Source organism: Triplophysa dalaica, chromosome 13 (assembly GCF_015846415.1).
Source record: "Triplophysa dalaica isolate WHDGS20190420 chromosome 13, ASM1584641v1, whole genome shotgun sequence".
NCBI lineage: Eukaryota > Metazoa > Chordata > Actinopteri > Cypriniformes > Nemacheilidae > Triplophysa > Triplophysa dalaica.
The window spans coordinates 22504494-22783578 of NC_079554.1; the positions used below are offsets into that span (position 1 = coordinate 22504494).

Sequence of the window (279085 nt, forward strand, 5' to 3'; positions counted from 1 at the left end):
TCCAATATGAAATTAAATAATTTTCTTATATTTCATGCATCTCTCTCCCTCGCATTGATTGAGACTGCTTACAGGGAGGAAGTACGGCACCTGGCCACATGGTGCTCAAACAACAACCTGCTCCTTAACACCTCCAAGACAAAGGAGATCATCGTGGACTTCAGGAAGGCGAAAGGAGGTACACACGACCCCATCCACATTAACGGGGCGGCTGTTGAACGTGTTTCCAGTTTTAAGTTCCTGGGGACCCACATTTCGGAGGACCTGTCCTGGACCACCAACACCTCATGCCTGGTCAAGAAGGCTCACCAGCGTCTCTTCTTTCTGAGGACACTGAAGAAGAACCAACTGTCTTCAACTATCCTGGTGAACTTCTATCGCTGCACGATAGAGAGCATCCTGACCAACTGTGTCACAGTATGGTACGGGAACTGTTCTGTTGCTGAGCGCAAGGCACTGCAGCGGGTGGTGAAAACAGCCCAGCGCATCACAGGAACTACACTCCCTTCCATTGAGGACATCCAGAAGAAACGCTGTCTGCGTCGAGCTCGCAGCATTCTCAAGGACTCCTCTCACCCCGCTCATAGACTGTTTACTCTCCTGCCTTCCAGTAGGCGCTTCAGGTGCCTCCGGACAAGAACCAGCAGACTAGGAAACAGCTTTTTTCCCAGATCTGTTTCATTATTGAACTCTGTCCCCCACTGATTCCACTACCTCTCATAACTTTATCTTAATGCTGCTATTACATTGTTTACATTGCACTACAGGGCTGCCTTGCACGACTGAACTGTACACACCAGTACTTCATGTATCTGCTCTACCGGACTGTTTACACACACACAGCATCATTTGCACTCCTACTGCTCACTTGCACACCAGGAATATTATACTGAATGCTCATTTGCACTAATGGACTACTCTCATAACTGCATTACCTCATCTACTGCACTGTAACTGTATATCTGCATCTACTCATGTATTGCACCGTACCTTTAATAACCACATTAACTCATCTACTGCATTGTAACTTTAATAGCTAATGTCTGTAACTAATGCACACTCAAGTCACTTGCACTATTGTATAGTCTATATTGTTATCTGCTCATAACCTCCTGTACACTAATGTTCACAGTAGATAGCCTTCTGTATATATTTTTCATAGTACATACCGATTGTCATATTTTCATAGTACATGCCAATCGTAAATTATTTTCCTAATATTGTATTCTGTATTTATTCACACTGTATATCTGCACTTGCTAATTGCACTTCTGGTTAGACCTAAACTACATTTCGTTACACTGTACTTGTATATGTGTAATGACAATAAAGTTGAATCTAATCTAATCTAATTGATCTCTATGGGCCGTGTTACTGAAAAAGGTCAATTTTTAAGACTGTAAACAGGTTTTGTATAACAAACATTACAGATGTGTATACTAGAAACACCCAATATTGGTTTATGCGCAACTCAGGCTGTTTTTTATACAAGTGCACTTTTCACAGAAATAGGTCTCTTCCCATCATTTTAGGCATAATTCTCCTTTATTTTTGTACCACGGCAGTGAGGGAGAGGAAAAAGAAAGTCGCGCCAAGAATAGGCCTGCAAGGCTCAGCAAACTACCAAGTCAAGGCGGGCTGCGGATGGGAGGAAGACTACAGCAGAGTTGGGCGGTCAGGGGGACGCGAAAGGCTCCTCGTGTATGTGATGATGAAGAATAGGTGGTCAGGGCAATGAATAGACGTTTTGCGGCACGAGGGTCCACGCCGTAGCACCCCTTGTGGCGTCTGTATGATGCTTCTCCGGAAAAATGGCCCCCAAACTCCGACAATGATAATCAAACACCACTGACTCTCATTGACTTTGTATGAAGACAAAATCATTAAGAGGTTTCCTAAAATATTTGATTTTGTGTTCCAATCAAGAAAGACTGCTGGGCAGGTTTACTGTGGTGGGGCGGTAAAAACAACAAACCGCCTTTTACACTCTGCCCCCAAATCAGAAGGACGAGGGAAACGATATATAAGAGAATCAGACAGTGAAGTGTGTTGAGTGTGAGGGGAAGGAAGGCAAACGTGTTGGGTACCCAAAACCGGGTGTGATTGCCAAAATCCCGGAGGAAACTGGATCTGCATTGTTTGCCAGTTGTGAGGAGACTCCGGTCCGGTTCATCGCTGTAAGTATTTTAATAATTTGACGTCATCCTTTTAAAACTACAAAATAATATAGATGCTAAAAAACATGTTATAAGACGTTTGATGGTTTCTTGTTTTCTCAAAAAACATATTTCTTACTTAAGTCTAAATTTTGTGAGTGTCATTTGAACCTATTGTGTATCTGTTTATTCGTTCGAGCTTGATCCAGTAAGTGTATAAATAAAGAGTTTGTTTCCAAAATGAGATAACTCTGTTTTTCTAATGTTTCAAAATTCATGTTTTTTTATGATATGTCTGTGTTGTGTTTTATTGTGTTAGTTAGCTGTATTTTTGAGCTATCATGGCTTAAATCAAAACAAACCAACTACAGTTTGATTGCCATTAATTGGAATGCATAATATAAAATTTTATAAGTTTTAAATGTTTTCTCATTTTGGAAATAAACTCTTCAAATATACAATATAAATAATTCCCAGTGGCAAATGTTTTCTTGTCTGGCACCTAAACAATGTGATTTCAAATTTAATTTGGGGCTGCCACCATTTCATAAGGGTGCCCGAGCGGGGACATAAACCTAAATGACGTTGAGTTTTACTCATGACTTGAGGTGGTTATGGTCAACACTTTAATATTGTCCGGATGTATTATGGTTTAGGTGTGAAGGAGTTCAAGTGAAAATAGTTTTAACTGTTGTTAACCTGCTGTTTAACTAATGAGCTGGTTAATTCTGAAATATGAAGTTTGTGGGAATAGTGGGTCAGGTGTTAGCTAATTGTTGGACATGAAGAGTGTTGGGACAGGTCCTTGCCAAACAGGATTGTCCGAGAACATAAATTTACTTTGCCAAAACTCCTTTATTTGCTTATATTTGCATTTCAGTTGGCAAATTATACACTTTGGCCCAGTTTTGCATGTGACGTTTTTTTTATATGTTACATCTCATACTATCCTTAAGCCTTAACTTAAGCATCCATATCACTCACTGTAACAAACAGGCCACTGAAGGCACGTTTGGAGAACCCTGCAGTTGTCCACACATAAACATAGACTTGACACAGTCAGTGTGTAGTGATTGGTGGAATACTGCAAGCATGTGAAGGTGATGCCTCTCACCATATTTGGAACATCAGGTTCCTCTTCAATTGTACTGACCGATAAGCCCACCTTAACATTGGGCAGTCTTAGTTAAATTATACCACCAACTGATGTAGATTTGTGGAGTGTGTTTACACAAGGCGTTTCAGGCAGGTCTGGGTGAGCTTTCGCTTTTTAGATAGAATGCATCTTTTATTCCCACACTTGACAATTTTAATTTTGCTAAAGTAAGGGAGCTAGACCTTATTATTATATCAAAATACTTACTGGCAGGTAAACGTCCAAATTATGTTCCTGGCTCAATACAATACACGTCACAACCAAATACACGTATTGAACATTTTACCTTTTGAGATTTAAGATAACCGTTAGACTTTAAGATGATATTTATGACAGCTTTTGGATTCTTTTAAAGCAATGGTAAGTTTTTTTCAGGAATAGGTAACATTCCATTTTTTTCTTAAATTAGAATTTTAGAGAAAGCATGGCACATAAGAATAATTTTCGTCTTAAGAACCCTGTCACCAGATAGCAACAGATGATGGATGATGCACCACATCACGGAATTATCAAGGGTTTTTAATGATAAGGAATCCAAATAAGAATAGACAGGTAAAAACGGGAACAAGAAATCCGGATGAGACAATAAAATAACTGACACTGAACTTGAGAAACATACAGGGCTTATAAATATGTAAATACACAAACGTAATCAAATTGAAACAGAAACAGGTGAGGGACTAATTAACTAATAAAGACAAAAAAATAAGGAAACCAAGACAAAACAGAGTCTTATTGTGACAGGCCCCAGGTCTTTCCTTAATTTTATTTGTCAATCTTTTGACATTTATTAGCATTTATAAGCACTGCTGCATTAAACCATTGGGATGCAGAAATCACAACAGCCAGGCTGGGGGAGGGCAGCACATTCACAAACACATACTATCACATGAAACCTCCTGGGGCCTGTACCATAAATGTACTGAACAAGCAGGGTTTCAGGATAAGTGTTGGGTTGACAAACCAAACCAACCTGATCAAGCTTTGTTGGTACCATGAAGCAGATCATGGAGTCTCTTTGTGAACTCAAGCTTTGACTCAAGCGTTCAACATGGATAGAAAGAGTTCCGTATGTTTCTTAGGAAATAATTATGTGCAAATATTTGTTACCGGAAAATGTATTTCAGCCACGGAGTTATACTGTTTCTGCTGTCTGAAGAGAGAAGTGTTTCAGAAACACTGCCGATCGAGTTAATGCGCAAATTAAACGCCTTTATACTACACACATTTACTGTATACTTTGGTAAGGTATATATTACAGTAATGTAATATGATGTATGTGTATAATGTGAGCGTGTGCCCCCAAAGAGGATGAATATATCCTGCCTTTGTAGTTGTCATTTAGTTGACCTTTATTTATAAGGATGAAGCACATGATGAAGTGTAAGTGTGCGCTCTGACGGAGTTATGTAATGTAGCCTACTGTGCGCTTCTATTCAATGTGGCACACGTGTGAATGTGAGGATTATATTTTATGTTACTTGTGTCTCTGTTATTGTCGGACATAGTCGAGCCGAGCACAGACAAAAGCGAAAGATGGGGGTAGGGGTGTGTTTGTTTCGTTGATTTGAACAACAACAACGGCTCTGAGAAATCGGACAACCTGCCTTTAATAGAAGGTTTCTTTAGTGGACAAAGAAGATAAATGTCCCAACACAGTGAAACCGAAAGTGTTCCTAGATGTTCTGCAGAACAGAATGTAAAAAATGCAAAGCAAAGAAATACATATTGTATGTACTATAACATCTACAAAGACAGCCTACATGCTTTTAATATGGAACTAGGCAAAGCTAGACAGACTTTCTTCTCAAATATTATAAACAGTAATTTAAACAACACACGCACTCTTTTTGCTACTGTAGAGAGACTGACAAACCCGCCAAACCAGATTCCCAGTGAAATGCTCTCAGACAACAAGTGCAGTGAGTTTGCCTCTTTCTTCTGTGAGAAAATCAATAATATCAGAAAGGTGATCAGCACATCCTTGAGTTGCCCTGGGGTTAGACAGATAATCAAACCACCTGAGAAAGTTGTTACTATGTCTGACTTCAAAGAAATTGATGGCACAATTTTGGAAGAAACCGTACAACACCTTAAAACATCAACCTGTTCTCTTGACACACATCCCACATCATAATCGATGATCGATCAAAATGTCGATCATAACATACTTTTTGACAGGCTGGAAAACTGGGTGGGGCTTTCTGGGATAGTCCTAAAATGGTTCAGGTCATACTTAGATGGGAGAGGTTATTATGTGAGTATAGGAGATCATAAGTCTGAGTGGACATCCATGACATGCGGAGTCCCTCAAGGCTCAATTCTTGCGCCAATCCTGTTCAACCTGTATATGCTCCCAATGAGCCAAATAATGAGAAAGAACAAAATTGCTTACCACAGCTATGCAGACGACACACAGATCTACTTAGCTCTATCGCCTAACGATTACAGCCCCATTGACTCCCTGTGCCAATGCATCGATGAAGTCAACAATTGGATGTGTCAAAACTTTCTTCAATTAAACAAACACAAAACTGAAGCAATTGCATTTGGAAACAAAGATGAAGTTCTCAAGGTGAACGCATACCTTCACTCTAGGGGTCAAACAATTAAAAATCAAGTCAGGAATCTTGGTGTGACACTAGAGTCAGACTTTAGTTTCAGTAGTCATGTCAAAGCAATAACCAAATCAGCATACTACCATCTGAAAAATATTGCAAGAATTAGATGCTTTGTTTCCAGACAAGACTTAGAGAAACTTGTTCATGCTTTCATCACCAGCAGGGTGGATTACTGTAACGGACTCCTCACTGGCCTTTCCAAAAAGACCATTAGACAGTTGCAGCTCATACAGAACGCTGCCGCCAGGATTCTGAGCAGAACTAGAAAATATGAACATATCACACCAGTCCTCAGGTCTTTACACTGGCTCCCAGTTAAATTTAGGATTGATTTTAAAGTATTATTACTGGTATATAAATCATTCAATGGCCTAGGACCTCAATACATTGCAGATATGCTCAATGAATATAAACCCAACAGATCACTCAGATCACTAGGATCATATCAGCTAGAAATACCAAGGGTTCACTCAAAGCATGGCGAATCTGCTTTTAGCTATTATGCCAGCCGCAGCTGGAACCAGCTTCCAGAGGAGATCAGATGTGCTCCTACAATAGTCACTTTCAAATCCAGACTCATAACGCATCTGTTTAGCTATGCATTTAATGAATGAGCACTGTGCCAATGTTCGTCCGACTGTCTGTACTGTACTGTATTTTACTTTTATAAACTGTTTTAATTACTCTTATTTCTTTTTATTATTTTAATTTCTTCTATGTAAAGCACTTTGAATTGCCACTGTGTATGAAATGTGCTATATAAATAAAATTGCCTTGCCTTGCCTTGCCTTACTACAATAAAAGAATGGAATATAAAGAAATGTAATATCATGTGTAAAATAAAGCCGGCAAATGTTATCTCTGAAATCAGATTTTACCTGTAGTAACCATTACTTGATTTTATATTTGTAATATACTGTATAATTATATATTTTTATATTAGTATCTTTTTTATTAAACATAACAAACAACTAGCCAATGTAACAAGCAATCTGAGTTATTTGCGTCACTTATATGTATATTTACGCCCCGCTTACTGGTTCACAATCGTTGTCAAATCGGTAAACTATCATAACCTGCTCCGGAGCAGGTTAGCCCTGCAGCATAAATTACCCTGGCGATGAACACCGATTAAAGATGAGTTTCATTCATGGTACCTTAAACCCATGTGTGGCCTAAACAAACATGGCTAGCCACACAAACCGGCTAAACCGGCTTCATGGTACAGTCCTCCGGTGCTCCAGATGGCCAGCCCGCAGCTCCCTATGGCACGGCTCGGGACTGGTTGAATGTAGCACGATCATCTTGCATGAGTTTGAAGATTATGAGGACAAACTATCAGAAAGAGTCTGAACAAGACTTTATATTCACTCTGCAAAAGATGTCAGCCGTCCTAATCTGACCTGGTGAAATTATGTAACAACAATATGAAACAGACGAATCAATGCGGGCGGTGTGAATGCCATCACCGAGTTTCCATCGAAAGTTGCTGATTTCACTTATGCGCAAAATTGAAATATTGCATAAAATATTTGCGAAAAAGCACCGTATCCATCCAACTCAACCGTTACTTCCTAACATCAGTAAGAAAAGTAAGAGAATCCACTGAATATAATAATATTCCTGTATAATACTTGCGCAAGCAGACAATAAAGAAACAGCATAAATGCGTACTTTTGTGGATGCCTGCTGTTTGGGAAACACAGACAATTAAATATTAAGACGACTTTGCTCAAGCATTAAAGAATGACCATAACAACATTTCCGGTGCTGTGTAACAAGATCAGAACTCGTCAGGTTACGCGGTCTCATAGTGCAGTTACGTGACTTTTTGGAGGAATTTATTCGGCCAGTGTGTTTCCATCTCCCATTATGCGAGAAACAACCTCAAGCGAGCGTAAAAACTTTTTTGCGAATTAAGTGTTTTTAATTCGAAATTCCATTAATGAATTATAGTTATTTCGCCATTGTTTGGTTTTCTATTAGATGACACAGTCGTTTTAGCTATTTTTAGGCTGTGGTTAGACGTCTATTACATTTTCACTGACAGCCCAAATGTTGTCCTGTTCTAGCCTAGACACATGTTCACCATTTATTAGACGTACACGTGTAGTTGCATGTTGGGTACCGTCTTGCTGTTCACTGAGAGGTGCGTCTTAAGTACTCAAATTGAAAAACCTAATGTGTCCAAAACACTTGCTGAACGAATTATTTGTCTGCACTTACCTTTTGATCATTCTTCCCTTTTGTGTGCTTTGCTGCAGGGAGGGGTTCACCCACTAATACGTCACTGATTTATAATAGGCTATCTGTCAATTTTCCTCACAATTACAGTCAGACGTACTCCGGAGACGCCGTTGAGCAGGTAATTCCGTGTGTTTTTATTCTTAAAGTCATAAACTCTATATTCTTCATGTAATGAAGAGCAAAACATTTTGTTTTAATCTGATTTCAGCTGATATAGAGTTTATTTCTAATGATAATAATCAGATTTGAGAACATGATGTTGACTCGAGTCTCATGACATCAAATTTGATGACTTGTGCCTCGACAAAATCAGAGAAGAGTGGTGACTTGACGTACAGCAATGCGTAAACGATGCAAGTCTTTATATATTTTAAATCCAAACATCGAACGGTCGGCTGTTCACACAGGTAAGAGTTGCGCGTTGTGTTTGGCAATGTGCCAGAGAAATCCTCGCTCGCGGTGCGGTGCGCGCTTGCCATTTATCGAAACTGTTCAGTGTTTTAAACAAATAATGCTTATTTCAATTATTCCGTAAATTAGATACAAGTGCTAAAGTGTTAGTATATTTAAAATACTTTAACGTCTTTGTAGGCAACCACTATAAACCCTTCAACCTTAATTTTAAGACGGTTTGTTCATTTCAAACGCGTCCATTTGTAAAGGAAAGGACAAAGCTGAATATTCTCCCTGGTCTTCCTCACGCGCACACAAGTCATTTCATGTCTGGAGATATGGGTTTTTGCATGTCTTCCAAATGAGTTTGCATGTGAATCCGCCCGACTTGAACTGCATTGCAGAACATAGCCCTGATAACCTGGCACCAAGTGATCAGTATCTACTTTAAAAACGCAAAAGAGATGTACTTTTGTTTCAACATAGTGTGGTAGTCGCGGGTCCTTTGTAAGCATGAGGTGGTCAGCTATATTTAAATGGAGAAACGTCCGGCAAACGTAACATCAGTTTTATGAAACATGCAGTTTAGAAGCTAATAAAAGGATTTTTGTAACTATACAGAAATAAAAGCTAACCAAGTATGATTGTAGAATGAAGGGTTTAAATTAAAAAATTGTGTAGCCTATACCACACACATAAATCAGGTGTAGATTAAACGGCATTTAAAGATGGGGTATGTTTGTATTTATATAGTTGTATATAGTTATATATTAAATTTTGGAGGACGGGAGAGCAAACTGTTGCAAGAGTTAGACGGACTGAAGGACACAGAGTTAAAGAAATGTAAGAGAAAAGAGTGACTCATTTCTTACAACTAAAGCACTGCCTAGTCAGTAGTATGCCGGAAAATATCTTAATACTTTCTATACTCTTACAAAAAGGTTGTTCAAATATGGAAGATTCATAGTAAATTAATTATTTAACATGATAATTTATCCCAAAATAGAAATCCGGACCTTATTTATTCACCTTCATGTTGTTCAATAACATTTTACATTTTGTTTTATGTTGTATACTTACATTTTATTGTAATGTTAAATTATTTATTGGTATAAATTAAATTATTAATTTATACAATATATCGTTCAATAAAAAACTGCATTCTGTTTGTGATAAAATATAAGTAAGTATTCCTAAATGAAACCTTGAATATAATATTCAAGACAAAAGAACAAAAAAAGTATAACTTGATTAATATCTAAATTCAAAAATGGAAAGCAATGACATGCTCCTATCTCTCTCTCTCTCTGTTTTATTACTCAAATATGCAAATGGAGGAAAATCAAGTAAATTGGGACACTATTTGACAGAAAAAAGAGGTCATCAGAATTATTTTAAAGATACCTGTATGAAAAAAGCTTGTGTTGAAATATTAATATAGACTTATAAACATTGCTTCCTGTACTACTGTAATAAACAAACAAGGGTTTTACATGATTAATGACAGCTGCTCATGTTTAATCCTTTTTTATGTAATTTTTTTTTCTTTTTGTCTAAATAAACTGTGGAGATTAAGGGTGTGTCAGTGGTTTAACCTGTACTGAACTATCTGTACTTCATTGTGTGCTACCCAGCTAACAATTTTTGGTTTACCAGAACGTCCCCCTAACGTTCAGGAGTGTTAACGTTCTGGGAACCAAGAACTAACGTTAGGGGAACGTTACCTTAACGTTAAAGAAACCAAAAACAAACTTTAAAAACGAGAGGGGAACGTTCCCGGAACGTTAGCCTAAAATATCTTTCTCGTCCGTTGTGCCTCACTAGTACACAGTAATGAATACATCCATGCTGTGTTTTTATCCATCGCTTGTCTAACGTTAATCTAATTGAAATAAGTAAAATATATGGAGGATGAACTCAATAAGATCATTCTTTTAACTAATAATTTCTTTTTCATTACTGAAGTAGCCTGATTTTCGATTCAAACAGCACAGTAACGTTATATCATTTCAAATAAAACCACAATGTGTGTAGGCCTACCTCAACATCAGACATTTTAGAGATTGATATAAAATAACCAATGACTTCACCATAATATTTAAAGCAGATTTTTATTGACAGAAGAATAAAGATTTAATTTTCTTCAGGCTAACAATATTCTTGTCTCACCACAGAAGTACAGCGCGGCTCCGATTTTAGATATAGGCCTAACAATCAAAAGCACTGAGTTTCAGTCTTTACATCATCGTCTGTTGATTTAGATGTGTCAAACCAATCGAAAAATCACGAAAATATAAGTTTACTCTCAAATCTGTGCGTTTAAAAAAACACTAAACTAATGTTTAATTGGGTGAGGTAAAACAAAATGACCGTAAATGTTTTAAATGATGGGAGTGGAGGATGCACGTGCTCGAGCGCACACAGATACAGTAACAGACAAACACACTAAAGAAATACACACAGATATATATGATTGTATTTTCATTTAGCTTAACTAGTTTTTTATTTTCAGCCATTAAAGGGCACATTTATTAATTTAATTTGGACTGTATAACATCTGTTATCTTATAATTTCTGTATTGCAAATGTCACTGACATTTACCAGTTTTAACTATTTTTACCATTAAAAAAACAAAATAACCACCAGGGAACGTAATTTTCTGGTTATCTTATGGTTGCAAAATAATAACCAAAAAATGAACCATCAGGGAACGTTACTTTCTGGTTATTTAAAAAAAGAGCCTGCAACGTTATTTTCTGGTTGTAAACCCCCCTGAAAATAACATTCTTAGATTGTTATTTTTTGGTTCCCAAAATAATAACCAAAAGGAAACCAAAAACTAACGTTAGGGGAACGTTCTGTGTTTGCGTGGATGAGGTATCGAGTTCCCCCTCGTACACGGACCCCCGATTGATTCTATTGGCTGAAAGAACGTGTATTTGGGTACTCTTTTAGCGCCTGATTGTAATTCTTGCGAAATTACATTACGATACACGTCACTAAAACTTTGCTAATATTACCATTAACTAGTATGTATATGAGGCTATAGGTAGTGAAATCAAACAAATCTCGTTCTTACTGTTTTAGTTAGCTTACGTATCAACTAGCATAGCATAGAACTACGTGGTTAGCAAGCTAGCCCTTGACCTGATGACAGGTGTCAGAAATGTGTCCGAGTTATGGGTACCTTGGTCTGATGTCGTGCTGACGCGTGCCAAGAAACTCGCGACTGCGAGGCAGTAAGGCCTCGATCCACTATCGAGCGCAGTTGCTTCCCCCCTACTGCTTTGATGAAAAGCACGATGGGAAGAAACGACTTGCTTAGGACAGAGCTAACATGCTCATGGGCTGATATCTTTTTTTATCAAGTTTTCCATTAATAAGTCCATTAACTGATGTGGTTTTTGTGTGGAAAAAACCCATCTATGTGAAATATATTGTCCTCATAACCACCTTCAAGTAAAAACAGAGTCAATTTAGTTGCATCGATTTCATCTGCGATAAAAAAACTGCCTTTTCATTTTTTTATTGAAGTTAAACAAAAACATTACAAAACTAAATGGTATACAGTCTTCATTCAAAAGCATTCATTTTAAGAGGGGATGAGACAAGAATAATAATAAAAGTAAGACAACAAACTAAAAAACAAAGAAGACAACGAAGAAACTTTCAATCCATCCATATGAATAAATTCAAAACAAGAAATATAATTTATGTTATCGAAAAATAATATATTGTCTAAAAGTCTATTCGTCTAATTTTGTCTAATAAAATTCCAGCTTTTTATTATTTGCTTTTGAAAGCATTTTTTATATTGTCCCAACTAAATCTTAAAAAATATAAGCAGGGTTGTTAACAATACTAAAGTATTAATATTAATTTAAAAAAGTTTGACCTCCTTATCACAGTTTCCATGTATTTTTTTATGAACGACATGTTAAATTCTAACACATCTTACTCATTAAACCACAATTATTGCACTTTGTCCAGGAATGACATAAAAATAAGGTCAGAAAGAAAATATGCTATGTGTTTTCTGGAAATGCTCTTTTTAAATACTCGATTCTGATTGGCTGGAAGGTTTGCATGAATCCCTTTAAGCTCCATTAATTAAGTTTTATTACATTTGAAATTTATCTGACAAAGTCATTGTACTTTTCATCTGTTTGATCTAAAATGTCACTGTAAACATCAATAAAAGCCATGGTATAAGCGGGATAATCCACAGCTAGCCTTGCGTGGCTAAACCTTAGTTGTTGCACAACAAGAGGTCAACGTAATGTGATGATATTACCACTGATTCTCGTCGTGATGCAATATTACATTACTTTAATGAACATTATAAATAAAGAAATCAATTAAATAAATTATAGAATAATAAATGAATATATTGTATGTTGTCATACATCTGTGTTAGATTAGGCTATATCGAGTTGATGTACTGTAAATGTTTAAACTAATGTCAATAAACTCCCTCGCGTTCCGGTTCCCCCGGTCTGCTCATGACCAGAGGCATCATGCGGTCAATCGAAACTAAGCAAATCCTTCTAGTGGAAATTTGTTTGATACAAATAAAAGCAGTTGCAATTCAATTTCATCGATAAAAAGTGCTTTTAATTATTTTTATTAAAGTATAACAAAAACGTTACAAAAAAAAGATGGTTTACGGTTTATATTCAAAACCATAAATTTTAAGAGGGGCTAAGACAAGAAAAATAAAAGATAATACAACAAACCATACAACAAAGTTTTACATTTCACAATTTTCAATCCATCCATATTAATACATTTAAATCAAGAAATATAATTGTTATTAACGAATAAGTCTTACAAAATTCCAGCTTTTTATTGTTTGCTTTTGACAGAACTTTTGAATATTGTCCCAGATCATTCTTAATATAAACAGGGTGATTTTTAAAAAATACATTTGGGAATACAGTTCTTAGCTAACAAAGTAAGTTATTAATATTTATTTTTCAAAAGTTTGACCTCCTTTTCACAATTTCCATATTTATTTTAAACGCCATGTTTAATTCTAACACATTTTACTAATTTAACAACAATTATAGCACTTTGTCCAGGAATTAAGTAAGGGATTAACGTGGAGGGTGGTTTAAATCCTTTAACGCAATTAGCTGCTCCGGACAGGGTTAATTTCCCAGCATAAATTGCCATAGTAGCGGAGTTACAACCAACAGAGAACATGACACCAACCATTACTGACCAAGGGAACACTTCTATTTAGTTGTCTTGGTTATTTAGCGTCTTTTTGTTGAATGAGAGGTGCATCTTAAGTACACAAAATAAAAAACCAAGTTTGTGCAACACACTTGCTAATCAAACTAACTGTATTCACTTACCTTTCTCCTATTATTGACCACATTCTTCATTTTGTGTGTTTTGCTGCAGGGAGGGTTTCACCTTAAACGTCACTGATTCATAATAGGCTATCTATTAATTTTCCACACAATTACAGTCAGACTTCCGGGGACGCAGTTGAGCAGATAATTCCGTGTTTTTATTCTTAAAGTCATAAACTCTTCATGATAGGGCCTACAGTTAGTTCTGCAAAACCTTGCGTTTTAATCTGATTTCAGCTGATATAGAGTTTATTTCTAATGATAATCATCAAATTTGAGAACAAACTCAGTTGACTCGAGTCTCATGACATCAAATTTGATGACTTGTGCCTCGACAAAATCAGAGAAGAGTGGTGACTTGACGTACAGCAATGCGTAAACGATGCTGATAACCTGGCATCAAGTGATCAGTATCTACTTTAAAAACGCAAAAGAGATGTACTTTTGTTTCAACATAGTGTGGTAGTCGCGGGTCCTTTGTAAGCATGAGGTGGTCAGCTTTATTTAAATGGAGAAACGTCAGGCAAACGTAACATCAGTTTTATGAAACATGCAGTTTAGAAGCTAATAAAAAGATTTTTGTATATACAGAAATAAAAGCTAACCAAGTATGATTGTAGAATGAAGGGTTTAAATTTAAAAATTGTGTAGCCTATACCACACACATAAATCAGGTGTAGATTAAACGGCATTTGAAGATGGGGTATGTTTGTATTTATATTGATTTACAATATTTGTTTAAATTTCGGAGGACGGGAGAGCAAACTGTTGCAAGAGTTAGACGGACTGAAGGACACAGAGTTAAAGAAATGTAAGAGAAAAGAGTGACTCATTTCTTACAACTAAAGCACTGCCTAGTCAGTAGTATGCCGGAAAATATCTTAATACTTTCTATACTCTTACAAAAAGGTTGTTCAAATATGGAAGATTCACAGCCAGTGCATTATTAAACATTATAATTAATCTCGGTTTTATTACTCAAATATGCAAATGGCGGCACTTTTTGACAGAATGGAGGTCCTCAGAAATATTTTTAAGATACGTATTTGAAAACAGCTTTTGTTTAAATATTAAAATTGACTTATAAACAATCCTGACTGAACTACTGTGAAAAACAAGTAAGGGTATATGAACAACGACATCGGCTTATGTTTAATCCTTTCCAACGTACATTTCAAGCTTCTTTTCTGTCTGAATAAACTATTATTGAGTTTAAGGGCGTGTCAGTGGTTTAACCTGACTTTGAACTATACGTTCTTCATTGTGTGCTTCGAGTAAGGGCGTGTTTACCATTTCGTTACCCTAAGCAAAGTCAAGACCTGAGGCTTATGAAGGACCAGGAGAGTCATGTGTAAAGTAATAAAGCATTTAATTGTTTAATAACTAATTCTTCAATAAAAATAGGCATTAATTTTATTATTAAATTATTTTTAATTTCATTTTTTAATTCAAATATAAATAGGCGAATTGACAAAGTAATTTGCTATATATTGTTTTAATGGGCAATAAAAAGCGTGATTGTAAAAATAATTAATAAATGAAATATTAATCCATCAATAAATACTTCAATTTAAAAAGGGACTTGAATTCCTTTATAAATAGTGGAATTTCAAAATCTATTTCAAAATGCGATTTAAAAAGAGGAATAAATAATTGGATTTACCCAGCAGGCACCGGACGTCAATGTAACGTCAGAATGATGTTGGACTCCGACGTTGCATATTAGTTGAAAATGTAAATCGGGTTGATGTCAAAACCCAACGTCAAACTGACGTCAATCTCCAACGCTGATCAAATGTTAAATTTTGGTTGTAAATAAAAGTCGTGTTGACGTCAGAACCCAAAGTCAATCCGATGTCAATCTTCAACATTGTCAATTCGGTTGACATCAGAATCCCATTTTGGACCAGTTGCATTGCAGTTGGTTGATCTCAAAACTGGAAACACTGTCTTTAAATCAAGCTCGACCTCTGAAAAGATTTTTGTCCCAAATCAAAATCGTTACCTGTCAAAAACCAAGGATAGCGGTCAAATTTTGTTGGCATGACATAAAACTTTTAACAGATGCTGGTTTTTGTTGTAAAAAAAAATTAACATACCGAGAAAGCATGTTGAGAAAATGATATAATCTGACAAATTATTAATTTCAGAACATTAGCAAAGATAAAAGTTGAAACTTAAAGTGAAACTTGAATCCACACATTTTGGGTGGTTTTATCAGAAAAAAGAAAAAAAAGAGATGAACTGGATTGTGAAAAAAATCTTTACATTTTTTAAAACAAGTTTTACAAATATTTCACATGTTTAGAAAAATAGTTTGGATCAATTTTTTTAAAATAAGATTAGATAATTAACCATCTACAATCTGAACAGAATGTAAAATAAATATTTAATAACTAAAACTGAATAGTTGCCACCTCCACCAACTCTGTCTGGTACATATTTTAAACAAAAGGCGATGGTCGCTCCAATGTTTGCCTCCGTCTCCTTCAATGTTTTCTGGACACTCTCTGTAAGAAATATGAGAATTCCACAGAATATTTTAGACCACTTCAATTCTGACTACTACCAGTATAGTAAGAGACTTTCAACCAGTTTCTTGAAATAAAAATCTTCTCTAGCTTTAATAGCCGTGAACATTAAACATTCCTGCAGGTAATTGCTGCAACTAGATACTGTTTCAGCTTTTGATGCATTTCAGAAGTGCTGAGCAGACAATGACATGAAAAAAACATGAATGCAAATGTCTTAAGGTAAATTAACATATATAGGACATGTCAGTATGAATGCTAAAACAATTGTTAGAGTTCTGAACAATTAAAGATCTCAAATGGAATAAAGTTATGCTGGCGACAGGAATGACCTGCCAATCAACAAGTGTATATAGGAATGTTTGTTTTATTTCTGTGTGACAACTGCATAACTCTGAAAAAAAGTTTTGACAACACCAGAGGGATACCACAGTTTCTGAAATGTAATGTGACATTTTTTGAAGGTAGCAGATAGATTGATCACAGCTTGACTACAACACGTAATAAGTGGTTTTCACTGAAATACCAGAATTTAAACTAAACAACCCTCAATGTCACAGTGATGCAGAACTAATATTTTCATTCTTTATTTTTACCTGTGATAACAGCATACGGGTGGAGCTTAGTGAAGGCAAGTTTCCCTTCATATGAAAACTCCCCATGACCTCATTTGTCATCAACCTGTGAATACAAGAGGAATAATTAATTATACATGACACATTGAGCCAGTTGAGTTTGTTTAAACTTCATCACTTTAATTAGGGTTGGGAACTTAGAACATGCCAGTTCTTATCTAGAACAGGATCTGTTTTATTTTAAAGAACCGGAACTGTGAGAGATTAGGTTCCTGAAAGTGGTTCTAATGCGACGTATGGCCAAGTGCTGTGAACAACTTTGGGCAGCCATTTTCCATGAGGCGTGTCACAAATCAAACAGAAACGCCACACCACCTCTAATAACTGAACAGACACATTGTCTCATTGGTCCTGTGGGTGCTAGATTAATGGTCATAGACTAACCCAAATTGGCAGGTTATAATCTTATTGCAGCACAACTGATACTGCGCCATTTCAAATTGTAAAACCAGTACCATTTTAACAACTTGGCCCAGTATTGATACTGAAAGTCAGTAAGTGTCATGATTCCGCTATCATGTCATGTTTATTCTTGTTCGTGCAGCTGAGTCATGGCTAAACCTAGGGTTTTGTGTGAGAAGGACATGGCGTGGCTTAATTATTGGCTGTCATGCGCCTTTTCATGTCTCGTCTATGGCCCCGCCCCTCTCGTCTCCTCGTTAGCTTCCCTTGAGTGTTTTATTACCCACACCTGCCTATTGTTAATAATCCTTTTGTTCGTCTCCCTATTTAATGCCCTTGTATTCTCTGTGCTGGGCTCGTGTGTCTTTTAAACTTTGATGTCCGTTTGCTCGTCTGATTCTGCTGATTTATCCATATGCTGTGTCCCAGCGTTTCTGCTCCAGCACTCTGAACCTGAGAGTTTTTGTTACAGTTTGGCTGTCTCTGTTATCTTAGTTATTTTTCCCCATTGTGGGTTTTTGTTTTAGTGTTTTATTAGCTGTCCACTGCACCCTACTTGTAAGTCGCTTTGGATAAAACCGACTGCCAAATAAATAAATGTGTAAATGTGTTTTGGGATATTTCACAGTATGAATTCAGCGCTATTACTAGTCTTTAATAACTACATAAGAAGTTGGAAACATCAGCACATTCTTCCTACAGAGTCTTCCTGTATGTAAGCAATATAAATCATGTTCTGTATCAAAATTATTTTTGAATCAGCTTTACGTGTTACAAATTTGATAAAAAAAAAAATGCAGATTAACAAAGTAGGGAAAATTAAATGTGAAAAGTTGTGTGAAACTGTTATGGGTACTATGTTACCTGATAAGGAGAAAGTCAAGGGGGGTAGATTAAATGCATGAAAAAACTAATGAAATTTGAATGGATTTTAATGGTTAATAAGGATGGATCATTTAATAGCCTTTATCTAATCAGATGGCCTTACATTGTGTCATCTCACAAGGTTTCTTTTTCACTCGCAGCATGCGGAAAAAAATCCTTACAACTAGGAACGAGATATTTTATTTAACGCTGAAGATGCGCTTCGTTGTTTATGTCAAATGATTTTACCACTTGTAGCCACTAGGGGGGCCCCCAAGCTTGCGGGGCTCTACGCATTTGCAATAAAAAAAAAACCATGCAACGAAAATAAATATACGCGAAATAGGCCTATTTGACAATTACCAGATTAACAAAAGAGAAAATGCTGACAAGATCCCAGCCAAGGGCGTAGCAAGCTTTTCAAAAGTGCGGGGGATGGATGTGGTTTGTTTGTTAACAATGAAAACGATGAATGGCAATGACAGAATGGTACAAATGGTATAACAAAAGATATAAAAAGCTTCCGTTTTAAATGAGTAATACTAGAAAAGTATAAAAACACACAGCAAATATGTCAAAACTACACTGAAAATACACAACAGTAGACTTGCTAATGAATCCGAATCCGAAATACTTTAATAATCACAGGGGGAAAAGACCGTGGTAAACTTGATAAAAAAAACCCATAAATATACTGCTTAACAAGGACAATTTGTCCCTCCCCCTCGTCAATTCCCTGCTTTCTTCACCACAGTTACTTCATACATTGCATGCCAAATAAATAACCGAATTTAGCTAGCTTCTGTACAATATCCAAATTTGCATAATGCATTAGTCTAAAAAACAATATAATTCAGAAAACACTCGACATATCAAGAAAACATGAACAGAACTTTTTCCCAAGCACATAAAGGTTATTTAAAAACCTCGAAAGCATAAACACTCATTCAAAGTAACTGGAAAAGGGAGACGTAAATAACCATAAATTCCCATCTCCTCAGCACGAGCTGACCTATACATCTAAAACACCAAGAGAGGCGGGACTTAAAGCAGAACAGCCAATCATCATCCGGTCACACTCAAAGCCTGAGTGTCCTGTTTGAGAGGGAGGGGGAGGAGTCAGCCGCATCGAGCGCAGACACAGAGCGTCCGGAGAGCGACTGCTGTAAGGCGTTTGCACAAAACTGCGGAAAAACTGCAGAAAATGTGCGGGTGTTTAACCCTCTCACCGGGGAAAATGATCCCCAACGGGTGCGACGCCCCTGAACCCAGCTAACAGTGTTACGTTGTGACGACTTACATGGACTGGACAATATTCGTTGGCACGACGTACCTGTTAGGGTTTTGGGGCAGAAGAACCCAATTGCAGGCAGACACGGGGATGAAGGGGTTAACAAGGGAATTAATTTATTAAACAACGCAAAAACCCACAAAGGGGGTAAAACAGGAACGAGATAAATGATAAACACAGGCAACACAGGAGCAGAAACGGACTACGCTGACATTAGACTAAAACACTAGACAGGATTACAATAACCTATCACTAACTAGACTTACTTGACACGAAGACACTACAGGCCGGAAGAATACTAGAAAATCAAAGGCACGGAATAAATCGAGACTCGACACAAACATTCAGATGAAAAAGCACGAGCACAGGATAAAAGACATGAGGATCATATAGGGAAGACAGACAAAGGATAATTAACAGGGGCAGGTGTGGGTAATGAAACACTCAGGGAGAGTAAATGAGGAAACGAGATGGCGGGAACAGAGACGCAGACCGGAGAGAGAGTATAGCAAGCCGATAGGATCACTATCTCTCCCCCCACACACAACCTAAGGCTATGCCATGACTCCGCCCCAAGACCAAGAATAGACATGACATGATAGCGGAATACGTGACGAGGTAACATTGGACGTTGCTGATTACCTAATGAAGACAGACCTTGAACCATATTCGTCGCAGTGACTTACCAAATAACATTTCTGAGACATGACGAGCATGTCCTAATTACCAAACAGTCACGTTGTTAAAATCGTTTTTTATTTAATTTAAATAATTATCATCCATCACATGGAGGATTTAATTAATTTGTGATTTCATCTGTGAGTTAAAGATTAAATTTTATGCATAGGAGTAATCCTCTTTTCAAATATGTATAAAGCACAGTATAACTAACGATTAATAAAACTCAACACAGCACTGTACATAACAATCAGATGTTTTACTTATAGTACATGACATAATTAATCAAAGACTTCAACACAAATCCAGGATTTAAAGCAGATATTTATTGACCGAGAAAAATAAACATTATCTTTAAGATTTACAGTCTTGTCTTACCACATTTAGCAGGTTGTTCGTTTTAAGAAACAACTTTCAAATCAAAAGCGTCTTCAGTCACACTCACAAACATCGTGGTCGGTTCATTAAAATGGGAAAATCACTAAAATATGTGTTAACTTTCACATATGTTAGGTATAAAGTGAGAAATTTCTTTTAAAGGGGTCATATGACACAGCTAAAACAAATATTATGGTTTGTTAAACACATATCAGGCTGTGTGGTAAAGATAAATGACTGTTAACGTTTAAATGATGTTTCAGTATGCACGTGCCTTCTCTGTACTCGCATCATTAAAACATTAACAGTCATTACTGTTTACCTCACTGACTGATATATTACTTAAGCGTTTTTTTAAAGGGGTCATATGCTGCGAACACGTGTTTTTTGTGCCTTGGTGTGTTTTGAGTTGCATGTATTAGACAGTAAAATTGCTAAAATTTAAGTGCCAGAATGAAAGATGCATTCTATCTGAAAGCAAATGCTCACCCAGACCTGCCTGAAGCGCATCCTGTCACCACACCCCACAAATCTACATCAGATTGACACGCGCAGCAAATAAACAGAAACACAGTTTTACTTGTGCTCTCAAATTAAACTCCTGTTTTAATAGCTGTGAGAAATTGAATTTATAGAATTTGTCTTGACCAGTAGCGAACCATCAGGGCCCTCTGTGATGACCTAAACTATTGTAAAAAATGATATTGATAACTTTAAAATACTATTTCCAATAAAAGTCAGGCGATTTTAAATGGTCATGGTCAATTTACATGATTTACATATATAAATGATAAATGGTCAATTTACTACGGTCAGTTACATACGTTTAGTTCACTGTTTCGTTAACAGCTTTATTTGAAGATTGATTATAATCATAGTTTATTCACTGGTGAATCTGTGTTGACTGTCTGCTAGCACACGTTTTCTTTGCTGAGAGCGCTCTGTGTGAGTCTGTGTTGGTGTTCTGATCAGACTGGGAGGCAGTGTCTGTCATGTGGTCCACAATTCCATTGAAGATCACATACACGCAACCCGCCTATCATAATGCACATGTATAAAAATGAGTGTTATTTTGGTTATAACTATCTTGTTGTGTTCGGCTTGTTGCGTTTCAATTATGGAGTAGCATTGTAAATTTATCATGTGGTAAGTGTGATGGTATAATGAGTTCCAAGGGAAGAATCTCAGGATGAGACACCTCTGGGACCATCGGACTTGGGACCACCGGACTTACTGGCGAGGCGGCCATGATGGCTGGAGGCTCTGTACTGGCAGCCATGATGACCGGGGTGACCACCATTACTGTGGAGCATGCAAGCATGCGCAACTAAAAAGATTTAGGGGCAGCCTCTTCCTCCACCTCTCCCATGGTTATAGGGGGACCCATAAGACAACAATGCAAAGTCAATAAATTGAGCCAGGGACCCTCAAGGACCATAACGGGAGATGCAGTGTTTGTAATGATCATTCACAAACAGTTCTATGAGAACAGAGTAAGAATCAGTAATGTCCAAGAAAATCTGTACACGGTCCTCAAGGGAATTTTTACAGCGTTATTCACAATGATGAGCTTTGATAAAAATCAAGGCGTTTCAGAAAGACCTCTTTTGAACTGAAATGTTTTGTAGAGGGGCTTTGTGTTCTGTGTATGAAAATTAATTTCTCGTAACGTATTTGTTTAATCAAGTTTTTACCTCTGACATGAGATCCTCTTGTAAATTTGCAGATGTAATAAAGAGATTTCTAAATTCTCTCTCTCTCTCTCTCTCTCTCTCTCTCTCTCTCTCTCTCTCTCTCTCTCTGTGTCTGTCAGTTGGAAGGGCAGGTTGTGACGATGCGTGTGTTGGTGACGGGTGGTAGCGGGCTGGTCGGCCGAGCGATCGAGCGGGTGCTAAAGGAGGAGGGTGAAGCAAGAGAAGGAGAGGAGTGGATATTCCTGTCATCCAAAGATGCCAATCTCATGTAAGACCTTCTGTAATTAACAGACCCACAGACGTAGAAATCTTACTGTAATCATTAGTATCTTATATAATTCTCTGTTGATTCTGATGTTCTTGTAATTGTTGTGTTTGACTTCAGAAACGCTGAAGAGACGACAGCAATCTTTCAGAAGCATCGTCCGACACACGTCATTCATTTGGCCGCTATGGTGGGTGGAGTCTACAAACACATAAGACAGAAACTGGACTTCTGGGTAATTATTATCATTAACTTCAATCAGACTTTATGTCATTAACACAGGGCAATACATTTGAACTGTATTTTCACGCCACATGCCTCTTCATTTCAGAGAAATAACATTCGGATCAATGACAACGTGCTGCATGCATCTCATGAGGTCGGGGTGGTGAAGGTGGTGTCCTGTCTGTCCACATGTATCTTCCCTGATAAAACAACTTATCCCATCGACGAGACTATGGTACAAACACACTCTCTCTTTTATGTGGGTGGTAACTAAGTAATTAATTACTGTAAATTAATTACTTTTCCTTTAAAAAGGAAAGACCCACGCAACGCGAAGTGCATTAAAATCCATTAATGCAAAGCAAACTGTGCATTATCCCGCTTATACCATGGTCATTTGCCAAGATAAAGCTGTTATTGGTGTATACGGTGTATTTTTTTATCAGACAGGTGAAAATGAGAACTTTTTTCATCAGTTAATTTCAACTCTCAACTCAACTTTATTTATATAGCGCTTTTTACAATTTTCATTGTTACAAAGCAGCTGTATTTTTGAAGACATATAGCTTTCAAATTTCAAACTGACTGGAACTTACCGTGCATTAAACAGTTATATGTCTTCAAAAATTTCTGACAACCATGTAGTCATCTGTCATGAAAAGTGAACCTCATGAAGCTTCACATAAACTTCATAAAAGTAAATGCAATCTAGAATCTGTGGAATCATGATGCTGTCATGCTGACATCAAATATTTTGCATCGATGCGTAAAAGAGTTCAGTTGTTTTTTTGTGTACACTGTTGAGTATTATTTTATTAACAAATTGAAAGGGAAGCCAAAACAACAGCATGGATTCAATTCTTTGAATCAGTTATTTCGACTCCAGAACCAGAAATCGGATTGAAACCAATTTAAAAAGTTCTACAAGGACTTATTAAGAAATTAACTGACAAGAGAACTGATAGAATGTACACACTCTCTCTCTCTCTCTCTCTCTCTCTTTCTCTCTCTGTCTGTAACCAGATCCACAACGGTCCTCCTCATGAGTCTAATTTTGGATATGGGTATGCCAAACGCATGATTGATGTCCACAACAGGTTTGTTTTCTCACTCTCTCTCGAACACTTTAAACCCAAATGCTCAAAATAATCAAACAGATTAAGTAATGTAAACTTAATTTTATAAAAAAGCTCTACTTAAAAAGTCTTTTGAATAAAGTATAATGATTATTTTTCTACTTAAAGTTTTAACTAAAACTATTAGTAATATTTGCTCCTTGTTCAATTTAGTTAATTTAAACATGTTAATTCACCACAAATTCGGTTGAGAAGGATCTCCAATTCCCAGCATGCTTCTGACTGTATTACATCAGACATTAATGCGTCAGACTGCATTAAGAGAGTACATTAAAAAAAAAAGTTAAAAAAGTGTTAGTGTTTAATATTCACTTATTTTTTATATTTAGAAATGTTTTACATGTTTTGTGGTCAGTCATCAGTGAGCAATGACTGTGCTTATGACAGTTCTGAGATCAGTCTCTTCTTGCTTATTTTGGGTTACACTGTTTGATTTATGTATATTTTGACTAAGAAGTATGTAAAATAAAAAAACTGAAAAAATCTTTAGTTAACTTGAAAATGCAACTTTGTCTACTTATTTTAAAGTTCTGTTTACTTAATTTTATGAGAAGAATGAATTAAATATTTGAGTCACACCTACTAAAGGTAAGTTTATACTTGAGCGTCGGATCTAAGGCGTAGCCTACATTTCGGTTTTCATTTATACTTCCACGTCGTTTTCCGCGAAGACAGTCAATGGCCACTAGGCGTCAGTGTCCACGCGTGTGTTACTTGTGTAACCAAGACAAGAGCCGAAGAAGAAGCAGCTAGTTTGAGAAGAATTAGCAGTGATAGAGGCCAGAAAACAGTCACTTTCACGTTGCACATTTGATATGATAGGAGAAATAAGCGTGCTTGTGTTTTAGGGCGTGTTTTCAGCAGTACGGACGCCGGTACACCGCTGGGATCCCGACCAACATATTCGGACCTCACGACAGCTTCAATATTGAAGACTGTCACGTGCTTCCTGGACTGATTCACAAGACATACCTGGCAAAGAGTAAGACACGATCACTTTAGAGTTCACTCACATGAAGAGAATTACATCTGATCGACATACGTGTTGTGTGTAGAGGAAGGGAAAGCGCTGGAGGTTTGGGGCTCCGGTCGTCCCCTGCGCCAGTTCATCTACTCACTGGATCTGGCTCGTCTGTTTCTCTGGGTTCTGAGGGAATATGATGAGGTGGAACCCATCATACTGTCAGGTACTCGCTCTGACCGACACAACTCATCTTTGATTTGTCATATCATGTCGTTCATCTTCATCTCTCTGTTCATCTCTCCAGTGGGGGAAGAGGACGAGGTGTCCATCAAAGATACTGCAGAGGCTGTGGTCGAAGCGTTTGGCTTCCAGAATGATGTCATTGTATCCTTACAAACACTGATGATGTCGCACTGATGATGTCACTGCACAACTTTACTCTTGTGATGTCTTAATTGTTTTAATGATCTTAATTTTTATTATTGTATACTGTTATTCTTAACTCCTCACTGTCAGTATGACACCAGTAAAACAGACGGTCAGTTCAAGAAAACCGCCAGTAACGCCAAGCTTCGCAAATACCTGCCAGACTTCAAATTTACACCGTTTAAAACAGGTGAAGACGCACACACCAACACAACATGATTGCTTTTCTTCTATTGTCAGTGCATTTAAGTCACACGTGTTATCTGTATGAATGTGACACTCAAACTCATGGAATTCAGAATTAAAGAAGATACTGTAATGAGAAATATGAATTATATGTGATGTGTTTGTCAACATCTCTTATTTTTCAGCCGTCAAGGAGACGTGTGATTGGTTTGAGGCCAATTATGACATCGCCAGGAAATGAAGAAATCATTGGATGTCTTGAAACTATGCTAGACATGAGTGATAACACACACAGGCCTTGTGCGTTTTTACAAAAATGAACAGAATCTTATAAGCTCTTCTCATTATTATTTTATTAATAAACACTATATTTGATCTGTTTTTACTGTTCAGGGTTTTTTCTCAGGTGATTAATATATTTTAATTACAGAAAAATACATTTTGGTAAACTCTCCCTTTAATGTGATGAATGTTGTGATGAATATTGTATGTTTTAATCAGGGCCGTGCACAGTGGCATAAAAGCCTACTCTCATGTATGTTCACATTTTTTCTAAACAAAATGTAAAATATATTTAAAATCGCACACACTCACCCAATTGTTTCTTGTGGTTTCATTTATCAACAATATCTGCAAAATAATCAGTTCACATAGAGAATTTATTATTTCTAAACAAGTCAACACGTCTACACATGAATCTAGCATTGCCATTTTAAACTTAATGTTATCTTTAGATAAATAAAAGTTGGAATCAAAATTAACTTATTTATTTATAGGTTAAGTATAGGTTACTTTACCCTAAATAAACATTCTTGAAACAAATTACTTTAGTAAAAGTATACAAATATGAAGAACTAAATGAATAACATGAACAATTCAACACTTTAAAAAACGTGTCTGCAGAGAAAGTTTAAGATTGTCCTCAACAAACGAAGATCAGCTCTGCAGCCTCGCTCTTCTACTCAGCTTCCCTCTCCACAAATCTGAAAACATCAGCAGCTCCCTGTGATTAAAAAGAAAAGAAAACAGATGCAAATCAGAATTTATCCGTTTTTATAAAACTAATCCATTTCACACTTTCATTTTTTCATTTAACTATGTAGGATTTAGACAATTATCAGTGCCGGCCTGAGCCTCTTGGGGGCCCTAAGCAGAATTTGATTTGGGGGCCCCCTCCCAGCACGCGGAGTCACCTGTGGTTGAAGATTATTGACACAAATGTCACGCTATAATGTTACATTATAAATGAATAAAAATACTCAATACGATACTTAAATAAAAGACTTTACTCTTCAACTTCTGAATACAAACTGTCACAAAACAAGAAATAAATAATTTGCAAATGTGCTACTGCAAATGTAAATTAAATGTGCAAATCTTTTAAATTCATTTACATATATGGCAGACGCTTTTATCCAAAGTAACTTAGATTGCTTTATCCTATACTTTTTAAGTAGGTATTTGCAATACCCTGGGATCGAACCCACAACCTTTCGTTGTTAACGCAATGCTCTTACCACTGAGCTACAGGAAAACTGTATAAAACCAAAATAGACAAACATTCATATGAATTGGTGCAACCAACATGGTATATTTTAACATTCACTTCAACACACACAGCAATGCTAGAGGGCATCCCTTTAACTTATAAGGTTAAGTTCCCCTTCGGCTTTTTCTCCAACTTAAACTGATGTCTATTATCGATACGTGAAATACACCTAGATAAATGTACATTAATAATGCGAGACATTTCACTGTTGATGGCGGGGATTTAACGTTAGCTCTGGTGAGGGCCATATAAGATCACGAGTCATGGCTAGCAGCTACCTCAAGTGACAGATAAAGGTTTCTGCTAAATGTAAAAAGTATTAAATACTGTATAGTAGCCTACAGACGTTAAAAACACACTTTCCAATTGGTTTTAGTGTTTAGACCATTACATGTATTACATAACTGAATTTTAGATTATGGAATATCCACAATTTTTACCAAGAAAACACTTCCCAGTGATACAGTTGGTCAAGATTCCTCATGTCCCCTCTCTCTCTCTCTCTCTCTCTCTCTATCTCTCCATCTCTTTCCTCCGGATCATTCGTAAAGAAGACGCGCATGCGCGCTCATTCACAATTAGCATAATCCACGCCTACTGAAACAAAGCTACGCAAATTACGTATCTAATGCTGGAATCCTCTGAACTTCATTGTCTGGTTTGGCTACATTATTTTACATAAATGCATAAGAGACTTGTAAGATTATTACTTTTGCCTAGGTAGAAGGTTAAAGAGTCTAGTCGATAGAACACACAAAGTTCAGGACCCTGGAGACTAAGAATGACACAGACACAGAAGTGCAGTTCATTCAGAGTCCAACATTTAGTAATTTATATTCATAAAAGGGGAAGTAAATATGTCATGGAAAGATATGTCATGGAAACATGCCAGACCTATATTGATATTATTCACGTGAGTTAGTTCCTTGTTCTTAGAAATTCTTAGAAGTACATCTATTAATATTGTTGGCAAAAGGCAGCATTATGTTCTGAATCATTCTGTTAGCTTGGTCAGCACTTAAACTCAAGTAAGATTAGACATAATTCGTGAACAATAATCATTGCAATACATTTCACATAAGATGTGTGATACAGGCAAAACCCAAATCCTCTCAAATTAACTAATTAACGCCAAAGTGTTTGTAGCCAGCTGAAATAATAATACCTGGTGCATTTCTGAAAACGACCAGCTGAGGGCGCCTGAGAACACTTTGAAGGCACTGCGCGAGTGCGTGTTATTCCGAGCGGAGATTCGTTGGTGCTGTTGTTTAGTAAATCCGCAACAGTTAGACTACTCACTGGTATCTTATTTTAAAGAATATAACTTCATTAATTACGTTAATATTAACTTATCCATTGTTGTGTATGATGGTTGGTCAATGAAGTGTTTGTCCCGCCTTTTCTCCACTGTGATTGGACGGCTGTGTGAAAACGGAGCTCTGCTTTTTAACCAAAGTTAAAAAGTAAAAAATGATAAAAGACAGGCCAAAAAACACATGAAATATCATTATGATACATAGTGCATCAAAATGCTGAGTCATCAGTTTGTCTTAAAGAATACAGAACGTTACGTGCGGTTTAACGCATTACACTGCAAAAAAATGACTTTCTTACCTAGTCTTTTTTTCTTTTTTTCCAGTGAAAATGTCTAAATATTCTTGAAATAAGATGCATTTTCTTGGTGAGCAAAGTGACCTAAGAAAATAAATCTTGTTTTTAGTAAAAAAATATGAAATTTCAGGGAATTTTTCCCTAAAACAAGCAAAGAAATCTGCCAATGGGGTAAGAAAAATAATCTTGAATTAAGTGACAAAAAAAGGTAAACCTTAAACCAAAAACATAATTGAAAAAAAAAAGATGACTAAAAGAAAAAAAGGAATAATTAGAATTAGAAAAATACATTAAAGACCCGCAGTGAGAAAAGAGTAACATTTTTATGTGTTTTAATGTCTTGTCTTTAGCATCCCTTTTTAAATAAACCAATCTTTAAACCAATGTTATTCATTAATTTTCATATATCATTTCTTGCCCAATCCTCCAGTCCAGCAGGTGTCAGTATGAGTGCTGTAGTGTCTTATGAGTGACAGCAGAAGAACATCCGCTCCATATGTGCACGAGTCCACTAAACATTTGAGTCTGTCAACACACGAATGATGAATTTATCTCATCAGACTAATGATTCACAGATGATTCAAGATGTAAGAGTGTGTTTTGATCTCATATGCTGTGCAGGAGGGTCTGTTTGTGTGTTTAATGTTAATTTTGGGTTCAGGATCAGACTGAAGTGACGTCTCAGATGAAGATCGGATTCATTGGTGCGGGGAATATGGCGTTTGGGATAGCTCAGGGAATCCTGACATCAGGTACAGACTGTGGTCTTTTTAAAAACAATACATACATTTTTATGGAAAGAAAACGCATCTCTCGAGGTTTATATTACTGTTATCTTCACACAGATAATGAAAATGATGAATGTCTATATACATGATGTGCGCAGCATGAGAATATTCATATACATTTTTTTTCTGTACATACGTCTATAATTATATTATTATGTGTTATTTGGATGTTCTGGAAGCACATACTTAATCTGATTGTGGATAAAAGGTTACATAAGCAGAATGAATTTGAATAGAGTATTTGTATTATTTACATAGAAATGTTTATTTGTCAATTATAGAACATTTTGTTAGTCTATATATTGTTGACAATGTGCTTGTTGTTATGTGTTTTGCTGTAGGGAAGGTTTCCCCCACTAATATGATTGTTAGTGCTCCGTCTATGAATAACCTTCCTCGCTTTCAGGTGTGTCCTGTACATGTTTTTTAGCCTGTGTGTGTAAAAACGTCTCTGGACCTTCCTGCTGTATTATTATTTCACAGCGTGAGAGCACTGAGCTGCTGATTATTGTACGTCATTTCAACAGGAGAGAGGTGTTGCTATAACTCAAGTGAATGAAGAGGTCGTAGAGAAGTCTGTTGTGGTCTTCCTTGCCGTCAAACCTCACCTCGTTCGAAGGGTCCTGTATGAAATCTCGCGCTGCGTCACCCAGCAACACATCATCGTTTCCATGGCAGCCGGAGTCACTATAGCAACACTTGAGGAGGTCAGGATTCTTGCACCATTTTTCAGTAAATGATTCTGCGATGCTTTGGTTTTGATTTGAAATTCTGTTATCTGCACAAGTGCACACTTTCATTTGTGTCGTGCGTCTTCTCTTTTTCCTTGTTTTGATAGCTGCTGCCCGCTGAAACCCGTGTGATTCGCATGATGCCAAATCTTCCCTGCGTGCTGATGGAAGGAGCGCTGATCCTCACCTCTGGCTCATGTGCAGGAGAGAAGGAGGAGACTCTTTTGAAGAACCTCCTCAGCCCGTGTGGATTGGTGGAGGCGGGGCCTGAGCACTGGATCGACGCCCACACAGGCTTGAGTGGCAGCGGTGTTGCGTTTGTGAGCTTTGACACTTTGTTTTTAAACTCGCTAAAACAACCAAATCCCGTCCATGGTTGGGATTATCTACAATACAAAGTTTAAATGGACTCTGTACACTACATTGAAAATAATGCAGTGTATAGTATTATAAGCTTATAAACTATATGGAAGTTAAAGACGGGTTAGAAAGTCATGTAGTGTACTGGTTACTGATTGAAGGATGATAACGGAGATCTGTCTTTCAGGTGTATGTGTTTGCGGAAGCTATGGCAGAAGGGGCTGTTAAAATGGGAATGCCGGGCGCTTTGGCTCAACGTATTGCAGCACAAACCATTCTGGTAGGTTCACATGCGCATCTATGTTCCAGAATACTTGAATTAAAATCATGAGCTCTGAATCCTGCTGGTAGGGAGCTGGATTGTTACTGCGTGATACCGGCAAGTTGCCTGCGGAGCTGAAAGGTGAGGTGTGCACACCTGGAGGAACCACGATACACGGCCTCCACGCGCTGGAGAGGAGCGGCATGAGAGCGGCTGTCATGGGAGCCGTAGAGGCGGCCACTGAAAGAGCAAGAGAACTCGGGAAAAAATAGATCAGGGAATATTATCGAGCGATTGGGAATATTGTATAGAGAAAAGCTTTACGTATAGCTACTTTCTTTACAAATGAACTTCATCTACGGTAATGATTGATCTACTGAGGCTGTAAAATGTTCCCTTGACATCCATCATCAAAGCCTTCAAATGTTTTCAAACACAAACATGTGGAATTGCTCAGGAGTGAGTGTGTTTTATGAAAGCCAAGAATACACAACGTCTTGATGCAACAATGTGAATATTGATATAAGAAAGACATTTTGGCTGTTACCAACTTTGTACAGTTTTACATGTTTAATATTCTGTTATTTTATTAGTATGGTTCTTAAAGAACCATTGAGATTCTGAAACCAAAGGAGTTTAGAATGGGACCAAATGCATTCTTCATAATAGCTGTTACTTAAATAATAATAAAAAGGTTCAACACAATTGGTAAACAGTCCAAATAAAAATGTTTATAGCAAGCTTTTGTTTGGTGTATTTACTTCATGTACTGTGATCTCACCCTGATGTTTTAAGTTTTACATACATGTGCATTTTACAACAATATGTGTTGTTAAAGTGCTAGACAAATGAAATGGACTTGCCTTGACACGATTGACCTCAAATTGCAAAATACATCTTTTTTAATTAGTTTATCATCCTCCGCAAATCATTCTGATACATTTTTCTCAGCTTGATGATTATAATTGAATCATGTCATTTATATACATGTCCATCCTTCGCATCTCAGTTTGACAGAATGATCAAGCCAAAATAGATCATCATTTTTACCTATGACGTTATTATAAATGTATTGCTTATAGTGGGAATTGAGGGGGCACGGTGGCTTAGTGGTTAGCACGTTCGCCTCACACCTCCAGAGTTGGGGGTTTGATTCCTGCTTCCGACTTGTGTGTGTGGAGTTTGCATGTTCTCCCCGTGCCTCGGGGGTTTCCTCCGGGTACTCCGGTTTCCTCCCCTGGTCCAAAGACATGTATGGTAGGTTGATTGGCATCTCTGGAAAAATTGTCCGTAGGGTGTGAGTGCGTGAGTGAATGAGTGAGTGTGTGTGTGTGCCCTGCGATGTGTTGGCACAACATCCAGGGTGTATCCTGCCTTGATGCCCGATGACTCCTGAGATAGGCGCAGGCTCCCCGTGACCCGAGGTAGTTCGGATAAGCGGTAGAAAATGGATGGATAGTGGGAATTGCATTGGTTTTAATTAAGACAATAAAGGTCTGCGTGTCTTGGCTGGTAGTATGTTGGGTTTTATTGAAACTAACAACACAAATTGTTTTTGCCCAGGAAAAAAAGGTGTTAAACACGAAAAAAACAAATGATCATTTCACAAAATTAATATTTAATGACGTCATTCTGTATTCCGTAGAGCAAAGAAACGATTGTGGAATGTACCACTTTGCAAAAGTGTTTTATTTCACACAATCACCCTTCAGTGCATATGTGCGCTTAGTCTATATGTACACACATACACTTTATGTGTGTAAATATATATAAAGACACAAGTCCTTATAAAAATCATTTAAGCCCCTTTACTGTTCGCTGTGTAGGTTTATACCGGTGTTGACGTAATGGCCCTCCCCCCGTGCGCGTGAATGGTTCGCTCGAGACATGCTCGCCCTTTCTGTTTCCATGAGCTCGCGTTAGAAGAAGCGGCGTTTCATACAAAACCAACAAAAGGGCTTAAAGTGAGTATCTTTCTGAAATGTCAAGCTTCTTTCTTAATTAACTACGCGTAAAGGTTCTGACGAGGGACTAGAGATGTGATGTGTCATTTTAATACATTGTGTTTAATCAGAAACCAGTAATAGGTTCCGCTGTCAATGAATGAATGAATGTATATACCTCGCATGACAGTGGCATACAAATACACGTGCTTTGGTCAATTAGTACTCGATAGTTGTGTCATTTGAGTCAAGCGTGTGCGGAAGTGCAGCAGATTATCAGGCGTAATGACGCATTTTTATTTTAACCACATCATGCGGCGCTCTTCATGCAGAGCGGTTTGTGACATTTAAGTATCGCGAGATCAAACTGCTGCTGATGCTTTGGAACAGCTCTCGCGATACCCGGTTATCAGAGTGCGCAGGTCGAGCAGCGTATCTATTGTCATGGTGAGATCAGGAGAAATCTGTGTTTAATACAGGTCAACAGATTTCGTAGTATTCCTTTAAATAAAAACATAAATGGTGACGTTATATAGCAATGTTTAAAGTCCCAGTGAAATTAAAAATGACATTTTCTGGGTTTTGTTCATGAAATATTGCAGCGTTTATTGTAAAGAGCCTACCAATGTGGGTCATTCTCTTTTTAAAATTCATGTGCGTCATACTCCTCAATTAAAATCTGAAAATGCACATCCGCCTTCTCATATTGACATAAGTAAGATGGATTGGGCGGAGCATCTGTTAACTCCTCCCCTTCAACTGTCAGTCCATTTCAAAATGCAATGGCTGTTTTAATACATCCAATCAAATTGCAGGTGAAAAAAAACACGACCACTACTTTTCTCAATCGAAATTCTGTTATATGCACGCGGGACGATGACGTACTTTCACTAAATATGATGAATATGAAGACAATAAAGGTCATTTTATCTAGGCACTAGTGATAGAAGTTATTTTAGGCAACAGAATCATGCGGGGTCCTAAAGGGGACCGGCTTCGAGAGGAGACCCGATTTGTCATGACTAGTTTGAATGGAGTTGATTAGTATTCAAAAAAAGTGCCTTGACATTATTATCTGATTGTTTTATTATGTCACGGCGACAGCACATCTGGATTTTAACAATTCTTTTGAGCGCTCCTTCAGTATTAATGCTTATAACCTCATCAGTTTTCTAATTGCACGTTCTGGTTTCTCGCTCGCTTTGACTGGATGAGAAGAACGAGTTAAACTACACACTGTTTATTTAATAGAAACTGTGTTTGCCACTGAAGGTGAGTTACAGCTGATCATGCATGCTGAATGTGTTTGTGTTGTTGCCTTGTTTTAGATTTGTGTGTGTTTGTGTTTCATCCGTTCTTTGTTGTATTTTACATGGTACTTTTTTCTGTTATTTTTTGTTAGATGCTCATTAGTCATGCGTGGTTCATATCACGTTTGAATGATTATAATGCAACCATTCATTGTTTTTGTGTTGTGTGTAACAAGTTACAAAGTAATTAGTTACTGTAATTTAATTACTTTGGGATTACTCAAATTTTCTCTGTAATTTAATTTCTGATGTAACTAAACTAATTACTTTGTGTAATATATGTGTGTGCAATAGTGGAACTGACATTAAATTTTAAGTCTACACTTAAAAATCTGTGATTTCATGTATAACTCTCAAATTTGTATACTTTGGTTTGTTAACATGAGTACTTTCTGTAGTTTGATATTATTTATTTTAATGCATTTCAATGAATTTCTATCCTTCAATCAATTCTAATCAAGGTTGATGTATGATCTAGAAAGTAATTAGTAATAAGTAATTAAATATCTTTTGAAGAGAGTAATTTGTACAGTAATCTAATGACTCTATTGAATATGTAGTTAGTAACTACTTACTTTTTCAGAGTAACTTACCTAACACTGTTTGTGTGAATGTGTTCATGTGGTGTCTTGGTGTCTTTTAAAGGTGACGAGTGTCGGTTTTGGGCCTTATAGGGTCGTACAGAATTGTAAACTATTTTGTCAACAAAATGTATCTGCTTGGTGTCTTGTGCACATGATCTGACGCCAAAAGAATGATTTGAAGTTGATTGTGTTGACTTGAAAATACTTATCTGAAGTTGAAAATGACACACCTCACCTTTAATGTAATAACCAACATGCGTGTTATTAATTCTCTAGTTCCCTGTTGCTCTTCTTGTCTTCTCTGTTTATTTACCCTCCTTTACAAGAAAATGCGTCAAAGAGGCTCCCGGAATTCTGCTTCGAATCGCACCAATTCCACCGAAGGCCAGTCGGGTGCTGGCTGTTTGTCCAAAGCTGCCCTACAGGGTCTACAGTCAGAATGTGCCGCCGTGTGGTTTGACCGCGCCGCCTTCGAGCGAGCAGAAAGCTTGTACCACATCCGACTGCTGGAACGTCAGAACGGCAGCATGACCCCCACGAGCTCTTCCCCCAAAAACGAAGACGCATGTCACCATGGAGACCAAGCGGCCGTTAGGGTCAATAAAGCCAGCTTTCACCACGCCGAGAGGCGTTTTACGGAACGCTCTCTGGATCAACCGATCGCTCCGAGATCTCTTCAGCTGCACCCTTCCCAGCCTCCATGCGACGAGGGCTACCAGTCACAAACGCCGACCCCTCCCACACCCGCTTCAAGACCAATCAACGGTACCTCGTCATCCCTAATGGGGGTGTGGCTGCAGAAGCCGCTTTATGACAACGCCGAGACATCTTATTACCAGAACCTGTACGCTTCAAACGTCCCAAAGCCAGAAAACAACAACAAGCGCTCCAACTCCAAGCGGCGAAATGGTGCCGGCGCCAAGAAGGCGAAATCCGCTGCTTGCAACCAGCAGAATTGCGATGACGTCCCCACCGGTAACGGAGGAGTGCGATATAATTTCCTGCATGCGGACAGCGAAAGGGTGTGGCTAGATCGTGGTTGCTATGCGGAGGTGGAGACTAGGTTCCACGATGGAACTGCGGCCCGAACCGTCAAAATGTCTAGAAACGATTCTAGCGGGTCTCGCAAGAAGTATGACTCGAGAAAAAACCCACACACTTTTCCCTGCACGCCTTTAGTTTGTTTTGTAACCTTACGTGTGTTTGACTTCATGCCGGTTCGCGTGTGACACCATAACAGATGTCGGCATAACGTCAAACACACCTGCAATTTTCTCACACATGATCACCCACCACAATCGACTCTTATTCAGTTCTGTTCATCTCATGTGTTGTTTTATTCATTGTTCTTTGAAATTTTTCATTTTTGATAGTTTGAATTCATTGTACTGTTTGTATTTTGTTCTCCCGATTACTTTTTTCTTGTCATTTTGTTGTGTTGATGTCATGGCTGCACATCAGTGTTAGAGAGCATCAGATTCGTTTCATTTCTCAGTCGTGTGCCAGAAGCTGGTGTTTTTAAAGTAGGGTAAATTCACGCAAACGCTCGGCTTCACACTGTTCTGCAGCTCTTTACACTCAAACATCATCTTATGCACTTCAAAAATGTTGAATTTCAAACATGATGTTTCACACCGCAGGTAAAAGATTGTTTAAAGGAATCAGACACACGCTTGAGTGTGTCAGAAGCTTTGAGTTTGTGTTACAGGTTGTGTTTTTGTGTTTTGCAGAATGTCTGTGTCGGACTGTTTTGCACAGGAGAGGATTTGGTTTGATAAGCCGCGTTACGATGAAGCTGAGCGTCAGTTTTACGAGAGGCTCAATGGACCCGCGCAACAAAAGCAGGTGTTTGTAGCTACGTTTCAACATTTTACTTTCATACTGTATGCTGGTCATTTTCTATATTTATCAAAGTGTGCAACACACAAACTGTGTGAAGTCCCACAATGCAATGTGCTCGACTCAACATGTGTCATTCTACATTATTTCATCAGATATGTAAAATAATTTTTTAATGAAATTGCGAAATAATGTAAATTGTCTTTCTCTGCGACGTGTCTCAGGACACTGGGGCTAACATGATTCTTCAGGACATTGCTAGGGCACGAGAGAACATCCAGAAATCTCTGGCAGGGGTAAGTTGAACTCTTTTGCTTGTCGTCTGCTGCCCGCACAGTGCACACAACGTTCTATAGAGATGTTTTGCTTTTATTCGACTTTTAAGGGAGCACACCTTAAATGCTGCCTAGTGCAGAGGCCACTAGGTTTCCATTCAAAGCCTCAGTCTGCATGTCGTCTGCGTTCACTCGACCTTCATCTGCTTTTTCCTAAAAAAAATCTCTCCTTCAGCTGAAGACCACCTTGCAGCCAAATAGAGGCTCCTCCCATAAAATATCAAACCCCTCCCACAGCTTCTCTCCTGTAAGTGTGTGTTAACACGTGTCACAGCAGCTCATTTCACAGCTGGTGTCATGTGTGCATGCTACAGTGTTTAGTATGCATGCAGAATAGTGTAGACGTCGTCTACTTCCTGTCTTAATAGCCAGTCCTGCGATAACCAATCAATAAACCGATAGAATTTGTCCAGATGTTCTTTTTTTAGTCTTTGCATGTTCTCAGAGTGTGTCGTGTTTTCTGTAATGTTGTCCAAACAGTGTTGACTTGTAGTTTGTGTTAATTGGTCTGTTTGTGGTAGTTTTGGAGTGTAGCAGAGCAAAAAGTGATGGGAAGTTTGACCTTGCGTGTGGGTGTGTGTTTAGAGCGGAGGTCCCAGCGCTGCCGATTATGGAGAACTCACAGCACGCTTGAAGAGTCTGGAACTGGAGAACCAGAGTCTTCACAAAGGTTTGTGTTTAAAAACTGCTTTCCTGTAGCTCAGTTAGAGCATGGCGCTAGCAACGCCAATGTGATTTAATAAAAAGTGTCTTGTGACATACTATTCGAGCATTCTAATAAATTGCGCTATTCTCGCGTAGTTGGACACTTGAACATTTTGAGTTTACTGGCTTTATTTGGGTGTGAAATTCACTTCACAACAGGCGCACATTCGCGTCATGGGAGGGGCTTCTGCCAGGCAGCTCCAGTCTTGTGTGCGTATTTACGTATACATGTTTATGTATGTATGGCTCAAATTGTGTTATGGAGCATTTTTAACAATTTACCAGATTGTCTGATCTGTTCACTCAATTTCTTCCAAGCAAGATCCTTTTTATTCCTGTTTGGATAAAAGTAAGAAGATGTATTGTACAGCTCCTGGTATCCACATACAGCAACGATGATTTTGTCCTCCATTATTGTTTCTGATTTCTGCCTCCGCTCGCTACGTCATAATCACATCACTACTAAAGGAAGCTCACGATTGGTTAACGCGGTGCGAATTTTGCCAAAGTTCAGATTTTTCAACTCGACGTCAAGCGCCCAAAAAGCTCAATTCGCGTCGCATCATTCGTGCCATCAGATGTCCTATCGTGTCTTTGCATTGACTTAACATATAAATCACTTGCGCTTAACGCTTCATTTGCGTCTGATGGGAACTCAACATAAGACTTTATGCTTTTCTTGGATTTTTTTACATTTCAGAATTATCAGCCTATCCACGTTTTCCAAATTATTCCTAAACATGACACAACATTTGATCCTGAACCAGTTGCTGTAGCACAAATGAGAGTTTGTTCAACCCTGTTACCTATTGTGTTATACATGTATATGACATTTGCAACCTTGGTTTTATGGTGAGCAGTGATGTTTCCATCATGTGAAGGTTGTTATTGTTCTCTTGTGTCAGTGGTGGGCGGTCTGCGTTCTGCTCTCAGTAAGATGGAGAGCCGTGTGTCAGTGCTGGAGAAGAGAACCACAACACCCACCGTTAACGGAACCGCTACTGTCCATAAATCCACTCCAGCTCCTCAGAAAGCCGCCGCTGCTCCGGTGAAAGAGGACGATGAGGATGACATCGATCTGTTCGGCAGCGATGAAGAGGTTGATGAAGAGGCAGAGAGGCTGAAAGAACAGCGGCTGCAGGAGTACGCGACCAAGAAAGCCAAAAAACCCGCTCTCATTGCCAAATCCTCTATCCTGTTGGACGTCAAACCTGTACGTACCTGCACTGAAGTCACGTCTCCTTTATTAATCGAAGCACGTTTGATTTTCGTTAGAGTCGTCTCATTGTAGTAACAAAGTTATGATTATGATATGGCTCAGATTGGATTTCAATGTTGTTTTTCATGGCAAGTGGGACGATGAGACCAACATGTCAACGCTGGAGGAGTGCGTGCGATCGGTACAGGTGGATGGGCTGCTGTGGGGGGCGTCTAAACTCGTTCCGGTCGGTTACGGCATCAAGAAGCTGCAGATCAACTGCGTGGTAGAGGACGATAAAGTCGGCACAGACTTCCTAGAGGAGGAGATCACCAAGTTTGAGGACTACGTGAGTCAGGTTTCCACTCATGAGTTTGATTTATAATATTTGAAGCTGACCTGTTTGTGTATTTCTCGTGACAGATTCAGAGCGTGGACGTCGCGGCTTTCAACAAGATCTAACAAACCCACATGAGGACCATCACACACTACTGCTGCGGATCATTTAAAACTTTGGATTTGTGCTTTTTGTCTCGTGTTGTGTGTTTATGTAATTGACACAAATCAATAAATCTCTGTGACCAGAATGACAAACAGCGTCTAAGTCTTAACTCGCATACATCAACTGCTTTTGATGACATGTAATTTGCGTGTCTGAATGCTCCCAGTCACATTTATTTTACTGTAGTATGTTTTTGTTGTCTTAGAATAAATTGCGTAAGAGCCCATATCTTCTTTTGAGGTTTTAACCCATATGAAGGTGAATAAATGATGTTTTGGTTTCTTTTTTGGGATATCAGATATTCTGAGGTCATTAGAGCTGTGGCCTGTAAAAACATATTTGTGAACCTGGATTTTAAGTGGCACGAGAATATTTTAGTAGAAGCCAATAATACATTGTATGGGTCAAAATGATTTTTCTTTTACGCCAAGAATCATTAAAGATCGTGTTCCATGAAGATAATTTGTAAATTTCCTACCGTAAATATAATCAAAAGATGACCTGCTACAATGCCTCGGATTTACAACTTCAAAGGCGATTTTATCAATATTAAGATTTTTTTTGTGCACCCTCACATTCCAGGGTGTTTACATCACCATTTTGCAGGTGATGTAAAAATCTAAATTTCGAGGAACTGACCCATGAGACTGGTTTTGTCGTCAGGGTCACATTTCAGATAACATTGAAATATCAACTTCATTGTGTTGTGCATGGAAAGGGTTAAGTTAGAGCACAGCCCCTGTTTAACTCTGGGGGTCTGCCCGTCTTCATTCAACTCTTTCGAATCAGTCAAATGAACGACTCCTTTGACTCGTCTTGTTCATTTGAGTCATTTGCTGAATGTGGCGCGACGGAGAAACAAAATACAATCCTGCTTATCATCCGTTGTTAAATTCAAGTGTTAGTGTTTGATTTTGTGGTAAAATCTAGTTTTTGTAAGGCTTTAACTTATTCCACCGTAGACGATGTTTTATGTTCAATCCAAATTTCAAAGTCGCGTTACAGAAAATACCCTAAAGATAAAAAGGGAAAAGAACATAGAATGAAAGAGGAACAACATGAAAAATATAAAATATAATGGAAATGAATGTATATGTTAATGTTGGTATTTTTACTGACTCTGATAATATGTGAATCGCTGAACATTTCTGTATCTCTGAACGATTCACTTCAACAAGATTGACTCAAAAATCGTGACTCGTGTATCAGTAATGATTCTCTTCACGTTCACGCGCAGCTGTCCGTCGCGGACGAGTTTTGGTGCAGCGCGAGCTCGCGTTATCTCCAGGTGTGTTTTGTGAGTGAAATCTTGTTTAAAAGTGAGATAAACTTCGCCATCTTTCAATCTTTCTTAATGTTTTGTTATACTTTAGTGTCACAAACATATTTTCGCTTTTCGATTCATTTCAGAAAAGTATGAAGAGTTATTCTTCTTTACTTTACCTCTGAGGTGCATTGCGATCTTTAACGTTAAACGTTTTTCATTTTTTCGTGTGTTTGTCAGAATGTTTATGCGAGTTAGTTTTGGTCCCTAGTTCTGTGTTATTAATTGTTTGCACGGTTCAAAAACAGAAGTGTGTAATGTTTGTGTCGGTGTTTGATAAAGATACGTTTATTTTGTGACATTATGTAATTACCTCATACAGATACATGTATGTATGTATGTATGTATGTATGTATGTATGTATGTATGTATGTATGTATGTATGTATGTATGTATGTAATGTGTGTGTGGTTACAGAAGTGTCTGTGTCATGTCTGGACTTGAATCCGCTCGACCCCCAAACCTGCAGTAAAAGTCTTTGTGTGAACTTTTCTTTGAAGTGCACTTTATAGGGTGCACCACCATTATACAACTGAATGTCATGAACACTCGTCCGGGTCATTTCATCCTCTTAAAAAGCTTTTTTTTTTCTTTTCTAAAATTCGGTTTTACCCATAATTCTCTGAAGGTGTTGTATTCATTTTTTTGTATTTTCTTAATTTTTTCTTGCGATTTTGGGGTTAGAGATATGACTTGGATGTTTTCTGGACGTGTATGAGATTCACCCATGTTTTGATTGTGTGTGAACGTCTTGTCCCTCTCTTTAGTGTGTGTGTAGTATGTCAGTCACACAGGCTCTGTTGTTGTTCGTGATGCTGTTTGTGACCGACCATCTCAGTACAGAACCAGAACAACATGAAGCTCTGAAACACACCGACACACACAACGTGACGGATGCGGTCAGTGTCAGGAGGAGAAGTTCCTCAGCGTTTAAAATGAAAGATGTTTTTAAGTGTCTGTCACCCTTGAAGGTTTTTATATTGTGTTGTTTTGTGTACAGGATGAAATTACAACCATAAGCAACTTCAGTCAGACGTCACAGCAGTCGCCGTCCCCAGGTCACAAACACACACAATATTTTACAATATCATCTCGCTTTATCTCTCTCTGACCTCACCAACCTCCACCCTATAGCAGGATTGGTTGCTGGTTGCCGTGGTAACCAGGTTCAATCAGATGGTCAGAATTGCTCTTGTGCAGCAGGTCACCGTCAGGACGAGACAGACGAGTGCAAAGGTAAACACACACACACACAGTTATTAGTTTAAATATATTTAGGCTGAAAACTAAAAGCTTGTGTTGTGTTTTGTTGGTTAACCCTCTTTAGATGTTGATGAATGTCAGCAGGGTGACATTTGTGGTTACCATGCCAACTGCACGAACACACCCGGATCCTTCCTGTGCAGTTGTCTCCGTGGTTACCTGATTGGTCTGAAGGGATGTCAAGGTCTGCAGACGTGAATCACACACATTAGTATGACGCTGTGCTGCATCATGTTGGTCATCGTGCGTTGTTTGTGTAGACATAGATGAGTGTGTGTTAGCAGCAGTAACAGGCCTCCGGGCGTGTGGACGCAGGGCAGAGTGCACAAACACACCCGGATCTTTCATCTGTTCCTGTCCGCTGGGATTCGTGCTGGCGCTGGACGGGCAAAACTGCGTCGGTCTGTTTCTGTGTTAGTGTGCGTGTGTTTAGTTATTGTGTGAATGTAAAATGGAGGTCAAACTGTCTTCTCTGTTTTTCCAGACGTGGATGAGTGTAATTTCGAGGAGAGCTGTCGGCGGGAACTCGGGAACCTGTGTGTGAACACAGAAGGATCATACAAGTGTTCATGTCAACACGGATTCAGAGAGGCAGAAGCCACATGTGCAGGTAAACTCACGCGTGTGCGTTATCAGCTGAACGTCCACCGACAAATAATGTTATCGTGACAAAACAAATCTCTAATCTTTGAAGGAAAACTGAAAAACACTTATAAGGTTGTATATCAACATGAAATGTGTGCATGACTAAAACAAATCATATTGGAAAAAATAAGAACCAAAAGCTCTAAAAAAGTTTGTAATGTTTCGAGCACTGAAAATCATGTAACGATAAGTAACGAATCATGTACCAAGCCTACTTTACACTAGTTAAAGATTCTTTAACCTTCAAACTTTTCTGGTTTATTTTTTATTTAATAAACAAATAATAGATGTTCATAGAAACCCAGAAAAAATGATTTATTATTCATATGTCTAACAGGCCTCAAAACAGACAGCAATCAGACAACGGTTTGATTCAAACAATAAACTTCCTATAATTTACACATTTATAAATAGTTTTTCTACATACTGTACCTATATCTACAATCTTTTGCTAATAGCAATAAATGATTGATCACAACAGAAAGACAGTACTGTACAGTATTTTCACTGTGAGCGGCGTGCAGCTGAAGAAGTTTAACTAGAGGAAATTATTTATGATTTATCGGCTATAATATATCGGCCTAAATTTTATTATAGGCCAATACCGATAACATTAAAAATGACCATTTACCGGCCGATACCGATATGGCCGATAATTAATCGTGCATCCCTTAAAAAAATGTATGAGGGAAAGTTGAAGAATAAAAGAGCTTTTTATTCAACATGTTTCTGTCAAGTATTTATCAAACTGATAATATTTTTAAACTAAACTTCTTGATTAAAGTTTAAAGATTATGTCAAACTACTTAAGAAAAATATTTTTCATCAAAATCCCTCAAGACTCAACAAAATTAATCATGAAATGAATAGAATGAAGAGTGTATGCCACATGCATGATTTTAACATCATCATCAGAGAAATATTCATGTGAAAGGAGTGTGTCATTTCTGCTCCACTAACACCCAATGAAACATTTAAAATAATGTTTGACTTTACATCGACGTGCATTCGCACTGCGTTGTGTTTCGCAGATGTTGATGAGTGTGTCGAGCAGCAGAACGTGTGTGTTGGACAAGGGGAATGTGAGAACACGCTGGGCAGTTACAGGTGTGTCTGTCAGCGGGGTTACCGTGGAAACGGCACCCACTGCTCAGGTGAGCGGACACATGTGGCACTGTGATGGTGCCATAGTCAGATGTGAAAGTGTAAATATTGATCATTCTGTCGTTCCATGTCTCTGTGTGTCTGTGTGTGGGCGCAGATATAAACGAGTGTTTGTCTGGAGATCATGGCTGTGATGTCAACGCTCGCTGCGGGAATATCATCGGCTCATATTTCTGTCAGTGTCAACAGGGATACAGCGGAGACGGACACGCCTGCTACGGTCAGAAACACAATGATGCTCTAATGCCATTGCATGACGTGTGTTTATTTTGTGTTCACATGTATACAAGGATAATGTTGTGTTTGTGTGTGTGTTTAGATGTAGACGAGTGTGCGCAGGATAATGGACTCTGTGAACACAACTGCACAAATTGGCCTGGAACACACAGCTGCCAATGCACTACAGGATACACACTTACACATGACCTACACAACTGTACAGGTAAACAAACATATCAAGTACACTACTGACCTCACACACACACACACACTTTCTTTCACTTTTCACAGATGTGGACGAGTGTGGGGTCAGTAATGACACATGCGAACAGTTCTGTATGAACACGCGTGGATCATTCCTGTGCTCCTGTCGCCACGGATACCAGCTGCACATAGATGGACACAGCTGTGTGGGTCAGTGTGTGTGACATTGACATTTAGCAATCAGTGTCTTTTGTCACGGTGGGAATTCAATGTTGTGTTTGTGTGCGCATGTTAGACATCGACGAGTGTAGACTAGAGAACGGAGGCTGTTCACATGAGTGCACAAATACCCCCGGGGGACATGTGTGTCACTGTCCTTCTCCTCTGCTTCTGGACCACCGCAACACAACCTGTGTCAGTATGTAATGAGAGTTTCATGTTTTGTTTTTAATGCTGCGTGTGAATAGGGCGTGATGTTAAGTTAATGGTGTATGAGACGTGTTTGTGTGTTTTGTGTTGGTCAGATGTGACCTCGTGTGCTCTGAGGAACGGTGGATGTGATCATATCTGCTTACTGGGCTCAGGCGGTCACGTTCAGTGCAGCTGCAAAGCAGGATGGGAGTTGAGCTCTGACCAAAGATCCTGCGTCGGTAAAACACACAAGTAACTGAGTAACATATATGCAGTTGTGTATGTGTCACAGGCCTGGAACAAACTCTGTACATGAGTGTCCGCGAAAATGCACTTTTACACATGAATGTGTCAGATGTTAGTAGGGTATTGTCTTTTCTCTGCAGATGTGGATGAGTGTTTGGGTTTTAATGGAGGATGTGAGCAGGTGTGTGTGAATGACGCGGGGGCTTTTAGCTGCGGCTGTCGCTCAGGGTTTGAGTTACGTAAAGATGAGCCCACAAAATGCCAACGTGAGTCCCAAATGCCATTACATACACACACAAACAGATACACATACACTGATTCATACACACTGATTCACACACACACACACACACACTGATTTATACACACTGACTCACACACATAGATTCATATACACTGATTCATACAAACAGATTCTCACACACACACTGATTCATACAAACAGATTCACACACACACTGATTTGTACACACTGATTCACACACGTTGATTCATAAACACTTGATTTATAAATATATAATCATACACACTGATTCATACACAGTGATTTACATACACACACACACAAACAAATTTACATACACTGATTTGTACACACTGATTCACACACACACACACACACACACACACACTGATTTATACACACTGACTCACACACATAGATTCATATACACTGATTCATACAAACAGATTCTCACACACACACTGATTCATACAAACAGATTCACATACACTGATTTGTACACACTGATTCACACACGTTGATTCATAAACACTGATTTATAAATATATAATCATACACATTGATTCATACACAGTGATTTACATATACACACACACACACAAACAAATTTACATACACTGATTTGTACACAATGATTCACACACGTTGATTCATAAACACTGATTTATAAATATATAATCATACACACTGATTCGTACTCAGTGATTTACACACACACATACTGATTCACATACACACTGATTTCACACACAATGATTCATACAGAATGATTCAAACAAACATACAGTGATTCACACACACAGGTTGATTCATACACACTGATTCACATTCACACACTGAGTCACATACACACTGATTCACACACACTGATTCATACACAGTGGTTCACTTATACACACTGATTCATACACTCTAAATGGAACAAAACATTGACCTTCTTTATTTCTGTCTGTGTGTTTCTCTCTCTTTCTACATTGTTTCCAGCCTTGTGTGATCCTGTCTGTCAGAATTCAGGAGTGTGTGTCTCTCCGAACACATGTGACTGTCCGCCCGGTTACCCTGGGCCGGGATGCTCTGGTAAAGTGACGTGTTTGTTTCTGCTGGATTTTTTCTGGCTTTTAAATCTTATCATTTGAATCTTATAATATCATGACCGTCATTGAGTTCTGATATTCATTGTTCAGTTGTGTGTTGATACACTGGACATCAATCCTGTGGAAGTCCCAGCAGTGTCCTCATTCAGCTTAATAATATTGTGTTTCTGTGTTATACAGCCATGTGTTCTCCGCCCTGCGCTCATGGAGGTTCATGTATGAGGTGGAACACCTGCTTGTGTCCCCCAGGCTGGACAGGTGACGGCTGCCACACAGGTGACCAGACCGTACATACACACACACACACACACACACAGTGTGACATTGATTTGACGTGGATGTGTGTTTGTCTCAGCGGTGTGTTATCTGCCGTGTGGTAATGGTGGACGGTGTGTCGCTCCAAACACCTGTCAGTGTCCCTCAGACTACACCGGACCTCAGTGTCTCATACGTGAGTATGTGTGTGTGTGTCACATTATTACTGCGAACAAGGATTTCACACTTGTGTGTGTGTGTGTGTGTGTGTGTAGCTCTCTGCTCTCCACCGTGTGTTAATGGTGGCAGGTGTGTGGACATCAACACCTGCAGCTGTTTGGACGGTTGGGAAGGCGCTCGCTGTCAGATAGGTGAGCACACAAACACAAAATGTACCCATGAGCACACAACTTTCCACACAGACACACTTTTCTTACGTGTGTTTGTGTTTCTTTCCTCAGAACCCTTAAAATGTGCACCGTCGTGCAAGAACGGTGGGGTGTGTGTTGGCCTGAACAGATGTCAGTGTGTGGAAGGATTCACAGGACAGCTCTGCGAGACAGGCACGGGACTGAATGACATCACTGGCTTATCATTACATCATTACTTTAGAGTTGCATGTTGTCATGACATCATGCATCCATAACGACACCATAATTAGTATTTAATGACGTCATTCATCTCATGCACACTCATGATGCGATTAATACTAGGATTTTGGAAAACTGCGATTACATTTACATTTAGGCATTTGGCAGACGCTTCACTTATTACAGGGACAATCCCCCTGGAGCAACTTGCTCAAGGACACACTGGTGGTGGCTGCTGGGATCGAACCAGCAACCTTTTGATTACCAGTTCAGTAGTATAACCCACTAGACCACCATCTCCAATTACACTTTACATCATGTAAACGCAATCATTCGATCAAAATAATGCGATGAAGCTCATAATTGATGTAGCATATGTACCGTACACCGATTTTAATCGCAATATGAAGGCATTTTAACACTTTAATCTTATTTATGCTGCTCTGAATGAGGTGCGCATGTGCTTCTGTCACACATCTTAAGAGCAAATTCACGGTTAACATGTCTGAAGTTTTAACGTCAACTCAACATGAAGTCTCTCCTACGTATCTTCACACAGAAAAACGCAAACGGGATGACAGCGTACGCAAACGCTGTAGAGGCATTTTCATTATATATATATTTTTATCACAGCACCGAAAAACTGTGAAACACATCCGGACAAAGGCGTTTAGCATTTGATGCAAATATATTAATGCAGTAGCCAGTAAAACACACTTACTGTACCCGAGAGCATCTTTTGTTCTGTGTATTTTAGCAAATAATTTGACGAATAAAACGTTCATGTAGACGGGAGCAAAGAGGTGTTGTCATGTAAACATGTTACTGCGATTGAGTCCTTACTCTGATTATTGGAAATAATCTCGTTATTGTGCGCATGTAAACGAAGTCATTGACCATGACTCCATTTATTACATCATTTGTTCACCATGACATCACAATTGATTCTTCATGTTGTCATGTCTCGTTACATTGTCATTCTAATATTTTGTGTGTGTGGGTGTGTGTAGCTCTCATCACGCCATGTGTCCCGCCCTGCCATCACGAAGCCTCCTGTGGTCCTCACAACACCTGTGTGTGCTCGAAGGGAACCAGCGGATTACGCTGTGAGAAACTGTAAGAAAACATGCACGCACGCACACAATTAGGAAGTGGCATGTGATCCTGACTCACTGAACATGTGGTGGTACTCTGGCATTGTGTCATTCAGCACCTGTCCTGTGGTGACTGTGGTGGTCAGTATGGCTCGTGCGGTGCGTAAAGGCTTCAGAGAGAGTTACGTTGACCGCTGCGGACCCCTCGGTGTCCAACTCTGCACTAAATACAGGTGACAAACCACACACAAAGACACAGGTGTACTTCGAGGTGGTTTTATTAAATATACTTAAAGGGACGGTTCACACAAAAATGAAAAATCCGTCCTCATTTACTCTTACCCTCGGACTGTTCCAAACCTGTATAAATGTATAATCTCAAAGGCAGATATTTGTAAGAATGTCAGCAAAAAGATCTCAGCGCCATTTACTGCCATAGCAGGGAAATAAATACTATGGGAGTCAAGGGGATCTGTTTGTTTACTGACATTCTTACAATTATATTCCTTTGAGTTTAGCAGAAGAAAGACATTCATTTTTGGGTGAACTATCCCTTTAAATAAACCTTCAATATATTTTATATATATTTAAAATAAAAAACTACATTTGTATTTATACTACAAGTTAACTTATAGGTATGCTGATAGTTCATTACATTTACATTTATGTATTTATCAGACGCTTTAAGCTACTCACAGTGCATTCAAGCTTTACGTTTACGTTCAGTTTGTGTGTTCCTTGGGATTCAAACCCATGACCCTTTTGCACTGGCAACACAATGTTCTGCCACTGAGACACAGGAACACTGTACTTGTTCATTACTTGTAGGTAATGTGTGTGTGTGTGTGTGTGTGTGTGTGTGTGTCTATGTCTATGTGTTCTAGTACGTGTGCATATTGTGTGTCTGTCTTCTGTGTTTTCACCTTTTTTTTTTACTTCATATTCCCAATGTCCATACACACGTCATGCTGGATGTTTTGTCTGTTTATAGGATAAATCAGGCACGTGTGTACCTGCAGGCATACAGGGTGGGCTACAAGATCCAGTGTGCAGAAAGCACAAAACCATGAAGAACAGGACGCGACGAACAAAACAAATACAGACTTACACTGTTTCTGCATATTCTGACATCAATTATTTAGCACACACACAGTACAGTTGAATGTGTATGCGTATGTTTTATATAAATGTGTTTGATAGTTGAATGGTTCATGATTGTGTATTGTTGATTTTGCTCATTGTGTATGCAAAATGTTTTTTATAAAACAAATAAAAATACGTTTGTGGTAGTTGATTACATATTGTTTTTGAAAACTCCCAGAAGATTTTGCTAATTTATTTACTGTATGTTTTAATTATCTAGCTTTGGTTTTTCTTTTCATAATTCTGTTACATTACATTACATTTACATGTAGTCATGTAGCAGACGCTTTTATCCAAAGCGACTTACAAGTGGGGTAGATAATGGAAGCAATTAGGACAGCATAAGTACAACAAAAGCATAAGTGCAATCAAAAAGAGGACTAGTCTCACATAGCCTAACACAGTATACGGAACCATTCATTCATACATTTTTTTTTTTTTTTATAGCGTAGAGAAGAAAAGAGTCAGAACAGATCAGTCAGATGTTGATGGAAGAGATGTGTTTTCAGGCGTTTCTTAAAGATGGCTACAGAATCTGCAGATCTTGTAGCAGTGGGCAGATCATTCCACATAGGTGGAACAGATCCGGAGAAGGTGCGCGAGAGAGATTTTTTACCTTTATGGGATGGCACCACAAGACGTCGTTCGTTTGCAGAGCGTTGGGATCTGGCGGGTACATATGTCTGCATTAACGATTTAAGATAAGGTGGTGCCGAACCAGTGGTGGTCTTGTAGGCCAGGAGCAGAGTCTTGAGTTTGATGCGAGCGACTACGGGAAGCCAATGTAGCTTAATGAGTAGAGGAGTGACGTGTGCTCTCTTTGGTTCATTAAAGATAACATGTACTGTTAATGTACTGTAATTCTTTGTTCTGTCATTAATTCTGGATGAAGTCACAGAGCATAGTCCACACTGAGTGAGTGAACGCAGTGATGCCATCAGTGAGAAGAGAGAGAACAAGTGTGTGATCTCAGGACACAGACACACAGAATCATGTCTGCTGTGAGGAAGACGACCAGACAACCGTCACCTGATGAAGAACTACACGAGCACGCTGAAATCATCTCACATCAGCTCAAACAGGTGACACACGTACGGGCATAGACCATTTTAAAAAACTTGTAGGTCAAAACTTATACAGTGGGAAATCCTGTTTGTCGAATACGTAGACAGACAGTGTTTTCCAGTGTTATGTTTTATTTTAAAGCACTGACACAACGGGGGCAGAAATATTTTCAAATGTGTTTAGGTATTAAATTCTATTGTGCCATCTGAGGTTGTATTTCAGAAAGACAAAAACTATCAATGACCTTTTGTTTAAATAAAATACAAGAAGATTTACAGTATTATTAGTATGACATGTTCAGATTCATGAATGAATAGCATTAAATCAGAACATTCAGACTGTCGTTAATAAAGTTGCACGTCTTAGTTATATTAGATTATTTGATTCTCAGTTTTATTTTACAGGGTGATTCTCGTGGGTTTAAAGTACAAAAGTACACATTGAAATAGCTGAAGCTGGTAAATTAACTCTTCAACAGTTAATGATTTCTATGTCATCTGTCTGTAGAATGTGAGGGCATCAGACGGTTGATATAGAAATGACTCTTTCTAAAAACTGCACAGGAGATCACAGCACTCTTCAAAATGAAGGAGCTTCACGATGCCATAGAAGAACCATTTTTTGTCTAGATAGTTCCATGAAGAACCTTTCTTTCTCACAAAAGGTTCTATGTGGCGAAAAAATGCTCTTAAGATTATAAAAAGGTGAAGAATGAGATGGTTCTTTATAGAAGAACCTTTGACTTAATTGTTCTTTATGGAACCAAAAACGGTTCTTCTATGACATCGCTGTGACTGTCTGGAACCTTTAAAGTCACAGTGAAATTAAAATAGACAATTCTTATTTTTTCATGTAATATTGCTGCGTTTATTGTAAATAGTTTATCAATGGGGGTCATATTCTTTTTAAAATTCATGTGCCCTCATAATCTTCAGTTAAAATCTCAAATGACATATGTAAAACGGCTTGGGCGGAGCATCCGTTAACTCCTCCCCTTCAACTGTCAGTCTGCTGCTATTTTCAGTTAAAATGCAACAGCTGTTTTTACACATCCAATCAATTCGCAGTGAAAAACACAAGCCACGCCCCCTCTGTTTCTCCTTTGTAATTCCTTTTCACTCGGAAATGTGTCGGAATACGGAAGTAAACATATCGAAAGTGTGTGATGCCTTTTCTCAGAACGAAACATCTGAGAGGAGACCTGGTTCAGTTCAAAGTCTTCATTAGCACTCCATGTGTGTCCCGGAAGAGAAACAGTTGTGATATTAGAGCGATCAAATGTGTGATTTGTCTTTCTCACAGACATGGTTCTAGATGAAGAGAATACGAATATATTATGCTTTTTTAACAGTTTATTAATCGTGGAGGTCTCACTTCTTGATTTTCAGGGTCTGAGCATGAGTCGGTCGTTTAATAAAGTTCTGGATGTGAGTTCTGGTAACATTCACAGCGCTGGAGTGAAGCCCATCACCTTCATCAGACAGGTCCTGTCATCATGAGTTCTTCATATGTGTTTTAGTAATAGTTCAGGAGTTTATTACAGTTGTAAGTAATAACTTCGTGCTAGCAAAGTAACATTTGCTGTTGGTTAAGGTTAACTGAAAGTTTAGCCTATTGTATTAGATTTGAAGTGTTAGACCCATTGCACATTGAGTCTGAAATTTTCGTCCGATAATTCCACACTTTAAAAGATAAATACCACAGCACGTTGTGTCTAAAACATTTACACAATGCAATCCGATATTTTCGTCCATCATAGAAAAATTCGGACAGGGTTAGATTTTCTGTGTTTTTCGCATCCATAGCAAACATTTTGAGAGTTTTTTTCTTTATTAATCAGAGAAACCGTACAAACGAGCGCCAAATACGAAAAAACGCATACGCAATATTTCGGACTGTATGTGCAAAGACCTTTGAAGGGATAACTGTAAATTTCTGGAAATTGAATGTCACGATTGTCAGAAGGAGAATCATGTTGACTTCATTTAAAGTGTTTGTGTGTCTTATCTTTGTTTCTGTCAGGTGTTGGCTGGATGTTTGTATCCCAGTCTTCTGGACGGTGATGATTTTCCTCCTGACGTTCGGTCGAGAGCACAAACGCTGCTCAGTCAGTGTGATGGAAACAGCATCGGTGAGATCCTACAGAACCATCAAGAACATCTACACATGTCATATTTTAAATGATATGACACTTTTAAATAATTAAGTCAGCCTGAAAAGGAAGTACCGATTGTCTTTTTTTCGGTTTCGTGACGTAAATCCCCCTCATGAAGTTTTTGATTGAAGAGTACAAGTTCACATGAATAAATAATAATGATGTGCACAGATAAATCCTTTACAATAAATACTGCAACACTGCGTGAAACAATTAGAATGATCATTTTTAATTTCATGCCGACTCTAAGAGGCCTTAATTTCTTTCAATCTCATTGATTATTGATTGACTTTTTGGTCACATGAATGATCAGGTTCATACACAGACTCGAGTGGACTCGCATATGTGAGAAGCAACGTGGCAAAGTTTATTTCTTTGCGGGACGGTGGCATCCCGTCGAGTCCGGAGCACATCTTCATCACCTGTGGATCTCAGAGAGGTTTAATGGTGCGTTTGAGAATCATTTATTAATCATTTACGTCTAAACTTTTTTCTAACCGCCACAAACGTGTCATTGATTTCATCATCAGAGTGTGATGAGGTTACTGTGTCAATCAGAGGGCCGGAGTGCAGTTCTGATCCCAGACCCCACCCCTCACACCCTTACCCGCATCCTAGAGACGGTGGGCTTAGTGCCGCTGCCCTATAGACTGCAAGAACAGGGTGGGTGGAGCCTGGAGAGGGCGGAGCTCAAGCGAGTCATCAAGACCTCTAGAACGCACTGCTGTCCACGAGCAATTTATATCAATAACCCCGGCAACCCAACAGGTAGAGAAATAAAAAGAGAAAAGCATGAAGAGAACAGAGTTGTGACAAAATTGTAGATTGTAGAGGTTAAATCATCTGGATTTGAGTTAATTTGTTGAGAAATGTTTGAGTTGATATTGAGATCTTCAATAATATTGACTTTTGATTGCAGACGAGACAAATCTGAGTTCAGTTGTTGACATCTCTTCTCAAACTCTAATGCTAGACACACGCGTGTCATTTCTGACTCTTTTTCTCAGGAGAAATATCTGAGACTTTCATGAGACTTAAACAAAAGTTCTTCATTTAATCTCATTGATGTCTATGAGAAGTAACTGAGATGTTAATGTGGTCTCATGTGTGATTGATTGTCTTTTGAATGGGTTCAGTCATAGTTCAGTTACAGACTCAAGTAGAAATGAATAATTGATAACAGTTTTCTTCTCTCTGAGTTTGTTAAATGTTCTGTTTTTTATCGCATGCATCCGGAGAAGATTCAGTTTTTTTTACTTTGATATCACGTAGTCATGTTTACTCTTCATATTAAAAAAAATGTCAATACTTTGCGATAAGATCTACTGTAGCTTGTGTGATATTACAGAAAATGAACATTTGTGATTTATAACAGGACACATTCAGAGCAGAGAATCTATTGAGACTGTGATCCGCTTCGCCGCTGAAGAGAACCTGTTTTTACTGGTGGACGAGGAAAGTGGTTCAGTCTCTCATCATGATTTTTTGCCTATTTAATGAACCCATACCATTATTGTACACTGAAAAAAAATATTATGTGTCTTAGTGGATTTTATGAAAAGAAATGATTAAAATATACTTAATTTTGTTGTTAAAAACAGGAACATAATTATATTAAGTTAAAATGATTTTATTATTTTGTGTGTGTAATTTGAATTTGACAAATTATTGAGTCAGTCCAACTCAATTGTATTATGTTTAACCCATTTAAATTGGTAAAATTAATTAATTTATTTTGTGTTGGGACCACATAAATATTTTTGTAGATATAACTACCATGGCAGTTGATCTGTAGTTCTGGAGGCACGATAAGAACTATGAAGTCTGTTATTTCACTTATTGAGCTGTAACTGTGCTAATGCCAGTACAGAGACCACCAGTCTGCTATCACTTGACCATCTATGTGTTTAAAAATAGTATATTTCAACATGAAATAAGTGATCCGTGAAGTTTGAGAAAGACACTTGTTTTTGTTCAGCGTCATTTTATATGTTTACTTTAAATAACATTTTCTTGATATTTTAACAAAAACTAAATGTATTTAATTAGTAGAATTTACTTAATTCTGGTTGGTAAATTGTACCTGAATTATAGCAGCAAATCTTACTCAAAAAATATCGTGCAAATTAATACGAGGATTAGGAAGTTATTTTTTTCAGTGTATAGACCAGATCGCAGGATGTAAACAGACTTTGGTTGTTCAAAGATTTTAACATTTCAGTTTTGCATTTTCTGTTAATTCAAACATGTCAAAAAACTGAAACTGAAGTTCTTCTTGACCATGTTTGGATCGCTTGCGTTTTTTGAAGAGGTGTATTGTGATGCATGAATATTATCAGGTTGATTTTAATCTGTGTGTGTCTTTATGTGCTGCAGATTTATCAGAATACAGTTTGGGTGAAAGATAAAGAGTTTGTGTCGTATAAAAGGGTTCTTGTGGAGATGGGCAACCCATATCATGACCGAGTACAACTGGCCTCTTTCCATTCACTGTCCAATGGTATTATGGGAGAGTATGTTTGTTATTCATATCAATCTTTCTTTATAACAGAATTTACACCGATAAAAATCATAAAAATTGTGATGCTTTCCTATTAAGGTATCAATTATGATCGTCATTTAAAATCATGTTATAGAAGACCAATGCTAGTCTGATAGGTAAATACACTGCAAGGTAAATATACTTGTGTGTGTAGGTGTGGTTTAAGAGCGGGCTACATGGAGTTGGTGAATGTGGATGAAGGGCTACTGTTGTACACTGAAGTTCTTCTGACGGGTGATATAAACACACCTGTGATCGGTCAGATCGCTCTTGATGTCATGGTCGATCCGCCCCGTCCAGGAGACGCCTCCTATGACTTATACATACAGGTACATCACACAAACACACAGATCTCAGACTGAAGAATTGTTGAAAGCACAGGAGTTGTGTAATTGTGTCTTGTGTGTGTTCAGGAGGTGTCGTACAGACTCAGCACTCTGAGGTTAAACATTTCCAGTGCTGTGGACTTCATGAATGATCTGTCAGGATTCACCTGCTCAACTGTTCAGAGCGGAATCTACATTTACCCTCACCTGAGTCTACCGCACACTGCACACACACAGGTACACACACACACACACACTTACAGCCATTATTCTAGGTTATGTATAGAGAATATAAAGAATGTGTGGTATTGTGTGTGTGGTATTGTGTGTGTGTGTGTGTGTGTGTGTGTTTGTGCGTGTTTGTAGATTGCAGGGTTGTGTTACTGCAGGAGACTGCTGGAGGATCAGGGTGTGTGTGTCGGCTTTAATGATTGCAAGAAGGAAGACCACACAGACTCACACAACTGCTTTCACCTCAGGTACACACACATACATGTACACTTTGAAAAAAAGTTGGTGCTTCAAAAGAAAATAACTTTTTTTTTAATCTTCGATGCCATAGATTAACTTTTTTTAATGGTTCCATAAAGAACCTTTAACTTTCGAAGAAACTTTTTGTTTCACAAAATGTTCTTTTTGGCGAAAGAGGTTATTCAGATTATGAAAAGGTAAGAAAGAGATGCTTCTTTAACCCCTTACGTGGTCCATCCCTTCTTTAACATACACATGAAAACGCACTGTTGGCACTAAAATGTCTGTAACTCATGAATTCTTTGAAATATAGACCTACTGTTGATCTCATTTAAATTACATATTACAGATGCTTTTTCTTTTTTTTAAAAGCACAGTAACATGTAAACAAAACAAGAACTTTGAATGAAACTATATTTTGGATGCTCTCATTCATGAATCAATTACTCTTCTTACATAAATAATTCTATAAAACTTAGAGTCTTAGACCTTCCAGCGATATTTTTGTCATAAGATCATAATTTATTGAAGTAGCCTAAATCAGCTATCCAGTATATATGTGTCGGCCCCAGTCAAGAGGTAGAACCTTTGAATAAATGGTTCTTTAGAGGAGACATTTTTGGTTCCACAAAAAAACATGCAGGCAAAGCCATCTGTTTCTTTACCTTTTCATAATCTGAAGAAGCTCGGATTCACCTCAAAGAACCTTTTTTGAAAGAGAACGGTTCTTAAGATGTCAAAGGTTCTTTGTGGAACCAAAAGGTTCATCTATTCCATCAAATAACCATTCGAGGCACATTTTTTAAGAGGGCATGGCATCGCCGTGAAGAACCTCTAAAGCACCTTCATTTTCACGAGTGAACACAAGTTAAAAGCCCCGTCCTTGTGCGTTACAGGCTGTGTGTGATGATGTCATCAGATGATCTGGAGGATTTTCTGTGTCGCCTTCAAACTTTCCATCTTCAGTTTCTCAAAGAAAAAAACTGACCAGGAGTTTTTATGAAATATTCAATGAGACAAATAAAAAATTCTGAAACATTTTGATGAACCGCACATGTGTCATAAACACGTTACACACACATATAGTCTACACTTAATAAGATTCAAAATTCATTGAATAAAACACGAGATGTTCAATATTGTTTCATTCAGAAGGCAGAAGTGTGTGATTCTGTGACTTTAGGAAAAATTAAACCTTCGTCTTCTATAAATAAATATGAGCACATTTACAATGGTCTTCTGATTTTGAGAAAGAAAATATCCACTTATGTTAAAACGATTTAAACCTTTTTAACATGGCACATCAAACCATAAATAAAAAAATCAGCTAAATGAAATAGAAACAGAAGTTTTAATGGTTTCCATTTCAAACACAATCATGATCCACCATTAAAACCATTAAATGTGTTGTGTAAGATCTAATGGTCCATCCATCAACTGACTGTTCACCAATAGAACTCAACACCTGTATACAGACCCAAAGACACCATTAGTGTTTCCATTAAAACGAATAGAGTTCCCATTATAGCCATTAAACCCAGTAGACTTTCTCTGTCGCTGTCTGTAGGTGTTTTTCTGCAGACATTGTAAATCTTGCTCGTTTATCTGGTTTGCGCTTCATTATTTCTCGCGTCTTTTTCTCCAGAATCAGAATGAGTCCGTTGTGTCTGTGATGTGAACTTGACGGGTCTGTTGTGAGTCTGGCGCATGTCACACTATACATACATGTGGCACGAGATCTGTCGCGTGTAATCTGTCAGACGCGGCAGGAGGGAAGGGCAAGAATGATCCAACCGCATCTGTGCCAGATTATCCACGTCATCCCGGTTACTAACGGGAGTACGGGTCGTCAGCGGCGGCGCGCTCTGGACGCTTCCGTTCATCCGCGCTTTAACGTCGCTGTGGTGACGAGCAGTGCGCGTGTGCTGTCGGTCGATCGGTTAACGCGGTGAGGAGGAGGCTGCGTCCCTCGCGCGTGTCGGTGAACGGCGCCGTTAACGGGGGTCCTGATGGCGGCAGCGTCCGAGGATGAGGACCGGCGGCCCATCAGAAGAGCCCGATCCAAGAGCGACACCCCGTACCTCACCGAAACAAGACTGAGCCACACACTACAGACAGGTGAGGGAGTGTGTGTGTGCGCCATTGTGTGTGAGAGAGTTTGGAGACAGTGATGTCGCTGAAACACAACCGTACTTTGTTGTGTAGCCTACATTAGTAAATATAAATAAAACAGTATTAACACAGTTTGTGTGCGCGCGCGTGCGTACGTATGCAGATGTTTGTCAGACTCTCGTGAGTTCATGTGTTCAACATCATCAGTGTTGTGTGTACTCACTGTGAGGACGTGTTTTGACGTTCATCGTCACATTTAAATTCTCTTATTCATCTTATATCTTCCATAAAACCCCACAAGAGATGTAAGAACGATGAGCTTCAACAATGACGCAGAAAAACGTGTCAAGGAATCCATGTGACCAGATACTGCTGTCTGTGTGAGAACTGATGAGACACAAGTGAGACGTGTGTGTGTTTGATGAAGAGCTTTACTCTTATACATCATGTCTGTGTTTTACTGTTTTCACTCGTCTGGTGTGTGAATGACATTTGAGGCGGTTATATCTGCGCTTTTGTTTCAAGATCTTGTCTTTATGGTTCCGTTTGTTTCACTTTCGATCTCTAAGGATGCTGTAATGACCGTATTATCAATGTCATTATTAATAGAAATGATAAAAGCATTAAGACGTGATCAAGAGTTGAGATGGTTTTGTGTTAACTAGATTTGTTCTTATTTTGTGTAGAAGATCTGATGTTTGTCTGTGTCAGACATGATGCTCAGATGGAGTGAATGTGTTTTAGGTGCTGATGTTGATATAGACAGTTTCATCGGACGCGCGCGGCGAGACTGCTGATAACTTCCGGTGTGTGTTTGGCTAGTGTGTAATAACTGCTGCAATTCATGTAGAATAAATATAAACATTGTTTGCAACATTTTAAATTCAGACTCATTTTAAACTAAGCCTCTCATTGACAAACTGAAAGAAAATTCAGCATTATAAATTAATTTCAAACATTGACACCGTTGTGTTATGCAAACTGAGGGAGTGTTTGTTGATTCTGTTTCACATCCGACTGGAAACACACAATCTCTGATTCAGTATTTTACTGATTTAACACTTAAATCTAATCTCACCTCAAACTTCAATACTTATTTCACACATGTATATTTTCATCTCGGGTTAGAAAAGCACACTACATATGCATATACAGTACATACACATATAGACCACTTCAGATGACATGGTCCAGAAGAACTTCCTGTTTCACTCACACAAATGTTTGAACAAAACACAACCAACCGTATATTTATCACCAATTTAAAGTGTTAAACAAATATATGGTCCATAAATATTAACTCAACTCAACTTTATTAATAAAGCACTTTTTACAATTTTCATTGTTAAAAAGCAGCTGTATGAAACATATTGACTATAAGCAAAACATTATCCATGTAAAAAAAAAGAGAACACACACACAGCATGGTTATCACACATTTAAGATACAAGAGGAAGAAACACAGATCAAATATCATACAGACTATCAATTCCTATAGGTAATAATACATAAATTACATTTAAAGTAATATTTATAAATACAAAAGCTTTAAATTCTAAAGCTGATGTCATCAGCGTGTGTTTGTGCGTATGTGTGTGTGCGATCGTGTGGTGCATCCGTGTGTGTGTGTGACAGTCAGAGGTAAACTAATCACATAGTCCTTTGTTTATGTGTCAGATGGCATAAACACTCGTGTGTGTTTGTGTTCGAAGGGGCTGGTGTTGCGTAACAATATGTATTAAAAGCAGCTTTCCTGTAGCTCAGTGGTAAGAGCATTGCGTCAACATCGCAAGGTTGTGGGGTTCGATCCCAGGGGATTGCACATACCTATTTATAAATGTATATGTCTCTTTGGATAAAAGCGTCTGCCAAATGCATAAATGTAAATGTGTCTGTCTGTGTGCCAAACTGACGGCTGTCATGAGTTACAAACCTCTCATTCTGCATTCTGACAGACTCTCCTATCAGATAATAATGATGCATACAGTCCGCTCAACTATCCATGTAACGTTTGTACAAACGTTTATGAGGTAATGGCCTTAAAACATGTCCAGGATGCATACACAGTTTCGCTATATGGTATTAGTAGTAAAACCAAAGTAATTTACTATGGTTTTACTACAGTAAAAGTTTCAAAGTTGATTACGAAATTATGATATTACTTACAATTGTAAAATTATGGAAATATTAATGGTAATCTGACCCACGTACACATTTAATATAATAAAATCTGCCTGTTTTTACAATACTAAAATGCTACTATTATACATGTTGTGATTTATATTAAACATTTGTTACAGCAGTTTTCCTCGTGCAGGTTTTATTCTGACAATATTTCCGTCATTCATTTAATATTATAAATCGTATCTGCGTCTGACGCGGTCGGTCGGTAGATCCGGTCTGGATCTCTCTTGAGGGACTTAATGTACATACTGTACTACGGCAAAGGCTTTGCTCTTGGTGTTACAGACTAATATTCATTAATGCCCACTCACCAGCGTCAGCCAATCAGTTAGACCCTCTGGCGGTACGTCACGTTAAATATTTAATATTCATGAGCCAACCTTTATTGAAGTAGGCCGTTATTCGTCACCTACCAATCAGGTGTGCCAAGTGGACAGCGTCACGTTACGTAATCAATATCAATGAGCCGAGCCTTCAGCACCGTAGCCCAAAGAAAAGTGTTGGCTGGGCACCGTCACATTACGTCATTAATATTCATAAGTACAGATCCCGTAGCGGGATTCGTAAATTCGTTCCCGTTAACGGCGGATTCCGCTCCGCGTATTTTGACGCGGCATTGCGTCACGTTGATGGATTTGAAGTGATGCCACCGACAGGCGCATCTGCCCGTGTAACAAATCTGCGCCCTCGCGTGTTATTATTTCATCTTAATTCGGCATTAAATACCGAGATGCATCACCGGAGAGGAAAAATATTACCGGCGTGAGATATTAAACACCGAGGGAGTAAAGTGGCTTACATCAGCTGGTGTGTTTGTATACTAAACGGTTTTGGCGCGTGGGCTCGATGTTCTCGCGCTCGGCACAGTAAAATAAATCCCGTTCGCGCGTCTCGGGATGGTCGGTGAAGCTCATGCACGCGCTCTTCCGTTCGATATCCGCACCATCCCGGGGTGTGACGGATAGACACGGGTCCGCGGCCGCTGCGCCCATGGCGGGTCCCGCATTCACGGGCGCGCACGGGACCTGGATCACATCTCGGTTGCGGGAAGACGGCTCACCTTCATCGTCGTTGTCATCATCATCATCCGCGGAGAAACCGCACAAACGGAGAGCGTTTCATTTGGTGAAGCTGCGGCAACCGGACGCCTCCCGTAACAACAACACGCCGTTTGTGATCTCGGGTCACATCAAGCACATCTGCAGTAACTGCAGCCGCGGGAATGACATCCGGGACGGTGAGTGATCCGCTCGTTACTGTGATGATGTTATAATAACTCGGGAAGATATACTTGAGTTATAATACAGGTCTCTTTTATAAAAGATAACAAAACAAATGAATATTTTTTCAGTCTTAGACTTTATTTTACACATAATGCATTATTATTTGCTGCCAAAAATAGCGTGTAATACTTTATTCTTGTTTTATTTTATTTTCTTTCTTCGTTTACATGTAACTTGACATGTTATAAATATAACATGATGAGAGTATTTTTAGCAGAAGTCGAGTTATGTTGAACATTAAGATGTCATAAACAAACACCTGAGGTCTGTGATTTACATAATAGTCAATATTTCTAATGAATGGGCACATTTAAATGTAAATATTATATATATTTGATGTTCTATGAAGAGTCATCTCTTTCCTATTTGTTTAGTGTTATTTCTTCTGGTTTGTGCATTTTAACTCACACAAATCACAAACTATCTTGTATATTACAATAAAACTGCTTTCACACGTCATTTATTTAAATAGAGAACTATACAGGCTTTACTTTCAGCAGAAATCTAATTAAGAGTAATAATAAGATAAAATTTGAGACAATAGTAAAGGATGTGTGCATGTTGTGTGTTGATGTTTTGTCTTTGGGAGATGTCAGAATTAGTGTATTTTTGATGTTATGTTAAAAACATAAAATAATGTTTATAAAATCAGTCAGAAAACATTTGCACACAGATAATTGAGCGGCGTGTCTGTGCCGGGTTATGGGGTGTGTGTTTGCGTTTGTGTTTGAGTGTTCACATGGTTAATGTTCTTGAATATTCATGTGCCAATCAACCCCTTTGACACTTGTTTGATGTTAGATGATGTCGTGTATCACATGATTCTCTTGAGCTAGAAATGAACCTGGAGCCAACCAAACTCAGACTCACAAACTATTGAAAACTATTGAAATACAGTATACAGAGAGCGATGTGATGTAAAGTGTGCTGTGTGCATACTGTTCTGTGTTGTAATGTTTTTGTTGGGCTACAGTAGTGTGTGTGTTTGTCGGAGGATCTGATGCTGACTCTTTCCATAACCCGGTGACGTGTTTGTAATGTGTGCGCTTTATTACTCTCTCAAATTCAAAATCAAAATAGCTTTATTGACACAACAAAAGGACGTTTTTGAATTTTCAAGGCATAAAAAAATGACAAAAAAGTATTTACAACTGATCAGTGGAAACAGTATTTAAAAGACACATCAGATGAAAACCCCACTTTTTCTTTGTTTAAGTGCTATAATCGTGTCCCCGGTGCATCTAGTAACCCAGAAAAGATGAAAAATTAAAAACCTAGTATGTTTGTTTTGATGTGCTTTTTCCTGCAAGCATGTGAGAAATCGAGCTGTTCAGATTTCGCTCCGGTTGTGATGTCCAAAGCAGATTTTATTATAATGTTACCGCCCCTTATTCTCGAATCATTCGAGCTTAAGCTGAAAAATCATTCACAGCTAACTAGTTATGTTTTACATTATAACTTGTCAACGACAAGTGCTTAAATCCATGTTATTCTGCTGAGATCTGCAGGTGCGCAAATTCAAACATACACGCACAACATGAGCTCTGTTTGCTATGACAGATTTTTTTGTCTCCGGACGAATGATTTGAGACGTTTTAGACGAAATTAACGATTGCTATGGTAGTACTACACGTGTGTTGAAAAGCCAGACGGAAGGGGGGCGAGGTGCGCTGTAACTCATGATCATTTAAAGTGACAAGAACTAAACGGGTTGTTGTGAGCAGAGCTGTTTTTGACAACGAAAGAAGGGTTTTGTTTACACAGCCATTGAGTGTTTTTAAGCAAAATATGTTCCAGACATTTCATGAAGACCCTAATAAATCATATCAACTTGTTGAAAGTGGTCGTCTGAGGAGACCATTAAACAAACAATATACTGTAAAAATATAATCTCTCTCTGTCTCTCTCTCTCTCTCTCTCTCTCTCAGACAGCCTGTTGTTGTGTATAACAAAAAACACTCTTCAAGAAATATTTTCCAGATTTTTTTATTTTCTCTTCTCAGATCTGAACATCAATCGGTGTATTCAATCTCCGTTTCTCCTTTATATTTTACTACTTACATTTCTACAAAACATTTCTTGTTTGTCAGCAGAGGGGGCGGAGCGTCTGGCAGCGATGCGGTCTGATTCGCTGGTGCCTGGGACACACACGCCTCCGATCCGCCGGCGGAGTAAACTGGCCAGTCTGGGACGACTCTTTAAACCGTGGAAATGGAGAAAGAAAAAGAGCGAAAATTTCAAACAGACATCTGCTGGTAAACACTACTGCATACGCTACTGCACACGCTACTTTACACGCTACTGTACAGGCTATTGTACATGCTTCTGCACACGCTACTGCACACACTACTGTACATGCTACTGTACAGGCTATTGTAGGATGATGTGTTGATGTGTTTTGTGTTAGTGCTGGAGAGAAAGATGTCGACCCGTCAGAGCAGAGAAGAGCTGATCAAGAGAGGAGTGTTGAAAGAAGTGTTTGAGAAAGGTCAGTCTCATTTCACTGAAAACATTCATATGAATGCTGAAAATACATACAAAAACTTATTTCAAGATAAATAACACTCTGAAAGCTGTGTGAATCTGATTTGATTATTCTAAAATCATCTGTAAGATTTTGAAATTTATAAAAATAAAATGATAAACTAAAAAATCATTCATAGGTTAAGATATAAGAATCTTAAAGAGATATATATATATATGATATGAACATATTGAGCGAACTTTTTTGGCCTTTTTTCTCAGTTTTTAATAGTTCTTATGTATATACATCTGTTCAGAACTGTGCTTGCTAACCATGTGCTTAATAGCATCTTTAAGCTAGGCTCAAAAGTATTCAAAAATTGTCACTACCAAAACAGTCACGACCAAAACGTATCAGTGGGTATCATTGTTTTGGTAGTTACAAAAAGGTACACTTAATCCTTTATTTGGGGAAATAGCGAACACCGCACGGTTATGGAAATCATAAGTATTTTAGTATGTTATAGAAGTGATATAGGATGTGAGCTGTGGGTTTTCTATTAGATATTCAGCGTCAGATGCGTGTCTGCTATATGTGCTGGCTGCGTTTGTGCAACATAATTAGTTGTTTGTATGAAGATAAATGTTGAACGTCTGATTCAGATGTGCTCATTAAATAATGTGATCAATACCAGACACTACTGAAAATGTGTGTGTCACTACCAGAACATGAAAAGTTATCATAAATTATACTTGCATTTTTTTTTACTTTAGTTTATTTACATGTGAGAACATTTTTTAAAATAGCACAAATATATTTAAAAATTAGAAATAAACAAAATCTTAATATGTAAATATATAATCCTTATTAAATGGTATATTATTGTGTTTCGGTAGTGATAACATTTGGGGAGAGGTAAAATATTCCAAAACATTCTGAAATTGCAATATGAAAATTGACTGCTTGATCCCTAGAAATGTGTACCTTTGATATAACATTTTTTTTTCAAGATGTCTCCAACTCTGATTTTGCACCAATTCTATAGAATGGGGCACATTACGTATATAAATGTATGCAAAAAAATATGTTCAAACAACATAAATGTATGTATTAAAACGATAACATAAAGTAATGCACAAAATTCATAAGACAGCGTCTGCAGGTTCATCGTCAGATTCAGTAGATCGTATGTTTAAACAATAAGAAATAATTTGTAACTTTTTTTCTGATTAAACTACAAATGGGTTTGACAGTTCTCATTATTTTTGTGTGTGTAGAGGAGGTGAGTGTAGATTCGTCTCATGTGTATAATGTGGACAGACAGACCATCATCAGTCCTGTGTCAGAATCTACAGACAGTAACCTCACAGGTACAGCTGTTCATAAATCAATAAAAACACTCTGAACCTGAAGGTGCTGCCGCCACAAACATCATCTCCTCCTGTAGTTTCATTTTCAGAAGCGCAGTCGTCTGGAGACACGAATCTCACCTCAAAGCCATCTCAAGCCCCGCCCTCTGTGAAACCTGTGCTGTTGCCGAACGACAGCGCTGACATCACACACGTGAGACCGGCGACACAAAAACAGCCACCTGCCTTACCGCCAAAGCCATACAGCAGAATACACAACCACCTGACAGGTGAACACACTTCACACAAAACTACTTCATATGACTTCAACATCACAATACGGCTGAACTACTTCAAACATGATTTACACATCTTGGTAACTTTCTGTATTATTTGTTATGTGCGAGATTAGCGACGTCATTGAAGTCTTAAAGAGACAGTAACACAACTATATGACAGAGAGAAACCGCAGTCATTTTTTAATGAACCTCATTTTGTGTGTCTTGTCGTTTTTGTTTTTAGAAACGCTCGCTAAACTGTCGCCACCTCTTCCTCCAAAGAAAGTGTTGATTTGTGAGCCGGCACATTCATTTCCGTTCAAATGTCTGTCGTCACTGGGCACACACACACACACTCTGACACACCCGCAGCAGTACGCAACCATCCCTCTGTCACTGCACCCGCCCAGTCGCATCATAGAAGAACTCAATAAAACCCTCGCGCTCACCATGCAAAGACTAGAGAGGTGAGTACACACAAATGCACACACATACACACACACACACACATGCATACACGCATCCACATACATACAGACATACACACACACGTACACATACACATACATATACACACACACACACATGCATACACGCATCCACATACATACAGACATACACACACACGTGCATGCACGTACACACACATATATGCGCACATACAGTTTGTACAGTATACATGGTGATTATCTAAATGTGTGTCTGTATGTATGTGTGCATGTGTATGTGTGTGCGCGCACATGTATTTGTGTGTGTGTAGTTCTGTTCTGCAGGCGGTTCCATCTGTTCTGGTGGAGATGGAGGAGGAGAAAGAGAACAGAGACTCTATGCACCAATCAGCACCATTCACACACACACTGGTCACACACACCTTCAACACACACACGTGTGAGGAAGAGGACGAAGACGAGGAAGATGATGACGACTCTTTGTTTACAAGTATGTTTATTACAGCTGTGCACTTACACTCGGTTATTAACATCACGGCTGTAATTTCCTGAATGTGATTTCACTGCGTTATAATGAGATGAAGGTGAGAATCATTGCACGTCTTTATTGATTTCAGTTTGTCTGTACATCAGGTCACATGTTAGCAGGATTTTAAACACATGAAAGAGACCTGTTCACAACAACAACATCATCATGTTCATTCTAAACTAAACACACCACAGTTTCAGACCAAATATATGATATACAGTATGAAGACAAACTGATGTTGCTTTACTTCTCTCAAGAAACAAAATCAAAGCAGAAGCTGTTTATGCAAATATGTATCAAAAAATGTTGATATCTCATTTTGAGAATGTCTCAAACTCTGCTAGTAAAAACCCTATAAAATGTATATTATTTATTTATATTATTGTTTTAAATGTAAAAATGCAGAATGTGTTCTAGTTATTTATTAAAACTATATACAGTAAATCAACATTTGTGTGTGTGTGTTTGTGTGCGTGTAGGTACACTGGCTTTGAGGATCATGCGTAAGGATTCACTGGCGATCAAACTGAGTAATCGTCCTTCAAAGAGTGAACTTGAGGAAAAAAACATTCTGCCCATGTTGACGGATCAGGAGAGACTCGAATCCAGACAACAGATCGGCACCAAACTCACCCGGTCAGAACAAAAACACACAATTCATGAAAACACAAACGACTCTCCATAGAAAAGAAATATTTCATATCTCAATTATTTCTCCTAGACGTCAGTGAGAGTAAATGGAAAACAAAAGGAATTTCATTCTTTTTCAATTCATTCTCTTTTTATTCCTCCTGAGCAATTTTGGGAGAAACATCTGAGACTTAAGTTGAGACACAAGTGAGAACTCGGGGGGGGGGGGATAACTGAGATCTTTGGTAATAATGATGAAAATGTTTGCCGTCTGTTCGCAGTCGACTCAGTCAGAGACCTTCAGCGGAAGAACTGGAACAGAGGAACATTCTCAAGCGTAAGTTATCACAAACATCACCTTCAGTCACATGAAATACACTTTACCCCCATTCATTGAATCCATTCATTCAGGTAATAAAGCTTAAAATCAATCTGTAAGAAATATTAAAACATCATTTGACAACAGAAGCAGTTTGAGTTGAGATGTGGACACGAGGACACGTGTTTATATCTGATGTGTCGATACAGTACAGCGGTGTTTAATGTTCTGTGTTTGATGTGTGTCGTTCAGCTCGAAACGAACAAGAAGAACTGGAGGAGAAACGCGAGCTTAAGAAAAGACTCTCGAGGAAGGTGAGCGGGGCTTTCTGAACACCGTTCCTATAGCAACACCACACATGAGATCCAAATTTTACCGTATGAAGGAATGAACGATTATGACATTTATGTGCTTTCATTGCATAACACACTGAATTTTCAATTCTTCAATCCACACGTGACGTCGTTGAAAGTACGTTCACAAGAATAAAGGCTCTTGCAAAAATAAAGCGTTCGGTTCATATAAAATCCACACACAAAAATGAACTGAACTACCAAATACCAATGAAAACATCATCTCCACAATCTTGTGTTTGTGTTTTGTGTGTAGTTGAGTCAGAGGCCGACCGTAGAGGAGCTCCGAGAGGCCAAAATTCTCATCCGCTTCAGCGATTATGTGGAAGTGGCGGAAGCTCAGGATTACGACCGGCGGGCCGATAAACCCTGGACGCGTCTCACTGCCGCTGATAAGGTTCACCCGCTTTAAGATCTACTAACCCCTGCCGACCGGTTCCTTCTCAAATAAACACAGACTGATCGCTGTTATTTGTGTGTGATGTTTGTGTCGCTCACAGGCTGCCATACGCAAAGAACTCAACGAGTTCAAGAGCACAGAGATGGAAGTGCACGAGTCCAGTCGACATCTAACCAGGTGATCAAAGACACACAGCTGTTTATATTCCTGATGACATCATCACACTCGTTTTGTGCTTTGGGTATATTGTGTGCAGTGTGGAAACAGGACTTTTATAATGAGAAGAAAATGTAGGGCGGGACTTGACTTCATCCAAAGTGTTTACTGACCTCTGAACGGTTGCTCTTTCTTCATCTTCACGTTTAGGTTTCATCGACCGTAGCTGAGGATTTGAGTTCATGAACGCTCATGTGGAGCTGTTTGATATGCTGAGACTCTGAACATGAATCAGGCATCACAAGAGATCGAAGTGGCGCTCGGGTTGAATTCGGAGCATCCGATCACGAGTCCCCCATCACCCGGGACCGTCGACCGGTGTCGTTTCGCAGATCCTCACTGTTGAGATTCAAGAGGCGGTGGAGTGGAAGGACAGAGCTGCTTGTGTATATTCTGACAAAACCCTTTGAAACCCGATGTGTGTCAGTCGTGTGTGCCCTTATTTTATTTTTCAGGTCCGTTGGGGCTTCGAGCAGCAGATATTGTAATTGATTTTCTATTTATAATCCAGCAGAAATGAGTCTGTCCTAAACACAGAAACTAAAGAAAAAAACAGACTTTATAAAGTTCATGCAGCATTAATAAATTACTTTTCGGTCCAAATTAAATCCAGACCATTGTTGAGTGACAGCAGAGCAATAATGTGTTTTCAGATCTCAAGGTGTCGTCGTCTCTCTCTCTCTCTCTCTCTCTCTGTTGTCTCAGTGTGTTCTCAAGTGGAGGTTCCCTGCGCTCTGACTGTAGTGTGCAGTAGGGTGTAGGGTGTAAGGTTTCCAGGTGCACGATTGCCAAAACCAAACCAAAACTTGTTTAGTTTCATGAGAATAATCCGTGTTATGTTTTTCTACTTTATTTTATTGTCAGTAATCACAGAAATCTCCACAGTTTTTATGTTGATATTTACATTTTTAACAGATTTTGATACTGGAAGTACAAGCAACGCTTAAAAGTAATAATTCCTCGGAACGTGAAAGTTCTGTCAGCGTTCTCTCACATTCACCCATCAGCTGTTCTCTGACAGAACCTTTACAATCAAATGTGTTGTTGTGTTCCACATGTGACAGAATTTGGATTTTGGGGTGAACTATTTCCCTTAAATAACATCAGACGTGCACGTGTTTCGACTGATGGATGTGTTCGTTTGTTTTGTTTGACGTTGGGCTCTTGTGCTGCTATCAGCTCACATTATGGGGGAAGAGAGCAGAACGTGCATGTTACGTAATGTACCGTCACTCCTAAATGATGTATGCAGATTCTTATGTAAAGGAACTTATAAATAAAAGAAACACACACACATAAACACAGTTGTGAGTCTTTGTGAGTTGTTCTTCAGGTCGTTCCTCAACTTTTCAAGAGATCAGGAGACTTGACGTTTCTGGATGACAGTCATTGGTATTGTTAAACCGAATGCATGGGTGTCCCGCAGTATTTGTGCCAGAGGTCGACGGCTTTGGTCACGATAGCGTCTGTATTTTCCTGAGGCATCTGTGAAGAGAAAGCCAGAAGTTGTTTAGGAGTTCGGCAACGTTTCATGCTCATCTTGGAACTTAAGCAAAGGTAAAAATACAGAAACGGACATGTTAAAGGCCTCAAACCTATCCAGGATTTTAACAATCAACTATCAGCCAAAACTGATATGAGTCAATTGCACACAGTAATACACAACATCAGCTAGTTCTTCTGCATTCAATTAACTTAACTGAACATGAACTGGATCCATTTAACATTTTAAGAGTGTAAATGTGCCTAAGTGCCTTAAGACAACCAGGGACATATGAAATCTGTTTTATTTTTTCCCAAATTCCATTTTAATTTTTTCTTGATTCTGCGTTTTCTTTTTTTGTGGTGTACAATGTTCATATGAACCAGTATCAGTACCAGTATTTTCTTTTTAAATTTAATTACTAGTTGTTTTACTAGTAAACCACACCACTCTTCACACAAGGATTTTGATATAAATGTTGTCGACACCTTTGCTACAGAAAGCCACACGTAATGTGTTTTGTGCACGCGTGTACTCACATTAGACAGGAAGTTGAAGATTCCATCAGGGTGATTGATTCCCATCAGCATGATTCTATAACTGAGCAGAATCTCCACGGCAACAAACACCAAAATCTTACAGGAGCCACTGATCACTTTATCCCACACCCTGTCAACCAATCACAAGACAGCAGAACATATTCATTGCAAACTAATTTTGAGTTGGAACTGGATCATAGTAACACACTGTGTACTGTATATGTACAGTATTCAGAGAACATGATTCAAACTGTGAGGGTCTTCAAATCACAAAACATCCTTATCATGAACATTTCTCTTAACTGTCATTTTAAAGTCGGCATAAAACGGAAGTAGCGATTGTCTTTTGTTCTTTATCGTGACATATATCGGAGTTTATTTCGTTCCTCGAGCGTTGAAAGTTGGCCATTTCCAACAAAATGGAGTCAGATTTGTAACCCAGTTTGCATTCAGTCAGTCATCGAAGCCCCGCCTCTCGCGCCTTTCCACAAGACCCGACGAGAAGCTCGGTCATTTCGTGGGGGGAGGAGCTTAACGTTTTTGATTAAAGATTACAAGTGCAAATTCATTTATATAAGTGATAATATTCAGGCAGCCGGTTGTTATTGCAGAAATAATCCCCGTCAGTGTGATCAGGATGTGAAGCGGTGGGTCTTGTATCACACTGAAGGTGTTATTTGGTGATAACAGCCAGCTGCTTGTACATTATCCCGCTTATTACACAGCTACTTGCCATATAATTATTATATATTATTTATCCGTTAACGTACGATTCTTTAAGTCATATTTTTTTTTACGTTTTTATGCATCTGGCCTCAGAACATGAAATGAAAGACAAGTAAGAGGAATTAAAGACTGTATGTAGGCAGTTTGACCTCTGTAGACTGGACTCTGGTAAACCGCCTGCGAAACAGCGTCTGAACCACAGAGAGTACGGCAGTGAAGCCAGACTGCCAGACGCCTTCAGATGAGCCAACAGACCGCTGTCCTCCTGAGACAAGAAGTGCTCCAAACTCTTAGGCTGGGAAGGAGAGAGAGATCAATCTGAAATTCCTCATCACCAAACTCTTTGAATTCTTATCCATATTTTTCTCAAGATTAATCTCACAATTTTGGGAGGAATACAAAACATTCGTAACTTTTCTCTTAAAGTCGGCATGAAATATAAAATTATCATTCTTATTGTTTTACACAGTGGTGAAGTATTAACTATAAATGATTTATCCGTGCACATCATTATATTATATAAAATAAATATAAATTATAAAATTGCACTTGTAATCTTTAATCAAACACGTTAAGCTCCTCTGGCGCGAGGGCGGGGCTTCAATGACTGACGTATTGCAAACTGGCGTTCCAACCGTTCACCTTTCAAGAAGTCGTTTCCCTCGAGTACACGTCACCATACAGAAAAAAGACAATCGCTACTTCTGTTTCATGCCGACTTTAAATTGAGATTTGGGAAAAAATACGGCAATTCTTCTTGAGAATAGTTTGTGAATCCAGCTCCAGGAGCCTGTTATTCAAGCACACTTACCAGGTGAGGTATAGAGTCTCCAAACTTGTGATTAAACTGATTGACAAAACATTTGATCAGCCAATAGCAGTCCACAGGGTCATCAACGATCTCCTCCATCGCCCGGGCAACAGCCAGGAAATGTTCATCCCCTCCGACCTAAACAAGAAGAATTCAGTGCTCTTATCACACATCGACACGAGAGAATGTGATGAACACTCACAGGTGATCTCAGCTCAGATCTTCGGGGAAGCTGTTGGATCTCCAGCTGATACATCCGGAGGTAAAGTTCTGTAGGGGGCGTGGCCGCATTCACGAACCTCATGGCCGTCAAAGCCGAGCTGACGTCTTCAAACTGCTCGGCACGATATCGAGAAACCAGAGCGTGAGAATCAGTGTGAGGAGGTAATATACCTGCAGACACACAAACACAACCCGGAATGCTGCAAATCATTTTGAGAGGGGCAGTTTAATATTACACCAAAAATCATTTTAAATATGTATTTTAATAACATATATGACATTATAGTTACAAATGATCAAACCAATTTGCCTGTTGGTGACATTTGAACATCGTTTCTTACTTTAAAACCGAAACTAAACACGTTTTCCTCGTGGAAGGTCTGCATTCAAATATTTAAAATTCACATTTATATCCAATTTTTTTTCTCATGTGGCAAGTAGCCATGTAATATCGGGATAATGTAGAAGCAGCCGACTGTTATCACAGGTATAAGCCCCTTCAGTGTGACACATGACCCTTCCCTTCACGTCCTGATCACACTGACGGGGATTATTTCTGCCATAACAACCGGCTCCCTGTACATTATCACTTACATGTTAACTATAAACAATTCAAATTCTCACCCAATAGGACTTTCCACACATGTATCCTGTACATGGAGGGCAGTGGAAACCTCTGACTGAATGTGCTTAACTTCTCCACATCTGAAAGAGATTAAAACTGACTCACATAATAATAACCACAACAAAACTGATTCTTGATAAAACCTCAACTCTGGATAAAAGTGTCTATCAAATTCATAACATAAACTGTAATGGGCAGTTCCAGCCTTATGGACGTGACATAAAAACGCTGTCGGAATGTATTTGTTACTAATATACTGAACCATTTGTGACCACGGACAACAAAACCATTAGAATTTGAGAATTTTACAACATCTGAAAGCTGAATAATTAAGCTTTTTCCATTGATAAAGGAGGATATTTGGCAGAGATTACTTGAAAATATGGAATCCGATGGTGCCAAAAAATCTAAATAATGAGAAAATCGCCTTTGAAGTTGTCCAAATGACATCCTTAGCCTAGCATAAAACTCACAAAAATAAAGTTTTGATGTACTTACGGAAGGAAATTTACAAAATGTCTTCATTGAACATGATATTTACTTAATATCCTAAAGAATTTGGGGCATAAAAGAAAAATCTATAATTTTGACCCATACAATGTATTTTTGCCTATTAAATGTTCCAGTGCTATTTAAGACTGGTTTTGTTCTCCAGGGTCACATTTGTTTATATTTAACTAAACACTTGTTGATAGAGTTTAAACATCAGAAAAACATCAGTCCATGCGCAAGTATTCTATTTAAAAAAGGCAAATAAACATGCGTATGGATGTGACAAAAAACTGACATTTTTATAGGATTTCTGTGAAATAAAATGCACAAAGCTGAAGCAATTTAATCAAAACAAATGGAGAAAGGATCCTTCTTATCAAACATAAAACAATTACTTTATTTTAATTTTCATGTGCCCATTTATGAGGAATATGGACCGACTATCCTGATAACAGCACATAGCTGAGGATGAAAAATCATGCACTTGAAATAAAACAAATGCTTTCAAAACTTGAAGAGAAACCTCACATGTGTATCTGAAGCACCGTGTTCATATCACAGATAGAATAGTAAAAAACTTTGATAAAAACTGATTTTTTCATGGTAAGGTTGACATTTTGGGGTTTGTTGATGACATGTAATGGGTGACATGGGTGATGTTGTGATGACTGTTATTGATCACATGTGATTGTTACCCAGTGGATTGTCCTTCAGCAGAATCTCCAGAGATCTTTTCTCCTCCACACCTCTGAATCCCACTTTCTCATAATACGCTGAGCGGAAGTTTCTCTGGGGATCTTCAGCCATGATCACTGACCTAAAGCTGTGACCACAGCAACAAGAACAGATCTGAGATCAGCCTGAAGCAGATACACCCAACTAATAAAAGAGTCAATTGAAATACCGGTGTAATATCAATCCATGATATACATAATATACAGCATTCATTTATAATCCGAAACGTTTCTGTCAGAATATCGTGATAAATAATTGTAAGAGATAGAAAACGTTTATTTAAAGGATGATGTAAAAACACATTCATCTGTTTGAAAATGGATGATTCGTTACCTTTGGTCTCATCGGCTGCTGCTGTTTCTCTTCTCGAGTCTGTGATCGTTTAGTTTGAATAATTCAACATCTGAATCCGATTCAAATGAAACACATTCTGAATGATTATTATTATCATCTGATCTACAGAAAGCTGTACATGTTATTTGACCTGTAACATGGGTTTGGCAGCTCTGTGTCCTCGGAAGTAATTCAAGTCCTCGTGTTGATGTACTTCCGCGGATGACCAGCAGGTGTCGCTGGATCGCGGTCGCAGCGCACTGAGCGCTCCGCCATGATGGACCGGGCACATGAACGGGCCAGCTGCGACTTTTATAACCCAACACATTTCTAAACCAATCTTACAGAGACTATTCAGTTATTTTCACTGTCAGAAAATAAATAATTAACGTAAGGAATTGTGAAAACTTTCGCTTGTCAAGCATTGGAGTCCGATTCACATATTTGTCGATAATCTGTATACTGAACGGATGAATGGAGTTCCAGAATCCCCAATCGTAATGAATACAAACAAAGCTTGTTTTAGGGGCAGGGGAGGGCTGAGACCACCTAAACGTCCGTCTTGTCAAGCCAATAAGAATTTAAAAAATGACAGTATTTTATATTGGCTAAATGTAATCAGATTCATTCATAAAGCGAGAGTTTTGGGGAAAATAAACAGAAGTCAGTGATCGTTCAGTGATGGGGAATGTTCCCCGCCTTCAATGCGTAAAACATCAATAAAATCAAACGCACACAATTACATTATAAAAGGCAATAATCAATACTAATATTTTTGTTTACAGTCTTCTATAATGAATGCCTGTTTTATCATCATAAATCATTTAAATCCTGCATGAATTGCATATTAAGTGTTTGTTAAATTACAACAAAAGCAAACCTCAAAGGTGACAGTCAACAGCAACATGACAGACTGAGAGCATGATGATAAATATGAGTTATTACATAAAAACATGTTTTTACTTTTCTAGTATATTTACAAACATAAGTTTGAACTTGTTTTTTTTTTGTTGTTGTTGCGATGTTTCAGTTTTAATACCGCAGAACATCCTTTTGTTGTTTTGACTGTTTTCTCAGGTTCATTTTCTGCAAAAAAAAAAAAAAAAACATTTTGATATGAAAAATGTTGTCAGAAGTTTACAGAAATACTCTTTTTAAATACTTTTGAAAAGGTCTCTTTATTTTTTTATGGTGTGTGGACCCATCTTGCACCTGGCCACAGGTAACTCAGGGTTACGTCATGATGATGCCATGAAAGAAATGGCACGATAGATCTGGAAAATGTGCTTTAACATTGTTTTATAATGTCTTTCGAGAAAAAAATAACAACACATCCATACGGATATGACGAGGTGGCCGAGTGGTTAAGGCGATGGACTGCTAATCCATTGTGCTCTGCACGCGTGGGTTCGAATCCCATCCTCGTCGAGCGATTTTAATCCTAGTCGCCCTGTGTGAATGACGTCATCGCGTATTATCAGATACACAATGACATTTATTGATCAGTGTATGACTGTCATTCGTCAATTAATTATCAGAATCTTAATATTCTGAAGCTTCTCTTCGCTTATCTTCCTAGACTAAACAACTTGTATAAGATCATCACACAGTAATAATTGTTCCGCTGATATTTCACAAATGACAATGCTTACTACACTACTCAACCAAACAAAAACTTTTAACATCCACAGAAACAATGGGACGGTTTCCCGGACAACGCTTGAAAATGGTCGCAGACTAACTCAACCGTTAGAGGCGACTTGACCGAAAGCTACTCGCACAGACACATCTTAAAATATTGTGCGTTTGTTTTGTCGAGAAGCACACCAGTCATGTTTTTAAAGGATTTTCTTTTAAAACAACTTGAATATACCAATTTAACTAAAGCCCAGTCCTGTTTTAAACTAATATAAGGTTCTCTGGATAGGAAAAGGTTTCACAAACTACAACAAAGAAATAGGATTTTAAACTGTGTCGGGAGTTAGATTACACGCATGTAAAATAAAGAAACCCTTGGACTATGCTTTAAAGTTCCCGCATCAGTTTGCGGCCCCCAAGCATCTTTACATCACTTGTGTTCTTATCACAACCAATGAAACACACTGTGCACATTTGAACAGGAAAACAAACAATATTTATTGAATTTTCCAACAAGACTTCATGACGTCAGGATCGCCTCCTGGGAGGAGGTGGACTCCACGTCACAGAAGTACAGCCGTCCACACACCTTTAGTCCAGCTTGAGTGAGAGAGAATGAGAGAAATCAGTTAAACACTTGTTTTCTAGACACACTCACTGAATAGACAGCACTTCACAGCTGAAACACTTGCCTTCACAAAGCCGATGTCTTTAGCGTACTGTCTGAAGCACTGACGGCACATGTTGAGTCCATATTTGCGGATCAGACCATGTCTGTTAGCACACACCCGGCTGCATGGAGAAACACAACAACAGGTTAGACATGCACACTACAAAAAAATCATCAATTACCTTTATTTTAAACAAAAAAGTCATAAAATGTAAGTCAAAGTCATTACTAAAACAAAGAGCCAAACACTAACAATCATTGACGTCAGCTTTAAAATAAAAACATATATATATATCATTTTCTCTATAGATTTTCATCAGGGCTTAAGTTTTGAACATGTGTGCCCATTTGTTTATGTTGCATCAATTGGAGGAAAAAAAAAACTTTCCAAAAGAACTTAAGGTTTAAAAAAACATTCATAAGTTTCCACAATTGTTGTAAATTACATGTATTCGCTATAGTTTGCAGAAACACGATATACTAGTACGGAACTTTTCTTTATGTACTTTTGTCATGAACTGTGTCGTGGGGTTTACAATCCTGCTCACAAATTCAATTCGTTGCAAAAAGAATAGAGAAAATCTATCCTTTCATCATATATATCGTGAAACCCGGAATACAAAAGCGTCGGACAGTGTCTGATTCTGGGCGCCATGTTAGTTTGCAGCATCACGCATGTGCTTCCCACGATTAAAGCTCATAATTCACACACGAACATCCCAAACGGCCCCAATTCAACCGCATTCGCGCGCCCGTCACTTTGAACGTGTTATGGAGGCAGTACTGACCAGGATCTGGATCCCGGGCCGAATTTTCTGGGGCGACTCCAGTAGAGCTGTTGATGGCCCATCTCGTCTCTCTCGATCGGGATGTCGAAAAGGAAGCTGCGGCAGTGCGCAGGCGCAAAAAAAGACGATCTTGCTCTACGGCGCGCATCGCATCCTGCGTCGAAATGACGTACAGCGCCTCTAGTGGCGCATTGCAATGTAAACTCCCACACGGTACCAATGCAAAATTATAGGTTGTGTTTTTTCTGAATGCTTGAAATACTAAACATGTACAATAAAATGAACACAGCGATACCTACTCTTTCTCGGCGCGTTTGACCAGTCTGTGAAAACGTGTAACATTTTAACACAATATTGGATTGAAAAATGTGTAGCGTGTCATGATGACAGCAGTGTCTCCGCCTGGCGGTTAACTGAGGCCTTGCAGTTGGTGGCCTCACTGTTCTACTTACTAAACATCAAAAATAAAATAATTTCTAGTTATAAAAACCCCTTTCCTGAATAAATTAAATATATTCAACTTTATTTAACAGTAAAAAAGGTGGAAGAACTTGGACAATCTACAGCACCAAATGAAACCCGTGCAATGTTCCACCGAAAACATGATTTTAATACAAAAACCTGCTGTGGCATTTGTAGTAAAACAATTGTAGCTACACAAGTACAATTGTGTTTCTATAGTAAGCATATTCATACAAAATGTAGTTGAACTAATAAGACCGATTGCGATCCGACAAACAGTCATAGATACTGCACTTCTGCTATAATAAAAGCATCAATCATTTTCATAAGCGTGATTATGGATAGTAAACATGCTGTGTTAGTTTTATGGTCTGTATTATCATATGGAAATGTGCAGTGACATCACGCGCGTGTGTGAAGCCCCCGGAGATTTGACTCGCGCGAGCCCGAACACACACAGACGCACATACACTTGAATAAACATGCGCCTCTGTTCGGATCCACACGACTTCACGTTCGGTGAGTGTTTCTGATCTCTGTCTGTTTGTTTGTGTTTTTATTGTGAATGCGGCATTTCTTCAATATTCCGCTATAAGAGTCTGTAGCTCGCGAGCTAACCTGACAGCCAATCCGCATCGCACAAACACATCCACATGCATATAACAGCACATCCGTTATCTGTCATCTGAAATAAACAATATCAATAAGAAAAACATGCCAATAACGCATTTGTTGTGTTTAGCTTATTTTCCCGGCTCGTGCAGCTGCTTTAGCACACACATGCAGTTGCGATGCATGCAGGCGCGCGCGCGAGCGAGCGAGCTTCCTGTATACTTCCTTATTTTTAAACGTCACTCGTTTTTACTGTTATTAAGCTCTGGATTGACATTATATTTAATATACACGTGTGCCTTTGACCTATAATGTGGAGCAGTGTCTGTTTGAACATGCGTGTGATAATATTCATTTATAGATGTCATATTGTCACAGGTTTATATTCAGGCTTGTTTGGTTTATAAAAGCATCGGTGAAATCATCTGTTAAAATAAAGCCAGATATATAATTATAGAAATGTGTGTGTTTATACTGTATACACATATTTATATATATGTAAACGCTGTCTCAGTAGTAGCATTCATATAAGCACAGGAGTATTAATGATGTAAATTATGATGTTCAGTTATGTGTTGTAGAAAATGCGACATTTCACCCAAATTTCTTCAAATATGTTTGTGCTTTATAAAGATACTTTATTCATGATGTTCATATTTCTTTTTTTCTCCGCGGTGCATTGTGTGTTTTGTCTAAGACATGAAACTGAATTTCTTTTCTGTAGTGCACAGCACAGTCTCAGTTTAGCTCACACAGTCAGGTTATAAATCCTCAGAGTTCAGTATTTAGGTCTAAACCCTCAAGAGAACACATGGACACATTAAAGGAGCAGTTCACATTTCACAAAATTGCATGATAATTCACTGAGCCACATGTCATTCAAGCCATCCGTGTGTTTATTTCTTCAGTCTTATACAAAATGAGTCATTTGAGGACATGTTTCCAGGGTTCTTCTACATATAATGACCTTAAACGGGGGGCTGTTGGTTAAGGTCCAAATTTCAGTTTCATCGCAGCTTCAAAAGGCTCTAAACGACACCAGCTGATGAATAAGAGTGTTGTCTAGCCAAACGATTAGTCATTTTCTAGGAAAACGGGAAAAAATCTACTTTTTAAACATAAATAAATGGGCTTGCTCTGCCTATGTGGTCCTCCAGGATGCGCTTCCATGACTTCCGTATAACTCAATCACGTTGGAAAGGTCATGTTGATTAAAAAAAGATTTAAACATCCCTTATCAGTGTTTCAGTTTGATGACTTTCCTTGTGTGACAGGCACACATCCAGACTTTGAAAAAGCTATTTCTCTTTTGCAATATAAATGATAAACCCTGCATTCTGTCGGCAACTATGCAACGCAGCTGTAACGTATAGATACCTGGACTTGGACCTATAATCCAATTAATAATTTGTCAATAATAACGCGTTAAATTACTCTGTTACCCAATAATGTATCAAACTATAGTGACGCATTACTAAATTATTATCTCTTCTACTCTCTGAAAAAATAGAAGAAAATAACACTTCCAACTTACCTCTGTATTCTGTGGTAGGCTATATGAGACAAGTTCTTTTTATTGCACTTACGCTTTTTGTTGTCCTAATTGCTTCCAATGTTTACCACATCTGTAAGTCGCTTTGGATAAAAGCGTCTGCTAAATGACTAAATGTAAATTTAATGTGCTACTGTCGACTTTCCCTGATATGCACACAAACTGACCATTTTAACAACAATCTTGCACAAAAAATGTTGTCATGCATGACTTTCCAACGTGATAATGGAGTACATTAAATGGATAAAAACCCTGAATAGCTTTCTCAAATAGCCTCATTTTGTTTTCTATATTGAAGAAATAAACACATGAATTACCCTGAATGAATTAGCATGAAATTTTAAAGGGGACTCCTCCTTTAATACTGTTAGACGTGGGTGTCTTTTGGTTCAAGCACACTAGAGAAACTACTGAGTGTTTGACACTTTGTGTGAGTTGTGTCAATAAATGATTTAGATTTCAAAACATACTTCAAATGAATTAATCTTCATAGAATATAACGTAACGATTAAAAATTTACATTTCAGTTTATGAGACCTTTCCACAAGCAATCTTCTAGAAAGTTAGCTTTTTCTTAACTATTTTATGCAAGTGATTATGCATTCCTCTTGACAAAGTTCTGAAATTCTCTTCCCAGTAAATACAACATAAGCCGTTCTAAGCCATTGTTATATGTTTTACAACATTACCAGTGCAGAACATTCTTAATAAAAACTTTTTTTCTTATTTATTTGTGCAGGTTGTAAAGGGAGACCCGTCTGCCTCTAAGCTAAATGCCTTGTGGGATTGTCTCTCAACAGAACTGACATCTACTATATTCCAAGATCAGAGGACACACGCTTTATTTTCTATGCTAAGATTTTACAGTCCATCTGCGGGAGCAGATCTTTTTCAGATAGCAAACCTGTCGTTGCCTTCTCCAGAATTGACTCGCCGACCGCCCCGCAGGGCGACCGCCTATCATGAGATTCCGGATTTACAAGCGAAAGGTGGTTATACTGACCGTAGTGGTGGTCATCTGTGGATTTGCCGTGTGGAACAGCGGACGGGCCAAGAAGGGGAGCACGGTTTTTCCGAAAGAGACGGAGACCGTTAAACGGAGCGGTGCTGAGGCACCGGTCACATCGCCGGTCACGCGGAAACCACCCAACGAGACGCTTCAGGAAAAGCCACCGGCTGCCAAAGCCGAGGTAGACAACACCACCCTAGTGTACCGAGGAATCGTGTTCCAGCTCAACTTCGACCAGACCCTCAGGAATGAAGAGAAGTTTGGGAAGGTACGTCGGAAGGACGACCTCGTGGTCGTGGTTCAAGTCCACAATCGTCCAGAATACCTGCGACTGCTTGTGGACAGTCTGAGGAAAGCCAAGGGCATCGAGAACATTTTTCTGATTTTCAGCCATGACCTCTGGTCCCCGGAGATCAACCAGATAGTTGCGTCTGTCGACTTCTGCCTCGTCCTCCAGATATTCTTCCCCTTCAGCATCCAGCTCTATCCTCAAGAGTTCCCAGGGAACGATCCGAAAGACTGTCCCAGAGACATCGCAAAGACAGACGCCTTGAAGTTAGGCTGCATAAACGCGGAGTACCCCGACTCCTTCGGCCACTACCGGGAGGCCAAGTTCTCTCAGACCAAACACCACTGGTGGTGGAAGCTGCATTTCGTGTGGGACCGAGTCCGAGTTCTGAAGGACCACCATGGCCTGGTATTGCTCATCGAGGAGGACCACTACCTCGCTCCCGATTTCTATCACCTCCTCAAGCTGATGGCGTCTCTGAAGAAGGAGCAGTGCCCCGACTGCGACGTGCTCTCGCTGGGCAGCTACGGACACGTCAGCTATTCCAGCAAAGCCAACAAGGTGGAGGTGAAGGTCTGGAAGTCCACCGAGCACAACATGGGCATGGTGCTGACCAGAGACGCCTATCAGAAACTGCTCAGGTGCACGGACAACTTCTGCACCTACGACGACTACAACTGGGACTGGTCGCTGCAACACCTGACGGTGACCTGTCTGCCCACCTTCCTGAAGGTCATGGTCAGTGAGGCGCCCCGCGTCTTCCACGCCGGCGATTGCGGCATGCATCACAAGAAGTCGGCCTGCATGCCAACAGGCCAGAAGACGAAAATCGAGAACATTCTCCAGAGCAGCGGGAACCAGCTGTTCCCCAAACAGCTGCTCATCACCAAGAGACTCCCGGCCGCCGGAGCCAAAGGTCTGGCTCCTCACGTGAAGAACGGAGGCTGGGGAGACATCAGGGACCACGAGCTCTGCAAGAGCTACCTTCGCTTACACTGACTTTCTGCTTTTTCTTCTTGTTTTTGCATCCTTTAATGAAAGCCTTGACAAATTCTTAATGGATTCTTTCTTCGTATTGCCTGTTTAATTGAAATGTTCTGAATAAAAAAAGTGTGTGACGTTTGGATGTGGTGGTAATGAGCATCATTTAACTCGAATATTTTTTGGCCGCTGGGACTGGGCGATATATCAGTGAGGAGATCGGAAACCCTATTGATCTAGATATGATCTGAATGAAGCAAATCAGATCTGGTGGTCAGATTAGACTTTGAGCATGCAAAATCCAGTAGGACAGTACTGCAAAAATGGGCGTGACTGATACCTCCATCTTTAACATTTCTGTACCGAGAGGTCACGCTGTGATGTTTTGATCTTCTATTGGTCTCACGGGCTCACGTGACGTGAATTCGCAGGGGGGAGTTCACCAAACTTGAACTTTGCCACGCAAATATCTTCGGACGGGCTTGCCTTTCCGGCCTGTCGCACGCGCATAAATGGAAGTCAATGGAGCAGAAAGTCAGGCTTGACCCCGGCTTTAGCTGACAAATTCTTGTTGTCGCTTATATCGCCCATCCCTCGGTCACTCTTACAGCATTTTTTACCATTTCACAAACTTTGTATGTATGAAAGCATGAAATGTCTTATGAATTCTATACCCTTGTGTGTACATGGAGACAAAAGTTGTGGAATGCATTCTGTTTACTCTTCATCTAAAACTCTGGGCTATTTTTGATATGCAGATGAACTATTTTCTACTTGCTTGAATGTGGTTGATGGTTTTACAGGTTGCGCTTCATACTCGATTATTAGAATGCGTTTGCAAGACATTAAAATTGCATTGACTCTCTGGCAGTCCTTCTTCGGCCCGTTGGAGATGCTTTGTCCTATTTCCACCAGCTTCCATTTAGTCTTGTAACAGATCTGTGTGTCCTCAATATTCACAGACCCAAGTGTGAAGACTAAGTTGCAGTCAAGCAGTGACGTACTCGTGTCTATTATAGGCGGTAGAGAGGAGTATTTCATGCTTAAAGGAAGAGTTCGACCAAAAAATGAGGTGTAAGTGTTGATTCAAAGAGAATTTTCATCTCACATCATTGCGCCATTCAAAGTGACTGACTCCATCATTGCAGAAGTTCCTCCAAAAGTCATCATTTACTCACTTTGTGAATTTGTTGTGATGAACACAGAGAAATATATTTGGACGAATGCTTGCAACCAAACACTTCTCGACCACCATTGACTCCCATAGTAGGAAAATATCTTGTTTTGTACAAAAGATGTTATGAAAAACTGTGGACAGCAAACAGTTCTGGGATCCTTTTGCCTACCATAGTCATTTTTCCTCCCATGGGAGTCAATGGTGACCAAGAACTGTTTGGCTACAAGCATTCATCCAAATATCCTTCTCCATGTTCATCAGAACAGAGGCATTCGTGCAGGTTTGGAACATCTCAAAAGCGAGTCATTTATGACAGAATTTAAATTTTTGGGTGAACTGTCCCTTTAATCTTGATCTATGATCTATGTAACAAATTGAAATCTTCCCCTCTTTACCTGCCTTTCAGATATATTTAAATGTAGACACTCACGATCCATTTAAGTTTACAAAAGGTAATGAAAAGTACTTACAGAGAGTGACCCTCACACGCTCTACAAAGAATACATTTCGATGTTTATATGTTGGTTGTGGATTGTGAAAGCAGAACTTTTCACAAAGCATCACAGCGACAGGGTCTATAACAGTTGAAAGCTAGATTCTCTGATGAACATTTTTATTGGTGGTGTTACTGTAGTCTCAAACAGATGACTACAGTGTTAATCCAAAGTGACTCAGACCCATTAAGTGGTTTACTTTGAAGAGCAATAAGAACGTTTTTTAAAAAGCACATTTAAAAAAAGTCAGACGTGAAGGTGAAGGAATGATTCCGTTCTGAATGAGATTCATTCTTCTGTATTACTTCTTTGGCTTCATACCGACAGAAGATATATTTTCAATAGGCTCAGCCATAGAATCTCGTTAACTCTTAAATCCATCTCTTCGTGTTAATATCTGTAATCCTGGTATGGAGTACAAATAATCTGTTTAAAATGATTCCAGCTCTGTAAATATGTCATTATATCAACAGTGAAAAGTAAAACTAGTTGATGTGTCATAAACTGATCACCTGAAAGTTGCAGATGCAAATCTTCTTAAACAACAATAACACCAGTCGAACTAACTCAAATGATCCATTCATCTCTGTTATGACAACATAATGATTCTGAAGGTAAACATCAATTTCCTGTATTTCTATGAAGTTACAGTAGTTTTAAAACACTATGAATAAAAGGGATTGATTTCTTTTTTGTGTTGCTAATAATTAACTAAATGTTATGTTTTGTGACGTTATGTCATTCTGAGAGTAAATGAAGAGTTTGGTTCCAAAATGAGGTCATGTTTTTTATTGTGCATTCCAATTTAAATCAAGAAAACTGCAGTTGGTTTGTTTAGATTTAAACCATAATAACTCAAAGAATACAGGTAACTAACACAATAAAAACATGATTTTTGAAAGATGCAAAAAAATAAATTATCTAATTTTGGAACCAAACTATATATATATATATATATATATATATATATATATATATATATATATTAATATATTCAAATATATTATTATGTTAAGAAAAATACATAATACATAAGAATACATGGTTTCCTCCATCGCCATAAAGCACCTGCTCTAATACAAAATAGCAATGTGTAATATACATCAAATGAATTTAAAATAAAAGTGCAAAAAGTTTTGATTAAATCCACACTTCGAAAAAAGAAACAAAACTGCATATTTAAGATTATTTTAATTTTATACATATATATATATTGATATATATATAAATTCCTCTGTATTAGAAATACAAGTGTTTCTATCTTGTACAATCATTATATTCCAATCTGTCATAAATCCATAATTTACAATATTTACACATATTGTATATTTACAAACGTTTCATCAGAAACAATATTAAAATAAATGTTCAATAAGATATTTAGTTCTTCTTACACTTGTACAACATTTCCAGGAAGTCCTTTAAAACTCCACAATGATAAAGCCATTTTCTTCTAATGATTTAGTGCAAACAATATTCTCCATTTCACTCTCGAACAAAAGCACAATTGCACCATCCAGCGCTGATGGAGGAGGCGTCACACGCATTCGTGTCTCACAGCGCGTGTTTGTTCCAGTCGCAACATCATCAATGCAAAACCACAACATCTGTTCTGACTGAGATCAGCGATCGAGTGAGAAAACACAAGAGCGCAAAAATGGTACGGTGGAATGAATCAACCAACTACAGCAGTTGTAACAAACAAATAAAACATAAGAAAGAAAAGTGACACGTTACAGAGAGAAATAAACATTAATCAGGGAAGTATGAATGTAAATACTGAACAGAACGCTGGTTCATGTCATCACATTGTTACCGATGATTCTTATAAAACCTGTCAAGACCACATCTGGGTCACATTTCGCCTCAAAATAATAATAAAATATTATGCTTATGGAAACAAAGCTTATTTTTCGGTCTTTCAGACCTTTTTCTTGAAATTAATCATCGTGGTTAGGTAGCTCTAGAACAGCACACAACAGTCTTCATTCGTTCTTCAGATTTGTGGGGTGAAACGTTCTTGGCGAGTTTCACCTTTGACCCCTGATGTGTGACGCACGCGTCTCTATCACAGCAGCTACACCACAGTCCCGCTGGGAGAGTTTGTGGAGTTTTGAGACGTCAAAAGGCCCTGAAACAAGACATTTACTAAACATTATTCATCTCACTTTTAATTCTGGAATGAAATTTGATATGGACATTTTCTCACATCATTCCATTGGTTTAAATGTGATGAAAGGGAACGAAGAAATGATATTTTTCTCGTACGACATTAAGCCTGTCGTTTATGTTATTTTCCTCTATTGATCAGTGACCAGCCCATCCATTCAGTCCGCTAAACAAAACAAAACTTGACATCGGCTCTTATGAACTCACATCTGAATGTTTTTGAGTACATTGTAAGTAATGTCAATTAGTAAAGTAATTTTAATGTCAATTCCACTATTGTACATACTACACACTATCAAGTTCAATTATATCCAGTAAGTAACTAATAAAATCACAGAAAAAAATAAGAGTAATCCCTTACTTTACTCTTTTTAAAGGAAAAGTAATTAATTTACAATAAGTAATTAGTTAGTAACTAGTTACACCCAACACTGGTCCTGAATACATACTATAAGTTCACTGCTATACATTATTTGTATTATTACTTTATTATATCATTTCTCTTACATTATATTCTCTACATTTTGTTACAAAATCCCATCAAAATTCATTTGATTCCAACAAAATAATGTGCTGGCGTTGTGAATTAGGCAGAAAGTTTGTGACGTTCAATAATACGTCTGATAATAATGATTCATATGGAGATGGGAGGTTTCTACAATGTTATGGTAAATGAGACCCAATATCTCTGAAATCACACATCACTCGTCCATTTCGGTCGAAAAACACAACCATCGCTCACCACTTTTCCAGGCCGTGCCCACGTGCAGACGAACCCCTCCTGGCAGGCCGTGACCAGACAGTCGTCCAGGAAGATCAACACAGTGAGACGCTCGTGGGCGATTTTCTTACACACCAGCGCTTCCAGTAGAGGTATTTCCTCCATACGAGGACACAAGGCCGTTCCCAGCGACTTGGCCACGTCGGCTTTGGCGGCGCGCGTGCCGATCAGCTGGCTAAGTTTGTCACTGCTCTTGTTGCCGACGTAGCTCATGCTGTGATTGCGTTTGTGGTCCTTGTCGGAATGGCGTTCCTTACGCACCTCGTGGAGAGCCAGCGTGGCGAATTTACTGACCCCGGTGGCGATCAAAGCGCTGTCAATGATGCTGGTGGCCTTGTGGTTGTTGGGACTGCTGCCCCCTGTCGGCGAGGAATGGGGCAAACTGTTAGAGCGGGGCAAAGGTGGCGATAAAGAGTTGGAGGGTCCGCTACTGCTCACACTGCTGTTGCCGTTGGTACCGGGAGCAGCAGCATCTCCGCAGGGACCCGCCACGTTCATGGCATTGGTAAGCGTCCTAGTTCTAGACAGAGGAAACAGAATTTCTTCCGTGAGGTCCCACAAGCACAGCTGGGTGTCCTGACCCACCGAGCCGAAGCGGTACGTGACACTGACCGGTCGTCCATCCGTAGAGTTCCTCTTGGACAGCCTGGACTGGGCGCTGTCGGCCCGTTCTCGGCTTCCGTTGGACTGAAGCTGCTCCTGGAAGTCTTCGTCACTGCCGCTGAACTCCGGCGGAGCTTGGCCGTCCTGCACACTGGTGATGCAGTGATCGAACGCCACCACGCTCACCCACGACTTGTGCCCGCGGCCACGCGCGATGACCCTGCAGTCGGCGAACGACCACACCGTCACCAGGTCGTCCTCACCGCCCGTCACCACATAACGGCCGTCGGGGCTCCAGCACACGCACAGCAGTCCGCCGAAGTAACTCTTCATGGTGCCGTGGAGCTCGGCGGCGTCAAAACAGAACACGCGCAGGAAACCGTCCTGACAGGCGCAGGCCAGAAACTTGCCGTCAGGGGAGAAGGCGAACTCATTGACGGCACCCTCGCCGACCGTCCAGCGGAGGAGGGGATTGCGAGCCGTTTTGCTCTTGCTGGTGTGCACGGCGTAGTTTTCTCCTTGCTTCAGGAGCTGATAGTGAGGCGGCGTCGTGCCGCACGTGTGCTCCACATTGTAGAGATACATGCAGCCGCTGGCGTGAGCCACCAGAAACAGATTCTCCGAGCCGGGAACCCACTTCAGACACGACACCGGTGACTTGTCGATAAGTCTCTGTTAGAACGCACCAAAACAAACGGAAACATTATGAAGATCAAAACACCGTCAACACAAGCGTGAATTTCTACAGATTGTCATCATGCACATCTGCTCAGCGATATTGAGATGTTTTAAGGGCCGTTCACATTATAACTTTATAACATTATAACAAAAATCATAATCACGATTACTTTGGCCAATATTGAGATACCGCTTAATTAACACAATTACTCATTACCTTTAAGAACAACATAGAAAACTGAAAAACTTGCCTTTTAAACTGTGAATTCAACTGAAAAATATATATACATGTAAAAATAGCACAGCTTAACCACGAGGAAAGGGGTGCGCTTTATATGCCGTTAGATACAACTTTTAAATATATATAATATGGTGGATTCATACCAAGTTGACGATTACGATTCTTTTTCAATTAATTACACACCCTACAATAACATTAAGTTTATTTTAAGCCTGCGGGCTGCAATGTAAAATGAATGTAGATGACAGCAAAGGCTGGATGCTCTCTGTGAAGTCTGAAGGTGCGCTCATGTCCAGGACGTAAAGCATATCTTTGGAAGCTTGCTGTCCCATAATCGTACATATACTCTTCCGTGAACTACGGCTGTTTGAACAGTTGGAAGCACTGCTCGTCTGCTCGATCTAAAATCACTACAAGATTGAGTCGTTTATAACGTGAATTTGAAATAGCAACACTTGTTTATCATCATGACTATAAATCAACTTTATTATCATGAAAATACACGAAGAGGTTTGAAGAACAGCAATAGAATGTGACCACAGGCATTCCCTAGAACTAATTGTTCTTCTTCTGTTTCCCATATTCTGATTTTCGCCGCAAGAACGCCCTCTGGCTCTCGGATGTGGCGACATTTAACCGTAACTATGTGTTTCCACCAAACGCGAATGAGGCGTTAAGCGCGAGTGATTTACATGTTAAGTCAATGCAAAGACACGGCAGGACATCCTGCGGTGCGAATTGAGCGTGTCGGGTGTTTAACACGCGTTATTCGCGCATATTGAAAAATCTGAATTTTGATGGAAAATTCACGCCCGTTAACCAATCAGGAGCTTGCACTAGTAATGACTTGATTATGACGTAGCAAGCGGAGGCTGAAATCCGTAACAACAATGGAGGAGCTGTACGATAAATCTTCTTACTTTTATCGAAACAGGAAGAAAAAGGATCTTGCTTGGAAGAAAGTTGAGGTCGGACAATCTGGTAAGTGGTAAAAAAAACGCTCTTTACTCAATTCTGCCGCCTGGCAGAAGCCCCTCCCATGATGCAAATTTGCGTTTGTTGTGAAGTGAATTTCACGCGCGAATGAATCAAGTAAACTCAAGATGTTCAATCATCCAACTACGTGCGAATAGCACAATTCATTTGTGCAAGTCGCGTATGGTGGGAACGCTCTATAAGTCATTGAGAAACTGACACATAAGAATCGAACGATACATCGCCCAGCCCTAACGTCAAACATTATCTGCCCGAAACTGTTTGACAGTATGTTTCATCGTTCATCAGCTGCTTTCCTGTAGCTCAGTGGTAAGAGCATTACGTTAACAATGCAAGGTTGTGGGTTCAATCCCAGGAGATTGCAAATACCTGTGTAAAATGTATAGGATAAAGCAATGTAAATTAAATGTAAATGCTTTGGATTAAAGCATCTGCCAAATGCCTAAATGTAAATGAAAAAAAAATGTTCTGAAAGTGATCCCAACGATATCTTTATCGTTATGGTGTGAACCCCGCTATTCTCCTGAACTAAGAACGATTTGAAAACCATATTCCTTATAGTTATCGTTATAATGTGAACGGCCCTTTACTCTCATGTAATGGCGGTTACCCGATATAAACCTCATCCGTCTGCACAACTGGGTCAAACAAACCAACACAAAGAAAACGAGCCGACTCACATCTTCGTTGAAAAGTTTGCTGGTTTCTTTTTTGATGGGGTCAATGAGCTGAACCTGTCCTGCAGAGAAGCCCACCAGCAGAGAGACGCTGTCGGCCGTGGCTGAGAGAGGATTCGAGTCGTGACACGTGGGAAGTGTTCCCTTATATATCCTCTTGTCTATGGGTTTGCTCAGGTCGGCAGCCTGCGTGGATCAGACACAAACACACATGTTGTGCTTTACACTTCCCTTTTTAAACAACAATCCTGCAGTGTGAAAAATCACAATTGTCACATGAAGTCTCTGAAATAAACACTCAAAAATTGTTTGGTTGTAAATCTGCATGAGAGTCTTTCTTCAGTTCACAAAAGAAGATATTTGGAGAAATGGTTTTGTGTTCATACAGTGGAGGTCAATGGAGTTCAGCGTTGTTCGGTTACCAACATTATTCAAAATATCTTCTTTTGTATTCTAAAGAAGTCAACACTTACATGATTAAAATAACATGATTGAATAAATGACTTTTTACCTTTTTACCCCTTGCCACAATACTGGTCAAACAAAATGATTTAAACGCAAACTATCTACTTTATGTTGTGAACACAAATGTCAACCCACACAAATCTCCTCGTGATGCATATTATTTGCACACAGTTGCAACGCAACAGGTAAACCACATCAATCGATTCATATTGTGTTCCTCTAAAATCACTGACAGCTCGCGATGAGATTGTGTGTAACGTTTGCATACATTAGTGTTTGTAAAACATTGTTTACACAAAGTGCACAGCGTGAACCCACATTAATAGTGACGGACGGGGCGTAAAAACACAATCATGGTGACGTCAGATAAAACAATCGCAACAGCTGTCATGTGGTCTACGTTACCTTTCTGACGCCTTTATAAATGTAAAAGTAAAGCTCACGGCCCACATTGAAGCAGATTCTCTCGCCGTTACCGGACTGATCGTTCACGTTCACGAACGACACTTTCACGGGGTTCGAGCCCTGTGAGTTGAAGGGCACGCGGTTGGGTCGACTGTACTCGGAGTTGGGCAGGAGTTTGTAGACGCCCTCCCGTGTGCTGAATTGAGTTTTAATCTCGTTCGTCTCCTTCCCACCGCCGTCCGCCGCCATCTTCGACAGTCGCGTTCATTCCGCCTCGCGCACGAGCAAGCGCGTCCACGTCCTTCTCGTCCGTCGCGAGACCGCGACTGACTGGCGTGGAAGTTTCTCGCGTTAACGAGGCGTTGCTTGAGTAATAAATCTGTTTCGACGGATGCTAAAGTAGAAATAATATCCACGAAGCTCGATGTTGGTCCAGTGAAAGCGGAGGAATGAACGGAACTAAATTGAATCTTTACACGAGGACTCGATTCTCGCGACCGGATAGTCGAGGCGATTTAAAGTGACGTTAAAGTGAAATCTCAAGTCACTCTTATTCTTAAAATCACTCTTTTCTCAAGTTTAATGGTCATTTGGATGAAGAATAAGGGACATGGTGCCTAAATTAATATCTTATACGAGTTTATAAACACTGCTCCAGATTCAAACTGATGTTACCATGGTTACTGAACAGAATTGGAAATTGTGTATATAAGTCACTTTGATATTTGAACCGATCACATGACTAGCAGGCTGTAAAAAAATGTATTTTAATTATTTTTAAATTATTATTATATATAAAATATGTGCGTGAATCTCTCTCTCTCTCTCTCTCTCTCTCTCTCTGTCTGTCTCTCTCTATCTCTCACTCTCTCTATCTCTCTTTCTCTCTCTCTATCTGTCTCTCTCTCTATCTGTCTCTCTCTCTCTCGGACTTCATTGAAAGCAGTGTGAGCGGATATACTGTAAGAGAATCTACTGGAAAATCCTCCCGTCTGAAAAAACATCTAGAAAGTTTCTGTTATTCAGTGACGCATAATAAATAAATGACACTTTATTTCTATCTTCTATGCAGATTTTATTGTGTAGTGTGTGATGCCCTGTTTTTCTCTGAAAACTTTCAAAATGTCTGCAAGTGTGATGTCTAGTTTTTTTAAATAATCTGTCAGATTTTAAAAGGGTTGTGTGTCAATTCCAGCCTTAATTTATAAACAAATGCTGCTCATTTTTTCAGTTGTGATCCGTGGCCTGAGTATCCAGATCATTTTTAAAGCCAATGTTGGTTTATTAATTTCTGCATTCTTTAAACATATCGCCACCTTTTAATTTACATTTTTCTCAAAATGTATTTGTTCACACTCCTTTTGTGACACATGTACTTTCTTTACGTTGTGTAACCAAAATGTTTTCCCTTTAAGTAAAATAGAATGCAAAACTTGAATCTCAATATTTCAAAACTGCGCAGAATCTTATCATTCCAGGATTGTAAAAGACATGAAATACATGTTGCATATTTGCTAAAGGAATCCTTTGTGTTAATGTAGTGGGTTCTTGAGATTAGAGACACACAAAAAAAATGTGTATGTCAAAATTGAATACATCCACAAGTACCTACGGCATAAATAAAATCTGTTTACTCAAAGCTTCCGTTGTTTACATTTTTATATAGTTGTATTATATTTATTTTAAATGTGACCCAGTCTGTCCATATTCAGGCTAACATTTCACAATCTCATTGTAATAGCAAGTATCAAAGTTTGATTCATTTTCTTGCAAAATGAGTGCAAGATTATATTGCTACAGATTTTGATCATCTTAAATAAATAAATGTCATATGAGGCTGAGCCCTTTCCACATTTCTGTTGATGGCAACTGAAGAAAAATTTTAAGGTCCGCCTGGAATAGTTTACATCACTATTTGTGACCAACACACTACTTTTTTATACTTGATGTTCTACAAACACATTTGTGAGAACGTTTGAAACTGGCGGAGGAACAGCTGGACTTCAGTGTGAATTCTTGCGTTTTGATTCAAAGGCCCAGCTGAAGCCTTCGTGGGGATTCACAGCGGCAGCCAATGAGCTGCTGAGATTTCAGTATCAGGAAGGTGTGTGTGGCAGCCGGAAAGTTCCTGCCTTGATTGACAGACACCTCTTGTGCCCCTAAAAGGACAAATGGAGTATATGGTAGTAGATCCCCCCCCAACCCGGACACCCACTGCACTGGCCAGTGGTCTTACTTTAGCCCTGTCTATGTAGTGGGCATTCCTTCTGGAACCTTCTCAACAAGAGTTTCTAGAAACCTTGCTGGCGAGTATATAAAGGCTGAAGAAGGCCCGTTGCTCAGAAGATAAAACGGAAGCAGCGAACGCTGATCATAAGAACTCCATACAGAAGAAGATTTCAACGACACTTTATACACTATATAATTTACTTATATAGAAGTTCATCATCAAGGTAAGTGGAATACTTCATTTTACTTCATTTGTGCATCTCATTACAAAAAGTATTGGAATTGTACAAGAATTCTGTCCATATGTGACAGTTTAAAGCTAAAGGGTTTAGCATTCTGAACTTTTCACAAGAACTATACAAAAAAGTAGATTTTTAACGACTTGATATAAGACTTGATGTCAATGAAACGATTGGAGTTAAGAGCACGTGTCTGCAGAAATGCTTCTCAATGGAGGAGGAGTCTAAAAAACTTAATAATATAAACCGAAGTGTGATTTATTCCTCAAAACAAGGACTCAATTCAAATACATTTTTAAAACCAACAAGCTGAAAACGTGAATATCTTGAGGTGACACGATTGCACCGCTTGCTGGCTCTCTGTCACACTTCTCCCCCCCGGTGACATGTGCAGTGACAGGTGCTGAACATGTGCGTGTGATTTTACACTCGATGAAGGGTTTTATCAGCTGTCCCTCACCATCACTGCTGTCTGGAATTCGCTTTAAAACTATTCACAGCATTAACTCAACATTTTCGTTACATAACATTTGTATTTGGCAGACACTTTTAACAAAGTGACTTACATTGCATTACCCCATACATTTGTTTCTAAATATGTGCAGTCCCCTGGGTTCAAACCCACGACCTTGGTGTTGTTAGCACCATGCCTTAACACTGAGCTATACAGGAAAACTGTATAACGTTTTCAATCGACTTAAGTTGAGGCTTTCGCCAATTTAATCATTTAGACGCAACAAGAAATCGTAAAGAAAATGTATGTTACAATTTCAAAAAAGTAAACAACAATGTGTTCTTAAGAAACTACAGCTTCAAATATTTAATAAATAATTTTGTTATTATTTCATTTATAAATGAACCACAATCTAAAATGGGTCAATGTATAAAATCACTTAAAGAGTATTTAGCTATGATCATTTAAAAAAGCTTTATTATAATACTTTTATCATTCATAATTGTTATAATTATATTCTCTTTTTATTTTTAGAGGAATATATAGGGTGGAATAAGAGGAATTAAGATTTACTTTTAAGATAAAGTTATAGGCAGCAGTGACATAATCTTTTTCATTCTATTAAAGATAATTAGAAGAAAAAACCGCAAGTTGTCTATTTAATTTCCAGAATACCTGTTTAAATTGTCTCCGAATTTTCACCAAACTGTTTGCTTCTTAACTTCACGCAGATGCCTGAGAAAGCCGCGCAGCCCATGATGGAGGAGGAAGCTGAGACCTTCGCCTTTCAGGCTGAGATCGCCCAGCTGATGTCTCTCATCATCAACACCTTCTACTCCAACAAAGAGATCTTCCTCAGAGAGCTCATCTCCAACTCCTCAGACGTACGTTTACGTGTTAATATATACAAAAAAATCAACGTTACTAGTTTTATTTGGTGGGTTTCTCACATGCTCTTCTTCTTTCAATCAGGCTTTGGACAAGATCAGATATGAGAGCCTGACAGACCCGAGCAAGCTTGATGCATGCAAAGACCTGAAGATCGAACTCATCCCGAATCTGAAAGATCGCACACTCACGATCATCGACACTGGCATCGGTATGACCAAAGCCGACCTCATCAATAACCTGGGCACCATCGCTAAATCCGGCACAAAGGCTTTCATGGAGGCCCTGCAGGCTGGAGCTGACATCTCCATGATCGGTCAGTTCGGAGTGGGTTTCTATTCCGCTTACCTGGTGGCCGAGAAAGTCACAGTGATCACCAAACACATCGATGATGAGCAGTATGTGTGGGAGTCTGCAGCGGGCGGTTCTTTTACCGTGAGGCTAGACCTTGGTATGAACTTAAACAAATGTTGATTTAGGTCAAAGGGATCTTTCCTTAGCAGTCCTTAAATAATTGTGCCATTGCTTCGACAGGTGAATCCATCGGACGGGGTACCAAAGTCATTCTCCACCTAAAAGAGGACCAAGCCGAATACGTAGAGGAGAAACGCGTCAAGGAAGTCGTGAAGAAACACTCTCAGTTCATTGGTTACCCCATCACGCTCTTCGTAAGTGTCTCTACTGTGATATCTGAACGGCAAGTCTTTCCAATCACGTGAAACAATTCTCGTGAATTAATTCAACTTCAGGTTGAGAAAGAGAGGGAGAAGGAGGTTGACCTTGAAGAAGGAGAAAAGGAAGAGGAGGTGGCGGCCGGAGACGATGCGGACAAACCCAAGATCGAGGACTTGGGGGCCGATGAGGATGAAGACTCCAAAGACGGTAAGAACAAGAGGAAGAAGAAGGTGAAGGAGAAGTACACTGATGTTCAGGAGCTCAACAAGACCAAACCTCTGTGGACCCGCAACCCGGATGACATCACCAACGAGGAGTACGGCGAGTTCTACAAGAGCCTGAGCAACGATTGGGAGGATCACCTGGCGGTCAAGGTGAGCGCTAGTGTTCGTCATTCAAGAGTTGAGTGTTGACTTTTGAGCTGGATAATGAAGACGTAAATTTTCTTTGTCGCAACAGCACTTCTCAGTTGAGGGTCAGCTGGAGTTCCGCGCCCTGTTGTTTGTAACCAGAAGAGCCGGTTTTGACCTTTTCGAAAACAAGAAGAAGAGGAATAACATCAAGCTGTACGTGCGCAGAGTCTTTATCATGGACAACTGCGACGAGCTCATTCCAGAATATCTCAGTAAGTGTCTCGAGAGTGAATATTGAGAATTGCTCGAGGATTGAAGAATGAAATCAGTTAACTAGGGATGTGAGCCGGTTAAAATTGATTATAATATGTGACAATTCAAGCCGGTTGAGATGTTTTTTTGAATCTCAATACATGTTTTGAACAGCAGGGATGCTGTGTTTACTGCATATTTGGGAAACGTTGTTATGGCGATATTTCTTACAAAAGTAAAAGTTAGCAAAAGCACAGACAAAGTCTTAGTCCATCTGTACTAAAGACACTTTTGTATTATTCTTTTTTTAGGGGGGGAATTTGTTTTGAAACTGCAATTTAGTTTTGTTGTTTGACATAAAATATAGTTTTACTGTACAAAGAAATGTGCAGCATTAGAGAAATAATAAAAGGGCGGTTGTTCTTGTTTAATTTGCCTGAACTCATTCTGTAAAAATCATGATTAAAATGGCATCGTGAGCTGAGTGAATCGCTACGTCCCTACAGTTAACGAAATGAATCTTTCTTCATCAGACTTCATCAAGGGCGTCGTGGACTCGGAAGATCTTCCTCTGAACATCTCCAGAGAGATGCTTCAACAGAGCAAGATCCTGAAAGTCATCCGCAAGAACCTGGTCAAGAAGTGCCTCGAGCTCTTCACCGAACTCTCTGAGGACAAAGAAAACTACAAGAAATTCTACGAGCAGTTCTCCAAGAACATGAAAGTAAGTTTTCTTTCTGAGTACTTAACAATACTTATAGATATTATCAAGATGGTTTAAACTAAAGAAACGTTTTTTCTCACAATAGCTCGGTATCCACGAGGACTCCCAGAACCGCAAAAAGCTATCCGAACTGCTTCGCTACTACACGTCTGCTTCCGGAGACGAGATGGTGTCCCTCAAAGAGTATGTGTCTCGCATGAAGGACAACCAGAAGCACATCTACTACATCACCGGTTAGCAGCTCAGTAGAAACCACACATAACAACGTAAGCATAACTAAAATAGATCATCGTTTTACAAAACTGTCTTTCTCTCTAAAGGTGAGACTAAAGATCAGGTTGCAAACTCTGCGTTCGTGGAGCGTCTGCGCAAAGCCGGTCTGGAGGTGATCTACATGATCGAGCCCATCGACGAGTACTGCGTGCAGCAGCTGAAAGAGTATGATGGTAAAAATCTGGTGTCCGTGACCAAGGAGGGTCTGGAGCTGCCCGAGGATGAAGAGGACAAGAAGAAGCAGGATGAGTTGAAGACAAAATATGAGAACCTGTGCAAGATCATGAAGGACATTCTCGACAAAAAGATTGAGAAGGTACAAGCTTTTAGCATGCTGGGCTGACGTTTTAAAGAAAACGTTCCCGATCAAATGATGAAGGTAAACATCGAAATGTGTTCTCACACAGGTCACCGTCTCGAACCGTCTGGTGTCCTCGCCCTGCTGCATCGTCACGAGCACGTACGGCTGGACGGCCAACATGGAGAGGATCATGAAGTCTCAGGCCCTGAGGGACAACTCCACCATGGGCTACATGACTGCCAAAAAGCATTTAGAGATCAACCCTGCCCATCCCATCGTCGAGACCCTCAGAGAGAAGGCAGAGGTGGACAAGAACGACAAGGCTGTGAAAGATCTGGTGATCCTGCTGTTCGAGACGGCACTGCTGTCGTCCGGCTTCACGCTGGATGACCCGCAGACTCACTCAAACCGCATCTACAGGATGATCAAACTCGGCCTTGGTGAGTTGGACGACTGCATTTATAAAAAAACTTTCATTCTGAATACAGAGTAGTGTGTCGAAACACACTCGAGAAGAGATCTTAATATAGACGGGTTCATCTTAACAACATAAACAAACATAACTGAGCATGCACACTTCTGTGACCCCAATTGAACTTCCAGTACAAATTCACAAACAACAGAGCGCATTAAGATTATTTCTGATAACAGTCAAAAGAAATAAAAAAAAGAAGCGTTACTTGGCTTAACTTGCCACTCCCATATTTAGAATTCTGACTGCGATACAAAGCTAAATCTCTTGATATCAATGTACCATACAGTTTGTTTAAAGTCACTGTGAACCGGGAGTTGCGATCATATTTACTTGCGTATTTGATGCATTTCCGGGATTTTGAAAAAGGGATACAGCTTCCTCCACTGGGCATGAGCACTTTATTACCGCATAATTTTGTCACGCTAAAAACAGTTGATTAATATTTTTGTATTATTGTAATGTTAGGTTTGGGGTAGGTGTAGGTGTAGCTAATGTAATTTATTTTAATTATATGGTGAGATTTTGCACCCCTTCCGGCCATAGCTGTATCCCTTCTAGCAATAACCCATTTCTGAGTGAAATGGAATTTCTAAAGAAAATAGTGGGCGTGGCTTTCGTCTTTCTCTGCGAGTTGATTGGATGTATAAAACAGCCGTAGCAATTTGAAATGAAACTAGCAGCAGACTGACAGTCAAAGGGGAGGAGTTAACGAAAGCTCCGCCCAAGCCGTCAAACATACCTCATTTAAGATGAACAGTCATTACAGGAAGTAAGTGCATTTGCAGATTTTAACTAAAGATTATGATGGTGCACACCTTTTAAAAAGAAAATGACACACATTGATAAACTATTTACAACAAACGATGCAATATTTCCTTAAAAATTAGGCATTGTCATTTTTAATTTCCCTTGGACTTTAAATGCGACCAAACTAACAAATTGTTTATTTAATACAATTATTATACAGTAAAATAATAAAACAAATTAATTTGAACATAAATTAAATCAAATATAAATAGTCATATTATTAGACACAAGCCAAACACAAACCGGAAGTTAACTGGGGGTCAGGCGCGCGCGCGTCCGAAGAAACAGTCTATACACACTGATATTTGATCGATATTCTTTGAATAGCCAATACATTACACAATAAATATCAATGAAATATTAGTCACACATGATTCATTTGACCATACATCTCAACTGCATTTATAAGATTACGTAAGAATATCACATTGTATCATATAACTTGTATATAATTTGTCACATCAGTCAACCCCTAATCGAGAAAATAAATCTATGAAATGTGATGTTTTCAGGCATTGATGACGATGACTCCGCTGTTGAAGATATTACTCAACCCGCTGAAGAAGATATGCCAGTTCTGGAAGGCGATGGTGACACTTCTAGAATGGAGGAAGTCGACTAAAGAGTTTAGCGTAAATACCACAAAATTGTTAATGTATCGATTCATTCATTGTTTTATTTTTGTAAACACATTTGCATTAAATGGAAATCCCTTCCAGCTTTAAGATAGCACAGCAAACGCCGACTTTTATTTTCTTTTCGTTTCTTTTTGCTTCTAACTGCACACAGTTGAATTCCCGAATTTTATAATGAAATGTTTTTTTTGTAAACTGAAAAGTTTTTAATAAATTTCTATTGAGCAAATATCAGCTCGAGTCTGGTCTTTTTTATTATTATTTAATTTGGACTTCTCAGGCGCTCTAGAAATTTCCTCCTTCAGCCGTAGCCCCGCCGTCCGCGACAGATGATTGGACACGAATCGATGATTGACAGGACAGTCTCTCCATCAGGTGGGCTGAAAGAGAGCGTTGAGAAGATTCGAGAGGCTTCGGGGGTACGCGGCGCGTTCTCGAACACTCCTCGTGAGCGTATATAAAGCGCCACTGGCGGCGTTTCGACTCTCAGTTATAGTTAGTGAGTGACACCTTACAGGTCTTTAACGCATTCACTTTATCAACATATTATCAACAACAACACTCAAGGTAAGACTATATCACAATAAAGGCGTCATAATATATTCGTGTTAGAGGTGTCGTGTATTTTTGTCAGGATAATTATCGTTTTAATCGTGTTTTATTGCTGAGGATGCGGTGAATAAATCACATCACGACCGGGATCACCGGGACGTCTGCTAATGCCTTTTAAAGTTTAAATGTTTCTATGTGAAGTTTCTGTTTCTATGTTAAAGCTGTCATACGTGTTAAATAAATCCACGAGGTGAATGTAAAGTGCAGAAATTGGTTCTGGAATGAACGGATGAGTTTTACCGTTACGTTAAATCACCTCAGAGGATTTCCCTCAGATTAAACGAGCCTGTTCAGAGATTCATGCTGAATAAACGTTCATCGTTCAAATGCATGTTTGCCTTATTATAAATAAATTACATGATTATTATGACGAAGTGAATGAAGGTTGAACACGACGATTTTAAACGTGCATGTTTGCATATAGAAGATATTAATACGTGAAGTATTTATTATGTTGTTTATAAGTAGCGGAATGCATATAATAATATAAAATAAACGATATTAATTGCATTATAATGTCTCATTATTGTCTTGAACGTTTTAATGTCAAGAAGAAGTGAAATGATGTGACTAGTAGATTCTAGAAGCTCGTAATATTCCTACTAGACCAGCGGGGGCGCGCGCGCGGGCGTGATGATCCCGGCGAATTGATATTGTACACGCGGTTCCTAACTGATAATGCACAGCTCGCTTTTGTGTATTCTGGTGTAAATATATTAATTTATTCTTCATCATAGTATTCATATCATTTCTCAGCATGTATGCTCTGGAGTTGAAGCGTGATGTTGTCTGAGGTGACGCTACTTAATATGACAACAGATCAGCGTCGTTGACAACGAGCCCAATAAATGCAACAATAAATGCAAAGCAACTTTGTATTTGTTATTTTATGCATTATTATTATTTAGTTATATATTCAAGTTATATAGTGCCTATAAAATGATTAGTTATTTTGCCACTGGCCTTCTTTAATTTTACCACATGATTAAATTAAATAAGCTAGCTCAAAACTCAAAAATAACTCAGAACTGAATTATTGTATATGTGCTTTACTTTACTACACATTTTCATTAGGCATGTGCCGGTTTGAGATTATGACACTATGGTAACCTTAAGCCAAACGACCACGGTTTCGCGGTATGGCGATATTGGGGTTGCAGCTTTAAAATATGTTATTTTAAATGTCTGAGTAAAAAACATTGAACACAATAGATTTGACTTTAAGCAACACAAAATATTTGGAACAGTATGTCAGCAGGTTAAATTAATGCTTCCCAAACATTTCCTTTCTAGTCTTCTTTTAAATACATTTCCTGTAATTAATGTATTCATCCATATATATATATATATTAGTGGTGGGCATAGATTAATTTTTTTAATCTAGATTAATCTAGATTAATTTTGGAATTAATCTAGATTAAAATGGCTCGTTTGAATTCTGCCGAAGGCATTCAGAATATGTGTGCTACCCAAATAATGACTAAAAGTAAGTCTTTGAGAACGGGTTTCTCAAGCCAGGTGGCGCATTAGACCAGGGGCTCATCTCCTGTTTCCAAAATGCATCTCAAACTGCTTGAGAAAGCTGTTCTACTATGATAATTGGTGATGAAAATTAAATTATGTTCAATAAGATGAACTTGTGTTTACTTCCGCATTAGCTAAGGGATGATTTGCGTTTAGGTGGTACTTGAGACTGGAAGAGCTCCTACAGTACATTTACATTTAGTCATTTAGCAGACGCTTTTATCCAAAGCGACTTACAAAGAGTGAGGGAGCAACAAGCGATATGTCATACAGGAGCCATAATACATTAGATTTCAATACAAAGTTACTGGTTTCAACTAAAGCTAGACCACTACCTGTTGAGAGAAAGAGTTTTTTTAAACCAATTCCGCATTGCACAAGGTGCAAACAACCTTAGTCTTGTCGATGTTTCCATTGGGAAGCTTCTTAAAAATGAATATTCCCTGAAGCAAACCCGGCGGCTTCATAGCTGCATCCATGTTAGCACGTCACGTTTGATGCGGTAATTTCACAGTAACGTTATGTTGTGATCATACCAAACGCGAATGGCGTGTCAAGCGCGAGTAATCATATGTTAATGCAAAGAGCCAATAGACCTACTTGCTGCTTGAATCGCGCAAATGAAGCCCTGGTTATGAGATGATGAGGCGGCTTCTGCTTCCGCGAATGACGCGAATCACGCAAGTTGAAAAATCTCGTTCTCGCCCCGTACAGTGCAGTTAAGCTGGTATACATCCGCGCTAAAATATCAAGGTGAAAGTCATCATAGCTTGCGTAGTATAGACCCAGCTCCCAACACAACTTTGAGAATAGATTAACGGCGACATTTTTTTTATCGCGCGATAAAAGTCTCACTGCCGTTAACGGCCCACCACTAATATATATCCATATACATAAATAAATTAAATGCAGATGAGTAAACAACTAATTAGGCATAAACAAAATATAGCACAAAACTTGATGGATTTCTGCACTAAACAGCTCATACCTTTGGAACGGTATAACAGAAACTTTTAGTGTTTTTTAAACTGTGATTTGTTCAAACCGCAGACCCATGCCTTAATGTCATAAATAAACTGTAAATGCTAAACCTAACTAACCACTCTTGTTAAATGGTCTACGCACGTACGTGAGATGTTTTGAGGGACTGATTTGATGGGTTCAGTGACAGTCAGTGAGTCTCGTGAGTTCAGTGTTTGATATTTGAGTTGTTTCAACAATATGAATCGGTTCAAATGAGTCAATACGTTGTAAATCGGACATTAGTGGACATTGATGCGCTGTTTTTTTTTTTTTAAAGCTGTTAGGACATCGCAAAAGTTTTAAGTTAACAAGGAAAACACTTCACTGGACAGGACTTTTCCTTTATTAGGAGAGATAGTTCAGTAGTCGATCACATCATGTCACAATGACATCACTCTTCCAAGAGAGCTTATTAAAATCATATGGAGCAGTCTGTCATGAAGTGCTTTTATGCTGTTCAGTCTGCACAACACCGAATGAAGTCAAACCCACACTTTGGTTTGGAGACAGAGGGAGTGCACCTCTGCTCGCCCTTTCGTGTACTTTTCATAAACACCTCATTCAGCACACTCATAAATCACAGTAGACGTTCAAATAAATCTTTGACGGGGCAAAAATTTGTTTTAGGCATTCGCAACAATGCGACCCCGTAAAATTTAACATCGCCCGTTATAAAAAAAACATCGTATTTGCGCGCATTGGTCGCACTCTAGAGCCCTGCCATGTGACATGTTGAGGGGTGTGCAAGTGTTTCATTGATGGTTTGTGATGTTTGACAGATGCCTGAAGCTCACGACCAGCCGATGGAGGAGGAAACTGAGACCTTCGCCTTTCAGGCTGAGATCGCCCAGCTGATGTCTCTCATCATCAACACCTTCTACTCCAACAAAGAGATCTTCCTCAGAGAGCTCATCTCCAACTCCTCAGATGTACGTGACTGTGTCAAGAATGATGAAATAATAGCATGTGTGGATTTTGAAAATAATTCCTACATTAATGAGATGATATAACGATCCCATGGACTGAATAAATAAATAACCTCAATTCTGGGCTTTTTATGTAATCGCACAGATCTGAGATGAGACTAACATTGGCAAAGAACAGTGTTTCGTATTGTTCTTTTTGGTCGATGTTTGAATGCGATCTTAAACAGTTGCTTAAAATGTCTGCAGTTCATTCAGAAGGACTTTGTATACAAAGTAATTTGTCAACTAATTATGTTCTACCTTTTAGGCTTTGGACAAAATCCGCTACGAAAGTCTTACAGACCCAAGCAAGCTTGACTCTGGAAAAGACCTCAAAATCGAAATCATTCCAAACAAAGAGGATCGCACACTCACAATCATCGACACTGGCATTGGTATGACCAAAGCCGACCTCATCAATAACCTGGGCACCATCGCCAAATCCGGCACGAAGGCTTTCATGGAGGCCCTGCAGGCTGGAGCTGACATCTCCATGATCGGTCAGTTCGGAGTGGGTTTCTATTCCGCTTACCTGGTGGCCGAGAAAGTCGTAGTTATTTCCAAACACATCGACGATGAGCAGTATGCTTGGGAGTCATCCGCAGGTGGCTCCTTCACAGTTAAAGTGGACGACTGTAAGTGACAAATAAACTATTTCACATGAGATGAATCTGTGATGTTGTCTGTTCAAGTGGTAAACAATTACATTGTTTTGGTTCCTGTTAGCCGAGCCAATTGGCCGTGGCACAAAAGTGATCTTACATTTGAAGGACGACCAGACAGAGTACATTGAGGAGAAGCGTGTCAAGGAGATCGTCAAGAAGCACTCACAGTTCATTGGCTACCCCATCACGCTCTTTGTACGTAATGCTTGTGGTGTTTGTGTCAACAACTAATTACAATGTGTTTCTATATACAGTATATATTTAAACTATCACATTAATGCTGAGCGGATTGTCTTTCTCATTCAGGTGGAGAAGGAGCGTGACAAGGAGGTAAGTGACGATGAGGCTGAGGAGGACAAAGAAAAAGAGGAAGAGGGAGAGGAGGGAGAAAAAGACGAGGGAAAGCCCGAGATCGAGGACGTAGGCTCGGACGATGAGGACCACGATGACAAGAGCTCTGACAAGAAGAAGAAAAAGAAGATCAAGGAGAAATACATCGACCAGGAGGAGCTCAACAAGACCAAACCTCTGTGGACCCGCAACCCTGATGACATCACCAACGAGGAGTACGGCGAGTTCTACAAAAGCCTGACCAATGACTGGGAAGATCACATGGCTGTCAAGGTCTGTCTAAAATGTGGAGATCAAACTCGATCTGTAGTGTGAAGTATGTAGAATTAGAACAGTATTAAAAAGTGTAGCGCAGCAAGATAGTCTGGTATTCCAGGAGTGATTATGTAGTGTCTCTGTAGTCCCGAATGTTCCTGACTTAGTTTTCATTGATCTCGCAGCACTTCTCTGTGGAGGGTCAGCTAGAGTTCCGCGCTTTGCTCTTCGTTCCACGCAGAGCTCCTTTCGATCTCTTCGAGAACAAGAAAAAGAAGAACAACATCAAGCTGTACGTCCGCAGAGTCTTCATCATGGACAACTGCGACGAGCTCATCCCCGAGTACCTCAGTAAGTGCCCCAGTGTTGTGCTGTAACATCTGAAGTGTCCTCCGTGTTCATCATTCATGGTCATTCATTTCTTCATCAGACTTCATCAAGGGCGTCGTGGACTCGGAAGATCTTCCTCTGAACATCTCCAGAGAAATGCTTCAACAGAGCAAGATCCTTAAAGTCATCCGCAAGAACCTGGTCAAGAAGTGCCTCGAGCTCTTCACCGAACTCTCTGAGGACAAAGAAAACTACAAGAAATTCTATGAGCAGTTCTCCAAGAACATGAAGGTGGGTTCTGTGCCTGTGTTTGTATATAGACTGGTAATGTTTATCTTTAAAGGGGTCACATGACACGGCCAAATCAATATTATTGTTTGTTTTAGATGTAATGTAATGTGTATACACGATTTAAGGTAAAAAAACGCTGTATTTTCCACACACTGTGCATGTTTGTATCTCCTTTTTGCCCACGCCTCTCTGAAACACATGGATTTTTTTAGAAAGCCCATGGCTCTGAAAAGCGAGGTGTGCTATGATTGGCCAGTTAACCAGTGGGTTGTGATTGGCAGAATACTGGAAGCATGTGAAGGAAATGTAACGCCTCTTACCTAGGGTTGGGTATCGTTTTAATTTTAGCGATTCCGATTCTGGTTCCTATCGATTCTCTGTTCAGATGCAAATATTTTAAACATAACAAATACTTAAAGAAAACAGTTTTTACCTTTTATTCTAGCCACATTTAGGCCAACCAGTAGGCTGTAACTGTGACAAATCGTCAAATAATCAAATAAACAACACTTCCATTAAGGAATAATCAGAAGCAATTACAAACACAAACTATTTAAGTATATCACAAATACAAAGTAAAATATATAACATCCCGTTGCTAGATTATCTAAACAATTATTTGTGAATAAAATACTGAATTAATTTGTTTTTAAAAACTGATTGAACTGATAATTCAAATTAATATAATTTAAATTAAACTACATTGTGTTGTCCTGTAGCTTCCCGGATGTATTTCATTGTGATCACTATTTAAAAAAAATAAACTAACTTAAACAAAACTGATTGTCTTTTCATCTCTATCTGTATTTTGTATATGAGACGCTGCTAATAGCTGTAAGTTATCTGGTGTGTTGTAGCAGGAGGACTCGAGGCTGAGAGACTTAAACACAGTCCTTCAGATTAATGACGGGTTTCATCATATAAGATACTTCCTCCCTTTCACCAAATATCTTTACCACACATATTGCATGTGGTAATGCTATCATCTTAATTCAAAATGTTTAACCAAACTTTTGAACATTTGCTGCGTTCATAGTGCCGATGGTAATGAACTGCACATGTGCATAATGACATAAGGTCCATGTCGCACGTCCTGGCAGACAGATGCCACAGTAAAATGCTCACTGCCGTTCGCGAGTGATTGGAAAAAGTCGGGAATCGATAAACAGAACTGAAATGCACGCGTCCTATCGAATTCTTGGTTCTTTGAAATTTGGAACTGATTCTGAAATGGAACCGGTTCTTGGTACCCAACACTACTCTTGCCATATTTGGAACATCAGGTTCCTCTTCAATTGTACTGACAGGTACACCACCTTACTTGCGTATACATTTGGGCGGTCTTAGTCACATCAGACCACCAACTGACATAGATTTGTGGGTGTGGTTTCGATCGTTTTTAGATAGAATGCATAATTTGTTCCCACACTTTCATTTTTTCAGTTTAACTTGTCTAATACATACATGGGCAATTTATAACACACCAAAGACACAGATAAACACATATTCGCGCCATATGACCCCTTTGAAGCACTGATTAAAACATAATTTTGTTTGTTTGGGAATATTTGCTCTTAAATTGACATTTTCTTTTTGTGTAGCTTGGAATCCATGAGGACTCTCAGAACAGGAAGAGGTTGTCTGAATTGCTGCGTTATTACACATCTGCCTCCGGAGACGAGATGGTGTCCCTTAAAGATTACGTAACCCGCATGAAGGACACGCAGAAGCACATCTACTACATCACAGGTAATGACTTCTGTGAACTCAAAGCTCATTCGCACCTGTCCTGCACCTTACATGAGATGAAAATAGTTTCTAACTGATATGGTTATGCATTTCCTGTAGGTGAGACCAAAGATCAGGTGGCCAACTCTGCGTTTGTGGAGCGTCTGCGCAAAGCCGGTCTGGAGGTGATCTACATGATCGAGCCCATCGACGAGTACTGCGTGCAGCAGCTGAAAGAGTTTGAGGGCAAGAATCTGGTGTCCGTGACCAAGGAGGGTCTGGAGCTGCCCGAGGATGAAGAGGACAAGAAGCAGAAGGAGGAGAAAAAGGCCGAATTTGAAAACCTCTGCAAGATCATGAAAGACATCCTGGAAAAGAAGGTCGAGAAGGTAAAGAGCGGTTTCAGTAAAGTCTGACGACACAACAGCGGCTTTTCTCAATCAGACTGCCAACTGACTTGTCTCTGTCACAGGTCTCCGTCTCGAATCGTCTGGTGTCCTCGCCCTGCTGCATCGTCACGAGCACGTACGGCTGGACGGCCAACATGGAGAGGATCATGAAAGCTCAGGCTCTGAGAGACAATTCCACCATGGGTTACATGGCCGCCAAGAAGCACCTTGAGATTAATCCAGACCACCCCATCGTCGAGACCCTCAGACAGAAAGCAGAGGCCGACAAGAACGACAAGTCTGTGAAAGATCTGGTGATCCTGCTGTTCGAGACGGCACTGCTGTCGTCCGGCTTCACGCTGGATGATCCGCAGACGCACTCAAACCGCATCTACAGGATGATCAAACTCGGCTTAGGTGTGCAAAAATAGATGTTTGTGTGTTCTGAAGTGTTCTTAACCTGAGATCTGGATTAGATGTCCATACAAATGTCAACTAGAATGTGAATTTGATTGTTGCAGGTATCGATGAGGATGATCTGCCCATGGAAGAGCCCAGCTCCGCTCCCACTGAAGACATGCCACTATTAGAAGGAGACGACGACACAACTCGCATGGAGGAGGTCGATTGAGAACGTAGCGTTAACGCTCGCTTGTTTACGTTTGCAGCTCTGTAAAAAGAACTCAGATTTATGTCTAAATAAAGTGTTCTGGAATATTTATAATGTTCTACTTTTCAAATGCACTCCTTTTTGTTGGTATAGCTTTCAGAGTACCGCACCTCATTCCCTCTGACCCGTTTTTTGTATTCCCTTTTAGTTGTGTTTTCACTTTTTTTGTATTTATGAACGTTCCAACGTTAAATTGGAGTTTTAAAGACTCAAACGTAGGATTCTGATACTGTATGTTGACTCGCTGGGACTCTTAATAAAGTTCATTGTATCAAGTCATCAATACATGTCTCTCTGTTTTGCTCTCTCAGAAGCATGAACATTGCGGAGTTGTTATTATAGTTTAATATAGTTGTATTCATGTTTTAAATTAGCTTTCCTGTAGCTCAGTGTTAAGAGCATTGCTTATCAATGCAAGTTTGTGGGTTCGATCCCAGGGGATCGCAGATACCTAAGTATTATTGTATAGGATAATGCAACGCAAGTCGTTTTGGATAAAAGCATCTGCCAAATGCATAAATGTCAGTGTAAATTATAGGTTTAATTTTTTTGATTTTTAGATTTGTGTTAATTTCAGTAAAAGTTTTAGCTATTTTTGTATATGCTTTTCACATTTTATAATTTAATCGTTTATTTTCAATGTTGGTGTATAAATTAAATTATTTTTATTTAAGTTTTTGTTTATTATAATTTTGCTGCTTTAAACTTAATTCAGTTTTTTTGAGGCAACATTTTATTTTTTCATTGAGTAATCTTTGGTCAGTATTTTATTCGATTTTTTTCATGAACAGTTTTCAAAGTTTTAATAAGAGTAAAGTTAAATAACCTCGCATGATTGACAAATTGAAATAAATAAAAATAATCCTCCAGACATCTGGTTATAGTGACACGTGTGATGTGATTTGCGGTCATAACCGTCTCACGAGATTTGTCACTGGGTATTTGAAAATATCTAAACAATAAAAAGTATTTAAAAAGTGCTTGTCATCTTTGACAAAACATTATTTCATTATTTACAAAGTACAGTGTTTATTCCATTTCCTGAAAAACAGCGAATTTGGACATACGAGATTTCGTAAGGACAGCGACGATTTACTGTAGTATACGTAAATTTATAGAGAAGTTTTATTGTGTGATACAGTGAGTGTCCAGCAGGCGGCACCAAATGACCCAAAATACATCACAGCACGTGATCAAACAAACACACATAACTTACAGGCAACAATAAACATTGACTTTCATCTCTGCTGTATGTTGTTTGATTTCTTGCACTCCATTCAAAGCAAACGGCTCTTTATTATTATTATTATTATTATCAGCTGTAAAATGAAACTGAATTTAAAGTGGGAGCATATAGCGAACTAGAACGAGACTCCTCGTGTGTTTACATCCAGTGTATGTGAGATATGTGTGTTTATGATGTGTGTTTATGATGTGTGTTTATGTGACACATGAGAGGATCCACACAGACTCTCTGACTGACAGCAGGATCATCTGAAAGCCTAACACACACACACACACACACACACACAAATGAATGCCATGCCGAATAAAATCAAAAAAGACAAGGTGAGGAAAAACAACACTGGATTTTTCTGCTAAGAAAAGTCGCGAAAAGTGTTAAACGCGCGGATTTACACTAACTGATTTACACTAACTGATTTACACTGACCGTATATCTGAGTGAACTCTCAGCTCGAGACAGTTAACATTAGCATTCACGCGCTAACTCCGGTTTAAACCCTCTTGTGTGTTTTAAATGTTTAACACACATCACCACAAACACGTGCATGGATGTGTAACCGAGCGCTTTCAACAACTGTTGACTTAAAAAAAGACTTAAAATGTTTGTTTGTGTTTATGGATTTAGTTTTGTAAGCGAAGCTAACTTTAGCCGGCTAGCAGATGTAACGTTATAACGATGCTTTATCGTTGGTACACGATGTTCTGTAGACTCAATATTAACATTAAACAAACACAAACACTGTTGTTAAAAAATGAAATCCATGTCATTTTAACAAGATTGTTGTCAGTTCAGGTATAATGTTACGTACATTAGCAGCACTGCTATCGCTAGTGTATGACCTGTGACCTACTCACTAATGCATATACGATTGAAAACAATTCTACAATTTACTTTATATAAGAAAACATGAGGTGAAGTTGTTTTTTTAAAGGTTTATTGTGTTTCACAGGAGTCACAGAAGTCCACAAAAGTGGTTAAAGGTGGAGAACAAGAGAGTTCAGACCATGAGGTGATTGACACATCTTTGACATTTATTTGACTTCATTTGTTTTCAGTTCTGGAGGATTTAACAAATCTCATTTTTATTTTCATTTCTCAATGTATAGTTTGTGTTTGTTATTGATGTATTTGAGTTGAAAGGGGTGCGTTTCTAGTTTCAGATGTTTATGGGGAGAAATGTATCATTTGGTGCAACATTTACAACAATATACGAAGTGTTTGGTTTCATAATGAGAAATGTTTTTTATTATATTATCATGTTTTTATTGTGTTAATTTTAGTTATTATTGCTTTAACCAAAACAAGCCAACTGGAGTTTAATTTATATTAATTGGAATGGACTAAAACATGTTTTTTGAAAGATTTGAAAGTTTTTTAACAGTAATTTTGAGTTATCTCATTTTGGAACCAAACTCTTCATATGTTTGTGGATAATAATTCTTGCTTTATTCAACAAACAATGTGACTCTTAATCTAGTCTGATTCTATTTTTGTATAAAAACTAGACCTGACAATCGCATGTAGAATAAAAGTTTGTGTTTACGTAATATTTATCTGTGTACTGTGCATATTATTTTTTATTTAAACACATGCATATTAAACAAATATTTACATAATTATTTATATTGACCAATAATTTAAATTTATAAATGTTTATTCATTTTTTAGATTTGATATTTTCCTTTAATACATGTATGTATGTGTACGTGTTTATAAATATGAATAAAATTAATATGTACATGTATTATCTAAATGCAAACTTTTATTCTGGATGTGTTAATTGCGGCTTCATATTTTTCATTTTGTAAAATGATTCAATTTTACTGTTTAATCATTGAAATAATCATATTTTAGTTTATAACGCTATCAAGATGTTTAAGTTTTATTATGCTTTTATTATGCTAATTATCCACTATTAATACCACACTTTTTACTGAGATCTTAAAAGTTACCAAATTGTAGGAAAGACCCCTTCATTAAATAAAAACTGTTGAGTGGTCTGAAGTAGGTGAAAACTTACCATGACATTTTTTTTTTGTTTTTACCAAAGGTTTTTACTCTACTAACAGCAAAGATGTCAACATTTGGTAGTTTAAATACCCATGTGAGGTCTCGTTTTTAAGTTTTAAAGCATTTGTTTTATTTTTAGTGCATGATTTTTCAGGATTGTCACATCCACAGGGACAAGAACTATTTTATGTTCTACAAAGAGTCATCCTTTCTCCATTCTTTGGGTATTATTGCTTCAGCAATGTGTATTTAAATTCACAAAAGTTCTACAAAGTTTGTCGTCTCCGAAAAAACGTGTCCATTTTTGTCACACCCATACATATGTTTATTTGCCTGTTTAAGATAGAAAACGTGTGTATAGACTGAGATTTCCTGATGTTGAGACTCTATCAACGAGGGTTTAGTAAAACATAAACAAGATGGTTCAATATATTTGAGGCAAATGACACGTCTGTGACCGCCCTGTATTGTAGTAAGAAAGAAGTGTTTTCATGTCATGTGTTTGTGTTTAACGGGAACACATATGGTGTTGACATGTTGTGAAGGGTTTAGTGAGATTAGAAAATGAAGTTTCTGCGTTGATAATGTTGATTGGTGTTCATGTGAACGTTGTTTTGAAGCAGAACACAGAACTCACTCTGAACACTTGTGTTTTGTCATCAGGGTGCGAATAAGAAGGCCAACAACAGCGTTCCACCCACCACACAACTGCTGAAGGGCAAACAGTCTTCATCTCAAATCACAGTTAAAAAAGACAAGAGACAGAACTCGTCCAGATTCAGTCTGACCAATAACAGAGAACTCCAGAAACTGCCTGCGTTCAAAGGTGAGAGTCGCAAGACAACATTCACGACATATCTTGACTCAACAATCCACCTGTAATGTTGCTTGGATTTATCCATCGTGATTGGATAGTGTACAAACAGGCTGTGATATTACTGGTTAATTCTCGTCTGTCTGGTTTAACGTCAGCAAGAAAGAATTAAGAATATGTAGTGTTGTGTGAATGGGTGAGATGAAAAGTTTATCGTTGCATAATGCAAACTTGCTATTTTAAAACAACATTTCATTAGAAGTGAAATGCTCTCGAGGTCCTGTCTGCTGCTTCATTCAAACACATTGACAAAACATTTGATCTGACCACGAACAGCTCTCCTGAATGGCGTTAAGAGTTTCCTCTTTAAATCTATTCGCGACGCTGCTGACAGAAATACATCTTAAGCTATGAGAAAAGGCGGGCTTGACCTCGTTGCTATGGATGATGTTAGCAAACTTACTGACTATGACCCCGGTGATTGGCTGATAGAGGACGGTCTCTGTCCGTCACTTATTCAGAGAAATCTAGAACGAGGTCTCATGCAGACATATTCAAATTAAGATCTTAAAAATAGAATTTAGTCATATTAAAATAAAATATTTTAAATATAATTGAAATAAAGATGATACACAGAGTTACTAATTAAACAAGTAAAGAGTTAATTTACAAAAAAAAACATGTCTATTCCAACTAATATCAGTTTGTTTTTATTGTTTTTTGTATTTAGTACAATACAGCTAACAAATACAATAAACACATGATAACACAATAAACAACATCATTTTTCAAATATTTTAAAAGAAGGTGGTATCTTTTTCAAATAAACTATATGTTCATATATATGATGTATAACGTATATGTTCAGCTAATTGTAAGCATTTATAAACAGTTAGCAGATATCAGTAGTCGTCATGGTTAAGCTCATTGTTATGAAATCTTTCTCAAATGTTTATGTTTCAAGGCAGACTGCCGGTGTTACAGCCTTTTTAGGATTGCTGTGAGTTTGTCTTAGCGACTTAAGAGTCCTCTTCACATCTCATAACGTCTCACAGGAGCTAGTTTAAGTGCTCAAACACTCTTTGCACAAAAACCTAGGAGTCCTAAAATAGGACAGACACACCCATTATTTTAAAGAGTTTCAGCAGGTTAGGAGATCATTTAGCACTGAACCGTCCCTTTAAGTCATGCAGCATGTTGTAGTGATGATGCTGTGATCTCTTTTTATGTTTATATTATAAATGTGAAGAGCCTGAGATGAAGTCGCTCTATTTCCTCTGCGTTCAGCTGCACGTCTGCTGTTGAAATGTGGTTTCCTGTCAGCGTTTCACTTCAAGAAGACACTACGAACTAATGTTATGTCATCATATTTAACATTCTTTACCATCAGCGGTTCAGTGATTTTATTCGGAGCCGTGATGTCGAGTTGGTTTCGTGTTTTTGAGAAACTGTACACTGCAACAAAACGATTGTCTTGGTTTCCAGTACAAATATAGAAACGTTCTTAAATTAAAATACATTTTCTTGAGAAGCGGAACAACATGGTATATATCAAATGAAAGTTTATATTTAAAACAAGAAAACGTAGTCAAAACACATGTTAAGAAAGTCAAATGTTCTTGGCAGAGATTTCTTCTTGTTTTAAGCATGAACGTATTTCATTTTGAGGCCTTTTTTAGAAGACAAAATGTAATATCTAAAATAACTTTTCCTGTCAAGTAAATGTATGTTATTTTAGGGACGTTTAGATGTTTGTCATGGAAGACGGAACAAAAGCACGAAATGAGAAACGGAAGTTCTGAGGTGTTGTCTGTCATATTCAGGGTGTTTCTTTCCTGCTTTTTTAGGCCGACTTCACTTCACAATGTATCATAACAATCACAATATTGCAAATGTGCATTTTTTGTAGCATGTTTTTGGTTTAATGCAGCTAGCTGAATATATATTTTAATACATTTCTAAGTGCATGACAAACTAAAAGCATCATCATTTTGCATTTCGACTGCATACTTTCAAGTGTCGCAATTTTCTTTAATAATATGAAAGAAAATTCTAACCAACTTATAAACTCATGATCACATAAAATGAGAAAAAATGAGATTCACAAATGTTTTATTACATGTTGCACTTCTCTGCAATCGTCAGAGGTTTAAAAGCTGATGGATGATGTTGTGTTATTTAATGATGATACATTATTTATTAAACCTTCAGAGGATGACGGTGTGAAATCTCTTCTGTCCTCTGCATGTGGTCTGCCCTGCAAGCCGTGCACCAATCGCATATCAAAGTCCCGCCTTCATTCATCCCCACCAGCCAATCCGCAGCCTCCTCAGGCAGCCCTCTGGTGGTTGAGATCACGTGACTCCGTTCAGCCAATGGGTCGTGGCCATGGTTGGGTGACATCACTGACTAACTGCTCCCCTCCAGCAGCAGAGCTTCATTTTCTGCTGCTTGTGTTTGTGCTAAAATGGAGGCTAACAGCTCAACTTAGCCGGTGGCCGTCTCGCCGGCGCTCTGACCTGTAGATGTTGACATGCTCTAGAGAGGAGGCTGACATGGTTCTGGACGCTCCGGGACCCAACGGGCCCTTTCAACCCGTGGCCCTGATGCACTTTAGAGGTGAGATGTTTGGGACGGCACGCAGGGTTGCCATGCAATGATTTGTGTCGGCTGTTGTGAAGACAGAAGTATGTTGAAGCTTTTAAAGCTTTGGATGTTGATTTACTGAAACCGTCTGAGCTGCAGAGCTCCAGGTTGTGATCTGGTTGAGTTGTTCAGTGTTTGGTGTTTCGGTGGACGGCTCGCTGTCTCTGTGTCTCCCGGGTGAATGTGGAGACTTGTGTTTACAGTGCACTGGTCTGTTGAACTGCCTCCCATCCCCCTACACAAACAAGACCATTGATGTCACAGGAAGTGAGGTCACAGAGCCAGGAAAAGCACATGCGTTGCAGAGTTTGCACGCAGTTTGATCTGCCAAGACACACCGGTGATTGTCATCAGTATTGTGTGGGCTTGTACCGTGAACACGCATGTGACATGCATGACGTGTGAATGTGCAGCACATTTCAGCTTGTTAGAAAGTTTGGGTCTTTTTTGCAGATTTGTGAGCTTAATTAGTATTTCATGTTAGTTTTTACATCATTTAGGTTTTGTTTAATTGTTATTCTAGTTCATTGTTTTCCGTTAGTAATTGTTGACCTTCACGGCTCGAGCACGCACACACACACACACACACACACACGTGTCCCGTGTTGAGATGTGTGCTGACAAGAGATCCTAATGCAGGCTCACATGCTTTGTTCATGTGTTTGTTTTCTCACCGTCACGTACTTTTAAGACTACAGAATAACACAAAACGCTGAATAAAAGTTTCTGAAACGAACAAATGACACAAGTGCATGATGTGAAGCACTCAGAAATAATCAAATAATAACCAATTATGGTTTGTAAATGAAGAGCTCTTTTCCAAAACGCATTAAATGCTAAATTAAAAAAAATCAGTTTGTCATGCCATTTTGCTGTGTACTAAACCTATTCACTGCTCCATCAATGTTTCATGCCAAATCGCTATATTTCCTTGTTTAAAATGTTCTGCAAGATGCAGTTTCTTTTCAAAACGCTATAAATCCTAAACCTGTTTTTAGCCTAAATGCGATATGTCCTCTCGACCAATCAGAATTCGCTTGTTAGTGGTATTTGTATATGTTATTTCTAAATTATTTGTTGTATGTGGTGGAAAATATTGAAACGTGAAATACAAAATATTTATTTTATTTTACTATTTAGTTTGTTACTATTTATTTTATTTGGCTGTTATTTATTTCATGCATTTGCATTTGTTTGATTTATATTAATTTATAGTATGAGTCCCTGATGTCATACGTTTCATGTTCTCTTGTTTGTTTGTTTTTAAAAAGAAATCAACCAATTTTATTTGAAAAAAAGAATGGATTTGAAAGCGTTTTGAAAAAAAAAATCAACTATATATCAACTCTTCAAATAAAGGTCACAAACATTAAGATGTCACCATCAAATTAAATGTACAAAAGTGATTTCATGTCAAAAGAAAGGACATTAAATGTCTACTTTATGGTTTCAACAGGTTTTTGGAGCGTAGAATGTCAAAATTTGGTTGAAATAATGACAGATTGTCATTCAGTGAATTTATTTACTAATTCAAACATGTTTATTTGGACTTAATAATGGAACATATTACATTTTTTGTGGTTTAAATGAGTAAAAAAATCGTATTGACAAATTTGAAAAAATGCAAAATTACAACTAATTAGCATTTGGGGTGGAATCATGTCTTTCTATATGTCATCAATTGATTTGTGTTGTAAATACACCTGACAAGATAGTTATACCGAATGACATTTTAGTGTGCGTCTTCTGTTAATCAGGGAGAAATGTTTGATATTATTTTTTTGCTGACATAGAATTTATTTAAATTAAACAGAAAATGTTTTCTGTTCTTTTGAGCAACACCAATTTTGAAGCAGTATTACCCTTCTTGTTTTTATGCTTAAAGCCTTTTTTCATCTTTGACCCACATCAGCATTTCATAGAGCAGATCCTGAAGAACGTGAGAGGATATAAATCTTGTGGATGATGTGTTTTGTAACGTCTCTTCTAGATGTCCCTCCCGGCGAGCAGGAGAAGTTATTTGTGCAGAAACTGCGTCAGTGTTGTGTGCTCTTTGACTTTGTGTCCGACCCCCTGAGCGACCTGAAATGGAAGGAGGTGAAGCGTGCGGCTCTCAGCGAGATGGTGGAGTACATCACTCATAACAGGAACGTCATCACAGAACCCATCTACCCTGAGGTCGTGCACATGGTGAGCACACACATCTAGATATCAAATCCTTTAAATGAGTCAAACCCGTGTCAGGAGTTCCTAATCTAATCTATAAAAATCTTTTTTTCAGTTCAGCTGCACTAGAGTTTGCTCACCAGTGTTCAGATAGCTGCGTTCGTAGTTGCACACAAGTTCATTTTAATGGAACCAGATCTGTCAAGCGTGAAGACACTCCCATTCACAACCATCCGGCCAATCAGAATCATTATGAGTTTGAGCCCAAGGGTTCAGAGAGGAACAGGAAGTTGTGTTTTAGGTCATAACATCTTTCCCTGTTTTTGAGCACAACTAGCGGCAACAATAAATTGGAAATGACAAATTTGCACATTAAACAAATAACTTTATTTACAGAAAGAATAAAGCTCAAATAAATGAAAGATCTTTGAATTATAAGGAATTCTTCGTTTGAGGTTAATTGTTATGAAATACAACAACATTAAAACAAATGCTCACTTATATGCTAAGATGCTAAATTCTTAAGAACACATTTTCTGTGTTTGTATTTTCCCGTCAGTCATCTTGCCTCAGTCTCATCGTGTGAACTAAAACTATGAAGGAGATAAATTGATTCTATTTCTAATAAAATGAAAGCTCACAGTGTGGTGAAGGTGATTCAATCGCTGGATGACTGAACATCAGCCAAAGACTAGAATCAAGCGTTTGCTTTCACTTCTTTGACCTTAAAGATGTTGTTTTCTGTCTGAGGCAGATCTGCTGGTGTGTCGTCTGTTAGTTGTCGTGCCAGCTGGACTTCTTTCAGCACTGAATGACTTCCCTTTGATATTTATTAGTGTCCGTCCCTCATGTTAAACAGAAGCGCACCCCATCCAAGTGCAAATGGACTCATTCTCCTCAATGTGGAAATAAACATGTTAATATATTCTCCATCTCATCCCCTTAAGAACACACACACACTTGATGATTAAAGCCAAGAACATCAAAGATGTCAATGCACCATAAGGTTTGTCTAAATGTGTCCAAACTACAGGACCCATTCAACAACTCCTCTATTTAATACAATTATTATATAAAAATATATATATAAATGAAGAAAAATATAAATAGTTATATTATCAGACGCTAGCCAATCACAGACCGGAAGTGAGCTGTAGGCCCTGAAACGATCTAAAATAACAGACTGATCATTTGTGTCCTTGATTTCTGTCAATATTTGTTTATTTGTGATCTGTGTTCCTGTACCTCTGTTCATGTTTCACACGGTTTGTTTGTTTCAGTTCTCAGTGAACATGTTTAGGGCGTTACCGCCGTCCTCTAACCCGACCGGAGCGGAGTTTGACCCAGAGGAGGATGAACCCACTTTAGAAGCGGCCTGGCCACACCTGCAGGTCGTTCTTCAGACACACATTAAACACATCACAATAAGGGAGACGTGCGTTTAAATGCCATCTTTTTAATACGTATTGTTTTTAATATTTATTACATGAAATAGCATAAGAGAGATTTATCTTCATCACCATCACACCATATAACACATGTACACATTTATTTGTCAACTACCCATGTTCACCAGGGCTGTAAAAAATTCATAATTTCATAATTTAATTTAATTAAATGAATGAATTTGAATTGACTCCACCCGACAGGAAGTGGAATTGAATTCATTGCAATTTAGAGAAATTCATTCTTTTCAGATACCGGTGAGAATGTGATACTTTCACATACATTTTTCTTCCTAATTAAACAAACATTCCCTTAATGTTTAATAATTAGCAATTTCTTCATTTCAAAGTAATCAAATTAAACAATGTTTTGGGAAATGCGATTATCATTTATTAAAGTACTTCACAGAGTAACGCTGCATCTAATGGTCAACAGTTCCTCAAATGTTTGGTCAAACAAAACACTTGGATACAGCAAGGTATTCTGGGAAATGAAATGCTATCCTATCATTTTCCACAATGTGAATTTTGTTTTTAATTTTAATGATCTGTTATAGAGAATGTTTTCAATGTGAATTTGTGACATAAAAAAGCCTATTTACTTTAAAAAAAGTATTGTGTAGATAAAGTCCATACCATAATATCTGTATGAAATTCATGTTTTAATCATATGTTATATCTACTGTAAAGCTTCATTGTTTAATACACTTTAATTATGCATCATGAGTTTCTTTTTTAATTCTACTTCCTGAAATTTGAATTGTAATTTAGGGGTCATTCTCAATTCACCTCTGTATTTTGTACAACCCCGGTACACAAGAATATAGCCTTAGATACTGGAATGACATTAAGAATGAAACAATACATAAATAAACTACCAGGTACACAACGCACAAAACACGTCTTAACTTGAACGTTTTAATGTTCCTGAAGATGTTGGGAGAACTGAAGGATGTAAATGTCTCTCTAACAGCTGTTTGTTTTTCTCCCCACAGCTTGTTTATGAGTTCATCCTGCGCTTTCTAGAGTCTCCAGACTTTCAGCCAAACACAGCCAAGAAATATATTGACCAGAAGTTTGTCTTGCAGGTATGTCCATCAGACTTCCTCACATTTGTTTTTCATTTAAACCACTGATCAGTAAAGATCAAACGGTTAAATACACGTCTAAGTCATGTTTACTGAAGACAAGAGCACTGGATTTTCATTGAACGTTCATGTCATTCTGAGAAGAAATAGATAAGTATGCTGGTGTTGAGGATTATTCCGGATTCATTTTCAGCTCCTGGAGTTGTTCGACAGCGAAGACCCCAGAGAACGGGACTTTTTGAAGACCACTCTACACCGCATCTACGGGAAGTTTCTGGGCCTCCGAGCTTACGTCAGAAAACAGATTAATAACATTTTCTATAGGTGAGACTCCCGCACACGCATGTGGAGAGAGATATGATACTGTTGTTGTCTGAGCAGAAGACAGAAGATGTTTGTGGTTTTATTCAGGTTCATCTATGAAACGGAGCATCACAACGGAATCGCTGAACTACTGGAGATATTAGGAAGGTACCAGTCATCTTCACCACTTCTGTATTAACTCTATGATGTCACATGGAGTGATTGACGTCTCTTTCTGTCCCGTCAGCATCATTAACGGCTTCGCTTTACCCCTGAAAGAAGAGCACAAGATCTTTCTCTTAAAGGTTCTGTTGCCTTTACATAAAGTGAAGTCTCTCAGTGTGTATCACCCTCAGGTACCAGCTCAGTTTAACCATCGATGATCATCAGTGAGTGTGTGTCGGTGCTGATGATGTGTGTGTCTCTCCACAGCTGGCGTACTGTGTGGTTCAGTTTCTGGAGAAGGACAGCACACTGACTGAACCCGTGAGTCACAGTCATCTGCTGTTCACACACAGTCGTTTGTTCTCAAAGAGCCGTACCCATGATTCTCTGATGTTTCCTCAGGTGGTCATGGCTCTTCTGAAGTACTGGCCTAAGACTCACAGTCCAAAGGAGGTGATGTTTCTGAACGAGCTGGAGGAGATCCTGGACGTCATCGAGCCCTCAGAGTTTGTGAAGGTGATGGAGCCGCTCTTCAGACAGCTGGCCAAATGTGTCTCCAGTCCTCATTTCCAGGTCGGCAGAACTCAAGGGGTGAATCTGGGCATTTCGTGACGACCTTTGTTGTAACCTGCGTTGTGTTGTGTTCAGGTGGCCGAGCGAGCGCTGTATTATTGGAATAATGAATACATCATGAGTTTAATAAGCGACAATGCTGCCAGAATCCTGCCCATCATGTTCCCATCGCTGTACCGGAACTCCAAAACCCACTGGAACAAGTGAGGGTCTCGCTCTGTACTAACCAACTGTCTTATATTGCTCTAGTTATTCAGATGAACATTTACACCTTACAACAAGAGTTAATACATGAGTAAACATAAACTGATAATGAACAATACATACTGTGAAAGCAGTTTTTTTTTTGTGAATGCAAATACAGATGTACACTCAAAAAAAAGTTAAATTAAGGAAAACTTTTCCACAAAATGGAATTACATTTCTCCAACAAAATCTAATTTGTTTGAAATGTTTCTTTATAATCTTGTTGTATGAACTTAATTTCTTTTGTAGTCTTGATTAAAAAAAATTGTGTCATTTACATAAAACCAATATAAAAAACCCAATTTTATCAATTAGATTATTTAAGATAATTTTTTTATATTAAACATTTTGAACATTAATTAGTATTACTTCATTTAACTTCAATAAGAAGATGTTGAGAAATGCAATTAAAGAAACATAAACGCCCACGACCTAACCCAAGGCAACACTTTTCTAAACAATGGTAACCACAAAACTCAAAAAATATAAAAACTCTTCAAAACCTTTAAAAAGTTAAAAGTGTTTCTTTGTACTGAAAAATGCATAAAATTACACTTATTAAAGAAAAAAACTCTCAAAATGCAGTTATACGCAAAGCATGCTGGGGAATATAAGTCCTCTGCCCAATTTTAACTGTTATGTTAACTCGACACAACTCCTTTATGATGTCCCAACATGAATGGATTCGGTTAAATGACTTAACATAAAAAAATCATGTCGTGACCAAACTTTCTAAAAGTTGTGTTGATTTAACTTGAGCAGGTTAAGTAAATTGAACAAGCAGCAAAAATCGTTTTTTTGAGTGTTTTCCATTATTAAAGAGTAAATATTTTGTAATTTTTAAGGTCCTACTTTGGTTCATGGAGCGTCCAACAACAAGTTTTCATATATACACTGTGTAAAAACACGTTCATTTTTTAATAATAGGCCGTTATTATTACCTTACTTTCTGAGTGACTCTCAAATAATTTGTTTGTGACGAGTTGGTCTGATTGAATGACAGATGCACGCTTTGCAGAATCAGATCCAGAAACAACGCTACAAGAAACGTTAGAGATCGCGGTGTTGTTATAAAAATTGCAAAAAGATTTTTAGTTTGTTTTGAAACTATGGCGAAACAAATGAGTTGGTAGCGGCGTTATAGTTGTCTTGTTTATCCATGCCTCTGGCTACGGACAGCGTGTCTTCGATGTTATTTTTTTTAATTGTAAGGGATAATCCACGGCTAGCCTAATGCACGACGTGGAGGTGAAAAACAACCCGACGCGAAGCAGAGGCTAGCCGTGGATTATCCCGCTTATACCATGGTTATTTACAAAGCTAAAGTTTTTATTGATGTTTACAGTGACATTTTAGATCAAACAGGTGAAAATTAGGGTTATTTTGTTAGTTAATTTGAAATGTAATCAAACTGAATGGAGTTTCTTTCCAGCCAATCAGAATCCAGTATACAAACACCCCATGGTATAAGACAACGAAAAGTGCTTTTAGCTAGTGACATCACTATATAACTTGGTATCTGTACTTTTTGGATATTTCCACCACGTAGTAACAAAACCACGATAGTACCGTTAACCGCGTTCAGTTTGTGCAACTGTGATGTGAAATTTTCATACGTTACGTCTCTAATAGAGTTTATTTAATATAATACTTTATATTTACTCTTTAAGAAAATTCAATGCAATCTGTGCGAGGAGAAATACATATCATTGTTTTTCATTTAAGAAGATCAAGAACATTGTTGTTTTATGATAGTGAAATGATTTCTGCTCTGTAATAAATCACCGTTCACTTGTGCTCAGGACGATTCACGGTCTGATCTATAACGCTCTGAAGCTGTTCATGGAGATGAATCAGAAGTTATTTGACGATTGCACTCAGCAGTTCAGAGCTGAGAAAAACAAGTAAGATGCCTCTCATAGACGCTCGTGATGTCAGTGATGTTGTCCAGTGTATGACTCCATACTTCCTCTGTTTGTTGGGCCGCTAGAGAGAAAGCCAAGTGGAAGGAGCGTGAGGAGGCGTGGATCAAGATCGAGAACGTCGCCAAATCAAACCCACAGGTGACGACCACAAGAATCACTTCAACCATCAGCACACTTATTAAAATGACACACAACACACAATCATAAATGAGCAACTGACCTGATCACCATAGCAACCAACGCCCGACAATTACCCAGAACACCTATCATGAATCCAATGTTCATGCCAGAATGAGAAATCAGTCATTTTTATTGTTAAAGACGGTGGTGATGTGAGAGGTTGAAGGGTGGTGTTCTCTGCTTTAGTTCATCATGTACATCGACTCGGCCAGCTTCAGCAGTCCTGTGGACATGGAGACGGACGGACCGATGATCGATGATGTCATGATGCTGAAGAAGACGGTGGAGGAAGAGGCCATTCAGGTAATGATGCGTCTTTATTTCAATTTAAATCGCATCATATAAAACACACGGAGCTCAATTACTTCCTGTTTCAAATCGAAATGAGTGTTTTGGTCTTTTGTGTGTCATTGATGTTTCTTAGGTTTTTTCAGACCTCTTGTTTAATGTATTTTCTCCCTTGATTGCTGTGATTCAGAGTTATAATAGTTTTATTCATATTTTAAATTAGCTTTAATTTAATGAATTGTCTGTTTATTTTATTAACATTCTAACAATTCAGTGATGTTGTTTTCTCATTTGATCATTTATTTATTTTTAATGTTGCTATTTAAGATTAATTCATTTTAGTTTGCTGTGATTCAGAACAGAGTTAATATAGTTTTATTTTTAAATGAGCATAAATTGAATCAATTTGTTTATAATTTTACAAAAATTTGGACAATTCTGTGATGTACTTGTTTCATTAGATTATTTATTTATTTTAAATTTGGCTATTTAAGATTAATTATTTTAGTACAGAGTTAATATAGATTTGTTTTTAGTTGTATTTATATTTTAAATTAGCATAAATGTAATTAATTTTACGTTCATTTTAAAAAATTTGACCAATTCTGCAATGTGCTTTTCCCATTTGATTATTTATTTATTTATTTTTAATGTTGGTATTTACAATTAATTTATTTTAGTCCTTCTGACTATGACCTTGTGTAGATCCACAGAGAACAGCGGAGGGAGCGGCCCCTGATGAGACGTAAGTCCGAGCTCCCTCAAGACATGTCGACGGTGAAGGCGCTGGAGACGCATCGGCGCGCAGAGGACATGATCGCCCAGGAAGGCCACTAAAGCACCACAGACGCCCAAAACCAGCCCAGTGTGACCCCGCCGCGCACAGGCCGGCCCGGAAGAGCGCTGACGACAGAGACACAAACAGAAACCAGCGCATCAGTGCCCGTCCTGCAGCCGGCCCAGTCATCCCTCCGCTCTTTTCTCTTCTGTTTGTTTGTTTCTTTGTCTTCGACACGTGTCATGTGCCTCTTGCAGCTCTTTACATGCCGTTGTGCTGACATACAGGCGAGTGGCAAGATCCGTTTTGACTCAAGACCACTGAAAGTGTGTCTGTCGGCTGTGTTCGGAGCGAGCGAACGATTCTCAGGTTTGTCGGGAGTCAGCCGCTCTCGTGTGTTCTTCACTCCGTCTGTGGGAACTTTCATTCTCAGTCTTTCTTCTTGACGACAAAAACCCTCTGTATTACAATTTCACACATGCCGAGTTGTCACAAGAGAACTCGCCGTTGCGAATATCCTTCCATTATATTGAAGTAATATTTTTAAAGTTGGCAATAAGTTGGTCCGGGGAGATCTTGCTTGGATGTTCAAACAATGGCAAACTGCCTCGTGGTTTATTTACGACTGATTTGGTTTATATCAAACGTGTTCTTGATTCATGCGCATTTTTGGTCCGAGCCTTTCTTTGTGTAGAGTGCCTTTTCTAACAGAGGACTTTTGCGTGTGTTTTTACGTCACACAGACCCATGTTTCCGTCACTTGAGGATAACGTCAGAACGAACAGGAATCGTGTGACCCAACGAAAGACAAAGAAACCTTCCTAATGTGGTCTTTTGTTGGGTTTGTGCAGTGACGATTCCTTTTGAACCGTTGTTTGAACTTCCAGCCAGTTTGGCCTGGTTTGTTCTCTCATTGTCTCCCGTGACCTGTTTTAAAGCCGCTCGCAGGATTTCTGTCATTGGAAGCTCGTTGATGTTTGATATGAATGTACAAAATGAAATAGATCTAGACGCTGTATTATTTTTCTCTATCCCGGCCACCGTCTTTTTTTCTTAAGTTTCTGCAGTGCTAAAATCTAAAGTCATAGCCGAAAAGTTATTTTTCTTCTCCGATATGCCAGTGTCAACAGGATCGTTTCTTGAAGCCGGAAACTTTCATCGTGGTGATTTTCACTTTCCGTTGTTTTCAGTTCTTGAGATGATAAGAATAAAATGCTAAGTGTCCTTTAGGATGACCCCGCCCTCTCGATCTGATATTGTACATATGATGTACTGTAATGATTTGTTTGTTCTTGAATGGTAGATCTCTTTATTTTGTACAAATGTTCTTGTGTACAGATGAAAACCGCTATTAGCCACTTGCAGACAGACTCGTGTAACTGCGTTAGAAAGTAGGACGTACTTTCTAATGTGTTTTTAATCTTTATAATTCAGATCTTTTCTGTCTCTGATTCGTTCAGCTGTCTGAAGAGATCATCATACATTAGCCTTCATGTGCTTTATTCAGTCTCAAGTGGTATATGTCTATATACAAGAAATAAAGAAAACGTGATTTATATTTTCATCTTAAACGAACGATCTCCTTGCAGTCTGTGTTGTGATTGTGTTTGTGCCCTTCTGCAATGTGCTTTCCCCATTTGATTATTTATTGATTTATTTTTACTGTTGCTATTTACGATTAATTTAACTCTCAAAGAAATGATCACATATTGACTTTCACTGTACAGTCAGTGTATACAGTAGGTCGTTTCACACAGGAAATAGTTTTCAACGAAATTATGATATACGCGGATGAGTGTCAGAATTATGTACAAAATGACCAATAAATTAAAGTCTAATTCAATTTTAACTTTTTAACAAGTTTAAACGAAACTGAAGGTTTGTATCCAGCTTAATTTGACTTGTTTGTGGTGTTTGATCGCACAATAACATGAAACTCCTTTTTTAAATGGACATTGATTGACATACACTCACATTCTAGGGTCAAATGACCGAAATGTTTTGATATTAAAACTGTTTTGATCTGCAGGTATTAATAAGTGAAGTTAGTTTAGTATAAAAAACAATTATGCCAGGATATGTTTAAAACCCAAATCATGTTTTAAAAATCATGAAGAAACGAGTCGTCATGATTATTAATTTAAAAATAAATTAATTCAAGAGAATATTTCTGTTAATTCTACACAAAGACAGATGATGCTGAAGATGTTCAAATATAATAGTTTTGATTTATTCTCAATTTCTAATCACAGTTTATTTGACAGTTTTATGAGCTGTTTATTATTTTAAAATCTGAAAGAATTCATACGAAATAAGTAAAGACCTCAGATTTTTGAAAGGTATAAAAATAAGAATATTATATATTTTTGATCAATAAAAACGCTGCTAACGACAATGATCATCGATTTGTTCATCGCGTCACGGGAGAGACTCCGCGGTCTCTGTGCTCATCAGCATTTTCACCAGTTGCTCACAAATAGGGTTTTAAAAGAGTTAAATGCAGATCTGAAAAGAGCTTATAACACAACAAGTGTTTAATACACACTCACTGAACGTGAAGTATTATATATATATAATATATATTCCCTGAAGCGCGTGGTCTGATCAGTGAACACTACGCAGCCTGCTGTTAATCGAGAGCGCGCGCTGGCAGGTATGGCGCGCTTTTCTGAGGTAAGTCATTTTACCTTCTCTTACGTGATTTTACTGCAGTAAACATGACTACAGTTTAACCATAATATAATTTGAAGTGATACAAATGGCGATCAATCCAAAACTATACCAACTTCAGTTTAACGGTAATAAAAGGAAGCTTGTTGTTTTTATGAGTTGTTAATGCTACTAGTGTGTCACTAGTGTGTTTCTGATGGTTGCTGTTGTGTTGCTTTGCAGTTTCTTTCTTGATTATTACAATTGATATTACTTCACCATGGTTAAACTGTAGTTAATATAATGCACATTATGAAAATGTGCACAAAGGATTCGATTAGTGGACATTTTAATTTCAAGTATCCGATTTCTATTCCTAGCGAAACTGATCCGATTCCTGGCCTTCCGATTCCCAATCGTTTACGATTTTCGGTTCCCAATCCTTTTTTTCAGTTTCTAGTATTACACTTCTAGAAAAACCACCATAAAAATGTAAATAAAATAAAAAAACATACAGGTTTGCCAGGGTTAGCAAAAAATAAGGTTCTGAGTGATGTTGAGTTAGAATCGTAAAGGAGCAGTCTCTCTTGTGCCACAAGATGGAGCCAAAACTCTCAAGACTTCAAGAACACAAACACACACTTTTATTTTTATACACAAACCTTTCTGCAGTTACATTTTCTAAAACGTAATTCAGTTTTGATTCAATTATTTGACCCCCCCCCAAACACACACAATATGAGGATTTTAGGTATAACATTTTTTTATACAGATCAAATCATATTTTCTTCCCCATCCCTCAAAGAAAATCTTTCAGCATTTTAGCTAGTGTTTGTAAGTGCTTTCAGTTGTCGACTCTTTTAACATGGAAATGTGTTAAATTTTATAAATTTTTTATGTTAAAGCAAGTTTGGAACGCAGTCAGAGTCACAAATCACCTTTGAGGCCAGGAACGACACGTGAAAACTTATCTCGTTATTGATGCACAAACTTGATTCTTATTTATATTACGACCATTTTCATGGTATCTTATTTTTGGTAAAGAATTGAATAAAATAGAAATTGCGCAGAATACCCATTACACAGCTGTAGAATCTTTAGGGCTCTCCTCAGTTGTGTGCACATATAATAGAAACAAATATTTACAAAATGTATAAAAATATGTGTTAAAATATGACATTGTTATAGAATGTTATGCAGATTTTTAAACTCAATCAGCACAAGTTTAATTTGAGTGGAATTATCTGGGTGAAGACATTCATTTTCTCCTTTACATTTAATAATATGTCTAATCCATCGATCGCCCCGCTCAGATCTTGACCTCTCGACAGAAGCATCACGAGACGATGGCAACAAGCATCAGAATCCCGTTTAACCAATCAGATTCACCCAATACTTTTCCGGCGTTGACTTGCTGCAAGAAGGCTCAAAGTAAAAGCTGCGATTTTATGTGTCTTTCTCTCCCTCCTCACGTCTGAGAGCGTTCAGAGCCTGTCTCTCCCTGACTCAGTGTGATACGCTTCACATCCAGATGAAAGAGAGCCGCGGAGACTGCACGCTTCCAGCCTTTAGAGTTTAGGTTACACAAACGTGACTCGTCCATGAGGGGCCTACGATGACCCAGACCTGAACAATCACTAGTCAGATGACGTGGTCTTGACCTACTTTCTGCTTCTTGCTTATGTGACGGCTTGTAGATGTGCTCATTTGGAGCTTTACGCCAACTCCGGGTCTTCTGAGGTGAAGTCAGACTTTTCAGAGCTGGCATGGGGAGGAGAATGACAAACCGAGAGAAAGAGAGACAGACAGAGAGAGAAAGCGAGATAGAGAGAGAGACAGAGATGAAAAGAGAGACAGAGAGAGAAAGATAGAGAGAGAGAGAGAGAGAGAGAGAGAGAGATGAAAAGAGAGACAGAGAGAGAGAGAGAGAGAGACGCAGATAGACAGACAGACAGACAGACAGACAGAGAGAGTGAGAGAAAGAGAGAGAGAGAGAGAGAGAGAGAGAGACAGACAGAGAGAGAGAGACAGAGAGACATAGAAAGATAGAGAGAGAGAGAGAGAGAGAGAGAGAGAGAGCATTTTCACACAGACCTGCAGTGACTCATTTGCTCGCAGAAATTAAGATATGCGCTATGAACAGACACGTCATCGCTCAACAAATATTTGCCTTTATTGGGGTTTTGTGTTTTATGAAATGTGGAGGATGTTCAAAGAAACATTCGCTCAAAGTGGTTGATCATACAAGTGATACTTTGTTAACATCGCAATTGTATCACCTAGAAATCCGCGAGAAAGAAACAGACTCCAGTAATCTCACAACTGACTCATTTGAGTTCATTTTAATTTTTCTTGTACAGTTTATGCTTAAAGTCCAAGCGAAATAAAAAATGACGATACCTGTTTCTTCATGAAATATTCCTGCTTTTATTGTAAATAGTTTATCGATGTGGGTCGTTATCTTTTTCAAATTCGTGTGGCCTCATAAACTTCAGTTAAAATCTGAAAATGCACTTCCTTCCTGTAATGACTGAGACGGCTTGGGCGGAGCATACGTTAACTTCTCCCCTTCAACGGTCAGTCTGCATCCTGTTCCATTTAAAATGCAACGGCTGTTTTTACACATCCTATCAAATTGCAGAGAAATACGAAAGCCATGCCCAATGTTTTCTCATAAAAATTCCATTTAACTCTGAAATGCGTCAAAACGCAGAAGGAAAAACGAGCGCAACTTCTGGTTCACAGGGACTTTAAATTCAGTGTAACTTTGATGACCATCAAGTTCAAGTTATGAGCGATACAGATTTCCCTCAACACATTCAGAAATCAGTCATCGCAGTAGTGTTTTTGAACAAATAATCTTTGCTGTGTCCGACATGGCATCATAAAAAATTATTTTAGTTTTTAGAAAACCCAGTTCATGGCAGATTGATTTGAAACTTGTACTTGAAGGTCTTGACCCGGTTGTCATCACAGAAGGATCTGTGCGGTCAAGACGACAGGAGATAAAAGTCATGAATGTTTAATGGCGGAGAGTACGTTCTGCGCTCTCCACCAGGAGGCGCTCCATCTTCAAATGAGCATTGAGTTTTATATGGTGACCCGCTGTTGGACTCTGCTGTTTTATTGGGCGTTTCCTGTAAAGTGTCCTACGGTGTTTAGGAAAGGTACCTGGGCTAACACCGTCTGACCATTCCGTCTGTTGCATTACATGGGAAACAGGGTGTTGACCCTCCTGATGTCACGCGCATTCCCAGAATGTTGAAACCTCCCTGTTGCATTGAACTTGTAATGTGCATTCCCAGAACTCCCCAGAAGTTATGCTCAGGCATCGTGGGAGGTAAGTGACACGATCTCGCAGTACATGTGACACAAGGGAAGCAACAGAGAGCCGACTGCAGATTGATTGATTTGTGTCTGATGTTTAATGCTCGGATGCTGGAGGTCACAGAGATGTTACGTTTCAAATTAGCCTCAGACGGATGACGAATGAAACGATTATTTAGCCGTCCCATGTGATTCACTGTGCCAGAGGAGATCTTTAAAAGTCTGACTTTTATTACTCACAATATTGTGCGATATTGTTACTCTCTCTTTTACCTCAAGAGCCAGATAATGATCCCGGGGGATTTCAAAGAATATTTGCTCTATAAAGTGTTTGAAACAGAAGGACACACAAAGAGTCAATCTGCTGACGAACACATGATGATGTTGATGGAATGATACACATGTTTCATGACATGAGGTCAGGGACGAGGGATGTCAGGAACATGTAAGGGTCATTTTAAGAGCAGCCATGTTAGGAACAAGAGAGATGTCAGGAACAGGTCAGGGGCGTTTTAGGAACAGGGATATTTGAGGAAATGTTAGGAACAGGTGTGCTGAGAAAAGCACTAAAGCTTCTGTTGTCTTGTTCAGTAATCCAATCATCAGAGGGGGGCGGAGATTCCGTCTTAAAGCAACAGCCAATGCCGAGAGCTCATTCATTCGTCTGTGATAACCTGTTGAGGTCTGTCTCGCACATAGTCTTGTTTTTAAACTCAACAATACGATTTCACATCTATTGTGGAACAAGTTTATTTGTCGTGTGTACAGATTTCAGTGACAGTAAGTGCACTAAAATGCTTTTTGTTAGTCTACAGCGCTACAATACCATTGAAATATAGAATAAACTTCAATAAAATTTGATTAAAAGAGAAAAGTACATCAATCGAAGTGACTCATAAACATAGAATAACCTTTGAAGAGTTTGGTTCCAAAACGTGATAAACGCCATTAAAAAAAAATGAGTTTCCGCCAAAATCAGTATTGAAAAGTCACTTTTAAATTTGACACAACACGCGATATCCACCGTGTTATTCTTTTCCAAATCTCAATATACAGAAGTCTCACTCATATATCCGCTCGACCAATCACAGCACACCATTCCACGCATTGTAAACCGTAATGGTGGCGCTCTGAATTTGGACGGCCTCCTGGTTTCCCTCATCTACTTTGTACTTTGTGTTCCACAAACAAGCACAAAAATGAATAATTTTGACCGCATTGATGAACCTGCGCTGGTTTCTGAGTTGGGGTAGAAATGATATCATTTACATGAGGAGATTAAGAAGATGTGGCACTCATTTATAGCATTAAAAACATGACCTGTGAACTCACTGATGAATGTATTTTAGTCCAGTGCCTAATGTAAGATTACTATTATATTGAGTTCAACTCAATTTATTGTGTAGTTTCAATTGTTTCAATATGAAAAATAACACTTAGTATTGATTAAAAATGATCAGTTATTATAAAAAATCTGGATTTGAATTTTTCATGTTACTTGAACCTAAAGATGCTTTGTGAAACTTTGAAACGGACGTTAGAGGGTTTTCATCTCGCCACTTTCTTTATTTTTTACTCAATTTAATCAAAAGGGATTTATAGCGTTTTGGAACCAAACTGTTCATATACAAACAATTTATAAGTATTGGTGTAGAAACATAAGTAAATTTACATGACGTCTGACCGTCATACCTTCTGTTTGTCACTTTAAAACATTATGAATGGCTTGTGTTATATCCGACTCTTTCCTGTAGTACTGTTGAAGTAATTTTGTGGGGGTTTTTCAGGAAGGTCTTGTGAAGTTTAACAAAGGTGAAGAAATACTGTAACCCGTAGACGGTTGGGTTAATAGAAGTGTTTGGTCACCATCAGTTCTTCATTTTAGTCATGTTATCTCATGAATATTATATTTATTTACTTATTAATGTATCTTAAAATATACCAAATAACTCAAAACATAACACAGAAGTTAATAGCTAATGTATTTATGTATAGAATATCATATATTATGGTATATTATTTTTCAAAATAAAAGTGTTATTCTCATTTAAAATGTTCCCCCACTACAGAGTGAATCCACACATGCATGTATTAGTATTCATATGTACGTATATATTCTGTGTGTGTATATATAGTTCTGCAGGTTTATAGAAAGCATGTAGAGTAGAATAATGATTGAATTGTGTTGTTTGCAGGTTGATGCGCATAAATGCAACAGAGCGGCCGTGTGAAACTGCAGTGATGCTGCGAGCATCTCTTTCACCCTGCTTTGTGTTTGTGAGTCATCTCAGCCGCTCTGGAGTCATGTCAGGACACGGGATTTTGTCTGCCGTGCCGAGTAAAAGCCTTGGGTGTGCTCAGCGTGCAGCCGTGCAACCTTGACACGCATAACACCAGGTCAAGCAGCCCGCGGCTTGATGCCGGCCGGCCGTATGGCGGACATTAATTCCGCAGTAATCCACGCGGCCTGGCCTAGAGGAGCAAAAAGCGCTACAGCTGGAAGATAATAAAGTGTGGGCGGAGGTCAAGCAGGCGGAGGTCACGTCCGGGATCGGCAGAGGAAATAAGCAGATTTTCTCAGCGCATTAACGGCATCAGAAATCCCAGCGTGCTGGTCTGCAACATGTTGCAGTGTAACGTCTCCCGGGATTCTCCACCTCCGCAGGATTCCCGACCGGCTGCCGCAGGAAATGCGTCAGAGTTATGCAAAGTAACCTCTGGCCGTGTGGGAGGAGAGCATCATACAGTTGCCAGCTCTGAGTCTTGATTATGGGCATCAAGCTGTTTCCATTAGAAGCACTGACAGAACAGATGAACGCCGTTCCTGTGAATAGATGCTAGAGAGCTCCCGCAGGACGAGCACTAACATCACACAAATGTAGGACTTTACATAACGGAGAACATCTCCTGATTCGCTGAACTAGAAGCTGCTGAATGTCTGTGGCACATCGCCGTCTGCAGAACTGACTTTAGGGTTCATTTCATTTTGCCCCGTCGAGTGCACTTTAAAGGCCATTCTTCTGTTTTAAGTGAGATTTCAAACCGACGCCACTCATGAACTGACGAGCTGAAGTCACTCGTAGTATAAACAACTGATAAGTTTAGATGATAAATGCAGTGAAGTTGAGTTTAGTTTGCAGCCTTTTATTTAGTGTTTTATTGAACCGTTTTAGAATACATCACAAAAGAAAAGCCGCAAAAACTCAAACAAATATAATGCGTTGCAGCATTTGATTGTCTTTTACATTGTTTGTAGCATATTGCGCTTGTCTGAGTTTGCAGCATCTCAGATCTGAGGATGCAAAAGTGTTGCGTAAAAACCTTACACTTCATCCTCGAGGAAAAAACATTTACTGACATCTTTAAGGCAAGACGCGACATTCAAACACCATAAACATTGGTTTAATCCTTTGTACATGTAATGTCTCATATATGTGACCCTGGAGCACAAAACCAATCTTAAAGTGAGATTCAAATATATGCTCTGAGTTTGTCATACAACAGAAAAGTATGTTATTAACAACCCAGACAAATTGAATGGAGAATAAAACATCCAAGTAAATCGAAATCTTGGAAAAGTAAGCATGGCTGTAAAACGCTGGGGGCGTGTCCTCTGTTGGTGCTGAAGCCACGCCCACTCGCGTCGCTCAACCTGAGTCCCCAGAAGGCTATTTGTGAAGATGATTTGAATTCAAACACATGGGATATTCATCAATAGATAAACACAGAAGCTAGATAGAGTCATGTTTACTCAAACGCATTTCCGACTGAATTATGTAAAATATTATATATATAAATATAAATAAATATATGAACATCCATATTAAACATCTCAAATCTGCAACAAAAGTGTCCGTTCACTTGCCGCTATCACTGCTAATGCTTCTCAAACTAGCTGCTTCTTCTTCGGCTCTTGTGTTGGTTACACAAGCAACACGCATTGAAGTTCATGAAGTGAAGAATGGTTTTCTCATAATTTTCTTTTTCTGAAAGAATCAAAGACCGGGGTTATAATCTTTGGCCCTAGTGAAACTTCAGGGAGCTGAAGTATTGATCTGGACTATCTTGCTCCTTTGAACTCTTCATGTATTAGGAACCTAGGTGTCTTTTGGGATCAGAGTATAGAATTTGATAAACAAATAAATGCTGTTGTTAGTTCCTGTTTTTTCTTTCTAAAATGAAAACGCTTCTCCCTGTGAAAACTTTAGAGATTGCAGTAAATGCTCTTATTACGACGCACCTGTATTACTGCAACTCTCTTTAGATGCTACATTTCTCAAAAGAAAACGTAAATTTGATCATGTTACTCCAATTGTGAAATCGCTACATTGGCTACCTGTGATCTTAGAATTGAGTTCAAAGTTCTTCTCTTTGTTTTCCAATCTTTAAACAATCTGGCTCCGAGCTGCCTATCTGACCAACTTCATCTCTACAATTCCATTTGAAGTCTGAGGTGTGAAAGACTACTCTCTGTCCCCAGATCTCTGTTGAAGCATAGAGGGGACAGAGCTTTTAGGGTTGTTATTAGTTTTTTAGGGTTGTTATTAGTGAACAACAGACCTTGCGACTAACCAATCACAATCAAGTATTCCAGAAAGTCTAAAAAGTATTTTCTGACATCATACGCCAATGCATTAATTTGAATGCTCATGTAACAAAACCCTCTCCAGATTCAGTGAAATCCTCTTGTTCTTTAATGACAGCAGCTCGTGTGTTGGTGTCACGGCCTTGTAAACAGCGCTGGACAAGTGTAAAGTGTGTCACTGTATCCAAACCCTGTGCTTTTCCACAGACGCTCCGTTCCTGCTATGGTGGCATGAATAGATTGATCTCATAGCAACATGGTTCCCATGGAAACCTCGGATGCAGATGTCAGACCGTGAGTAGGATTACATGTCTGTCAGGTGGACGCATTTCAGTCTCATTCCTTAGGCTCTCAGGACAGCAGCTGGTACAGAGACGGACGTTTGGATGATGTTTCAGTTTGTCTGATAGACAAGGAGCTGAGAGATTTTCATCATTCATCTTCTTTCTCAGAGGAATATGAGGGTTTAATGATTCTGCTGTACTCATGGTTCGTGGAACTCAACAACCCTGTTAGATACATTTAGTATCAACACTTGAGGATAAGATCAAGATGATTTGGAGAATTGTTTTTTGACCGGGATGAAGAGTGAGAAAATGCTGTGAAATGAGAGAAATATGTGCAGCATCTTAAGCGAAAGCAGAAATACAGTTTCCAGTGAAAAGAGGCGTCAGATTGATCTAATATCTCATTGGTTTCTTGTAGGAAGTAATGAATTTGATTGAGACTTTTGCTCAGTTCTCTTTATCTAAAGCTTTCCAAATCATCCATCAAACATCTGAAAAAAATAAACTCATTAAATTGTGCCAAAGACCAAATGATCCGTGACTCCCAATCCACATAAATTTGATGGCTCTTGTTTGTATCATCGTCTACTTTATTTTTCTTAAAGAATGTCAAATCAAGGTATTTACAGAACATGCATGTTTATATAACATTTGAATTTTCTTGTCATTGCTATATGTTAGAATACACATCAATATGTAGTCTTGAGAGCTTTAAAAGAGAAACCTCTGAGCATCACAAATTTCAGTTCTCTTTTCTCTGCGTGTATTGTTGGTAAATGTTATCTTTGTTTTTGTTTGTTTAGACTCTTTATGTGTTGACCCTGTTGAGGACACACCTGTGCTGAAGTCTCAGAACTGATGTGGGTGGTGAGTTCATGCCATTTACTCCTCCATTTTGTGTGCTTCTCATACAACATTCATTTTTTTACTTGGCCGAACGTATGCGCTGAAGAATCTGAAATACATGCTCCGTCTGTGTGACTACAAAAGTTAATCACATTGAAACACAAACCGCATGTCACCACCAAATACAAAAGAAATTCATATTAGAGAACATGTAGAAGTCCATATGAGAGGTTCCCAACCTTTCTCCTCGGAGCACTCCTACTTGTTTACATATTTCAAATATAAAAATTATTATAATTATATTATATTAGTAATTAAGATTGATTATCAATACAAGGTAAACATTGGTAGTTTCAATAAATGTCTGTTTAAACATATAAATATTTTTCTTTGTGTGTCAAGCACATTGAGAGAGTGTAGATAAGATCATTTTTTGTTATATATTTAAACTATATTATATAATAAAAACCTTTTTTGTCTATATTTAATGACTCTGTGCCCCTCTCCAGGGCTCCAGACTAACTTTTTTCACCAGGAGCACAGTGGCCCCCAACTGAAAATTTTAGGGGCACAACCAGAAAATTTAGGGGCACATACCGTAAATCAACATGCTAACCAAATCTACTAATTTCCACTGTATTACTAATAAATACTTTAATAATAGATGCAGAAATTACAATGTTCTGTTTCAAATTCAGTGTCACATTTTATTCTGCACTTTTGAAGATGCAACAACAAGGTAAACTGACAGCACCATCGTTGTCATGACAGTACATATAGTAAACAAAATACCATACATTCAGAATAAAAAAAGTGCTTAGTAACAAAGTGCTTAGTAACCTTTCGGTCATTTCACAGTTACAGTGTGACTTTTTTTCGCCACACCAACCTCTGACTCTGCATCATCATCCGATGGTGACACTGTAGACTCTGGCACTGGTACACTAGCCGCAGGTCGGATGAACGAATCAATAGTTCGCTTGCTCATAGCTCAGACACACGCACATATGTGACCCTGGACGACAAAACCAGTCTTATGGGTAAATTTTTCAAAAATGAGATTTATACACCACATGAAAGCTGACTAAATACACTTTCTATTGGTATATAGTTTGTTATGATAGGACACTATTTGGCCGAGATATAACCATTTTAAATTCTGGAATCTGAGAGTGGGAAAAATCTAAATATTGAGAAAATCGCCTATAAAGTTTTCCAGAAGTAGTCCTTAGCAACGCATATTACTAATGATGGGAAATAAATGAAACTTACACCATTGATTTACCACAGCTTAAACTGTATACACACACAATTTCATAAAAATAATTCTCCAGGAACATATAAAATTTTACACTTGAGCTGGCAACGAATCATCATTAACAGAGGCAGATCTACATGCTAAGATGATGTTTTGTTTACATTTTGTCAGAGCAAAATTGGCATAACTTTGACATAAACAACTCATGAAAACCACTACTTTGTAAAGAAGGTATTTAAGAACGTTTGTGACTAACTGACCTGAACTTTGAAGAATTTTCCCACTCAAGCGGGTTGAATTCTGAGTCCGCAGTGAACACTTTGTATTCCTTCATGGCACGGAGTCGAAGCGATCTAAACATTGATTGAATTCGTCGTCTTCCGGGGCATCCCCTTATGTCAAGCCGGTCTCTGGACATTCTGTATTATCTTCCCAATGATTTGCGAAACAATCATTTACTAGGTTCGTTAAATTATTGCTGTCATTAGTGTTTAGATTGAGCAAACACGCTTCCATCAGAATCCATGTTTTGAAGCGCGATCATGACGGATTGTGTACGCTGCGCACGTGAGACGCTATAGCAGGCCGTTGCTAAGAGGAAACAGGTTTGTTTTAACACTCTCTATTGGCTTACCCTTGTAATGACATAGAAGAGAGTAGATTAATTTGAAAGCGGAATCTCTTAACTTTACATAGATAGCAAACTTGAATGGGTAGTTTTCATAGAGCGGACAGCAGCGAGTTAAGTTTGTAGGCATGTTTCTGACCATTTTTTGTTCGCGATATTAAGGGATCGACTCACAAAAATAAAGTTTTGACATATTTAGGGTAGGAAATTTACAAAATATCTTCATGGAACATGATCTTTACTCAATATACTAACGATTTTTGACATAAAATAAAAATTGATCATTTTGACCCTAACAATGTATTTTCGTCTTTTGTCAGAAATATACCCGTGCGACTTACGACTGGTCTTGTTGTCCAGGGTCACATATCAGGTTGTGATGATATTTGTCTCCGTTTCCTTCCCACAGATGTTTACGCGCGCTCGATTATCTCTAGGCCCCTCCCCCTCCACGCATTTTAGCCACTTACAGTGGCCATTTCCTATTCTTCTCACACGCATTGGCCGCCTCACAGACAGGCATCACTCAATGAAACGCGAGTGTGTGCTCGCGTCTCGTGAGTATGTTTGCGAGTGTGTGTGTGTGCGAGTGCGAGTGTGTGTGTGTGTTTGCGTGCGTGTGCGCTCGCGTCTCATTGATTATTTCATTGCTCATTTCATTGATCATTGACGTGCCCCTTCCACGTTTAATGTATAAAAAAATACGGAGGGTGGGGGAGGCAAATTTACTGGTAGCAAATGTGCGACTGGATGTAAAATTCAGTCGCACACTCTCAAATTTTGGTCGCAAAATGCGACCATTTGGTCGCAGTCTGGAGCCCTGCTCTCTGTGACCTCTGGACTGCGGGTCAGGACCCACTCATCTTTATTTAAGATTAAATCTAAACATAAAATTGTATTTCACTTGTTTTGTATTTTAACATTTTCATCTCAAATCAACATTCCTTTCCCATTAATTCCCATGATTGTAATTGCATTAAATGAAGGTGTTATTTAAAATCTGATGTTAACGTAAATTGTAATTGCATGCAAACATTATTTGAACAAAGAAATTTTTAACAGTAAAGAAGATGATGAAATTACCAACAGCATCAGAAGTTAAACATCCAAGTACATTACAGTAATTAGACTCCAGTGATAAAAACGATCTTGAAAGTAATCAGAAAATGCATCTTAATGCTTGTAAAATAGGCATCTCAGGGCTGGACTATCGACGGCCGCACACTTTCAAACAGATCTGTTCCCGCGAGTGCCATTAGATGTAATCTGTGTCTGTGATTGCATGAAAACGTCAGTAAAACGCTGTGGATGCATTAGAGCTGTATAATTCTCAAATAACCGGCCTGTCTTAACCCTGTTTCAGGTCAACACGACCGGCAAAACCTTTGAGGCTTGAACTGAAAGCAGGATTAGAATGGGCCGGGGGTCTCGGCTCATGTGTGGAACACAAGTTGAGATGCGAAAACTAGAACAACACGTGCTGTAAATAACTCCAGAGCCGTAGAGATGAGAGGGCAAACGAGGCCCTGTTGTTTTGGACTGGATTTGTGTTCACATTCTCTCGTCTGGCCTACATTCACTGAAAGGTCTGCGCTAGTCATATGACAGCCAGGAGTCTTCAGAACAAATCTTTGTGTTTTCCTTTAATTGAGTAAAGACGGAATGTTTTCAGACGCAAGAGAAACTCTGTGAGGTGAATAAAGCGTTCTCTATTTTCATGTCACGTTTAACATGTTTTTCAGATCAGACAAATGCTGTCCTGAGGTTTCGTTGCTCCATTAAATAAAGAATCCCTTTGAGGAGCACAAGCCGCTAAAATTGTCTCCACCACACACACCATAAACCACGAAACACACCGAGCAAAAATGCTGAAAATGAAAAGGTGTTCTTTAAGAGATGAAATTTTTAAATCGCACATATTTAGCTGTTTGCATCTTTTTCAGGTGAATAAACATCTCAGTTTGCTCAAGACTATTAAAGAAAGAATTGTCGTAATATACACGACGGTCGACTTCTATTTCAGATTGCAGTTCTATAGAAGTTATGTACACGCATGCAATATTATTCTTAAAGGTGCAGTTTGTAAAGACTGCCGCTAGAGGGCGCACGGTCAAAACAACAACATTGACGTAGCTTAATGAAGGAGTGATGGGATCTGTTGTCTTCAACTCCATTGTGATGGCCATCAATCAGACGGGGACGAGAAATCTTGTTGTATGATCTAAAGTTTTATAATTGTTGCGAATAATTAAGTCCACAAATAAGTTCTAGTCGCTAGACGCAAGACACTACTTGCGCCTTTGTCTACAACACTTTTGTCATGCGGTTTCTACGTCAGCAAAGGAAATGATGCCACTGACAGGCGACTGCACAGCCCCGTGTCACAGTTTAGAATGGAGATTTTCTCACAATTTAAAAGTAGTTGGAGACATTTGAGATGTTGTGAGTACTCAGCTGAACAAAATATATCACACTAGCCTAGTGGTTTTTGGATATTTTAGTCAACTGAACTTTATTTATATAGCGCTTTTACAATTTTGTTAAAGGTGTATATGAGACATGTTGACTGTAAACAAAACAATCAAAGTTATATTCCTGTAAAAACAAGAAAAAGGTGAAGACACAGAAGACAGACACACCTAACCCTACCACACACATAGACATAGACACACACAGACGCGCACACACACACACACACACACACACACACAGACAATTTTACTGAAAAAGTTTTACAAACTGCATCTTTAATGGAGCAGTTCACCTTCAAAAGGAGAGTTCTGTCGTCATTTACTCGACCCTTTTGTCATTTCAAACCTGTGTGACTTACTTTCTTCTGCATATCACAAAAGGAGATACTTTGAAACATGTTGTTAACATCCCTCATTCCCTTGCATTGGTAACAATAGAAGGGAATGGGGTCCAGTGCTGTCCTCCTGCCAACATTTTTCAAAATATCTTCTTTTGTGTTCCTGGGGAAGAAAGAAACAGGAGGCAGACTCAAACAGATTCTGTTCGATCGGACACATTTGCTTTGAGCATCACAGATTCACAACAAATTTTACAACCAGCGTATCATCTGACATAAACTTTCTGAAACATTTTTGTTTTCTTAGAATAAATACAGTAATGCTCTGGGTCACCGCTGATGTTGTGATGTTGTGTTTGTGATGTTGTGTTTCCTGTACCTCAGTGGTTAGAGCGCGACGCTAGCAACGGCGAGATCATGGGCTCAAACCCGGGGATTGCACACATACTCAGAAACAAATGTATAGACTAATGCAACGTAAGTCGCTTTGGATAAAAGCATCTGTCATAATGCGTAAATGTGTTTATATTATGTGTTTAGGACATCGTCCAGACAGATGGGATTACCTCATGCATCCATCGTCTCTGGTCATCGGCGGGCCAAATAACCAAAATGAGGAGTCTTGAATTTCATCGGGTCTAAAAGCATTGCAAATCTTTCTTTTTTCACAGCAGCTTTTACTGAGTCAAAGGTGGAATTGCTCATTTAGCCGGAGAACAGAAGTCATTAGGGCTCAGATGAAATGATGGATAGTTTGTGATGGCGAGAGATTCTTCTGGACGGATGAGAATAACTCTTTGATGCATGCTGGTTTGGCTTCAGTTTCAACAGCTGGAGGGTGAAGTAGGGTTTTTTAAATATAATTTTTAACATTGTTATGCACTTAGATGAGTTCACCCTAAAATAAAAAGATGAAGAATCTGCTTTAACAAAATGATGAACTTTATAATGTGTGTAAAAGCTTCATTTTTTTGTATTCGAATAGTCTTTTTATTTGAAGGTGAGATGTGATTGACAGTTTGACTGATCATCTATTTGCATTGTTTATCAGAGCTAAAGCATCAACCCCTGTGTCCTGTTGCCCAAGAGGTCAAGGTTCAAGTTATGTACACAGATGAATGAGGTGAGTGAAGGCATGATGTGCATATGTGTGAATTCAACAGCAATAATGAAGATCAAGCTGGCAGATGGTCAAACAAAACAAACACAATCGTTAATGCTGAAACAAGACGACAAAGTGAGACTGAATTTAGTTTTTATGTTTTGTTTTAAAAAAGCAAGGACATCATTTGGTCATGGTGTATTACGTCTGGAGAAGCACAGAATTAAGTGTACCGTATGACATATTTGTTTTTATATATTACATATATATGCATATATAGTATAAATATATTACATTTTGCTCTCTTTTCACAACAAACATATAATTTTTTTTATTTAGCAAAATCTTACATTAACAAATTTTTCTCTTTTATTTTTCTTTGTAAAAAAATATTGAGATTTGAGGTTATAATTACAACAGGAAATGTAATCCAAGATATATTCTCTGAAAACAAAAGGTTACATTAAACACTATTTCTGTTGTATTATCTTCATATCCTCAAATACTATATGATTGTAACTTTCTTCTGTTTCTCCTTGATATAAAACTAAACACACTTCCTCTCTTTATTAACTCTTATGTTTTTGAATGACAGCTAGGATTTTGGAGAACGTAAGCGTAAATGTATCCCGGTTTGCTGGACAGACAGACAGACAGACGGATGGACAGACAGACAGACATATGGACGGACAGACAGACAGACGGATGGACAGACAGACAGACGGACGGACAGACAAACAGACAGAAAAATGGACAGACAGAAAAACGGACAGACAGATGGACAGACAGACGGATGGACGGACAGACAAACGGACAGACAACAAGTAGATGGAAAGACAGACGGACCGACGGACATACAGATTGACAGACAGACAGATGGGCGGACCGACCGACAGACAGATGGACGGACAGACAAACAGACAGACAAACGGACAGACGGATGGACAGACAGACGGATGGACAGACAGACGGATGGACAGACAGACAGACAGACGGATGGACAGACAGACACATGGACAGACAGACAGACGGAAGGCCGGACAGACAAACAGACAGACAAACGGACAGACGGATGGACAGACAGACGGATGGATGGACAGACAAACAGACTGACAACAAGTGGGTGGAAAGACAGACGGACCGACGGACATACAGATTGACAGACAGACAGATGGGCGGACCGACAGACAGACAGACGGGCGAACAGACAGACAGACAGATAGATGGGCGGACAGACAGACAGAAAGACAGACGGGCGAACAGACAGACAGACAGATGGGCGGACAGACATATTGACAGACGGACAGACAGACGGGTGGACAGACAGACAGACAGATGGGTGGACAGACAGACAGACAGACAGACGGGTGGACAGACAGATGGGTGGACAGACAGACAGACAGACGGGTGGACAGACAGACAGATTGGCGGACAGACAGACGGACAGACAGATTGACAGATGGACAGACAGACGGGCGGACAGACAGACAGATGGACCGATGGACAGACAGACAGAGAGCAGTGTGCAGGTGGAGAATAAAATGCAGCCCAGATTAAAGGGCCACTCACGCAGCTGATAAAGAGACCTGAATACATTAAATCAAGCAGTCGGGACAGACGACACGTGTCCTGTAATCACATTGCCTGCTGCTCACTGCTCATTCAAAAGCCACCGTCAAGTACTGAAGCCTGACACATCTCCATCCATCCATCAAAACACCCATCCTTCTTCATTTATCTCCTCCACTGAAATAACAGATTGTTTCTCTTTTATTTAATAAGTCAAAAACATCGTTCCTCTGTGTACAGTACACACTGTGTACAGTAGAAACTTAACCAACCCCAGTCTGATCTGACTTAAACCCATCACTACTTTACGCTATAAGACACACTGAAGTGTTCTTGTGTCATCAGCTGAGGTGCGACATGTATATATAATAATAAACTTAAAGCGTTTGCATTTAGAGACATCTTCACTGTTATGATCTCAAAGGCCGGATGTTTGTGGCAGAGATGATGACAGTTGTTCATTTTATTATAGTATTTTATATTGACATCTTAAAAATATTCACTGTTTGCTATAAAATAAATAATAAGGAATTGCTAAGTCATTCTCAGTTTTAGTGAACATTCTGTTTAGAAGGGAGCTGTCTATGTAGGTTTAGTACATAAGGGGATACAGACTCTGTCGATCTAGAGCAGAGATTCTGTACATCACAGATGTAATATATACATGATCATAAATCTTAAAGCTGTTGTCATCTAACACAGGGACCCAAGAGGACCTCCAGAAGGATGCAAGGGGTCCCGCAGAAATTTTCTTGGAAAAAAGATTAAGCAAAAAATGATAAAAGTCCACAGATTTTATCTGCTTTTTTTGCTATTGATAGTTTCCAGAATTGTTTATGTATGAATCTTTCTAGTGAGTTTTTCTCACGTCTTTTTTCGGACTCGAAGGAAAATTGTATTTAGGTTTAGAAATAAGTTGTTGTCTTTATAATATCCTATTACCTATTTATCCAACAAATTTAAAACGTTTCTTTACACAGAAAAAATAATCATATTTGAGGGTCCTTGGTATCATAAAGTTAGTTTTTTTTAGATTACATTTTTTTTCAGCCATTACATCTGAAATTTCCGCATGTTAAAAAATAAACAGGACCTCACGTTCTTGATCACATTTATGCACTGCCAACAATATTTTAGTCTGTCATAAAAAGATTCAGACTGGGTTTGATTTTCTGCGTCTAAAGGTTGCGTCAGTGAATCTCTGTCATCCAGCCCAGCATCTGTATTAACTTCTCTTTTGTGTTGAATGAACAAAAACACGCAAGATTATGTCAGAAAGCGTTAATGTTACATAAAATCCTAATTAAATGCAAAGAGTTGTGAAAATGGGAAAGAGCATCAGATCTGCTTAAAGAGACAGCTCTTAAAGGGGCCGCGTCCTTAAACCTGCTGCTGTGACTCCTCTCACATGTGATTTAAAGAACAAAAGAAAGAGGAATTCAGTGTGTTTTGTAGCTTTTATTCTGTATCTAATTTAGAATTTAGCATTAAAGACTGTAAAGTGTTTCAGAACTTAATTCAATTTCTGTATATTTCCTACCTGATAGACACAAGAGCTCTCAGTAGTATTGTACTTCAGTGTTAAACGGCTATAATAATACTTAATTTTTTTAATAAAATGTATAATAATGTTAAAATAAATTAATGGAGACATCAGTTGCAGTACTAATATCCGCCTTTTATTCTTGCACCGATGCCGTTAAAGAAATCTGTTGTTTCTACATTAATTTGGAGATTAAACGTCAAATTATTAGAATGTGAAAGTATGTTTAAAAACATTAATGTTATGTGCGATTAATCCGATTATTTATTTTAATCGATTGACAGCACTTGAAGTAATATTGGCAACACAATACAGTAGCAGTAGTGAATGCCCTTTGCTCTTTTTCTGTATATATCTATATGTATGTATAGATAGTTTTATTATGATTATAATAAAATAATAAATAATTTATAATACTTATAATAATGAGTATTATTAAAATAATAAGTAATTATAATACGTTTTTTATACAACTTTTATTTTATTTTTATCTTAATCTGTATGTGTGCGGAATGTTGATATGTATTTGTCCTGTGCGTTGGCACATGTAAAATGTAGTTTATCATGCAAATAAAACTTCTTTGAATCTTGAATGCTTTAGCAATGAACTTATGAATGAACAGTAACGTTTTTCAGCATTAAATATACGTGTTATATTGTTACTTTTGATTTTAAAATGTATGAGTAAATGCTGAAATTAATATGAACTAAGATGAATAAATGCTGTAGATGTCCTATTCCCTATAGTTCATGTTAACTGCTGCATTAACTCAGATTTTCTATGTGTTGTGGTGTCTTTGCATCCATCTATTCCCAGTTGCAGGGTAAAAAGTGTTTGTGTTTTAATGTTCATCTCTCGTTCTCTGACTGCAGGAGACAAGTTGACCGCCCCTCCACTCTCTTGACACTGAAGATTCCGGAGGCTTTTCTCACGAGCCGACTGAAGGTATCGCACACACTCTGCATTTAAACCCGCAAGAAAATGTGAGTCGTGCTGCCACAGTAACTGATGTTCTCTCACTGACATCATTCAAAACATCTCCGTTATATTCTCATCAACTTACAATCGTGAGACGGTTTCATTCAAGTACAAGCTTATATTTCAGGGTTCAAGGTTTTTCGTAACCTTCGGTGTGTGAAATATTATAGTGATGTGTGACTAAATCTAAACATTAAGAAAAAAACCTTAACTTTGTATTAGGGATGCTGCGATATGCAAATTCGGCCGATAACAATAATCGATCATTCTTGAACATTGGATACCGATAACCGATATCCCGTATCTAAATGTCATAACATGTTCTAAAACTGAACTTTATTCATTTCTCCTGAAAGTCACGTCCCAAGCCCACTTTTTACACTAATTAAAGATTCTTTACATCTTCTTTTAAACTTTTCTGGTATGACAGTAAATTGTTAGCAGCATGCATTCTATCAGCTCTGATATATCATCCAAAAACGTTATTATCGGCCGATACCGATAACATTGAAAATGACCCTTTATCGGCCGATACCGATATATTCTATATATTATTTTTTTTGTTTTCATTCGTTAATAAATATAAAAAGCCCCTATCAGTAAAAAGGACTTACTAATGTGCCAGATGTTATAATCATTATTTTTCTAACATTGCTGTCTTAAAAAAAAATTATTATTAATATGTAAATTATTATTAATATGAAATAATGATGTGTGTTTTGAATGTGAAATGGCCGGTTAAAGTGCTTATTATCATTAAGACAGATGTGTGTGTTGATACCTTTGAAATGACACAAAAACGGATTCACAGCATGTAGTCCGTCTGTAATCTTCATCAGGAAGAAAAAAGCCCACCGCTCTTGTCTCATTACACACATCACGCGTGACCGTGAAAGCATGTCAGGTGTATGTGGTCTACGGAAGATTGCATTATGATCAGTGCGCCGACTGAGGCTTCAAACCCGTGCCGTGCACTCACCAGAACAAATGAAAGCAGTTTAGAGGGCGCTCTAACATTTATTTAAAAAAGTGTTCAATAAAATATACACCATTTACAAAACAACATTTGGCAACACGTCTAGAGGCCATTTATCTGTCCTGTACTCTAGTGTCAAAATACATCAGTATCGGTTTTCTGGTTTAAATCCGTTTAAAAACCGATCTTCACAATAACTCCAGAGTACAATACAACAGCCTGCTGGCCACACACACACACACACACAGACACACACACACACACACACACAGAGGGATAGAGATACCATACAAAAATAAATCAAATAGCATATGTTTCATATAGAGCAAAGATTCTGTATTATTCCAAATAAAATGTCAGGTCGGATGGACGTAACATAAGCACAACAGCTATCATGCGGTCGCATGGCCACTGACAACATAAACATCTGTATGCATGAAACTAAAGCCTGACGTGTGCAGTATTGAGCTTGACAGTCTATAGCAGCAGATGAAAACACCCATCATCTCGTCTTTCCAAACCAAGTGACCCGTCCACCTCCAACACTTTTCCGGTGTGTGTGCATGTAGATGTTTCACATAGGAATCGAATGAAATCTCATAATAAATCTCTTTTACCTTCTCCACAGAAACCCGACGGGGAGCTCATCTAAAGAACCTGAAATATCCAGATCCTTTCATCTCAGAAGCCCCACACAGCACGCCATGATAAAAGCGCCGGGGAAAAAACAGGATTAACAGAAGAGTTCATCCAAAACTGAAAATTCCCTCATGTCATGGCACATCTTTCTTGAATCAGCAGAAAACAAAAGGAGATGTTATGAACCCCACTGTATGAACACCAAACCGCAGAGACATTTCTCAAAATATCTCCTTTTGTGTTCCACTGACTGAAGACAGCCACGTGAATAACCATGACAGTATTTAGATTTTTGGCTGAACATTTCCAAATCCCGTTTTCATCTCTAAAGAACTTGTAGTGCAGTGCGCACTAAAAGTGTGAGAATACATTGAAATAGGATTTGAGACTCTTAAACATGTAAAATACGTCTTCTTAGACCACAAATCTAACGAACGGCTTTCTGTCTCCTTTGTTCAACGCGGCGATTTTACGCGCCTCGAACGCGAGACGCACCAAACACGATTTGATTTCAACCCCGTTTAAAATGCTCCGATTGTTATGCTGATGGGGTCGCTTTTGTATAAAGTGACTTTTAAAGCGCACTGATGACAATAATAAGAGTGTAGACAGTCGGTCACTGGGTTTGGAAAGCAGCCGGTGACTTCGTTTTCAGGTGTGAAAAACAAGCAAACAAAACACAGACCTGAAGAACTTTTTTGTGTGAAGCATAACAGTGAAGAGATAGAGACAGACTGTCACTGGGAGTCGTGAAACACAGCCAAAGACTTCATTGTAAAGACAGAAGTGTGGGTAAAAAAAACGCCGTCCGTCCGTCTACATACGCGCACGCTAAACGTGAAGCACGACCACTTTGGAACCTTCGACGTCGCTCCGGTAGCGCTCGAGCCAGTCTCTGAGTTCGGATAATCGGTAGCCCTCCGGGCCCCTGCCGCCCTGATACACGACCCGCTGGTCCTTCAGTATGTAAAGGCGCTCGAAGTACGCGCCGTACGCCGAGTTGGACGAGTTGTCCATGGTGTCCACGGCCACCGCGGTGCCCTGCACGTCCAGGAGGCGCGCGGCGCGCAGTCTGTCCTCCAGGCAGCGGTGCCGGGGGATCTGGTAGGGCGCGTCGGAGCTCACCCAGCCGTCCGACGGATGCGCCTCCTCGATGTACACCAGCAGCGAGTCCGCGACGTCCGCGTACTGGCGGACGACGCGGTGGTACGCCGACAGGCGCGTCATGAACGGCGGTCAGGAGCAGCTGCCGAAGTTCAGGATGAGGGGTCTCTTGCCGCGGGCGTAGTCCAGGATCCGGTGCGCCCGATCGCCGTCGTCCAGGGGCACCACTTCGGTGTTGGGCGCCGCGCCGCCGACGTGCGCCGTCTTAAAGAAGTCCAGCTTGTGTCCGTACCACACGGCGCGCAGCGACTCGAGCGTGAACATCTTGTTGGAGTCGGAGACGCAGAGCGGCGGGTCGTCGGGACTCGTCTCGCGCATCTTCATCAGCACCTTCCTCCGGATGCACAGAAAGTCCAGCAGCCAGAGCATCACAGCGGCCACGAGGAAGCGGGGCAACAGCATCAGGCACGCGACGGCGTTTTTCAGTGTCCTCGCCGCGTGGACACCTGCGGAGCCTTGCAGCATCTCCGCCCCCCCCATCCGGAGCAGCGGCAGCAGCGCTGTGATGGATGAACGCGTGTGCACGGCCGCGTACTGGATATATACACACACACACACACACTCTCTCTCTCGCTCGCTTTATCTTCCTCTCTCTCCAGCTCCTGGTGCCGCTTTTTATAGGACTAGTAAGGATTTGAATGGAAAACAACACGCCTCCGCGCTCGTGCCGCCTCCTCACATGTAGGGGATTACCTCCCGTCAACTCCCGCGTCTCGATGAGCGAAAGAGAGAGAGAGATGCGAGCTGATCTCTTCATTACCGGACTCTTCCGCTTTTGAATGCTTTACTGCTTTAAATGCATCCCGAGAAAGCGACCTGACTCATCGAGCTGGTCATTACATGATTTGACAAACGACAGGTTCACTTTTTAATGCATGACATATTTTGCATGCAAGCTCTTTTTAATGCATGGAATGAGTACAGTGAAGTTTGGCAACTGTTTAATGCCAATTTTTAAGAAATCATACATTAGTATGAATTCTGCACAAATGCAACTTTGCTCTTTTTAATGCATCACTGGTTTAATTTCATAATGCAACAGCATTGTGTTGCCCGTCTGGTTTTTGAATGAATCCAGTAGACTTGAATGTATCGCTGGTTTAAATGCATGCAATATTTAGTAAAGCCTATTCTTTTTAGATTTATGTGGCACTATTTAATGCATTGGTGGTTTTATGCATCTTGTCTAGAAATATGCATGAAATCTTAAGAAGTATCGAGAGATAAAAAGATGCAGTGTGATGCTAAATCACCAGTTGCTCTTTATCAATGCATTAAATGCAACACGGTTTCAAGAATTCTCGTAAAAATGCAACCTGCGTCATGCTGCTTATAGATTCTTTCACAGGTGTGCTTTTTAATGCCTGCAATTTTACTGCATAGTTCCGAAAAAATGCAATGTTCATTTCTCTTTCTACAGTGTTGCATTCATGGTTCTAATGCATTGACAAGTCTCAATGCAATTTTCACCACTCTGACACAGGTTTACCATGAACAGCACACACGCAATGAACTCACACCAGTTTTTGTTGTTTGTCTGTTTCCGAGGATGCCCGGTGGATTTGTTTTCTGCTATATGTCATGCAGTACAGGATCATGAGTTTAAATCTCACTTTTTACCTCTTCCACAGAAACAGGTTAACCTCCAAACACAATCTGATGCCTGACGTACAATCCTCCACACGGCAGATCAGATCAATCGTGTTCAAAGACCGTCCGATCATTTAATCTATTGATGCAATGAAACACTGAACATTATAATGTTTCAAATGAAAATGATTTGATTTATTCAGTACACTACTGTAAATACATTGTGAAGGCATTAAGGAGGAGAAGAACATCATTTATGAAATATTGCAATCGTGTTTGTTCCTTCAACAACAGTGTTACATTGAGTTTCCTAGAATTTGTCAACATGAAGCCGCATTTGTCAATGAAAAAGTGTGCGTCCGCATACTTCAGCTTCCGTCTATCCAAAGTGATAATATGACATGCACAAGTAGACCCTTGTGAGTCGTGTCTGAAGGCTTTTAGTTTGTTTTCCGTGATTATTTTCTCTCATTGTTTTATGAGCTCAGTCTGCACATCCAAAAATGATTGGATTGTTTTTACAGCGTTCTCATCCCGCCAAACTGAGATACTACCCCAAAATTAAAAACAAATAAAAGCATGCTCATACAATGTGTCTTCTGGCAGGTCAGCTCCAGGTTTTTCAACCATAACACATCCATCACACGGACCGTTCCGACTATTAGTGGAAAACCATTCCTGACATGGACCGAAAGCTAACGTTACATCGGGAAAGCAGGTAATTCTAGATTGAAAACACGCCAACGGTTCTGAGAAACAGCGAGCCATCTGAGCAGGAATGTTTTTTATTTCATCTTATAAATAATAAGAACACAACATGTATACTTCACACGACAAGAGAGTCAGTGAATGTTGTCTGTTTGGAACGGTTCATAACCGATAGACACTATAAAACGCTCTATGAACTTCTGAACTCTTGATGCTTTCAAAGCGGCTGAATCTGGTCCTAATTTGACCTCTTGTTTAGGTGATTTCTGAGGAAAGAGAGGACGAAAGGTGAATAAGGATCAATGGAAAGGTAACATAAGCTGCCTCCATCACTACATGCTTGATTGAAATGTTCAGACCGACAGCATCGGGGGGTATATTATGTTGCTATCTGCTGGGTAGGTCACATTTCTACCCGTCTAGACGCATGTTTTCTTGCGTTTCTTTCCCGTTGTGGCCTTAATAACATTTGTGCTAATCGCATTGTCGCACTTTAGACTCGTGCGGCAAGCGCCCGGTGCGCTCTACAGTTGTAGCCGAGCGACAGTCGCGAGGAAAGTCGTCGATTTTTTTTCTAGCTGAAACATCCAGTTGGCTCCTAACCCCGTTACCTCCTGTAAACCCTGCTAAGAACTTGGCATGGATTCTTGGGTCAAACGAGGACAGCGGAGAATAGCAAAAACAGCCCAGTGCCTGCAGCAAACTTAAAAGACTGGCGGAAATCCTGAGCCACAACTACCGTTCCACAGAAATCCTGCCTGCGCTCTTCATTACCACACACTTGCATCATCTACACTGCGCTACAGCGTTGACTTTTGGCCTCTGTCGTTTCCTCTTCATGTGTTTCATCCTCTCGTTCTTGCTTAGCCGAGGAAGCTGAGAGGGATGGCGGTAGCATAGCAACCGTCATCAAGGCCTGGTCGTGATTATCCAGCTCAAAAGCAGCAGGATACTGTCGTTTAGCAGACACTTTTTTGTTTGTCCAGAGAGTGTGGCATTGAGGGACGACCAGAGCTCAGAACACAAATCCAGAATCTGAATTGAGCTTGTTTATCGACGTCACACCGTGTTGAATATTGTGCCATTTTACATTTACATTTACATTTAGACATTTAGACATTTAGCAGACGCTTTTATCCAAAGCGACTTACAAAGAGTTAAGGAGCAATAAGCGATAGTTCATACAGGAGCCATAATAGATTAAGTGCCAATACAAAGTTACTGGTTTCAACAAAAGCTAGACCACTACCTGTTGAGAGAAAGGGTTAGTGTGTTTTTTTTTTGTCAAGTATTCACAGAATAGATGGGTTTTAAGTAGTTTTTTAAATGTTGTGAGAGATGTGGTTGAACGGACAGAGTTAGGAAGAATGTTCCACCATGAAGGAGATGTGAATGAGAAAGAGCGGGAGAGCGATTTACTGCACTTATGGGAAGGCAATACAAGCCGCCGCTGGTTTGCTGAACGCAGGGATCTTGATGGGGTGTAGGAGTGCAGGAGAGAGTGGAAGTAAGCCGTTGCAGATCCAGTGATAGATTTTGGGAGGACGGCTGCTAGTGCGGTCAATGCTGTGTTTTGTTTTTCTTGTTTGACTGGGAAATATACGTAACTATGGCAGGTCGGTCTCGTGTTAAAAACTGCAATAGCATTACGCCCCTGGTTCTTTCACTATCGATTTCTCCACATATCAAACAAAACAAGTAACGCTACATATCAACACAATAATAGCAGTGGAGTATGATCCTCGTAAGATGGCGGCTCCACCACATCATGCAACATAGGACGTGATGTCATCTTCACATTCGTTAACGGTCCTGTTGTGTGATCACAAGTCCTTTAACAATACATTGTGGTCGATATACCATGACATTGTAAACGTTCCAATGTTGGTTTATGACATGCGTTTTATTTATCCTCATGTGCGTTTATGCTGTAAAAAGTTTAGTTTTCTTACACTAGGTTCACACCAAACACGAATTAAGCGTTTTACGCAAGTTAATTACATACAAAGTCAGTGCAAAGACGCGAATAGATGCAAACTCGCGGGCAGATTCACACCAAGCGCGAACTATCGCGATCCTGCTTTTTATTACTCGCGGGAAAAGTTTGTTATTTCAGCGTGAGTGATGCGAGTTGACAAATACTTTCATCTTGCATGGAAGACGAGATTGCTGCCCGATTTGTGGCATTCTCATCGCCTGCAGCGTGTTTGCATTCACGTTTTTGCATTGACTTTGTATGTAATTTACTCGCACAAATCGATTAATTCACATTCAGTTAATTCACCCCCTATTAGTTTTAATATTGTTCAAATTCAATTTTGCTATTTAGAGACAGACTATTTTTCATTTGTATTAATTTACATTTAGATTTTTTTAATTGTTTTAAAATATAAATTGTGTGTTATTTTATTTTTTAACCAATAAAATAAAATGAATGTCAGTAAGGTTTTTGCTCGGGAGTTCCGGAGGTCTGAGCGTGTGTTATCGCTGTGGTACAGGACAGAAGGGTCTCGCATTAATTATTCATTTCATTTACATAATCTCTTTTGATCCAGGATTGCTGAAGCACATCTCAGTGTGCAGCCCGTACACCTCACCTCACCTCAGTTCCTGTGGACGTCTCGTATCTGCCGCACACTTTCAAAGTCACATCATGACCCATCAAAGAGACGCAGAATACTGCCCGTCTTCATGAGGACAATCCCATAATGCATCACAACCAGCTCAGTGAGTGAGAAAAATAAACATCTTTAAACACGAGAAGCAAACATTTTTAATCATTGCAAATGTCAGATGAACGGAAAGCTTCAATTCTCTGGTGGTGCGAATTCTTTTACCGTTTCTATCGTTTGAGACTCGGGTAACGCAAGCAGACTCGTGTGTGTGTGACCTGAAATGACTGCATCACGTGAACACAGCGAGGGGAGAGAGAGAGAGAGAGAGAGAGAGAGAGAGAGAAATGTTTGTGCCTGAAATAAGAAATTCTTTGTTACAACTCTACTAAACACAAAACTCTAACAACTCTAACAAAACTCTATATATGCATATAATATGCATAACTTCTACTGTATACACTACATATATTAATGCAGAATCATTTTTTTATGACAGTTAATCCCCCAACTCACATTGCTTTCACATCCTGCATGTGTTTGTTGTTGAGAGTATGTTCATGTGTGTTTTTTAGTTCACGTTAAGGTGAAGCATTCCTTAACTCCAATTTGCATAAACTGCACTCTCACACACACACACGTATACACACACGGGCGCATACATACACTCTCTCACACACACATGTATGCAAACACACACATGTATGCACACACACATGAACACACGCACACACACGCACTCTTCATCACACACACACATATTCTTCATCACACAGACACAAACACATTAAAACGGAAAAGAAAATAAAGCAACACAAATTTGAGGATTGGCGCTCAATTGTTATGAAAATATATTATTTACATTTAAAAAATACTGAATAAAAAAAATATATATTTTCTTTCGTTGCCAATTTTACTCTTTGCTAACAGTTGTTTCACTGGGCTGAACTGTATGAATGAGTTTCAGTGGTGGAAAGTAACGAATTACAACTAATACTCAAATTACTGTAATTGAGTAGTTTTTTTCAGAAAATGTACTTTTTTGAGTAGTTTAAAAACAGTGTACTTTTACTTTTCCATGAGTACATTTTTAGTACTGTATCGGTACTTAATATGTTTAATGTTATATGTGATAGGCTACGGAAAATAATCAGTCCCGTCACGCGACCCCGTCCACTCAAGACACGCATAGAAAGCTTGAATCACACAGATTTTAAGACGTCTGCCGCCAATTTAGTTTAATCATAGAGGAGGAAGGTGTGCGGCAGGCAGGGCGTGTATCAAACGGCGGTTTTGCACACTTGAAAGTCACTGCAGGAAAGGTACACAATACCAAGGCTCATCCTAGATATGGAGAAATATAGAGTTCCTCTATCATGTCTTTGGGTAAGTTTCATCCAAACGGATAAATCATGAGATAAAATTGTCCATCTCTCTCCAGTCTCTACATCAAGTGCTCTGCCCTTATAAGTGAGTAGGGAACATATGCGATTGAAACGCATGCGAAGCAGTTTCGCAAACTGTGCATTACCAGCTATAATGTTGTAAATAACGTTCAGTTTCTTGCACTTATTGCACTTATTAATAATTATTCTTAATTCATTAAATAACACTGCCCAAAAAGTAGCTAGTTACAAGTACTCCGAGTAGTTTTTGAGAAGAGTAATTTTACTTTTACTCAATTACTTTTTAAACACCACTTCGAGTAGAATTTCATCAATGTGACAGTACTTGTACTTCAGTACAAATTTCCAGTTCTCTTTCCACCACAGATGAGTTTTCATTAGCACAGAGTTTACGTTTACATATGCGCACAGACAGAATTAAATGTAGTGAAATATAAAACAGCTGAACAGGAGGCCGTATTTTGACCCCAACATTCAGAAAGAGCTCTGAAACCAAATGTTCATGTTTTTGTTGTTTTTTGCTTGAGGATTTATTTCTACGTCCTTTATTTTGTTTTTCTAAGAGGAACAAATGTTTGATTTGGTGATATGTTAATGAGCTGTAATCATTTAGGAAGTGAATTTCCTCCAGATTGTCTATTGATTGCAGGTCACTTGTTTGCCAAAGAAATGTTGAGATTCTGAACTGATAAGCTGTTATTTTACCTCGTGAAAAACAGGAGGATGGGACATTTAACCTCATTTGACGTTTGCTTTCTCTGGTCTGAACCTCTGTTTCGTTTTGAGTACTTTTGGCTGATTTTGTAAATGCTCCTTACAGCAAATGTTGTCATACACAGATTGTGCAAACATTTACTACGTCCTGAAATGAATTGTGCAGTGACGCTTCCGGGTAAGATGTGAATAATTAAATGTCAAAGGTTACAGATTTAATCCTCGCTGTGACGTCATTTACGAAATACTCTAAAATGTCTGTCTTTGATTCCTGCTGAAGTTGGCTTTAGTTCATCAGACTGTCTCGATTGACCCCGGTGGGTTTCTGATTGCATTTAACATGATTTACACCGACGATGTGACATCACAGCGACTACAGGGGTCCTTTAAGGTCATGACTGGACAGACAAACACACATACATGCAGAAACACACACACTCTCCCACACACACACCCACACATGTATGCATACACTCTTCACACACACTTGTTTATATGGTTCACTTGAATGTAATGATTTGTACAAGGCACATTCTGTAAATTCTATTCCTCAAACCTAACACCACAGTAAACATTTGAGGTTTTTTTTCTTTAAAAAAATGATCATTTAGTAAGTTTTTTAAGCGATGTCCTCGTAAACCATGTTTACATTGTTATACACATGTCATAACACAGATTTGTGTCCTCGTAAACCATGTATACGAGCACTCTCTGTCACACACACATTTGTGCAGAAGTGTGTGGCGTGTTAGAGACAAACACAGTCTAATTCTTCACGACTACAAAGAAACTCACGTCCCTCATTTCCCGTTTGTGTTGCTTAAACAGATTTTCTATAACTGATGTTACAAATAAAAGTGATTTTGTTATACAGGCGCTCACACAGAGACATTTATCAGCCGTCAACCCCGTGACCTGCAACAGTGTTTGTGGTTAATAGAAATCCGTGCGATCTGTTATGTTTCCCCTAATTGCAGGAGTGTGACGCGGAGTCTCTTGTATAAGCAGTGTAATGTGTTGTACATGTGTGTTGTGTATCATGCTGCCAGTAATCACAGCTCTGGAGCGGTGGGCTGTTAAAAGTGATGACAGCTCGTGGATCTGGACCTGAGGGTGAGACGAGGACAGATTTGGTTCGATTAACATTAGCGATGAGCGTTGTGGGAGCGCTTTTGTTGTGTAAGAGACGAATGAGCGGCTTGAAAATGCTTTCAAGATAATGATGTGAACCAGAATGACGCTTCCGCTTTGGAAAAGACGCCAGTTCACAATGTTGCCATGGCGATTTGCCACATGCTCGTCTATCTTTACCACAGACATCTGTCACCCTCGTCTTTCTTTTTCTTGCCTGACGACTTCAGATTTTAGGCGAAAACAATTGTTCAACAAACTGTCATCGTTTATTCTTCCCCTGTGAATCTGGAACACAAGAGAAGATATTTTGAGAAAGGTCTTTGTGGAAGTCAACAGCAATGTTTGATGATTGACATTCTTCAAAATATCTTCTCTCAGGTTTGACATTTCAAGATGAAATGATTTTCACGAGCTGAAGAAACTGTGTGTTCACATCTGCTGCTCTTTTGAGAAGCGCCCATTAAACCAAACGTCCTCTCTGAACCTCTCGACCCAGCCGTGACCTCGTCTGACCCCCCTCTCCCCACAAATATCCCCCCCCCGCTGATCCCCTGGGCTCCAGCCAAAGTGCTGCATTCACATTGAAAAGCTGTTTCCCATCACCCCTCCTCCTCCCGGTGTTCCCGACAGAAGACCCACGTAGAGCTGAGACGCCCGGAGGATACTGAGCCATCGTTTTCTCATTTCCACCTCGAGCGCTGATTCATTACAAATCGTTTCCCAAGAAGGAACTGATCCTGCGCTGAGTCACTGTTCGTCTCCACGCATCGTCCACGTTTAGACGTTTATGCTGCGTCTGTAAAGAGTAAATGTTCTCTATATGGTTATGAACCAAACAAACAAACAAATAAAATAATTTCTCATGGGGTCTTGTGTGTGGTTGTCTGAGAGGGTGATGTAATGTCCAGAGGGGTTGCTAGGGTGTTGCTACGGGGTTTCTGTAATCTGTTTCTTGTGGCTCCTCAACAATCCACTTTAGTCCAGTTTGCGCTCCCGTGTAGAGCGGTCTTGGTGTCCATCCACTGGAAGTGTTCCTGGTTCTTGTCATTGTACATTGTAAAGTAGCGGTAATAAGTAGCCGACTGTAAACACGCAGCGCTATTCTTGGAAAGCACAAGGTCTGAACCAGAATATGTGCGATTACAGCGAATAAAAGCGGTTCATCCTCACAACAAGTCCGGTCAGAATTAAAACACAAAACCTTGACCATCCAAACCCCCTCCAGCCGCTCTAAATAGAGCTTCAGGAGTAAAGCTGAAGATTAAGTGCTGGACTTCTGTGTACTGAGGTCTAGTTCTCTAGTAAACCCAGAATACATCACTAAATGAGATCTGAACTCTGTCACAGTCTGGTGGACACTCGACGGCGGATGGGTGTATTTTAAGGGAAGAACTGTACGCCGGTTAAGACAGGATTTACACGAGTGTTGAGACGATGAGCAGAGCTCAGTTTAACTGCATTTCTGGGAAAGATCGAAGGCAAAGTTCCTGCTGGTTTATTAGCGAGGAAGCACGATTCAAGTGCATTTCTCTAGCACTTTTCACAGATTGGAGTTGATGCGATGCAGCTTTACAAAACAAAACTAAAAGCTTCGATTGCAGAAGAGACACGAAACGATTCCGTAAAGAAAGAAGCAATATGATACAGGAATTATATTTTGCTACATTTTTGCTACTTTTGTAAATGCTATTTAAGTATAAAAATTTATATATATTTTATATAATTTGTAGGTTTAACTTAATGTGTTTCTCAGTTGTTTCATTTGAGTTATTTCTCTAAACATATTTAACAAAAATTGTGTCCGGCTATAAAAACAGAATATACATTTTTAATGGCAAATCTAACACTGGGTTCACACCAAACGCGAGTAAATTATGTACAAAGTCAATGCAAGACGTGTATAGACATGAATGCCCGTCAATCTCATCTTCCGAGAAGATTGAAAATATCTGTCAGATCTCGTCACAAAATAATGAACTTTTCCTGTGAATAATAATCCCATAAAGGTAAAAAATCTCTCTCGCGCACCTTCTCCGGATCTGTTCCACCTATGTGGAATGATCTGCCCACTGCTACAAGATCTGCAGATTCTGTAGCCATCTTTAAGAAACGCCTGAAAACACATCTCTTCCATCAACATCTGACTGATCTGTTCTAACTCTTTTCTTCTCTACTCTATAAAAAAAAAAAAAAATGTATGAATGAATGGTTCCGTATACTGTGTTAGGTTATATGAGACTAGTCTTCTTTTTGATTGCACTTATGCTTTTGTTGTCCTTATGCTGTCCTAATTGCTTCCATTATCTACCCCACTTGTAAGTCGCTTTGGATAAAAGCGTCTGCTACATGACTAAATGTAATCTAAATGTAATAAAGAGCGTGGATCGCGATTGTTCGTGTTTGGTGAGATAAGCTTTAGGGGTTGTGTCCACCAAGGCGTTTCTGTTGGCGTACGGCGTGTTGCTTCAATTGTTTCCAATGGAAATTATTAATTGCGCGTCAGTTTATACCACGTTCGATCTGGGGGGAGAAGAGTCGAAAAATGCTCAATTTGGGGCAGAACGCTCAGCCTAGAACGGGCATTTTCAGTCAAGCTCCTGGCGTTTCCAGCCGCGTAAAAGCATTTCCTTCTGAAATGATGCCGGATAAGAGCGTAGGTGATGCTGCGCACCGTCACGTAAAACAAACCCATTGCGTTTTTTGGAGGGACATGCTGTTTTTAAGCTATTTTTTAAGTATTTACGATACTTTGTGTTTGTTTGCACAAGTGTGTGATGTGTCTGATAACACATCTTATGACATCTGATAACAAAACGTTGTTGCTCAGTTTGTTTAAACGTGTGTGTTGACACACTCGAATGGATTTCAGAATGTTTTCAGGACACATGCAGTGACTTTGATCCAAAGAGAAATAAAAACACACCGTGATGAGTGTGTCATTGTGTAAACACATGAAGAGTCAATGAATGTGGATTGAAGAGCTAATGAGAAGTGTATGAGCTCACATTGAGATCTTCACTAATATTGACTTTTGATTGACAGACTCGGTTTGTCACATTGTTGACTTCTCTTCTCATTTTCTGACTCTTTCCGTCTCACGGTTGACCAGGAGAAAGAACTGAGATGTTAAAGAGACCTCATGTGGGATTGGTGGATGGACTATCAGAGTTCAGTTCTTTTAATGGAAACTGTATGTGTTGACATAATCTTATGACGTTGAGTTGTTGTTTGGTGACTTTAATAGTAGATGAGTGTAAACATGTTTCCAAATGTTTGGAGTGGAACATCGAGTAGAGGTGATGAATTGTTTTTCCCTCCAGATGCTTGCGTCACATCACACGGGTTACATCAGCTTGGTGATCACCGTGACAGAGAGGTCATGACATCAGCTGACTGGCAGGGAAGAGAGGAAGCGAGATTGTTTGTTTGTGTAAAGTCCAGATGATGAAAGGGTGGATTGAGGACAGCTCAGTTCATTTCAAGAGAAACAGATAGCATCTCTTCCCATCGTTACGCTTTAACACTGCTGTCAGTGTGTTCTGTTGATCTGTATAGCTGTGCCACAGATGTATATGAAACATTGACACTATTTACGACCAACAAAATGTTTCTGTTGTCGAATGAAGTCTTTGGATGAAACTGAGGCTGTTCTCAACCAACCAAAGAACACGTCATCATTATTTCCTCTCGTATGTTTTAAACACGAAAGAAGATATTTTGAGAAAGGTCTCTGTGGTTTTGTGTTCATACAGTGGAAGTCAATGGGGTTTAGCGTTGGTTGATGATCAACGTTCTTCAAAATATCTTGTGTTGTGTTCTGAAGAAGAAAGAATGTCCATCCCTTTAACATCCCAGAGCATTTCTCTTCAAAACATGTTCTTTTTAGGTAAATCAAGATGAAATAATGTGACTGGGTTTAAGACGGTGTTAACTGGATCAGTGGTTGGTACACATGACACAGTTTCCGGCGTTTGACCCCTCAGTTCTCTGTAATCTGATTGAGATAATCCAGTAAATCCATTATATATTCATGTGAACGTCCAGGAGGAACACAACACGTCTGCTGTCTTTTCTTCTTTTGCTAGTGCTCAAAATAAGAAGGCATACTTTTATGTGCTTCTCAGAAATATATTTTAAAGTATTGAAAGTACACTTGTAGTTGTTTGAACTCTCTTGATTCAGTTGTCTATTCAATTGTTTTTCACATAGTTTGATGTTTCAATGTTACTTTTATGTTAAGAACGTGTACAAGGACAAGTCTAGTAGTTTACTGAGGGTACACCTCACAGTGAACTTAAAATGTTTTTAAAGCATGGAACTATAAATTCACATGTAGTATAGTTGCAGTACTCCATGTTTACTACCAAGTATACTTAAAGGGACCAATTAAGCACCATGAAACATTATAAGTGTACTATAAAAAGAACTTGATTTAAGTAAGGTAAAACTTATGCTACTCGCAGTGTATAAAACACACAGTATGCTTCCGATGGTTATTCATATAAACACGTACTCATTTAATGACAAGACAAGGCAGTGAAGATGAAATCATATCTGTCACATCAGAAATTGATTGTGTAAGGCCTGCCCATCTCGGAAACTCGGGTACTAAAATGAATTCCCAAAGTTCCCAGTGGGAAACGCTACATCAGAGGACGTTCATGTCAAGTCAAGTCGAGGACTTGTGGGGACATACAGTGGAACAGAATGTCGTGCCTCACAGGACCACAGTGATACATAAATACATAAATACAACAGTGGAGTAATACAAGAATAAACCTTTACACAAACTCACCTACTAATTTACTTAGAGAGTGACTTAATATACCACAGTCTATATGCAGATGCTATAAATACATACTGTTCATGTGCAAGGAGAAGATTGTAAGTCAGGCAGATAGCTGGGGAACAGTGCAAGATGATTTGAAGTACAAGCATGTAAACGGAGTACAGGTGGTTGAGTCTTTTGTAATATTATGTACACATAGCACCGTGTGAAAAATGTCTAGTGGCTGTGCCACTTCCTCTCTTTAGGGTGTTTCATCATTGTTTCTGATGAGATCTACCACCCTTGTGTCATCAGCCAACTTGGTGATGTGGTTGGAGCTGAACTTGGAAGTCTAATCACGGCTCAACAGCGTGAAGAGCAGCGGGCTGAGCACACGGCCTTGTGGGGCACCAGTACTCAGTGTGGCAGTGCTTGAGGTGTTGTGGCCATCACAGACTGACTGGGGTCTTCCAGTTAGAAAGATTCAATTACAAAGGGAATTGTTAAGGCCAAGCGGGTTAAGTTTATTAGTGTCCTCTTGTGAAATGATTATGTTGACATATCAGTCTTTATTTTCTAGGTGGGTAAGAGCCAGGTGGTAACTGGAGGAAATGGCATCATCCGTAGAACGGTTTGGGCCTTATGCAAACTGGAGCATGTGTTGGAGAGGCATGTAGCCTCTTGAAGCACTTCATCATGATTGGGGCTCAGAGCTATGGGGTCAGCACAGTAATCATTCAAACACAGGTGATTTCTTTGGTACCGGTATGATTATTGTGGATTTGAGACACGTGGGGACGACTGAGGTGTCCAAAGTATCTGTTAGGACATCTGTGGGCTGTTCAGCACAGTCCCTCAGTACACGACCAGGTATATTGTCAGGACCCGTACCTTTGCGTGGGTTAATCCTAGATATGGTCTTCCATACGTCACTGGGACCAACACGAGTGTCTTGTCGGTGGGAGGTTTGGACAATTTTTGTGTAGGTATGTCATTTTGCATTTCAAACCGTGAATAGAACCGATTAAGTGCATCAGGAAGATTTGTGTCGTTATCACAGGCCTGTGGTAGAGGTTTGGAGTCAGTGATGGTCTGAATGGCTTGCCATAGGGTCTTCGTGTCTCTGCTGTCTGTGAAGTGATTTTTTTGAGCATATGACCAAATCCTTTTTTGGGCAAAAAAACATTCCTTATGCCACAGGACAGATTGGCTCTGGCTGATTTGATTCTTATTTCCTGATCGGAGTGCTTCATCTCTGGTCTTGACACACACAAGCCACCTCCGCGTGTCTTACCAGACAGTGATGAATCTCTGTCCACTTGGTAGCAGGTTAGCCCCTGCAGCTGAATGGCGGAGTCCGGGATTTTGTCATTTAGCCAAGTTTCAATATCTCATGCTCTGTAGACAGACTTATTTTCCAGAGAGCGAACATTTGAGGGCATGAATGTTGGTCGAGCTGGTCTTGTCGGGTTAGCACTTAGCCTAGCTCGTATTCTTCCACGTTTGCCTCGTTTCTGTCCACTCTCACACCACTTTGGTTGCCACTTTGTGCGGGTAGCATCAGTAGGCAAGGCCGCGGTCTCAGGGTGTGGATTCACCAGCAGACAGAGGCCTCATAGCTTCTCAATAGTCGACTGGGAGAGCTGATGTGTACTGACTGTGTAAAAACGAGGAGACGAGACTAACACTGGGTTCACAACAAACACAAATTAAGCATTTTGCGCAAGTCAATATCATACAAAGTCAATGCAAAGGCACCTATTTCCACAAAGGCTGAAAATATTTGTCAGAACGAACTTTTCCTGCAAGTTATTAAGAGCAAGGAACGTGATAGTTTGCGTTTGGTGTGAACCCAGCATAACCAACATAAAAGCACTCTCTTGTGGACCCGAAGTAGTCGATGGTCCGACCGCACCGCCGTCTTGGATCAAACTTTTTCAGACTATTTTCCTCAGAAACTGGTGTTTTTGATCCTTCCACGAGCACATGAAGGCAGCATTAATGAAATGAAATTTGAAATCTCCTTTTTTTTTGTGGTAAGTGTGACTTTTCACTTGTTGATGATTGCACGTATACAGAGTTAAACATCAATCAGAATCCGAACAAGCTTCAAACTTCACACAATGAATTTGTTCTGGTTACAGGAGCTCTATTGTCGTAAACACACATTCTATTCAGAACGACGTGTCGACAACAGACAATAGAAAGCATTAGAACCCATTATAATTTGACATTTCGTCCACACTCGATGCGGCGCGACAATCCCATTAGAACAAGTCGTGTGTCGTGTTGTGTCGCCCTGGTCTCGTCCTCTGTAGACACGGTGTAACACAGGAAACAGAAAAGAATACAAAATAAATATGAGACTAAAAGGATGAGGAAAAAATCGTAAATAATGCACAGATATGAGTACTTTATAACACAGTTGTGTACCGTACATTTTATAACCATGTACATAAAGAATAATATAGTGCCCTTAAGACAAACGTGTGAACATTCAGTATATGAGATGCTTTGAACTTCAGGTACGCAGAAGGTAGTGATCTTTCAGGCGTGTGATTGGTCCGTACTGAAATGTCCTGCGGCCAGTCTACAGATCAGTGGAGGACAGAGCGCTGCCAGCGTTTCCCTCTCGTCTGAGCTTTTGTGTTCTCTTTCTTCTTCTGTTTATTCAGGAGTGTGAAATCAACAGGGTTTCTCCCGCACCGCTGCTGTCCTCCGTCAGGCTTTATTACGTAATATCAAAGAGACCACGGTAGGAAGCGAGCGGCAGGGTTTATTTTGACACGCAGCGACCTAAATTCACCCGGCGCTGCGGGAGGAGGCGGGCTGTGGATCTCTGGCGGTTCACATCAGGTCACACAATCATCTGTTAAGAGCTTTGAGGGGTGGAACTGCTTTAAAAGAGCGAGAGCAGATTCCACTGCAGTCTTTGCTGGATCATTGAGCGTCTGAAAGGCTTTAGGGCTGACGCTCGCTCCAGCTTGTGTGGGAAATGGTTCTTTAAGAAGGCTGGCAGGATGTTTTTTGCAGATAAACACGCTGTGAAATGCACAGATCTGAGATGAATGCCGGCTTCTTTACTTTCAGAATGTCTTATTGAAACGGCCAACACGAGCGTTAGTACTGGGATTTTTCTACATGTGATACAATAATATTCAGTGTTACACACCTCAGCTATGGAGTTTGTCTGTAGAATCATGTGACGTGTCCCAGAATAAGCACCCAGAACATCCCAACAACCAACCTGACAACATCCCCTGAAATCAAGCACTGTCACGACACACAATGTTTTATGTTATTATAGTTTTGATTTTAGTTTGACTTAGTTTAATAAATATTTTTAATTAGCTTATATTTTTATACTTTTTGTTTTTAATGTTAATTTTACTTAAAGTTTTAGCATTTTTGGCATATGCTTTTGTCATGTTTATTTTTTTAATGTTACTTAATAAGATTGATTCATTTTTCTTTTAGTTTTTATTTATTATATATATAATAATTTGAGGGTCGTCATTTAAATTAACGAACAGAAACGTTTTCAAAGTTTTGATTTGAGTAAAATAACCTTGAGATATGGTTAGGCACTTGTGTTTTATAGTTTTGTGTTACTCTAGTTGTATCACGTGTATGACAGTGGACAGGACACCTCGTATAAATCTGATTATTACACGGCTCATTTGAATGCTTGATTCAGATTGTCGCGACATTCCAAGGGTTGTTATTTTCAAATAACAACCAAATACCAACCGCTCAAAACTATTAACACCCTGTAACCCGGATGCTGCAAATCATATTGATTTTTGGCAAATAATATTACATAAAAATTCATTTTAAATATGTCTTTAAATAACATATATAATATTATATTTACAAACTATTCAATCAAATTGCCTGTTCGTGACATTCGAATGTCGTTTCTTACCTTAAACCGAAACTAAACAGCTTTTCCTTGTGGAAGGTCTGCAATCGGAAAAAATGAGCTAATCAAATATTTCAAATTCACATTTCATGTCCAGTTTTTTGTGGAAAGTAGTCATGTAATAAGTGGGATAATGTACAAGCAACCGACTGTTATCACCAAATTGCTTCACGTCTGTCAGTGATTATTTCTGACATAACAACCGGCTGCCTGTACATTATCACTTACATAACAGCCTTCAAGTGAACCTTGTTCCTAGAAATATTGTAGGTTTCATGTGTATGTGCTGTTGGTAAATCTGTCATGAACGTCACCGAACACTAGACTTCAGAAGAAGTGTCCTCGCTCACGTTTACGCTCTGGAGTTGGTGTGAGATAATCCAGGACCTGCTGTAGTTTGTTGTGAATAACATCGGTTGTTTTTGGAGCCCGTGAGTGTTGGAGTGAAATGTTGGCGGTTGTGCCTTCATACGAGCAGAGGCTGGCGTGGCCAAAACCCAACATCCCAGCAGGATTCTGAAGCGTTCTGCTTTCTATTTGACTGGTTTCCCAGAGCTGCTCGGCGCTTTACGACTTTACTCGCTCTTTCTAGGAATCCAGCGCATGTTTTGGCAGCACGTGTGTTTCACTCTTTTGTGTGTTTCTGTACTTTAGATCGCAGGTTTTCAGCCGGCGTTACACCACAGGTCAAATCAGTGCCATGTCTGGTCACTCCGGCTTTTTCCGTGGAATTTGTTTAGAGCTAAATTAGAACTGAACCCTGAACCGCACACTTAAATCAGATTGATGTCCACGCTGACACGCGTCTGCGCTTTTAAACACAACCATGTGTTCGGTCTCGCTGCTTTGTGTTGTGTTGTGTGATGTTGTTCTCCAGAAATCTGCTGCTTTGCTTTCTTATTTATTGAGCTGACGTCATTCAGGACCTCACCAGACGCTTCTGATGAAACCTTGTTAAAAGTCCAATCAACTTTTTTACCTTCATGTTTTTTTAAGCTCTTTCGTAGAGACAGAAGTTGATAGATGGAGTTGTGGGTGGCATGTGAAAGCATCGAGCGTTTTCACCATCTATGTGTGTTTTTTTACGTCGTTCCTCCCACATTCTGAGAAGGGATTTACGATTGCCGCGGGAATAGAAACATTTCTTTAGGTTCAACGCCGAGACTCCAAAGGCTCTTAAATTTCCGTTGCGTTTTTTCTCTTTTTTCAGTGTGCGGCTGAACTGGAGATGGTGAACATGTTGAGACTGCAAGCATGAGAACACTTCTTCATGGAGGCTGTAGCGCTGGTCTGAAAGCTCAGATGAGAAAGAAACCACTTGGATCTTAAAATGTCAAAGTGCAACGCTATGGTTCGCGTCTTGTTCCGGCAGTAAATATGAGCTGGAATAACGATAGTAATAAATAACATGGAGCCATAATTACTGCATCGAGTGTAAAATAATACTCCTCACATTTTTAAGCAGGGTGGGAGGTAACACGAGGAGACCATGAAAAACTACAAGACACTTTTTTACCAAGCACCTTTATCGTACTTCATAATTCACCTCGAGTGACTTCATTTCATCATAGTAGAAGTTTCCTAAAGATTCTTTAGGGATCTTGACGCTTCTGCTCTGTGTGTGTTATCACTAAGAACATCTTAAAACCGTGACCTACAGAAGTCTGCTATTCCAGTCTGATTGTTATGTACTTCTCAGAAATATACTGCAAATCACACTTAAGCACATTTGTCTCATACAGTCAAGCACGGATTTCCTAATCAAGAGGATCTGGAAGATTCACTGTCTTTTTTTTAGAGGGCCGCTCTTGGTCAAGAATCCCAGGGGCAATTTATTGTCCTGATCCGGCCCTGCTCTAGATTTATTAGGTCCACTCTATAAAACTATAATGAAGTATTCTAAGTGTACTTCTATAAACTTAAAATGTGCTTCAAGTATTGAACGAATATATCTATAAGTGCACTTGTAGTAGTTGCAGTATTGACATTGCAACCTGATCTCACAGGAACTTGTGACTACGAGGGGACTTTCTTTTAGGAATGGATTGTGATTTGTACAAAACAATACTGAAGCCCCAATCCTCAAACCAACATCACTGGTGTGAAAGCAAATCGTACAAAAATGCACAATATGAAATTGTGTTGAACATTGTTGTGCACTACTGTTACACTTGAAGAACACTTAAAAGTACACTTTTATAAAGTAAACACTTACAAGTATGGTACTTGAACAATGATGTTTGCACACTTAATACACAAAGTCTACTTAACGGTACAGTTTGTAACAGTTTTGCCGTATATATTCAAAAACCACTAGGTCAGTGTTATATATTTTGTTCAGCTGAGTATTTCCAATATCTCATATGTTTCCAACTACTTATGAATCGTGAGAAAATCGCCATTCTAAATAGTCGCCCATCAATGGCGTCATCACCGCGTGACCCTTTGTTATCACCTTTACTGACGTAGAAAACGTTTGACAACAGTGTGGGTATGTTCAAAATAACTTTTACTATGATTGACTTGAACACTGCGCAGTGTTATCACACCATCAAATTGGACAAATACTGTAACTATGACTAAAAATGTATTTTTAAACTGTACGTTACTCGGGTCTTATACGTTACAATGAAAGAAAATAATTAGTGAAAGTGAAATTGACCAATTCGTCAGGTAAGGTGACCCATACCCGAAATGTGACCTCTGCATTTAACCCATCCAGTTATTAGTGAGCACACACACAGCAAGTGGTGAACACACGTACACCCGGAGCAGTGGGCAGCTATCACTGCAGCGCCCGGGGAGCATGTAGGGGTTTGGTGCCTTGCTCAAGGGCACCGCAATCATTACCTGCCGGCCCTGAGGATCGAACCGGCAACCTTCTGGTCATGAGTCCGACTCTCTAACCATTGGACTACGATTGTGTCATCAAACACAACTTTTTGCAACTATTGCTTTATCTCATCCGTTAACATGATTTCTCGTTCCAGTCTGATTGATGGGCATCAGCGGTGGACAACAGATCCCATCATCCCACGCTGTGCTATTGTTTGATCATGTGCCCTCTAGCGGCCCTCTAGCGGCGGCTTTTTCAAATTGTAGCTTTAAAATGAAGAGTTTTAATGAGAGGACTAAAAAATCTTCTTTTTACGACATTATCATGTTTTTATTGTGTAAGTTAGCTGTATTTTTTCAGTTATTATGACTTGAATCAAAATAAACCAACTGGTTGATTGATATTAATTGGAATGCACCACAAAAAAACAACATTTTAAAAAACAGAGTTATCTCATTTTTGAAGCAAACTCTTCAAATATTCTTCGAATGATAGTTTTGGGAGTTTTCAAATGTACTTAATAAAGTAAAGGTGAAGTCTGTCTTTTGTAAGGGTCACAAGAACACAGATCTAAGTTGACTTGTTTATTTCGAGTAAATGTTGTGTTGATGGATTGTGTGAAGTGCTGGATGTGTCATGATGATGAAGTGGATGTGATGATGGTTTGAGGGCAGGTGGATCTCCTCCAGCACGGCTCCAGACGCTCGACAGATCAGCTTACAGGTTACGTAAGGCGTGTAGCGGTGAACATGTGAACTTTGCCCAGAGATTTGATTGTTTCCACATGTGTTTGTAGAAGACTCGATTGTTTAATGTGATGCTGGACATCTGCAACTATCAAACACGTCCGGTGTTTATTTTTAAACATGCGTATATTGTGTATATTTAACAGACCCTTTCGAGCGCTCAATAGATTTAGTGTCCAGTACATTACTGTGATGTTACTCTCTTGATTCAGCTACCTAAGCATTTTACATAACGTAACATAAATCTCTTATGTTCTTATTGCTTCAGAAATGTAAGTTGGCTTAACGCCTGACGCCTCTTATGAAAAGAAATATACTTGAAATTCATTTGATTAAGTGAAGTGATGGAAAGCGTTGTTCTTTCAGGGGAATGAAATCAAAGCTTTGAGATCCGAGCTCACCTTCGCCTCATCACACGGAAGATTTGAGGACGGTGATGTCATAATGGACCTCAGGTGTCAGAGGTCACGGGTGATTCTTACGAGAGATATCAGAGAACAGTAGAGCGGATCTCTTGCGGTCATTCACAAGAAATCACATTTGGCGATGATGAAATAATGGCCTGAAAACATGAATCTGGATTTTAAAACGAAAGACAGGAGCAGATTCTGACCGGATGAGGCTCAACAGAACCACAGCTCCTCTTCTGAGAAATGACAGTTTCTGGGTTCTTAAGCCGGAGATCCCTCCAGAAAATACTGTACAGACAAGCGTGTGCTTATTTACTTCATATCTAGCGCTGTTCTACGTTTATGGATATATTTAGCTATATTATATAAGGGATAATGTACAGGCAGCCGGTTGTTATGGCAGAAATAATCCCCGACCGTATGATCAGGACCCGACACGAAGCTGAGGGCAGCTGAGGGCGTTGTCGCACGACATGAAGCGGAGTTCCTAAAACCCCCATAGCTGTCATAAAATGCACTGTAACCCACTGCTTCGTGGAGCTTATTGCTTTCATAAACCGGTTATTCCATATCCTTAGCAAAGTTTCATAAAATAAAGTAAATAAAATGATATTAAGGCTTTGTGGTGCGGTAGCCGTTATATATCCGGGTATATTATAACGTCTTAGAACTCCGCTCAGCCAATCAGAATCGAGGACCCGAACTGACCGTTTGCTTGTACATTATCCCGCTTGTTACACGCATACTTGCCACACGAGAAAATATAGACGTGAATGTGAAATATTTGGTTAAATTATTTTTACCGAATGCAGACCTTCCGCGAAGAAAAGAAGTTTAAGGCCGAAATTTGCCCTCGTTTTTTTGCCCTCAAACAAATGTGTCAAAACTGCATCCGGGTTACCGTGTGTTATTAGTATTGAGCAGTTGTTATCTGGGAAGAACGAACCAGCAAATTTTGAGACTGGCCAAACAGAATCGAGCATTCTAACGAGACAAACCTGCCATTCTCTCAAAGTTCTTGCTTTTCATTTTGATGTGATGAATATCATCCGTGAAAAACATCATAGACTTCCTAAACATCAGACATGTGCATGTTTATCTGTTCATGTGTCATATTTACACTTAACCCGGGACAAACGACTTCAGAATTATTAGATGGAGATCAGATTGGGTTTCATTTATTTACGTTGGACGCACGCAGCATCTGATTGTTCTCGCTTACAAAAAGCTCATTTATACATTCACATTCAAGTTTAATAACCTGATGTAATTTGAGGTGATATCTGACGTCAAAGCAAGTCCAGATGGCCATGAAATATAGATCATATCCAGAATGTACACGTTCGCACCATGTGCGGTTTAAAGACTCATCTGCAAACACTTTCTGTTATTCACTGGATTAAATTCAGATGTTTCACTGCGATGCACGACTGGATCATGTTCATGTTCACGCTTCATTCATCACAACGTTTTAAACAAAAACACTTTCTTCAGACTATTAGTTTGGGCTGTAATGATGAGATACTTGTGATACGTCAACACAGATATTACAGAATAAAAGTCAATTAAAAAGAAACGTTCCGTATCGAATATCAAACATCGTGAATGCAAACTCACTAGGAAATCTCTTCTTGAAACATTTTCTTTTGTTTTATTTAGTGTTTTATTGTGCTGTTTTATTAATGTGTGATGATGTACTGTTTTGATTTTTGTGCAGAACTTTGATAAAGAGACGTTTAATGGTTCTAAATAAAATAAATGTATTATTATTATTATTATCTGTCTCGACTGAGACAAGAGTCTGACAAATCATTCTCACAACATCACATCATCACCCTCACATTACACTCATAATCCTTAAACTAAACCTGTCAAAAACTGCTCTTGCACTAAAAAACAATCATTTTGATGTCATTGCTAATCGTTCAGAATGGGAATATTAGCACAACATTCTCAGAGCATGCTGTGTGTTATTTGTGATGTGAATGTGTTTGTCTTCGCTCATCTTTATAAAGTCGGTCTTGACGCCAGAGACTCTCGTGAGTTTTGGCAGAAATGGTCTGTTATCGGTGAAGTGAAGAGTTCTATTATTAGGCCGGGAAGGCAAATGAGGACAGCGGCGAGTCGGCGTTTCTGCTCACGTGATGAACGGAGAGTTTGATGATTTGAGTCACGACTGCAGTGTTTGTAAGGAGGTCAAATCCAGCAACACAACACTGCATTCATTTCTCCGTCCACGAGCTGATGAAAGCATTTCTTTATCAAACACACGTGTGTGAGGATTCACAGTGAGATGATGAAAACAAGAGGATATATTATACATATTTATTACTACAGTATGTGTTTGGTATATTTCACAGATTCATTTTTGTTGTCACTGTCTGATATGATTCAGTAGAACAGATTCCAACGTTTCACAGGCAACACTATTTTCTGTACAAGATAATCCACAGCTAGCCGTGAGTTAAAGGGTTTTAATGCACCATGTGAGGCCAAGAACCACCTGACGTTTAACTCACGGCTAGCTGTGGATTATCCTTCTTATACCATGGTCAGTTGACAAGTTAAAGCTGTTATTGAAGGTTAGCCAGTCATTTTAGATCAAACTGCAGAAAATGAGAGTTTTAAACTATACACCTTCCAACCAATCAGAATCCAGTATTCAAACAGACTGTTTGTGTGTGTGTGTTCGTGAGTGTATGTGTGTGTTTTTTGTATGTGTGTGTGTGTGTGCGTGTGTGCGAGAGTGTGTTTGTGCGTGTATGTGTGTGTGTGTGCGCGTGTGTGTGAGTGTGATGGAGACAAACTACATTGACTGTATCTGCTGTTCCTAGAATCCCAGCGTCATATCTGAGGACTCATCCTTCAGTAGTCGCGCTTTGATCGGATGTTCCAACAAGACACAAACAGCTCTTTGTCAACAGGAGCACAAGTAATGTGAGTCATGTTAACAAACAACCTCTGAAACGACACACAAGCCCACCAGAGACCCTCAGGACACATACACACACACACACGTCACATCATTGAGCAACGGTGACCTCACAAACCCTCTACAGTTACACACCAGTTATCTTTGTGTATGTGGAACTACACACATATCTGATCCTGCTGTCAATGTTTCATGTCACATTTACATTTAAAGACACAGTTGTGCTCTAACGTTTACATACGGTTAGATTTAAATGTAGTTCTGCCCTTAACAAGTTATTGAAAATCACAGAAAAACATCCTGGACTGTGCGATCAGTTTAAACTGATCAATTATTTTGTATAAATACTAACACCCTTCAGAAGCTACACAAACACACATCATGTCAAACCCCTCAGATCATCACTGTTGTCGTGTTCTGTATGTTTGATGATGTGAAGTGATCAGTGATTTGAGTTCAGAAGAGCCTCAGGTGAACTCTGGGTTGGCAGATAAAGTCATGAGGTGAACACAGGACATGGTGTGAAATCTGCAGTCCTGACAGAATCCCCTATAGAGAAGCACATATAGATGAATATGTGAGGAACACACGGGTCCATAGATCGCTGTACATCAATAATCTGTTTAATGTTTACTGAGGGTCAATGCAGATGTCAAAATATTGCCCTGACCACCGTCCAACGTGTTTTCTTTGTGGGTCGACGCAGGTCATCATTCTGACAAACTGTACAAAGTTTTTTTGACCTCTGGCAGTACATTTTCAAATCAAATAGAAGCCAAGTATACATTTCTTTTCTTTACATGTTGGGATGAATTATGGAGATTTAAATGTGAGCTTGTCATTTTTATTTGAGGAAAAATATCAAAGTGTGGCGTCATTTCTCAGATCCAGTGTTGGGTGTAAGATATAGAAAGTCATAAGTAATAAGTCATTAAATACTTTTATTTGGAGAGAGTCATTTGTTCAGTAATCTAATGATACTATATTGAATATGTAACTAGTAACTATAAATGGATTACTTTTCCAGAGTAATTTACCCAACACATATCTTAAATGAACCGTCTACCAAAATGGATCATATACTCAATCATTTATATTCACACTTTACCTCTACGTACTTGTTTGTTTGTGTTTTCCTTTTCATGTTCCTGATGTCATTATTAGATTTTGCGATTTAGCTTGAATTTCACGCATGGGGTCACAAATATTCACCCACAAAACATGTAAAAAATCTTAAAATTTAAGCCAATTTCTTAAACCATGGCTATTCGTATTCTACTGAAGAGATCATAAAGAAGAAACACACATTTTCTTTCATGTTTCATTGATGTAGAACGTAAATGAGTGACCGAATCCCTTTTGATATGAGAACATTTTTACAGATAACATCAGGGCCTGTTTCTCAGTTAGGGCTGGTCATAAAACAATCAACGATACAATTTGCTTCCTAAACGAGATAACTCCGTTATTACAATTTTGTAAAACTTTGCAATGAGAATGAAATACAAAAATATGTTATCCTGGAACCACCCAAATTGATGCAATGGAAAAAGTCAATAAGACATTGAACAGGTCACTAAACATCATAATAATGATTTAAAAACTAAATGCAGTAAAACTATATTTGTAGAGTTCATGTAAAAAATCATGTTTTTTTATTATGCATTCCAATTAATTTCAATCAAACTGCAGTTGGTGTGTTTAGATTTTAGCCACAATAACTAAATAAACACGGCCAACTAACACAATAAAAACATGATTTTTTGCCCAATGGAGTTATGTCATTTTGGAACCAAACTCTTCAAACTCTTCTGTAAACCCGTAAAGTTGGCAATACTCAAATATCTTGAGTTTTAGGGGTTCTTGGTTTAAGTAAACAGAACCTTCAAATTTTGATTACTGTTAAGTTAAAGCTCTTACCAAATCTTATTTAGTGCGACTTAAATTTTAATTTTTCGTTTTTATGAAACTAAGTAGACAGAACTTATCGTCAAAACTTCAAGTTGATCAAAAATAGTCATTATATTTCACGCAAAAGTACAAAAGTGTTTCAGGAACTTAAAATATTTAAGAAAGTATAACTTTTTCATAAAAATTAAGATCACATTACTTAATCTGTTTGATTATTTTGAACATTTGGGTTTACAGTGTGCACAATCTAGTTCTGTTGCATAACAACCCGTGCGCAGCACTGGATCACACATCACTTTAATACAGTTAACATGTGACTCTAGTTTTCTAATGATAATAATAATTATTGATATCCAATGATAAGAAACATTATATCGATGATACACTTGTGTCAGGATATAAAGCCTTTAAGACTCGTATCACAAGAAATCCAGGTTTTGAAACGTGTGGTTTGATTAAAGAATAACAGAATAAGTTCATGAACCGCCTCTGCAGTCACGTATGATGTTCAGGTTCATATATCCGAGCATTGTCCTGACGTGTCCCTGCTCGTATAGAAGAGTGGAGGGAATTCAGATGAATGTACAAACTTAACCATGACCCTTAAAGCAGGTGAACGACCTTCAGCACAAACCTCTGTCATTCATTACTCACATTAACATACGACACATACATCCACACACACACACATACACGCATGACACTGACAGAATCGTTCTCTTCTCTTTTATTTCGGCATGAACTGCTCCTTTCAACCAATAAACACCAGACACTAAAATCAACCTGAAAAATCATAATCACCCAGCTCATACTGGGATGGTTTTTGCACAGCCGCTCGCTTGAAATTGTATAACCTGAGTAATGGGCTGCTTCATCACCATGGCAACAGCTGAATGATGACACACAAGAGCTTCAGAGAAAGAGCCATCCTATCAGTGATGATGCAAACATACAGAGACGTCCACACGTGTGCCTTAAAGACAGTTTACACAAACATAAAAAATCTCTCATCATTTATTCAAACCAACGTGAGTGTCTTTTTCTTCTTCAGAACACAACAGAAGATATTTTGAAGAATGTCGATGATCAAACAACACTGAACTCCATTGACTTCCATTATCTGAACACAAACCACTGACACATTTCTCAAAATATCTTCTCTTGTGTCACCAATGAAAGACTTACACAGATTTACGAACACATTTCTAAGAATCAATGATGACAGGATTGAGATTTAGACGTAACTGTGACTTTAAGGAAGTAAGTTGTGCGTGTTAGAGTGTGGTGTTGATTTTAAAGGTCCGGTGAGGACACAATCGATGACAGGTTCTTCACGGCAGCTGTTACCACACACTTTTCTGATGTTATCACTTGTTCTACAGTTTACAGAAAGTCTTGTGTGTTCCTCTCAGATCTTTTGGAAAGGAAGTGGATTATTGTAGAACAGCCAAGATCTGAAACTCAAGAGCTCAGAGAAGTCCTCTGTCTTCAAATGAAAGCATGAATGATAATGACGAGTGATGTTGTGAATTTAAACTCCGGCAGAAGATTTACACTTGATCACACATGATAGACGTGTTTCTAGTTCGTTTTCTTAAGCTGTTTTTAAACTGCAAGCACACGAGGAAAGTGAACCTAACATCACACTTATAGGGATAAGACTAAAGTAAGACTGAGAGCCGTCCAAACTGAAAACATCTTCAAATGCATCAGTGCTTTAGTGTTGTCGGATAAAGTCATGTTTTTTAAAGGCATGTTTTAAAACTACTTCCTCGGAATAAACTAAGGCCCGGTCCTGGTTTAAAATAATCCCTGGCCGGAAACCGCCCCATAGTTTTTGATTTATATCATCATCGCTCTTTGGACAAATTCTTAACTTTCTATTGGGGTATAGAAGCAGATTTGAATTTCTATGATCAGTGTGCACATGGTTTATTCTCAAAACTCTTCCATCTCTCATATATCTGTTTATTTTATTTGTTATAAACTGGAACATGTTGCTTCTAGAGCTGTGAAAAAATATTCTCAAAGAAAACATACAAATTAAGACTTCATTTTATTATTCTTTACTCTTAGACTGTCAGTATGAGTCAGTATGAGTCAAGCGTTCTTAAGTGTCATTTGAAGTCTGAGAATAAAGAGTAAACTGAAAGAACGTCATGATTTATATCAAAAGACAGCTGAGATCGTCAATAACATCCATTTTTGATCGCAGACGAGACAAATCTGAGTTCAGTTTGACACGTCGTTGACATCTCTTCTCAAACTGTGACGGACACATTTGTCAGATTTCTACAAAGCGAATCTCTAAAGAAAGCCTAAACGAATTCACAGAGTTTAAGAGAACTTCTGTCTTGTGTTGTCGTCTGAAGAATGAAGTCTGTTTTTATCTCCCTGGAGAACATCTAATCATTTTAATCCTTTCAAAAAGATATATTTTTGCAGAACTTTGGAAGGCGGGTCGGTGCAGAATGAAGGAATCATACGAACGTTGCTCCAGATTGTTGTATAGGATTCAAAAGTACCCGAGGAAATGTTTGTCAGGAATAAATCGTTCTTTTTGGTTTCATGTAAGCTGTGAGCTAACCGGCTTCTCTAGACGCTTGTGTAAGTGCCCAGTGTAACTGTTGCATAAGGTTTAATACTGAAATACAGAACAAAAGAAACATTGAGCTCCTACTGTACAGACTCACAGCAAACTAATACCAAGAATAAGTTTCCGCTCATGCACACTTGTGTGTATTTGGCACACAGTATTGAAAGTGTCTTTGTTCAAGACATCAAGGTTCTTACACATTTGTGAGTTTTTCACATAACAGGACGGAGATATCTGCTGAAAATATAATGACAAATACGAGGAGGAACCATCAGGGTTTATTTTAGGAAGAGTTTTTAGAGAGACATCTGTTTTACATCATTCAGATAACATCCCACAAACTCAACACATCACCGGAAGACAACCACAGACATCATTATAGTCTCCATTAAAACCAAATACAACTCCCATTATAACCATTGAATCCAGTAGAATATGATGTGTTCTGTCAGGGTTTCTCTTGAGGATGAATGGTGACGTGTTACCGGCGGTTGTCCATAGATGCCGCCATAGAACCGCAGATGAAGAAACGTCATAAACTCACAGTCTCTAATATCAACCATGTATTACTGGAAAAATGTTATATTTCACATCTTCAGTAATATTGATCGATTTCTCGTGTGTGTGAGTTTGATTTTCATTCATGATGGCAATAAGAATCTCTGTTTAAAATAAAACTCACAACTCACCTTTTAGAAAAAGCCTATAGCATGTGAGTCATCCGGAGTGTGCGCATTTGTAAACGTTTTATTTCCTGTTGTTTGCCTTTCTTTTTTGTTTCTGCTATTTATATTTGTAAAGCACAATGGTTCAACGACAGTATAAATAAAGAAACAAAAAAACGAAGAGTTTGAAATAAAAGACGATGACAAACAATGAACCTGGGAAAATCGTGTTCGCTCTTACTGTTGTTACAGTATTTTACAAATATCAATATATATAAATGCTATTTCTTTGTCTGAGTAAGCAGCCATCAAATGTAGTCATCTCAATGGGTCATTACTTATTTACATCTAGTTTCTCTTACTTTAACGTGTTAAATCTCTATGTCATTGTTTAATGCGATGCTAACCGTAAATGCACAAAAAATAAAAACCGAACTTATAAGTGTAACCTGAGGCGAGTGTTATCTGATCAACATTACCAAACGCCTTCATTTCCTGTATATTTCAACATCACATAATGTGACCCGGACGTGATCTCGCCAGAAGCAGACGCCTCATAAACTCCCCACGAGAATATACAACAATCCTTAAAGCACGATTGATGTCCGTCAAAAGAGCGGCCCGACAGACGCCGATCTGAGGATCTCAGCCAACACCTCATACACGGCAAAAACCACCATGTTCACCGGAAACGCTCGTAAGCAGTTTATTCCCAGACTTCTGAAGAATATCGATGGACCTTCGTGGCGTACGGTCTCAGAAACACAGTGAAGAAATCCTCTGTATCTCTTCTGCTCTCCGACTCCGTCCATCTGAAGACGAGCTTTGATCACATCCATGGGCGTCCCGACAGACCAGCCAGCCATTCCCGCAACACCGCCAGAAAACATCACCACCGTCCAATCTGTCCGTGTAATCAGAAAGAAATCCAGGGAGTATGAAATCTTCTCACTTCTACAGACTTTTATCATACGACTCAAAGCTGTCGAGCCACAGAAAACATCAGCAGCGCTGCATTCAAAGATCATGTGATGTTCTGTACGTTTCTCAAAGTTACTATGTGAAGAACACAAAGTTCATCTTTTTGACCCACCTGGCTGCTTCTGTCCCGGTTTGCCGAGTTTAGAACACAACGTGTCATACGTCAGAAAGTATGTGGCGAAGGACGGTCCGTCCCTGCAGGCCAGAGGAAAAGCTCCTTTATAAAGTCCCACAACTCCCTCTTCTCTGATGACCGTCAGCAGACAGTGAACGGGTCCACGATATTTGGGTTTGGGACAGTTGAGTCCGTTCCTCTGTCCCTCGGTTTGACACTGAAGACGAACTTTCACGATGTCACCAGGAGACATTACAGAAATCTGAAAGAAAACCTTTACGTGTCATCTTGTGAAGTTGATAACCATTTCAAATCAGTCTTTCACAAAGACTGTGAGGATAGATGTGTGAAGAGAATCTCGGACCTGCGTCACGCCACCAGCAAAACCTGACAGGAACATCTCTAGTTTGGTGTTGCGGCCGTCAGAGGCGTGAATGTGACTGAAACACTGCAGACAGTTGCGATAGGTGCCGAACACCAGAGACGACGTCATGGATATGGTGGTGACAGGTAAAGCCATTCCTTTAAAAAAGCCGTGAACCTGAAGCACAGCGACAACATGAATTCAAGAAAACAAACACGAGGAAGACATGAACATATTGAGTCTGTGAAACGTGTGAAACTAAACTTTAACGCAGATCACCAACAATAAGGATTGTAAGAATATTATTGATATCGTGTCAATTGTCTCAGTATTATGGTGGTCACATGACTGTATGAAACGATGGTATTCCGGGCTAACATAGAGAATGTTGGAAAAATAATAGATGTTTCCTTTGGCCAGGTCCAGTGCAGTGACCTTCTTGTTTAAAAGTGTTTTCAAGGTCCTATAACTCACACCTCAGAGCAACAGTTATGATTAGAGGATAAAGAAAACAGGACGCTTATGGCACGTCTCCAGGTCATCATTTGCCCTTTTAAATATCACAATAAGTATTGTACTTTACACCGTAAACTGAGGTATTATCATGCAGTGAGATTTTGATATTATTACATCCCTACCAACAGTGTTTTGGATAAGTGACTCTGAAAAGTCATTCATTACCAGTTACTAATTACATATTCAATAGTGTCATTAGATGACTCTCTCCAAAAAGTATTTAATTAATCATTACGTATTACTTACTATATTCTTATCGGAAGGGATTCAAGGATAGACATGAAACAGCTATTTGTAATTCATTCAAATAAATGATATAAAACTACATAAAGTAGTATTATTAACTGACCAAAGTATACAAATGTAAGAATTAAACATTAAAGCACAGATTTTAAAGTTCGACTTTTAATTTTGATGTCAATTTCACTATTGCACACACATATTATTACACAGTATTTAGTTGAATGACATTAGAAGTAACAATAACAAAATTGTAGAAAAAACAAGAGTAATCCCTTACTTTACTTTCACAAGCGAAAAGTAATTAAATTACAGTAAGTAATTACTTGGTACCTAGTTACACCAAACACTGCACACCAACCATGCAGATTCCCAAAAGAGATGCTACCTTTGCAAATGACACAATTACCATAAAGTTCTTACCCCTTCATTTTTAATAGTGGTTGTGAAACACTGCCAGATTCCTGTGAAGTGTTTCTGAGTTTGGATTCGGACCTGTGTGAGCGACATAACAACATTCTCAAAGTTATATTCTGTTTTATCATTTGCAGCGAGTAAGAACTACATTATGACAGTCTAAATCTGAAAGTTGAAATGATGAGCCGGTGTACATGAATGATAGATTTACTTTGACAGTATCAAGAGGATAACCCACAGCCACCCCACAGGCTCCTGGAACACAACAACAGTAGAATAACATACATACAACTCCATTCATTGTCTTAAGAAATACTTTTGTCTGATAATAACACTAACAACAACTATAAACACATTAAAATAAATATAATGTTTAATGTAAAGCTACTTATGTAAAAGATCGCTCTAATTCTACACACATTGTATTATCTTATATGAGTAACGGGTTATGAAATATTTCAATGAGTTAACACGGTACACTGTTACAAAACCCCCACATCGCTATCACCTTCAATGCCATATTAAGTCACATTAATTAAGCGATTTAATTTTGTCTTTATATAATAGTGTGTAAATAAATAGGGATTAATTGTTGCTAGATACCTCCAATAGATCCCGCGAGGAAGTCTGCAAAATGCATTCTCCTTCCTGCTTAGGTAATCGAAGTCATTCGTCGCGTTTGATTTCATACATCCAGAGAAGCGCTGTGCATATCGACCGGCGTATGACATCAAAGTATCGCGAGAGCGATTCAAAAGCTAAGCTTTGCAAACAGGACTCGCGATACTTTACTGACATACGCCAAACAGTCTGCACAGAAGTCGCTGCAACCTTGACACGCTCGAGTGTGCGTGACTGCACCAGAGCACGTGTATGTCGTTTTGTAAGCAGTCCCTCATTCTCACGTGCGTTCACTGACAGCTGCACTTCTACATTTATATTTAAAGCAGCAGTAAACTCACTTTTTATCACCATGTAATCAGTCTTTTATTTTTAATTTACGTTTTTTGTGATCTGTATTTCACGGTGTTGTTTTGCGCATATTCAATTCAGGTGATCTGATAAGCATGTCAAGCAAGTTAAAATTGATGTACCGGCGCGGGCGTTCGAACCCTGGACCGCGCCGTACACGCTTGATGATGCAATAGGACTGCGATTCGTTCATTTGAGCCGGTTCGTATTTTAAACGATGCACTTTGAACTGATTCGACACTTAATAATATAAAACAAGAAATATAAATTCAAACGGTTGAACTACAAAACTTTACAAAATGCTGTTTTAAACGCTTTTGTTGATTTTAGATATTAACGAATCGCTCGGTTCAGACTGTTCGTTCAGGGAAAATGCCTCAGCCGGTCATACTAAAGCGAAGGCACGTCTCATGAATATGTATTACGCTTTACGTCATGACGCATGACGCTCAAAGGAGGGAGGTGCGATTCTTGAATATGAATGAGATTTTTGAGGACGTGCATCATAACCGTCCAATAGAAAAGCTGTTCTCGTGAAAAATCGGCGCCTTCGCCATAGTAAACCGGACACCCGGAAGTGCCGCGCGACATGCTCGCCAGCGTGTGCGAGAGAAATCCTCTTAAATGCTTCGAGTCGCGATTGGGCGCGCGCACACACACCTCCTCCCGCCACCTTTCAGTCAGGCTCCGGTACACAAACAGACGGCGAACCGAACGGCCGTTAAGTCATAGAGCAGGTGATATTGACCGTGACCGTGACTCTACAACAGTCGGTGTCTCTTGAATGCATCATAATAACTGCAGGACTGCTGCAATTTACAAGCATTTCATTGCAGGACAGGCCCGGGAAGCTAGCCGAGTGAAACCGAGTCGAGCCGAGTTCACTGTCGTGTATTAGCAGACTCATCTGAGGTGAAGCTTTGAGTTCCGTTTGTGTCAGTGATGGACTTCCTCGCGGGCTGCATCGGAGGTGAGTTACACATCTTTACTCTGTACAGTCGTGTCTGCTGAGTCAATCGGTAGATTAGGACTAAATTAAGCTCGTTAAGAGGGGTTAAGCCACGTCCACCTTTATCATTAACCCGGGCGAGTGGATTTAGATCCAGAGTTTGAACCCTGTTTCCATTACAGACACCAGTGAGAACCAACCGCCGGCTGTTGAACATTAAAACCAGTACACAACTCCTATATGTTGTGTGTTTTGGGTCTTCCACAGACCACCAATAAACATCCACAGACACCATTATAACTTCCATTAAAGCCAATTCAATTCCCATTCTGACCATTAAACCCGTCAGTTTTTCTATTGTTTCTCAGAAGGGAAATATGTGTTTCCTATTATAATGCTTTTTATTGACGTACACTCACATCTAAGAAATATAATGATTATGAATATTGATTATGAATGATATGAAGGGTTTGTTTCCAAAATGGGACAACTCATCATGTTTTTATTGTGCATTCAATTAATATCAATCAAACTGCAGTTGGTTTGTTTGGATTTAAGCCATAATAACTCAAACACACATCTAACTAACACAATAAAAACATGATAACTTAATAGAAACGTCAATATCTCATTTTGGAATCACTTACCACAGGTCATGTGCTGACAGACCGTTGACCTGTTTATTGACTAAATCTGTTCTTAATAAGAAATCCACATCTTCTCTTTTGTGTGCTTTAGATGATAATATGTTAATGTGTTATAATAAATATTATGCTATAATAAAATACTTTATGTTGTCTTTATGAATGTTTTTTGTAGTTTCTGTGAGGCATTAATCTTACTGTCACATGTGTATGTTGTTAGACAGGAAGATGAAAGACACCAGCTGGTTGTTTTGAAGTTGTGAAAGAATGTTACATTCAGTGTTACATTGTGACTGATTCAGTCATGCAGAAACACTGAACATGTTACATTGTAAACATTGCGTGGATTGAGAAACAAAGCTTGCTTTAGTCCAAACACACATTTATGCCAGATTTTTTGTTTGAATACTAGATTCTGATTGGCTGGAAGGTGTGCATTAAAACCCTTAAACGCACGGGTAGCATTGATTACATGAACTCTCATTTTCACCTGTTTGATTTAAAATGACACTGTAAACATCTATAAAATCTTTGGCAAATGACCATGGTATAAGTGGGATAATGCACAGCTAGCCGTACGCTAAAGGATTTTAATGCAGTTCACAGAGGCAACCACTCTCCGCTTCATGTCGGTTAGTTCTTGACCTTCACATCATGCATTAAAACCCTTTTACACACGTCTGGATGTGGTTTATCCCTTACTTATGTTTTGTTTTGAACGATCAGAAACCGTGTTTTTCATGTGTGTGTGACAAACTGATTAATGCAAATGTGTAGAATAATACCACACGCTTCACCTTTAATGTTTCAACCATCTGTATTATAAGAACTTTCCTGAGGGAACAGACTCCTCTCTTGCACAAATAACAGCCATGCACGCGTGTGCTGCTGTGAAATGCAGTTCCAGGAAGAGCCCAGAATATCCCCCCTCCTCCCATCTCTCCGCCCCCGTCCTGTAGAAACCAGAGGGATCCACACACCCCTGCGAGAGCCAATCATCTTCGGCTGCGTCTGTCTGCCGGCTTGTGTTTCGTTTGAGCTGAATACAAGATCCTTTTGAAACATTGCTTTCGCACAGGTGCATTTATGGGCTCAGGTGAAGTTTTAAATAGATAAGGCAAATTCTGTCATCATTTGTTCCCTCTCGGGTCATTCAAAACCTCACTATGACGCTTGAGTGGAACACAAAAGAAGATATTTTGAGAAATGTCTCAGTGGTTTTGTGTTCACACAATGGAAGTCGATGGAGTTCAGTGTGGTTTGATGATCAACGATCTGCAAAATATCTTCATTTGTGTTCTGAAGAAGAATGAGAAACGCATAAACATTTGATGTGACATTCAAAGGATGCGTAAAGGATCAAATCATTTTATTTTTTGGGTGAACTATCCCTTTTTTCAAGCTTTAATTTAAAGATGTTTAAAGTGTTTCATGCCGCATCTCTTTTGGTCACTACTGTATCTATATATATTGTGTAGCTGACTCTGTTTTATTGGTCCTGGTGGGCCGACGCCTTCGACAGACCACCCATCAGACAGAACACGTGTAGTGAAGTCATGTGGTCATTGTGCAATACAGAACCCCTGACATGAACCCATGTGACGCACCGAGAAACTCTGACCAATAGAAAGCGTTTGTAGTCCTACATGGTCATCTCACTGTGGTGGGCCGTGCTGTAGAGACCAATCCAATGACATGAAAATTAAACAAATAGAATCAAATCAGTTGTTATATTCTTCTTCAGAATTAAAACCCTTGAGCTTTGACAGCCTATCATACAAAATTGAAGTCAGATTGTAAAATAATTGTGTTTGTGTGTCTATAAAGATCAGTATATTTGTGTTGTTTTCAGGTGCCGCCGGCGTCCTCGTTGGGCATCCGTTTGATACGGTTAAGGTGAGTAAACGTCTTCTAACATCCGATGCTGTCGTCTGGAGGCCAGGAAACACTTCTCACTGCTATTTTGGGATGATGTTTAATGAAGAGATAATGTTCCGTATCACTTTCTTTCTGAACCCTGTGACATGCTTTTTTCTGGGTGTGAACGCAAGAGTTACTGGAAAGCATATCCTACTACTAGCATTGAGAAATAACTGACTGAAACTAGAGACACAAACTCAACTTTATTCTTTTTCAGTTGCTCAGATGGTTATAAACTTGTCCTTTAAACCATTAAACAGCCACAAACACAAAACTCAACAAAATTGAACGGTTCACAGTTTGTGTGCACAATAGAGCAGAATTACCCAAGTATTACCAATGTGCACATCATAATGCCATAATGCATCGTTTGCAAATAATTGAAAAAAATCCAAAAGTTGGGTTTAATCAACGTTTGAAGTTGATGCAGATAGAGAGACTGTCTGAAGATGATCAGTAATCAAGATGAATGTCAAACATGTATGTTGGCAGAAAAAATCTATATTTTTAAATATATTGAATTGATTTTACCAACTTAAAGCATTATCACGTTGTATATTGTAAACTGCATTATATAGCAAGTTATCACAGATCACTTTTTTTGTCATTATCGTCCAGTCCTGCTTACCTGACACCTGAGCGGGCTCTGTTTGCTTCATTTGTATGTTTGATGATTGTTGTTTGTTTGATTTCCTGTAGGTTCGTCTTCAGGTTCAGAGTGTAGATAAACCGCTTTACAGAGGCACATATCACTGTTTCCAGTCCATAATACGACAAGAGACTGTGAGTACTGACTTCATCATCTCTCTTGTCATTGGCTAGGTTCACACGGGCAATTCTGATTTTCACAAATTCAGACAAAATTAATGAGATATGTAAAGGTTTTAATGCACAACGTGGAGGCCAAGAACCATCCGATGCGAGGCGGAGGTGCATTAAAATCCTTTAACGCACAGCTAGCTGTGGATTATCCCGCTTATACCATGGTCATGTGCCGAGTTAAAGCTTTGTTGATTTTAACAGTGTTATTTTAGATCAAACAGGTGAAAATGAGTTCTTTTGTCAGTTAATTAAAAATGTAATCAAACTGACTGGAGCTACCCGTGCGTTAAAGCAGGAGTCTTCGACTGGGGGTCCGCTGCCCGCAAGGGGTCCGCTAATTACTATTTACTCGCAGGCAACTTTTTGTTAAAAATGTAAAGCTTGGGTACAGAAATATTACAACCAATGTTCAGCCTCATTGAAGCTCCCGCGCATTGCAATTTAACCTGCGTGCGTGCAGACAAATAAAATCCATTCAGACAGCGGACGCAGCAATGCAAGAAACGTTACAACTGGATCATAAAAACTGGTAGGGTTTGAATGAGCTCTGACTCCCTTCTGATAAAAGTATGCATGAAAGGAGTTGCATGCAAATAAAGTTCATTCTCATATGTTCTGAACTTCTGTTCAAATTTGTTAGATGTACAAAGCGGTAATTTGACATCTAAATGACACCGCTTCTGCATTGTAAACTCTGACAGAACTATCCTAAGTGTTTAAAATCAATGAAACGCGCACCATGTGCTTATGGTGCACATCAATCAAGCTGCCCTGAAAATAAAGCAGGCTCGTTTGCATAATGTTGCTCTGATATGATGCTCTGCAGAAAAAAAACTAACCACTGTGACAGTGCTAATCCATGAGAAACAACAGAGCTCAGAATTATTAAAACGGGTGTGTTCTCCAACACAGAGAAGCGGAAGGGGAAAAATAATAAAACGGTCTGATTTTACAACAGAATGCATAAAATCTGCGGGACGAACACTACATTGATCAACCATCATACACAACATTGGACTAGTTAATATTAATGGTTACTGCATTTTCATATTACGTAATATTCTTTAATTCTTTTCTAAATCACACCGGCTAACCAACTTATCTCCGTGATAATGTGCAGTGCGTCAAAAGTGTTCTCGGGCACCATCAGCTGGTCGTTTTCAAAAGAGCACCAGGTATTATTATTTTAGCTGGCAAAAAACGCTTTGGTGGACATAGTTTCATTGATGAATTTATTTGTAAGCACATAGCCTGTTAGTGTCTTATGCATTTATGCAATATAATGTAGCCAAACCAGACAATGAAGTCCGGAGGATTCCACCATTCCTAGATACCTCATTTGCGTAGGGGGGGATTATGCTAATTGTGAATGATGTGCACCCTGTTTACAAATGATTGGAATTCATTAACAGACACACATTTTACTATCAAATCTGATGTTAAAGAAAGATTTGTGAATCCGGAGGAGAGTTTATGGGAAGGTCTGTTTTACGCCCAAATTACTCTGAATTTACTCATGCATTTACCAATGTTTCATGAATGAGGCCCATTGAGTTTAATCGGCATGAAAACAACGTGATTTTTGACCAAAGTCAGACTGCTGGAAATCATGTGATTAATATGAAACATCAGATCAGTTTTGATTGTTGCTGTCATACATTGAAATTAAATCAGATTCTTTGAGGCTCAGTGTAAACACAGCCCTGAATGTCTTTACAACAGTTTCACTCAGAAAAGATTATTAGGATTATTCTCAAGACTATTCAATGACTTCTGTCATCCTCTCAACAGACGTTTGGTCTTTACAAAGGCATCGGGTCGCCCATGATGGGCTTGACGTTCATCAACGCCATCGTCTTCGGTGTGCAGGGCAACGCCATGCGCTGGTTGGACGAGGACACGCCCCTGAATCAGTTCCTGGCCGGCGCGGCGGCCGGCACCATACAATGCGTCATCTGCTGCCCCATGGAGCTGGCCAAGACCCGCATGCAGTTGCAGGGCACCGGCGAGAAGAAGTCGTCGACTCGGAAGCTGTACAAGAACTCTCTGGACTGCCTGGCTCGCATCTACCAGCGCGAGGGTCTGCGCGGGGTCAACCGTGGCATGGTCACCACCCTGATCCGAGAGACGCCCGGCTTCGGCGTCTACTTCCTGACATACGACCTGCTGACTCGCTCGCTGGGCTGGGAGCCGGATGATCCGTATATGATTCCCAAACTGCTGTTTGCTGGCGGTATGTCTGGAATCGCGTCGTGGCTATCTACTTACCCCGTGGACGTGATCAAGTCCCGCCTCCAGGCCGACGGGGTTGGCGGGAAGTTCCAGTACAGTGGTATCATGGACTGCACGCGGAAGAGCATCAAGCGAGAAGGTTGGAGGGTTTTCACACGTGGACTGACCTCCACTCTGCTCCGGGCGTTTCCCGTCAACGCCGCCACGTTCGCCACCGTCACCCTCTTCCTCATGTACGTGCGACCCGATGAGGGTCGTAAAGACTGTGAACCGGCTCCCGCCCATCACGCCGCGCTACAGCAGCAAACGCATCCATCCAGTTTGTGAGTCACTCTCTCTATGCGGCTGACGGAAGGAACTAGTTTGACGGCTGACCGGTTACCAAACAGAATTGCACAACTTTTCCTTCTGTAAACATGTACTTTCAGTTGATCTCCAAGAACTGCTGCGGTTGTAAATATTTATTTTTTTATATGCTATAATATTTAACAACAAGAAAAAAGAGATAAGTGTTTCCTTTTTCTGCCTTATAAGAACAGCATACGAATGCGACTTGTGAAAGTAAGATTGTTGATGAAATGGACAGCTGTATACGGCACCTTTTGTTTTTACACGGCAGAACTAGAAAACTCGTCTGTTGGCTTTGCCGACATGTGCTGCGCTAAATAGATGCAAAGTAATCTCTAAAAAAACTACTCTGGTGAGAGATGATGTCATGTTTCATTTTCAACACTAAAAACGATGAGGTGTAGACAATACAAACATATTAAACTGAATCTGTCGGAAATTAAACATGATCTCTACCCCAAAAGAAGTCCTGATCTACCTTTGTTATAATATTCTGAGCTGTGAATCTCGTAGTCTGAGAGGCTTCATCAAATTTGTGAAAATATTAATGTTGTTTTGATCGTTTGTCCAAAGGTTACACTTCTTAATCCGTGCAATAGACATAGTCTTCCAAACGGTTATCGTTGTCTACTCGGCCGTGAGAAAATCTCATTCAAGTATTTTAACTTAAATCAGTTTTTTGGAAGCGTGCAGCTCACCTTATGCTGTTTTAAAAAAACAAGGTGTCCTGCACTCAATTCTGTTACGTGTGTGTGAGTGAGTTACACATGGCGGGTGTGTTCGCCCGGAGAAACGACAGCAACATTGGCTTGGTTTTGTTTTTTAAAACATCGAGATGCCAGTTGTGTGACGTTGGATTTTCACAGGAACTGTATCAGTTGTGTTATTAGAATTGAAACGGCCTGCTGCATTTCTCGTGTTACATCTCTTGATGAACTGATGCATGTGATGTGTCAGTCATGCTGGAAAATCGGGAAATATTTTATGTTTGTATATATCCTGGCTTGAGATTTTTTTTCTTGCATATAGAAATTTGTGTAAATAAGTTTGTGGCATATATTCGTTGTCAGAGTGCTGAATGTACAAGACAAAATGCACCTTGAGTAGGGCTGTCAAACAATCAATCGCATCCAGAATAAAAGTTAGTGTTTACGTAATATATGTCTGTGTACTGTGCATATTAATTTTGTATTTATAAACACAAAAACATACAGGCATATATTGCATGTTTAGGAAATATTTACATGTATTTATTTAAATTTACCAATAATTGGAACTATAGACATATAAATGTTTATACACATTTAGATTTGATATTTTTCTTAATTGTATGCATGTATGTGTTTATAGATACAAAATGAATATGCACACCTCACAGACATGTATTATGTTAACACAAACTTTTATTTTGGATGCGATTTATCGCGATTAGTCGTTTGACAGCCCTAATCTTGAGAAGGAATCATAGGCATTTTAAAGAAATGTTTTGCTGTTTTTTGTGTGTTCTAATGTAGATAATCTTGTATTCTAAATGGAAGTTTAGACGCTTTGCATGCTGTCTGTGAAGAATGTAAATAAAGCGGATCAGCTGTGTTTTATGGAGTTAAATCGGTTGCAATAGTGCTTTTAATAGCTTGGGGCATTTTAATGTTTGTGGTTACTGCTAATGCCTAGGAGACAGAAGAACGTTGAGTCTCTCCTATTTTTGTAAGAAAATCTCCGTTCAGCCTGGCTCCCATTTGTTGTTGGCCTCAACCGATTTACAAATTGCTTGTGGTCAACTTGAATGAAATGGGAAAATAAATATGGGATAAATTAATTGTTTCCTTGTTTTTTTATGAACATATACAATAACTTCTGTGAAACAAACATCAAATTGGGCCTCATTTATCAATCTAACGTAGAAACGAGCACAGAACCGAACTGATCTGAACTCCAGCTGAGGTTTGAATTTTGTTAATTGGATATTTATGTTTTGTAAAAATGAGCGCAAATATTTTATTAATATTTTATTGATAGTGTTTCACTATTATTTTTACATTGAAAGTATTGTTGTTGCTTTAAATTAGTTTGGTTGTGTAATGCATTTAAATTTAAACAAAATTTATCTGACTCCAGTCTTGAAAACTTTATTTAAGTTACATTAATGTGTTAATTTAAAAACAAATGTAGATATAATTTGCTGATAATGGTCTGTGGCGGAGGAGACAGACACATGTTTCTAAGCAGGATGTTTTTTTTTACACCAAAGCACGCGTTAACCTTGTAATTTCAAACAATTAAATGATCATATAATACGGCTATATTGGAAAATACTTGTATAATGTAACAAGAATAAGAAATCGCATCTAAATCTATTTAAAAACACAATTTAAAAAACAAATCTTTCTATTTGTCATTATTTATTTTCAGTTATCAAAAGGGTAACGCGTACAGAGACCTTTACTCAATCTCAAAACTTGCGTACATGAACTGAGACCTGTTGTGAGATTTGACCGTTGCAACCGCTAACGTCCATATTGATAAATGGCAAGTTTTGCGTGGACACTACTGTACGTCCAGTTTTCGGACGTACGCACGTTTCATAAATGAGGCCCAATATGTGTATTTCAGATGTGGATGAAGTGAAATTGTGTGCTGTGAACAATGTCTTATTTAAAATATGTATATGTTGGATGTGCATGAAGTTTATTTTTGTAAAGATGTTTCGCTTAATTAAAATGAAACCCTAAAACAATTAAGCTAGGCCAAGCATGGTTAGATCAGGTGAGATTTGGTTGAAATAACAATACACATTCAAGAATGAGACATCTTTTTGAAAGAATTTTATTTCTGTTGCCACATGAAAGCAGATGTGAAATTCAAAGCAAGAATAATTCTTTAATTTGAAATAATCACTGTTTCATCAGCTGATTGTGTTAACATGCATTGTCTCTTTAGTATTTAATGTATTTAATGCTTGATAGATATTTCCTTCTACGATTTTTAAAAACGTGTTATCTTAATCTTTAACGATCAAGCAAATGTCTGTAAACTGAACTGTTGAGACATTACCCATCTTGAGATTTCTTTCCAGGCACACCATCTCTAGTTTTCGCTCGCAGTTTGTTGACTTGAGATTCTGCGATGTCGGCGCGCTCCTCAGCCTCTTCCAGCTCATGCTGCAGTTTTCGCAATTTAGCTAAGTTAGTGTTACCCTGTTCCTCGGCCTCTTCGGCAGAACGTTTGTAGGCCTTTACTTTCAACTGCAGCTTGTCCACTAAGTCCTGAAGTCTTGCCATGTTCTTGCGGTCCTCGTCTGTCTGATATGTGAGCTCTTTTATGCGGCGCTCGTATTTGCGCACACCTTTGATGGACTCTGAGCCGCGTTTCTGCTCCGCTTCTAACTCATTCTCGAGTTCACGGATACGGCCCTCCATCTTCTGCAGCTGCTTCTTTCCACCCTTCATCGCCAGTTGCTCTGCCTCATCCAGACGGTGTTGAAGGTCTTTGATGGTCTGTTCCATGTTTTTCTTCATCCTCTCTAGGTGTGCACTAGTGTCCTGTTCTTTCTTCAGCTCCTCTGCCATCATAGCCGCGTCGGTGATGGCTTTCTTTGCCTTCTCTTCTGCGTTGCGGTATTCCTGAACCAGCTCCTCCATCTCATTCTGAAGCTGAAGCAGGTCAGTGTCTTGTTTCTTTTTTTGGTTGATGAGGCTGGTGTTTTGGGAGTGCAGGAGTTGCATCCTCTCCGTTGCTTCTGTGAGTTCCTGCTCGGCTAGTTTGCGACCTCTCTCTGTTTGTTCCACCACAGCTCTCAGCTCTTCTAGCTCTGCTTGCATGAGGTTGTTTCTGCGCTCCAGCAGGGCAATGTTTTCTTTAAGATCTTCATTACCGTGAAGCGTGTCATCCATCAGGAGTTGAGTATCTTTTAAACACGACTGGACTATCTTTAACTGTTTCTGGGCATCTGCTGCCTGTCTGTTGGCCTGGCTCAGCTGAATTTCCATTTCGTTGAGGTCCCCCTCCATCTTCTTTTTCACTCTCAAAACCTCGTTTCGGCTTCTCGTCTCTGCCTCGAGAGAGGCTTGCAAGTTTTCAATCAAACGTTGGTAGTTTCTCTTTGTTTGGTCCATTTCCTCATCTTTCTCAGCTATCTTGCGTTCCATCTCTGCCTTAACCTGATTGAACTCTAGTTGAGCTCGTATGATTTTTCCTTCTTCATGTTCAACAGAGGCATCGGCCTCCTCCAGTGCAGACTGTAACTCCGCTTTCTCTTGCTCTAGCTGTTTCCTCAGTTTTTCTAACTCATGAACGTTTTTTCGTCCTTCACTCACTTGATCTGTTAGGTCTGAGATTTCCTCCTGTAGATTCTTGTTTTCTCTCTTAATGGTTTCAAGATGGTCTAGAGCTTCTTCATAGGAATTCTTGAGTTTAAAGAGCTCTGTACTTAAACTGCGTGATTCCTTTTGCGTTCCTTCAAGCTCACATTGTGCCTCTTCATACTTTTGTTTCCACTCTGCAATGATTTTGTCAAAGGATCTTTGTTTTTTGTCCAGGGCAGCAGATGCAGCATTCGAGCGTTCAAGGTCCAGCATCAGATCTTCAATCTCATTTTGCAGGCGATGTTTCGTTTTTTCAAGAGAAGAACACTTTGCGTTCACCGCTTCCACCGCCTCCTCTGCTTCTTGCAGTTTTTGAACAAGTTTCTTCTTGGCTTCCTCCAGTTCCTCCGTTCTCTGAATACCATCAGTTTCATATCTCGCCCTCCACGTTGCTACTTCTGCATTAGCCTTGGACAATGCTCTTTGGAGTTCAGCTTTTGCCTCTTGTTCCTCCTCAAACTGTTCTCTCAGTAAGTCACAATCGTGCCGTGCTGACTGTACAGCGTGAGCAAGAGCGTTCTTTGCTTTAAGCTCTTCTTCAAGTTGTCTTTTCAGGTCCTCAAGTTGCTGGGTGTAGGAGGTCTTTCCTCTTGTGAGCTGAGAAATAAGGCATTCCTTCTCCTCCATTTGTCGTCCAAGTTCGCCGTTTTCAGTCAGTAGTTTGGCTTTCTGAGTGGACAGATCATTAAGAGCTCTCTGGGCTTCTTCAGCTCTTGACCGATGCTCATTCATCTGATCTTCCAGTGAACGACACAGTTTTTCAAGATTGACTTTTGCCTTCACAACACTCTCCATGTTTGAAGAAAGGTCATCCAGTTCCAACTTGAATTCCGTTTTCTCTTTCTCTAACTTCTGTTTAACCCTTTGCAGGTTGTCAATCTGTTCTCCAAGTTCAGCCACACTGTCTGCATGTTTCTTCCGAAGAGTGGCAGTTGTGGCCTCATGCTGAAGGGTTGATTCGTCGAGGTCTCTGCGTAACTTCTGAAACTCAGCCTCTCTTTTTTTGTGGAGCTCCACTTGAGCAGATGTGGCTCCACCCGCTTCCTCTAGTCTCTCACTGATGTCTTCCAGTTCTCGAGAAAGATCAGATCGTTGTTTTTCCACCTTTGCACGGGCCGCACGCTCGGCATCCAGTTCCTCCTCCAGTTCTTCAATTCTGGCTTGATTTTCTTTTTGTTTTTTCTGAAGCTGCACTGAGACGGTTTGTTCATTTTCAACCTTTCCATTGAGCTGGTTGATTTCAAAGTCCTTCTTTTTGAGTTTCTCCTCAAGTTGCAGTTTGTCGTTCTCTAAATCCATGACATTTTCCTGAGTGAGTTTAACATCGCCTTCCAGTTTTCTCTTGCTGCGTTCTAGGTCCATCCTAACTTTTTTTTCTTGTTCCAGTGAGCCCTCAAGGTCATCCACCTGTTGTTCAAGTTTAACTTTAGCTTTGGTCAACGTATTCACTTTGTCCTCCTCGCTCTGCAGGTCATCCAGGGTCTGCTGGTGAGCCTCTTGAAGAGCTTTTTTCTCTTTGGTGAGTTTCATTATGTTCTCATCAAGGGAAGCCATTTCCTCAGTGAGATTTTTTACTTTGTTCTCCGTGGCATGTTTTTCTTTTTCAACTTTGGCTAGTGTCAGCTCAAGGTCATCTATATCTTTCTTGAGCTCAGAGCATTCATCCTCCAGCTTACGTTTTTTGGCTCCGAGATCTGCGTTAATCTCTTCCTCGTCCTCTATGCGTTCTGACAGCTCTTTTACTTTAGCTTCCTGCTGGATCTTGCTTTTTATGAGCTGTTCACATCTCTCCTCAGCATCAGTTAAGGTGTCTTGCTCTGACTGCAGCTGAAGTAGCAAATCGTTCTTTTCTTGAAGGGTCGTGACCATCTTTTCTTCCAACTCTTTCCTCCTAGCCTCAGATTTCTCCAACGCTTCCTTCAATTTGTTAAATTCGTCCTTTATGTTTGCCATCTCTTTTTCAGACTCGGCACTCCTCAGCAGAGGTTTTATCTTAAAGAACAGTTTCATCCACGGCCAGTTTTTCACACCGAGGAAGGAACGAAGGTTCCACTGGATGATCATTAGAGCATCTCTGCGCTCCACAAGTTTCTGGTACTCGACCCTCATGAGTAAGCCACGGGCATAGGCTTGGATCCTTGTGAGGATAGAAGCAAGTTGATTATCTCGCATCTCCTCCAGGGTACCGAGCAGGCCAGCTTTGAAGAAGACTTTTGTGTGTCCAAATTTGTATTGTGTGTGGTCAATGTCCAGCGAGCCTAACAGCTTCTCAGCGCTCTTTTTGTTCTCAATGAACTGTCCTTCTGGGATGGCAGATGCATTCAGGATTCTGTACCTCTGCTTGAAATCACCATAGAGTATCCTGTTCGGAAAACCTTTCCTGCAAATCCTGATACCCTCTAGAACCCCATTGCAGCGAAGCTGATGCATGACAAGGCAGTTGTCCATGATGCCAGGAGTCTTGGTCTCATTTGGAATCAAACAGCGGACAAAGTGTGGGTGTGTGGTTTTCAGATTGTTCATTAATTTGTTAAGGTTTTCTCTGTGCAGGGCTGACACTGTTTGAAAAGACGAGCCCTTTTTCTTGGCTCCTTTCCCACCTGACTTTTCACCTCCTTCTGCTCCTGCATAACTCGAGAAGAGATGACTCAACAACTTTAAAGAGGATTTTTGATAGAGCCCGACAACTGTTTCATTCAGTGGGTCTTTGTTTTTCACCAGCCAGCCTGAAATGTTATAATCAACAGTGCCTGCATAGTGAGATAAAGCAAAGTGTGCCTCTGTCTTCCCTTTCACAACACGTGGCTTCTGGAAAATGTTCGTTTTGCCCAGGTGGTTGTCATAGAGCTTTGCCTTGAAAGTCTGATCACTAGCTTTTGGAAACATACACTCTTCCTCCAGAATGGACATGATACCTAGGGGTTTCTCAATCAGATCAATGCAAGCTTGAAGGTCCATACCAAAGTCTATAAACTCCCATTCAATCCCCTCTTTCTTGTACTCCTCTTGCTCTAGCACAAACATGTGGTGGTTGAAAAATTGTTGCAGCTTTTCGTTTGTAAAGTTGATGCAGAGTTGCTCAAATGTGTTGAAATCAAAGATCTCAAAGCCAGCGATATCTAGCACACCGATAAAATGCTGGCGGTGTTGCTTGGTGTCAAGGGAATGATTGATTCTCACAACCATCCAGTTGAACATTTTCTCGTACACTGACTTTGCCACTGCGCCAACTGAGTAATACACTTGGTCTACACTCTGTCCTTTGGTGACATACTCGTTGCCTACCTTGACCCTTGGATGGCAGAGGCCTTTCAACAGATCAGCTGAGTTCATCCCCATTAGATAAGATGCCTTATCTGCGTCCTCTGTGCCATCGGGCTCTGCCTGCTCTTCACGTTGTTTCTGTTTGAATTTCATGTTGCCGTAGTGCATGATAGCACCTGTCAGTTTGTAGACTCCCATCTTCTCTTCTGGTGTAAAGCCAAGTACATCAAAGGCCTTGTCCGTAGCAATCAGCTCCTCGTTGTCATTGATAGATGCCACGGTTACTTCTCCTTGAGAGATGTATGAGTAGTCGTATGGATTGTTGGTTATCAGCAGCATGTCTAGGAGTTCAGGTTTCTCATTGGACAAGATCTGGTAGAAGATGTGATAGTCCCTCTCAGCCTTTAGCTGGTAGGTCACACGAGACTTCTCCAACAAATACGTTTCAATATCTGCAGAGGAGAGTTTGCCACTTGTCCCGAAATGAATACGGATGAATTTGCCAAATCGTGACGAGTTGTCGTTTCTCAGTGTTTTGGCATTGCCAAAGGCCTCGAGTGCAGGGTTAGCCTGAATGATTTGATCCTCCAGGCTTCCCTTGCCAGAGTCTTTTTTTCCAGCTCCTCCGGCAGCAGCGATGCTTGCAAAGTACTGGATGACCCTCTTGGTGTTGACAGTCTTTCCCGCACCGGATTCTCCGGTGATGAGCACAGACTGGTTCTCTCGATCGGTCAGCATGTATTGATATGCGTTATCCGAGATAGAAAAGATATGAGGAGGAGCCTCTGTTCTCTTCTTACCTCTGTAAGCAGCTACAACCTCTGAGTCATACACCGGTAGCCACTTGTAAGGGTTGACCGTAGCACAGAACAGCCCTGAGTAAGTGTAGATCATCCAGGCTGCGTAACGCTCTTTGAGGTTGAACAGTACCGCAGGCTCGTGGAGGAAAGTGAGCATAGCCATGTCTTCGATTTTATCAAATTTCGGTGGATTCTGGGGATGCACGTCCGAGTCCTTGGCGGTCACCGTTCTGCCGTCGTCAGTGTTCACGGTGACCTTCCCACCATCCTTGCTCACGATCTTCCCCTTAACAAACTCCACTTTTTCATCCGCAACGAAGCATTCAGTTTTGATGTCAAAGGCTCTCGTCTGAGCTTCCAGACGCTCTTTATCAGACTTTCTCAGGTAGGGAGCAGCCTTTCCGAACTCTGCCATCAGAGCATCACCCATCGTGAGAGCTGGAGTCTTACAGGTACTGTGAGAATTGATGAACAGACCTCGGCTTAGGAAACTTTAGATGGCACAAAGCGCCAGCGCTCGGTTTTTATAGAGACTAACCAAGAGCCAAATAAGGATGCACAGAACACAAGAAGAGCAAATAAAGTAACACGTGTTGTTATCAAGAGTTTCAAGTGGTGTGGGGTCAGTAATGAGACCTTTAGTTGTTGATGTCCTTATATAGACAGCTATCACCTCTAAGAATGTTTCCATGTACTGCTCAGCCTTCAGAAATATTAGATAGACCTTCATGATAGGATTTCTTGTTCATTATCCTGTTTAACAATATATTGTGTTTTACATTAGTTGTTTTCTTTGTACGATTGAACCCCTGTTCATGTGCACGGCTTCTTTGTTTTGCAGATGTGTACAACATGAATGTAGGTATGCTATGTGCTTGTGGTTTACAAACTATACATCATTAAAACGTTTTTAGATATTTAGTGATATTTCTATAATTTCACAACCGATGGTCCGGTTGTCAAGAATAGATAGTAATTTCCTTATTTGTCAGAAGAACACCCAAACACTACAATAAATATGGAAGCTATATCTTTAACTGTGTGATACGATCATGTTTGTTTTGATGTTTGTCTTTTACTATGTGTAATTCTTAACAAATCACATGACAGTCTTCAGTAAGAGTTTGTCTGTTTCAAAGTGTGTCTGTTTAATCTTACAGCAGTGAGTTTATCAGAGGTTTTCTGATAGAGACGGCAGACATCTCAGTGAAGGTCGTCCTAAACCATCTCGCCTCAGCAACACTCTTCAAATAGCACGAGCATGAAGATAAATGTGTTGTGTTATCTGACTCTGACATTTACTGGATCTCATTCAATAAAAACATTGTAATATAATTTAAGTACATGTGTTTCATGAGTAAAGTCAGGTGTTCCTAACAAATGATATATAAGCAAAAATATTTCACATTAAGTAACTCAAGTTATTTTTAATCCTGAGCATTGCCTCTTATGAGCTGTTAGACTTCATCCAATAACCATAACAAATGATCTGCAGAACAAAGAATTTTCCTTTCATTGAAGCGAAGAGGCTAAATTTGAGCATGTATTCTTAAAGAAATAATCCATTTAAAAATAAAACTTTTATTCTCTCTCTTGTGATTATAAACCTGTATATTACTCTTTCTTCAGTGAGACACAAAACAAACATATATCTTAAACTTCATTTAAGAAGTCGTAATATCTAAGAAATGTTTCTGAAGCATTTAAAGCACAAAATTTAATTCCCAAAACGAGCAAGTCTTCATTCGAGCTAAATATTAAACAAAACTCAAATATTGCATCTGATTTGGGCGTCTCTTTACTGGTCCACACAAATATTGGTAACACTAATAAAGCTGTTTATTAATGACTTCACACATTAGCTAACCAGAAACGATACTTCACCAGCATTTATTTAATTGGTTCTTATTAATTACATTTATTTTACAATATGTTTTTAAAATTAAACAAACTAACTGTTAACATTTGTCAATGCACACTTAACTAACATGAATGATTATATTGATGTTAACAAGGATTGAAACGTGATGAAACCTCTCCATTCTCAGTTCATGTTAGTTAATGCATTTACTAACGTTAACAAATGAAGTGTCTTTTAGATATTTTCTTCTATATTTAAAGTCTTGTCCACTTGAAGAGCAGCAGCACTGAGCATTAAGTGCAAACAACAACTTTATCAGTTAATAGATAATCTGTCACCTAACCGTTCGGTCATTCACTTCACACGCTTCACATGTGCGTTTACGTAAAGATGAACAGAACTACAATTATGTAACTTTGACAACGCCTTAAAAATGTTATTCCTGTAGTCTAAATGTTTAAATTAAGTCTATATACTCAATATATTAATATAACTGTAGTTGTGTGATTTTTCTAACACTGCAGTTATAAGAGATCCAAGATCACTGTTGCATACGGTACAAAATAATTAATATACAATATAATTTTATAATACTATTGAGTGTATTGTTTTCTACTGCGTTCTGTTTTTTCCCTTTAAAGTTGCTTCATTAACAATGAAACTTTAGTGCTTTACAAATCAAATTGAATTAATAAGATGTGCAGAATATTATATTTATTATTTAAAGAGTTTGGTTCCAAAATGTTTTTGTTGTCTTAGTTAGCTGTATTTTTTAGTTATTATGGCTCAAATCAAATTAAACCAACTGCAGTTGATTGAGATTAATTAGAATGCACAATAAAAAAACAGGATTTTTGTTTTAAACATAGTTATCTTATTTTGGTACCAAACTCTTCATGTACACACAGTGAAGTGGTTTAGAAGCTGGTAAGTTTAGCTCCATTTATACATTTATCATGACACTACATGTTATTATACAACAACAATAGCAAAATTTTATTTTCGATGTCAACGTGAATCAAAATGAATCCTCACATGTTGTACAAACAAACCATTTTTTGAGCTCACAAGTATAAATCCCTAAAACACTCTCATAGAGGTTCTCTGAAGTCTGAAAAGTGCTCATGAAAGACTGGTGTCATGATGAAGTACATCAGGGTGAGAATGCTCTTCTCAGCAGCGAGACATGCGCTTGCGGTGCTGTTCCACCAGTGGAACCAGACATCGAGGAGATCCACTCTGAAGTAAGAATGGGTGCCGGAGCAGATCACTAGCGCTCGATCTCTTCAGGGGATCACGAGTTAACATCGAGTCCAGAAAGTCTCTCAGAACCGGAGAAATCTGCAGAGAAAGATCTTTAGTTCCCTTTGAAACTATTTCAGTCGCTTTGACTCACTTCTCCAATGAGACTTTTTTCTCTCAAAACAAGAAGTTTGGGTGTCTGAACACTAAACATCAGACTTGAGTTTCTTATTGACTCAGACAAATTGCTTGTGTTTTGCACATGTGTCTAAAAGGAAATGCACAATTCTCAACAATATGCACAATAACTAAAAGAATATAGCTTATTGATCAAAGCTGATTCTCAGTGAAATTCAGTTATTTTGTGTAACATGTCATTTGCTCTAACATGTTTTTAATGTAAAAATAACAACTTTTTCACACAAAAAAAATCTGGTTTTTTTATATTTTTCTGGGTACTTCAGTACTGATTATTCCCACTGAATCTTTACCTACTGTAACTTTTATAAGATCTTGGTATATTACAGTAACACATTTTTGTTTGAAATTTGTATTTACATTTTTTTTTCACATGATTGCCATAGTGAAAATAATCTACACATTTTGATTAGTTCAGCCAGGGCCGGTCTGAGCGGTAGGACATACTGTCAAATTCCAGAAAGCCGTCCCACTGACGGCCCATGGACCGCTAACTTATGGGGCCGGACACTTGGGCTGGACAGACGGACGTATTATAAACGCTAATGCACGCAACCATAAGGCATCAGTGAGTCGGATACATATGCATGCAACTCAATTATCCAGGGCCGATATTCCTTCCCAGTCCACTCCTGAGTACGGCTCACACAATCATAAAAACACTTTACTTTTAAAGCAAGAATTACATTTTTTGAATCATGGACTACATTTTGATGTTCGAGCAAACAGTTGTGACCATTAAACTTACAGTTTAGAGAATATAAAGTCTCAGTCAAGAAATGAGCCGAAGCCATTTCGAGAGAGAACGACTATAAACTCGTGGGTTACTGAGAAGTCGGCTTAAAAGTACATGTTTATAAACTAGCACATTGATATTAGTAAATTTACAAAAAGTTGATATCTTAAATAATATGTAAAGTTATATCAGTCAATGGAAAAAAATAACTTGTTAATCGATGTTGTGTTCTACTCGTACCTTGTGTATATTTTTGGCAGTAGGTGCCGGCTCATCTCTCAGTCTCTTCATGGCTGCTATGGGTGTCTCATTGAAGTATGGAGGTTCTCCATCCACCATCTCCACCACCATGATGCCCAAAGACCAGACATCCACCTAAAGACAACACACATTCTGACGTCTGAATAAAACATTAACCTTTCAGTTAAAAATGTTTGGTATTATGCGGTAAAATGTGTGTAATAAAATTAGCAGTCAAGTGATGATTCTTTTAAACAACGGGGATTGGATACATATCACAATATTTAAAAAGAGTGTTCGTTTTACAATCCAACTGTATCAACAGGTGCCTTTGATTTTGCCTTTAATTTACACAGTTTAGGACTAAACAGGAGTTTTAAATCTTTCATTTGAAGCTGATAAATGTGAAAATACTGTTTCAAAGTGTTTAGCTGTCCAATAAAGTTAAAAAACATTAAATCAACAAGTGCTGCGTCATTTCACTAATAGTCCAATTTGTCATCAGCAGGAACGTTTTGTAGAATTAAAGCAATTCTAACAAAAGATCTGCTCGTGAAAAAAGAGTAAAATAGTTTTTTTGTAAACTGGAATGAAACAGTGTTGAGTGAATTCTGAGCGGCTGGATCTTTTCTGTATCATTACACATTGTGTATCTGTCAGTTAAAACAAACTTTACACTTTTTCTTCAGGAATGATTTTGTTCACCTTGGTGCCGTAGGGCGTCTTTGAGACGACTTCTGGTGCCATCCAATACGGTGTTCCGACCAATGACTTTCTCTTGGGGATGTCTTCACTGATCTGAGCACAGAATCCAAAGTCTGACAGCTTCACCTGTATGACACATCATCAGAAGAGAACATCAGTGTGTTGTTCTGAAGCCATTTTAGCTAAGATTTTAACTAAAGATTATGAGGACACACAAATTTAAAGAAGAAAATGACTCACACTGATAAACTATTTACTAAAAACGCTGCTATATTTCATGAAAAAATATGATTTATTTTTACTTCACTGTGACTTTAAAGACTTTACATCTATTTTAATACGTCTGATGTTTGTTTCTGTAAAAAAGCTTTGCAATAATTCAAATTTTGAAAAAAGTATTATAGAAATATACTTGATGTGAATTATCATGAAAGTCATCATGGCAGATTCAGAATAATTTCAGAACTGGTTTGTTCTTTTTAAACAATGTTTTTGGCTTTGAAATGTTTTATTCACAGCATGAACAGCAGTGTGTTATGAGCAGGAGTTATACGGAGTGTGTGTGTGTGTGTGTTTGTGTTTGTTTTGTGTGTTCTCACCCGTCCGTCCAGTGTCAGTAATATAGAGTCACTCTTGATGTCTCTGTGAATGACACCCTGAGCGTGAAGATAACACAGAGCCTGAAGAACAGCTTCACACACTGTAGCCAGCTGCTCTTCTGTCAGTCTAAACACAACACACAACAACACAAAATCCAACACAACGAAACACACCGCACCACAACGCAGACATAACACAAAGCACACCACAACACGCAAGACAAAACACCGCACCATACGCAAAAAACAACGCAGCAGAACACACAACGCAACACAACAACACAATGAAGATAACATAACGCACACCACAATGCAAGACACAACGCACACCACAATGCAACACAAAACACCACAACGCACACAACGAAACACAAAAAACACACCGGACCACACAACACAGCACACAACACACCGCACAACACAACGCAAAACACAACACAACGCACAAGACATACAACACAGGTAAAGTGAGAATAGCGCAACATGAGATTCATGTAAAAACTTTCAGTGAGTAACAAACAAACCCACAGGTTTGGAACAACATGAGTGTGAGTCAATCAAGTACAAAAGTGTATTTGTTGATGAAATATGAAAGAACTGAAGTGCACATGTGAGCTTCTAAAGGTCTAAGGTTTGTGTCACCTGGTTTCAGAAACGATGTTGGTTAAAGCTCCGCCCTGCAGATACTCCATGATAACCCACAGCTCTTCACCCACCAGAGCGCTCTTAAACATCTCCACCACATTCTTATGTCTGTAATCTCTCATGATGACCACCTGTCACATGCACAACATTATCAGGGACTCACACAAACTGTAAAGTGACACACTATTGATGTGAATAAACTGACTTCATTAAAGAGCAGCTCTCTCCTCTGCTGCTTCCTCAGGTCCATCATCTTCACCGCCACCTGTCTCCCGCTGTGCTTCTCTCGAGCGATACACACCACACCCGTCGAGCCTTCTCCGATCTTCACAAAATTCTCCAGATACAACCGAGGGTCACACTGGTCCACGACCATCTGAAGCGCGGCTTTGAACTGTTCATGTGTGACTTTGGCCGGTTCTGTGATGGCGCTGGGTGTTTGGGCTGGTCTGAGACAGGGCGACGATGTACCCGATGGACTCGCGGAGGAGCCGGTGGGCGAGGGTCTGCGCTGGGATGGGCTGTCCTGTGTCGGTGGCACTGAGGATGAAGCGGTTGAGATGTTGATGAGTGAATGTCTGGTGTTGTCGTTACAGAACTGACGTGGAGTCAGGCGGGCGAGGGATCCGTGAACTGGTCTTGGACTACTGGTGTCAGTGGGTTTGGGTCCGGCCGGGTCACCGGCTGAATTGATCTGTAGAATAAGAAAAACAAACAGATATTTGATTTGTTCTTCAGACAACAGAACAGTGACTGAGACTGAAGTAAGTGCTAACACTCTAAAAGTGTACTTTAAGTGTACTCATTCAATACTACTGGGGAGGAAATTGGCGCACTAATACGTTTCTAAAAGTGTATTATTAAGTGTACTTTAATGCTTTAATTATCTCGGTTCCAATTTTGGAAAATGTTTATATTAACATTTCACAACGAAAAACTAATCCATTCATATCAAACTATATTTCATAAGAAAGTTCTAAGACTCTAAGAATACATATTTGACCAGTGTTTTACAAAAATAAATAGTAATTTATTCATTTATGACAAGAGTGAGCATAAAAACTATTAAATGCTGCTAAATGTCACTGTTTCAGTGGAACACTGAATTCCATTTTAATCCTGACAAATTATATATCATTGGAAAGTTTTAAGAATGTAGTTTTTTTATATTTTGAAACTGTTTTGCAATAGAAATCACTTAGTTAAAGTCGTTTTCTCAAATGTCTCTGGGCCATTTGGTGCCATTATAAATATGACATATTCATAATCATATTTTTCAAAAATCTCAAAATCTTCTATGTCATTGAAAAGCTCCAACAATTTTCTTTCTTATATATATAAGGATTAAATGTATTAATTTGTAATTTATATGCAGCCTATATGACACCTACTGGCCGTTGTTGGTGTTACCATTAAAACTCATTTTTGTGACATCAGCTTGAAATTTGAAACAAAACTAGTTTAGAAAAATGTCTTTAATTTTCGTGTTTTTTTTTGACGAGAAAAGTTTTTTTTTATTTTTTTGTCAAATAAAACAATGTTTATTGAATATTGTATTATAATTAATATACAATTAAACTGCTTTAACATTTTTTTATTCCATTTTTTAACTCCAAATGACTTTACAATAAAGTATAGAATCTATTCTTTAAAACAAGACCAAGATAAGGTCTCTAGGCAGAAGCATTTCAGAGTCAAACTAATTTAAAAGTTCTAATCACTTTTAAGCCCCCCCTCGAAAAAGGGGGATGACAGACAGACAAATTGTGTGAAAGCACAATTTAAGTTTTAAAATGTGTCTATCTGGGAATTTTATACACATTTCTAGGAAGTTTATAAAAAGTCAACTTTAAGTACACTTTCTTATTTAAGGTTAAAAATCACTATAGCACACTATAAGGGTGGAAAGAGGCCCTTCAGACTATAAAAAGGTAAGAAAACCTTTTTGGGGGAAACTGTTCTGACATCATTTATTCTCCCTCCTGTGATCTCTAAATAATGAAGAGAATTTTCATTTTTGGCGAACTGTCCCTTTAAGACTCAGATCGTGTGTACTCCTGTAATAACTATTTTTGATAACTGACATCACGTGTGACACAAAACATTTAATAATTAGTCATAATTAGTCATTAGAAACTGTTTTTGAAACTATTTTTGATTGGAAACGATCAAAAACACCTTGAAGTTGTAAGCGGAGTTCGATCTCGCGGGCGTTGACGCTCTTGTCTGACGCACGCTCACGCTAGGTGAGATGTTTGATTCGTCATCCGCACTGTACGTGCTGTAGAGACACGACACGGGCCTTTCGCTCTTTCTGACGCCTGTTCTTGAAACCACGATGCGTTCACAAGCAGCTCGAGGCAGGAGTAATATATCCCGAGGCATGAGCGCCGTTTCTTCCATCAACATCGACTTGGCTCTCGGTCGGTTGTCACTGGGGTCAAAGGTCTTCTTAGACGAGGCCCGTGGACTTCCACTTTCACTGTGGACCTGTCGGGATCTTGTGAGCCAGTCTGTGACCTGTTTTCCGTTTCTCTGATTGGCTTCATTCAGGCCCTGATACTCGTATGTTTCCCCTTCGGTGACTTCTGTCAGGCGGCCGAGAGACTGCGCGCGTCTGCGCTGAGACGGGCTGCTGCGCCGCAAAGAGTTCGAGCTGCTCACTGACAGTCGACTCAACTGCGCGATCGCCGCAGAAATATAATCCTCATGTCCGATGAAGCTGCCGCGCACGATGCTCTGAAAGACAAAACAAATACAAAAATCATCATCAGTTCTGTGCAAATGACCGGCTAAAACCAGCACAAACCAGCAAACCAGCATGAAAACATACCAAACCAGCATATGCTTGGTTAGGTATGTTTTGTTGGCGTGACCATCTTAAACCAGCTACAGACCAGCAAATGAGCGGCTTAAACCAGCACAAACCAGCAAACCAGAATCAAAACAAACTAAACCGTCTTATGCTGTGCTAGGTATGTTTTGCTGGTGTGACCAGCTTAAACCAGCTGAAGACCAGCAAATGACCGGCTTAAACCAGCAAACCAGAATCAAAACATACTAGACCATCATATGCTGGGTAAGGTATGTTTTGCTGGTGTGACCAGCTTAAACCAGCTGAAGACCAGCAAATGACCGGCTTAAACCAGCACAAACCAGCAAATGAGCGGCTTAAACCAGCACAAACCAGCAAACCAGAATCAAAACAAACTAAACCGTCATATGCTGTGTTAGGTATGTTTTGCTGTTATGACCAGCTTAAACCAGCTATGGACAAGTAAATGACCGGCTTAAACCAGCACATGACCAGTTTCAATTCAATTCCAGTTTAAACTAGCACAAACCAGCATCAAAACATACCAAACCAGCATATGCTGTATTTTTCAAAGGGGTAAATTTAGGTCAGATATGTAACTGGTTTGGCGTGGAACATAAATGCGCACAGAATTGATCCTCCTTTCTTTACCTCAAACATTCAGCAAATGTTGAAAGACTGGAGTGTGATGAGGTCATCATGTTACATGAAGAGATATTCTTTACACAAGAAGAACTCTTCAAGTGTTCAAAATGCAGATAAAGGGGCAGTTTCCTGTACAGGGCTTGAGAAAACTTTACTGCTGTAAGGTTTGTCACACAGCGACATGTCTCACAATATATTAGTGTTTTTGTTTTGCCTCCAGATGCACACCAGTGATGTTTTTCTGAGGTTTGCTTTTTTAAAGCATCTTAAATATCCTAATGTAACTAAGGTCTAGTCCTGGTTTAAACTAATCCCTGTCCGGAAACCGCCCCTTAATGTTTGAATATGAATCTGTGACACATTGATTGACACTTGAGCGGATCCTCTCACAGGACGTCTTTATATCAGGTGAATAATGAAGAACAGCTGAATATAAACATGGACCACTGACGATACAAATGCAAAATATTCAAATCATTCTCAACTTAGTTATCTTAATGAAATATAAAGAGTTTCTGAGTTCATATTTACATTTATAAGATGTTTTTGTATTTGAAATCAACTTTACAACACGTACAAGAAAATCACTATAATATTATCCCTGTCCTTCTAAACCTCCGATGTCCCAATTTACCGTCTTTTAAGAAAATTTGAATGATTAAATATTGTTTTTTTTCCTCCTTTTTATTGGTTAGATGATTTCAAAACCCCAGTGACAAACATAAAGGGACTAATAGTAATGATTTAATACAATATAAATAAAATAAAATCACATAAATACAGTGCAAAAAATGTCTTACTTAGTATTTTTGTCTTATGTCTAAACGTTTTTAAATCAAAAATTGAAGTCACTAAATTCAAGATTATTTTTCTAACCCCATTGGCAAATGTTTTGCTTGTTTTCACATGTCATTTTGTTCATCAAGTAAATGCATCTTGATTCAAGAATTTTTAGACATTTGTACTGATAAACAAAAGAAAAATACTAAGCAATGAAGTGTATGAGGTTTCTGAAGGCCAGGAGTGATATTATATGAGGGTGAAATGTGTCGTGTTTACAGACACTTCAAATAATCCAATAATGTGAGTTGTGTGATTAATACGCACATGTACACACACGGCAGAACAACACGTGACAGATGACAGACATGTATCAGTGTACCTTCTTTGGTTTGAGTTGCACGCGTGTGATGTTGGACGGGTCCACCACAGGTTTGGGTCTCTTCAGTGTTTCTATCAGACTTTGCCATTGAGGCGGCAGTCCGATAAAACAGCCGTGAACCGGATCGAAGGACGTGTGAACCCTGTGCTGGAAGTTCTTCGGTGCAGAAATCTCCAGCCTTCTCTTCTTCTTTTTCCTCTGAAACATTCTGACAAGCTGTGGAACACAAGAGACCTTCCCATCAGCGCACGACTCGCTCAGCTTCTCCAACAACGCCATTCAAAACACCACATCCGTCAACAACAAACAAACAAACAAACAAGACCAGGTGCATCCTCGCTGACAGAGGAGATAAAGAGGGGTGGCGACAGGTGTGAAACTAAAGACACACCCCTTTCCTAAAGCAGGTCACTGCCACATCTCACAATCCAGACCAGAGTTTAAACCTGACACTGGCTTCTTTATATCACACGGTAAACTGAGACAGTCGTACATCAAGTCTGGAGAAACTTGACTAATGCACACTGTCATCCATCAACATTCACCATCGATTTACTCTAGTTAATGTGTTTACACTTACGGTTCGAAATATACTTCATGTAGCCTAGTGAGTGTACTAATGTGAGTGTACTAATGTGAGTGTACTAATGTGAGTCTACTAACTCAACACTGCTTTGGACTAAATTGGCCCCTTTTGATAAGTGTACTTTTAAGAATACTTCCAGGTGTAGCAAAGTAGTAGACATTGAGTAGACAACCAGCGTACAACACTGCACAACCTCCAAGTAAACTTTTACTCTAGTTCAATACTTGTAGCACATTTTTTTCACGGATGACAAAGTCCACTGTGAAGTGTACTCTCAGTAAACTGCTATACTGCAAGTAAGTTTTCTTTACTTAAAAGCATACTTCTATACTATTAATATGTCGTTTTGGCACTTCCAGTAGATCCGCTGCAGTACAGACAGTGAACAGCCCATAATAACACAAGCTTCGCTATGAAAACACAAGACTATACAAACACAGATGATGCTGTTGACACAGTTTCATTCTCTCCTTGTGTAAACTTCAGCTGCTGGTGACATTAAACACTGAATATGCAAAATAACAAGACATCAACACATCATGAACACATGAAACACTGAGATCTCAAGTCAACAATAATCACAAAAATAATCTTATTTATAAACAATTACACACACAAACAATATAAATATGTAAGCTGTTGAACGGTAAAATAATTTGTTTGGCATTTGGTCTGTCTTGTAGTATAAAATAATGTAGGCCTAACAATTGAATGAGTTCTTTTTTAAACAAGTTCATTGGACCTGTGTGTTTAAGTGGAGTAAACTCAGAGATCTACTTGTATTAAGTTGCCTAATTTTGTAGTGAAGTTGAGAGAGATGTGACGTCAGTAAATTGAGTCAGGTAATATAAACATCACAACACACACTACTGACAACATTAATGTTAAATTTACATCACATGACAGCAGTTTAAAGTTATAACTGGGCAATTCCAGCGTTATGGACGTGATATAAAAATGCTCATAGAAAGAATTTTTTGGATTATATTGAACCATCTGTTTATATTTTACTGAACCCTTGTTGATAGTATAAACATCAAAAAATGTCAGTCTGTGAAAAATATATATATATTTAAAAAAGGAAAATATGAAAGATCATAAAAATTAAACAAATGCTTTACAACTTTGAAGAGAGATCTCACATGGGTATTTCAACCACCAAATGTTAAAATCTGTGCTGTTAGCAGAGTAAAAACTGCTGGTTAAAACTGTATTTTTTGTGGTTAGGTTGACATTTTCACTGAATTGCCCTGCTGCACTCAATTACATTATACCATCACTGTTTTCCCTGCTCATAACATTCCTCTGTTGTCTGATATCGGTCACAAAATAAGATACATATAATTAGACGCAAAGAATTTCAACAAATGAAACTGAAATCAGAATTAATAAACTCTTCTTATTCTTCATAAACATTAACTCAGTAACTTTAATGGAAGTGCAGCTGTGACATGTCATAGGAGATCTGGTCCTCCCGTCTGAGTCTGCTTTCTCTCAAGTTTATTTCTCCATTTATTTATCAATTCAGTTTAGGTTTCTCGCCACAGGGCCGTTAGACTGCTGATATTAGATATTATTTACTGGAAAGATCTTGCTTGTTCTATAAACACCATGTGCTGTGCTATGTTTTACCATTTCTGTGTTTTTCTGCTTTTCTCCTGTAAAGCTGCTTTGGAACACTGCACGTTGTGAAAAGCGCTATATAAAGTCATATTTCATCATGTGGTCTTACCTGTGGAGATGTGTTGTTGGTATGATGATGATCTCTGTGTGTTCAGCTCACGGACTCATCTTCTCTCTTCATGAATTCTGAGGAGAACAGAAGACAGGCGACGAGTGAGAATGATATTTCTTTAGTGTGTGTGTTTGATGACGGGGTGTGAGAGTATGTACACATGTTTATTCTAATCTACGGTGATGAAACTCACATCTATTAAACGTCACAAATCAACACCAACTCGACTAAACTCATGTGATGACACACATTTATCAAAATTTGATATATTATAAACAATATCTAATGGAGAACCATGAAACAATACAGAAGGTCATGTTTCATAAAGTTTTACAAAGTCTGAGGAGAATGTAACACAGAAAAAAAAACATTCCTGAATAAATGAGCCTGTAATTCTAGACAGTTTTGAGATTGAATCCTCTGAAGTTACACAGAAGATATCATACAAACACACTCGAGCCACGTGAAACATTACCGTACATACACCCTTCCTTTAACTGTTTCTTACTTAGCATTTTTGTCTTGTATTCTAGTGAAAATATCACAAACTTCTTAAATCAAGATACTTTTTATTGACTGGAAAAGTGACGTAAGATATTTAGTCTTATTTTATAAAAGAAAAGGAAATTTGTGTTTAAAACAAACAAAAAGTTCTGCCAATATGGTGAAGAAATTATTTTAAAAAAAATTAGCACCTAATTAAAGGTTTATTTTCTCACCCCAAAATAATACATTTTTCTAATTCTCATATTTATATTTCATAAAACAAGACAAAAATATCTTGGGTCATTTTTATGCTCCTGAAAATATATCTTGATTTAAGAATGTTAAGATATTTGCAGAACTATAAAACAATGTCAAATGTAGTCGTCTTTAGTGTTTACTTAAATAAAACAGCGGAATAGTATAAAATAGTAAAAATTCTCAAGATGTTTTCTTACATTGAAGCAAAAGCATTCAAGTGCGTTGATAAGAGTCCGTGATAAATCAAGTTTAATGTTACACTGCTTCATGTTAAAACATGTCAAGAATGTGATGAAGAAAGTATAAAGGTATTCAGTAAATGATCCTGAATTTATCTACATGAAAAGCTGAGTTTAGAAGAAGTGTGAACAACATGAAGGAGTGTGAAGGGTGATCTTGCTTGGTCTATAAACACCATGTGCTGTGCCTGCTGTGATTTTTTTATAAATCAAATTGAATTGAGTGTAAAGTTGCTGTAAAAATGCACGAAATCTGACAGCTCTGACCTGACGGTGTGTCCCACCACCACATGCTTTCAATCAAACAAAAAGAGAAACATGTCTGACGGCACCACAGCAAACCCAAACTCATGCAAATCCAGCGTCTGTAAACAATAACCTTCAGGTCTCATGTGTTCTGAAGCATTTATACAAGAAGAAAATGAACTGACTAACAACCATCCCTCTCTCTCTCTCTCTCTCTCTCTCTCTCTCTCTGTCTTCTACATCGCTCTCTTTTTGACTTTTATTTGACCGGTGACTTTCATCTGACACAAAAGATAATAATCAAAAATCCAAAGCCTGTTGTGTCTGACCATCAACCTACCACAGACATAACAATCTGACATCAAACACACCGAAGAAAATCTATGAAGAGTTTGCTTCCAAAATGAGGTAAATTTGTATTTAACATTTTTTTAAAGATCCTGTATTTTGTGATTTATTGTGTTAGTCAGCTGTAACTATTAGTTATATTGACTTAAATCAAAAGAAATCAACTGTAGTTTGATTGATATTAATTGGAATGAACAATTTAAAAAACTTGATTTTTGTACAATTTTAAAAACGGAGTTATCTCATTTCAGAACCAAATTAAATAACTAAATAACTAAACTAGGTTAAATAAACTCAGCTCAACAGTGAAAGATCAAGAAAAAACTTTAACACAATATGCCCTTCATAAAGACATAAATAAAAGAGATACTGAGACCAAACACATCAAACACAGATGATCTTTACAGAGAAGGACGCAAAGAAACACGTCAAGTGTTCTTAAAGGAATGTTAAAACACATTTTCTTGCAAAAAATGTTCAAATGAAAGCGTCCTTTGATGTTTATCTGCAGTAAAATAACAGCATGTGTTCTGGTAGAAAACACCAGAAGATATTTTGAAGAACGTTGATGGTCAAACAACACTGAACTCCATTAACACATTCCTCAAAATATCTTCTTTTGTGCTCCACTGAAGAAAACGTCACAAACAGAGGAGGAACAAATGATGACAGAAGTTTCAGTTTTGACTGAACTGTGACTTTCTCAACCCAGGCTTTAGAAAACAGACACAGAGAGAACCGGAAAGACCAGGATCATCCCGTCGTCTTCACTCCTGGCATGTTCCTCAAGAGGCTGTCGTCCTCTCTGTCCTAACCCTGCCATACCTTCTCCTTTATTACTCCAACAAAGACCAGTGTTTCAACACCATCACCCCCCACCCCACACACACACAAAGAAAGAGTGAGAAAGAACGAAAGATAAAGAGAAAAGAAGCACAGAATGTGTCTCACCTGAGGATGGTGGAGCAGACGACCTCACCGATGTCTTCCACATGCTTCCACACACACATCAGCCGTTTCTCCTGTCAACATGAACACTTTCATGCCGCTGCATGTCTCTGAGATGTGGGAGCGTCTTTAACACATCTGAGTCACAGCACAACAGACGTGGAGTGTGCTGGAGGCCGTCAGACACCACCTGAAGGAGAGCCGGAAGAAGGACAAGACCACACAACCTTTCCAGTAAAATAAACTAAACACATCAAATCATCTCTTCGTGATCGATGATGTTAAATAAGGTGTAGATGGACACACTGCGCTCATCTCACACATGAACACGTGCTCGTATCTGCTCAACATCTGAAAATCTCATCGCATTTCACTCCAAACTTCCAAGAAGCCCTGAGCAACATTGTGACTGAAGCTAAAGTCAAGTAGTTTTAACTTGTTTATAGATGTAACAGTTACTCATGACTAGCCAAAACCAGCCAGTCCAAATGTCTTGTGAAGCAAATCTAACGCAGGAAAAGAGTGTTTGAATGACTTGTGTCAGGACTGCGTCGGCTTTATCACATCAGTCAAACACCTAAAAACTATTTCCCATATCTGACCGAGAACTCCCAAAACTATAAAGTCACATGATGTGAGGAGGATTTCTGGATTCATTGAAGAATTTGCGACACACCCTTTATGACTTCAGATGTGTGCTGACATGCAGCTGAAGCTCTTCACATGCTTTACCTTTACACTTCTGACACCATAAACTCAGTCACTGTGTAACTACCAAACACCAGTATGTGAAGATAGCAGGATTGTGTGGAGTAAAGTGCATGTCAAATTCAACTGAGATATTTGCCACAGAAGATCAAACATCTCTTGACTTTTTGGAGAGAAGTCAACTTTCTGCACGCTTGAATAGAAAGATTGGTCACAATTTAGAATAGGGACCGATTCGCACTATGATGTAAGTGATAATGTACAGACCGCCGGATGTTGTGGCAGAAATAAGCCCGGCCGTACGATCAGATCTTGTGTCACACTGAAGGGGTTTATTTGGCGATAACAGCCGGCTGCTTGTACATTATCCCGATTATTACATGGCTACTTGCCACACAAGAAAAAAACTCATGAAAAGTGAATTTAAATATTTGATTACCTCATTTTGCGAATGCAAACCTTCTGCAAGGAAAAGTCTTTTAGTTACTTTTAGTTACTTTTAGTTTAGTTACTTTTAGTTTTAGTTTAGTTACTTTTAGTTTAAGGTCAGGAACGACCTTCAAATGTCATTTTTTTTTTAACATTTTTAGGCATTTGGCAGACACTTTTATCCAAAGCGATTTACATTGCTTTATCTTATACATTTTACATAGGTATTTGTGTATAAGGTCGATGAGGTATAAGGTCGAACCCACAACCTTGCGTTGTTAACGCAATGCTCTAACCACTGAGCTACAGGAAAGCTCACCAACAGGCAATTTGGTTTAATCATGTGTAAATATAATGTCATATAGAAGACATGTTTATATTTCATTTGTAAAAAAAATCTGTCAAAATGATTTGCTTCATCTGGGTTACAGTGTGTTATTAGTTTTGAGAGGTCGTTATCTGGGAATAACCAACCTGCAAATGTCGCGACTGGCCAATCAGAATGAAGCATTCCATCAAGCTGCGTAATAGCTTGAGTAAGTGATAATATACAGGCAGCCGGTTGTTATGGCAGAAATAGTCCCCGTCAGTGTGATCAGGACGTGAAGCGAAGGGTGTATCACATCAAAGGGGTTTATTTTGCGATAACAACCGGCTTCTTGTACATTATCCCGCTTATAACACGGCTACTTGCCACATGAGAAAAAAACTCATGAAATGTGAAATATTTGATTAGCTCCTTTTTATAGAATGCAGACCTTCCGCAAGGAAAAGCTGTTTAGTTTCAAAAGTCACGAACAGGCAATTTGATTTAATTGCTTGTAACTATAATGAGTTGTTATCCGGGAATAACGAAGCAGAAAATGTCACAACAGGCCAATCAGAATCAGCATTCCAACGAGCCGTGTAATAACTAACAATTAACTACCACTTCTGTCTCAATAAACTCCTAATTACTATTATAAGGTGTTTTTTTAGGTTAATTAATGGATGCAGAAATAGGTACTGATATGTGCTTTATACATTCTAATATTCAACCAATTTGCATGTTAATAAGGAAGTAGTTTTGTCCCCTTAATATGATGTGTAACCTGATACTGGAATCTCACGGGCAGGTCATACAGAGAAAACATCTAATATACAGTGTTTCTTCATGAGGTTATACAAATTATTTTACAATAGAAAAGTGTTTTCTGTTAGTTGGCTAATCTCTAAAATGCTGTGTATTATACTCTGATAAACCCCAAAACAGAACACGTGTGATCGACTGTATCCGACAATGTCATGTGCTTAAACGTCTGTTTCCTTTTCAATAAATGAAACACCCGTAATAAAAAACGTCATCTTGTTCACACATTATTGCAGTCAAGGGACATAAAATGCAATACAAGTGTTTTACAGCGGAATATGTAGCATGCTATTGTTTTAAAATGATCAAATAAAAAATTCTGTCATCATTTCTTCTTTCTCGTGTGGTTGTAAATCTGTCCGTGAGTCTTTCTTCAGTGAAAAACAAAAGAAGATATTTTGAGATATGTGTTTAACAGGAAGTCTTACAGGTACATTTTCGGGTGTACCGTCTCTTTAAATATTGCACACCTCTTTACATAATTTTGACACAGCACTAAAGCTTCAGTGCAGCAGTCTGGCATTCTGAAGTAAAGCATTACACATCGTGCCTGACGTACACATCCTAAAGCGTGTGGTATGAGCGGTGTGATGCATGTTACTGTGAACATAGACAAACATAAGTCACTCACCCGACGGCAGATCTTACAGCTGATCCGTGTTTGAGATGTGTGATCCTGCTAAACCATAAAAACACATGACACAGAAAGAAGTCCTCCAGAGATCCAGACGCAAGTCATTTAACTAACAAAATAGCTCTGGACTCCGCCCATCACATGTCAATCATCTACATGAGTGTATGTACAGTGTGAGAGACGTGCGAGTCCAATCCTCTGTTTAACACACAACACAACACAACACTCGCTGTCTGTCACAGTTTCCATCTGAAAATACATTTTGTAAAACATTAGTTAAACAAGTATTTGTTTAGGTTTTGTTGTGTATTGTGTATTACCAAATTCCTTGTCTACTAGCCCACATGCAGTGAAACACAATAAAGATGTGGTATACCGGTGAGAATGTGATACTTTCACATACATTTTTCTTCCTAATTAAACAAACATTCCCTTAATGTTTAATAATTAGCAATTTCTTCATTTCAAAGTAATCAAATTAAACAATGTTTTGGGAAATGCGATTATCATTTATTAAAGTACTTCACAGAGTAACGCTGCATCTAATGGTCAACAGTTCCTCAAATGTTTGGTCAAACAAAACACTTGGATACAGCAAGGTATTCTGGGAAATGAAATGCTATCCTATCATTTTCCAAAAATTTTGTTATAATGTTTTCAATGTGAATTTGTGACATAAAAAAAGCCTATTTACTATAATAAAGTATTGTGTAGATAAAGTCCATACCATAATATCTGTATGAAATTCATGTTTTAATCATATGTTATATCTGTAAAGCTTCATTGTTCAATACACTTTATGTATCATGAGTTTCTTTTTTAATTCTTCTTCCTGCAATTTGACTTTGAATTGCAATTTAGCTTCCTGTTTGTAATCTCAACTCAAATTCTAATTCAAGAACTGACTTGAGGACAAGGACTTATGACTCTTCCCAGTCTGGACATTTTGTAGTTATCTCATGAAAATACTGGAGAATCTTCCTTTTGTAAATGAAATGAAGTACACAGTTGTCAAGCAGTCAAAATAGTTTATTAATGAGTATAAACAACATATAAAATAGACAAAGACATACACAATATACATTTAGAATGAAAGTGTAGTTTGGTTTGATGGAGTATTGAGAATAAAGATGTCCACATGTCTTTTATAAACTCTCCTTCAGGTTATTGATTAAAGTGGATAAGATGAGTTCTGTCGACAGCTCTCCTGGATTCAGAATCATCTTGAAGAAGTCCTTCCAGACAGGATCTACAGAACTGCTGAAGAGAGAAACACAGGTTCCACATCACCGCTGATCTCAGCACATTTCACCCGTGTGTGTGTGAATAACAGACGACAACGATGATGATGATACCTGTGATGTTCATCTAAACTCCAGCCCGAGTTTCCACGCGACACCGTCAGCGGTCCATTCAACACTAACATGTGCGTGATTTCTGCAACACCCATCAGATCCACCTGCAGCACAGCGGAATTACTGCTTCACAACCCCACTCGTGCTCGGTTTACTGTTCGTTATTGATATTTATCAACACCATCACAAAACACCAAAGATTGTGAATGTACCTGATACGGTGATGCAGAGGGAGTCAGGAGACCTCGTGTTATATAATCCTGTGAGGAAGATAAAACCTGCACTGTTCTCACATCGCTCTGCATCTCAAGATCCACCGACGCTGAGAAATCCAGAGCCGTCATGTCACTGTTGTCAGAAGATTTACATCAACACACAATAATAAACAATATGAAAGAATTTGTGCATTCTAACTCACAAAATAGACTGAGAACTCGCCGTACGGTTGGTTCAACACAAACCTTGACAATTATCAATATAGACGTATAGCATTAGATTAACTAATTACAGGTAACATTACAGTAAAAAGAAATGTAAATACATGATCATTTTCATGTGGGCATTACAATAATAAAGTTTGTAAGGGATAAACCAAAGCTAGCCGTGCTATAAAGGGGTTTAACTGGGGCTGTAAAACGATTAATTGCGATTAATCGTATCCAGAATAAAAGTTTGTGTTTAATATTTGTCTGTATGTTGTGCATATTAATTTTGTATTTATAAACACAAAAATATACACAGAAATGTATATATTTATATAAATGTGCATGTGAATGTGCATTTAAATGACATATCAATGTTATAAATTTGTACATTTTATATGTTTCTTAATATATGCATGCATGTGTATGAGTTTATAAACACAAAGGTAATATCCGCAGTACACAGCCATATATTATGTAAACACAAACGTTTATTATTGATGTGATTAATCGTTTGACAGCTGTGATTTATACTATGGTCACGGTCAGTTAAAGCTGTTACTGTTCATAGTGTAATTTTAAACTGACTGAAGCTACCCATGCATTAAACGATTTTAATGCACACCTTCCAGCCAATTAGAATCAAGTATTCAAACAGCCCATGGTATAATTTATTTTATTAAATATACATTATAATTCAACATAACATAATTGAAATAAGGTAAATGTGTGTTTCTCCATGTTGTTGTAAGCTGTGAAAGCTTACGGTATTGCGTGTGACCCCCGAGCAGTATTGGTGTGATCCCCGAGCAGTATTAGTGTGACCCCAGAGCAGTATTAGTGTGACCCCAGAGCAGTATTAGTGTGACCCCAGAGCAGTATTAGTGTGACCCCAGAGCAGTATTAGTGTGACCCCCGAGCAGTATTAGTGTGACCCCAGAGCAGTATTAGTGTGACCCCAGAGCAGTATTAGTGTGACCCCAGAGCAGTATTAGTGTGATCCCCGAGCAGTATTAGTGTGACCCCCGAGCAGTATTAGTGTGATCCCCGAGCAGTATTAGTGTGATCCCCGAGCAGTATTAGTGTGACCCCAGAGCAGTATTAGTGTGACCCCAGAGCAGTATTAGTGTGACCCCAGAGCAGTATTAGTGTGACCCCAGAGCAGTATTAGTGTGATCCCCGAGCAGTATTAGTGTGACCCCAGAGCAGTATTAGTGTGACCCCAGAGCAGTATTAGTGTGACCCCAGAGCAGTATTAGTGTGACCCCAGAGCAGTATTAGTGTGACCCCAGAGCAGTATTAGTGTGACCCCAGAGCAGTATTAGTGTGACCCCAGAGCAGTATTAGTGTGACCCCAGAGCAGTATTAGTGTACCTGTAGTAAAAGTACAGCGTTTCAGGCTTCAGACCTCCATGAACGATCTGACAGGAATGAAGCTGTTTCACCATCTCCAGCAATCGAATCACCAGATGAGGAAGATCTGCGCTCGCAACCGGCTCAGCTAACAGATCCTGTGTGTCAAATAAACAATGAGAAACAATCCAAGAGCTTTAAGGAACAAACCAACAATCAGTCCGAGGAAAGAGAGAGTGCAGAACCTCGACGGTGACTCCATGAGGAACTCTCCACAGAGTCAAGCATCCGTTATCATAAAGATAGCAGGAGACATGCACATCATCATCATCATCATCATCATCATGATGTGTGGAGTGTGAAGATCTGATCTTTGAGCTGATGAAGAAATCCCACGGCACTGAAGTCGACTCCACCTGTGCACAACACATCTCATGTGGGTCTTTACTGAAACTAATGTCATGTGTCAATGTTCATTTCTCTTATGTTTGAAACGCACAAGAATTCAAGACATTTCGTTGTCACTTCATACCCCTCAGAGTTATTTCATAGATAAAATGTAAAAGATGAATGAATGAGTAGGAGTATTGAAACTTTGTGTTGTTGTTGTGAGACAGATACACGTGTCTCACCTTCATCAGAACAGTTCCAGTGCTGGATGAGTAGAGCGTGTAATGCTTTAGTTTACTGCAGTAAAGCAACATTTCTCCATCTGAAAGTGTGTGAAAAGCTCAGTGAAACACAGCGTGAGATGACAGGATCATAACAACATTCTTGTGACAGTTAGATACCGAGGAGAAGGTCATCATGTCCGCTGGCCTGAGGCAGAGCTCCTGTTCGACGGTGGAAATTGGAAAATGACGGCATGTCCACATGTTGAAGCAGTCTGGACCTCACGACCTCACTGCAGACGTCTGGTGTTCCAACTGATGTGAACAAACAAATACAACAATAAATACACAAGTATGAGACCGCTCAAAAACTTTTTCTTGTTTAATGCACTTTTTTTTTCTAGTTGTTTTTTTAGATTGAGAATAATAAGCCAAAAGTGTTTGGTAGACCTCACGGGATGTGAAGCTGAAGGACGCCATAAGAAACAGATCAGTATAAGTCCAAGTGAGAGACTTTTAAAAGAACGCTTTCATGTTCCATTATCTATCGAATCATACGTTTATTGAGATCCTTAAGGCCAACATGTTCATTCTTAATACCACAAAACTCTTTCATTTTGATTTCATGGGGATTTTAAGAACATACACTTCATGTAAAGAAGCTTTCATATGGTCACATTAGCTTAGTCTCTCTAATTCTCTCATTCTGTATCATATCATCATTATATTTTTATCTATTGTCTGATGATTTTGTATGAACACATTTAAACCCTGATGGTGACATCTAGTGGCCAAAAGCAGTAAAGAAAGTGGAACACATCTTCTATTCTTAGTAGTAGTATTAACAACCAACTGATGTATATTTGCCAACACATCCCATAATTACACCAGCAGCGGTTGTATGAGCACACTGAACTGTAACCCTGCATGACATCACAGTGGTTTTACGGCTGTAATTCTCACCAGTTTCGGGTATCTCCTCCTCCTCCTGCTCCTCTTCCTCTTGGATGATGTCAGCGCCCTCTGAGGGTTTCATGCTCTCATGAGTGACGGTGACCAATGAAGTTCCTCCCAAATCATGACTGATCTCCTGAATAGGGCTATAACAGAAAAAACACACTGTATCTTTAACACAAACACACAACGTGCCATTATTGACAATATATAAATGTGAATTTATCGTCCTCTGCTCACACACACATTATTTGATTTGTTCGGAAATCTCGGCCGTGTGTGGTTCTTTAATACATTCACTTGTGTGTGTGTGTTTGTGTGTGTGTTTGTGTGTGTGTGGGGGGGTGCACCTGAGCTTCCTGGTCTCAGTGTTCTGTGTCTGAGATGCTTCTGGAGCAGCGGTGTTCAGATCCTCCCTCACTTTCTGTCTCTCTGCTCCCGCGAACGGTGTGGATGCGAGCTGAGTCGCACGAGCGAAGTCACAAGTGTCGTTTGGACTGCGGCACAGAGTCTTGTTCCAGTGTCCGTTTAGGATGGGCTCCTCGGAGCGAGCGATAGACACTTCCTGCCAAACACCAGACGGTCAAACTGCGCAAACCATTTGAAATCAGAATCAGATTGATCAAACGCCGATCTTACTCTGTCAGCGGAGAGCTCTGCTTTTGGTCTGGGAGCTTTCAGATTCAGGGTGGGCAACTTTAAAGACCAGCGGCTGGATGAAGAAGGTCTGAAAGAAAGAACAAGATAATGATGGTACAATGACGAGAAAACACAAGACATGGAAAGAATGAGAGAGAAAGTGTCGGTACTTTTTGCTCGACTGAGGATTCTCATCAAAAACCGTGAAGGGTTTGGATGTCGTCATCTTCTGTAGTTTGGAGTCGTTTCCACCTGACACACACACACACACACACACACATAGGAAATGATGTCATAAGAAATGATATCATGCTTTTGAACAGAAAAACTCTCACAAATCAGTCGTGTTAAGTTCACCACAGGAGGAGTGGCAATTAAAAAAGAAAATATACAAGACAAACTAACAGAAAATGTTTGTTTTAATAACATTTTAACAACCCAGAAAGCTGAAAACTCACCGTCAGTCATGTTTTCCCAACCCATTGAACTGACACTGAATAACACAAGAAAACAACGAAAGGATTGATTAAAAACTTGAAGTGTCTCATAAAAGAGGACGTGTGTGTAACAGTACTGACCTGTCACTCTTCCAGTCTGGTTCTGCTTTGCTGTGTATTTGAACCGGAGCAGATAGAACTCCAGTGGAGGTCGATTCACACGTGCCATCAGAAACCGTCTCCTCACCAACAATCTAAAACAATAAAATCACAGCATATATAAAACCACATGTTAAGATGCTTCTCTGTATGTTGACTCTATCGGGGAGTTTTTTGACATGAGGGAGGGGTGCAAACAGACCAATCCCAGCACATGTGTGGTCTCATAGGGTCGGTGTTGCTACATTAGGTAAGCGTCAGGCTACGGCGTAGGGTACGCGGCTCTGCATAGGTCCTATGCTCGAGTATAAACTGAATTTAAGACCGCCCAAATGTACAAGCAATATATATGTATATGTATAGGTTACATTTCCCTCACACTCTTGCAGTATTCCACCAATCACAACGCACTGGTGAACTGGCCAATCACAGCACACCTCGCTTTTCAGACCCATGAGCTTTGTAAAAAATCTGCGTGTTTCAGAGAGGTGGAGCAAACAGGAGATACAGTATGTGGAAATACAGCGTTTTTCAACCTTCAATCCTGTATACACATAACATTTCATCTAAAACAGACCATAATGTTCCTTTAAGCCGTGTCATATGACCCCTCTAAGGTGCAGAGATGAGAGTGAAATGATCTGTATCTGCATGAAAATATATAATTTACTGGACTGTAAATCACTGTGTACAGAAATGTCTTCACCAGCTGTGAAGCGGTGGTCTTCTTCTGCTCTAGAAGTTTCTGCTGGATCTGAAGCTGTAGATCCTGTTTCAGTTTGTTCAGGTGAGAAGCTTTCTCTGTAAACGAGGTCACAACACAAGACAAATATCAGTGTAATCCTCCAGCGCTTCAGCCAGACGTTCACAGTGCTTTCTGAATATTGATGGTGTCACACATTACCGCTCAAAGCTTTGTAGTAGCGCTGAGCTCTGAGCTCCTCAAAAGAAAACTCGTGATCATCCCGATACACCAGATCTTTACAGTACATGATCTGAAGATGAGAGTCCTGCTGGAGCACCACTTCATCCTCATGACCTCTCTGAGACCCCAAACTCTGCACCGGGTTACTGTGGAACAGGACTTCAGTTCACCAGCATGATTAATGGATCATTTTGAGGTTTAATGTGAGTGATATTATCATGTCTGACCTGCACTGAGGGGCTGACAGATCCTCCTCCATCTTCTTCTGAGGAAACTGAGTGCTGCTGCTGCTGTTATTCAGTGATAACTCACATTTTGCTCTTTCAACCCCTAAAGCCATGAGTCCTGCGCGATATGATCTGCGATTAAACATGAAACACGTGTAATAATGATAAAACAAGAGCTGCTGGTATTCACAATACATGAGCTGATTTACGGTCAGTCTACAGATGAACACGCCAGCATATATAAAGGACACACGTTACATTCATGTATATACGTATTGAAGAAACATACACACTACAGTGAAAAAACAAATACTACGGTATTTAATACGGTTCGAATGATATACCGAGTGACAGGAATGTCGTTGTCCGCTACGGCCGCGAGATTCGAGGTTTAATTTCAAACGTTGTCACGTGACTGTGACGTTGGTGCGCCGGGCGGACATCGCGCTGTACGTCACACGCCAGGAGTCATTTTTTATACTAGAAGGGATACGAATACCTCCACTGGGCATGCGCACTTCAATACCGCTTAAATTTTGTCCGGCTGAAAACCGTTGATTAATATTTTCTATTATTGAAAGGTTGAGTTTAGGGTTGAGGTAGGTGTAGATGACAGGTAACGTCATTTATTGTAATTATGTGGCGAGAATTTGCAACACATCCGGCCGTAGCTGTATCCCTTCAAGGCGGAGATCTAAGTATCGCGTGAGCACAGATGGCTAAGCGAAAATGTCTCGCGATACGTCGATGTCATAGGCCGATCGGGTGTGCGCAGCGCCGCATGCGGTCAACTGATGAGTTAGGACAGGGGACTTTCTAATACAGCTGATAAAAAGGTGGGTACCTATATTCACATCCCTCAAAGAAAATATGTTTTCGACTTAATTATAGTATATTTCTATGCGAGTTGTACATTTACAAATCCAAGTTTAAATGGTAAGCTTTTCGTTTTAAACATTCAACTTTCCATAAAAAACACACAGCAGAGGTCAAAGTCAAAGACAGTACTGACGTCATCCTTTTATGAATTATGAAATCATGTGATATTGTACAGTGTGTGCAATTTACACGTATGTTTTAAGCCTAATCATTCATGTAACGTGTCTAATAGTGGATTACATTATTAACACCAGAGAACATATTTCATCATTTTCTATTCATGTTTCCACTCGATAGACTGGAGCCTTAGTGACTTTTATTTAAGTTTATGATGTAAGTTACTTGATGTCACTACATTACAAGATAACAGTAGATGATAATCGATCACACTCTTAGTATATTAGCATGTGTGCTCATTGTTCATTTCTCTTTAGCAAATACACTATTTACAGTAGTATTGTCAACAAATATGTACTTTGTCACATTATCTCAGTATGTCAACAATGTCTGAAATGATCCGGACACCAATAAAGATCCTAGGTTTGGATCTGAGAGACACATGCAGACTTAATGTTCACCTGCATGCACTGTTGATAGTTTTTAGTGTGAGATGAATAGATGTAAATGTGTCTTGACAAAAGAAGAGGACCAATAACAATCACATGCACCACACATGCACTCAGTGGCTAATTTGTATACAGTACAGACTACATTCAAACATATGTAAATGTTCTAATGTCTATTATGCCTATACTTTAATTACAGTAGCCTTTCTTACATCCATTTAATCATTGATAAGTTCGTGTTCTCAAAAATGTATATTACACTGAAGGTGAACGGTTTGTCTGTTTTCTGAAGGTGAAGGTTGTTTAATTCCCTTTTATCAGACAAAGGTAAAGTGCCATTAATACCCTGCGTGAAAATGATACACATTAAAAATCAAATAAATATGTTTGTGAAAAATGTTGAATTGTTCACAAGTCCTTTGATTTGCGTATAAATCTATGATCCAGCCTAACCGTTTCTAAATCTCTATCGAGACAAAGATCTGACCATGAAGGAGACAAGATGGTTTCCATAGCAAACAAGAAGGAGATACAATAAATACTTGTTAGAGTGCAATGTAAAAAATCTGAGGCTCAGAGAATGTAAAGTTTAAAGTAGAGATGCACTGATACCATTCTTCAAAGACCGAGTACGAGTACTTTTTTTTCTGGCTCTCACCGATACCTAAACCTATAACTGATGCCTGTATAGTGTACAATTATGTTAATGAACCAGTGTCTTACAGTTACATTTTCTTTTTTTCTTTTGTTTTTAGGTCTATTTAAATTTAGTTCAATTTTTTTATGATTAGTATCACAAGATTACTAGCACATTTACTTCAGTTTACTATAGTAAACTATATACTCTGTGTTCGAATTATAAAAAATTTAAGGGGGGTGGTGTGGTAAAATGTGAGTCCATTATAACTTGTTTAAGTTAACCGGACTTTTATTTTGACGGGACGCCGCAGTGAGCGTTTGTGTAAATTAACCGGACCTTTATTTTGACGTGAGGTATCGGTTTTTGGCATCTTTTTTATATTTTTTTATTTGAGATTAATATAAGTAACATTATATCAAATAAATATATAAAATACGAAAAAGATGAATCACAATATACCAAATAAATAATAATACAAAATATAAAGGGAGAAATAAAAAATTAAAAGGGCATTTAATTACAAAAATTTGAAAAGCTTCAAAACTTTTTTTTTCAAGTTTTTTTATTATTGATGCGTTACAAACGGTAGATTTATCACAAATTTGGTATCAGTGGGTTATCACGAGTAGAAAGTACATGAGCTTGGTATCGTACTTATACAGTGCATCTAGTTTAAAGTAAAGCATCTAACTCAGTTTTACAGGATCATGTCTCTCAACGTCACCGCAAAACTGAGGAACGTGAAACTTGAAGCAAAATATTGGTCAAATAACAGCTGAAGTGTGCAATGCATGCTGGGAACTCTCAATCCATTGTTTCATGTCAGATTGTTTGGACATCATACAATTACATTATAACCTCAGTTGGGAGAACATTCAAAAGATTTATGTTCATAGTTTACTGTGTGACACAGCGAGGTAAAAAAAACACACAAGACAAACTCTCATGGAGTAGATGAAATCCAGCTGAAGCAGAGATGGAAAGGGCTGAAGTGTGTGTGTGTGTGTGTGTGTGTGTGTAGAGTAACATGGCCTCCAGCTCTCCAGAGGAATATGGGCGGAGACACATTCTGAAACTTTCTGGAAATATGTGTGTGTGTGTGTTTGGTAAGATGGGAGGGGCCTGTGGGCGGAGCCTCAGACATGTGAATGAGCTCTGTAGTTTTCTTCAGTTCTCCAGACAGATGTTCACCAACACTGAACACAGACGCATGCAGACGGAGAGACGACATGACAGTAGAGGAGAAAACACACTCAGATGTGATTGACAGGAGACTTTCAGACACACGAGTCGAGCCGGACGGTGACTGGACACACTTCACATATCACTAGAACTGTGAGTCTTGATATGAAATAAAGGTGCTAAAGCTTCATCTCATTTGGGATATTTCCGTCACATCTGCACAAGCAACATGTCGTCACGTCACATTGTGTCATTTCACCTGGCGCTCTGTGTTTTCACATGATTTCAAATGTGTTAATAATGTGAAGTATCGGCAGAATCTCTCTCATCCTGTCCGGCTCTGATGATGAGGTCATATTCACAAACCTGAAGAAGATGAAGAAGTGTTTAGTGCTGCGTTCGTGTCTTCTGCTCTCTCTGTTGTGTATCTGCGCTCACATCTACGTGGAGTTTAAAGACTTTTGGCTGAAGATCTGGATGAAGGCGGCGCCCTCGTACCTCACACGCCACAGGAACGTTGCCAAGACAACATCTGCTTCCAGTGATGCTGCGTCCACATGCTGTCCAGCGGTGAAACATCACAGAAAGGTGAGCGTGTGTGTCTATGATCTGATCCAGGAGATAAAGAGCGCTTTTGTGTGTGATAAAGTTATACAAATATACAGTCTGTTCATGACACTTCTCAACTGAATTTCAACTCGTCTGAAATCCAACAAGAGTGTTAAACATCAGATCTCATTCCCTCTGGACTTGAATCTAATCATTATTTATCTAGATCTGTTGCGTCAGCTTTGACATGTGTGTACTTGCATCTGAATTACATGAGATGTGAGGCGGTTACATCGAATAATCTCTCGTGTCGAGCTTCCGGTTCGTGCTGCTGGTTCTTCAACAAAAGCTCATTGACATTCTTCTGAAGACTTTAACACTCACCCCAGCAGACACGACCTTTGACCCGCACGCTCATGAAAGACTTCATACATTTCTCTTGTTCACACAGACAGAAGACATTACACACACACATGACACACGCACACATCACACGCACATATCACACACAGCAGAGAAACACAAACATTTATCATTTATTTTAAGATTTAAAATAAAGAATTCATATTTTTAGGTTTATAATAATTCACCACACACACGCTGTTTCCAGACAACTGCTTCTGTATTTTCACATATTTGGGTCAATGATATTCTCCCACATTCCAAACATCTCCCTCTTCTCTACACCAATCCCATACATGTTCCGGTCCATGTGTTTTATATCAGTTTTCACTTCAGTTTTAAAGGAACCACTGAATGTGTTTGTAGAGTCGTCTGTGTGTTTGAGAGCTGCTGCGAGAATAAAGAAATGAATTAAATCCAGAACTGAAGATTCAGGGTTACACGACAACATCTGTAGTCAAACTATAACCACAACATCAGAGAGAACAAACCAGATTCTTAAATATCTCATTATATTTCCTCCTCAGATCATCGCCAGTAATGGACATAAATATTCACAAATGTGACACTAAAGCAAATCTGGAGCGGTTTAAAACATCTGAATTCAACTCAGAGCTGTTGTGAAAGTTTGCTTTAGCTTTGAGACGAGAGACAGAAGAAGAGAAAACATGGTCTCTCTCTCTCTCTCTCTCTCTCTCTCTGTGTCTCTCTCTCTCTCTCTCTCTCTCTCTCTCTGTCTCTCTCTCTCTCTCACCCTCTCTCCGTCTCCCTCTCTCTCTCTCTAAACAAAACAGCTGCAGTGCTCATGATCAGCGGTCCGTGTGTGACATTTACAAGAGCAAAGAATAAACTCATGAGATCTAAAAACAGCCCCAGTGATTCTGGAATCCTGTAGAATCCTTATGAGGAAACACTCCCTCCTGAATCTGACAGAATCACACACACACAAACCAGAGAGAGAGAGAGAGAGAGAGAGAGAGAGACTGTGAGAGAGAGAGAGAGACTGTGAGAGAGAGAGAGAGAGAGAGAGAGAGAGAGAGAGAGAGAGAAGAGAGAGAGAGAGAGAGAGAGAGAGAGAGAGAGAGAGAGAGAGAGAGACTGTGAGAGAGAGAGAGAGAGAGAGAGAGAGAGAGAGAAAGAGAGAGAGAGAGTGAGAGAGATAGAGAAGCACTGAAGTTTAAAAAGACCAACAAAACACTTCATCTATGTCTCTGAATAAGCTCAACACAACACTCAAGTTTTATATAGAATAACCTCTTTTCACTTTATTGAATGTTCTATAAAAAAAGCAAAATTGCTGCAATTTCACTTTTTGAATAAAGCACAAACAATTACAGTCAAAGGGTGTTGAAATATTGTGGGGATCCTGAAATTCCAGGGCTTCTAATTACTGTAGAAGAGAAGAGAAAAATTCACTACTTGCCATACAAGAAAAAAACTGGACATGAAATGTGAATGTGAAATATTTAATTAGCTAATTTTTACCGAATGCTTCCACGAGGAAAAGCTGTTGAGTTTCAGTTTTAAGGTAAGAAACGACATTCAAATGTCACGAACAGGCAATTTGATTTAATCATTTGTAAATATAATGTCATATGTTATTAAAAGACATTTATATTTCATTTGTCAAAAAAACCTGTCAAAATGTTTTGAGCGGTTGTTATCTGTGAATAATGAACCTGCAAATGTCGCAACTGGCCAATCAGAATCAAGCATTCCGACCAGCCGTGTAATAACAGTGACTGTATGTTGTTTTGTTCAGTGGATATTAAAGTGATCTTCAGTTTGTTTCCCTTGACTGTACTTGTTGAGGTTCATCGATGGAAGATCACTCTTGAACCATGGGCTGCTGCGAGACACAACCTGGAGGAAGAAGCAAACAGATTCATCAAATACATCTCCACACCAAAGGTTACATACGTCACATTTATTGATCTTCCTTGACTACCCTACAATGTAAACTGTGAAATCTGGTCCAGATGATGAACAGTGTGTGTGTGTGTGTGACAGGTGACCTGTGAGAGACGTGTGTCTGGAATGATGGACAGAGATGATGAGCGGAGGTCATGGGTTCTGTGTTTGGACAGTAGATTCAGTCTGTATCAGCGCATCGACTCTAAACACTGCAGAGTTTACTCGCTCAGGTGAAATCTATTACACAAACCTACACTCTTACAGTTTCTCTTGATTTCTCGAACATATTTCTTGATATTCTGCCTCCATTTCTTGAAACTCTAAACTCAAATCCATAACCTCTCGCCCAATTCCCTCAACCTCATATTGTCAGGTAAAAGAAGCTCTTCACTCAAAAAGCAATCTTAGACACTGGTGAGATCACTTCAAAACTCTGTAATTGGGATTCAGGAATACAGTCATGTGACAGATTGTGTTACAATGTACAATATTAAAAAAGTGCAGATTGAGCAAATGCAACAATGAGTTTTAGGAAAGAATCTTAGATGAAAGTAGACGAAGACCAGGAGCGTTTAAAAACCAAAGAACAATACAAACTGGGTATGCAACACAATACAGAAAAAACTGCACAAATATATCAATGAACAGGGCATCCTCTGCACATTCGACACAATTTCATTACAAGATACTTTAGTAAATTCTCAGTCTTCTGACTAAAGATTTTTTCATTTTTTGTTAAATGTGTGTGTGAGTCACCTTCTGATTTAGTATCTTTTACTCTCATTAACATCCTGTGTGTGTGTTAACTAGTGCCTAGAGGGGTTTGAGAGAAAGTGTGTTTGTGTGTAATGCATATGTATTATAATGGTGAATGTCTCAGTTGCGTCTGCAGGTGTTCTTCTGCGTGACTCTCTTCTTAGTCCAGTAAAACTTCATTAACATTTATTCACACACTTCAGTCTTTTCTCAATGACCTAACAGTCACTTCATCTAGTGTGGAGTGTAGTGTACTTTGGTAGTGCACTGTAAAGTCAACACCACTGTAAGTCTTCACACAAGAACACGCGTGTCAGTATTTAACATGAAAACAAGAACGTTCAATGTGAAGAGGAACAGTGAGCTTCAGTAACACTATTATCATCCTCTCTAACAAATGATGCTGTCCAAACTCATCACACTCATCTGTGACCCACATACTGTGGACAAACACACCTGCTCTTTCTGATGCATAACCAGAGTCACACTGTTACTGCTGGAGACGAACACAACTACACACAATTCCCAACAACTGCAACACAACAGCTGTAAAACACTTCTCAAACACCCAGAACAGTTCTCGAGAGGACCACTAGCCCTCATGTCATCTCTGTGTCTGCAGACTGGGATCGGAGGATGACGGTCTAGAGCGCTCTTTGGCGGTCTCGGGGTGTGAGGTTCATTGTTTTGATCCCAGCATCAGAGGAGCACACCTGCAGGACTCACACATGTGGTTTCACAAACTCTCTGTGGACTGGAGAGACCCCAACCCGTCCAGACACAAACACAGCAACACCAAAAAACTCGCCACCATCCTTAATGACTTCGGCCACAGACAGGTTTGTCCAAATAAATCATTCTTCTTTTGTAAACACAAATTATGTAACTTTACATACATCATGATTAAAAAAAGATTACACACTGTGATAAACATCTGTATTATAACTTACTGCTGGCATAGTTTTGAATATTTTACAACCGTTAACTATTGATAGTATATTTTATACAAAAGCCATGGTAATTTATGCAAAAAATCTGTGAGAACTTCCTGGTTCTGCATCAACCCTTAGAAGTTTTGGTTTCATTTGTAGGATAATGCTGCTTCATGTTCATAAGGATCAGATTTCACATCAGTTATCATCATTGACTGCACATTGATGTCATATGAAGTTTCTAGTTGTGATAAGAGTTTAGATGAAATGTGTCCCGCTCATGATTCATATATCAAGTCCTGATTCTGACCTACATTCATTCTTCTGGAATATTCTTGGGTAATGAAAGTGAAATGGGGTCAGTGTATTAATAAGATCAGTCATGAAGAGCACTTCTCCTTTAAAGAAGGTGAAAGACAACAGACACTCATCTGATACAATCAAATAGAGAGAGACACAGAATTAGGACTGTATCCTCTAATCATTCAAATACAAAAAAGAGCTTTTAAATTCTACACACACCTTAAGAACAGCGACACAGACACACTCCATCACAAAGCCTTAAGTCATCAAGAGCTGAGCCCAGAGAGAAACCCCTTCATCCAACTGATCTCACAACTAACTCTACAACCCCAAACATGCCCAAGTCAACCCCAAACCCCAGCCAGACTAAACCAAATGATGAAAAGACAAAAAGAGAAATATCTCAAACACTGGACAGAAGCAACAGCTCAGCAAAGTAAAGTGGAATGCTATCTGTCACTAAAGAGAGAATATAAAGTGTCAGAATAGCTCACAAGCGTATCAGACCCTAAACTAAGAAAAGTGTTGAGCATGTACAGACTCAGTGATCACCAGCTCACTGTAGAGACGGGCAGACACAGACACACATGGACACCGAGAGAAGAGCGACTGTGTCCACACTGCACACACAATCAAGTGGAAACAGAGCTGCACTTTCTCCTCTCCTGTCCCAACTACACACACATCAGAGAAACATTCTTCCCCCAGTTTACAAACTTACACAAAGACTTTGAGCAGTTTCAACAAAAGGACAAGATCTCATACATACTGGGAGAAAAGTCAAGAAGCTCAAACCTGCTGCAAGATATGTCAAGTCCTGCCACGACCAAAGAACAACCAGCACAACACAACACAACACTGACAGGACAACACACACAAACTGACACTGTCACCCTCATTGAGAACTTTAATTAAAACTCTTTTTCTGTTTATATTGAGATGTATATATATATAGATTTTTACTTATAGACTTTTAATTTTATTCTATTTTATTTTTTATCTTAATCTGTATTTCTGCATGTTTATATTTAATCTTGTGCTTTGGCAATGTATATTTTCTTTTATCATGACAATAAAGCTCCTTTGAATCTTGAATCTTGTGTGAGAGAGAGAGACAGAGACAGAGAGAGAGACAGAGAGAGAGAGGGGGGGGGGAGAGAGAGAGAGAGAGAGAGAGAGAGAGAGAGAGAGAGAGAGAGAGAGAGAGAGAATAATAGAGAGAGAGAGAGAGAGAGAGAGAGAGAGAGAGAGAGAGAGAGAGAGAGAGAGAGAGAGAGAGAATAATAGAGAGAGAGAGAGAGAGACAGAGAGAGAGAATGATAGAGAGAATGATAGAGAGAGAGAGAGACAGATAGAGAGAGAGAGAGAGAGAGAGAGAGAGAGGGAGAGAGAGAGAGAGTACCCATGTTGAGCAGTAATTCAGGTCGATCTTCTGCTCTTCTCTTCCTCAATAAGAACTTGTTCTACTTTCTCCGGATGGTCTCTGAGGAGAAACTCATATATGAAGACTTCATACAGATACAAACATACAGAGGAACAACAGATCAAACTCCCAAATCCGTCCAGATCTCACAGATGTGTTGTGTCTCAGTTCAGTTGAATGGATAACAGATGATTTTTCTCTGTCAGGTGGACGTGTTGAAGTTGGACATGGAAAGTGCGGAGTGGAAGATTCTAGAGAACTTGATCCTTGAAGACGTTTTGGGTTCGATCGGTCTGCTGCTTGTAGAGGTGCACCTGCACTGGGCGGGGTTTGAGGTGGGCGGAGACGAGCCCTCGGTGGTTCGCTATTGGTTCAGTCTGTTGAGGGAGTTGGAACGCGCTCACTTCCTGCTGTATCACAGCTACAGCGACCCGACAAAACCGCACGTGTTCTTACAGCAGAACTCCCAGAACACCAGCAGCTCTTATATACTGGGCTGGGTGAACACTCACTTCTCACCACACACCTGAAGATAAAAACACTCGTGATAATCACCCAACGTCACTCTCGGGAGGTCAGAGAAGTGTGCGTGGAAAGATTGAAGTGCTGAAGCCAGTTTCCATTAACCTTCAAAATGAGCAAATTAAAATAGAACGTTGAAAGTACGCTTAAATTCAAACGCGTCAAGTTCGTAAATACTCACAGTTCTCACTCGTACGAAATGTTTTTTCAGGTAATACGATAAACACATATTTCGCAGAGTGCAATGGAAACACTTTTTGTCGTAGGCCTATTTGCAAGTCAAGGTTAATTGTTTTTTCAAGAGAAGGTTTCTTTATATGTTAATTGTTTAAAAGAGGTGAAATAATCTTATTTTTGTCTATGTTTGTTTGTTTATGTAATATGTGTGGAATTTATTGTGGACAATTAACTGCAGATTTTGGAGGATGAATGTTGTTATTGTCTTTTTGTTGTTGATCATAATAAAGGATTGAAAAAAATGACTATCACGTTGCGTAAAAAATTGTCACATGTCCATTTTCGGTATGTTTTGGCAGAACATTTGGGCTGCCCCCGACTAAAGATTTTCCTAGTCGACTAGTAGTCCTTCGTTTCAGGAATTAGTCGAATAATCGCACATTTACGAAATTAACATAGCCTACTTATATACACAAGGGAAGGAATAGTCTAAATTTACCGGCTGAGAAAATATGTACACTTCCAAATACACTTCCATATTACAAAGAAATGCTAAAACATAACAATAAAGCGTTTAAAATAATAACAAAGCGCTATAAACTGACACATAAATGAGCCGCAGCAACACCGGAAAAAAATATAATTATCATGTGTTGGAAAAACAGCCTGTGCATTTAAATAATATATTAACGAAAATACAAACTATATCATTAGTTATATGAACGTGCCAACAAAATGACCATAAACATAAAAACACCCTTTTGAATAAAATAAACAGAAATTTTGTTTTTTTTTAAGGAAAAAAAAATAAACAAAAAATAAAATAAACATACCGCAAACGGCATCTCTTTCAAATATTCGTACCAAATAAAACATTAAGTAGAAAAAGTAAAAAGTACAAATAAAGGAAATAATAAAATAAAAAGACAGTCCTGTCGAAAGTCATAAACAACTTTGTGCAATGCCGTGCAAACAAAATAAATAGAAAAAATACTTCACTGAAAAATTATATCGAAGAGGTAAATTAACGAAAACGAACGAACGAATAAACGCAGCACACGCGAAACCTTAAAATAATAAAGAACAGGCTACTAATAAAAAACTAATAAAAAGCCTTTAAGTTCTTTGCTTAATTGGTTTAGAACAAATATATTTTAAACAAAAGGTGGAGCAAATAATTCAATCAATAAGAATACAAGTCTTTACCAGAACAGATAGCAAACAGAAACACTACAAACAGGGCAAATGAAACTAACTACCGTCACTACTTTTCCATCCGATCTTTTTTTATATTACGGGTCAGAAACAGTTTGTCCACATTATTGTGGAAGAATTTATCTTCTTGACTTATTCACAATGAAGTCGGCTTTCGAAAAGTTTGTAATCTGATGGTGTGGAGGGGATACAGTACAGGAGTTTACCTGCTTTAGCAAACTTTCATATCGTTCTTATTTTTTTTGTCGCCATGTCAACGGTCCCGAATCAACCTTGGTTTAGTCTGCCAAGAACATCTTTATTTCAGTCTTCTCATTGCATGCTCCTCCTCATAAATGGCCATAAGCAGGGACATCTCGGCCTGATTTTTCATTTTTGGTGCGGGCTCACCGTCCTCTGTACACTGTAGTACTAATGCTGTCATAATTGCTGCAGCTTCTGTGGATAAACTTTCTGAGCGTCAATTCTCATCTCTTTTCAATTTCTTCTGCGAATCGTATCTTCAGTGCTTTTGTGGTCAGCTGTCGTCATCGCGCAGCACCAAATGGCGTCTCTTTATATTTATTACCAAAGGCAATGTTCACGTTGATCTTGCGTTATTTCTTTGATGTCTTACACTGACCAAGCTGCGCCGTGAAGTTTTAACGTGCATACTGACTGCATGACGTCACGTGAGGTTTTTTATTTTCGCGACTAACCGACTAATGAAAACGTATTCGACCAAGCCTCCTTAACATCGACTAACGTTTAGTCGACTATTCGGGGGCAGCCCTAAAGTCCGCCCAAATAATATTAAATAAATATTAAAAGAACAAACTGCGGCCGTTTCAGAAAGGAGGTTTAGTGAAAAATCGGAGTATTTTGACACTGAAATAAGGGAAACTCTGGGTTTTTCGTTTCAGAATGTGAGGTATGTCAAACACGTGAAAGCGGGGTAAGTCTAGACTGTTTCTAAAGGAAATTTGGTGATAAGATAACGTTGACATAACGTAACAGTAACGTATTTTGGCTAGCGGGTTAAAGAATTCACATGAAGTTATATCTTCTAGGATGTCTGGAAAACGAGTGAGTGCAGTATGGAGATTTATTAGGAACAGTGAGGTCATAGAATTATATCAGGAATCATGTCTTTTCACTCTTTCATCACAAGTTGGTTTGCAACCTTCCAGAAAACGCACTAAGAATTGGAAACTCTACGGCCAGAATGACTTATCGTGAGAGGAAACAAAATACACTTTAATGGCGTAACATCATTTAACGGAAACGCAATTATTCTGTGATATTTGTTCAATTGACATTTAGAAAACATCGCTTACTTTTTGCGCAAACCTGCAATGTAAACCTGGTTTATGATGATTACATACTGTATGTTGCCTATGTAGGGGAGCACAGAACAGTCTGAACAGAACAGAAACTAAACTGTTGAGAATATTGATTGAGAACAAACCAAATCATTACATCAACCACATTGACCTAATGTGAAAAAGCACATCCTTTATGTGTAATACAAAGTTCTTTTGATTTTACAGCATTAAGATTGTTTTCCACTGCATCACATGAGCTTGTAAGAAAATAAAACATCAATCTGAGATGTCATGTTTGATCTTCTCTTCATTGTCACACCTGTACGACACTTTTGTGTACAGAATATATCCAAATAATTCATGACATTATGTGATATTAATATTTAACTCCGTCATCATTCATAAATCTCAGATTAAAATACATCAACAATTCTATCCCAATGTCACTTTTATCAATAAAACCACTAAACAACAACAACAACAACCTGTCTGATGATGTAATTCTTGTTCTCTTGAATTTATTCATTCGTTTTTTTTTGTTGTCAAACATGTATGAGTTTACTTCAGAACACAACTGAAGATATTTTCAAGAATGTTGATCAGCAAACAACACTAAACTCCATTGACTTGCATTGAATGAACACAAAACCACTGAGACATTTCTCAAAATATCTTCCTTTGTGTTCCACCGAAAAAAGGCTCACATACAGATGTACAAACACATGAGAGAGAAGAAATGATGACAGAATGTTTATTTGCGTCAGAACTGTCCCTTTAAATAATAACTATAAAGTCAATCATGATGTCAGAGGTTTTAATGAATATGAAACAGGCACTGAAGGTGTGGTCAGAAACTGATGACTTCTAAACAAGAGTGAGATAACCACAGAACTCAATTCAAAACTCCAGATTAACACAAACACACACACGCATCATAAATCAACTACACACATTTATTATCATCAAAAAGAGAGACATGTGACACACTGAAGACGCTGATAAAGCCAAGCGTTACATTCTCCACTATTAAAAAACAAAACAAGAGATAAAAGCAGTTGTGTGTGATGCGAGCGTTCTCTCAGGACTGGATACCAGCCCAATAAATCTCTGAACTGTGCGTCACGATAGAGAAGAAAACATCACAGAGAGACGTGTGAATGTGTTTAGTCCCAGAGTTTGATCTGTCCGTCCCAGCCGCATGTGATCACCTTCGACGTCTCGTGAGGGTGCCAGAGAGCGCTGATACACACTTTATCATGAGCTTTGATCCGATGGTACAGCTTCGTGGTCTTCCAATCCCAAATATTCAGCTTCCCATCAGCATCACCGGACACAACATAACTGTGAAGAGACGGTTTCAAAATCGCTGTCATTCAAACATCACAATCGATCACCCGATTCAGGTTCAAGAAGCTTTACTGGCATGACACCAGATAAAAGGCATTTTCCCAAACGCCCTTGAAGGGCCGCTGGTGAAGGGGTGAACGTTCTAAGTTAATTTAGTTTATTAGAAGGTATGTTTAAAAATAGCTACTTGTTTATAGGTTTCCTTTATCATAGAACCTAATTTCCTTTGTAAAAACCAAGTGGAGTGACGAAACAAGGTGAAATATAAAGACATAATTACACACATTAAAAATGTTGTTTATTTTCAACAAACGAGTGCTGGATTCAGAGTGCACGTGTGTCGTTGTCATGGTAACATTTTGCCTGTCATTCCCTTTGTGAAGGGAGTTCCCTGTAATGCCCTACACCCTTCAAAGAGTTTACTTCAATGGCTCAGCCCTTCCAAGGGAGTAGGGCATAGGGATGCCCACTTCTGTTTGAAAAATGCACAAGAGTCCTTAAGCACAGAAACATTAAATATACTCGCACGCAAATACACGTAACAAGACAAACAGAGATCTGAAGAGAAACAGAGACGTTCACTCTGATAAGAATGTTTGTGATGTCGACACTGAGTGTAATGGCTTAATGATAATCGTGTGCGTGGATCGTAGAAAATTGCCTCGCGACCAAACAAAGGGCGCAAATGTGAGTGCACACAGTCTTTTTTTTCAAACGCCTCGTTTTTTGTTTAAAAACTGGCCGACCAATGAGATTGGTGCTTTTGTTCACGTGCTTAAGCTGCAGAAGTTACAGTAAAACACCACTTTGGCCACCTTGTGTAGCGGAGTATTTCTGTTTTTCATCGATGTCAGGAAATGAATTTGCACGTTTGTCAGCTTGTCGCCAGTAAAAATCGCTTGGGTATGAACGCCGAAAAACGTCTCAAAATGCAATTATCGTCCCGGTGTGGACAGGCCTTTATGCTGCAGTCACGCAACTGTTTTAACACAGTGGTTTAGTGGTCAGGTGACCTCTGACCTGTGCATTCATATCACGTGAAGACGCGTGACCAATAGCAGATCAAGACATCACAGGGTGACCTTTTCAGAAAGCTCAAGCTTGAGGAAACACATGGGCAGTCACGTGGCATGATGTTTTAAACCTGAGGTGCATGAAGAATAGATGTGGAATAATTCCTACCTCATGTCGGGAGAGAAGCCCACCTGACAGGCGTATCCTGCCACCATGTGACCTTTGAAGATCTTCTTCTTGTTGAGACGGAATCTGTTCTGAGCTCCAAATATCAGGATTTGATTGTCCATCGACTGACAGGCCAACCATTTACCTGCAGATATCACAACATTAACACTCTCTCTATCAACCCAACACATGACTGCCAACACACACCAGTGTGTGACCTACCGTTAGGTGAGAGTGTTACAGCGGGCATTGAATGCATGCTGGGTTCAGCGATGTATTTAAAGTCCACAGGAATATCCCTGAAAGAGACCATCGCACAAAGCATTAACACACAATTCTACATGTTGTGACACACATCTCTACATCTGCCACATGTGTACAGAACACTGAAGTACACAAGTGTCTGACTCACCATTCCCACACGCGCAGACTTTTGTCATCTGATGTACTGACGAAGCGACGGTTTTCATCCACGAATGTGATGGTGTTGACGGCTCCCAGATGTCTGTCGTACTCCTGCACCACCTCACCGGAGCGGATGTCCCACTGCACAATAACAACACATCACTGTGAATCTCTCCTGTTTGCCACGCTTCATCAGATAAACAACAGCTCGGGGTTACCTGCACAATCTTTTTATCTGACATCCCAGCCACGAACAGGCTCTGTTTGTCCTCATCTGGGTTAAACTTCACACAGTAAGGGACTTTTCTGTTTGTGAAGGGTGCGATGCACTTTCCTGAGAGAAATCAAAAAGACTTTCTAAAGGACACTGTTAAGTGTACTCACACACAGACATACTCACACACATGCAACACAGCAGTTTGTACAGTATAAAAAACATTACACCTATGGACTGTCAACACTGAGATAATAAATCAGACATGCGTGTGTGTCTCACCGGTCTCTGTATCCCAGAGTTTGATATATCTGTCATAGGCAGCACTGAGGAACTGTGTGCCGGTGTTATTGAAACACACGTCTCGCACGGCTTTACTGTGACCTGCACAAACACACAAAACATAAACAAGACTTTCCGTCATTTATAAGACACATCACAATCCTGGAGTTTCTCTCCAACTGCTAAAACACCATCAATCTCTCTCTCTCTCTCTCTCTCTCTCTCTCTCTCTCTCTCTCTCTCTCTCTCATGAATGAAACATGATGGCAGTCAAACAGAGTCACAGTCTAGTGGACAACACAGATATTCTCCTCTAACTTTTCATTGCATGAATATCATTAAAGGGACGGTTTACCCAAAAAATCTGTCATCATTCACTCAGCCTCATGTCATGTCATAGCTGTATAAATGAGAATTCTGATGAACACAGAGAAAGATATTTGGAAGAATGTTTGCAACTTTCATTCTGTGACAACATTGACTGCCATAGTAGGAAAAATAAAATAGTGGTCAAAGGTGACCCAGAACTCTTTGTTTTCCTAAATTCTTCAAAATATCTCACTTTGTGTTCAACAGAACAACAAAATATACAATATTTTTCTTCCTACTACGGAAGTAGATGATGTCACAGAACTGAAAATGGCTAACATTCTTACAAATATCTTTCATTGTGTTTAACAGAACAAAGACATTTATAAAGGTTTGAAACAACCTGAAGGTGAATAAACGATGTCAGAATTTCATTTCTGAGTGAACTGTCCCTTTGAGTGCACATCTTTAACTAACCCACCGTGCTTCTGACAGTTTTTATCATCCAATCACATCATTTATATATAGCATCAAATCCCAACATACAGCAGACGTAGTGAAACACAAACACTTACCAATAAACGTCCGCACACATCTTCTCTCATTATAAACCTCCCACAACTGCAAGAGAAGACAAAACAAACACATCACAACTACACAAAATATGCGCTGTGGATGATCCGCGGGTCAGGTGGGTTGGGTAATAAAAAAATACATTCTGATTAATTGCGAGTGGGTCGGATGATATCATATACAATATTAACAAAATTTCTCAAAAAATACGAATATGTTTTAAATGCATTTTTAATCAGGCGTTAATTTGCAGTAATTTAAAAGAAATGCGCATGTGGCGGCGGTAGACGAGGGTCTATTTCTTAAAGCAGAAATGGAGGCAAAAAAGATCTGAGAGAAATTTAAAAAGGGAGAATTAAAACAAAACAAAAGGTAAGAAAGAAAAGTACCGTGTGGGAGCGTTTTAGCGAAGTGGTTAACAAGGATGAATCAAGTGCTGGGTATGTAAAATGCAACGACTGTGAGGCATTATATGTTTATGAAAGCCATAAGACTGGTACCTCTTATATGGTACATCATGTGTTTGCTAAATCGAAAGATTAGATTTAAGCATTTACAGACAAAGAGAGTGCAAGAAAATTGACTGAGTAATTAAAGTGACGATATCTATATCAGAATCAAATCAAAATTATACGTGCGGGCAGGTGGATAATTTATTTGAAGCAGCGGATGCGGTTGACATTTTAGCTTATCCGAGCATCTCTACTACAAATGTTAAACATTAGGATTCAAATTCACTGTGTCTCATAAGACCCTGTACACCCCGCTCAGATTGCCAGCGACATGAGTCCATTCATTTCAATGATGAGCTGGCAGTGCCTTTTGTAAAAGATGAGCGAGTTTTGGGAGCGATTACCAATAGGAGTGAAGCTGGGGAGCTCACGTCATCCGTCTCTCATCAGTTACTGAAGAGTTTCAATATAAATTTTCCTAGAGCATTCTAGCTAGGAACGCAATCTAACCACCTTGTAGCATGAGACTAGACACACACACAGTGACACAGTCGCTGCGCAGTGTTTTTCATGTAAGGTGTGCATTCGCATTTATAATACATCTGTCTGTCCGGCCCAAGTGTCCATTCCGGGCCCATACGTTAGTGTACTCCAGATGGCCAGTCCATCACTGGTCACGGCTGTTCTGGACTCTGACAGAATGTCCTACCTGTCAGTACGCCCCTGGTTGCTGGCGGTATGAACGCAGAGTTACTTGACCATTGTGTGTGTGTCTCACCTTGATCTTACAGTCCATGGAGCAGGAGAGAAGCAGATGACCAGACGCAGGAAACAACCGGATGGCACTGACACCCTACAGACAAGAAACAGACATGTTCATAAAACACCATTGAATTATTAACACAAACTGACCAGAAATCTGTCTCAGACTATGGGTGTGTGTGTGTGTGTCCACCCCGGAGCAGAAACACAGACTGTGAATACTAATGCCTCCAACAGACAGAAGAAAACCATTCCATTAGGCCCAAACCCAACAGTGGGAATGTCTCTGATAACATTTTCAGCTTTAAATATATTTTATTATCATTTCAACCCATTTCTAAAATACAGTACAAGTCGCATTTACACAAAGAACCTTACTGATGTGATTATACACCATTTCATGGGTGTGGGAAGCACAAAAAATGTGGGTGGGTCCACGCTAAGAAAAACCTTGAGTAAAAACAACAGCAGTTTGTCAGTGGTGAAGTGAGAAAACACGCAAGTAATAGTTTCAGCGCTATTATCGATGCAGGTTTAAACCAGCCTCTCTCCTCTTCATTTTCACATATCAGACTGTACAGGCAATTACATCATCGAAATGAAAAACTTATTTTAACGCGGAATGGAGTTTAATGTAGAAAGCGTTTCTAAAGTGCAATGGATATGACTGATGCCGCTCTGCGTCTAACGTGACTGAGTCCAACAACATCGTGGTCCTGACTCCTGTCCTAACCAGATGAGATGGTTCCGACGCCCATGCATCATTTGTATATTAAAAAACATCCAAGAGGTGAATAGAGATCGCATCAGAACTCACCTTTGTGTGTCCGCTCCAAACGTGCAGCTGTTTCTTGGGTAAGTAACATTTGTCTGGAGCTTCTGATGAACGCAGGTTAACTCCAACATCCTGAGGAATGTGCAGGTACGAGCGACCCTGATAATCATAGGCGTCTTTAACTGAGCAGAGAGAGAGAGAGAGAGATAGAGAGAGAGGGAGAGGGGAAGAGAGAGATGTTTAGGAGCAGATATACATATAACTGCATTACACTGAATGATGATGTCAGTCTGACGTGTGTGTCAGAGGTGGTGTGATGATGTCACTGTCGTGTGTGTGTGTTCTTACTGTGCAGGATGGTCTTCTCCTCCGCTGGAGCCTCTTCTTCATTTCTCCCTCTCTTTTGTCGTTTCGCTGTGATCTCATCCAGCTCTTTCTGTTCCTCCTGTTAAACCACACAAATAAAAATCATCTTCATGACATGCATTAGGGATGTTGCGGTGATGAAATTTTCCCACCAAACAAAAACAACGACTGTATCAGTGACACCTGTGTGAGGGGTTTTCTATGAGGTGGTTGTAGATGCGTCTGCGGCAAATTGGGAACGGCAATTACTTGAATTAACGGTGGGTTAAAAACAATAAGAAACAAAAATAATAACGTTTATGTTAGATAAGTTGCCTATATAACAAAACGAGTAATCACAGCACATGATGTGCAACAAATAAATTAATTTGAAACTAATAAGAAGGGAATACCACATGAAGAACTTTGTTAATTAAATAAATAAGAAACAAATGTGAAAGGAAAACTTTTATTTTAATTAAATGTTGAAGCACCGGCTTCTGAAGAAACTGGAAACTTAACTGGATCTTGATGACAGTGCTCACATAATAGAACATATATAGAAAAGCGTCAGCCATCGTCTTATCAGTCAGCACTTCTCTCTCCTCAGATGATCAATCAAATCTAACTTGTTCTGCTTACGCTGAATGCAGCAGTCACGTTCAGGTGTGCCGTCTGGTCTTTGACTAAATTAAGTGATTTATTACTTTAAAAATAAAAAATGACGGTGGGGGTCAGTGGCGCAGTGGACAAGTGATGTAATCGGTAGGCGGGTGGACACTGTGTATCACCTGTGACACAGACTATCGCAACAAGCCTGACATGCATCAAGACATTCTGAGGAAGTGCTGTCTTTGTTTGAGAGGTTTATAAAGCACATTTCTTTCATAAGCGGCACTATTCTCCCCCACAGAAGTCATGTCAGGTTTAATATTAAGGTAAGAGAATCAGATAATGGTTTATGTGACGTGTACAGGAGCTGTAGATGATTATCAGCGTCTCACCTCAGATGGTTTCGCCACATCTTTCTCATCCTGGAATTTGGCCCAAGGACCCAGAAAGTCGTCAATCTCAGAGGCGTCTCCTCCTTTCAGCTTCTTCCTCTTCTCGTTTTTTTTGGGTCCGGTCTCAAACACGGTCTGCCCTAGTGGAGGAAAATAATGGACCGCAAACATTTGATGGTGGCTTTCTCCATTGCACTTCATTGTTGAAAATTTGCAAGCAGTGAAAGGAAGACAGAATCATGTGAACTTCACCTTTATTTTTCTCAGCCTCATCTACGGCTCCAATGTAAGTGTTGGTTGTGACCTGACTGCTGCTATCCACAGACGGATCCAGAGCGTAACCTGTGACACGAACACAACACAATTGAGTTTCACTCGACTGGATTTGTCAATGGTGTTGTTGCGTAACAGTTCCATAAAGATGGTTCATAGCATCATATCCGATCACACAACACGAGTCACACGAGTCACACGTGTCTCTCACCGAAGGTAGAAAACGTCCTCCTCTGCTGTTCGAACATGAAGTCATTGACGTGGGCCGGTTCGGCGTAACCAGACAGCATGTTTCTCGGCGCAGCCATCTGCTGGGTTCTGAATGGGTTGACTGGTCCAAACTGAGATGAGAGAATCAATTACACAACATTACACACATACATGACTGAAACGTACTGTAAAACACATCTATGTGCCTCTCTTCACATCTGTTTGTTTGTTTGCCTGTTGCACGCCTCACCTCCGGAGCAAACATGGTTTCGTATGAAGGGTTGTAATCCACTTCTTTAAGGGCTGGATCAAGATGCACACCGGTCTCAACTCCTTCCTGAAGATAAACAACGGAAAACAAATGAGCTTGTAAATAAATGACCAGAAAACAGCAGACAGAAGCCCGATCTTACATCAGACCAGTCACATAACACTTATGACAGTACATATATTTCTCTTAAAGATTTTTGTACTTCAAACTCACTATTGAAGATTAAGTTTGACAATTTCCATTACAAGTATCATTAAAAACTCCCAACTGTTGTTAACCTTTAAAACAATACAAAATGTATTTATTTAGGATGTAATTGGGGTTTATCTAACGTTAGAATTTCGTTTGAGTCTTTTGGGGGTCTCACTAGTTGCAGACACTGGACGTCACGTATGTACCTTCACGGCTACTTCAGGAGCTGAATTCAGGGCGGCTAAAGTCGTGATACCGCCGGATTTCAAAGGCTGAAGGTGTGCGACCGCATCTGGATCCGCTTTCTGCGGAACAGAACGGGATTCCGACTCATTTTCCGAATCTGAGTCGCTGCCGTAAGAAACGAGGGAACTTGCCGCCGCCGCCATCTTGGATGTTGTGACTCTTTCGTCAGCGGATCCTCAGACTCTATATAAATTCATTACAAAATATAATCTCCAGCATTCATTTACGACGAGCTGTTATCCCTCATATTAACAGAAACTCTGCATATTATTTCTTTACCTCCACATGGTACGTTAAGAGGACGCGTTCAATAAAAAAATGCCAATACCAGTTTATACATCTTTTAGGACTTTTCCCTGAACAGACCGCCTTAAAGCTCGCGCACATGGCGACGTTCACGCGCATTATGATACATACATTTTTGGGGTATATCTTTGTTTCTCAATGGTTATTTCTGACTTTAAGCACACGCACAAACATATATGACCTCTACATTCACGCTGGACGACGTCAGTGTGCTCTTCACGCGCTTTGTACATTTTGGAATACGTAAAGCACAGCACGTAACGTTAGTGTGCCCGCATTTCCCCCCGTCTTGTACTTTTGAATGTGTTTTTTGTATATTTGTAAGTGCCTGTTTTTATACGTTTATAACTGTAGTTCATCTTTTTGTGTTCTTTCTGTATTAATTCAACGAGGATACAAACATATTTTTGAGTTGACCGGTGTAAATTAGAAAGATATCGGTGTGTTCTTTCCGTTAGAAACATTAAGAACGTCATGTTCCTACAACATTACGTACAGCGCCTTTAATATTGTGGATGCCAAACAAATAAATGGTTTGTATTTGTGATTTCGTGTATGCAGAGATTAGGTGTACGGGCGTGGTTTGAGTGCCGTATTGACCAATCAGATGAGAGATCCCGCCACGGGCGGGTCGCTGTATGTTGCGGAGCTTCTGCGCTCCGACAATAGAAAGCGGGACGTACCATCCGCAGCCTAAGGGGTGGAGCCACAAACATTGATATCCAATTATCGCCTCTGTCTCCACACGAACGCAACACAGCCCGGTTGCGTACGGGTTGCTGTCTTTTATGTATTTTTACTAATCGGCTGCCGTGAAGAGGAACATAACCGTGCGTTTTTGACATTAAAACGGCTATATACTCACACCGGACCCCTTTTGATGCGCAGACCGTGCGTCTGTCCCGCGGTGGTCTCTTTCCCAGGATTCACACTAGCTGTATTCAGTACTGTAACGTTATGTGGGAAATGACCACTGCTCAACACTGAGGAATTATTAAGGAATAAACCGCATTCTTCAAATCATGGACACATTTGAGTGAATTACATTTCGTTCAGGTAGGATTATATATGCGCGCTTGTTATGAAGTATTCACTGACATCTCACTTATTTCATTTTCTCCTCAGTCGTTTGCCTTTAAACTGAGCATTGCATAATGCAGCTCTGCATGGGAATGATGGGAGATTAATGTGCCTATTACATGTCGTGCATTACATTCGTCTGGTTGATGCATCGGTGATGTAAACGAATACTGCTTGGCCCTTAAGGACTGAATGACAGGTGTGGGTTCAATTATGCATGTGTGTGAAACAACTCGCCTAATGCAGTCTGATGAATCCTCAACACATGAGAGCTGATGTACGTTAACTATGATACATTATGGGATTTGTTTTGATATGCATTCAAACGTGAAATTAGATCTTACACGTATATACATCACTGGACTGCGGTTACATGTGTCTGAGATTGATGCGTTATTCAGGCGTGAATGGGTCTCACATCTGTACGGCAAACACAATTTTACACATCACATCAAACACAAATGCTCTCTATCTGTGTGGACTCCGAATCGCACTGCAAACATCTCACTCGGTTTGTGTAATAGTGTTTTACTGAATGTCTGTTGGAAGATAAAGAGAGAAGTGATCAGATCTTGAGATTTAATGTAAAAGTGGAGATGTGAGCGCATGCAGGGGGAAGGGCAGCAGAGACTCGCTTTGTGAAACCCGAGACTTCTAAAACACAATGCATCTCCATCTTGTCTCAAATCAATAACCTTTTATTCGCTTAAAATGAAATTATGGCATATTCTAAAAGGCACGACTACTTTTCTCGGTCTGGTGGGCGATCGTTGTTCAGCTTTCAGTGTGTCTTTGGCGAATGAGGTGCGATATCTGAGAAGGCGTGATTCATTTGAACGACTCGGTTCGTTGGAAAGCTTCGCTTCACGGAAACGATTCAAAGATGCGCTTCGCCCCAAGTTTAGGATATAATCAGATAGATTGGAAATCGTCCAGAGCGTCCCATTTGACCCAAATCTACCACAGGTTGTTTTTCGTATGCGAGCAGTTAACCAACATAATGTTCAGAACGTCATCGATCTGATTATGTTTTCGAATCTTTTAAAGAATCGACTCAAATGAATCGATCGTCACCGGTAGGCGTTAAGCGGCCGCATGCAGCAGAAGTCAGAATAATCTTTATTGATAATGCTTTACAGTACAAATCAATTAAAACAAACAACACGCACACTACAGCAACATTTTGTTTTAGTTACTTAATGATATGATCTGATTTTATATAGAAGTCTTAAGACAGGCTGTCATATAAAGAATGTTAATCATTAGATCTTTACTGAAAAACCAGCTGTTTACAATTAGAACCATTTTAACATCCCATTATGATTGTGTTTCGGGTCGTTTTTCTGTAAGGTTCTCTTGCGCGGTGTTCCCATCCATCAATAGAACCCAACACATTACCAGCAGAGACCCACAGACATCATAGCCATAACATCTAATAGAGATTATCTGCTTTTTCTTGTCTTTCAGCAGGATAGATCAGTCATATAGATGTTTTCTTATATAGATAAGGTGTGATGGAATCTAATGGAGTACATTTTCCTTTCACGCCTAATGTGTCCGTGTGTAATTTCTGAACAAATACAGAACACAGTAGCTCTAGTCATAAAATAATTCAGCAAAAATGTACAATATAGTTTCACAAAGGAAACACGATATTATATCATTTTTATGTATATGCACCCGTATTATCGTATATTTTCACTGTTGACACCTATTTTTAACTAAAACATTAGAAATGCCACCTAAGGCCGTGTTCAGGCTTGACCTCTTTTTCAAAGCTGCTACTATCTGTATTACATTATAATTCCTATGGAGTAAACCGTGTTTTCAAAAAAGGCTTTTTTAAACACCAGCGTCAGTGTCTTTTTCTGCAGCTCATGGTGTCTTTTTTAGTTGAAAAAAGTTAAACTTTCCTGAAAAAAACGCCCTACGTCAAGCTACTTTTCACAGCTATCCAATGACAAGTGATTAGTGGGTCGTTTCCATAACAATATGCAAGGGATGTGATTGGTCGAGCAGGATCAAGCTCGAAAAAATAAATTGCCGGCCGAAATGCCGGTTGGAGTTTTGAATAAATGTAAGTTGAACTTTCACCAGCGGTTTTTTTTTAAACAAAAAAATCGCTTTTGTCAACTTTTTATTAACAAATACGATATCATGTTTGGCCATAGTGAACCTTTTTTGTGTTCACGGCAAAGAAACAAACCAACAAATGATTAAATCAGAATTTTCAGTCATTTTGTTAACGATTCTCTAGTAGATCCAGGTGAACAGAGATAGAAAGTGATGCTACAGAGATGAACTGGTCGTATGATGGTTGAAAGCATCTTAAACTCGCTGTAGGTTCCAGCTGCAAGGACACATCAGACACAAGAGTCTTTGTTCAAGCGTTCTGTTCGACCGGACAGCCCACAAAGACCCGTCTGTACTCTAAGAACTGGAGGATTAGTGTCTGTGTTAATGTGTGTGTGTGTTGTCATCGTCCATCTCTGTCCTTGTGTTACTGAGATGTGATTCTTTGACAAAAAGTTGCCAAATCCTTGAGATTACTCGAAGAACTCCATCTCCCATGATTCTCAATCTGACACAGAGTGAGATGTTTACTCATTAGCAAAGTTAACAAAAATCTCAATCCTGTCATAGCTTTTTCTCTCTCGTGTCTTTGTCCCTGTCTGCGAGTCCCAGTGGAACACAAAGAAAGATATCTTGAGAAATGTCTCAGTGGTGTTCATACAATGGAAGTCAATGGAATTCAGTGATATTTGATTATAAACATTCTTCAAAATATCTGCGCTTGTGTTCTGAAAAGAAAGATAGTCATGAGGGTGAAATAGTTATGAAAATATTTTCAATTACATCCATGTCAGTGCTCAGCCTGTGAAGTCTCTGTGACATTCAGCTTTCTATAAATGGCTTATGGGGTTTTAATGGCGTGTTCAGAATCGGATCCATAACTCATTATGATAATGAATTTTAAGTGAAAATTATTAAGCAAACACCACCGTGGAGTTTGAATATTGTCTCAGCCAAAACAGGTTTTGGAAACACTCTGCAGAGTCGTTCGGTGTCATTTGAATACTCAAATCTTCAGAGACGACATCAGAACAAGCTCTGAACTCGTTTCTCTTTGCTAACTAAAAGCTTGTGTGAAGGGATGTGAAAGAGTGTTTGTGCTAACAGCAACCTTAAATAAAAGAGATGATTGTGGAGGAGATTCTGTGAGAGATGCTGAGATCGAGCACGCACTCACATTGAGAATAACACAATATAATTTCATATAATATCCTCCTTCAATCCACACGAGCCGTGACGGACGTCAGACTGCTTCTAAATCTATTCGACCTGGATTTTCATGCGGCCCAGATACAGCGAACGACCTGCAGGGCTGAACTTACAGTTTTCTGTGTTAAATTGATTTGCATTGGCCAATAGAGTCGTTCTCATAAATAAGTCACCCACAGCCATTGCACATTGAGTCAGAAATTTGCGTCCATCATAAAAAAATTTGGACTGGGTTCGATTTTCTGCATTTTTCGCATCCGTAGCAAGGACTTTTGGAGGCGTTTTGACAATTCAGAGAAACTGTACAAACCAGCTCCAAATACGAAAAAGCGCATACCTTTACACAGTTCATTTAATGTGGTCATATGGTGCGAATATGTGTTTTTCTGTGTGCAAATCTACGTCAGTTGGTGGTTTTATTAGATTAGATTAGATTAGATTCAACTTTATTGTCATTACACATATACAAGTACAGTGTAACGAAATGTAGTTTAGGTCTAACCAGAAGTGCAATTAGCAAGTGCAGATATACAGTGTGAATAAATACAGAATACGATATTAGGAAAATAATTTACGATGGGCATGTACTATAAAAATATGACAATCGGTATGTTCTATGAACAATATATACAGAAGGCTATATACTGTGAACATTAATGTACAGGAGGTTATGAACAGATAACAATATAGACTATACAATAGTGCAAGTGACTTGAGTGTGCATTAGTTACAGACATTAGCTATTAAAGTTACAATGCAGTAGATGAGTTAATGTGGTTATTAAAGGTACGGTGCAATACATGAGTAGATGCAGATATACAGTTACAGTGCAGTAGATGAGTTAGTGCAGTTATTGACTTAAGTGACTTAGACCGCCCAAATGTATACGCAAGTAAGGTTGTGTACCTGTCAGTACAATTGAAGAGGAACCTGATGGTCAGAGGCGTTACATTTCCCTCACACGCTTGCAGTATTGCACCAATCACTACACACTGGTGAACTGGCCAATCAGAGCACACCTCACTTTTCAGAGGCATGAACTTTGTCAAAAATCTGCACGTTTTAGAGAGGCGGAGCAAACAGGAGATGCAAACATGCACGATGTTTGGAAAATACAGCATTTTTCAACCTTAAATCGTGTATACACATCACATTACATCTAAAACAAACCGTAACACCATGTGTAGACCGCATGCGGCACGATGCGACAAGACAGAATATATTGAATTAGAACCATTTTAATTAAAAAATGTGTCCACACTGGACGTGACGCGACAATCTCATTAGAATGTAACAGCCTAGACATGGTGTAATATTCATTTAAGCAGTGTCATATGACCCCTTTATTCACGCGAGCGGTTAGTCAGGTGAATGTGACACGAGTGTGACGATGCATGAACCAATCAGAAGTAAAGAGATCGATGACGTAATCACTCTTTTAGACAGCTTGACCTTTATGTGTCAGAGAAGAATGAAGAATTTTGGTGAATAATCTGATCAGTTACGCTGAATGATTTCACCTATAGATCATATTTACAAATTGTGACCCTGTCGTTATTGATTATTTGATTATTATACGTATGTGTGGTTTATTTTGTGGTTGGTGAGAGCGAATGCATGATTTCTCCTGCAGCTGAGGAGTGAAGCAGAGTAACGAGGACAATTTATTTTCCGCCTTCCTTCGTTTATTTTTACGCGCTGCCTCCAGACAGAAGCGCATGCGTCGGAGCGTTCTGTGGGAGAAGAATCATTCCTCTCATTTGATATCGGTGGGCAAGACAGAAAAAACTCTATCGCCCACGTCAGATGAGGTGAACCAAGGTTCTGTGTGTCTCATGGTGAGCTGTTCTCAGATGTGGTGGTGGGTGTTTGCTGGCGCTACTGCTTATGCGTGATGATAAAAGAAACTTATATAAATCAAAATATTTACATATTTGATCATTAGATGAGTTTTTATCACATTGTTTGTAAAATGACACGTGACCCTGTCATCTATATCGTATGGCTTTGTTTAATGCAGTTTTTATGATGCAAGATGGTTTATCTTTATAAAGAATTTAATTTAGAATGATTTCAATTTACAACTCGAGTCAAATTGCACACGCAGGAATAAGAGCTGTAGGTTAATCTGACACGTGTGTCTGACCCAGGGGTCAAAGGTCACGGGTGTTATCCTTATATAAATGTTGGCCTTGGTTGGTGGTGAGGGCCAATCAGGCGTCTCGTCTCGTGATGTGTCCTGAGTCTGATGTATGTGACCTCTCTGGGGACGCAGATTCACATAACACAGAACACACTTGAGGCAGAAATCTGAGCGCTGTTGTTCATGTAAGACACACTTCAGGCGATGAAACGTGACTCTGTGAGGATGGAGCTCTAATGACACATAGGAGCCAATGAAAAGAATGTAAATTGGGAAAAAATCAGTAATCTGAAAGTCGTCTTCACATCAATATGAATCTAATGGAGTTGTCATTTTGATGTGTTCTGGTAAACAGGCATCACAGAGACGTGTTTAACCACTGTCTTAACTGAGATATACACGCATGACGTCAGGACCATAAACACACAGATGAGGAATGATAATGTGACCGTATGTTTTAACAGTTTTTTTGAGGAAACGGAAACACAATTCAGTTTCAGTGGCTCTTAAATCAGCTGTGACTTTTAATATTATTTGGGTTTGGGTTTGAATGCCCAGTGAGTGAAATCTAGCGGCCTCTAGTAGTGAGGTTGCAAAATGCACCCAAAGGCTCACTCCACTACTCCCTTTTGAAGCACTATGGTGGCTGACACAGAACTAAGACGTCGTCACGCTTTTGTTTCTTTGTCGGAGGAGATATCCTATTTATGAAACGTGTTCTGTTGACCAGTTTGTCTGTGTAGGGCTACTGTAGAAACAACTTAATGAATTCCATGTAAAGGGGAACCCGCAGTGTAAAATCTCTAGGTGGGGATGAGCATATGATGTTCCTCTGGGCCTGGCATAATCTCTCCCTACCTCGGGGATGGGCATCCAGAGGCGGGGGAGGAAGGAAAGAGAATAATTAGCGTGGCTGCTGTTCATTTACTATGCATTAAGTGAATGCTTGGCTGAAAAAATGTGTCTTCAATCTAGATTTAAATTGGGAGAGTGTGTCTGACCCTGGAATAGTATCGGGAAGGCTATTCCAGAGTTGTGGTGCTACGTATGAGAAAGCTCGACCCCCTTAATCCCCTTAAAGTGGATTAAGTTATTCTAGGTGTTATCAAAAGTCCTGAGTTTTCAACTCAACTCTCAACTCAACTTTATTTATATAGCGCTTTTTACAATTTTCATTGTTACAAAGCAGCTGTACATGAGACACATTGAATACAAGTATGAATTCTAAAGCAGCCCCCCGGCCAGGCAGATAGTGCAAAACAATATGCAAACGGTGGTGAGGAACCCAAAACTCCCATAGAGAAAAAAACCTCAGGGGAACCCAGGCCCAACCAGGGGATTCCAGTTCCCCTCTGGCAAAAGCTGCTGCCTCTGCACAAACTCAACAGTGATTGCATAACAAGGCTTAATAAAAATATAAAAATTAAAGATTTAAGATTACCATTAATAATCTAATAGCATTTGAAATAATAGCGGTAACCTTGGAACAAAGAGATAAGACTGGCTGAGAGTAGAGTACTGTTCTGCACTCTTTGATGCAACAAGTACATAATTTTTTGTTGGATGTGTTCCTGGTTCCGGTTGATCTAAATAATGCAGCCTAAATCCTTTGAGGATTAATATTATGGAGGTGTAGTGCATGCAAGATTAAAAAGATGAGTCTTTAGTCTAGATTTAAACTGACAGAGTGTGTCTGCTTCCCGGACCGTGCAGGGAAGAATATTCCAAAGTTTAGGCGCTAGATAAGAAAAGGATCTACCACCTGCACTTGATTTTGAAATTCTAGGTATTACCAACTGACAGGACCCCTTAGAGCGTAATGTACGTGGTGGTCTGTAATACAATAGAAGTTCATTCAAATACTGCGGCGCTAGTTTTGAGATCTTAGAGAGCGTGATGGGTTGTAATGTGATAGAATCTTTGTTATGTAGGTGGGGCTAAACCGTTTAAGGCTTTATAATTCATTAAAACAACTTTAAAATCTTACTTAATGGGTAACCAGTGAAGGGATGATAACATGAGGGTTAAGTGACATTAGAATGATCTTGCTTGTTCTATAAACACCATGCGCTGTGCTGTGCTTTACCTTTTCCGTGTTTTTCTTCTTTTCTCCTGTAAAGCTGCTTTGGAACAATGCACGTTTTGCATTAGCGCTAAATAAATAAACTTGAATTGAATGTGATTGTTTTTTCTGGACATGGTTAGAACTCTGGCAGCTGCATTCTGAACTAACTCTAGTTTGTTTATTGATGACGCAGGACAACCACTAAGGCCATGTTCAGACATGACTTCTTTATTGACAAGAAAAAGTTGACAAATGCACTTTTTTAGTAAAACAATACAAATATTTCCAGAACGCATGACTTTGGAGGCACGAAGGTAGCCCAGAGAACAGATAGACAGCGTGACAGAAGTCTATTTGAATGAGAAACAGAGTAGGTCTTGCAATAACTAATCACATATTTAAAAAGTACAATACTTATTTCTCACTAGAAATGCAATCAGATGTGAAAATTAAACGTACATTTATACAGAACTATCTTCCAACGGGTGTTTCGGCCGCCATTAATTTTTTTTTAGATTGAGCCTTCTTGACCAATCACGTTTCTTGCATGTTGTTATGGAAACGACAGGTCTCTGTCATGGTTTGCTGTGAAATAGGTGCTTGACATAGGACATTTTTTTCAGAAAAGTTGAACTTTTTTCCAACCTCAAAAGACACTCTGAGCTGCAGAAGAAGACGCCGGCGCAGGCGTTTAAAAGACGCTCAGCACTTTTTTTGAAAACGTAGCTAAGTCAAGTCTGAACATGGCCTAAGTAGAGCATTACAGTAGTCAAGTCTTGAGGTCACAGATGCATGAATAAGCTTTTTTGCGTCAGCAACACATAGAATATTTTGTCATTTGGCAACATTTCTAAGGTTGAAGGAGGCTGTTTTTGCGACATCAGAGATGTGTTTTATATATTACAGGTCGCGCTCTTATATATTACGCTTAGGTCTTTAACTGTATTTGTTGGAGTAACAGTGAAGCCTTTAATTTGCAGATTATAATCCAAAATATTTTCCTTACGTGTGTCGTTGTTCCAATAAGTAATATTTCTGTTTTATTGGAATTTAAAAGAAGGAAGTTCTCAGAAAAACTACTCACCGGATAATATTTGTCATTTACCTGTTAAATGACATTTATGAAAAAACGTATTTGTTGTTAAAAATGTACTTAAAAGAGAAATCTATGATATGGGTAGAAATAAACATGTTTATCTTGAATAAATAGCAGTAAACCGTGACGTTTGAGCCTTGGCCCTCTGCGCATGCATTCGACTTCTTGAAGGCTGAGCAGACAACGAATGACTGCGCCTGCTCCGTGATCTTGAATTTCTTGGACAGAGTGTGCATCGATCCGGGAAGTCAAATATACATATCTAACAGAGAAAATAGACCGACTTTTATTGATTTCATTCAAAAAAACTACGCTTGGTGCAATGCATTCTGGGACTGGGCTCCATTGTGAATGATGCATCTGAGGATGCTTTTGGTGCAGAATAAGGCGTCTTATACAGTACGTTTTGTCATCGGCCGGTTTTGTTGTCCGTCAGTATTTGCAGCGTGTGTAATTGTGTTGAATGGGCCGGCGGTCGGTCATGAATCGAGCTTGATTTGTTTTCAAAGTCGTGAAAGACATGGATGTCACAGTCTTGAAGAGAGACGTCTATAGACACAGGTCACGTGACACACACAATGTGTTCATTGTCATTTGTCTAAACAGACAGTGTGTGTGTTTTTGACAGTAATGACTGTATGTCCACGCAGAATGAACTCCCACTTCCCCCGTCACTTCACAGACGTCTTCTCTATTTAAATGACGGTCTGCGTGTGTTTGTATATCTGACAGAATCTCACTTTGCTTGACTTGGATACCACCAGTAGCAATGACTGAATGTGTCAGAATGAGCTTTCATTGGCACACTGTGCACACTGGCACTGCCAAGAGCCACACACCCAACAGAGCCCAGCGAGGACCTCATCATGAGGGTTTGAGAATGCTTTGATCCATCACAGATTCATGATGGAGAATGTGCTTTTCAATCATCACAGCTGGAGTTAAAGAGCCAGTCATGTGACCGCTGGACTCACGGCGGATCTGACCGCATCGCTCACATTTCTGACACAACAGGAAATAGATTTGTTTCTAGAGGAGGTGACAAAAAGGATCATAACGCATAACACTGTAAAGTGATCTGGTGTAAACACAGCCCGTCCAACCAGTTCAACAGCACTGCATGAACATTCATCTCTATACAAATGAAAAACAAAACAAGAGAACGTCAAGGCAGGTATTTGCATGTGACACCAGCACACACAGGGTTAACACCCACTTCTCTAATACCTACAATACCTGCCGTTAAAACACTACGATCTATATAGTATTAGGGGGTGAAGTATGAATACGTTTCAGACATACTACGTCCGGCATGTTTTATGGTCATGTAACCCGTCTGCTCTTTGACCTATGATGTATTAACAACAACCTACATGTGATTGTTGATTAAAACATAATTCAGTTGCAAGAAATTCATTTATTTTTTGCACATACAGTCCGAAATTTTCGTATGTGTTTTTTCGTATCTGTCTCTCGTTGTACCGTGTCTCTGAATTGTTTAAAAAGACAACTCAAAATGCTTGCTACGGATGCGAAAATCTAACCTGTTTTTTATGACGGACGAAAATATCGGAGGCAGTGTGTGTGTTTGCGATTGACACAACGTGAGGTCGTATTTATTTCTTACGTAATTTTCGTCATCAGGAGGGTCCACGGTTGTCCGCACACACATGTGAATGTGTTTACTTAGCAGATGGAATTGGCCAAAGCAGAAACGTCATTTAGACACCATGTCTACATGTCGTAGCCACTAGGAGGTCGTTCAATGAGCAGCGGCAGTAGAATTCGTCCGGTTAAGAGTTGTTCTACCTCTGAAAGCATCTTAGAGACATTATTTAAAATCGAAAAACTACAAAGTGTTGCTTTAAACCAGTACGAATCAAAGATCAAATTAAACTCAAGAGAGTAAAGAGCTGATGTTGTACAGATCCAGTATAACTACAGTAAATGAGGAATTGTACGTTATTGATAGCGACATGAAGTGATTAATTTCTATTGAATCAAGTTATTTAGTTTTATAAATAAGAACTTTGCGGTGGATTTTTGCTTTTATAAATGAGGCCCCTGATCTACTCAAATGACAAACGTCTCCTCACAAACCCTGATTTTGTAGATTTGTTTTTCTTAGGCTCAAGTGTTGGAGTGCATACAAATGAAATGTGAAGTACTGGATAAATCTGCATCTGTGACATGGGAATATAAATCGATTAATAGCGAGGGATGTGCAATTAATAGAAAATTAAGTCAACTTTGGCCTTCAACAATTGTAAAAGCAAAATTATTGAGGTAAAACAACTATTGTGCCGCATTCCATGTTGCATGGATCCTCTCTTTTCTTGTGGTATACATCCACCGTATTATATATATATATTTATAGAACCGCATATAAAGTCCACCTCATTCCTCATGGTTCAGCTGTTCTATTTCTTTACATTTATTTTTTAGTTGAATTCACAGAAAACTTGCCTTTTCAACTATTTTGTTTGGTTTAGATGCTCATGCATGAGAGGGATGTTGTGTCGCAGCTGTTTTTCAGCATCTCGTGGTGTGAGTACTGACAGCGCATCAAGCTTAAAATACTCACATTCTCTTCAGGTGTGTGTGTGTGTGAGAGTGTGTTGCTTTATTCGAAAGGTGTGTTTTGTTAGTGACTAAATACTCCTGAATACACAACAAAAATGTGATAACACAATAAAAAACATGATTTTTGAAAACAAACTATTTTAATGTAAATATATGTTTAAGACGGAGAGTGAATTGTAACCGGCCCACAGCAACACAACATAACACAACTGATGAGACTGATTTGAGAGGAAGAGATCTTTAACATCACTGTCGATCTGATTCTCGATGAGGGTTTATAATAAATTCTCCTTCGATCTGCTTTACATCACAAACATCTCTTCTGTGTCTGTTTTATAAGGCTGTGACTTGACTACGGGATAAGTTTTAGATAAATCCAGTTTTGTTTAGAGGGACACTTCACTCAAAAATGAGAATTTTGTCATGATTTACTCACCCTGGAGTTGTGCATGAATGTCTTTGTTGTGATGAACACAGAGAAATATATTTGGAAGAATGCTTGTAACCAAACACATCTTGGACCCTATTGACTCCCATAGTAAGAAAAATGACCACGGTAAAATTGCCAGTATTAAAAAAGGTCAAATTAACTCTCACCAGTGTACAGTACATAATCCACATTATACAGTATATACACTGTGAGTGTTCATTTGACCTTTTTTAACACTGGTGGTCATTTTTCCTACTATGGGAGTCAATAGGGTCCAAGATGTGTTTGGTTACAAGCATTCTTCCAAATATCTTTCTCTGTGTACATCACATCAAAGACATTCATACACATTTGGAACACCTCGAAGGTAAAGAAATGATGACAGAATTTTTACGGTCGGGTGAACTGTCTCTTTAAGTTGCGTGTTGCGGCGTGTGTGTACAGTATATATGCGTGTGTGAATGTGTGTCCAGGCAGATAGAAGCAATGCACTCTGGATATCTGCATGGCCTCTCGCTTCTTATTTATTCATGCGGTGTGTGACACAGAAGAGCTCAGTGAAGGTCACGGCGTGACTGTTTCATTACATTCGATTACACATGAAGACTGTAGAACTGATCCTGGATCAGCACACAACATCATACAGAGAGTTTAATGCTGATGTGGATCAGACTTCAGAAGTGATCAAAGAAATCGGAAGGTCAAGTCCAGTGCATTGTATTATGGGATACAGTATCTGAAGCTCTGAGGGGTCATCCTACAGGCTGTAGTGTTTAAAGTTTTTAATGTTTATTTTCTTCTCTTTCGCTTTGTGTCTATTTATAATTTTTTTCAAAATAGATTTATTTATATAATATAGTTCTATACATTATTATTATTATTTTTTTGCTATGCAAGTTTATTTTCTCTGGTTTCAGTTTATTTTCTGTTATTAATTTAAGATTTAAAATGGTCACATGACCAGCAGGCTTGTCATGATAACGTCACATTTGATCCTATTTGAATTGTAAAAGAGTTATTTAGTGACCTCAATAACAGCATTACTATAGTATGACTGTGTATATTTTGTGTCGCTTGTCAGACGCTTAAATCTAAAGTAACCGGTGACAGTATATTCACATTGGATCAGTTTGTTGTCAGTTGTACGGTGCAGTCCTGTAACCTCATGGGCCGGACGAGCGTTATGTAAGAATGTGAGGCTCATGGACGTGTCTTTATTTTCTCATGTGAGAGACCTCAGGAGGTTCTAATGGAAACCATCTGTTGGCTCTATCATCCCTCCAGACATCAGCGCTCTCATTGGCTGTGGACAAGTCATCTGCTCTCTGATTGGCTGCTGCAGCGTTTCGTTGTCTCCCATTGGTCTCTGTCAAAATGAGTAATTGCATCACAGAAGATCTTTCGCACGGGGGTCAGTATCCTGCACGATGTGATTTAAATCACACAGGCCGAGACAGAAAGAAACGTTTTTCTGCTCTTTCTAAAGCCTGGAATACACTACAAGACTTTTGCTCAGATTTTCAGTCTGGACTTGTTGTAGAATGTCTTCAGATTTGATAGGCTAGTGTGTTTCTATCTGAAACTTTCCAAAAGTCTGCAAGTGTGTGATGTCTGGTTTGAAAAAATCTGTTCAGTCTTGTAGTGTATTCCAGCCTTAATTCAGAGGACGCTTAGTGTTTGAAACCTTTACTAATGCTGGGTTCACACCAAACGCGAACAATCGCGTTCCACGCTCTTTATAACTCGCGGGAAGAGTTTGTTATTTCCGCGTTAGTGACGCATTCTGACAAACATTATCAACTAGGGGTGTGACAATATATGGATATGGCGATGTATCATCGTCCTTCTCCATGCGATATGAGGTTCGATACGCTGCGCCAAATATGATCTTTTAATTTATTAATAAAACAGGATGTCTGAATATATTTCCAAGCGTTATTACATCATGGATCCACTGGGTGGCGCTTAACCCGCAAATGAGGGAAACATGAAATAACTCGTCTCAGAAAGAGAGATTGCCTCAAAAATAAATAATGCTCCATGCATATTTGTGAATTTACGTTAATTTGCTTAATTAAGTTGCTGAACTAAAATAGTTTTTTAGGTTTATTTTATTTAAGCTGGTTAACACTAAGATTTTTTCCCAGTTTTAAATAAGTGGCTGTTAAATTTTGAAATGTGCCCGTATAAAAAGTAAAAAAATTCAGTTTAGAAAAAGATAATTCTTTAATTTTAGCATAAAATGTTTCATTTACTTGAAATATTCCTCATGTTGGTAATATGTCACCTACTTTTTTGGACTTGAATAAAGAGACAGATGTTGCACTTCTGCTTTTCATGGGAATTTTGATTTCATAGTTAGTCAGATACCGTGATGTTTCCCTATAGAATAGCCAAACAATATATGGACTATCGTAGAATTGTCACATCGTGATATTATCCTTGTGAGCAATTTATTGCATACTGTATTGTATCGCCATGTACCCTATGATTCCCACTCCTATTATCAACCTTGACGGAAGACGAGTTTAACGCGCGTTGGCGGCAATCGCGCTGCCCGACTTTGCGTTTACACACTTCTTTGCATTAACTTTGTATTTCATCTACTTGCTGAACACGCTTAATTCGCGTTTTGAGTGAACCCAATGTAACGTTTACATTTAGTCAGTTATCTTTTATCCAAAGCGACTTACAGGTGGGGAAGGCAATGGAAGCAATTGTGACAACATAAGTACAACAAAAGCATGCGGCGCATTCAGTGTGAATGAAATGTCAAATATAATGGGTTCTAATGTCTTTTGTCGCATCGCGACGCGTCCGGTGTAGACACAGTGTGATGTTTAATGAATTGTTGAACATGAAAACTTCTCATCAATCATTTACTTGCCCCTCATGCCATCACACACATATGACATCATCAAACATCAAAAAATATTAAAAGGAAATAGAAGTTCAGAACAAGTCCCAACAAAAACACCAAACTGTATGTGTGTGTGTGTGCGTGCGTCTCAGGGGATTCTGGGATATTTGCACTCTGTTGTGTGTGTGCGTCTGTGTTTTCTCACGGGATTCTGGGATGTGTGAATATTCACACTGATGGGTTTTGGGACGGGTGGTTATGTCCAACATATCAGTGTTCAGTTGTCGTGGAGATTAAAGTCTGTAAAAAAGACTCATAGGATGTTTCTCTTGGTGTTGTGTCAATTGTTATCTGCTCATTTCCTCTCCATTTGTTCTAATGTTTACGTCAACATAAAATCTGAATTGATGTAATATGTCGTGAGGTTCAGTTTCATCATACTACAGTCATAGTCACACAAGCTGAAGTCTGGACACACGTGACTAATGGATCATGAGTTTTATATGTGATCTGAACGTGTGATGGTGTGAATATCTTCAGTGAGAGATTTTGATACTCAACTCTTCAGAACTGGAAGGATATTTAAACCAGTTACTCTACATTCACCCTTTCATCTTAATCGAGTACAACTTCAAATACACTTTTAATGTTGGGATCATTTTGACATGAAGGTGAAGTGTTTTCCAGCAGATCTTGTGTGTTTGCTGTCGGCTTGTTTTCTAAACCCTGTCAGAGGAGAATCCTTATTATTTTTCCTTTGGCAGATTGAATTCATGGAGGTAAACGTCTCCAGTAGAGATGAGGATTATTATCAGGTCATCATAAGTGAGTTTTGGGTTTGTTATGAGGATAAAGTGTTTTTAGTTTTGGTGTGATTGTGTTAGATTGGAGTTTCTCTCATCGAGAGGCGCAGTGGCTGAGCTGATGCTGTTTGAGTTTCATCATGAAATGTGTCTGTGTTTATGTGTGTGTGTGTGTGTGTGTGTTTGAAGGATGTCTGACAGTGATGGATGTTAAATGATATGTTCAGAGAAACACTGATGAACCTCTGCTGCCATGGCAACAGTGATGAGATTATAATGTCACAAGAACACAGAGTCAATGTGGGTCTAGATGACATCTGTGTGTGTGTGTGTGTGTCACGGTTGTGACGCCTTGCTGCTTCTTTGTATTCCTACAGGTGTGCTGTGTGTACTTCAGGATTACTCATCTGGATTGGTCACACTGGTACATAGGTGTGCCCGTGTCTTTTAAGGGCGGCTTGGATTCCTTCTAGAAAGAGTGAAGCATCTTGAAACTCTTTGTGGGCGAAGCTTGATGGACTTGTTGAACTTGAAATGGCTTAGAGGCCTTTAAATAAATGAATGTGCAAATGTCTCTCTTTCTCCCCTCATTCATCTGTTACTCTCCCCTTTGAGGGCGTAACAGTGTGTATGTGTGTGTGTGTTCACATGTATGTGTGTGTTAATTTGTGTGTGTGCGGTGTGTGTATGTGTGCATTAAAGTCACTTGTCCACACAATATAAACTTCTCATTAATCACACAAATGTGTTTCCTTTTGTACTTCTTTCAGGCTTTGTACATTCTCTTACATGTATATGTAGAAATATACATACGTTGTATTACTGATTTGATACTGTGGGCAAACAATAATAAATAAATCACACAATGATATCAAAAACACTCACAACTGTTTTTATTTCTGTACGACATGTTTGAGGAAAAGTTTCAATTGTTTTCAGTTCAGGCAGTATCTGTAGGTCTGTAGTGTCAGTAGATGATGTGATGTCACACTTGATGATGTCATCTCTCATTCTTCTTTATTGAACAGGTGCACATTCTCACAGAGATCTCACAGCTGCTCGTGTGTGTGTCTGTATCAACATGTGGAATATGACGTCTATCTAATGAATCTCTCTCTCACGGTCTCTCTCTCTGTGTGGTCAGGTGTGGTGGCAGTGAGACAGGATGCCGCTGGTAAAGCGCAGCATCGAACCGCGTCACCTGTGTCACACGGCTGTGCCGCACGCCATTAAAAATGAACTGGAGTGTGTGACCAACATCTCGCTAGCCAACGTCATCCGACAGCTCAGCAGTCTCAGTCAGTAACTGTCTTCATATATCATCACCTTACACACTGTATATATCTCAGAGTTTTCATTGTTACTGTAACATGTCTGAATTTAAACCTTCTAGAACACTTGAACACGTGAGTGAATTACTGTCAACATGCGTGTCTGTGTGTGTTTGCAGGTAAATATGCAGAGGATGTGTTTGGAGAGCTCTTTAATGAAGCACATGCCTTCTCCTTCAGAGTGAACGCACTTCAGGACAGAGTCGACCGCCTGTCAATCAGTGTCACTCAACTCGACCCCAAAGAAGAGGAGTGTACGTACACACACACTCTCTTCATCACACACACACACACGCACACACACACACACACACGCTCTCATCACACACACAAACACACACTCTCTTCATCACACACACACACACACACACACTCTCTCTTCATCACACACACACACACACACACACACAAACACACTCTCTTCATCACACACACACACACACTCTTCATCACACACACACACACACACACACACACACTCTCTTCATCAAACACACACACACGTTCTTCATCACACACACAAGAACACACACACACACTCTCTTCATCACACACACACACACACACACACACTCTCTTCATCACACACACACACACACACACTCTTCATCACACACACACACACTCTTCATCCCACACTGTTCATCACACATCTGTACACACACACTCTTCATCATCACACACACACACACACACACACACTCTTCATCACACACTCTCTTCATCACACACACACTCTTCATCACACATCTGTACACAAACACTCTTCATCATCACACACATAAACTCTCTTCATCAAACACACACGCAGGCACACACACTCTTCATCACACATGCGTACACACACACACACTTGAAGTAAAGCCTGAGTCAGCAGCACTAGAGAGCGAGACGTCTCTCTTCTAGTGTTGTTATCAGCTCAAACCTCTTTCAGTGACAGTTGATGTTGTGTTGTCTGGTGTGTGTGCTCAACAATAGAAGCATTATTCCCCATCACACACACACACCAGTCCCCGTCAGCTTCTCTTCATCCGGCCACAGAGGATTTCAATTCAATAAAGCCGTCAGCTGACGGAGGAGCTTCTGTCTTTCGTGAGGCGTTAAAAGGCTAATAAGTGTATTACTGTGGATTACTGCAGAAGAGACGTGTTCACATGAGAGGGAGAAGAAGAGACGTTCTGTCTGTCTGCAGCACAGACTACTGTAAGCATCAGGTCACGTGTTATCAAAGCTTCTTACAGTCCTCTCAGAAAGATCCTCATTTAGCTTAAAAACCTTTATGTAGAAGTCTGAGCCTAAAAGCCATTCAGGACCATCCAAGAGCAACTTTGAGCAGGACAAAAACTTTGATTTTAGTGAGGAGGCGGGGCTGACCCTGTTGGTGTGTTTGACACAGTCTTTTGAAGACAGTGATTGGTTGGTTGCCCAAGAAGGGTATTTTTCTTTGAAGGAGCCAGTCTTTTCCTGCTTTTGAGGTTTTAATTGTGTTTTTGGGTGTTTAACAATGGATGTTCATGTTTCTAATTTAAAAACCCTTTTATTATTAAAGAGTAACAATGGTGTCAACTTCACTTCATCAGTTAAACACATGCAGATCGATCAAAGTGTAACAGAGGTCTGATAGTTCATGTGCAAACATCAATCTTTGTTAGATATCACGTTTTTTTCTATTATGGCGAGGGAAATGACACCAGACCGAATATATCAGACCAGTTATATTAATGAACACTTATAACAGAGGTGTTAGTTTTGCCTTTTTATATTGGATCCGAGTTGAATAATAAAACAAGCAGATTGATCAGGAGACATTTGCTAGCAGGACTTCAAAGGACGTTTAATAGAAGTGTTTTAGAGGTAAGCGCACACACACACACAATATCAGTGTATTACACAGAACAGCTTTCACAGCCGATGTTAAAGTCATGAAGCTGTTATTTGACAGTCGGTTATCTTAGAATGTGTGTCACTGAACTCTTATGCCCATCTGTAGGACTGTGATGAAAGTGAAAGTAGTTTAGTGTGTAGCTCAGTCAAATGTTTACAATCTCTGATAACCAAACACTACTCCAGCGACTCTTTCTCTGAGGAAGACCCCGCCCCTTTTTAGGGATAATCCCATGGGGGGATTTTTAAAAGCACTCGGAAGGGTGACATCATGTACCCAGGAAGTAGAGGGCTGTAGTCCGATCCACCCGTTCTGTAGTCCTTGAAAAGTGAATTCTGTTAAAGACAATATCTCGCTTAGCACTGAACTTTGAGCTTTATTTTTTTGCAGAAATTGTTTATGATCTAACAGCAACATTACACACTAAGTAAAGGGTGAAAAATGGGATCGAGGTGAATGGGAGCTTTAAGTTGTGATTTTTCCTGTTTGCATGTGTGTGTGTGTGTGTGTGTGTGTGTGTGTATATATATATATATATATATATATATATAATTTTAAATATGTCTATTTTTAATTTTATTCACCGTGCTGCTGATGTCATACTAGATGTATTTGATAGGAAAGGAACATCAACACAATAATGTTGTGAAAGTGTTGTAATTCTTTGTCGATCACGTCACCTCACAGAGGATTGGGATGGATCATCTGTGCTGCGTAGTTTGTTGTATCTTATTGTATAATATGTTAATGTAGTGATTACTTCTATTTCTGGCGCTATGTCGAGATGTTAGCATGTCTCAATAATATCAGTCACAAACACTCCTAACAATTTTGAAACATTAGAGCTCTCTTATGGGTCATGAATGACTTGTTTCTTTTCTAGGATCTTTTCTGTCATTTTAAGAGGAAACACCCACATTTCCACAAATTTGGTCACTAGGAGCATCGCTGTGCTAAGATCTCTCATGAATGCGGGCCCAGATGATTTGACCTGTTCAATCCACATTCATCTACACCTCCAGACTCTTCGTGTGTTGATGTGTGGTTGAAGGTTTGTGTCACACGTCTCTGTGTTTCTCTCAGTGTCTCTTCAGGATATCACCATGAGAAAAGCTTTCCGCAGCTCCACCATTCAAGATCAGCAGCTGTTTGAGCGTCTGTCTCTGCCGATCCCCATGAAGGAGACGTATGAGGTGTGTGAGGAGCCGCCGCCACTCAACATCCTCACACCCTACAGGTCAGTGCATCGGTCTGCTCCATACTCATTGGTCGCTTTTGCACACGCTCAAACGTCACACTGCATTTTTCTTTGTTAAAGGAGATCTAGTATGTGCCGTCAAAGTGACTTCTGAAGAGAAAACGTACATTTTGGTGAAAAAAAAAAATTGCTTGATGTTAGTGTGTTTAGCCAAACTGAAACAAAAACAAACAAGTGATGAATTGAAATATCGCGACAAATTGATAACTTGACATGTCAGTGGCTCTCGCGTGTCTAGTTGTCTGTCATGTGGATGTTTTGTCATGAGAGACGCAAGAACCAATGAGATGTGGAGTGTCACCACATCTGTGTTATTGATATTAATGTGATAAATATCAACGCTTTTCTTCTATATAAACTCTTTGATTTCGGTAAGATTCTGTCTTCTGTCCTCTATCTTTGCCCTGTTTATATACACATTCTGCAGCAAGCCGAAATTAAACAGGACAAAATGAAGAAAAATAATTTGTTCTGAGAGAGAGAGAGAGAGATAGAGAGAGAGAATGTGAGAAATAAACCAGAAGTGTTAACAGAAGTGACGTGTAAGTCTCATTCTGAGCTCTTTTCACACCTCTTGTGTTTAACAGCTTCAGGTGACTGACAGAGAAGAAATCATCTAGATTTTTTTACATAGTTTGAATCTGTTTTATAAATATTTCAATATATATCTACAGTATTTGATATATTTAATAATATTGAGTCATACAGGGGTCATTTAAAAATATTTTAACTCATTTTAGATTCTCTCTGTCGCCATCTACCGTTGATGCATAGAACTGCATCTCACTTCATATTTATAAATGGGTTCAATTCAAAGGAAGGGTATTTTAGTCCACTTAAATTAAAACTTTGAAAACGGTACTGTTCAATAAAATAATGTAAAATATTGACCGAGAAAATGATAGGAAAAACTTCAAATGTTGCCCCAAAAATAAACTTTAAGTTTAAATCAGTAAAATTATAATAATAAATAAAATAAAACCGCAATAAAAATGAAATAATCTTATATAACAACATTAAAAATAAACCAAGAAATTATAGAATAAAATAAACCAAAATTGCTAAAACTAAACTAAAATGAACACAAAAACGACAAATCTAAAAATAAAAGGTAAATGAAAATATTAATAAAACTAAAATCAAAACTATAATTACTTAAAAACATTTCCCATTTTTTACAACAACAAAACAATGTACAAATGAAATGATTTGATAAATGAAATAAAGAATACTGAATCATTCCATTGATATAAGCGTCGTCACAAAACATCTGTACTGACATTAACTGTGATATCTATAACAATGATCATTGATATTAATTATGTTATGTTTATAGTACACAAATGATATCCATGTGACCTCTGGTTGTATAATGCACATAATGAAAACATCATTCAGAAGTAGTGTGTCGTACGGCACTGTGTCTGAACATGCTTGCTTGTGTGTGTAGGGATGATGGGAAGGAGGGTCTGAAGTTCTACACCAACCCGTCGTTTTTCTTTGACCTGTGGAGAGAGAAGATGCTGCAGGACACTGAGGACAAGAGAAAAGAGAAGAGGAAACAGAAGGTAAAAGAGGCGGAGCTCTACATGAGGGGTGTGGTTTATATACTGATCAACACCAATTTGACAATGCTGATGTTGTACTGTAATAGAGTGAGTCAGAGGGCTGTACAAACACAAAAGTAAATACACACAATACAGTAAAGTAAAACTAAGAAGCAACCAAGACTAAAACAACATCAAAGCAAGAATGAGCAAACAACACAATTAATACCAAGACATCAAAAATCAACAATTCAAATATTTCATACCAGCTTTAAAAGCACCGCAGATCTGATGTCACTCTCACATATCAGTTACACTAACAGTCTGTCACCAATAAAAAAAAACTTTGAACACAAATGCAGAAGAGTGTGTAAAACAGAGAGAGAGAGTGTGTGTGAGTGTGCGTTTGCGCACGTGTTTGTGCGTTTGCCTGCGCGAATGTGCGTTTATGCAGGTATGTCTTTGTGTGTGAGTGTGCATTTGCACTTATGTGCGTTTGTGCGCGTGTGTGTGTGAGTGTGCGTTTGCATACGTGTGTGTGCTTTCATGCGTGCGTGTGTGTCGATGTGCTTTGTGCATGTGTGCGTGCGTGTGTGTGAGTATGAACCTTGGTCTGAACTCAGAAGAACAAGAACACAACTGAAGTTATTTCTGGCTTGAGCTTGTGGCTGTGTCTGCGCAGTACACTGATGTCGACTGACAGGACTCTCACTGTGGTGTGCTGTGTGTGTGAGTGTGTGTGTGTGTAGTTTTCTCCATGTTATGGTAATTGTAAAGTGTAACAGTGTTTGTTTGGAGTCATGATATGCATGTGAGATTCTCAGAATCAGTCAAATAAATATTCCTCTTGACAGATTTGGTGTTTACTGTTATTAAGTGTTTACAAATGAGATAGAAAAAGTCCTCAATCAGATCACTTTTTGTCATAATAGATTGTGGAGTACACACGCACACACATACACACACACACACACACACACACACACACACACGCAGTCTGGTTTATTATCTCGATGGTGACAGTCCATAGGCGTAATGTTTTTTATACTGTACAAAGTGTATAATTTATCCCCTAAACATAAAGATCAAAGAAAAGTTGTTGCATTTTTAGATTTTCAAAAAATATTGTTCAGTACGATCTATAAGCTTTTTTGCTCATGAGGACATAAATTTTGGTCCCCACGGAGACACGAGTCCTCATGAGTTTGTGTGCATTCATGTTTCACTGGGATATAAAAACAAGGCCACACACACACAGAAACACACACACACAGAAACACACACACGCACACACACACACGCACACACACAGAGTGCTGATGTCAGCAGTCAGCAGTAAATGAAAGTGTGCAGTGAGCAGTACACACAGAACACACTGAAGAGAGGGATCCTCACCAACGGTTTGATATTCTGATTTATTCAACTTTTCACTTATTTTCATGTTATGGTTTGACACTGTTTATCAGCGTTTATACTGTACTAAACATCAACAAAATCATTTTCATTGTGTGTGTATGAGTGTACATGTGATTAAAACAATCTGGACGTGTTCATTTTTTTATTGAATTCATTTCAGTTTCAGTCACAGATCACAGTTTGATGAATGATTTGACCGCGAACTAAACTCTCTTATTTGAAGTGAAATCATTTTAACACAATATTAAACTTGCACTGTTCACATCGTCTGCTGCCTTTCATTTTAAAGTTCAATCAGTTTCAACTCATTTTTATTTCATAGCAACTCACCACTGGTGAAAAAGATTCAAAGTGTGACTTCAAACGCCATTTACTGGCACGTAAACATTAAGAGCATCAAGACATCATATATTTCATTCCTGTCATCTGTATAAACTGTTCATTCACTGGTCAAGCTCTGATGATATATTTGTTTAATCTGTGTCCTTGTTTTGTGCTTTTGTTTTGTAGTTGCAGGATCACCAGATGAATGATCAGGTCTATAAATATTTAGATCTTCCTGTGCAGGTACGTGAACAGAGGAATCATGTGCTGTGTGTTGAGAGACCCTGATAACACACTCTCACAACACTGTCAACAATATTACTCTTCACCCAGCGACCGAATCTAGAGGAAACTGTGATCATGTAGTGTAGAACTGAAGTGACTTCTGGATGATTTTCATCTTGACAGACGTCTCAACAGTGCTCGTGTGCTCACTGCGTTTGGCTGCTCTTCTAACACTCTCTTAATGCTGATCTGGGATGTGTTTTATACGGCTGGACTTCAGCTTATCTCAGCGTGTGTTTGTCTGCGGCAGGGCCGGCCCGTGGCATAGGTGACATAGAGGGGCGTCAGACGAGAGCGCAAAAACACGACATGGGCAATTCCAGTGTTATGGACGAGATATAAAAATGCTCAGAGAATGTGTTTTTTAGGGTTATATTGAAGCATCTGTTTATATTTTACTGAACCCTTGTTGATAGAGTCTAAACATAAAAAATGTCAGTCTATGAAAAAAATATATATTTAAAAAAGGGAAATAAACATGTTATGAATGTGACAAAAAAAGATGTGTTTTTGGGAGACGATAACCTTTGTAGGATTTCTGTATAATAAAATACACAATCCTGAAGCAATAATACACAACGAATGGAGAAGTGATGCGTCTTTACAGAACATCAAATAGTGACTTTATATTCATTTTCATGTGCCCTAACCCTAAGCAAATGTTCAAATCTGTGCTGTTACCAGAGTAAAAACCTAAGTTTTGTATTTTTTCGTGGTAAGGTCGACATTTTCACGGAATTGCCCAGATGTGATCAGCTTCTTGCATCATGACACGATAATGATTGATAATTTTATCACATTAATTATACATGTGAAACGGAGACCAGAAGTGTGGTCTTCACTCGCTGAGTTGAAGAAATGTCCACGTTACTTGTGTTAGATTGTGATCAGAACTCATTGTCTGTTTTAAGTTGGAATACCTCAGTTTGCTCATTTAGAACCATTTCACTGGTAACACTGACTCTGTGTGCTGTTTTTGACTGATTTATGAGGTGTGTTTCGTGGCACAGTGACTAGATCATGACATTTATTTAGAAAATCCAAAACAATACAATTAGCTTTTAATTGTGTCCCTACAGCAAAGGTATCGACCCTTTTCACAATGACATAACTTAACTTCTGCCTTTTTGCAAAGAAGTGTATTATAACATCACTTGCAACTAACAGGAAGAATAAGAACTTCCATTTTGCCATCGCGCTGGAATTTAACAACAGTGAAAAAAAACTGACAGAACACATATTCAAGTCCTTATCCTAACACCTTCACTTACACAAAAAGAAAACAAAACACTTACCTTCATGTCCTAGATAACATGATGTTAGGCTTTACATCTGATGATCAGCTTCATATGACATTAACAAAATGAACACAATGAAAACATGTCAAACGTGTGTGTGTGTGTGTGTGTGTGTGTAGCAGAAGAACATCGACAGGCCTCATGATCTAGAGAAAGTCCCGCGAGCTCCTCACGATCGTAAGAAGGATTGGCAGAAGATGGCGTTAGGGGCGGAGCTTGCTGACGATGATATGGATGACAGACAGAAAGACACCAACGGCTCGGCAACATACCAGGACGGCAGGTGTGTGTGTGTGTCAGAAATCTCAGATCTGCGGTATGAAAATCTCTTAAAGGAAGTGATGTGACCTGCTGTCTGTCCGTGTGTGCTGCAGGCAGGTGTATATCGATCATTTGGACGGCTCGTTCTCTCTGGCGGCTTTACCGTACTCACAGATGAATGAACTTCTGAACCGGACGGGAGACAGAGCGTACGGACGCCCACATGAGCCGCCTCCTCCTCCACCCACATATCCACCTGATATCAAATCAGCCTCTGTACTCAGGTACACACACAACACAGACACACACACGCCCCAACAAACACACACCAACAAACACAAACAAACAGACACACAAAACACACACACAGACCAACACGCGCACACATGCACTAACACATACAAACACACACACAGATACATAAACACAAACATGCACAAAAACACACACCAAATACCAACACCTACACTAAACTCACGCACACATACCAACAGACACACACCAACATGCACGCACACACGCACACACACACCAATAAACGCAAACACACAGCTCAAACCAACAAAGACAGACACACACATCAACACAAACCTACCCACGCACACACACCAGCACACACACACTTCATCACACAAACACACCTACACTTATTCTTCATCAGAGACACAAATAACACACATTCACACTTTCATCACACACACACTCTTCATCACACAAAAACACCTGCACTCACTCTTCATCACAGACACACACGCATACACACTTTCATCACACACACCACAAAATGTAATGCAAACTTCTCTCTCTGTCACTTCCAGCTCAGGTTTCTCCGACAGCATCACACAGTCTCCGGCTCGCATGCCAGTCTTCCTCAACCCAAATGCCCCGCCCCCAGCACCTCCACCTTTGCCCCCACCCCCTCCACCTCTTCCCACCTCTGCTGGCCAATCAGGTTCCAGAATGCGCAGTACAGCCCCTCATACCATTCCCCCCCTCCCGTCACAGCAGCCTCTTGCTATCCCCCCTGCTCCCGCCCCCCTCCAGATCGCCCCTGGAGTCCTACACCCCGCCCCCCCTCCAGTGGCTCCACCCCTTCACTCGTCACCCGCCCGCATACCGCAGGATAGAGGCCCGCCCTCCAGCGGAGATGGAGCCGTTCTGCCTCCGCCCCCTCCTCCTCCTCCTCTGCCGCTGCAAGGCAACAGAAGCCCCTCCCATCCCTCGACCACGCCCAAGATGCCCTCCTTTCCTCCGGGAGCCGTGTCTTCACCACCCGCCCATTCTGGTCACGAGGGCAAGAGGTATCCCTCCAACCTGCCGCCAATCACCGACGCCCGCAGCGTCCTATTGGAGGCCATCCGTAAAGGTGGGTGTGGCTTGACTTTCTTTTTGGAGAAATTGTTTTTTGACATATAAATGATGTCACGCTTAAATCAACATCTGAGACTCTGAAGGAGAAATGTGTGTGTGTGCAGGTATTCAGCTGAGGAAGGTGGAGGAACAGAGGGAACAGGAGGCCAAACACGAGCGTGTGGGCAATGACGTGGCCACCATCCTCTCTCGCCGCATCGCCGTGGAGTACAGCGACTCTGAGGACGAATCTGAGTTTGATGAAGTCGACTGGATGGAATGACAGAAAGATCTCCGTTCCATCTCTTCAGGGAACATCAAGACTGACGGCTCAGGCTCCCAGAATGCTTTGCTGTCACCTTATTTCTTACCACATATTCCACCTGCGAGGTCGACTGCTGAGTGAACGTCGACGTCATCCTTCTTTCATCTTCATTCTGTCGTTAAGATCTCGTCTGATCAACTCAACTCAACTTTTAATATCATTACAGCACTTCTCATGGCTTCTCATACGGTTCTGACGGGAAAAAAATTAACGAATCTCAGGATGAAACACACACACACCCGGGACACATTTCAGTCCAAAAAAAGGAGACGAAAAGAAAGAAATGAAGCATATTTTAAGGCCATTACCAATTTTGGCATTGTGACATTTTCATCTTAAAATGATCAGAAAACATAATACAGTACTGTATCTCATGGATTAAAACAGACGAACATTGTTTTAATATTCTCGTCATTCAGAATCCAGTTATGTGGTCATTATCTTGAGGAGTTGTGTCCTTTCAAAATCTATTTTAAGACGTGACTGTACTTTTCAAACATTTCCTATAAGTGTCTAGCGTGAACTGTAATTTATTCCATTTCTCCATTTAAAAAAGTTTGCCAAACATAAAACCAGAGCTTGTCCGTGACATTATGTCTCATGTTTGAAAGCTGATGGTCTTTACGTTGATGTCCGGTCTGAATGAACTCACCTTCTCTTTTGTCTGCCTTATGGTTTTGTATAAATGTTGAGGAGTTGAATGTATTGTTCTCTGACTTCTGCCTGCATTTCCCAGCATTCGCTGTTTCTATGTTTTAAACCGGAAAAAAAGAAACAGAAAGAAAAGTGAAACATGATTTAAAATACTGTAAGCCGTGTAATGTATGTAACTGTTTGCTTGAATTAATAAAAATTCAACTTTAAGGTTCTAACAGTGTGTCGGGATGAGTTTACTGTAAAAACATCAGAAAAAACTAAGCGCACTAAACGAAAAAGAAAATCATGTTTTTTAATTGTGCCTTCCAAATAATATCAATCAAACTCTAGTCGGTGTGTTTTGATTGAAGCAATTATACATCAAAAATACAGCTAACTAACACAATAAAACACCATAACAACATGATACATAATAAAAACGGAGTTATCTCATTTTAGAACCAAACTCTTCCTATAGTCTATGACGTAAAACACATGATATATTTTCTCAGGGATGCGTTGCAGTGCGTCAGATGGCCTGTGGGGGTCACTGCAGCGTTACGTAATAACAGCACAACGCTGTTGTTCTGCATTCAATCTGTGTGCGGTGTGATAAATACATTGAACACAATTAATTCACATATAACAGCAGAGCAGCTGTGGACCGAGATATCACTTTAAATGTACTTTACGTGAAGATGTGACTCACATTCATCTCTGATTCTCTTCTGTATGATGTCAGATCAACACACCTCATCGATTCCCTTCAGATCGAATAAACATCGCAAATATGTGAGAAAACATCTCACTACACAACACTATAATGTGTGTGAACATTGCGTTTTGCACGTCTCTAACAGACCCATGTGATTACGTACGAAACGTGTGTGATGCAATGGATTTTTACGTAAGAATCACACAATAATGTTTAAAAAAAGTAATCTCTGGTATGATCATACGTGTTTGGTTTCATGTTGCTTCACTACACGTGTGTACTGCATTTCTATAATACTTTAGATGAATAAACACGTCAATTTGAGATTTATTTAATTTGTGCTATTTCTAATTCTAAAATGAAATTGAATGATAAAATGATAAAGATCACGTGTGATGATGAGATCACTGTCCCTGCCAACCAATCAGCTTACAACCCGTTCTAATAGTATTCGAAAGTAGAATTAGTCCAGAGTCGTAGAATGTTGGAAATAGAATTCCAAAGATACCCGGATGCTTTAATACTTCCGGAGGAAGTAGAAAGTTTAAAGAAGGGGTTTCACCTGTGTGCTGTTTTTATAAAGATCTGAAACAATTGTACATTTATTTTTTCACTTCCTATATTACATTTTTTTTGTTTTAGGATCTCTTTGTTGATTTTTAAGACGTTTTATACGTTTATTTAAATAACTGACAAAATGGTCTTGTTTTTGGACCGTGATACCGGCTCTTTGTAAATAGATAATATTCATTAAATTCTTATCCTACTTGGAAAATACCATAAACATAAATAAACGTTTTGTCAAATGTACCAAATGTTAGATTGTTTCCACAGATATAAAGATTTCTTTTGATTCATTAATATTACTACTGAACAACAGCAAAGCTGTTAAGACATCTCGGCTACTGCATACTATTCTTAATGTTTTAGATGTATAACTGGTGGGGTTTTTTTGGGGGGTTATTTGCATTGTTCAATATTATACAATAACATATAGTAATTTACTCTATTGATGAATAAAAAAGAAATAAAAAAACCGGCTGATATTACCCACAACTCACCGCGAGTCGGCGGAGTTGAGTGACGCTACTAATGCAGTGATCTGATAGATCACCAAATTAACAAATGTTATTATACAGTTAACATTACATTCGAAATAAATAAATGAATTTATGCCTTAATGGGAAGAAGAGCTGTATTTTGATGTGTGACAGTTATTGGCCACAATGTTGTCTAGGCAACAACGGCTACTTCCGCTTCCTGTTAATATGTCACAGTGTGTGCGATCTCTTTTCCATGCATTCATAAGTAGCAACTATTCCAACACAAAAACTTCTACTATTAGTTTTAGTATAAGTAATGTTAGGCGAATTGGAACGCAGTGTGTGTTTTGTGTGTGTGTTGCTATGATGACTGGACTCACATTATAACTTCAGATGTGTTGTGTGGGCATCAAAACAATCACTGCAGACACAGAAGTTTCATCTCCTGTCAAAATATAAAACTCAACATTGTGATCAACACAGAGAGTCGCGAGACTGATGAGATTATAAACGTTTGTGTCGCAGAGACTCACGCTGAGGTCTCACTGAAGTGATGATGCCATTTTAATTAATAATAAAGATTTTTTTACTTTCGAACTTGGTTGGTTGTGTGTTGGTGATGTGTAGTAATAAAGTGTCAAACAATTGGGCTACACGGGTGTGGACAGTGATGATGACGTCATAATTTCAAACGTGCACGTGGCAACCAATGGCTGAACACACTGAGGAAGGCTTTAGTCGTGTTAACCTGCCTTCCATCATGGAATAAAATGAGGAAAAATCTTTTTTCAGTATAATGAACGATTTAATAAATATTAGTCTGCTGTTATCTGTAGTCAACACGTCCTGAAACTCAAACATGTTTCACGTCCAGCGGCGTTCTGATCTCGCGCACGCGCCCACACACAGTTCTGGAATCAAGGACGTCATCCGTGAAAACTGTTCAGAGATTTACACGTCACACAGACTTTATAACACTGTTAGCTGTTTCAGTGCATCCCCACCACCACCGCCTACACCCGTGTGATAAACACCAGCCGTGTGTGTGTGTGTGTGTGTGTGGATGTATATCCCGGTGGGGACTTAAACCTGAATGCACACCAACTCATGAGGACTCGTGTCACCGTGGGGACCAAGATTGAGATCCCAATGGGCAAAAAAAAGCTTATAAATTGCAAAAAGTATCAAATGATCTTTAGGTTTAGGGAATAAAATAAACACTTTGTACAGTATACACATTATAACGCCTGTGGACTGTCCCCACTGACATAATAAATCAGACGTGTGTGTGTACGCGCGCGCAAATAAACATGTTTGACAGGTTTTATTTCACAGCTGCAAGAAATAACAAAACCTCGACAGAAAAAGAGCTGGATTATGATGATTCTGTCATCATTTCTTCTCTCTTATGTGGTTGTAATGTATTTGACTCTTGGGTAAAACACGACAGAAGATATTTTGAGAAATGTCTAAGTGGTTTTGTGTTCATGCGATCAACAGAGTTCAGTGTCGTTTGATGATCTACGTTTTTCAAAATATCTTCTGTTGTTTTCTGAAGAAAGAAAGAACGGTACGACACGACATGAAAGCGAACATATGTCAGAATTCTTATTTGTGACTGAACGCTGTGAACTGCAGACATGTTTTATATCTGATGCGTTTCAATGACACAGATGGAAACTCTAGTTTGAGTTGAGGAGCTCGGTGACCCAGACGACGGATCACAGATGATGTCACCGTCTGACATTCATTACTGAGCTCATGACTGCAGATGAAACAGCAGGTGCCGAACAAGACCGTGAATGAAACCAACATGAAGCGAATTATCTGCCATGATGTAAAAACACAGAGAGAATCCTTCAGGTCTCCATACTCACATCTGCTCTTCACACCTTCATTCATTCACCGTCATGAAACCAGCAGTCACGTGTGGTTTCAACTCTTGGTTTATTCGTGTTCATGTATAAAACATACAGTCAAGAGACAACACCAGCCAATATAAAACCCCTCGCACAAGACATGTAGACCTACGCAATACTGCTTTGGTATGTAAAGTGCAACATAGTCAGTTTAGTCAGTTCTAAACAAACATTCATGATGTGTGTGCTTAGTCTTGTTCACAGCGCTTGGAGACGCACCGCTCCGGCGTCCTTCTTAAAGTGCAATCGCGCTACAGTCATTGTGTGTCGTCATCACGGGAGACGGCCGCGGAGCTACACCTCACTGGGCGATCTGGAGCGATGCGAGCCGGCCGTCTGAAAACAGCCGCAGAAGAGCAGACAGATGGAGCGCTGGATGTCAGCGTTCCTGTAGGCGTAGATGATGGGGTTGATCATGGAGTTGTAGGTGGCAGGCAGCAGCGTGGCGTACGTGTACACCGCAGGGTACTCCCGCTCTCCTACCAAACAGTAAATGGCGAAGGGCAGCCAGCTCGCCCCGAAGGTGCCCAGGATGATGGCCAGCGTGGAGACGCCTTTCTTGGTGGCCACATAGTGCGAGGTGGTGAAGAAGTGCTGCTGGAGGGCGATCTGATGCGCATGGCGGCACACAATCTTGCAGATCTTGAAGTACAGGCTGAGCATGAGAAGAAAGATGATGAAGAAAGAGGCGGCCAGCAGCGTGAGGTTGGTTCTCGTGAGGGGCCGCACGATGCTGCAGGTGGACGCATCGTCCAGACAGTTCCAGCCCAACACGGGCAGCAGCCCCAGACACAGAGACACGCCCCAGCTGCCCACCAGCATCAGGTGCACGTACTGGAGTGTCTTTTCCGAGAAGTACGTCAGTGCGTTGTAGAGAGACAGGTAGCGGTCGATGGTGATGGCCAGGAGGCTGCTGATGGAGGCCGTGAAGGACGCCACCAGGAAGCCCACCGTGACCAGGCTGATGGTCTCCGAGGAAATCACGTACCGAAACACGAAGTTGAGAATTAATCCAATCCCAGCGAGGAGGTCTGCCGTCGCCAGGCTGCCGATGAGAACGAACATGGGGTTCCTCAAGGTGGGCGTGTAGAAGATGATGGCCACCACGATGGCGTTCTCGCAGGCGATGACGGTGCCGGAGAGGCACAACATAATGTCCCAGGGGTTGACGTGAAACGCCTGTGCCGTGGCGGACAGCGCGATGCTCACGTTGCCTTCCAAAGCTCCGGTTTCGAGCCAGGTGGGCGAAGGCAAGCCTGTACTGCTCTCGTTGACCGCCCCGCTCTCGTTCATTTCTCAGTAGATACCCTGTAGAGATGAGAAGAAAATATGATGAGAAATCACACGTGCTGCTGCCATGCAGACCACTGAAGGGATTTTAATAACACGAAAGAAAAACTGTAAACGAATCAGTTGATAAAGAGCAGATGGAGCTGTCCACGGTGCTGAAATAAGTCAACGCGAAAGCGAGCGCGCGAACATCTCTGGTAAACTTACACTTAGTTTAAAACATGAGCAGAAACACTACAGAATCTGATTCACGTGGAGAAAAATACAAATGAAGAATATGTCACGTGACCCTTCCACATTGGGAAGCTTGATTTAAAACAAGCTTCACATATAAATCGGTCTCTATTGAGAAGAGCGACGGACGTGTCCGTGCGCAAACCTCAATTCAGCTCACGATTCTGAAAGTCTTCACGTGGAGAAAAACACAAACAGACTTTCAAAACGCAAAGTAATGACGTGAAGTTCTATCGTTGAAACTCACACGTGCACGTGCACGGAGAGAGAAGTTTCGGCCGGCGCTCTCCGCGGTGCTGAATTACGCGCTCTGCAAACTGATGAACGTACACATGCGCGCGATCGGTTTCGTACCTTTCCCCTCACATGAAGTAAATTGCAGATGGCGGTAAAACTTTGGAATGGTGAACGCGTCTGGTGAATCCCTTATTCCTGTGTCGACTCCCGGACATGAGGACCGAATCCGGTGCCGTGCGGTGCGCGCGGGTCGACGGACACTTCAGCCATACGCTCGTGCGGCGAGTGAATGCCGGGCGCGCGTCCGAGCAGAGGCTATAAAGCTCGGTGACGTCAGCAGCCCGTCGCCCTTCAGCCGAGCGCTCATGAAGATATCACAGAGACAAATAACACCGAAGATTTCAACTGCAAGACGTTCAGACGACACCACGAGTGTAAATACATTAAACAACAACGCACGAGCCGAACTTTTAAATGGACAGTTGAAAAGATTATTTTACAATAAAACTACAGTATTGAATATGAAGAGAAGACATGTGACGATCTGAGTGACGCAGAAGAAACTGCAAACGGTCTGTTTTCCATGAAAATGCAAACATGGGGAAGATGTGACAGAATAGTTGCCAATAAAGGTTTACATCTTATCTTCAATAATTCTCTCAGTATGATGAGGAGCGTCACGTGAAAACATGATAACTGTTCGTCTGTGTATCTGGAGTGGATTTTTCTGCCACAGATGTAAGATTCAGTCAGTTATTGAAAGAGGTGTGAAAGTGTTTCATCTAAAGTGACTGTACAATAGATCTCATGAGAAGAATTATTCTGTTCACAGATCTCAGATCAGCTCATCCAGTCAAATATTCATCAATACAGCACCTTCAGTCCTTTTTACTGCCATAAACATGACAGCGCTCGTCCTGGAACCGTCTGCCTTCCTCAACAACTGTCTCACTGTCTCTCTTATGACAGACAATTTACAGGACGTTCCTATCAGAGCAGAACAACCCAAACATGTGTACACACACTGAGAGAGAGAGAGAGAGAGAGACGGATAGAGAGAGTGAGAGAGAGAGAGAGAGAGAGAGAGAGAAAGAGACGGATAGAGAGAGTGAGAGAGAGAGAGAGAGAGAGAGAGAGAAAGAGAGTGCGAGAGAGAGAGTGAGAGAGAGAGTGAGAGAGAAAGAGAGCGCGAGAGAGAGAGAGAGAGACAGAGAGAGAGTGCAGCCTGTCCGACCTTACAAGACACCGAAGTGAAATGTCTCCTGTTTGCAGACGATCTGGTGCTGCTGTCACCCACAAAAGAAGGTCTACAGCAACATCTGGACACCCTGCACACTTTCTGCCAAACATGGGCCCTATCGGTTAACCTTAAGAAGACTCCAGTCATGATATTCCAAAAAAAGCCCAGTAGCCAAAATCAACATCACCGTTTCAAACTAAACAACGTGCCCCTAGAACACACCAAGAACTACACATATCTCGCTTTAAACATTAGTAACACCGGAAACTTAAACAAGGCTGTGAATGACCTGAGAGACAAGGCACGAAGAGCCTTTTACGC

The 279085-nt window shown here is 39.3% G+C and overlaps 22 protein-coding genes and 1 non-coding gene across 40 annotated transcripts; 14 read left to right on the forward strand and 9 right to left on the reverse strand.

Moving 5' to 3' along the window:
• Window positions 1-1976: 1976 nt before the first annotated feature.
• Window positions 1977-26111, forward strand: LOC130434599 (GDP-L-fucose synthase-like). Of its 3 annotated transcripts, XM_056764831.1 has the most exons (11): window positions 7924-8082; window positions 8198-8298; window positions 22527-22675; window positions 22793-22907; window positions 23004-23132; window positions 23921-23994; window positions 24882-25015; window positions 25089-25220; window positions 25302-25381; window positions 25514-25613; window positions 25795-26111. In XM_056764831.1, the coding sequence occupies exons 1-11, from the start codon at window positions 7989-7991 to the stop codon at window positions 25848-25850; spliced, it is 1164 nt and encodes a 387-aa protein (XP_056620809.1). In that variant the 5' UTR covers window positions 7924-7988; the 3' UTR covers window positions 25851-26111. The 3 variants fall into 3 exon arrangements, with proteins under 3 accessions (XP_056620811.1, XP_056620809.1, XP_056620810.1); XM_056764833.1 differs by lacking the exons at window positions 7924-8082; window positions 8198-8298 and adding an exon at window positions 1977-2177; XM_056764832.1 differs by lacking the exons at window positions 7924-8082; window positions 8198-8298 and adding an exon at window positions 9739-19531.
• Window positions 26112-29241: 3130 nt separating this feature from the next.
• pycr3 (pyrroline-5-carboxylate reductase 3) lies at window positions 29242-31650 on the forward strand. The gene is made up of 7 exons (XM_056764616.1): window positions 29242-29356; window positions 29431-29521; window positions 29899-29963; window positions 30085-30264; window positions 30396-30608; window positions 30836-30928; window positions 31000-31650. Exons 1-7 carry the CDS (start codon window positions 29309-29311, stop codon window positions 31180-31182), a joined length of 873 nt encoding a protein of 290 aa, XP_056620594.1. The 5' UTR covers window positions 29242-29308; the 3' UTR covers window positions 31183-31650.
• A 1086-nt stretch (window positions 31651-32736) lies between these two features.
• eef1db (eukaryotic translation elongation factor 1 delta b (guanine nucleotide exchange protein)) lies at window positions 32737-39418 on the forward strand. 6 transcript variants are annotated; one of them, XM_056764611.1, is made up of 10 exons: window positions 32791-32874; window positions 34072-34125; window positions 35074-35879; window positions 36478-36592; window positions 36811-36882; window positions 37097-37168; window positions 37507-37591; window positions 38532-38839; window positions 38979-39173; window positions 39248-39418. In XM_056764611.1, the coding sequence occupies exons 3-10, from the start codon at window positions 35077-35079 to the stop codon at window positions 39284-39286; spliced, it is 1689 nt and encodes a 562-aa protein (XP_056620589.1). In that variant the 5' UTR covers window positions 32791-32874; window positions 34072-34125; window positions 35074-35076; the 3' UTR covers window positions 39287-39418. The 6 variants fall into 6 exon arrangements, with proteins under 6 accessions (XP_056620592.1, XP_056620589.1, XP_056620591.1 ...); XM_056764613.1 differs by having other exon boundaries at window positions 32799-32874; window positions 35024-35879; XM_056764615.1 differs by lacking the exon at window positions 35074-35879 and having other exon boundaries at window positions 32817-32874.
• A 1146-nt stretch (window positions 39419-40564) lies between these two features.
• si:ch211-221n20.8 (fibrillin-2) lies at window positions 40565-49368 on the forward strand. The gene is made up of 22 exons (XM_056764558.1): window positions 40565-40614; window positions 41418-41549; window positions 41651-41708; window positions 41785-41886; window positions 41978-42097; window positions 42174-42314; window positions 42398-42523; window positions 43590-43712; window positions 43820-43942; window positions 44042-44164; window positions 44233-44355; window positions 44441-44563; window positions 44670-44795; window positions 44943-45068; window positions 46031-46123; window positions 46321-46416; window positions 46496-46591; window positions 46671-46766; window positions 46857-46958; window positions 47996-48101; window positions 48196-48312; window positions 49071-49368. Exons 2-22 carry the CDS (start codon window positions 41430-41432, stop codon window positions 49147-49149), a joined length of 2319 nt encoding a protein of 772 aa, XP_056620536.1. The 5' UTR covers window positions 40565-40614; window positions 41418-41429; the 3' UTR covers window positions 49150-49368.
• A 619-nt stretch (window positions 49369-49987) lies between these two features.
• gptl (glutamic--pyruvic transaminase-like) lies at window positions 49988-56821 on the forward strand. 2 transcript variants are annotated; one of them, XM_056764679.1, is made up of 11 exons: window positions 49988-50304; window positions 51676-51771; window positions 52310-52418; window positions 52768-52889; window positions 52973-53210; window positions 53818-53895; window positions 54817-54955; window positions 55139-55313; window positions 55398-55547; window positions 55677-55789; window positions 56678-56821. In XM_056764679.1, exons 1-11 carry the CDS (start codon window positions 50215-50217, stop codon window positions 56766-56768), a joined length of 1401 nt encoding a protein of 466 aa, XP_056620657.1. In that variant the 5' UTR covers window positions 49988-50214; the 3' UTR covers window positions 56769-56821. The 2 variants fall into 2 exon arrangements, with proteins under 2 accessions (XP_056620657.1, XP_056620656.1); XM_056764678.1 differs by having other exon boundaries at window positions 49992-50304; window positions 52756-52889.
• A 654-nt stretch (window positions 56822-57475) lies between these two features.
• Window positions 57476-69651, forward strand: phactr1 (phosphatase and actin regulator 1). 4 transcript variants are annotated; one of them, XM_056764811.1, is made up of 13 exons: window positions 57476-57899; window positions 63451-63615; window positions 63768-63848; window positions 65102-65194; window positions 65272-65463; window positions 65696-65918; window positions 66212-66390; window positions 66909-67065; window positions 67341-67396; window positions 67631-67692; window positions 67988-68128; window positions 68232-68308; window positions 68498-69651. In XM_056764811.1, the coding sequence occupies exons 1-13, from the start codon at window positions 57791-57793 to the stop codon at window positions 68511-68513; spliced, it is 1551 nt and encodes a 516-aa protein (XP_056620789.1). In that variant the 5' UTR covers window positions 57476-57790; the 3' UTR covers window positions 68514-69651. The 4 variants fall into 4 exon arrangements, with proteins under 4 accessions (XP_056620789.1, XP_056620791.1, XP_056620787.1 ...); XM_056764813.1 differs by having other exon boundaries at window positions 57477-57899; window positions 63454-63615; XM_056764809.1 differs by lacking the exon at window positions 57476-57899 and adding an exon at window positions 60630-61314.
• On the reverse strand, window positions 69182-74517 carry tbc1d7 (TBC1 domain family, member 7). The gene is made up of 8 exons (XM_056764814.1): window positions 74314-74517; window positions 73941-74068; window positions 72753-72833; window positions 72109-72299; window positions 71907-72044; window positions 71245-71390; window positions 70370-70499; window positions 69182-69832 (listed from the first exon to the last, which is right to left on the reverse strand). Exons 2-8 carry the CDS (start codon window positions 74050-74052, stop codon window positions 69746-69748), a joined length of 885 nt encoding a protein of 294 aa, XP_056620792.1. The 5' UTR covers window positions 74053-74068; window positions 74314-74517; the 3' UTR covers window positions 69182-69745.
• A 1142-nt stretch (window positions 74518-75659) lies between these two features.
• On the forward strand, window positions 75660-75741 carry trnas-gcu (transfer RNA serine (anticodon GCU)). The gene has a single exon. It is a non-coding gene; the product is annotated as a tRNA-Ser (tRNA).
• Window positions 75742-77481: 1740 nt separating this feature from the next.
• mgat2 (alpha-1,6-mannosyl-glycoprotein 2-beta-N-acetylglucosaminyltransferase) lies at window positions 77482-84608 on the forward strand. Its single transcript, XM_056765139.1, has 2 exons — window positions 77482-78390; window positions 80775-84608. Exon 2 carries the CDS (start codon window positions 80998-81000, stop codon window positions 82330-82332), a length of 1335 nt encoding a protein of 444 aa, XP_056621117.1. The 5' UTR covers window positions 77482-78390; window positions 80775-80997; the 3' UTR covers window positions 82333-84608.
• A 549-nt stretch (window positions 84609-85157) lies between these two features.
• Window positions 85158-91566, reverse strand: wdr20b (WD repeat domain 20b). Its single transcript, XM_056764884.1, has 4 exons — window positions 91001-91566; window positions 90134-90316; window positions 86897-88210; window positions 85158-86116 (listed from the first exon to the last, which is right to left on the reverse strand). The coding sequence occupies exons 1-4, from the start codon at window positions 91247-91249 to the stop codon at window positions 86063-86065; spliced, it is 1800 nt and encodes a 599-aa protein (XP_056620862.1). The 5' UTR covers window positions 91250-91566; the 3' UTR covers window positions 85158-86062.
• Window positions 91567-93273: 1707 nt separating this feature from the next.
• Window positions 93274-99557, forward strand: LOC130434013 (heat shock protein HSP 90-alpha 1). Its single transcript, XM_056763836.1, has 11 exons — window positions 93274-93453; window positions 94654-94806; window positions 94895-95261; window positions 95345-95478; window positions 95560-95859; window positions 95945-96110; window positions 96624-96814; window positions 96900-97047; window positions 97135-97403; window positions 97495-97828; window positions 99183-99557. Exons 2-11 carry the CDS (start codon window positions 94654-94656, stop codon window positions 99290-99292), a joined length of 2172 nt encoding a protein of 723 aa, XP_056619814.1. The 5' UTR covers window positions 93274-93453; the 3' UTR covers window positions 99293-99557.
• A 162-nt stretch (window positions 99558-99719) lies between these two features.
• Window positions 99720-108391, forward strand: hsp90aa1.2 (heat shock protein 90, alpha (cytosolic), class A member 1, tandem duplicate 2). Its single transcript, XM_056763835.1, has 11 exons — window positions 99720-99872; window positions 103244-103393; window positions 103698-104064; window positions 104156-104289; window positions 104401-104718; window positions 104886-105051; window positions 105131-105321; window positions 106923-107070; window positions 107170-107438; window positions 107522-107855; window positions 107960-108391. The coding sequence occupies exons 2-11, from the start codon at window positions 103244-103246 to the stop codon at window positions 108067-108069; spliced, it is 2187 nt and encodes a 728-aa protein (XP_056619813.1). The 5' UTR covers window positions 99720-99872; the 3' UTR covers window positions 108070-108391.
• A 1152-nt stretch (window positions 108392-109543) lies between these two features.
• On the forward strand, window positions 109544-125552 carry ppp2r5cb (protein phosphatase 2, regulatory subunit B', gamma b). Of its 3 annotated transcripts, XM_056763840.1 has the most exons (17): window positions 109550-109677; window positions 110304-110363; window positions 112028-112190; window positions 114390-114797; window positions 116815-117014; window positions 118271-118381; window positions 119431-119523; window positions 119717-119847; window positions 119935-119994; window positions 120074-120182; window positions 120259-120312; window positions 120394-120564; window positions 120640-120767; window positions 122613-122714; window positions 122801-122873; window positions 123102-123218; window positions 123909-125552. In XM_056763840.1, the coding sequence occupies exons 4-17, from the start codon at window positions 114704-114706 to the stop codon at window positions 124038-124040; spliced, it is 1575 nt and encodes a 524-aa protein (XP_056619818.1). In that variant the 5' UTR covers window positions 109550-109677; window positions 110304-110363; window positions 112028-112190; window positions 114390-114703; the 3' UTR covers window positions 124041-125552. The 3 variants fall into 3 exon arrangements, with proteins under 3 accessions (XP_056619817.1, XP_056619818.1, XP_056619815.1); XM_056763839.1 differs by lacking the exon at window positions 114390-114797 and having other exon boundaries at window positions 109544-109677; XM_056763837.1 differs by lacking the exons at window positions 109550-109677; window positions 114390-114797 and adding an exon at window positions 109801-110146.
• A 21008-nt stretch (window positions 125553-146560) lies between these two features.
• dio3b (iodothyronine deiodinase 3b) lies at window positions 146561-149393 on the reverse strand. Its single transcript, XM_056764535.1, has one exon. The coding sequence runs from the start codon at window positions 148820-148822 to the stop codon at window positions 148010-148012; it is 813 nt and encodes a 270-aa protein (XP_056620513.1). The 5' UTR covers window positions 148823-149393; the 3' UTR covers window positions 146561-148009.
• Window positions 149394-176871: 27478 nt separating this feature from the next.
• On the reverse strand, window positions 176872-180708 carry slc25a47a (solute carrier family 25 member 47a). Its single transcript, XM_056764232.1, has 6 exons — window positions 180529-180708; window positions 180137-180180; window positions 179932-180003; window positions 178753-178929; window positions 178386-178650; window positions 176872-178196 (listed from the first exon to the last, which is right to left on the reverse strand). Exons 1-6 carry the CDS (start codon window positions 180563-180565, stop codon window positions 177901-177903), a joined length of 891 nt encoding a protein of 296 aa, XP_056620210.1. The 5' UTR covers window positions 180566-180708; the 3' UTR covers window positions 176872-177900.
• A 782-nt stretch (window positions 180709-181490) lies between these two features.
• On the forward strand, window positions 181491-189631 carry slc25a29 (solute carrier family 25 member 29). Of its 2 annotated transcripts, XM_056764231.1 has the most exons (5): window positions 181491-181634; window positions 181734-181867; window positions 184343-184386; window positions 185110-185193; window positions 187024-189631. In XM_056764231.1, the coding sequence occupies exons 2-5, from the start codon at window positions 181840-181842 to the stop codon at window positions 187789-187791; spliced, it is 924 nt and encodes a 307-aa protein (XP_056620209.1). In that variant the 5' UTR covers window positions 181491-181634; window positions 181734-181839; the 3' UTR covers window positions 187792-189631. The 2 variants fall into 2 exon arrangements, with proteins under 2 accessions (XP_056620209.1, XP_056620208.1); XM_056764230.1 differs by having other exon boundaries at window positions 181562-181867.
• A 991-nt stretch (window positions 189632-190622) lies between these two features.
• On the reverse strand, window positions 190623-197519 carry myh6 (myosin, heavy chain 6, cardiac muscle, alpha). Its single transcript, XM_056764228.1, has one exon. The coding sequence runs from the start codon at window positions 196668-196670 to the stop codon at window positions 190863-190865; it is 5808 nt and encodes a 1935-aa protein (XP_056620206.1). The 5' UTR covers window positions 196671-197519; the 3' UTR covers window positions 190623-190862.
• Window positions 197520-198103: 584 nt separating this feature from the next.
• pak6b (p21 protein (Cdc42/Rac)-activated kinase 6b) lies at window positions 198104-214945 on the reverse strand. The gene is made up of 11 exons (XM_056764229.1): window positions 214832-214945; window positions 211938-212124; window positions 209407-209483; window positions 207089-207304; window positions 204645-205205; window positions 202672-203160; window positions 202464-202597; window positions 201822-201948; window positions 201223-201348; window positions 200518-200652; window positions 198104-199442 (listed from the first exon to the last, which is right to left on the reverse strand). Exons 4-11 carry the CDS (start codon window positions 207293-207295, stop codon window positions 199275-199277), a joined length of 1947 nt encoding a protein of 648 aa, XP_056620207.1. The 5' UTR covers window positions 207296-207304; window positions 209407-209483; window positions 211938-212124; window positions 214832-214945; the 3' UTR covers window positions 198104-199274.
• Window positions 214946-215848: 903 nt separating this feature from the next.
• bub1ba (BUB1 mitotic checkpoint serine/threonine kinase Ba) lies at window positions 215849-222392 on the reverse strand. 3 transcript variants are annotated; one of them, XM_056765376.1, is made up of 17 exons: window positions 222261-222392; window positions 221917-222048; window positions 221669-221835; window positions 221471-221565; window positions 220747-220859; window positions 220627-220661; window positions 220339-220420; window positions 220169-220256; window positions 219880-220094; window positions 219539-219675; window positions 218756-218890; window positions 218597-218676; window positions 218210-218380; window positions 217986-218122; window positions 216402-216537; window positions 216190-216293; window positions 215849-216091 (listed from the first exon to the last, which is right to left on the reverse strand). In XM_056765376.1, the coding sequence occupies exons 2-17, from the start codon at window positions 222027-222029 to the stop codon at window positions 215980-215982; spliced, it is 1920 nt and encodes a 639-aa protein (XP_056621354.1). In that variant the 5' UTR covers window positions 222030-222048; window positions 222261-222392; the 3' UTR covers window positions 215849-215979. The 3 variants fall into 3 exon arrangements, with proteins under 3 accessions (XP_056621354.1, XP_056621352.1, XP_056621353.1); XM_056765374.1 differs by having other exon boundaries at window positions 215849-216094; window positions 222261-222391; XM_056765375.1 differs by having other exon boundaries at window positions 215849-216094; window positions 221917-222034; window positions 222261-222362.
• A 226-nt stretch (window positions 222393-222618) lies between these two features.
• mettl24 (methyltransferase like 24) lies at window positions 222619-232466 on the forward strand. The gene is made up of 6 exons (XM_056765378.1): window positions 222619-222752; window positions 225173-225771; window positions 227947-228045; window positions 228145-228278; window positions 229427-229643; window positions 231669-232466. The coding sequence occupies exons 2-6, from the start codon at window positions 225559-225561 to the stop codon at window positions 231990-231992; spliced, it is 987 nt and encodes a 328-aa protein (XP_056621356.1). The 5' UTR covers window positions 222619-222752; window positions 225173-225558; the 3' UTR covers window positions 231993-232466.
• A 3149-nt stretch (window positions 232467-235615) lies between these two features.
• On the reverse strand, window positions 235616-243865 carry cdc40 (cell division cycle 40 homolog (S. cerevisiae)). The gene is made up of 15 exons (XM_056765216.1): window positions 243483-243865; window positions 243064-243150; window positions 242815-242944; window positions 242583-242672; window positions 242331-242470; window positions 241330-241426; window positions 241024-241163; window positions 240223-240297; window positions 238995-239040; window positions 238111-238212; window positions 237833-237948; window positions 237622-237755; window positions 237432-237508; window positions 237210-237354; window positions 235616-236021 (listed from the first exon to the last, which is right to left on the reverse strand). Exons 1-15 carry the CDS (start codon window positions 243663-243665, stop codon window positions 235844-235846), a joined length of 1740 nt encoding a protein of 579 aa, XP_056621194.1. The 5' UTR covers window positions 243666-243865; the 3' UTR covers window positions 235616-235843.
• Window positions 243866-244550: 685 nt separating this feature from the next.
• Window positions 244551-272322, forward strand: wasf1 (WASP family member 1). Of its 2 annotated transcripts, none has more exons than XM_056764693.1 (10): window positions 244551-244884; window positions 261315-261468; window positions 261621-261755; window positions 264470-264623; window positions 266095-266212; window positions 268118-268174; window positions 269637-269797; window positions 269889-270059; window positions 270594-271141; window positions 271251-272322. In XM_056764693.1, the coding sequence occupies exons 2-10, from the start codon at window positions 261336-261338 to the stop codon at window positions 271406-271408; spliced, it is 1635 nt and encodes a 544-aa protein (XP_056620671.1). In that variant the 5' UTR covers window positions 244551-244884; window positions 261315-261335; the 3' UTR covers window positions 271409-272322. The 2 variants fall into 2 exon arrangements, with proteins under 2 accessions (XP_056620671.1, XP_056620670.1); XM_056764692.1 differs by having other exon boundaries at window positions 244552-244884; window positions 269634-269797.
• A 3535-nt stretch (window positions 272323-275857) lies between these two features.
• Window positions 275858-277795, reverse strand: LOC130434630 (G-protein coupled receptor 6). The gene is made up of 2 exons (XM_056764890.1): window positions 277642-277795; window positions 275858-277071 (listed from the first exon to the last, which is right to left on the reverse strand). The coding sequence occupies exon 2, from the start codon at window positions 277054-277056 to the stop codon at window positions 276058-276060; it is 999 nt and encodes a 332-aa protein (XP_056620868.1). The 5' UTR covers window positions 277057-277071; window positions 277642-277795; the 3' UTR covers window positions 275858-276057.
• Window positions 277796-279085: the final 1290 nt, after the last annotated feature.

What these genes read in the sequence shown, in the direction of transcription:
- LOC130434599 (XM_056764831.1), top strand. Translation starts at nt 7,989, where the DNA reads ATGTTGTCCTGTTCTAGCCTAGACACATGTTCACCATTTATTAGACGT. An exon ending in ATCCCATCGACGAGACTATG is followed by an intron (nt 23,133 to 23,920) that starts GTACAAACACAC and finishes GTCTGTAACCAG; the next exon opens with ATCCACAACGGTCCTCCTCA. An exon ending in ATGATTGATGTCCACAACAG is followed by an intron (nt 23,995 to 24,881) that starts GTTTGTTTTCTC and finishes CTTGTGTTTTAG; the next exon opens with GGCGTGTTTTCAGCAGTACG.
- pycr3 (XM_056764616.1), top strand. Translation starts at nt 29,309, where the DNA reads ATGATGAATTTATCTCATCAGACTAATGATTCACAGATGATTCAAGAT. An exon ending in TCAGGGAATCCTGACATCAG is followed by an intron (nt 29,522 to 29,898) that starts GTACAGACTGTG and finishes GTTTTGCTGTAG; the next exon opens with GGAAGGTTTCCCCCACTAAT. An exon ending in ATAACCTTCCTCGCTTTCAG is followed by an intron (nt 29,964 to 30,084) that starts GTGTGTCCTGTA and finishes TCATTTCAACAG; the next exon opens with GAGAGAGGTGTTGCTATAAC.
- eef1db (XM_056764609.1), top strand. Translation starts at nt 34,969, where the DNA reads ATGACACACCTCACCTTTAATGTAATAACCAACATGCGTGTTATTAAT. An exon ending in TCCAGAAATCTCTGGCAGGG is followed by an intron (nt 36,883 to 37,096) that starts GTAAGTTGAACT and finishes TCTCTCCTTCAG; the next exon opens with CTGAAGACCACCTTGCAGCC. An exon ending in GAACCAGAGTCTTCACAAAG is followed by an intron (nt 37,592 to 38,531) that starts GTTTGTGTTTAA and finishes CTCTTGTGTCAG; the next exon opens with TGGTGGGCGGTCTGCGTTCT.
- si:ch211-221n20.8 (XM_056764558.1), top strand. Translation starts at nt 41,430, where the DNA reads ATGTCAGTCACACAGGCTCTGTTGTTGTTCGTGATGCTGTTTGTGACC. An exon ending in GGCAGAAGCCACATGTGCAG is followed by an intron (nt 42,524 to 43,589) that starts GTAAACTCACGC and finishes TGTGTTTCGCAG; the next exon opens with ATGTTGATGAGTGTGTCGAG. An exon ending in CCCTGGGCCGGGATGCTCTG is followed by an intron (nt 46,124 to 46,320) that starts GTAAAGTGACGT and finishes TGTGTTATACAG; the next exon opens with CCATGTGTTCTCCGCCCTGC.
- gptl (XM_056764678.1), top strand. Translation starts at nt 50,215, where the DNA reads ATGTCTGCTGTGAGGAAGACGACCAGACAACCGTCACCTGATGAAGAA. An exon ending in TAACCCCGGCAACCCAACAG is followed by an intron (nt 53,211 to 53,817) that starts GTAGAGAAATAA and finishes GATTTATAACAG; the next exon opens with GACACATTCAGAGCAGAGAA. An exon ending in CCTATGACTTATACATACAG is followed by an intron (nt 55,314 to 55,397) that starts GTACATCACACA and finishes GTGTGTGTTCAG; the next exon opens with GAGGTGTCGTACAGACTCAG.
- phactr1 (XM_056764809.1), top strand. Translation starts at nt 60,990, where the DNA reads ATGCACGCGCTCTTCCGTTCGATATCCGCACCATCCCGGGGTGTGACG. An exon ending in TGACGACTCTTTGTTTACAA is followed by an intron (nt 66,391 to 66,908) that starts GTATGTTTATTA and finishes GTGTGCGTGTAG; the next exon opens with GTACACTGGCTTTGAGGATC. An exon ending in GTCTCACTGCCGCTGATAAG is followed by an intron (nt 68,129 to 68,231) that starts GTTCACCCGCTT and finishes TGTCGCTCACAG; the next exon opens with GCTGCCATACGCAAAGAACT.
- tbc1d7 (XM_056764814.1), bottom strand. Translation starts at nt 74,052, where the DNA reads ATGGCTGAAGATCCCCAGAGAAACTTCCGCTCAGCGTATTATGAGAAA. An exon ending in GCTGAAGGACAATCCACTGG is followed by an intron (nt 72,834 to 73,940) that starts GTAACAATCACA and finishes AATCTCTTTCAG; the next exon opens with ATGTGGAGAAGTTAAGCACA. An exon ending in TGTGTGGAAAGTCCTATTGG is followed by an intron (nt 72,300 to 72,752) that starts GTGAGAATTTGA and finishes GTGTGTCTGCAG; the next exon opens with GTATATTACCTCCTCACACT.
- mgat2 (XM_056765139.1), top strand. Translation starts at nt 80,998, where the DNA reads ATGAGATTCCGGATTTACAAGCGAAAGGTGGTTATACTGACCGTAGTG.
- wdr20b (XM_056764884.1), bottom strand. Translation starts at nt 91,249, where the DNA reads ATGGCGGCGGACGGCGGTGGGAAGGAGACGAACGAGATTAAAACTCAA. An exon ending in TTTATAAAGGCGTCAGAAAG is followed by an intron (nt 90,317 to 91,000) that starts GTAACGTAGACC and finishes TGATCCACGCAG; the next exon opens with GCTGCCGACCTGAGCAAACC. An exon ending in GCAAACTTTTCAACGAAGAT is followed by an intron (nt 88,211 to 90,133) that starts GTGAGTCGGCTC and finishes GCGTTCTAACAG; the next exon opens with AGACTTATCGACAAGTCACC.
- LOC130434013 (XM_056763836.1), top strand. Translation starts at nt 94,654, where the DNA reads ATGCCTGAGAAAGCCGCGCAGCCCATGATGGAGGAGGAAGCTGAGACC. An exon ending in GCACATCTACTACATCACCG is followed by an intron (nt 97,048 to 97,134) that starts GTTAGCAGCTCA and finishes TTCTCTCTAAAG; the next exon opens with GTGAGACTAAAGATCAGGTT. An exon ending in GATGATCAAACTCGGCCTTG is followed by an intron (nt 97,829 to 99,182) that starts GTGAGTTGGACG and finishes TGATGTTTTCAG; the next exon opens with GCATTGATGACGATGACTCC.
- hsp90aa1.2 (XM_056763835.1), top strand. Translation starts at nt 103,244, where the DNA reads ATGCCTGAAGCTCACGACCAGCCGATGGAGGAGGAAACTGAGACCTTC. An exon ending in CACAGTTAAAGTGGACGACT is followed by an intron (nt 104,065 to 104,155) that starts GTAAGTGACAAA and finishes GGTTCCTGTTAG; the next exon opens with CCGAGCCAATTGGCCGTGGC. An exon ending in AAGATCACATGGCTGTCAAG is followed by an intron (nt 104,719 to 104,885) that starts GTCTGTCTAAAA and finishes TTGATCTCGCAG; the next exon opens with CACTTCTCTGTGGAGGGTCA.
- ppp2r5cb (XM_056763837.1), top strand. Translation starts at nt 110,030, where the DNA reads ATGCTTTATCGTTGGTACACGATGTTCTGTAGACTCAATATTAACATT. An exon ending in CAAGATTGTTGTCAGTTCAG is followed by an intron (nt 110,147 to 110,303) that starts GTATAATGTTAC and finishes TGTGTTTCACAG; the next exon opens with GAGTCACAGAAGTCCACAAA. An exon ending in ACCCTGAGGTCGTGCACATG is followed by an intron (nt 117,015 to 118,270) that starts GTGAGCACACAC and finishes TGTTTGTTTCAG; the next exon opens with TTCTCAGTGAACATGTTTAG.
- slc25a47a (XM_056764232.1), bottom strand. Translation starts at nt 180,565, where the DNA reads ATGCATTTTGCAGACTTCCTCGCGGGATCTATTGGAG. An exon ending in TTGCTGGTGGCGTGACGCAG is followed by an intron (nt 178,651 to 178,752) that starts GTCCGAGATTCT and finishes GTTTTCTTTCAG; the next exon opens with ATTTCTGTAATGTCTCCTGG. An exon ending in ACCGGGACAGAAGCAGCCAG is followed by an intron (nt 178,197 to 178,385) that starts GTGGGTCAAAAA and finishes TTACACGGACAG; the next exon opens with ATTGGACGGTGGTGATGTTT.
- slc25a29 (XM_056764231.1), top strand. Translation starts at nt 181,840, where the DNA reads ATGGACTTCCTCGCGGGCTGCATCGGAG. An exon ending in CCTCGCGGGCTGCATCGGAG is followed by an intron (nt 181,868 to 184,342) that starts GTGAGTTACACA and finishes TGTTGTTTTCAG; the next exon opens with GTGCCGCCGGCGTCCTCGTT. An exon ending in CCATAATACGACAAGAGACT is followed by an intron (nt 185,194 to 187,023) that starts GTGAGTACTGAC and finishes TCCTCTCAACAG; the next exon opens with ACGTTTGGTCTTTACAAAGG.
- myh6 (XM_056764228.1), bottom strand. Translation starts at nt 196,670, where the DNA reads ATGGGTGATGCTCTGATGGCAGAGTTCGGAAAGGCTGCTCCCTACCTG.
- pak6b (XM_056764229.1), bottom strand. Translation starts at nt 207,295, where the DNA reads ATGTTTCAGAGGAAAAAGAAGAAGAGAAGGCTGGAGATTTCTGCACCG. An exon ending in ACTCCGCTTACAACTTCAAG is followed by an intron (nt 203,161 to 204,644) that starts GTGTTTTTGATC and finishes CTTATTCTACAG; the next exon opens with ATCAATTCAGCCGGTGACCC. An exon ending in CTGCCAAAAATATACACAAG is followed by an intron (nt 199,443 to 200,517) that starts GTACGAGTAGAA and finishes CTTTCTCTGCAG; the next exon opens with ATTTCTCCGGTTCTGAGAGA.
- bub1ba (XM_056765374.1), bottom strand. Translation starts at nt 222,029, where the DNA reads ATGGCTTTAGGGGTTGAAAGAGCAAAATGTGAGTTATCACTGAATAAC. An exon ending in TTGGGAAAACATGACTGACG is followed by an intron (nt 220,421 to 220,626) that starts GTGAGTTTTCAG and finishes TGTGTGTGTCAG; the next exon opens with GTGGAAACGACTCCAAACTA. An exon ending in ACATGATGACCTTCTCCTCG is followed by an intron (nt 218,677 to 218,755) that starts GTATCTAACTGT and finishes ACACACTTTCAG; the next exon opens with ATGGAGAAATGTTGCTTTAC.
- mettl24 (XM_056765378.1), top strand. Translation starts at nt 225,559, where the DNA reads ATGAAGAAGTGTTTAGTGCTGCGTTCGTGTCTTCTGCTCTCTCTGTTG. An exon ending in CGGTGAAACATCACAGAAAG is followed by an intron (nt 225,772 to 227,946) that starts GTGAGCGTGTGT and finishes GTACTTGTTGAG; the next exon opens with GTTCATCGATGGAAGATCAC. An exon ending in TGCAGAGTTTACTCGCTCAG is followed by an intron (nt 228,279 to 229,426) that starts GTGAAATCTATT and finishes CTGTGTCTGCAG; the next exon opens with ACTGGGATCGGAGGATGACG.
- cdc40 (XM_056765216.1), bottom strand. Translation starts at nt 243,665, where the DNA reads ATGGCGGCGGCGGCAAGTTCCCTCGTTTCTTACGGCAGCGACTCAGAT. An exon ending in TGAGGCTGAGAAAAATAAAG is followed by an intron (nt 242,471 to 242,582) that starts GTGAAGTTCACA and finishes TTCCTCCACTAG; the next exon opens with GGCAGACCGTGTTTGAGACC. An exon ending in TGTAACACTCTCACCTAACG is followed by an intron (nt 237,355 to 237,431) that starts GTAGGTCACACA and finishes TGATATCTGCAG; the next exon opens with GTAAATGGTTGGCCTGTCAG.
- wasf1 (XM_056764692.1), top strand. Translation starts at nt 261,336, where the DNA reads ATGCCGCTGGTAAAGCGCAGCATCGAACCGCGTCACCTGTGTCACACG. An exon ending in CGACCCCAAAGAAGAGGAGT is followed by an intron (nt 261,756 to 264,469) that starts GTACGTACACAC and finishes TGTTTCTCTCAG; the next exon opens with TGTCTCTTCAGGATATCACC. An exon ending in ATTTAGATCTTCCTGTGCAG is followed by an intron (nt 268,175 to 269,633) that starts GTACGTGAACAG and finishes GTGTGTGTGTAG; the next exon opens with CAGAAGAACATCGACAGGCC.
- LOC130434630 (XM_056764890.1), bottom strand. Translation starts at nt 277,056, where the DNA reads ATGAACGAGAGCGGGGCGGTCAACGAGAGCAGTACAGGCTTGCCTTCG.